The sequence below is a fragment of the Sarcophilus harrisii genome, chromosome 4 (assembly GCF_902635505.1).
Source record: "Sarcophilus harrisii chromosome 4, mSarHar1.11, whole genome shotgun sequence".
NCBI classification, from domain to species: Eukaryota; Metazoa; Chordata; class Mammalia; order Dasyuromorphia; family Dasyuridae; genus Sarcophilus; species Sarcophilus harrisii.
In genome coordinates this window covers 73,807,860-74,081,462 of record NC_045429.1, presented here as the reverse complement: position 1 = coordinate 74,081,462, position 273,603 = coordinate 73,807,860, and the positions used below count along the sequence as shown (strand labels likewise).

The 273,603-nt window shown below is 35.3% G+C and overlaps 1 protein-coding gene across 1 annotated transcript; it reads left to right on the top strand.

The window, feature by feature from the left end:
- Window positions 1-73,975: 73,975 nt before the first annotated feature.
- Window positions 73,976-267,433, top strand: NIBAN1 (niban apoptosis regulator 1). Its single transcript, XM_012547736.3, has 14 exons — window positions 73,976-74,422; window positions 154,888-155,018; window positions 157,109-157,240; window positions 163,192-163,306; window positions 167,498-167,665; window positions 225,888-226,003; window positions 239,822-239,926; window positions 240,253-240,415; window positions 247,533-247,720; window positions 249,057-249,218; window positions 251,530-251,640; window positions 254,799-254,906; window positions 264,751-264,862; window positions 265,938-267,433. Exons 1-14 carry the CDS (start codon window positions 74,368-74,370, stop codon window positions 267,092-267,094), a joined length of 2,823 nt encoding a protein of 940 aa, XP_012403190.1. The 5' UTR covers window positions 73,976-74,367; the 3' UTR covers window positions 267,095-267,433.
- The last annotated feature ends 6,170 nt before the right edge of the window (window positions 267,434-273,603 follow it).

Genomic DNA, 273,603 nt, shown 5'->3' with positions numbered 1-273,603 from the left:
TGGAAATTCATCCATGCTCACTCATCCTATGTGATCCTTGTTCAATCACACTGTTCACAAGACCTGCAGTTTCATCTGTTTAAATCTATCTAGTAGGCACTTGATAAATGTTGCATTTAATTAAATTTAATTAAAATATTCAGCTTCTCAATTTACAACTATGATAAATATATTTAAAAGCTATAAATATAGCTGCCAAAACCTAACCTCTTTGTTAAGAATACAAAGCCCTCACTCAATAAATATTTGAGTACCTACTATAGGCAAAGTACTTGCTATGTGTACCAAAGGAAATACAAAGGAATGAATTATTCAGATATTTTTGTAATAGTCCCTGCTCTCCAGAAAGTTAAAATTAATTTGGAGAAATAAGACTTATGTACCTTGGTAAAAAAAATAATAATTAGCAATGCCAGATAGCAAATAAGCTTCAAATTATTGATGCGGCTATCAGGGAAATATAAATTGTGTGCTTTATTACATACAGTTTTAGTCTGAGCATTTGGGTCTATTAGAAAGAATACTGGAATTAATAACTCCAGGTTCTAAACTCTGCACAATTCAGGCAATGATTATCTAAAAGGAGGCAATAAACTTTAAATGTGTGGGTCAGAGTTCCCTCTTCTGTAAAAAATAGAATTGAACTACATGATCTTATGTCCCAATGGGCAGTCGATAGGAAGAGACTACAAAGATCCCTTTCTTCCTCTGTTCTAGTCTGATTCCAACAAACACTGCAAGTTTCCCTTCCTAGCAGATAGTAACTTTCCTTTACCTTCTCCTTTCACCAGGCAACACTGAATCTTTGCTTCAGCTGAGTTCCCTAAGCCCTCTTTTATGACCTGGGGACATAGCCACTCATCCATTGGATGAGTAAGAAGTCAACATCTTTGAAGATGGTAGACCACTCACTGAGCCTTACTCCATATACCCTGCAACAACAAGGCTTCAGATCCCAGGCATTGCCATATGACCTACATATTATTAGCCTGTGTTGTTTCAGATTAACCTTCTGCTATGCGTTGTCTCCCCTAATTAGTATCTGAGCTCCTTGAAGATAGAGACTGTTTTATTTTCCTACTTGTATCCCAGCACTTAGCATACTACACGGCTCATAGGAAATTCTTAAAAGATGCTTTTTTTCATTCATTCATTCCTAAGACTCTTTCCTACTTTCTGAGTCTATGATCTCTATTAATGGTACTTAACAAAAATTCTATAGGAGTTCTGAGGGAATCAGGGTAATTTCTGACTAGGGTAGTCCAGGAGGGCTTCTAGGAAGAAGTGAAATTTAAATTGTATTTTTCAAGTGTTATTGGCTTTGGATGAAGTGCACAATGACCTAAGAGCCAGGAAGAATGGGGATGAAGTCTTGTCCCTGAAACATCCTAGTTATGATCATCCATCAAACCCTCAATGTATTCAAGCATTTTTTTTGACTTACAAGTTACAGACAAGATGTAGATTTTTGTTAACGGAAAGATCCATGGAATCACAACTTTGTGAACTATTATAGCTATAAAAGCAATTCAATTTTTGCTTGAAAATCTTAAAAGATGCCTTAGTCAAAATATTCACTTCTTTTTCAATGACTTGTAAATTCTTTTATATAATATATTTATAAGGGATTTAGATTCTCTAATCTTACAAATTCCTCAAGGTTAATAAATTCTTTATCCAAGAAAGATCAATTAATGGGAATTCTTTGACTCTTCCACTTTGACCACAGTATACCTTTCCTAAAAAGATTGTGAGTTTAAGATACATTTCCTGAACAGTGACTAAGAGGAAACCGTCTCCCTTTATAAGCCTACACTTAGGCATACTCACTTAACAAGCTAAACAAAGGGAAATAGTACACTTTTAATTAAGACTCTTTTTGCAATATTTAAAATGTTTGTGAAACTCATGATCTGTGGTCAGATGCTTAAGCAGCTCAGGAAGGCAATCATTTGTGGAAACCACAGGAACTCCATAGATGCAAGTTAACTATAGTATTTATGGGATGTTCATAGGACAATCATGGAGAAAATGGAAAATTCATGGTATCGTTTTGTATTGTATTTTCTGACAAGAAAGAAAAGATTCTATGACCTTTTGTTGGGTATGTTATAGAGAGCATTTTTGTTCAAATATGAGTTGTATTAGGCTGAAGTCCCCTTTCACTCTGTGATTTTGAGATAGTTCCGACTGTGAATGATTACAGTCACAAGTTCACCTTAAATTTATCCCTCATCCTAAAAGGTTACCTTTGAAGCAGCATAATTCCTACTTTGTGCTGCCAAACACCCCACATTCAATTCTTTCAATATTGGCTCAATATTAGAGTGGAAACAGCTGTCATTCAAAAATAAATTATTTCTTTGAATGCTAGAATTCTTACTAGCTATTATCAATTACAAATAAATTTGAATTCTAAGTCTCTTAGTATTTTAGTTAATACCATCCATAATCAATGTGTCAAGGTAATATTTCACTATTGTTGGTTTCTTAATATAGTTCTTATCATCAATTGGTGAATGACTGAATAAGTTATGATATATGAATGTAATGGAATATTATTGTTCTTTAAAAAATGATGAGCAGGCTGATTTCAGAAAAGCCTGCAAAGACTTCCATGAACTGATGCTGAGTGAAGTAAGCAGAACCAAGAGAACAAGATTATATGAAGATCAACTATGATGGATTTAGCTCTTTTCAACAATGAGGTGATTCAAGGCAATTCAGATAGTTCTGTGGTGGAAAGTGCCAACCACATCCAGAGAGAGAACTATGGAGACAGAATGTGGATCAAAGCATAGTATTTTAACCTTTTGTTGTTGTTTGTTGTTTTCTTTCTCATGTTTTTTTTCCCTTTTAATCTGATTTTTCTTGTGCAGCATGACAAATATGGAAATATATTTAGAATTGCAAAATAAAAAAGTAATCAGTTATTAATCTGTAACAATTTTTCCCCTTACTAGGAAAATGCAAGCATGTTAAAAATCCATGGGAAAGTGGGAAAGTATATGCTAAATTGATAACATTTAGTAGATACTTAATATTCTATAGTTCTGCATGTGAATCTTCAAGGCACTAGACAATGATGTGATTTAAGATGGCATTTCCAGTTAATCAATCAATAAACATTGATTATGCACCTACTAAAAAGAGACCCTACCTTTGAGGAGCTCACAGTCATTATAATGGAGGAGATAGCCAGCAAAGAAATGAGTACAATCTTTATGTAAGATAAATGGGAAATAATTAAGAGAAGGAAAGCACCAGAGTTAAGAGAGATTGGGACCTAAAAAATTGAATCTCTCTTAAGTCACTGCCCAGTTCTGGTGTCATAAAATTAGTAACACTGGGGACTTAGCTTTTCAGAGTTGAATAATAGACAAAATACAAATTGCATTTTCCTCTTACTCTCTGCATTAAGGATATAAAATTGTAATAAAGATATCCTAGTGAAATATTACTTTGAGAGACTAGAACTAGTACTAAAGTATATGAAGCATATATATATATAAATTTATATATATACATTAAAGTATAAATATAAATTTATACATATATATACATATCATAAAGTATACTTTATACATATACATATATGCACATACATATGCATACACACATACATACATATACACATTCAAGATAAATGGGAAATAATAAAAGAAAGGCATTAGAATTAAGAAGAGTTGAGAAAGATTTCCTGTAGAAGATAAAATTTTATTTGGGATATGAAGGAAGCCAGGGAAACCAGTAGGTGATGAGGAGGGAGAACAATCCAAGAAAGGGGGAAAACAAGAGCACAGTCTAGAATTGAGAAATGAAATGTCTTATTCATGGTGCATCCAGGAAGCCAGAGTCACTGTATTAAAGAATATATGGTAAGGAGTAAAGTGTAAGAATACTGGAGAAGATAGGGGAGATTAGAGATGTGAGAGACTGAATGCCAAAAAGAGGATTTTGTATTTGGTCTTGAAAGTGATAAGAAAGCACTAGAATTAATTGAATAGAAGGGTGACATGAAACTTATGTTTTAGGAAAATCACTTTGTTGGCTAAATGAAAGATGGATTGGACAGGAGAGAGAGGCAGGCAGAACCACCAGCAGGTTATTATAATTGTCCAGACTTGAGGGGCTGAGAACTTTAACATGACACGCAGTGTCAGAAGAAAGAAGAGGGTGTATTTGAAAAATGTTGCAAAGGTGAATTAATAGGACTTGATGACATCTTGGATATGGAGGATGAGAAACAGTAAGACTGTAACTAGGATTATTCCTGGGTTGTGAGCTTGAGATATTGGGAGAATGATATTGTTTTCTACCCTAGTAGGGAAGGTAGGAGAGATTAAGAGGTTTGGTGGGGAGGAGTTTAGTTTTGGATATGTTGAGTTTAAGATGTCAATTAGACATCCAGTTTGACGGAGCTGAAAACCAACTGAAGATAGAGATCAGCAAAGAAGATAGATTGATTTGAGAATTTTCAGCATAGAAATGGTATTAAATCCATGGAAGTTGATCACATCATCAAGTAAAGTAATATAAAGATAGGAGAAGAGGGCCCAGAATAGAACTCTTTGGGGATAACTGGTTAGAGAGTATGATCCAGCAGAGGAAACTGAGAAGGAATAGTCAGTAAGGAAAGGGACCAGGAAAAAGTACTGCATCAAAAACTTAGAAGGAAGAGGAGAAGATGAAGAATATATTCAGACTGCAGAAAGGTCAAGGAGAATGAAAATTGAGAATAAGCCATTAAATTTGGAAATTAAGAGATAACTGGTGACTTTGTAGAAAACAGTTTTAGTGGAATGATGAGTTAAAAACTAGATTTTAAGGTTTAAGAAGAAAGTGAAAGGAGAGAAAATGAAAGAACCTATGGCAAATAATATTTTTTAAGAAGTTTAACCACAAAGGACAAAAAGGATATATGTAATTAGGAGGCTAAGTGGGGAAGAGGATAGAGTGTCAGGTCTGGAATCAAGAAGTCTCTCCTTCCTGAGTTCAAATCTGGCCTCAGACACTAGCTATCTGATCCAAGACAAGTCACTTTACCGCAACCCATTTGTTTTTTTTCATCTATAAAATGAACTAGAGAAGGATCTGGTAAATCAATACAGTGTCTCTGCCAAGAAAATCCCAAATGGCATCATGAAGAGTCAGACAAGAACAAAAATTGCATACATTATCTTAGAAGTGCAATTAGATGGCATGGTGGCCTAAACTCAGGAGTTTTTTCCTGAGAAAATTTTTCCAAGAAAACCCCAAGAGGAGTCACAGACATGACTGAAAAACAACTTAACAACAACCAGGATTAGCAGAAATTGAAAGATCAAGTGAGGGTTTTTTAAGCTTGAGGGAGACATGGTCAGGATTATAGGCAGTAAGAAAGCAGCCACCAGACAAACTAAAGCATGAATCCCAAAGACTAATGATGAAATATGCTATTCCCCTCTTGCCAAAAAGGTGATGAACTTAAAGTGCAGAGACATATATTTCCTTACAAGTCAATATGAGAATTTATTTTGATAGACTATATGTTTGTAATAAGGATTTTATATTTTTTCTTTGTTCTTTTTTTCTCAATTGGGAGGGACAAGTTATTATATTTAAAGAAAAAGAAATGTTTAGGCCACCAAAAACCTTATATTGGAGTCAACAATATTTTTCTGGTCTCTAGTGGCTAAGGGGAACTTGAATCAGACACTTCCCCCTGCTTCCTCAATATAGTTAATCTCTAAGATATGAGAAAGATGCTAAAGATAAATTATTCTATAGACCTGAATCACTGAGAAATAATCAATCAATCAGTAAGCACTAGTGCTTACTTTGTGCCAAGTATTGTGCAAAGTGCTAGGAAGAGAAAGAAAAAGGGGAAACAGACCCCACCATTGTAGAGTTTGAAATCAGGAGACTTCCTAGAAAGCAGCCTGGGGGGAGGATTAGGAAGGGAAGTTAGAACTGGATTGGAGTTTAAGACACTACTATTTATAAACTATACCAGAACATTTGTTCACCTTGTAAATTTACATCACGTGTTTCCTTTGGGAGAACCAAGTAAACATAAAGAGAATGGAATGGGCCTGAAATGATGGAATGTGTGAAGCATAAACTCATAGTTTATGATAACCCCAACTTGAGCCAGCTGAACAAACAACAGCTCTGGCTCACAAGTGGCAGGGTAGCCTTATTTGTATTAATGTTGATGAATTATTGGCTTGCTTCTCAGCATCCTGTCCTGCCTTCAAGTCTTTGACAATTCTTTTAGTATATTAATGCACTTTCTCTTTTAGAAATTTTAGATTTTAGAGGCAACAAAAATAACTGGCACTGGTCTAGATAGCTTACAGGTTTCACTGATAAATGCCAACATATTAAAAAAGTGGAAGTGTGCAATGGCAGCCTAGGAGGGGAACCCTAGGGGAGGAGCACACACCCTCACTCCTCTTTAGTATGGAAAGAGAATAGCATTTTATAAGTCCCAGATGTGGTCATAGTCTGTACAACATCTGTGAGTGCATTTTATTAAATAATGAACCAGGCTATGAATGAGTAACTAAGATAATTTTTTTTAAAGTATTCATTGAAATTCAGTTCAGTCAATTATCTAATTATAATTAATGTGGCAGACCATCTTCAAACATAAAATAAAGCATAATATCATGTTTATCTTTATGGGACTCTAATATGAAGATAATTCAGTCCATTCAAAATTTGGGAAGAGGGGCGGTGTGCATTTTTGCTTTTAAACTTTTACTAGCTGAAAATATCACCACAAGAAATGAAAAGTTGGGCTTCTGCACCCAGTCCTGACGCATTTTAGAATAGCAATACTAAAATAACTTATATTTATAGAGAGTTTCAATTAAGTTTTACAAAAACAATTCTGAACTCTACCAGGAAGCTGATTTCAGATTAAAAACTCCACATTTAAGTTCTTATAGAAAAGACTGAAAATCTAATGGGGACATTGTTATCAGACTGTCCAATATTTTAATTATGTGTATATTTTCTTCTTTACCATGTACTTAACAGCACTGGAAGAGGGGGACCTCATCTGTAAAATAAGGAGGTTGGAATAGATAATTGCTAAGGCACTGTTATGAGTCTGGGAAAAATCAATCACTCAAAAAGTATTTGTTCAGTATCTATTATATACCAGATGCTTTCCTAGATTTTTAAAGATGCAAAGGGGAAAAAAATGAAATAATCCTTACCTCAAGGACCTTATATTTTATTGTGAAATACACAGATAAAAATACATATAAGTATGTGTGTGTGCAATGTATATACACAATACATATATAATACATAAATAAAATATGTATATATATGTGTACATATATACATGTCTTTATGTAATGTATGTACACTCTCTCTATATATATATATATATACACACATGTGTATGTATGTATGTGTGTAAAGCAAATAAAAAGTAGAGTCAGCTAGGTGAAATGGTGAATAGAGCACTAGGCTTGCCAATCATGAAAATTCATCCTCATGAGTTCAAATCTGGTCTCAGCCAAACTGTCAAAATAGTTTACTATTTCCTTCTCCACCTTATTCTATAGATGAGGAAACTGAGGTTGTCACTTGCCTAGAATCACACAACTAGTAAGTGAATTCCAGTCTTCTTGATTCTAGGCCCAGGACTCTATTAATGAGGCATCCAAGTGCCTAGCATCAACACCCCAAAGAACTAAAAGCGAACTTTTAGTAATGGTATCTGTGGCTCAGCCCAGCTGTAGTTGAAATAAGGACTTATCCAGCAGTCAGGCCATATCTGGATTTGAACCTGGAGGGGCCAATGTTATATTGAAACTATGTTAAATTTGAGACTATTCCCCCCAGGATCCAAGGTGGTCTAGAGGAGAAACAGGGGAACTGGAAAATGATTGTGCATTTGTTTTTGTTATATTTTTGAAGTATCTTTAAAGTAAATTATCTTTGAAGTAAATTATCAGTTTGTAAAACCTAGTGATTAAATGGAATTGGAATAATAGCCACTGACTAAAGAGAGGGAATATAACCACTGAGGGTTCTAGCCAATAAAAAGCATTAGATCAGGGACACCTCAAGCCCCTCAAAGAATCCCCTTAAACTCTGAAAGGGAGATGTAACCAGCTTCACTATGAGTTCCCATAGGGATGGTGAAAGTAAAATGAGCATAGAGATTATACCAGGAGGAGTCTGATAAGTGTCTTCAATTTTTCAACATGATCACTAGTAGGATAATGGTCAGTAGACGGCCACTTTACCCATGATGTGGGGGAGAATGCTGTAAAGATGGAACTCACAGCAGACCCAGGAAAAACCTGAGTTACAACCACTATTCCATGATGGTTACAGCCCCCAGGAACCCAGAAACTATCACCTCATAAGTGAAGGACTCATGATCTTCATTCTTCTGACTGTCCTCCTTCAAATATTGTCCAGCTTGAAATTATTCCTAGACTGTCCTACTCAGAACTGAACCCAGTACTTCAGATGAAGTCATATTCTTATTCCTGTTCTTATTCCTCTCTTAAATGTAATCCAAGATGGCACTAGCTTTTTTGGCAGTCATATTTCACTGATGACTTATTCTGAGTTTGTAGTCCATGAAACCCCTTAGGTCTTTTCCAAATAAATTTCCTCCTCTGTCTTGAATTTATTTTTCAGGATTTCCAGTGGTATTCTTTCCCCCCTATTTCCTTTCTTCCCAAAGAGGAGAATCCTATGAGAGGCATGAAGGATAATGGAAAATGAAATGGATTTAAATCACAAGATTTGAGTGAAATTCCACCTGTTCTATTTATAAGTTGTGTGACTTAACCGAGCCTCAGCCTTTGCCTTGTAAAATAAAGGGTTTGGAGCAGATCATCTTAAAGATATCTTCCAACTATATAGTTCTGCGTTGCTAGATGTAGCTCTCCAATGTCTTAATCAACAAAGGAGTTGAAATTTTTTATAGGTGAATATAAAAAATTTTAAATTCTATTAGAACTTGAGGTTTTTGAGTTATATTAAATAGCCTAAAGCAAAGGATTCCTGGACAATAAAATTCTACATAAATGAAAGCATTTATACATTCCCCCCCCTTAACTCCATTATCATCTGCAAATTATACATTACATTTTAACAAATAAAATCAGCCGGAATCAACCAACACATCTTTCTTTGCCATCTGTTTTTCTTAATTAATGCTTTTAACGCTTCTGTTCTTTCGAATCACATTAAAATATTGAGTAATCTCATTCAATGACTTCTGAGTGTATGAAAAAATTTAAGTTTTTTATATAAATTCAACAGAGGTTATGATTATATAATTACATAGTCTTTTATTTTTAGAAAGGTTTACAATTATTCACTTAAGGGGAAAAATCCAACTGAGGGTGAAAAATCCAAATAACATATAACTTTATACTCTTGGAAACCCTTCCCCCTCAAATACATACATACATAAATAAAAGAGTACAATTTTTTTTATGGAGTCCTACTGCTTTGTAAAATAGAATCTTCAGAAGTATTGTTAATTGAGAAAAATGCCCATCTTGAGTGTGCCTTTGATTTAATGCTCATTTGCTTTTGATATAGCACAATAGATCTTGTTTGAATAATCAGTCAATTTAGCCAAGCCTCAGACATAGAGAAGCAATACAAGACTCAATTTACTCTACTGAACAGCCTCTGCATACACGTCTGTAATTCTGCTGTCTGCACAAGGAGCTTATTTGAATAGAGTCAGGGCTACTGTTGACAAATTGTCTAGTACAAGAGCAGAAGGAGGATTATTTATTCATTGAAGAATGGCTGTGCAGAACAGGCCCTATTCCTCCAAACCCCAAATAAGTGGTTGATTTAGTCAAGCCAATCAAACAACAGGTTAATTCATTTTTTTTTAAAAAAAAGTCAATTAATCTATTTATAAGCTGAACAGTCAATTCAGTAAAGGAAAAAAGAAAACAATTGATCAGTTCACTTCACATTGATATAACATCAAAAGAAACAATGTTTTCTCTATGAGTTATTAGACAAAGAATTTTTCACATTAAAAAAGCCGGTTCATTCATCATATTCTGTCCCTTAGCTGAGGAAGCTGCATGCTAATGTGAAAGGGGCAGAAACATTACTCTAATGCAATCTGACATTACTGCTTGATGAAATTCACTTATGTGCTGAATCAATTGGACAATGCTATACATACCAAGAAAAATTTTCCTTGAACTTGGAGGGCAATTAACTGTTATTATAAAGAGATTCACGTTTATATTGCACTTTTCAGACCTCAAACTATTCTCAGTTAAATTGTGAAGTGAGTAGTTCAGGTATTATAAAGGTATATGTTTATATATATATATATATATATATATATATATATATATATATGGAGAGAGAGAGAGAGAGAGAGAGAGAGAGAGAGAGAGAGACATTATTCTGAGGAGCTTTAGTGGATTATTGAAGGAATCCATGACACATACACAAAAGATTAAGAACTTGTACCTTTGAGGTATGGAGCCTGATTTTAAGAAAAGTTTTGGAACAAATGAAATTTGTTTATAGTATTCTCCCTTTCTGCACCTCTCTGACAATCTTCCTAAAGAGGATTAAGACAGTCCTTTCTAGAAAGATATTCATTATAGAGCAGCTTTTTATTTCTACCACCTCAAAAGAAATGCTTACAACAAAGACTTGTAAGTCTACATTGATTAATACTTAAAAGCACAAAATAATTAACCATAATTCCTATTATGCTTTACTGGAAGGCTGAGTCTTAAAATATCAAAATATGAAACTCTTTATGAGAGTGATAAACATTCACCTCAGACCTGTACTTCTGAGTAACCCACTGAAGGTCCATTTTCTTTGGCAAGCCAGGGAATGGATTGGATTCATCTTCCTGACAGTGATTATCTTCTGAGAATTTTGAGATTACTTACTACTGGACAAGTAGTAGCACTTAAACCCCTAAGCTCCTCATCTCTCAGATGTCTGAGATAGTTTATATAGACTTTTAAAGTTTGCCAAACATTTTATAAATTCCATCTCAAGGACTCCATTCCAGTGTTCCATGAAAGAAATACAAAACAGAGAGATAGTCAGGATTTAGAACCCAAACTCAGGATGATACCTATGCTCACCACCATGTGGGCAGCTATCATTGTGGAAGAAGTGGTACTGATAGCTATTTGGTAGATTTGTTTTTTTTTTAAGTAATTATATTTGGTAATTAGATATTAAACCAGGTTCTTTTACTTGCTGAGTACTAAATTTCAGGCCCCTGAGAAAAGTTTGTGTGGCCCCAAACTAGTCAGGCTTTGTGCTCAGGTATTCTTCTTCCTTCAAAATAGATGATACCAAGCTAGACAATGGACAAATTTCCTAACTTTCAAAAAAATATTATCTAGAAATGTATATTTTAAAATGTACCAGTGATAAAGGATAGAAGCTGAAATTTAGTGCAGGGTATGGGACAGGCTTATCAGGGTGAATGTTAATAATTGTGGAGAAAGTGCTATCTTTAATACCTTTTCATTGCTGAGGGATCAGTAAGGGAAGGTTTTTAACCAGAGATGAGGGCCAGAAACCCCCAAAACTTGAAACTCACAAAAGCTAATTCAGAAGCCCGAAAACCCTATACTGAACATTTTATCTTAACTTTAATGCTTAAAATTCATTGAGACTTATCTTTAGCAGCTTAAATGAATAAAACCTTTAACATTCACGTTTGTTCCTTCATAGCTATAATATAATAACAATATGACTCAGTCAACAAACATTTATTAAGTGTATACTAGGTGCCAAGGTACTGTGTTAAGGGCTGGGGAATCCTTACTACCCTCCCAAATAAATAGACAGTCCCTGCTCAGTAACATGAAGAAATTAAATGGCAAACTAGGAATGGGAAATGATAATCTGATTGTGTCAAGATTCTCTGGTTAATGAGTTTGTGAAGGACTTAGAAGGACTACAACTGGTGAGAAAAAAATTCTTTGATAACCATGTCCCACGTCAGTTTTTCAGCTAGATGTTGGGTTGATGATCAAAGATGTTTATGTCAAGAAGTCTTAGAAATCTTAAAAATTAAAGGTGACATTAATAACATTGAGTGTAAGAACATCATTGAATTAATCAATAAAACTAGGAGTTAATTTTATGAAAAAAACTTATAAAATAGATAAATCATTGGCTAATATGATTGAAAAAAGAAGAAAAATTTACTAGTATTAAAAATGAAAAGAACGAATCAAAGCAATTACAAGGAGTTATTTTGTCCAATTATATGCCAATAAATTTAGCAATTTAGGTGAAGTGGAAGAATATTTATAAAAGTAGAAACTATCTGTATTAAAAGAAGAGGAAATAGAATATTTAAATAGATCTACTTTAGAAAAGGAAGTTGAATGATCAGTAGGATGAATACAGAGAGGCTTGGAGAGACTTACATGAACTGATGCTAAGTGAAATGAGCAGAACCAGGAGATTATTATACACTTCAACAACAATACTATATGAAGATCAATTCTGATAGAAGTGGCTATCTTCAGCAATGTGAGGATCCAAATCAGTTCCAGTTGATCAGTGATGAACAGAACCAGCTACACCCAGCAAAAGAACACTGGGAAATAAGTATGGACCACAACATAGCATTTGCACTCTTTCTGTTATTGTTTGCTTGCATTTTTGTTTTTCTTCCCAGGTTATTTTTACCTTCTTTCTAAATCCGATTTTTCTTATGCAACAAGATAACTGTATAAATATGCATACACATATTGTATTTAATACTTTAACATATTTGACATATATGGGACTGCCTGCCATCTAGGGGAGAGGGTGGAGAGAAGGAGGGGAAAAATTGGAACAGAAGTTTTTGCAAGGGTCAGTGTTGAAAAATTACCGTGCATATGTTTTGTCAACAAAAAGCTATAATAAAAAAAGAAAAGGAAGTTGAATAAGCCATAAATTTAAAAAGCATCATACCACTTAGATTTACAAGTGAATTCTTTTAAACATTTAAAGATCAACTAATTCCAATACTAAATAAATTGTTTGCAATAATAATCAAAGAAAGGATCCTACCTAACTCCTTTTATGTAACAAATGTGATACTGATATCTAAACCAGGACGAGTAAAAAACAGAGAAAAAAGATTATAGACTAATTTCATTAATGAATATGGATACAAAAATCCTAAATAAAACAGTAACTAAATGATTACAATGATAAATTATGAAGATTATACATTATGACTAAGCAGAATTTATACAAGGAATGCAGGAATGGTTTAACATAAGGAAAACTATTAAATAATTGATTATATAAAAAATGAAAGTAATAAAAATCATGTGACTATATCAAAAGATGCAGAAAAGGCTTTTGATAAAATACAATACTAATTTCTATTAAAAACACTTGAAAATGTAGTGGTACATGATTTTTGCTTAAATAGATAAAAATCATTTATCTAAAACCGTTAAGTATTATTTTTAATAGGAATAAGCTAGAAGCTTTTGTAGTAAGATTAGATATGAAACAAGGATGCTTAATGTCACCAATATTCATCAGTATTACTATATATCACCAACAAAACCCTGAAAAAAGAAATAGTAAAAGATATCCCATTTAAAATAACTCAAGACAGTATGAAATAAGTTGGGAATACATTTGCCAAAACAAACACAGGAACTATCTGAACAAAACTGTAAAAAAATAACAATACCTTTTTATGCAATTAAAATCAGTTTTAAATATTGAAGAAATATTAACTATTCATGGGAAGAAAGGGCCAATATAACAAAAATGACAATTTTACCTAAAATAATCTCTATACTCCATGCCATACCAATTAAATTATCAAAAAATTATTTTACTTAATTGGAAAAATAATAACATAATTTCGTTTGGAAGAACAAAAGGTCAAGAACTAATGAAAAAAATGTAAAGGAAGGAGGTTTAAGTTATATTACAAAGTAGTAATTATCACAACTATCTAGTATTGGCTAAAAAATAGAAAGGTAGATTAGTGAAACAGAGCAGATATACAATCTACAATAGCAAATGACTATACTAATCTGATGTTTAACAAGTATAGAGACTTAAGTTTGGAGGATAAGAATTCATTATTTGGTTGGAGGGGATGTGGGATTGTTGGTGGAATTGTGAATACATCCAACCATTCTGGAGAGCAATTTGGAACTATGCTCAAAAAGTTATCAAACTGTGCACATCTTTTGATCCAGCAGTGTTACTATTGGGCTTATATCCCAAAGAGATACTAAAGAAGGGAAAGGGACCTGTATGTACAAGAATGTTTGTGGCAGGTCTCTTTGTAGTGGCCAGAAACTGGAAACTGAGTGGATGCCCACCAGTGGGAGAATGGCTGAATAAATTGTGGTATATGAATATTATGGAATATTATTGTTCAGTAAGAAATGACCAACAGGATGATTTCAGAAAGGCCTGGAGAGACTTACACGAACTGATGCTGAGTGATATGAGCAGGGCCAGGAGATCATTATATACTTCAGCAACGATACTATATGATGACCAATTCTGATGGACCTGGCCATCCTCAGCAATGAGATGAACCAAATCAGTTCCAATGGAGCAGTAATGAACTGAACCAGCTACACCCAGTGAAAGAACTCTGGGAGATGACTAAGAACCATTACATTGAATTCCCAATCCCTCTATTTTTGCCCACCTGCATTTTTGATTTCCTTCACAGGCTAATTGTAAAATATTTCAGAGTCTGATTCTTTTTTGTACAGCAAAATAATGGTTTAGTCATGTATATTTATTGTGTATCTAATTTATACCTTAATATATTTAACATCTACTGGTCCTCCTGCCATCTAGGGGATGGGGTGGAGGGAAGAGGGGGAAAAATTGGAACAAAAGGTTTGGCAATTGTCAATGCTGTAAAATTACCCATGCATATATCTTCTAAATAAAAAGCTATTTAAAAAAAGAATTCATTATTTGCTTTAAAAAATGTTGGGAAAGCCAGAGAGCAGAAATTGGGTATAGACTAACATCTTATACCATTTACCAAGATTAGGTCAAAATGGATACATGATTTAGATATAAATGGAGATAATACAAGAAAATATGAAATATGTATTATATATGAATATGTATATTGTTTATGAATACAAGAAACTACAAGAAAACATAGGGAACATAGGGAAGTAGTAAGGATAATCTGTCCAGGTTTGTTTTTTTTTTAATCACAGCAAAACCTTTTCAGTCGACCAAAATACACATGTTGCTAGGCTTTCTATTGAGAAGAATTCAGGAAAGTCATTGTATATGGGGAGTTTCTCCCCACATTCCCAGAGGGCCACCCAAGAAGTTTAGGCCAGGGCAGACTGCTGAAGATGGAATGATGTGAGCCTCTCCTAAGCATGGACTATGGCAAGAGAGATCTAAAGCTGGAAAAGACCTCAGAAGCGATCTAACCCAAACTCTTCATTTTATACTTTAGGAGTCACAGAAAGACTGAGTTCTACATTATAGTGGTATAATTCATCAGGGGTGGGATTTGAACTTATATCTTCAGACTGCCCAGACCTTACTTTTCCACAGTACCATTTTTCCCCCTCAAGGTCATAACTAATAATCCCTTTTAAATTCCATCTCAGCTTTCTCCATGCTCCCACAGCCAAACACAGTTAATGTCTAAATCTCTGCGAGAAGGGCATTAATGTGTTATTTAAATAATAAAATGCAGGAGCAATAACATTTCAAAACAATATAAAAATGTCTACATTCAGGCAGTACTCAGATAAAAAAATGTGTTGTATTCTAAAAGTTCATTTGTCAAAGGATGTTTGGAACTGGGAGAACATTTTCCCATCAAAAGTGTTACTAATAGGGATTAGTAGCCAGTAATAGCCTATTTAATCAATAATGTAGATTACCTTTAGTATTAATGGAACAAACCTTGAATGAATAAATTTAAGAAAATAAAATTTTTCTTCTCTTAGGGAATCCTGGAGGTCCACAAAGCTGTTTTTTAAAATATATATATATATATATTTGGAGATATATGGGTAAGTATATATACATACATATATGTATACTTATATATGATACATACATGTATATATTTATATATACATGTGGTGTGTATATCCTATGTATTTTATTTTATGTATTTAAAAAAAACTCAATAGAATTCTGAGAAGGGGTCTATAGGCTTTACCAGACTATGGAAGGGATCTATGACTCATACACACAAAAAAGAAACTTTTCTTAGAGGAACAGTGCTTGATTTAAGGAAAATTTTGAAGTAGATGAAATATGTATTCAGCATATATCTTTCTACACTTCTTCCACTTTCTATTCCCTCTTTCTTCAAATCCTTTAATCCTTTAGTGTTCTCAATCTGTCCTAATCCTTTCCTTGCTTGCTCCTCTCTTCTTAGACCTGCCTTATTATTAATCTTCCTTCTTCTCTCATACAGTCAAAATTCTCATTTGCTTTCCACTATGGAATTTGACAAGATCTTCAAGGGAGAAGAAATAAATGGAAAAGGGTAGAAACCCCAAACCTAAACTTACAGGAATGTTCTTTTTGGGGAGTTTAGGAGGAAAAAGAAGAAGAACCAGTAAAGGTAACAGAGATGGATCAGTTAGAGGGGTAGGAGACTGAGGATGAAACATAATAGAAACCAAAACAAGAGAGAACGTTAAAAAGAAAGATGATGTCAAAAGAGTCACTATTGCAAAGGGATCAAGGTTAATTAATACTCCAAAAAGTCACTGAGTTTATGAATGGGAAGTGATTGTTAATCCTTTAAAGAAGTTGTTTCAGTTTGGTGGCAGGATGTAAACCCAGGTGCAAAAAATGAAAGCAGTTTGTGTATATGACTCATTCTATCAATTTGGCATTGGTAGTGATAGGAAGGATAGAAAAAGGGCAGTAGTGAGTCAAATTAAAAAAAAAAAAGTCATTCCTCAATTGATAAATGAGCAAAAGATATGAGCTACTCCAAAAGGGCAATAAAATCATGCATTTCTTTAGACCATCTAATACCACTTCTAGACATGAATCCCAAAAGAGATTTACAAAAAGGAAAATGACCTATACTTAGAAAAATATTTGTAGCAATTCTGTTCTCAGGGCAAAGAAATGGAAACTGAAGGGATGCCCATCAGTTGGGAATCTACTTAATAAATTGTGATATGTGATTATGATAAAAAAAATTATTGTTCCATGGGAAATGATGAACAGGATAGTCTCAGAAAAACCTGGAAAGGTTCATGAACTCAAGCAAAGTGAAATGTACTGTGTCTGTAGTACAGATGTAGTAATAACAATGTATTTTCAGCAATACAATGATCCACAACTACTCTGAGGGGACTTATATGAAAAATGCTATCCATACCCAGAGAAAGAACTGATTGTGTGTCAATACATATTGGAGCATACTCTTTTTTTTAAACTTTATTTTTCTTGAGGGTTTTTTATGGGGGAGAGTAGGGGAATCTATGTTTTCTTTTACAACATGACTTTTATGGAAATGTTTTGCATAACTTCTTTTTTTTCATGTTGCCTTATTATTTTTTATTATAGCTTTTTTATTTATAAGTTATATGCATAGGTAATTTTACAGAGTTGACAATTGCCAAACCTTTTGTTCCAATTTTTCCCCTTCTTCCCTCCATCCCTTCCCCCCGCCATGGCAGGTTGACCAATATATGTTTAGTATGTTAAAATATAAATTAAATACAGTATAAGCATACATCACATAACTTCTTAAAAGGGTTGGGATGAGAAAGAAGGGAGAGAATCTGGAACTCAAAGTTTTGAAAATAAATGTTAAAAAAAAAGTATCTTACATGTAATTGGGAATAAAATTATTTTTAAAAATGAACAATAATTAGAGGAAAAAATTAGATGAACTGAAGATTTTTTTCTAAGATATAGAAAATCTGTACACATTTTAGGATGAAAGTAAAGGAGGGAGAGATTTAAAACGCTAAAGATGGAATAATGACAACACAAGTCCTGAAGAAGGGGATGGGAACTGAAAGTACATATTGGTGGAGGAATTAGCCTTGGAATTTAAAGTGACTTAAAGAAAGGTCTTAGTGACTTTAAAAAATAATTTAAAAGAATTGATTTAAAAAAGACTTGGGAAGTTTTGGGATGCCAAAGTGTGCTACAAGTAAATATGAGATAAATAGCAAGATAGTAAAATAAGCTAGCTTTATTAAGGTAACATGTTTCAGATATAAAGAGCAGTCAGGGAGAATGCTTGAAACAGATCAGCTCAGCTGAGACCTGAGTGCAATTGGGCACGTCCCTAAGGTCCTAAAGGCAATGGGGCATGTCAACCAATAAAGTCTGGTGGATAATTATATTTATGGGTATGGATATGGTATAGCATGACAAAGTATTGAGAGGAAGGAGGACAAGGCTGGACCTGGACATGGTGCTAATTCATGCCATTGGATAGTGGGAAGAATTCTGGGGAATTGGAGGCTAGTTAACATTCAGACTTCTCACACATGGAAAAGGGGCTTTCTGCCATTATACTGCTCTTATTGTGACATAGTGGAGCAGGAATTTTGTTTCCTTTTACAGGGTTGGGAGATTAGTATTGGGTCATTGCTGTTGTTTGTCCTTTGTTCTGGAAGACACAGTGGCATGCAAGTGAGTTGGGTTTCAGTGAGGGAGGATTGTGCAAAGTCACCTGCCTCTCTTTCCCCTCCAGAACCATCTGAGTTCAGTGGCCAGATAGAGGGAAGGTGCCCTTATGCAGTGAGAGACTTTATTTACTGACTAGCTGACCCTCTTATTTTACCTATTTATTTTAATGAAAAGAGAGAAATAAAATTATATTTTTATTATTTTATGTCACATTTTAAAGGAAGAGTGACAGTTATTCCTTTGATGCAGGAAAAAAGGCAAATATTTAGAAGTGGAGCCTTGATTTTTTTATGATAACTAAGATTTATAAAGCAATTTCTATATGCCAGGCACTTTGTTAAACACTTTGCAATTATTGTCTCATTTGATCTTCTCAACAACCCTGGGAAATAAGTGCTATTGTTATTTTCATTGTACAGAAGAAGAAACACAGACAAACAGAGGCTAAATGTTTTGCTCTGAGTCACACAACTAGTAAGTGTCCAAGACCAAAGTTGAACTCTGGTCTTCTTGATTCCAGGTCCAGAACTGTGTCTACTGTGCGACTTAGCTGCCCCTTTAATTAAACAGGAGAAAAACTAATTTCCCAAGACTTGACTATTGGACAAAACTGGGATACTAAGGATATTTGAAAAGATGAGGAAAACTATTAGAGGGAATCAAATAAAATGAATATTTTCTTATACATAGTAGAACAGAAGAAGAATTGTACATGAAGTTTCAAGACTCTATAATGTAGAATGTTTTTGTCTTAAGTATTTAAGTTCAACCTGTAGCTTTTTCAACTCTCCTACTTTTCTGTACTTTTTTTCTGTTCTTCCTTCTATTTTCTCTTCTTTTTCTAAAAATAAAAGTCTCAATGACCTTGTTTTTTGCCAAAAAAGAAAAGCCTCATTGTCTCATCTACCATAGAAAAAAGTCCTTCATAATACATTGTTGGTGGAGTTGTGAATTGATCCAGCCATTCTGGAAAGCAATTTGGAACTATGCCCAAAGGGCTATCAAATTGCATACCCTTTGATCCAGCAGTTTCTCTGTTGGTCTGGATCCCAAAGAGATCATAAAAAAGGGAAAAGGACTCACATATGCAAAAATGTTTATAACAGCCCTTTTTGTAGTAGCGAGGAACTGGAAACTGAGTGGATGCCCATCAGTTGGGGCTGCCTGAATAAATTATGGTATATGAGTGTTATGGAATATTGTTTTTTATGAAATGATCAGAAGGATGACTTCAGAAAGACCTGGAGAGACTTACATGAACTGATGCTAAATGAAATGAGTAGAACCAAGAAAACATTGTATACAAAACAAAAAGATTATGTGATAATCAACTGTGATAGACTTGGCTTCTTTCAACAATAAGATGATTCAAGCCAATTCCAACAGACTTGTGATGGAAAGAGCCATCCTCCACATCCAGAGAAAGAACTATGGAAACTTGTAGAGGGCTGAAAATCTTGAGTCATTGCACTAAAGTTGGTTCAAGCACTTATGGCTAATTACTGATTGGCCAATACTCTATGGACATATGCTTGGAAAATGGTCCTTCCCACCATCCTGTGCTGGTTCAATGATTGGTGTATACAGAGGATTGTAGGAGGTCCTAGGGGGTGGAGTAAGACTAGTCAGAGTCACTTTGGCTGCAGAGGAAGAGGAGATAGGACTAGATAATTGGAAGCTGATAGGAAAGCAATTATATAAATACTACAATGATAAAGGTTCCATTACTGACTGTGCCCACCACTGAATAAGCATGGCAGTCATGGCGTTTGAATCATGGACATCAAAAATTGTAGGACTTCAAAACCCTCAGGGATCATTGGATTCTCTAAGACATGATAAGATTGTTGTAGGACTTCAAAACCCTCAGGAATCATTGGATTCTCAGAGATATGATAAGACTGTTGTAGGATTTGAAAACCCTCAGGAACCACCCGATGTTTCTTGGGTGTTCTCTTTTGTTTTAAGGGTCTGCTCTGTCTCTCTCCAATGGATAAGGCAAATATGGCTTGTAGACACCCATCTGATTCCTTCTCCATCTGTGGAGATACAAGCAAACCCTCTCCCTCAAGCAGTTAACCTATCCGGTCCCTTCCATTCATCACTTTCTGGGTCTCTGCACATCACCTGGCAATTATCTAAAGATAGTGAAGCTGCTTGCACTGGACATTGCCCTTCTAGTGGGTTATAAAACCTGTCTGCAGGGCTGCTGTTGAAGGCCTGCCAACACTTTCACCTGTTCCTATCCAATGGAAAACTGATAAACCAGTGTGGATAGAACAATGACCCTTAAGTAGTGATAAAATTCAGACTTTATTAGATATAGTACAGGAGCAACTTGACCAAGGACACTTACAACCTTCTCTAAGTCCTTGGAATTGCCCAGTATTTGTTGTAAGAAAGAAATCTGGAAAATGGAGTACTAAAGACCAAGAATAAAGACTAAGTTATGTTATTACATTACATGAATGATATATTGGGATGTGCACCTGAGGAACAAATGTTAGAAGCATGTCTACAAAAGACCATAGAAACACTAAGGAACTACAAATTGTACATAGCTCCAGAAAAAATTCAAAGGCATGCTCCTTTTCAATATTTAGAATATGAAGTATATCCTAAGGTGCTCACAGTACAAAAACTTTCCTTAAGAATAGAGAAGCTAACAACTTAAATGACTTTCAGAAATTGATAGTAGATATCCAATGGATGCGTCCAGTGTTAGGCTTGACTACCTATTATTTGCAACCGTTATATGACATTTTAAGGACAGACAGTGTTAAACTCACCACATCAGTTTACAAAAGAAGCTCAAGAGGCTTTGAGAGAAGTTGAACTGGCTTTATCCAATGTGGTTGAAAGAGTCACTCAAAAACCCTTGGAAATATCAGTTTTTGCTACACAAGAGGCACCCACAGCAGTCCTTCATCAAAGAGACAGTGTGATAGAGTGGATGAACCTCCCAGCACAACCAGAACAAAGCCTTACTCCTTATCCAGTGCTTGTGGCTAGAATTTTATTAAAGGCCATTAAGCAAGCAGTACAATTATCTGGGAAAAGACCTGACAAGATATATACCTTTTATACTAATGCACAAATTAATGTATGCTGTGAAACTATCCCAGAGTGGCAAATTTTATTGGCCATGGCTCCAAATTTTGCACATGGGTCTCCATTAAAGATAACCAGACTCTTACATTATTGGCAATGGAAGGTTTCTAAAGTTCCTCTTAAAGGACCAACTATCTTTACAGATGCATCCAAACATAGTATTTGCACTGTATTCTCTTGTGACTTAACTATAAAGAGAGCAGTCAGAACTCCTTTTCAATCCACTCAGCAGAATGAATTGTATGCAATCATTTTAGCTCTTACATATTATCCAGGAGACATAAATATAATATCTGATTCAGCCTATTCAGTAGGTGTGGTCCAAAGAATTGCCACAGCCCAGATAAAATTTGTAGCCTCTGATATATATCAGCTCTTTAAGGAACTTCAAGAGCAAGTGAGAAAGCATCCAGGTAAGATTTATATCTTGCATGTCCACTCTCATAGTGGACTTCCAGGTCCTATTTTTGATGGTAATTCAAAGGCAGATAGCCTTCTAACTATGTTGGCCAATACTCCTTTATTTCAAGAAGCCCAAGAATCTCATTTTAAATATCATCAGGCTGCTTGAGCTTTACATTTGCAATTTGGAATAACAAGAGAGAAAGCAAGGAGCATAGTAAAAGCCTGTACAGCTTGCCTTCCTTTCCATGCTCCTACTCTGCCTCCAGAGAAAAACCCTCATGATTTGAGACCCAGTGATATTTGGCAAATGAATGTGACCCATTATAAATCTTTTGGTCGCCTGTCTTTTATCCATGTTGTGGTAGACATTTTTTCAGGATTCACTTTTGCAATACTAACAGCAAAAGAGACAGCCCAAGTGGTCACTGAATTCCTTATACAAGCATTTGCCATTATGAGTGTGCCACAAGCCATAAAAACAGACAATGGACCTGCATATACTTCTAAACAAATTTGCACACTTTTGTGCACAATATAAGATTTTACACACCACTGGCATACCCTTTAATCCTCAAGGACAGGCAATAATAGAGAGAGGAAACAGAGACATTAAGATGCTCCTCCAAAAACAAAAGAAAGGGGAAGCCACAGGTAACCCTAGAGAACTTCTAAATCTAGCTCTTTATACTATTGATTTCTTGATTTTTGACAAAGATGCACTGGCTCTGACAGACAGGTTATATAACCTACCGAAAGGGCATTGTCCAGTGTAAGCAGCTCCACTATCTTTAGATAATCTTCAGGTGATGTGGGTCTCTCTTCAGGAGAGACCCAGAAAGTGGTGCATGGAAGGGACCGGATAGGTTAGCTGCTTGGGGGAGAGGGTTTGCTTGTATCTCCACAGATAGAGAAGGAATCAGATGGATGCCAACAAGCCATATTTCCTTGTCCTTTGGAGAGAGATGAATCAGACCCTTGAAACAAAATAGAAGACCCAAGAAACATCAGGTGGTTCCATTGCTGACTGTGCCCACCACTGAATGAGCATGGCAGTTATGGCATTTGAATCAAGGACATCAGGAATGATTGGATTTTCTGAGAAATGATAAGACTGTTGCAGGACTTCAAAATCTGCGGGGATCATTGGATTCCCTAACACATAAAAAGATTGTTGCAGGACTTCAAAAACTTGTGGGGATCATTGGATTCCCTGACACGTGAAGCAATGGACAATAGATTGGTTTTGGACTATTTCTTGGCTGCTGAAGAAGGAGTATGTGTGACTATTGTTTACATACCCTCCTTATAGGACTTCTGGAAATCTCTTATAATACCATATTGATTTCTATTGTTTGTTATATCACTACTTGCATATACAGTTCATATTTGTTGCACCACATTGAGCCTACACTGGTTGTGGGGAGAGTCATCACCAATAGCCTGTGCGTTATTGCTAAGTGCTTGTGTGATACCTCCCATGCTGATGGGTTTGTGCATACTTGTTTCTAATAAGACCCTTCAGCCTAGAAACCCACTAGCAATCCCACTTCCCTTTAGTGCTTTTCATCTCCCTTCCTGAGAAGTCAGGGAGGGCGTGATCACCTCCTTTTGGGGGCTCTCACCTCCCTGAGAAGTTAGGGATGGTGTGACCACCTGTGTTCTAAAACAAAAGAAAGCAGGAGATGTAGAGGGCTGAAACTCTTGAGTTGTTGCACTGAAGTTGGTTCAAGCACTTAGGGATAATTACTGATTGGACAATACTCTATGGGCATATGCTTGGAATATGGTCCTTCCCACTATCCTGTGCTGGCTCAATGATTGGTGTATCCAGAGGACTGTAGGGGGGACTAGGGGGTGGAGTAAGACTAGCCAGAATCACTTTGGCCATAGAAGGCGGTCGCAGAGATTCTGCTTCCATCCTGTTCAATCCTGTGTCTAAAGACCAAGAATAAAGACTAAGGACTTTTGCTTATCCTGATTCCAGCTGATTCTGGGGTGTCTGGGGTGCTAGCACGGTTGTCACAGAAACTGAAGGTGGATCACAAGATAGTGCTTTTACTTTTTTTACAACTTGTTGTTGTTGCTGGCTTGCTTTTATTTTTCTTTCTCATTTTTTTTTTCCTTTTTGATCTGTTTTTTCTTGTGCAGAATGATGGGTGAGGTTAATAACAGAATCTACTTTAGATGTGGTTATGAGGATCTAATAAAATAACATTAGATTGCATAAAATCTAATTTTTTAATATTTTAGGTTAAAAAAAGAAAAAAAATATTTGTCTTACTCTGTACCTTAAGTCTACCTACTCTGTTAAGAAGTGTGTAACATTCTTTATAATTAGATTTCTGGAATCATATTTGGTCTTTGCATGATCAGAGTTCTTAAGTTTAAGGTTTTACAAAGTCCTTAACCTATGTTATTTCATTAGATCCTTAAAACTATATCTAAAGTAGATCCTATTATTAACCTCATTTTACAGAAATGGAAAATGAGATGTGAAAAAAAATTAAATGACTTACCCAATGGTACTCATCTAAGCATCTGAGAAAGAATTTGAATTTAGGTCTTTCTCCAACCAAGTCCTAAACACCCTCCACTAGATAAGTCACCTCTTAATATGAGGTAAAAATTTATTGCTGATTAGACTGGACATTTTAGGAGATATAAAAGAAATAGAAGGTCATGGACTCTGCCTTCAGAATGTTTATAATCGTTATGGACAGGACTTAATTACCAATGCAGCATATAAAGGAAAGAACACTGGACTTGGGAAGCAGAAGATCTATTCTACTACTTATTAGCTAAATAAATAGAAAAGTCATTCACTTTCAGTTTCCTCCTCTGTAAAATAGGGTAAATAATACTCATATTATCTACTTCTCTGGGTTGTTGGTAAAAGAGTCAATTATAATGTACTTTGTGAACATTAAACACTATATAAGTATGATTTTACCTAATAATAACTTCATCCCTCAAAAGTTGGAAAAATCATCAAGGATAATAATTTTGTGGATCTGATTTTCACCAATAGGGAAAAACTGGATGCTGTGGTAAAAATGATGAGTACCTGAGGGAAAAAGTTGCCCTTCTCATCTTAAGTTTGTGAAAAAAAAAAAAAGAAATAAAGAAAGTCACTCATAGTCTGATATATTCCCTAGATATTGAGTTAACATTTTGCAAATGAATCAGTGGAAGGCTAGATAAGGTTAATGAAGAAAATCCAAAAAGGCATATGACTACTGCTCAGTGTGGATATAATGATAGCTGATAATGGAGAGAAATCAAAAAAGCAGTCTATTCTTTTTACTTTTGTTTTCCCTGTCAAGAATAATGATGTTTCAGATATGAACAGACAGCAAAAATGGCCACAGGGAGTTGATATTGACTATAAATAAGGAGTTTGTAAGAAATCATTCTGCTACCTTTGTCAGACTACCTGCCCAAATGAACTATAATTTCCAGAAATAAGAATATTTTGGATTTTTATATTAGCTATGACCACTGCATGAAAATATAAGAGGACATAAGAAAGTATATAGTCATAATCAAGATTGTGTGGTTTGTAAAACATTAAATCCACATAAAGTCAGAAAGTTGTAATTTGGTAAGAGGTCTTCCATTAAAACCATCACCTCCACCACAAAAAGAAGATGACATGGAAGTTTCTCTAAAAAAGGTACTAGTAGTTAGGCACTCCATATAAGATGTTTATTTCTAATTCCCAAATACATCAAGGTACTGTAAGGGGTAGAATGCTGACTTTGGACTCATGAATTCTACCTCAATTACTTCCTATCTCCTCTCTGACCAAGTCATTTAACTTCTCTTAGCCTTGGTTTTCTTATCCATAAAATGGGAATAATAATAAAAAACTACTTCTCAGAGTTGTTTTGAGGATGAAATGAAATTAAAATATATAAAGCATTTTGCAAATGTTAAGGTACTATATAATTATTGACTATTCTTTAATTTCAGTGTCTTTTGTGAATTCAGGATGTATCTGAAATTCTTATCATTGGAATTTGTGTCAAAGTGGCTCAACTCCTTTAACAGAATGTCTTTCACTATTGTTATAGTCATCAAATCCAACCTTGCTTCTAATTTTTCTCATAGAAGTGCCATTGGCAATAGTTCTCACTTGGTCTATAGCCAAATTCCCTAGATTTGCTAGAATTTACAGTTTTTTGTTTGTTGATTTGTTTGTTTGTTTGTTTTTACTACATTCTGCCTCAAATCCTAACTCAAACACATTGAATTTCTTGATGCTTTTAAGCATTGCTTCTTTTTCAGCCCAGACGCTTGCAATAACAGGTGATGTTATCTTTCCTTAAGAATATGTTCTTATGAAAACAATTTAGGGATGAAAAGCATTCTGTTCTTTTGTGATTTTACTTAGAGACAGCTCTGTTTTGGGTAGTTCTTTTTTTTGGGGGGGGGAATATTTTTCTCCCTAGGCTTATTATAATTAGGGTTTATTTGTATGAAAATAGAATCTTTGTTGCTTAAGCTTTCCACAGTTCCTGCTGATCATTCTTCACTCATAGGCATCTTCCTTTGTGATATAATAGTTAGTTGCTGTGGAGATGATTATCATGTCATGAAAAAAAGAATCTTATGAATTTAAGTGAAGAATGAACAGCAGGAGCAAAGGAACTATGCCAAAAGCCAAAGATTGAATCCAATTTAATTTTCTATAGCCTTTTTAATATATACTGTATCATAAAGTTGGATTTTTCAGATTAAATAATACAATTTTGGGGGTTAAATGATGAACAATGAGAGAAAGAAAGGAATATTAGGAAGCAGAGACAAGATGTATTTTTGACATCCATTCAAAGATAAGGATCCTTTTCTTATAAAGCAAAAAAAAAAAAAAAAAAAATGAACCGAGGAAATGAAAGTACTATTGAGCCACATCTTCATGGTCAAAGCAAAAGAATAGAAGTGACTAATTTGTTCACTTCTAAGAAAGCACTAGATTTAGTCAGGAGACTTACCTTCAAATCCCAGCTACTAATGATATGACCATATGTAAGATATCTCTGAGCCTTAATTTTCTTATCTGTAAATTGAAAAATTGAACTAGATGACATCTAAGTTTTCTTTTAGCTCTAATTCTAATCTAATTATTTAAACATTAGGATGAAATCTAACTGTTCACTTTTCCAGATCATTTTGGACAAAATTGAGACTTTTAACAACAAACAATAAATTAATATTTATTAAATGACTATGTACCTATGTGCAAAGGAAAATATAGAAATATAAGACAGTTTCCACCCACAAGGAATTTATAATTTAGTTAATCAGATAAGACATATATGCAAAATTATGATGAACAAATAATAAAGTCATAAATTATGCAGATAGAATAGAGATAAAAAATTATACAGTCACAAAACAGAAGACTATATATAATAAGATATATTATTGATACACTACAAATACAGACAGATGGGAGAGAACATCATGGGAGTAACTAAGAAGCAAACATCCTTCATTCTCTTTCCAAATTGTTCATTTTTGTAATATTGATGTTATAGTACAAATTTTTCTGGTTCTGTTCACTTTATTCTCTTATCACTTCATAAAAAGCTTTTCCTGTTTCAAATAAAACCAAATGACCATTTTTTAATAGCAGAATTATATTTTGTTATGTTGTTCAGTGATTTCAGTTGTGACTTACTCTTCATGACTACATTTTGAAGTTTTCTAGGTAAAGATACTAGAGTGTTTTGCCATTTCCTTTTCCATTTTATAGATGAGGAGCTGAGGCAAACAGGGTTAAGTGATTTGCTCAGGACCCTACAGTTAGTCTGAAGTCAGATTTGAATCCATGAAGAGAATTATTCTGACTCTAGGCACTCTATCCATCAAAAGCTGCCTATTTCATTATGTTAATACTCCATAATTATTTAGTTTTTTGCCATCACAAAAAGAGCTACTATGAATATCTTTCTTATCTATACTTTGTAAACCTATAGAACCTTTTATACCACAGTACCTTTTCATCTTTTTTTTTTTTTTTAAATCTCTTTAAATTATAAGCTTGGTTATATTATCAAAAGGAATTCATGTAAGTAACTTTCTTTCCAGACTTCTAAATTACTTTCCAGAATGTCTGGGCCTTTTCTCAGCTCTACTAATAGTATACTGATATGCCTATTTTCCCATAATCCCTTCAACATTTTAAATTTTCTTTTAATTAATTAATTTATTTATTTAGGTTAACTTTGCCAAGGTATGAACTGAAACCAGAGTTATTTTAATTCTAATTCCTCTCATGGCTATAGGGACTTGTACTTCATCCCTTGTGCAATGTCTTTTGACTATTTATCAATAAGGAAATAGTTCTTTCCTTTGGTTTCTTGGAAATGATAAGGAGGAAAAGCCCCTATCAGATAAATTTGCCAAAAAGCTTCCCCCCCAATTAATGATTTCCCTTTTCATTTTAGTTGTAGTATTTCTTTGTACAAAAGCTTTTTAATTTTATGTAATCAAAATTGTTCATTCTATCTTCTGTGATCCTCTCTCTTCCTTATTTGATCTCTATTCATGTTCATGTTCCCCTGTCCAGAGATCTGAAAGATAATTTCTTCTTTACTCCTCTAATTTGTTTATTATCTGACCTTTTATTTCTAAGTCATGTATCTGTGTAAAGCTTATCTTGGTATATGGTATTAGATGTTGGTCATTACCTTATTTCTGCCAGACTGCTATTCAGTTTTACAAATAGTTTGATAGAATACTGACTTCTTACCTTAGTAACTGGAATCGTTGGATTTGTTGGATTGTGGATTGCTAAATTCATTTGCTCCTATATGTTATATACTTAATCTGTCCTATCAATCAATTCCTATTTCTTTACCAGTACCAAATCATTTGGATGATAACTGTTTTTAAGTACAATTTGTGATCTGGTACCCCTAGGCTCCCTTCTTCACCATTTTCCACATTATTTTCTTTGAGATTTCTTGGCCTCTTTTTCTACCAGATGAGTTTTGTTATTATTTTTTTTCCTAGTTGTATAAAGTAATCCTTCAGCAATTTGATTGGGATGGCATCAAATAAGTAAATGCATTTGGATAGCATTATCACTTTTATTATATTGGCTCAGCCTACCTATTGTCAATCTGAAATAAAGAAGATTACCAAAGTAGCAAAAACTAGAATTCCTTAATGAAGCAAGGAAATTGCAATTCAGGGCACAATGCAGCACAGACATCCTGGAGCACCCAAGGGGGGCAAAGGTAGGCAGGGTTAAATACATTTCCAGGGAGGGAATCTCATGAGCACAGCCTGGTGAAGCTGTTCCATAAATTGCTTTGCATAACAACTGAAAATCCATAGAAAAGGTTCAGGGAGGCTGGGGGGAGGTACAACATCTGCTCAGAAGAGCAGGCTAGGGTTCCAGGAGCAGCAACAGGAAAACTGATTTGAACTTGTTCCAATCATGGGGGCAATTGTGATTAAAGTTAAGAAGTCCCTTCTGATATCTGTATTCAACACTATATACAATATTTCTCCAATTATTTATTTGTCTTTAATTCTATGAATAGTGTTTTATAATTGAATTCATATAGTTTCAATGTTTATCTTGGTAGCTAGACTAATCTTTTCATTTCTTCCTCGTAGATTTTATTATTGATAAACAGAAATATTATTTATATAGATTTACTTTCTGCTCTGCAACTTTGCTGAAGTTATTTCAATTAATTTTGACTCATCTGCAAAAAAAAGGTGATTTTGTTTCTTCCTTTTTGTTGTTAAGTCATTTCACTGGTGTCCAACTCTTAGTGATCCCATTAGGGATTTTCTAGGCAAAGATACTGTAGTGGTATGCTATTTCCTTTTCCAGCTCATTTTGCAGATGAGAAAACTGAGGAAAGCAGGTTTAGATGACTTGCCCTGGGTCACATAGGTGTCTGAGGCAGAATTTGATCTCGGAAGAGCAGTCTTCCTGATTCCAGGCTGGTATTCCCTCTCCCATGCCATCCACTTGTCCCTAAAAAAGAAGAATATTTCAGAGGTTATATTCCCTCTTTTTTTGTTGTTGTTCAATCACAGCCAAATCTTTGTGACCTCATTTTGGGCTTTCTTCTTTATGTACATTTACTTCCTCAATTTATTTTTCTAGTTTCATATATATGTATACATAAATGATGTGGTCCAGCCATTGTCAGGAATGATGTGAACTCTAATCAAGTCCACCCCGTTCCCATTGTGAAACTCATTCTACACAAAGGGAGGTCACATTCTTAAGACTGTTTTGTCAGCATGACCATGGCTTGCCCAACTCAACAAATCAATAAGGACCTCACAGATAAGGGACCCTTCCTTCTCCTGAGCAGGTGCCCTAAAAATATTTTTGCCCTCCAAGTAACCTTTGTGATCAAAGTACCCTCATTTTTAGTATTTTTCTCTTCCTAGTATTAGTTTACATCTCTCTATAAATATCCATATACTTATATCTATAGATATAAATAATCTATATAATACTAGTTAGTATTAGCATTTTTCTCTTCCTGTGTTCCCTTCATCCAATTGCTGACATATGATGAGATCCTAAATGGGGAGGGAAGGGGGAGTGCATTGGGCTGAATGATTGTTGTCCTTCCTTCTCCAAGAGGACCAAAATAGCATCCCTATGTTAAAGTTGAGTTGCAGTGTGTCCAACTGTGGCTGATCAGAACAATACAAGCTCGGAATGCTTTGTCACAAGTCGGGTACAAATAGTCCCTATTTTGGGGAGCTTCCCTAACTTTGTGTCTCTCCCATTTCTTCTGGGCTAATTCAATCCTGCTTTGCTCACAGAGTGCAGTCCCTTCTCTGATGAGGGCATGCCATGTTGGTGGTCCTGGGCCAGTGTCTCCCAAGTCATACAATCGATTCTAAAGTTCTTGAGAGACCTTGAGAGAGTCCTTGTATCACTTTTTCTGAGTACCTTGTGAGTGCTTGCCCTGTGTGAGTTTTCCACAAAATGATCTTTTTTGGCAAATATATATTTGGCATTTGAACAATGTGGTCAGCCCAATGGAATCATGTTCTCTGCAGTAGAGAGGGAATGCTTGGCAGTTTAGTTTGAGAATGGGCCTCAGTGTTTGGTACCTCATCCTTCCTGGTGATCTTCAGAATCTTCCTGAGACAATTCAAATGGAAGCGATTCAATTTCTTGGCGTGGGGCTGTTAGACTGTTTAGGTTTCACACTCTCTGGAGGTAATCCATGCAGAAATCCAAGTTATGTCAAGTCCCTGAGGCTAAGTTCTACTTATAAATTTACTTATGGCCCTTCCCATGGTCACTGCCCTCCTTTGGGTCAGTCTTCCAAGGCATTCTGCCTTGTGGTGGCTTTCTTTTTACCCCTTTCCCATGCCTGTGGTCTCTTCTAGCCCCCCATTCCTCTCCAAGCCCCATCATGCCTTATGGCACCCCACTTCTCCTCCCTGTAGCTAGCTAACTCTTTCAGGGTGCTAAATCTCCTAGGGGATTTAGCCTGCCAGCTAAGGGCATGTCCCAACTTCATGGGGTGTTTCCTTTCTCCTGGTAAATGGCAAATTTCACTACGGAATTTGCCCTTTCCATCATTAATTATTAAAAATCTTTTCTATGCTCTCTCAACTCTATTTCATATTGACCATTCCTGATGTCTGGTGTATCCCTTCATTTTGTCTGTAACCTATTCTGCTAAATCCACCTTTTGCCAAAGGGAATGGCCATTGTGAATTCTTCCCAACTTTTGGTACCTACCACCATCTGGTTTCTACATCAGCCACATCACATAGATATAATATATATATGTGAGTTTATCCTTCACCAAGACTCTTTCTTTTTCCACCCTAACTCTAGATTCTGCCTTTACTTCCCCTTTCCTCTTTCCCTCTGACTTTTAAATAGCTCTCTTCACTCGCAGTTGTCAGTTTGATCATCTTGACCTGCCATTTTGTCCTTTGACCAGATACAGGGCTCCTTGTGACTATAATAATGTCTTTCTGAGTTTTTCACATTTTGAACTGCTCTCCCAGAACCTGGTGCTTTATTTTATACACAAACACACACACATAATATATATACATATACATATATATGTATACATACATACTTATAGTATATATACATACATATACACATGTATATAATCCCTAAATTCTTTGTCCTGTTAGCATAGCCCAGTCTATAAATCTGAAGTACAGGTTTTTGGGAAGGTGAGGGGTCATCAGAGAAAAAGACAGAGTTGTTTTTAATTGTTTAGAAACATAGGTCTAAGTCCTTTTACCTTTTTTTGCCAGCTTTTTCTCAAGCCTGTCCAATATGCAATTGCTCCTTAGCCTGAATGCTTATAGAAATGATACATAAATTCAACGTCATGTATTTTTTATTAGCTTTGGTACTCATACCTCCTAAGCTTTTCCTCTCCCATTTAGGTTCCTGTTCAACTTCCTTCTGTGTCTGATCTTTCCTTGTTAGATAGTAAACTTCCTGGGACAGGATTTGCTTTTCATTTTCATATTTCTGTCCTTAAAATTGAGCAGCTAAGTGGTACAGAGGATAGAGCATTGTACCTGGAGTCAGGAAGAGCTGAATTAAAATTAGGGCTCAAATACTAACTAGCTGTGTGAACCTGAGGTCAGGCATTTAATCTTCTTAAATTTATAAAATGATCTGGAGAAGGAAATGGTTAACCACTCAAGTATATTTGCCAGGAAAATTTCAAATGGGATCACAGAAGAAAGAGCTAGACTGGAAGTGACTGAAAAGACTGAACAATAATAATAACCTCAGAGAAGTTGGGTAGTTCCTTTATCCCTTCTGAACAACAAAATCCCCAGTATTTAGCAGAGGAAGGGTTAGGGCTGAGGTGGTCTGGTCCAAAGTAAGTGCTTAATAAATATTTTACTGAATTGAATAGATAGCATCAATCAAGCTGCTTAGTATATGCCTAAGACTAAAGGGGAAAAAAAAGAGATCTCCCCTCAAGAATACATTTTAAGGAAGGAAGATCCCACAAAATGAAGGAATTGGAAAGCTGAGGAATAGAGTAAGGAGGAAGTTAAAGTTGAAGTCCCAACAGTGAAAGACTTGATTGGGGAATCAGGTGAGCAAGATTGGGGTTCTTCTTGAAATAGAACATCCTTGACTTAACCAATCAGCAGAGGTACTTAGAAACTGAGGGTTTCTCATTTCATTGTGAATACTTAGACATAACCCCAATTATTTTTTTGGGGGGTGAAGGAATTTTCTTACTGGGATTATCTTTTTATTTTTTTATTATAGCTTTTTATTTACAAGATATATGCATGGGTAATTTTTCAGCATTGACCCTTGCAAAACTTTCTGTTCCAACTTTTTCCCTCCTTCCCCTCACCCCCTCCCCTAGATGAAAGGTAGATCCAAATATGTTAAATATGTCAAAGTATATGTTGAATACAATATATGTTTACATATCCATACAGTTATTTTGCTGCACAAGACATAACCCCAATTTTTATTTTCCTATGGGAAATGCTGGGTGAAGGCATAAAGAGTGTGCTTTGGGTTTAAGGACCCTGCAAGATTGAATTTAGTTCACATGAACTCTAAACTTCATTTCAGAGTTGTGGTTTATAAGAATAATAGCTGACATTTATCCTCCCTTGTGTTTTCTACAAACAAGAATAAATGTCAGCTACTTGTTAAAATGGATACCAAGGGCAGAGTTGAAGAGGAAAAAAGTTGCAAAGAGAAATCACAAAACCTTCTATGGGGATGGGGAAGAGGATGGAAGTTGGTCCGGCCTACCAGCGGTTCTTTCACTCATTGGGACCCTTTCTTTTTTTGTGTGTGGATTATTTGTATGTGTTTTGAGCCTCAGGGCTTTTTCTTTTTTAGCTCCAATAAAAGAATCTACTCCATTCTCTGATCACTGCTTCTTTGTACCTCCAGGTACCTAATTTGGAAAGAAGTAGAAGGGTAACTATCCTAATTTGCAGTTCCCTGGAGATGGCTCTGAAGCTACTTATTGTGGGTCTTGCCCTGATGCTAGTTTTGAATATAATTACATAAGGTCACTCAATTCATTAAAATTCATTCTGCAATACTTTATGTTAGATCCTCTTGAACTCAAATGCAAATTTATATGGAAATTAATAGGTCCAGGCACTTATTTAGAAGCAGGGCTAGAAACCAGTTTTAGTAAAAGACTAATGTTCTATTGCCATTAGCAAGTTGTTTGTTCTGCCTGAATCTCCCTACTGTATAAAAGAAAATTCACATTGTACAGATGTATTTTTTTTTAAAATCTGAAGTCAGGAAGGCCATTGTAGTGATAAACTCAGAAAAGGAACAATGAAAAATGAAATGAGATGAGTTTTAATTAGACAGGACAGAATAAATGGAATGGGAGTAATGAATTATTTTTTATATACTGTAGGAGTAATCATTATACTTCTTTATTAGACAAATGCTAAAGGTTAGTACTATAATTGAAGAGTGAGTTCTATATAAATCAAGAAAATGGAGTTTGCCTATGATATGGGTAGAAATTGTATAATAAATTATCATTTTTTCCTTTTTTAATTATGTTTTAGATTTGAAGATGGAAAAAAATTCTGTCAGAATTCAGTAACTAATGTATGTAAAACATTTATAGGCTCTCAGCAGCAATAGGTATAATTATATATTAAAATAACTGACTACTCTGTTCTTAAAAATCAGTCTCTCTAATGCAATATTGGCCATATCCTTTTAGTAAATTAAAATGCCAACAATATTGTTCCTTTCATTTCAAGTAAAATTATCGTAGATTTGAATATGAAAAATGAGATGAAAAACAGTAGTATTTATTATTTCCAAGAAAAATTACCATAGATCTGAATATGAAAAATGACATGAAAAACAGTAGTATTTATTATTTAACGATCTTAGTCAAGCAATCACTAACCCAAGACAAAGTTATCTAGATATGACTGCCTACTCATGATTTAGTTTTTGGTCATTCATTTGCTGAGTTCCATTATGAGGAAATAGGCTCAATAAGAAAGTATCTTAGTGAAGGTCATATAGCTAATGAGCAACAGAATTGGGACTTCCATCTTTTGATTTCTTTAATTATAGTGACTGAGTCTACCCGCCCCACCTATCTGGTGGTCCAGGCAAATTGGCCTTCTCTGTTTCTCACACAGGATAATACATCTCCCTTCTCTGTATTTTTGTACTAACTTTCCTGAAAAGCACGTTTCAGCCCAGAGGCCGGATGTCATGATTGGTAAATCCTTGCCTAGGATTTACATTGCATTGTATTGCATAAGGGGACCCATAAGGATTCATTTCCCTCCTAGTTCAACTCACTCTGTGGCCCATTTCACCTACTCATAAGCAATCTTGCTTCAACATATTTGTTTTATTCTTCATACTTGTATTCTCAGTGCCTTGCATATAGTAATCGTTTAATAAATATCTGATCAATTGATTCAAGGTTCATTCATTTCATGAACTATCTATATAGATATATATCCCTTTACTGACGCAGTTCCTAATTTTCTCCCCATCTTTACTCCCCCCAAGATTCCCTTCCAAAAACAACAATAAAAATGGGTTATGAATCCCCAGGATAATTTTTTTCTAGTTAATTTTTTAAAATTTTTATTTATTTTATTATGAACTTAAGAAATGAAGCACACATTTTCATAATATAGTAGAATAAGGAAAAAAATGATTTTCCACAAAATTGCAAATCTACTATTACGACTTCCTATTCCTTTTAAACATATAACATTATCATATAACTTTCTTTTTTCCTTTCTTTCCCTTTCCTCCCTCCCACTTGAGAGATAATTACCATTAGGCACAAATATATATATATATGTAAAATCATTCTATACATACTTCTATTTATCAGTTCTTTCTCTGGAAGGAGATTTCATCTTCCTTCATATGTCTTTTGGAGTAAATGTGAGTATTTATATTAATCAAAATGACTTGGTTATTCAAGGTTATCCTTGTTACTATATGGAACAGTATTGTTATTGTATACAATGTTCTCTTGGTTCTGCTCATTTTACTCTTCATTATTTTGTGCTAGTCTATTCATGTTTTTCTAAAATCATCAAACTCATCATTTCTTGTAGCACAATAATATTGCATCACACTCATATAACACATCTTGTTCAGCTATTTCCCAATTGACAGATGCCTTAGTAATTTCCAGTTCTTTGCCTTCATAACAAGAGCTGCTATAAATATTTTAGGACATATGGATTCTTTTCCTTTTTCCCTAATCAACTTGAGAAACAGAGCCTAGTAGTGGTATTGCTGCGTCAAGGGATATAGGCAGTTTACTAACTCTTTAGACATAATTCTAAATTGCTCTTGAAATGGTTAGATCAGTTCACAGTTCCACCAACATTGAATTAGTGCCCCGATTTTTCCACTTCCCTTCCAATATTTGTTGCTTTCCTCTTCAATTGATTTAGTTTAGATGAACACAGTTCTCATAATATTCTCCTTAAGGAGTTGATGTGGTTCATGTATCAAATGATGTGGGTTTTTTTGGCACCAGATGATGTGTTTAGAAGAGCACTAAAAATTGGGGTTTGGTCATGTGAAGAATTCACAACAGCCATTCTTTTTGGCAAAAGGTAGCTTTATTTAGAAGAGTTACAGACAAAAGGAAGAAATATAATAGATACCAGGAATGGTAAATATGAAATAGTGTTGGGTGAGCACATAGCAAGGAAAAGGGTTTTAATAATTATGGATGGAAAAAACAAGTTCCCTAGTGGGAATTAGCCTAGTCAATTAGCCAGGAGACTTTGGAACATACTTTTCTCTGGCAGGCTAAATGTTAAAAGGGATTTAGCACCCTAAAAGAGTTAGCTGTAAGGAGAAAACAGACACCATAAGGCATAGTTGGGGGATAAGAGTAGAGATGAAGCATGATGAAGGGATGGGAGGGGAGACACCATATGGTATATAGGAGGAGAAAAGGGAAAGACACTTCAGTGTTGTGGTGAACTAATCCAAAGAAAGGAATTGGGCAAAGATGGCATGGTCCCTAGGCAGATGTAAAGGGGGAATTTAACCTCAGGGACATTCCTGGGATTTTTTGGCTGGACATAGCAAGGTGGGGGTACCCATGAGCTCCACCGAGAATGGGCCTTAGGGGTTTGAGATAACTTTGGATTTCTGACTGGACAACCTTCACAGAGGGTGAGATCACAAAGCTAAACTGATTCCAATCAGTGCCCTAGGGAGCAATTACATCAATAGCTCATTCTTTCTCCACCAGTCAACACCTAGGACCCCATCCGAATCATTAAAGAATTTCTAGCACAAATCTCTTGTTCCATCCTCATGAGGGGATTTCACAAAACATTAAATGAGAATTTCTTTTGGAAGCCTTTCTTAAGAGTTTTTATTTATGGTTTTTTATTTGTGTCTCTCAATAGTATTTAAACTCCTTGAGGGTAGACAGTTTTTTCATTTCTGTTCTTTTTTCCTATTGACTATCACAGTACCTTGCATATGTGATAAATAGAGTTTTTGACTCAGTCTTATTATCACCATTACTTAAGATGAATAAATCATGTAACTAACTAGCTAGGATCTGCAAAATCAAACTGAGACATTAATTTTAACTCCCGTGTTTGCAAATTCCAGCCACACCTCATGTTTACTGACAAGTTTTCTGTTTCACCTGACATAAAGCTTTGACTTTTGCTACTTGTTCTTTAATGATTACTTTCCTCTTCTGTCTTCTGTAAAATTCTGTTGATACTCATCCTGCCTATGTAACCAAATACAAGAGTGATGTTTCAAGCTCTCTGACTTTCTTATATAGTAAATCTGTGCTCTGAGCATAAAATGCCATTCTTCCCCCTCATCCCCCCAGCCTCTGGATAGTAATTGTCAGTAGTACTTATCAAGAGATCCTTGACAATCTGTCACATATGCTGGAGAATGCCAAAGATGTTGGGGTACCGGGGCTTGGGTGACAGCATCTTTCTGAAAAAAATTCAGGCTCACACCATCTCCAAATCAAGCATGGACATTAATTTGGCCAATTACTTAAGATACAGGGTGACATACCTTGTGGGCCTCCTCCTTAAAGGAGAGGGGTAACCAGAAGATGGAGGTGAGAGTTTATATACAGAAGGGAAGGTAAGAAAAAAAAAAATAGGAGAATGGAGCAGAATAGGAAAATTGGATGATCTCTGGAGATTTCACATACTTTGGACAATCTCAGAAAAGTCTCTGTGATTAGATTAAGGTATACATGGAAAAGATAAAAGGTCCCTTTGTTCAAATGAAGCTCATGAGACAGGGAAAGTGACAGGATGATTGGGACTGGGGCAGCAGCTAAGATTCCATCAACAGACATCAGAGAAATTTAATAAATGTTTGTTGCATTGCAGTGAATTATAACAGGTTATCACCATCTCATGATTATTATGAAGTATAAAATTAAAAATTGAATAATGTAGCACCTGAAGCACTTTCTTTCATAAGAAGCCCCACCCATTCAAAATCCTGACTCAAATTTCCACCAACCAATGTGCTTATTTATCAGCTAGTCAGTAAACACATTCACCTTCTTCCTTCCTTCCTTCCTCCCTCCCTCCCTCCCTCCCTCCCTCCCTCCCTTCCTTCCTTCCTTCCTTCCTTCCTTCCTTCCTTCCTTCCTTCCTTCCTTCCTTCCTTCCTTCCTTCCTTCCTTCCTTCCTCAGTGCTCCCTCTTCCTGAAGAAAAGTGGGGCCTGCTACTGGATAGAAACATTGATATCTGATTTCAGTGTCTAATATCATTCCACCAGAGGAAGTATTCACTTTCTTGGGGAAGACATCCCTAACTCACTGTAGATTTAGAAACCCTTCAATTAATTACCCTTAATGTAGATGAGTCAACCATTTTACGGGGGTATGGCTTCTATGCATGCTATAGCTTCTTAGAGTCACAGGTGAGAATTAGGTGAATCAAATTGACACCAAAGGTGGAAAGCAGGTCTGAAAAAGGGCTCAGCATTCCTCACATTGATGAGGTATGGATGGTGGCAGGAATATGGGTAGGTCTCCTAGTTCTCCAGAACACCAAGTTAGGGGGGGTTCGCAGCTAGAAACGCTACGCAAAAGGCTGTGATAAGAAAAGGAACTTTATTAAAGAGAGAGACACCAAGATGTTCCCTTAGTGGGCAAAGTAAAGAATTGCAAAGAGACATTTTCTCAGGGCTTACTTATATACAGAAACAAAACAATTTTGGGTTTTGCATCCGGAAAGGAACATACTTGAGATAGGGTGTGGGAAAAGAGTCTTTCCCAGGGAATGTAGTTTTTGCATCCTAAAGGTGCATAATGTATAGGAAGAGAGTCTTTCCCAGAGAATGCAGATGCTCTTCTGGACGAGGATGTATTGTCCTCATCAACATTAGTCTTTCTTGAACACAGCATGTGTAAAGGGGTGAGAGAGAGAGAGAGAGAGAGAGAGAGAGAGAGAGAGAGAGAAGCAGAGCAGGAGGAGCAGAAGTGGGAGGAGGAAGAGGAGAAAGGAAAGAATGAAAGAGAGAGAAAGAAGGAAGAAAAGCAGAAAAGGAAGGAGAGAGAGAGAAAGAAAGAAAGAAGAAAAGAAAGAAAGAAAGGAAAGAAAGAAAGAAAAGAGAAAAAAAAGAAAGGACAAAAGAAAGAAGAGAAGAAAAGGAGGGAGGGAGGAAGGAAAGAAGGAAGAAATAAGAAAACTGGAAGGAAGGGAAGAAGGCAGGGAAAGAGGAAAAGAAAAGAAAGGAAGGAAAGAGGGAAGAAAGGAAAGAAGAAAGGAAGAGAGGAAAGAACATTTATCAGTGCTTTCTATGTGCCTGGCAAGATGCTAAATGCTGACATAAATATAAACAATTCCTTGGGCTCAAGAAGCTTACTTTTTAATGAGGAAAAGACAACACCTAAAGGTGTGTTTGAAAGTCTGAGTGGGATTAAGATGATGTTGGAGATTATGGCTTGGAGACCACAGCAAGTTCCCTGGAGGAAGGCCTGAGCTCCTGGGGGATAAGATAAAAAATTTCTCATTATTTTTTTTTCTTAATAGTATTTTGATTTTTCAAAATACATGTAAAGCTAGTTTTTAACATTCACCCTTGCAAAACCCTGTGCTCCAAGTTTTTCTCCTTCGCTTCTCCCCCGCCCCAGACGTCAAGTATTCCAATATATGTTGAACATGTGCAATTCTTCTAAACATATTTCCACAATTATCATGGTGCACAAGAAAAATCAGATCAAAAAGGAAAAAAAAATGACAAAGGAATAAAAAAAAAGCAAGCAAAGAACAAAAAAGGTTCAGTACCCACAGTCCTCTCTCTGGATGGAGATGTTTCTCTCCATCACAAATTCATTAGAATTGGCTTGAATCATCTGATTGCAACATTCACTTTTGAAAGATTTTGAGTTCTAAATTTTTCTCCTTCCCTCCTTTTATATCTACTACATTCTCTATTCTGAGCTACTAAAATATAATGGCAAAAAAAAAAAAAAAAAAAAATACTCTTTGAGCAGCTATAGGCCACTCCTGCTACCTAAAAATCCCATCAAATCCAGTCTCCAAGCACAATAGAATTGTCTATTCTTGTTATGCCTCAGTTCTCTTAACTGTTCTGACTTGGTTTCCCTGAACTAGTTTCCTTTGTCTCAGTTTCCTTAACTGTTCTGTCAAATCCCCTTAGTTGTAAAAACCCACTCTAGTCCATTAAGATTGGGAACCGTTTACTCTAAGGTTATAAATTGCTAGCAAGATAAACAAGAGAGCAGAACTCCTGTCCTCAAGAATTTACAATATCCCTCTAAAATATTCCAAGATACCTCACTGACATCTTTATCTCTGGGTATTCAGACATCCTGTCTCTGGGCTTTTAGGAGTTATGGTCTCCCCCCCAACCTGACAGAAGCCTTCCCACCTTTTTTGGGGTCTTTGTCTCTAAGGTTATTTAAAGGAGGGGGCCACTCTTATTCTTGGCTGCATTCTTTGAGATGACAGACCTGGGACCAACATGGATTCCTTGGTCCCAGTATATCTTTATCTCTATCTGACTGGATAATTTGAGACGAGAGTCCAGTCCAGTCAATTATACTCTCCAATTAATAAACTATTGAAAACTCTAATCTCTCTCCTGCCTCAGTTTCTCTGGCATTACATTTTGATGTTGATTTAAAAATGGTCCCAAACACTTGAGGCTATGAAAACCTTATCACTCTAAAATCCTTTTTGATTAGATTTCAAGTACATTTGATCAATAATGAGCTAATGGTAGGGACAGCTAGATAGTGCAGTGAATCTGTTCTCAGACACTTAGCTATGTGGTCCTGAACATGTCACTTAACCCTGCTTACCCCATTTTCCTTATGAAAAAGCAAATCACTTCAGTTTCCTAGCTAAGGAAATCCCAAAAGGCATTTTGAAATCTAGCAGGACTGAAAAAGGACTAATTTACAAGTTAATGGAAACTTTAAGATATCCTGATTCTGGTCTTTATTATGTATATTTGTAAACTCACGACAACTATAAAAAACCCCTGGCTTTGGAACTGTATTATAGCCTGTGTAAGAGCTTACTGTCTCCCAGTGGTTTTTTGCTGTCAATAAATCAAATCAAGTCCCAAGCCTGAGAGCAAGGAAAAATAATGAGATAAGATATTTATGATCTCTAGCATATAAAGAGAGAAGTTCTGAGACCTTGAATCTTCTTGAAATTGACATTGAGTTTAAAAGGGAAAATGAAGAATTAGGGAAATTGGTTGTGTTGAGGATATATTTTGCATCAATGATGGTGTTTGAGAATTGGATGAGGGTTTAGTTTCCACAGAATTATAAAACTTAAATGAGAAAAATGCAGAGAAATGAAACTTAAATCAGAAAAAGGAAATTGAAACCTAAGAAATGGAATCTAAAGGTTAGGCTGAATGAAACTAGGAAAACAAAACTTATGGAGGGAAGTCATAAATTAGAATAAGAAACCCCTGAAGAGATGTAATCAGGGGGTGGGGATTCATACTGTTGTGGGGGAATTATGTCCTTGGAATAGACTGTAACCTATGTAGTACCAAGCCAATGGAGAATCAAGGGAGGGACTGACCAAATAAGGTGAACTTTAGGGGTGGAGACTCATGTGTAGGAATTCTCTTCAGATAGACTATAACCTGTGTATTACCCAGTCAATGGGGAATCAGGGGAGGGACTTGCCTTTTTGGGGGAAAGGGGAACGGGGTATAAAAAAAGCACATCTTATTAATTTTAAGCATACCTAAAAGCTTAGAAGCCCACTTTTACAAGAATGTAAAATAAAATCCTTTTCTGGTTTCATCAGTGGGTCTGTAAAATTCTTGTTAAGACATTTGTCTCTTACAGATTTTTTTTTTTTTTTTTTTTTTTAAGAAAAATCCAGTTACCAAACATTTTGGGAGGTTGGCCCAAAAAGAAATGTAGAGACAGAGAGTCTTCAGCAAACATCACACATGTAAGAATTGAAGAATGCTATCTAGGAAATGTATAATCAGAAAAGGAAATGAACTGATTGAATAAGCAAGGATGAGATATAACAGATGTTCAGCTCAGATATTGCACTGGTGTACATGAAATATGTGATGTACATGAAATATGCGAAAGGACTTTGAGGAAGTCATCCAGCATATTGGGTAAAAGAGAATATATTCAAGAATCTGAAAGGATGAAAAGACCAGAACAGTTTGTTGTATGTTACGATGCTATATGTTGTGATAGGAGTATTAAGCAAATACTCCTTTTTTTTTTTTTTTTTTTAATTTAATAGCCTTTTATTTACAGGATATATACATGGGTAACTTTACAGGATTAACAATTGCCAAACCTCTTGTTCCAATTTTTCACCTCTTACCCCCCCCCCACCCCTTCCCCTGGATGACCAGTAGATGTTAAATATATTAAAATATAACTTAGATACACAATAAGTATACATGACGAGCAAATACTCCTAATCATCATGGATCCATTGAAATTTTGGCCCATTTTACTTAATGAGATAAGTGAGACTTTTAAAATATCTTTTGATGTACCAGATAAATTACTTTTAAACTGTATTAAACATTTGATTATGGGACATGCAGCCTCTTTTCTCCCAGTGGTGAGTCCTTAGAATCTTCATTTTGAGGAAGGCTCTGAGTAGCTATTCTCTATTTGGATTTAGTCACCCTATCGCAATTGACACACTTTCTCACCTTTTCCTCATCCTTGGTTTTCAGCTTCCTTCCATTTGTTGTCTTCACGCATTAGAATTAAAATACAAGCTCCTTGAGGGCAGAGATTCCTTTTCTTTTTATTTCTATTTGTCTCCCCCAGGACTTAGAACCAGGTCTGGCACATACTAAGTGCTTAATAAATACTTATTGCTGTCTGACTGGTTGATCAGGTGAAGAATATTTGACTGTCTATGAATATAATAACAATTTTGTAAAAAAATAATTACAATCGAGTTTTTTAATTAGGTAAATATTAAAATTCCCCAGATGAAAAAAAAATTCTTATAAGTATGAAATACTTCCCCGTTTTCTATTAAGTAGCCAAAAATAACATAGCTTAGGCATATTTAAAGAATTATTAATACAAATGCTCTTTCCAGTAAGTATATTTGCAAAGATAAATTTAGTTTCTGTCTCTAGAGCTTGCCATCCCCATCTAATGAATAAGCACACGAGTTCAAAAGCCCAGTAAGCAAATTCTTTGTTAAGTTATTCATTATTCTTTTCTTGCTGAACAGAAAAAAAAAATGCTATTTAGCATATCAAGGCTACATTTTGTTCCTTCAGTTCTTCATTGATATTTTGATAAAAGGCAAAATTGAACAATGAAATAAAAAAGCTATTTCACACAGCTAAGAGACTGAATCCGAAGAATGTGTGGAATAACTTTTAAGAACAATCAACTTGTTCTTAGCAATAAAGACTTGACCTGTGATTTTACCGGGAACTTCAAAATTAAGAAATTCCCTTTACCGTCAGGTTCTCCCTTTCTCTGAAATTTATGGTCTTGGAGAGTGGCCTGGGCTTCAGAGAGGTTTGGTGATTTGCCTAGTCACATAATCTAGCAGACGCCTAAAGTGAAACTTGAAGGCAGGTCTCCAGGTTTAGCAGATCCCTTTATCTACATCATGCTGCTTCTCAATTTGTAAGAAGGAGCAAAATCACAACCAAAAGACAATAGTAATATTAACATTTCAGCTGTTCATTTGGTCATTTATAAAAATTATATGATTGCCATTTTAAAAACTTTATATATATATTTTTCAGGTTACCTCATTTCTGTAGTCTCACTGCCCTGATCTTGAATAGTGATATTTACTATAATGATTTTTCTTCTAAAGGATTTAAAGTACTTCAAGTACTTTGGACTCCCATAAATGTCTCTTGCAGCAATTCTCTGACATAGCATTTATTTTATCTGTTGTTTTTCTGTTTAAAAAAATCACTTTATTGCTATCATTTATTTGGGCAAGATAGACCTTTCTGATCCAAACAATATGTTTCCTGTACATCCCCTTGAAAATATTTTAGCAAAACGCCTTACTAATGTGATTATGACTGATAGTACATATTTCATCATATGGTTGTAGTTCACTAATTGTTAACAGAAAGGAAAAATGTATCCTTTGACTTTAATAGCAAGGTACCAACATTTTTTATTGAATTTTAATTTTGTTGGCTATTAGCAATTTAAAAAAACTTAATTGCTGCCTGGTACAGAAGTTACTTAATTAGTGTTTAGTGATTGAATTAATTAATTAATTATGTATGTTGTTCTGTCTAGCCTTTCTTTTTTTGATAAATATTTTATTAGTATTATTATAATTAAAGCTTTTTATTTTCAAAATATATGCATAGATAATTTTCAACATTCACCCTTGCAAAACCTTGTATTCCAAATTTTTTCCCTCCCTCTTCCCACTACCTCCCCTAGACAGCAAGTAATCCAATTTGTTAAACATGTGCAATTCTTCTATACATATTTGCACACTTATCATACTGCATAAGAAAAATCAGGGGGGAAAATATTGTCTCACAGTAGCTTCATACAATTTTCTTATCTTTCTTTGAATTTTTTATGTTGTTTGTCACCATCTCTAAAATTGCCCCTTTGTAACTTCCATTCATTGCTCCTATTTCTGTCCTCTAGGACCAAACAGAACAAATCTAATCTCTATATCATTATACTGAATGGAGCCATCATGTACTTTCTGAGGCTATTGATCTGCATTTTGTTTTCTAATTCTAATACTTCCTCATGGTTTTCTTGTACATTTCACTGAAATGTGGTATTCAGGCTCTTTATTTCATTGTCTTTTTATAGGAGACTAATAATTCTCATATTATCTCACTGAACTCTATTTGCAATATCTATTGTTTTTCTGTATAGAGACTTTAATTTGTCCTCCATTTTTGCTATCTTTTGACGTTGCTCTAAATTTCTTATTCCATCTGTGAATTTTTCTGTTCTTTCCTTGTCATTCTCTTTGTCAGACTATTTACTTTTTTGTCAAGATTTTCTAGCTTCTCTTCCAAAATGTCAGACCTTTTATTTGTCTTTTTAAAATCTTCTGTAAGAACCCTAATTTTTCTCCTTGCCTCTTTAATTCTTTTAGTCAGCTTCTCAAACCGCTCTATGTTGCAACTCCATTTTCCATTTTCATTTCTGGGAATCTAGTTATTTTTACAGCATTATTATCTTCTAGAAATTTCTCCCTGGTTTCATTTATCCTTAGAATTTTTTTTTCACAGTATCCTTAAGTCAAAAGAAAAATCCAATGTTTCCATTTATTAAATAGGTTGAAAATATAAAATGTATAAATTCATAGCAGGGAACCTCAGATTTATCCTATAATATTTCTTCATTATATGAGGAGCTTGGAAGGCAGAGCCAGGATGGTAGAGTAAAACAGAAACTTGCCTGAACTCTTCCAAATTTCTCTCCAAATAACACTTCAAAATTAATTCTAGAGCAACAGAACTAGATAAATCTACTAAAAAATAAACAAGAAAGGAATTAAGGAGATGAATAAAATTTTAGAAAACTTTGATTGATCGACTTTCAGAGACGGAAATAGAAATGAGTATTCCTTTTTCTCAGCAGTACATGAACCTACCCAAAAATCAACCATGTATTTATTATGTATAAAAACCTCATAACCAAATGGAGAAAAATAGAAATAGTAGATGCATCCTTTTCAGATCATAATAAAATAAATACATAATGCAAAGAATATATTTAATGAAAGGCTCTAGAAATAAAAGAACTTGAGCCTTGGGGAATATAAAATGAAAAGGAGGGAAGAAAGAGCTCTCTATGAATAGACTAAATTTTTTTCATGGAAATAAATTAAAAATTAATTGGAAATTAAGTATTCTTATTTTAAAGAACAAGTAAGTTAAAAAATGAAGCATAGATCAAACCAATAATTTCATTAAAGAGAATGACAATGAGACAACATTCCAAAATTGATGGGATGTAGTCAAAGTAGTATTTAGGAAAAACCTTATATTTCTAAATTATTACATCAATAAAATAAAGAGCAAATCAATTAACTGGGCATATCATTACAAAAGCTAGAAAAAACAAATTACAAACCCCCAATTAGACATCATATTGGGAATTCCCCAAATCAAAGAATACCTTAATAAAATTGAAAGTAAAAAAAACAAGAAGCTAGTTTTATGAAAAAAAAAAAGTAAAACCAATATTCCTATTCTTTTTAATACTTGTTTTCTTAAAAGAATTTCTTTTGACATTTTAGCATTTCTTTAAAATTTTTGGATTCTACATTCCCTTTTTCTCTTCATCCCCTTCCTAACCCATCAAGAAGGCAAGCAATATGATACCTGTTATTCATGTGAAGTCATGCAAAACATAATTCAATCTAATATTTTTAATTATTATAAATAATGTGATTATATTACTGTGTATTTGGTTAGGTTCTTATTTTAAAAATTGCTTTCTGTTGTGTACTATCATTATCTTCAGCAAAAATGTATTATGATAATGAAATAGACTCATTAAGCAGGTAAGAGCAAGAAAAAGAAAACAACAATATTCTCACTGTTCAATGACTTTTATACTAATTATAAGTTGATAAAAAAAGTAAAGGAAAAATCACAAAATCATGCTAACTAGAACCAGGATAAATTTATGTACTATAATCTCAACTGGGCTCTTATTGCAGCAAGATAATCCTTTTAGGTCTCTACTTGACTTACTATTCGAGTTACCACAGTGACTTTCCGAAAACTTTCGTCTTTCTTCCAACCTCTAATAGCTTTCTCTCATTTAATAACCAAGTCTCTTCTTTGTTATTGTTGTTTAGTTGTTTTTAGTTATATCCAACTCTTCATAACCCCTTTTGGGATTTTTTTTTTTTTTTTTTTTTTTTTTTTTTGGCAAAGAAGCTGGAACGGTTTATCATTTCCTTCTCCAGTTAATTTTACAGAAAGGAAAACTGAGGCAAATAGGGTTAAGTGATTTTCCAGGGTCACAGAGCTGGAAAAAAAATTTTAGGTCCTTTATAGAGAGCTCTTTTTCTCCTTTTCATTTTATCTTCCTCAAGGCTCAAATCTTTTAACCTTACTCAATTTATTTATTAGCAGAGAGATAATAACATTTGCACTGCTTTATCGCATGCTTTTTGTGAAGATTAAATAGTGTTTAGAAAGAGAATGTAGTATAGTGGAAAGAGTCCTTAATTTGCAGAGAAAAATGGAAGCAAATCCTGTCTTTGCCAGTTGATTTTGGGCAAACGCCTTTAACCATTCTGACCATAGTATCTTATCTATAAATGGGGGAGTGGACAGAATGGGTGGAACAGTGCTTGGAGAAAGGAGTCAAAAAGATCTAAGTTTGAATTTTGCCATAGACACTTATTAGCTGTGTGATCATTAGCAAATCACTCAATTCTGTGCCTCAGTTTCCTCCTTTGGAAAATGAAAATAATAGCATCTATCTCGCAGGATTGTTGTGACATTCAAATGAGTTAACAAATGCAAAGGGCATTGTAAATTTTGAAGCACTATATAAGTGCTAATTCATTATTATAATGGATAATTGTAAATCATAAAGAACTGCATAAATGCAAGCTGTTCTATTATTATAAAGACAAAGAGAACATTTTCTTTCCATACATTTGTATCTGTACACTCAGGCAAGTGTTAAAATCTACAGCTCTAGATGGATTTCAAGGGAATAGGCAAAAGGTATAGCTGATAATTCAATCTGAAAAGTATGTCGCACAAATACTTTCAGTAGTTGGCAGGATGGATATGTATATGGCTTAAGTCACCAGTAAATACAGTTTATAGCTCCAGAGAAAAAATAACACATTAATAATGTGAAGTAAGAACCATAGATAGAGGAACTATGTTTTTCTACTCACTTCTTTTTTTTCCCCATTGGTATTTTTTTTTAATATATCATGTTTCATCCATTATTCCAGTGGGCCCAATTTTCAGAATTATTTGATTATCTAATTGACATTTGAGCTTTAGTTTCCTTAAGTGCTGATTAGAATATTTAGACATGCAATTAAGAAACCTAAACAAGGATCTTATTGAAAGAATTTTATCTTGAAAATCTTCTATTGCTATAAGCATAAATTTATGATGCAATAGAGAAACATTTGAAGGATTAGTCCATTCCTTGTTCCCAACATTACTTTTAATGGTAGGATAGAAAAACTTTTGATCTAAGTTTTTCAAATCATTAAGGGAAATTTGCATCAAAAATATAACATGATTTCTGAATCTCCTGCCCCCATATGTAGATCAGAGACTTAAAAAAAAAACCCCAATAGGATCCTATTAATTACCCTCTAATGAATTCACAGTTGATGTATATTCAAGATAAATACATGTAAACTACTCATTTCTTAGCAAAGTTGTTATCATAGGACAAAGGAGATTTATACAGAATTATACAGACTAAGCCAGACTTGGTGACAGAATGAGAGAGAGAGAGAGAGAGACAGAGAGAGAGAGAGAGAGAGAGAGAGAGAGAAAGAGAGAGAGAGAGAGAGAGAGAGACTAAGAGGAAGGGAGGGAGGGAGAGAGAGACAGAGAGGTATACAAGAGGGAACATGTATCAAGCAAGTCAACCACCAGCTCCCCCTTGATCACCATCTTCCTGATAGAGACAACCTAGGACTCTGAACTGAGGAATCTTGGGAAGAGCAATATTTCCTACCCAAGGCTTTCAGCCATCATCCTAGGAAGCACCATGTGGAGATGCAGCCAGACAATCTCTCCATAAGTAGCCATAGTTGCAGGATTGCAAAAGGTTCTTGCTATCAAAGAATTTTGCACTGCAAGTAGTTCAACATCAGAACCTTATATGATTATCAATAGAAATGACATTAAAGATCAGATTTTAACATCTCATTTGCTGCTGCAACCTCAGGACCATGGGATTTTTCCATTTGACTTTCAGATGAAACCTTCCATTTCTACTGTCTCCTCCATTAGATTGGGAGCTCCTTGAGAACAGGCATTGTCTTATTTTTGTCTCTATATCCCTAACACTCAGCACAATGATTTGTGCTGTCAAAGTGGAATCACAATTTCATGAAATTTGCCCAGGGTTATGCACAGTTGGTAAATATCTGAGGCCAGATTGACTCCAGTCTCAGCACTCTATCCACTGTACCACCTTGCTTTCCCAAAACTACAGAACAATCCCATTATAATATGTCTGTATCATTTGACTTTACCATATTCTCAATTAGATAAATGCACTATTCCCTATAGTGTGATAAGTCTAGGAAGTACATTTTATTCTTGTCCCTAATATTGGGATTCTAATAGACTGGAAATATGAGTTCATTTCTATAGTGACTCCCAGTGAGAAAAATCCCTCCACTTATGCAAATTAGAAACTGCTCACAATTTATAGCTTAATTTCCTTAGCACACTAAGGAGTTAAATGACTTTTATGGAATTACATTTCTTTTATTGTATATGTCACAGATGGAATTTGAACCCAGGTCTTTTTGATTGATGTTTGCTTTCTTACCCCTATGTCTTGATCTCTTTTCCTTAAAGAAGTTAAAACTTAAAATTGCACTAAGACTATTAGGGTAACATCCATATAGTAACAATAAAATGCTTTTCAAACTCATCTCAACTTATCTATTTATCAATGTTATCTCTTGGTATTTCAAGTTTAGGTACTCTCATACAATAATTTCCAAGAATTCTCAAATTAAATAACAGAATTCCTGTTGTAACAATGCATTCTAAAGATTACAAAAATTCTGTGATAACCAAGTAGAACAGAGTATTCAAAATCACATTATATGATTGATTCTCTCTTGGACTGAAACTTCTCATTGTGTATCCTTAATTTAAAAATTATGGTTTGAAAGGGTAGGCTGAGACATAATTTACAAACTCTTTCAGAGTTTGAATTCAGGATGTAATGTTGATAGGCAATGAATTTAATTTGCCAATTAACTCCTTTTAAATATGACTAAGAATTAGTGTATCTTTGTGACCAGTAATTAATTAAATTAGTCAAGCTTCTGGTGCAGCTCTCATCACTTTATGCCTGGGTCATTCCAATAACCTTCTGTTGTTCTCCCTACCTCTAACCTTTTTAATTCATTTAAATGCATTTACTACTCAATTATTAAAATGATCTTCCTTAATTAAGCACAAGCTTGACCATATCAGTTTCCTATTCAAGAAAATCAGTGGCTCCCTCTTACATGAAGGATAAAATATGAAATCTTCTGTTGACTTTACAGCTTGGGTTCTTCTTACTTTTTCAGTCTCTTTGTACTTTACACTCCTTTCCAAGTATAGTTATTCCTTTTACATTGCTGGAGTAATGGGCATAGCACCCCTTCAATCTGAAAAATCTGTGTAAATTTATTTTGGCTCCACCTTCAAACCAGAGAAGAAGTCTGAATTTTTTCTTTTACTTTTAGGGGTGTTTACAATATTAAAAAATAAAATATGTTGTTATTATATAATATATACATATATTTTATGCATTTTTGTGTTTCTAATCTTTTTCTGTTATCTGCTGGCCTTTGCATGTTGACTGTGGCTTCTACAAAAGTCCCTTAAAATTTCTGCTTGGTTTCTAATACTGACTCAGGATATATTGAAACCCCATGGATGTGGAAGGGATAACCGTACTCTAAGATCCAGATGGACCCACCTATCTTCTCACTCCGGGCATTCTCATTGGTTAGTTGGCCATATTTGGAATGCTTTCCTGAGAACCTGGCTTTCCTGACTTCTTTCTATACTCTGCTCAGATTTCACTTTTTACAAGATCTTTCCTCCCATTCCTTCTTAGTGAGATTACCTTTCTTCTACATAATTGTGTATATATATATATATATATATATATCTACCTCCACTGCAGTTAATGGCAAAGTGGAGGCCCAGCCTAGAGACAGGAAGACCTGAGTTCAAATTCCTGACACTTATTATTAGATGTATGATTCTGAGCAAATCACATAACATTGTTTGCCTCAGCTTCCTCACTTGTAAAATGAGCTGGAGGACATGGCAATATCTTTCTAAGAAAACTCAAAATGGGATTATGAAGAATCATTGATTGAACAAACACAAAAATGTATTTCATTTGTTATCTTGTAAATCGGCTCTATTCCCCTCAGTAAATTATAAGCTTTTTGAAGATAAATGTTTTCATTTTTGTCTTTATATTACCAAAATCTAATTGAATTGAATAACTCTGCCAGCAGCTGCTACTCCAGAACAGAATGAGGCACGTGATGTCAATAAATTATATATACATAGACAAAAGAAAATTCACTGATTACAGAGGAGAATCTAAACCCAGACCCAAGGAAGCAGGAAGGAATAGAGACCAAACAAGATCTAAAGCGAAGTAGCTAAACTTGGAATAGGTAAGGGAAGTTACAAACAGATAAAAAAAAAAAGAGTAAAAAAAAAAATAACAGGAAGCAGTCAGAAGCAGATGAAACATAGCTGGTTGTGGTGGAAAAAGAAGGTAAATTAATCACATTTTGGTTTTGTTCTCTCATCTTATTTACTTTTATTGCTTGCCCTCTTTATTTCTCAGTGGCCTTTTCCCTCTATATATTCAGGGGTCTAAAATAAGACTTCTTAAACTTTTCCTCTTGTGAGCCCTTTGCATCCAAGAAATTTTTATGTGACCATGAGTATATAGATATATAAAATAGATACACAAATCAAATATTTACTAATAAAAAAATCACAGTTCTGCAATCCCCACATTCAGTTACAAGACTTCATATAGTGCTGTTACACACAGGGCTCTAATGCACTGAAGACTTCCTTTTGCTGGAAAACAGAAGCTCATCAGTAACATCTTTAAGAAGATGTAAGCTCACATCTTTAGAAGATACCAAATGAAACTAGAGACAAAGTTTATAATCATTATTAACAAGCATTCTAATTAAACTTACTTCCATAATAATGTGAACCTCTAATTGAAGAAATTTCAATGTATTTGGATGACTACTTTTTTTTTTCTTTTTTTAGTTTCTAATCATTTCTTTTATTTCCCTTTCATCAGTTATGATGTATTCTTGATCTGGGTAAATTGGTTTTCCTTCCTATAAAAACAATAGATAATAACTTGTCTTTTATTCAAAATATATCCAAAGGTAATTTTCAATATTCATCTTGTGTTCCAAAATTTTCTCCCTCCCTTCCCTCTACGCTTTTCTCCTAGACACCAAGTAATCCAATATAGATTAAACATGTGCAATTCTTCTAAACATATTTTCACATTTATTATGCTGCACAAGAAAAATCAGAACAAAAAGGAAAAAAATGAGAAAGAAAAAAAAGCAAGCAAATGGCAACAAAAAGGTAAAAATACTATGTTGTGATTGGCATTCAGTCCCCACGGTCCTCTTTCTAGATGCAAATAGCTCACTCCATCACAAGTCTCCATCACATTTGGCATGAATCACCTCACTGTTGAAAAGAACCAAGTCTATTGGCTCTTATTTTGTAAGAAATGAGGAAAGGGATGGCTTCGGAAAACCATGGAAAGACTTATATCAGCTAAACAAAATGAAGTGAGCAGAACCAGATGAACATTTTATTTAATTACAGCAGTACTATAAAAATAAAAAAAAAAACTTTGAAAAAATCCTGGTCAGTTTTGGCCAATCATAATTCCATAGGACTCATGATGAAGTTGTGATTGACTCAAAAGTATAGATAGAAGTGTGTGTGTGTGTGTGTGTGTGTGTGTGTGTGTGTGTAGAAACAGGTAGACATAGCCAATGTGGGAATTTTTTTGCTTGGTTGTATGTGTTTATAATAAGGGTTTGTTTTCTCTGATTTCTCAATGGTGGAAAGAGGAGGGAAAGAAGGAGAAGAAAAGAGAAGATGGCTCTTGATTTGAAAAAAATTTTTTTTAAATATTCAGAACCTTGAAAGACTGGCCAATTTTAAAAAAATTGACTCCTCATTTTGAAGAGCTATGTTGGCCAATTGTAGAAAAATGAGTTATTAAAACCAAGACATAAAATAATTAGATAATATTTCAAGAAATGATTATATGACAAAACTGTATCTAGATAATGTGTCATTCTTTGTCACTACGAGTTGACCTTAGATTGGGTTCCAACTTCTCTGGACTTTTGTTTCTACCTCTTTCAAAGGAGGAGATCACACTAGACAACGTCTATCAGTTTTACCAGACTCTGTTTCCAAGGTGATGGTTCCCCATTTAAGCCTTATGGTCCTGACAGTTGAAATCAGATTAATTGCAAGGACCAATCTTGGCCAAGGAGAACAAATGTGGAAACACATCTCCTCTTGTCTCTGTTAAGAAGTGCAGGATTGTAGGTTGGTAATAAATCATTTACTGCTAAGGGAGTTGCTACTGTGTCAGTTAGATTTACTTTACTGTTATTCTTTGTTACTAGGGAGGGTTCATTTGATGTATGGTATGTGCAGGTGGTAACAGTGGTAACATCTGGAAAGACCTTGGATAGGAAAACGAGAGTCATCAACAAAATTTTTTAAAATGTAAATTAGCCAATGAAGGGGGAGGGTAAAGCTATTCTTTTTGTTCTTCCGATTATCTGAGAATTTTTATTACCAATACATCAGAAAGCTGTGATAATCCTCATTTTAGAATCTCAGAGAGCTCTATGAGGCTTAGAGAGAAATTTACTGATTTTCCCATGGTCATGCATCAAGTAATATATCAGAGCAGGATTTGAATCAAGATCCCCCTGATTTCAATCCTGGCTAAAAGCTCATTACTAATATCACAAAGACAATAATTCACTTCTGGCTCCCTTATATTTAGCCATTCTTTCTTGAGCAAAGGGGTCTTAGGATTTGTTGTTCGTGAAGACCAACTGAATCACACCAACAGGAGTGATAAACCCACCTGGGTGTGCATTAGCTCTACTTGAATGAATTTCCTTAATACCCGGAGAGAATATGTATGCTCTATGAGTATTAATGGTTATCCAGTAGGTGGCTCTCTTGAAGTCCTAGCACCATGCTAGAAATCTACTTGGCTGACTACTGTATGGCATGTAAAATCAGTTCATTTATGATGATGAAGACAGCTTCAGTTTTTAGTAAGGATAACTGTATTGGCCCATTTTCTTTATTTACACTGTTAAGATTGGTATCTGCTCATTTAAATGTGATTGGGCAATTTCAGCTAGATCCATTGGTTTTGTACTTAATTCTAAACCATTGCAAGTATTTATAAAAGTACTTGGGATTCGATTCCCAAAAGCAGCTTACTATAGAAAATAGGATGCTGCACATGGAGCTAAGGAGGCTTAGTTCAAATATTGCCACTGATACTAACTAGGTATGTGTAGTTATTTTAGGGAAGTCTCAGTTTCCTCATCTGTGAAATTTGTCATAATAATAATAGCTGTATCAACTATTTCGCAGTGTTGTTATTAGACTTAAGTATATGTAAATTATTTTATAAAATTTAAATTTGCTTTTTTTCACATACACATTCAAGCTATAATTAAGTTTTCTTATATTTCATTTTATGAAGGCAAACTTTGAAGTTACAGTATTGAATGTTTGTTGCTATATTCTCAAGGAAGTGTAATACGTAAAGAAAAGGAACTTGTTTATCATGTGACTTCCTATTTATTTAACAATAATAATAATAATGTTATTTAATTTGTATACGGCCCAACACTCAAAACTATATACCTCTTCTATGAGAATAATACTGTAAGATATTTATAATAATTAGGCAACTTTGGAGAGATGTAGAGCTTAGTTAAAACTTGCAATAGTAAGATCAATATTAGAACATTAGAGTAAGTTATTGAGATATAATGGAAATAGTGTTGGATTTTCAATCAAGAGACCCTGACTTTGTATACTGGCCAGAACCTTTGAACATATAGCTAAGTTAAGGAGGAGCTCAACAAGGAAGGGGGTACAATTCACAAGTGTAGAGGAAATACCTATCATCTGGTAACTTATAATTTTAACTATTTAATTTGGCTAATGAGACTTTACATTGATTCTAGATGTTGAAAGATTACAAGTGCTGTTAGTGTTTTTAAAATGCCAGTGCCCTGAGATAAAACTGTGATTGCCCTGTTCTAGTTATAGTTCTGGTCGTTTGGGTCTATGCCTTAATGACTAACTGTTCTTGGGCAAGCCATTTAACTTTTGTGGACTTCAAGACCTTCCAAGTTCTATTCTATCTATAATCCTGTAAGTCAAAATTGGGTGCCTGATTCACCATTCTGTGTGACCTTGAGCAATTCAATTAAGATCTCTGGATTTCAGTTTCCTCATCTGTAAATGAAGAGGTTGGAGAAATATTCTTCAGGGTTCTTTCTGGCTTGAATGTTCTAGGATTAATGTTTTATGTTGGGAGGCAACAAGGATTGCTAGGGCCTTCCTGCCAAGAAGGCTGCTTGAATTCTGGAGTTCACACCAGAATGAATCATGATCAAGAAATCCAAGGAGAAATTAGTGTAACTTTTCCCACCACAGAAAGGCACAAAAAATCAGGGCAATAGGAAGGGGGGCATCTTCAGCAAAGCAAGTACCATCGTGGCTAGAACTGTATATATGTAACTTGCAAAATTCTGCATCCTGAAACAGCAAGTGTAAAGCTCTGCCCTCCCCACAATAAAGGGTAATTAGAAACCCCAAGACTAGGTGATGACCAATATGGTGCTGCTGAATTCAAACAAGGATAGCCCTGACACATAGGGCTCTGAAGTATTTAATGCCACAAACATCAAAGATCCAAGAGATTCTAACTCCAGAAGGTGAAGGTCAGAGCAGGAATGCAAGTGACCCAGAATGAGATCAAGCAGAGTCTATCATCCCACCCCAAACTACAGCAGCAGAAGCCAATTGACCCTAACAGAAAGCCCTAATCTGGGAACTATTTGGAGCCATGAAGAAACCAACTAACTAGTACCCAAAGTAATTGCAAATAGAACTCTATAGTAACTGCAAGCAGAAATACAAGGAAAAACATGGATTTTCCACAAGAATTACATGAATAACTTAAAGGAAATGATGCAAGAGATTTTTTAGAAGTGAAATCAAGGTTTTAGGGAAAAAATTGGAAGAATAAGTAGCTTAGAAGAAAAAGTGGTAAATGTTTCCCAATATGTGGACTTCTATAAAATATAAAAGAACAAATAAAAACTCACTAGTCCATGAAATAATACAAAATATTAGAACAAAGTCAAAACATTTTTTAAAAAATGAAGAGAACATGATGTCTGTTATTTTTTAAAAAACTGACTTTAAAAACAAGTGAAGGGATAATTTAAGAATTCTTCCACTCACTGAAAATCTTTGCTTTAAAAAAAGCTTAGATGCTATATTTCAAGAAATCATAACCAAAAACTGACCTTAAGGAGTAGAAGACAAAGCAAAATCAAAGAGAGTCCACTGATCACCTCCTAAAAGGAATGCCAAAAGCAAATAGTCCCAGGAATACATAGCTAAAAATCAAAAACTCTCATGTCAAAGAAGAAAATTATTTGAGCATCCAGAAAGAAGAAGTTCAAATATCATGGAATGATAGGATAACATCAGGCCTGGCAATATCTAAAATACCTTAGAGGAGATTTTGGAGTTGTTGTTTAATTGTTTCACTCCTATCTGATTCTTCATGACCCCATTTGGAATTTTCTAGGCAAATCTACTGGAGTGGTTTGCTATTTCCTTCTCCAATTAATTTTACAGATGACATGACCAAGGCAGAATTAAATAACTTGCCCAGGGTCACACAATTTATAAGTATCTGAAGCTACAGGTCTTCCTGATTCTAGGGTCAACACTCTTATCTACTGTACTGCAAAAATAAGTATGATCCTATGAGGTTGGGGAAAGGAATAGAGGAGCTGAGTAGGAACATGACTCCAGAAAAACCTAAAAAGGTAAATTGATTTAAGTAATTGGAAGAAACTGTATAATGATGCTGTGTTAACATTCTAATAGAGAAAGAGGAAACATAAATCCCTTCAGAACATATCCCTTTAAAGGGCATTGAGGAAATTAAATTAATGTAACAAGGGCTATTCTCTAAATGTGTCGTGGAGATGTTATTGGATAACTTGAAGGTTGGCAGAATAGACATCTCTAGCCTCTTCTGCATTCCCCACCCCCCACTTACTCATCTTGTCTAAGGAAGACTTTATTTTCTGCCAGGAGAAGAAGCAGGAGCTTGGGATCAGAAGCTTGGCCACTTTGCTCTCCTCACAGATAGTGGTTACTGGGTTAAAATTATATCTATCTGCTAACTTAAACACTATTAGTCTAGAGGAAGTGATTTTTAGGTTCAAGTTAAATTCTGATTCCTGTTCATTAATGTAAAAAAGGAGGACCCAGATTTATATACAGGGCCTGACACCTTTCCCACAAAATACCAGTTTTACAATGAAAATACACAATAATTAGCAAAGAAATCCTTTTTTTTTCAAGTCAATAGAAAAATAGAAATCAGAGAAAGTTGAGAATATATACTAGATAACATAATGAAGGAAGTCTCTCATTAGGAGAGCTTAACTAAGAGATAGTCTCAAATCTCACCTAAAGAGAAAATATCCTAGTCTCTAGGGTAACATGCTGGGAATAGAGACATAATGGAGATTGCTAGTTCCTTTCATATTGGCTTCTTCCCAGAAGAATTTCCCTTTCCCAATTCCCTTCCCAATTTTCCCTTTAGCAACCTGAAATGGCACTGACAACATTCATGCTCTCTCTGAAGTGTCTGAGTTGACTATAGAATCCAAAAAGATTCGCCTGCCCCTAACACAGGTACACATTAGTGCATATTGATCTGTTCTAAGAAAGAAAGAGTCCCATTTCAAAGAGCTTTGGGACTCAGAGTATATAAGAAAAGCAGAAATCCTGAGAGTGAGTTGATTTTGTACTGAAGATTTTAAAAGGGAAAAGATAAGGGAGACTAAAAGAAGAAATTATCTCCTATGGAAAGGTAAAAAAGGGGGGTATTGATCTTGCTACTTCTTGTATTTCTTGTATTAGATATACAAGACATGAATATACAAACATGAAGGAAGGGATGGGGAATAGAAAATAGAGGAACTTTACTCTTATCTGAGATGGACAAATAGAATTTGGTGTAGAAATACATCCAATTCAACATCAAAACAAGAGAGAGTGAGAGTAGGGAATGAGGAGTTAAAAGTCACTAGCAAAATAAGCTTCTGATCCCAAAGGGATGGGATTAAAAAGTGGGGGGAAAGAAAAGAAAAAACCTAGGATCTAAGAGGATGCCTTAGATGGCCTTTTAGACAACTAAGGAATAGTTGAACAAATTGTGTTATATGAACATATAATATTATTTTGTGATAAGAAATGCTAAAAGAGACTACTTTAGAGCAGAATCCTGTATCCTATGAACTGATACAAAGCAAAAAGGGTAGAGCCAGGTGAATATTTTATACAAGGGCAACCTGTTAGGGAAAAAGCCAAACAAACAAACTTTAAAGTTTGACCAATGCAATGACTATGTCTCCAGAGAACCTATGATGAAGCATGTTATTCACTTCCTGATAGTGAGGTGATAGACAAAAGATAAAGAGACAAGCATTTTTTTTAACGTAGTCACTATATGAATTCATTTTACTTGACTTTATTTTTAAAAGTTTTTTTATTTCTCTCAATTTTTATTGGGGAGGAGAGAGTTAGCAGTAGTGATACACCAAAAACAAGGTAATTGTAACTTTAAAAAAATGTATAGAACAGAAGGAAGTTCAGAAAGAAACCATTAACCAGTTATTCAACTAGCATTTATTAAATACTTACTATTTGCAATCACTGTGCACAGAAGATAACAGGGCGGTTCTGGAAATAATGTAGAGAACTGACTATTATTTTTTTTAAAAAACAAATAGTTCTCTTTCTCGCTCTCTGTCTCTCTCTGACTCTCTCTCTGTCTCTCTGTCTTCTGTATCTCTTTGTCTCTGTCTCTCATTAAAAAAGTCATCTCCCCTCCTCCAAGGATTTGTGGATTTAGAGGTGGAAGGACTTTAAATCCATCCCTTATTTACAGATGAAAAATTAAGAAATTTAGGCATGTATATCAAATTTCTTATTCTCTCAGGGAGAGGAGAGAGAGAATTTTTAAATAACTGTTAAAAATTGTCTTTACATGTAATTGGGGGGGGAATCATAAAAAAAAGAAACAGAGAGTTGAAGTAATCTGACTAAGATTAGGTAGTAAGATAGTAAGTAGCAAACCAAGAAAAAAAAACCTAGATGCTTTGATTCCTTCTCTAGGGATCTTTCTACAAAGAAAATTTTGTTTAAGAAATTACATGATGTCGTTGATAAACTTGACACATTGATGAATTTCAAGGTCCAATTCCTTCTCTTTCCCAACAAGTTTTTCCCAACTGGTCCAGCTCCCAGTGACCTGTATCCCTTTGCATTTTTATAGCATTTAGAAACTTGAAGGTAGAAATACAGATTTATATTTCTTCTGTGGTTCCCATAACTCCCGATAAAGAGCAAGTTTCTCAAATACATGAATGATTTAAAACATTTAAAGTACCTGTTACTAAAACTAACACTAAAACTGCAACATAAATTGACTTTTTCAAAAAAATTCCATTCCACAAATATTTGTTAAGTGCTTACTATGTATGACAGTGTCTGAATGTTCACACTTTAGTCCCCGATGGAAGATTAGAAATGACACTTAGTCAAAAGATTTAAGTGGTGAAAAATGCCTACATCAGACAAAGAATATACAGAAGAAAAATTGAGATGACACAAATTTGTAAGTATTGAGGAATTGATTTTCAAGATACTTTAGAGTGGAGGACTAGAAAAAAATCATGGAAGGTGTTTTTGTTTTTAAAGCCAGTTTAGAGGGCAATAGCAACCATTGACCCATATGCCAATTTCATCATTTTTATGAAATATTGATGAAAATAACATGTACATATACTGAGAAAATTCTTGATAAAATTATGGGAAAGAAACAGGACAACTTTGGGAGACAAATTTCTAGAACAGATGCATCTTCATAGTCATTCAGTTTATTGAATGCTACCATCACCTAAAGTGTTACCCACATGGAAGACTTTTGGGACCTACCCCTGAGAGACAAAAGAACTGGTACATATGGGGCTATTACACATTGACCTATCATGTGGTTGGGAGAAGAATTCAGGTCTTCTAAGATATTAAATGTTCTACATATTTTAAAAGTATTAGATGTCCTTAAATTTTAAAAATCTGAGCTCCCTTTTCTTGGTCCCACCTCTAAACATTTATACTCTAATTTAGTTTGCATATAATGGAGATTATAGATGTAGATGGAATGAAGAAAACAGAATCAGTGCAAATTTCCCAACAGTCAATAAGTGACTAGCTTTGATGACTTGAACATATAGAGGACAGCTAGATTCCCTATCTGGCATATTTCCAGACTCTATACTAGATCATCTTGTTTTCCTTATTTTCTCTCTTCATGATCTCATCAGCTCCCATGGAGTCACTTATCTATGAAGATGAAAGGTTTTTGAAGTTTAAGAGAGGAATTGATATTTTATTCTATAAGCAATAGAGAGTCACTGGAGTTGATATAGGAAGGTGGTGACATGGTCAGAGGAGCACTTAAGGAAAATTCTTGATCTTCTCCCTGGAAGATGCATTAGAATCACTGGCACAAATGGCAGCAGAGAGCAGCTTGGGAAGCATAGAATCAGTGTAAATACATAGCAGAGATAGGACAATAGAGACATAGCACCCAAGGGAAGTCAAGACACCATCCTCCTTGATGTCTTTGGTGCCCTTCAAGAACAAAGGGCAAACAACAGCAAATTATCTTTTATCTTGAAATTAAGCACTTATTTAATTAAAATTAAATAACTTTGAATTAATTATAATTTATTAAAATGACAAATCTATTAAATTTATAAATCTATTTAAATTTCTTTTTAAATTACTTTAAATATGCTCTGTATATACTTGCATTTGAATGGCTCTGTAACCTAGAGAGACCCCATCAAAGCCAGCAGGAGTGGGTTTAAGTCTGGCCTTTGATTCATATTGACCTAGGACCCTAAGCAAGTTATTTAACCTTTTAGTGCTCCCAGGCAATTAAGACTAAATTGCTGACTTCCAGAGGCAGAGCCAAGATGGTGGAGAGGACATACATTTCTTTCTGACCTTCTCCTACAACCCTCAGACTAATTACCAAATCCAGTCTCTGAATTAGCTCTGGATAGCAGAATCCATAAATATTGGGAGTATAACAAATTACCAGCAGAAGATAATTTTGAAGATTGCCTGAAAAGGTCTGTTTTAATTGGAAATGGGAGGGAGGAAACAAGCGTAACCAGCTGAGTGCAAACACCAGCACAGATAGTGCAGAGTCCCAGGGTGGTACAAACTCTGCCAGTAGGTCAGCAGAGAAGTTATAAAACATCCAGCACAAACACAAAAGGTAAAGAGTGAACCCTGAAATGCCAGAATCCCATGGGACCTGGCCGTGCCTACCCAGCACTGGAAATGAGTCAGCATAGACTCAGCACAGCCACTTGTGGAGGAAACTTGGAAAACCTCCCCTGCCCTAAGAGCAGACTTTAACTTTTAAAAAATGAATGAAAAACTAAAGAGAACTCTGACCATAAGACAGTTTTTATGGTGAAAGAGAAAAACAGATTTCAAACCCTAAGGAGACTAAAAGAAGATCATCTCCAAATGAAGCCCCAAAAGGTGATATAACCTGGGCCCTACACAAGGCTCTCCTAGAAGAAATTAAAAAGAATCTTACAAGAGAACTAGAAGAAAAATGGGGAAAGGAAATGAAAACTTTGCAAGAGGGTTTGTTAAAAGGCATATAATTCATTAAAAGATAGATTTGACAAAATGGAAAAAGAAGACAACTCTCTGAAAAACAGAATTTGTGAAACAGAAAAAGAAAATAACTCCTTAAAAACAGAATTTGTGAAATGGAAAAAGAAAATAACTCCTTAAAAAACACAATTTGTGAAATGGAAAAAAAAATCCATAGAACAAAACAACTGATTTAAAAATTCAGTTGGACAAATACAAAAAGAAGTAAAAAAAAATAAATGAAGAAAATAATTTACTAAAATTCAGAATTGAACAAATGGAAATGAATGACTCAATGAGACAACAAGAATGAGTTAAGCAAAACCAAAAAAAAAAAAATGAAAAAAAAAAAGAGAAAAAAATGTAAAATACCTAAATGGGAAAACAACTGACCTGGAAAACAGATCTAGGAGAGACAATCTAAGGATTATTGGACTCCCTGAAAACCATCATGAAAAAAAGAGCCTAAACACTATTTTTCAGGAAATCATTAAAGAGAACTGCCTGGATGTCATAGAATCAGAAGGTAAAATTACCATTGAAATAATTCACTGAACACCTCCTGAAAGAGACCCCCAAACTTAAACTCCAATGAATATCGTGGCTAAATTTCAGAATTATTGAACCAAGGTCCAATTTCAATTTCAATTTCCCCAGGAGAAATATTTTTTTATTTAAGAGGAAAAGCAGAAATGACAGCGTAGTATAGTGATTAGAGTACTGAACCAAGATTCAGAAAGATTGGGCACTAATGCTGCCTTGGACATTAGTACTATATTTCTGTTGTGGGTATACATAGAGAGAACATGTATAATCTGATTTTACTATTATAAAAAAAGACTAAATTGCTGAACAAAAATCCAAATGAATCAGGAGAGGGAGTTTCCTTAGTGTGAGTTCCCTACACCAATATAATCACAAATCTAGTTCCAAAAAAATACTTTTAGTTTATTTATTTATGTACGTGAAATATTCCTCTTCCACTTGCCCTTTTACCATATGACACATGAGTATATACAATTCTTGAGAACACAGTTTCCCTTTTCTATCTTCACATCTCCAGTATATACCAATGTAATATTTTGTCTACAGTAGGAATTTAACAAGTATTTGTTGAATTAAATTTAAATTAAATAGAATTAAATTTAATTAAATTGAACTGAATCATTATCTCATTTTTCTTGACTTCCAGCTTCCTGTTAATTATTGACCATTTGCCCCTTATCCTTCTCAATGTAGAGATCATTCTCTTTGGAAGAAAAACGAAAAATAAAAGTTAAATAGTTTTGCCTTCTCTTTGTTTTCTGTTTTTTTTTTTTTTTTTTTTTTTTTTAACCTTAATCCACGCCTATGCTCTCTATGGTAGAGGAGCTTTCATAGAATATAAGAGTATGGAGAAGAGTTCAAGGAAAGGGAGCTAAGATTTTAAAATTCCTGTTAAAAGTTTAATGCTTTAAAAGGCATGAGTTGAAGTCCCAATTCTGCCTATTCTTTTCAGTGTGACCAAAGACAAGTCATTTATCTTCCTGTGCCTCAGTTTGCCCATCTGTGAAATGGGAATAGTATTCGTGTTCAGTATCTCATAGACTTGTGAAGAAAATATTTTGTAAAGCATTAAAAAAAAATTCCAATGTGACTTTTTATTAAAAACTATTAGTTTTTTGTTGACAGAATACTTTGTACCCAAACCATTTAAATCTTGAAAATGCTACTTGACATGTGTATGAGTAGATAGTCACTTGTCAAGAACAAGGCAGATTAAATGAAACTCCATCTGTCCTGCAGTAATAACTACAATATTACAAGCCTGAGCCTGCTGTAATCAATAAAATAGCTTCTTTCACAGAGAAATGGTCATTTCTCAGTGTTTGACTCCCACTCATTAAATACTAACCCAGGAGGAATGAAAAGCAAAAAGATAGTGTGGCTGACATACTCCAGAAATACATGCTTCATGAATGTATTGAAGAATCATAAAGAAAAGGAAAGGGGAGTGCTTTTTGCAAATCATTCAATTTAGTAACTTGTTAAGGTTTACTGACACCAAACCCATCTTCTAGATTTTGGTTGGGTTTTTTTTTTAATGTCCCCCTTTTGTCAAAAACATTTTGATTGTACATCATATGGATTTTTTTTTGTTATTTTAGAAAATAACAATAAGTGTTAGCACATATGGAGTGCTTACTATATTTCAGGCACTGTGCTAAGCATTTGACAATTATCATCTCATTTGATTCTTATAAGAAAAATGAGGTAAAAAGAAGTCAAAAGATTGGATTTGAATTCGGGTCTTCCAGATGCTGGGTCCAGTACAGTACCATTCAGTTACATCAAAAAAAGAGTAAGTTGTTCATAAGAACTCTAATGAATAGTCACTTTAATCATTCAAAAAAAAGTGATTAGAGTGTTCAGAAAGCTGCCGGTCATTGTGCTAAATTCTGTGCATACAAAAATAAGAAAGAAAAAAAAAAACTCCACAAGGAGTTTACATTTAAGCCTGAGACTACATGCGAATATAAGATGTCTATAGAGTGGATGGAAGATAATCTTGGAGGGAAGACACTTAAGGGACAGGAAATGTGAAAGATCTCTTGCCAGAAGGTGTTGAGTTGAATCCTGAAGGAAGCTTGGGAAAGTAAGAGGTAAAGGTAAAGAAAAAAATCTTCCAAATGTGGGAGGCAGTCAATCCAAAATCATCAAATTAACCATGAGAGAATAGGTAGAGGAGCCTAGGAAGAATAGGATGTAGCCAGTATTGTTGGAGAACTTGGAAAGAAGGAAAGCATAAGAAGAGTGGGATGGGGGAACAATCCAAAATGTGAATGATTTTGAATGGCTGAGGATCTATTGCTTGATTCTGGAGGCAGTAGTAAACCACTGAAGTTTATGGAGGGGGCAGTTAGGTAGTTCAGGGAATAGAGTGCTGGGGCTGGGTCAAGAAGATCTGAGTTCAGATGTTGCTTCAAACACTAGCTATGTGACCATAAGCAAATTACTTAGCTCTGTTTGCCTCAGTTTCTTCACCTGGAAAATGAACCAGAGAAAGAAATGTCAAATTATTCCAGTATCTTTGCCAAGAAAGCTCCAAATGTGAGTCATGAAAAGTTGGACATGACCAAAAAATAATAACAACAGGTAGGGGAAGGCTATGGAATGATGTGGTCAGACCTGTGTTTTGGGAAAATCTCTTAAGAAGTTGGGTGCAGTATGTGCTGGAAGGAGAGAGACTTCTAGCATCATTGCACAGAATCCCCCTCAAGCATTCCTCCCCAAAAGAATCTAAAGTGATCAAGAGCAAGTTTAGCTTCAAAGAAGAGAGAGAAGGCAGATCTCTTCATGCAGAACTCTCCACTTTTTTTTTTTTTTTTTTTTTTTTTTTGCAGAGACCAGAGGTCCTTGAGTGTGGAATAGTACATATATTTTCTTTTTTTTTTTTTTTGATATATTGATCATTTTGCTGATGTTTCCTCTTTTTTCCTTCTTTTTCTTTTTAAAAAAGTCTTTGTTATAAGGGATGGCATTCTGGGAGGAGAAGAACATGGGTATGGAAGGGGAAATTAAGATGATATAAAAAGAAATAATATCCATAGATTTTACATCATTTATTTTTTTTCAAAGGAAAGTTATTATAAGAGTACAGGCATAAGGTCAAGGGTGGCTGTGTGAGTGAAGAGGAGAACTTTAGGGAAAATGTTGCGATATATAAAATTATTTGTCATTGTAGAGAGGTGGGAGGGGAGGGATAGAGGGAGAAAATTTGAAACTCAAATTTTTATTTTATTTTAAAAAAGGAATGTTAAAAATTGTATGTGTAATTGGAAAGAATAAATACTATTTAAAAGAAAAAACAGAAAAATATTACGAAAATGAAAACTACAAGATTTGACAATGGATTGGCTCTGTGGATTAAGTGTTAGTCAGGAGTTGAGGTTAAGAGCATGGACAATTGGAAAGATGGTGATGTCTTTGACAGGAATAGGAAAGGAGAGCAAAATCAAAGTCCCAAATCAAGAGGATCAAAGTGTCACCTTACAGGAATATAAGGGAATAGGGACTGGACTTGTCATAGAAATCAGAACAAAAGGGAAAAACCACAAGAAAGAAAAAGTAAACCCCCCAAAAGGTGAAAATAATATGATTTGATCTGCATTTAGTCTCCATAGTTCTTTTTCTGAATGAAGATGACATTTTCGACCCCAAGTCTATTGGAATTGTCTTGAATTAATGTGTGGCTGAGAAGAATAAGTCTATTATAGTTGATCATGACATAATCTTGCTGTTACTTTATACAGTGTTCTCCTGGTTGATCTTACTCAGCAACAGTTCATGTAAGTCTTTTTAAGCTTTTCTGAAATCAGCCCATTATCATTTCTTTTGGAATAAAAATCCTAACTTTTTCAGCCATTCCTTAATTAGTAGATATCCATTCATTTTCCAATTCCTCGCCACAACAAAAAGACCTGCTACAAACAGTTTTGCACAGGTAGGTTCTTTCCCCTCTTTTCTGATTTCTTTGGGATGCAGACTCAGTAGTGACACTGCTGGAGCAAAGGTATTTTGCCTCATTTCTTATCTAGTCTTAATCTCCGAATGGGTCTTGCCTCAGTCTATGTAAGACCTGGGAAAAACCTGAGCTTAAAAAAGTCAAGGTTTCCCACTGCATCCTTGACCTTCTCCAGTCATCCTGATCTATATCTGGCTACTGGAGCCATCCAGCTCTGGAAGGGAAAGTGAGCTAGGTGACCTTGCACAGTCTTCCTTCCCTCCAATCCAATTCATTTGCAAGTCATGGTATATCACCTCCCTGATGGTCCTAAGAGCTAAGCACAAACAACAATCCTTCTTCCAAGGCTACCTCTTTTCTTCATGGCAACCTGCGGAGTTTCTTATATTCATTTTTAACATTGCAAAGGAACTAGAGGTTAAAATGACCTTTTTTCTTTAAGAAACCCTGAGGAGTAAAAAGTTGATTTTGATCGCTGAGAAAATTGTGAAGGCAAAGCCAATTAACTTTTTTTCCATAACAATGAAGCTATTGATCATTCTGAGGTACATGAAAAGCAATTAATATAATGAAAAGAATCACTGCTCTGTGAATAGACAAAGGGTATATCATTACTAGAATGTTTTCCTAGAGCATACACTTAACCATATTTATCAGTTGAATGGAGTATTAAGTAATGATTCACACAATCTAATAAGTTAAATTATAGGGCATTCTTGTCTGAAAATATTCGTTATGTGCCAATTGACTTCACCATTTATTAAATGAATTTAAATGTTTTTATGGCTTTTTCAGATTGAAATGGAAATTGTCTCACTTGGGGCACTGGGGGCAGTATCTCATAGCTGAACAGAAGTTGAATCATTCTTGTCCTATGTGCGGCTAATTAGCCTTATCATTCCCATTGAGAGTAATCACTCAGAAAATTCATCTTAGGAGGAAATGATCTGGAGAACTGTCAGGTATGAGAATGCTATTGACATATCATGTTCAAGTGTGACGAGTTGTTGTTGCTTTTCTTATTCTGGATGATGACTGTTCAGGGATAAAGTTTCATCTCTGAATTCTTTTAAATCATATTCAGCTGCTCAAAGATAAAGCTAGACATACATCTTTTTCATAGTCTTAGAGAGGTTTTAGAAGTGTTTGAGACCTCAAGTTGTCACTTAGCTAATCTCACTATCTTTAGGGAGGTGCCCATCGCAGATAGGTCATAAGATCATTGATCAATCTTCAGTCATTTATTCATTTCATATATATTTATTAATTATATAAAGAGTACTGTATTAGGTGCTCAAGGAGATACTATTGCTAAAAGATGGTTCCTATACTTAAAATTTGTAACCTAATAGAGAGATGAAACAAAAACTTAGATAGCTATAATTAATATCACATGGTAAATGCATTAAAGAGTTGTACAACCAGGTGTTATGTATGATCCACGAGGAAAAGTTATTATTGATAGCGAGTATTAAAGGAGGATTTGTGGAGGATATTGCATTTGACTCCATCAAGTGAAGAACAGGAGTGAAAACATTCTATTGTGACTTAAGATGTGAGGAGAATAGAGCAAAGGGCCTATTTGGGAAGCAGAGAGTAATCCAGTTTGACTGAAGTGTGGAGGACATGAAGAGGAATAATATGAGATAATTAGATAGGATAGGAATAAGGTATGGGAGGGTAGGATAGTACCAGAAATGGGAGGCTTTGACTACCTTCTTGGCAAAGGTGTCTTTACATTATTTGATTAAAAAATAGGAATTTACTCAAAATTTAAAAATTATTATGGAAAGAAAAACACTAACAAAATCCAACAGCAAGAGATACAAAGAGAAATTCCATTTAAAATAACTGCCAATAGTATAAAATATTTGGGAATCTATCTGCCAGGATAGTCGGGAACTATATGAGCAAAACTACAAAACATTTTCCACACAAATAAAGTCAGATCTAAACAATTGGAAAAATATTAAGTGCTCTTGGATAGGTCGAGCAAATATAATAAAGATGACAATACTACCTAAACTAATCTATTTATTTAGTGCTATAAAAATCAGACTCCGAAGAAACTATTTTAGTGACCTAGAAAAAATAACAACAAAATTAATCAGAAAGAACAAAAGGTCAAGAATTTCAAGGGAACTAATGAAAAAAACAATCAAATGAAGGTAGCCTAGTTGTACCTGATCTAAAACTATATTATAAAGCAGTGGTCACCAAAACCATTTGGTATTGGCTAAGAAATAGACTAGTTGATCAGTGGAATAGGTTAGGTTAACAGGACAAAAATAACTATAGCAGTCTAGTGTTTGACAAACCCAAAGACCCCAACTTTTGGGATAAGAATTCACTATTTCACAAAAACTGCTGGGAAAACTGGAAATTAGTATGGCAGAAACTGGGCATTGACCAACACTTAACCCCATACACCAACATAAGATGAAAATGGGTTCATGATTTAGGCATAAAGAATGAGATTATAAATAAATTAGAAGAACATAGGATAATTTACCTCTCAGACCTGTGGAGGAGGAAGGAATTTGTGGCCAAAGAAGAACTAGAGATCATTATTGACTACAAAATAGAAAATTTTGATTATATCAAATTGAAAAGCTGTTGTATCAACAAACTAATGCAGACAAAATTAGAAGGGAAACAATAAAGTGGGAAAACATTTTTACAGTCAAAGGTTCTGATAAAGCCCTCATTTCCAAAATATATAGAGAATTGACTCTAATTTATAAGAAATCAAGCCATTCTCCAATTGATAAATGATCAAAGGATATGAACAAACAATTTTTGAATGAAATTGAAACTATTTCTAACCATATGAAAAGATGCTCCAAGTCATTATTGATCATAGAAATGTAAACTAAGACAACTCTGAGATACCACTACATACCTGTCAGAATGGCTAAGATGATAGGAAAAGATAATGATAAATGTTGGAGGGGATGTGGAAAAAGTGGGACACTGGTGCATTGTTGGTGGAGTTGTGAATGAATCCAACCATTCTGGAGAGTAATTTGGAACTATACTCAAAAAATTATCAAACTGTGCATACCCTTTGATCCAGAAGTGTTACTACTGGGCTTATACTCCAAAGAGATATTAAAGAAGGGAAAGGGACTATATGTGCAAAATGTTTGTGGCAGCCCTGTTTGTAGTGGCTAGAAACTGGAAATTGAAAGGATGCCCATCAATTGGAGAATGGTTGGGTAAATTGTGGTATATGAAAGTTATAGAATATTATTGTTCTATAGGAAATGACCACCAGGATGAATACAGAGAGGCTTGTAGAGATTTACATGAACTGATGCTGAGTGAAATGAGCAGAACGAGGAGATCATTATATATTTCAACAACAACACTACATGATGATCAATTCTGATGGACGTGGCTCTCTTTAACAATGAGAGGATTCAAATCAGTTCCAATTGATCAGTAATGAACAGAACCAGCTACACCCAGTGAAAGAACACTGGGAAATGAGTGTGGACCACAACATAGCATTTACACTCTTTCTGTTATTGTTTGCTTGAATTTTTGTTTTTCTTCCCAGGTTATTTTTGCCTTATTTCTAAATCCGATTTTTCTTGTGCAACAAGATAACTGTACAATATGTACACATATATTGTATTTAACATATACTTTAACATATTTAACATGTATGGGACTACCTGCCATCTAGGAGAAGGGGTGGAGGGAAGGAGGGGAAAAATTGGAACAGAAGTTTTTGCAAGAGTTAATGTTGAAAAATTACCCATGCATATGTTTTGTCAATAAAAGGCTATAATAAAAAATTATTATGAACTTAGCAATTATAACAAAAACATTTTAATATATAATGAGCCAAAAGTAAGTTGCATATGAAAATGTAAATATGAAGTTTGGGCTTTTTTTTTTTAAGTGTGTATTAAATTTAACTTGAAATTAACAGGGAGTAATATAAGTTTATATGTGGATGGTTCTTTCCATGAAAGTATTTATGAATTTTTTTTTTTTTGGCTGAGGCAACTGGAGTTAAGTGACTTGCTCAGGATCACACAGCTATGTGTATTAAGTGTCTGAGACCAGATTTGAACTCAGATCCTCCTGACTTCAGGGTTGGTGCTCTATCTACTGTACCATCTAGCTATCTCATATTTATGAATTTTTGTGTTAATAAGTTTTTTGTTTGTATCCCTTTCTGAACTTTTTTCTTCTATGTATTTTTAAAATATTTTATTGATTTTTAAATTTTATTTCTATTAACTCTTCCACTTCTTTCTAACAGAAGCCTTCTTTGTGACAAATATTTATAGACAAGCAAAATAATTTGATACACTTGTAATATCTATAGATGCCTCCTCCTAAATCTTTATTCTAGCCTCTGTTCTGATTCTCCTTATTTCACTCTGCATCAGTTCTTATAAGTCTTTACAATTTCCTCTGGATTTATTATATTTGTCTTTTCTTATGGCACAATAATATTCCATTATATTAACTTATCAATTTTTCCATCCAACTCCCTGTTGGTGAGCACTCACTTTGTTCCTAATTTTTTTGTTATAACAAAAGGGGTTATGTACATATGGACCCTTTCCCTTTTGTTTGACCTCTTTGGTGGCATATGCCCACTAGTAGTATTGATGGGTCAAATAGTATGCACCGTGATTTTGGCATAATAGTTCAAAAATTCTTTCTAGATGATTGGACCAATTCACAACTCCACTAGTATTATATATAATTGTGCTCATCCTTCCAGAATCCCTCAAACAACTGCTATTTTAATTTTTTTTCATCTTTGACAATAAGGTGGGTGATGAGCAGAGGGGTGACATGAGCAGCTGTATGGATAAGGAAAATTATTCTGCTTGCATTACAATGTGTGTGGAAGATGGATAGTAAGATCTAACAGAAAACTATTACAAAAACCCAAGTGGATAGGGTACTAATATTCAGCCCAGTGTCGTCATAGCCAAAGGGCTAACAAACTGGGCATACTTCTTGATCCAGCACTGTCTCTCCTGGGCTTGCATCCCAAAGAGACCATAAAAAAGTGAAAAAGACTCACATGAGCAAAAATGTTTGTAGCAGCCATTTTTTAGTAGATGCTCATCAGTTGGAGAATGGCTGAATAAGTTATAATACATGAGAAAACACAACTCCTCTTATCTTTGCAGGGGTGTAGGACTATGAATGTGAAACACTGGCTAGATTGCCAAACTCAATCACTGTGTTAGCTAGTCTGCTTTCCTCCCATTCTTCTTTTTAAAAAATTCTTTGTGTAAGTCAACTGGCCTACTACTCCCAGCATCCCTTAATTCCTAGCACCATGGTGCCATGTACTGTGCTGAGCACTGGGGATAGAAAGGCAAAAAAAAAAAAAGGGGGGGGGGAGGAGTCCCTGCTTTCAAGGAGCTCCCAGTTTAATGGAGGAGATAAAATGCAAACAACTATGAGTAGACAAGATATATGAAAGATAAACTGTGGGTAATGTCAGAGGGAAGGTCTTAAGATTAAAACATATTGGGAAAGGTTTATTACACAGGCTGAGTCTTTAGCTGAGACTTTAAGGAAACCAGGAAACAAAAGAAAAGAGGCAACAGATACACACACACACACACACACACACACACACACACACACACACAGAGGGAGGAAAGAAGAGAGGTGGGGAAGAGAGAGAAGAAAGGAGAAAAAGAGAAAGGGGAAAGGAAGGGAGGAAAAGAGAGGAAGGGAAGGGAAAGAGGAAAGGAGGGGCTGAGGAAAGCAGGGAAGAAGAGGAAAAGAAACGTAGAGACAGGAAGAAGAGAGGAGGGGTAGGGGGAGAGAGAACACTTCAGGCATGGAGGACAATAAATGAAAATGCAGTTAGTGATGGAATATTCTGTGGGAGGAATAGCAGCAAGGAAGTCAGTGTCAGTGCATTGAAGACTGTGGAACTGATTAAGATGTAAGAAGACTGGAAAGATAGGAAGGGGTCAGTTAAATTATGAAGGGATTTAAAAGCCAAGAGAAGATGCTATATTTATTCCTGGAGGTAATAGGGAGTCATTGGATTTTGCCAGATAGGAAGGTAATATAATCAGACCTTAGTTTTAAGAACAGTGAACTGAGTGAAGAATGGACTAGAGAAAAGAGACATGAAGGAGGATTTTAATTTAAAAAGATATTAGTAAAAATTAATAAGAAAAAATTGAAACTAAGGTTAAAGTAGCTACTATATACTTATAATTTTGCCGGGTAAGATTCTTTACAGATCTCTGCTAAGATTTTCTACTTCTCAGAATCCACAGATCTACTAGGACTAGGTCTTACATGAATGTTGAGGGCTGTCTCCAGGTAATTGGAAAAAATTAAAATATTATTGGGTGAAGAAACAAAGAATCCATCAATAATAATTAAGAGTTTGGGGAAGTAAATAATATTTATTTGAATAGAGTTACTTTCACCATTTCCCCTGGATACAGACTGATTAAGATGAACCTTTGGTCAAAACCCACAGTGCCTTGTACATAGTTGTCTTGCAATAAGTATTCTCCTCTCCTCTCCTCTCTTCTTTTCCTCTCCTCTCCTCTTCTTTTCTCTTCTCCTTCCCCTTCTTTTTTTGAAAGGAAAACAAGGTAGGAGCTGTGCATGGTACAGGTTTCTGGAGTGAATAACTATTGGCAAACCAATGAAACACTTTCAGGACCTTGCACCTCATCTCATATAGGAATGGAGAAACCCATAATTCTCTCAAAGTTGTAATTTTGCTTTCCCTGCAGAAAAAAAAAAAAAAAAAAAGGTTCTGGACTATGTAAGAAGTACCACGTTGGAGTGGAGCGGCGAAGAGCTGAGTAGGGATAAAAATAGTTAAGCGCCTGAGACAGAGAAAAAACTATCTAGATTCTTGGAGGAGAGAGAAAGAGAGAGAGACAGAGAGAGAGACTGACAGACACACACAGACAGACAGACAGACACAGACACACATAGACAGACAGACAGACAGAGACAGACTGCGAGAGCGAGAGCGCCTTGCCTGCCTGCCTGCCTGCCTCACACTGCCAGGGGGCGAGGACCAGAAGGAGGCGTCTGAGAAGGCGGTGCCTCTTGGAGGAAGTTTACATTTTTATTGAAGAAACTGAGAGGAGAAAACTCTAAGCCGAGTCCTGGGTGACATCCACACACCTAGAAGCCACCAGACTACAGCTGCTTGGCTGCTGTTGGCGTGTGGTGGTGACTCCAGGGGGACGGCTCGCCCAGTGGGAGCTGTCTGTCCCGCCCTCGGGTGGGGTGAAAGCTTGGGAAGGAGCAGCGAGTCCGGAGTAGAGAGAGATCGTCCTCAGCAGCCTCCGGGGCCGTCCCAGCAGCAATCACCCCAGAAGCGACAGCCTCAGCCGCGGCAGCCTTAGCACCATGGGCGGAGCAGCCTCCAGTCAGCTGGACGAGAGCAAATGCACTTATATCCAAGGTACGCTCCAAGCGCCTCTTTCCCCTGGTGGGCAGCGCTTTGTAGGCTGACTCCCCGGCCGACTCCTTCGGCTCCTTGACCCATCTGGGTTCAGTCCCAGCCCCAGCAGGCTGGTGCGAGACTCAAAGATGAGGCTCTGCCTCTCGTATCCCTCTCCCCAGCTGGCATCGGGATCTCCCCACCTGGAGCTCTCAACTTTTTTTTTTCTTTTAATGTCTTCCTGCCTGGGGATCCTTAGGGATTATTAGGATCCCTGGGGATCTCAGGTCGGCTCTGATCCCAGGTGGAGCCAGGTTATCTAAACTCTTTCTTGGATTCCCCTATTGGGATCATAGAAGCCTGCGCTGGAGACGTGCGTGAGAGAGAAACGGAGATGTAGGTAGCGATCGGGACAATTTTAAGAGAGAAAAGTTGCAAGGAGAGCCGCAGGTGGGAGGTAGCGGAGTGTCCTTGTCCCCTACCTTGTCACTGTCCCTGTTCCTGTCCTAAAAGCTGGTGTCTTGCTATCTTCTCCGAGAGTCATCTCTCTGGTCCCCAGGAAGTGCCCAACGCGTTCTGGCTCTAAGACAGGTCGAGTCGGCTTGCTTTGGCAGGGACTGAGCCGGGGAATCACCGTTTCGCCTTCTAGAAGTCTTGGGGAAACCCTAGGATAGATAAAACAAGGATTCCCTTCTCCACAACGTGAGGTTGAGGTTCGTTTTTCTATTAGCGCCGACTGGTTTATTTCCTCAGGAAGAGAAAACAAAAGGTGATGGCTTTACTTTCCCAGGTTTGAAAGGTTCCTTTCCTTGCGCCAGAGAGAAGGAAAGCAGAAGAGGAACAGTCTCCTATTTTGCAAGCGTTGCAAAAGTTTTTAGATAAGGAGAAGCTGTATTTTGTGAGAATTTTATAAACTCTGGACACGAGAAAGTGTTCTGGGAAAATTTGGGCACAGTATCAAAATGAGAACCGAGCAGAAACTGTTTGTCTGACAGAAGTCATCCCTCCACCCCGTTCTCCTTCCTAGGTATTAAGTGTAGATGGGACCTCCTTATAGCATCCTCAAAGAAAGGGGTCAGCTCGCTCTGAAGCACCAAGGATGCCAACTTTTAAGCAAACAAGTTTTCATATTAAGACTGAAGCTAAGATTTCTAGGCTCAGAAATGTCATCTATCAACTGAGAGCAAAAAAGCAAACATAAAACCCTCTAATTTACCATAGTCCTTTTTCAAAGAGCAGAAGCCTGTATTGTGACCGATTCTTACTTCTGACACTTTACCTTGTCTTTCAGAAAAAGATTTATACATCTCTTAAGAGGAAAACATTTAATTAACTCTTTTCCCCCATCTTCAGTTTAGAGCATGGCACTATTAAGAGTCTTTGGATAAGGTGAATCCAGAGCACTTTTAAGAGTCAGTCAATAAATACTTTTAAAGTGCCTACTATGCACTAGATATTATGCTAATAGCTGGGGATACAAAAAGAGGCAAAAAAACAAGTCTGCTTCTCCAGGAGTTCACCATCTAATGAGGGACCAAGATAGCTGATTTTCTTTTTAGTTCAGAAACCAGTTGAATAACAGTTTATTAAGAGCCTTCCATGTGTAAGTCCACAGAAAGAGAAGGGGAGCAAGAGGACAAGACATAGCCTTTCCTTGAAACACTAATTTCCTATAATTGCTTATAAGAAGGGGAAAGCATGAGTGAATTATTTATATAAACAAAAGAATAAGAACAATCATAACATTGTTAGGAGGGTGGAGAACAAAGATATAGATCAAAACAATGAAGAGAGGTTAATATTTGTTAGGAAAATTATATTACAGTTTATTATTATAGAATATATAGATTTATTATATAATATAATCTATATGACATGATTATATTATAGACTATCTCAGGAAAGATTAGAAGAACCTATAACTAGAATAAGATAATAGCTGACATTTATATAGCATTTTACATTTTCATTCACTTTTCAGTCCTGTCCAACTCTTGCTGACACCATTTTGGATTTTCTTGGCAAAGATACTAAAGTAAAATATGCCATTTCTTCTTCAGCTCGTTTTACAGAGGAAGAACTGAGCCAAACAGGGGTAAGGTCACTTGCCCAGGGTCACACGGCTAAAAAGTATCTTAGGACAGACTCAGACTCCGAAAGAGGAATCTTCCTAACTCTAGGCTCAGCACTTTATCCCTATTCCCATTCTACAGAGGAGAAAGTGAGACTCAGATATTAATGACTAGTACAAGGTAATACTGTTAGTATTCCATGTCAGATTTGGATCTAGGTCTATTTTAATTCAAGTCTAGGATGTTAACTATCCACAATATTATAATTGCTATTTCAAGTCCAGAACTGTTAGTGGAAAAAAATAGGGGTCTTAGAATCAGGGGGTGTTGGGTTCAAGTCTCTGCTCTGATATTTCCTAACTATGTGATCCTGGGCAAGGCCCTTCATTTCCCAAAATGGGGATAATGGTACTTGTGCTATCTACTACACATACTATTGTGTGAAAAATATGCTGTAAACCTCAAAGTGCAGCATAAAAATGAGCTATTCTTAGGGAGGCAGCTGTGGTTTAGTGAACAGAATGCAGAATTCACTGTTTTGCTACTTGTTAGCTGTGTGACCTTGGGCTGCACACTTAATATCTCTGAGCATTAGTTTATTCATCCATAGAATGGGATTGTTTAGATATTAAAATGTGCTAATATAGAAATAAGCTTTGTGGATTGGAAGGTAACACTTAAATGTTAGTTAGTTGTTATTTATTTAAAGTAAAGGCTGCACCTGTGCACCTGTGCACCTGTGCACACCTTGAGGTTTTCTTGATAAAGATACTGGAGGAGTTTCCCATTTTCTTCTCCAATGGATTAAGGCAAACAGTGTTAATTGGCTTGCCCAGAGTCACACAGCTAATAAGTGACTCCAGGTTTTATTAGTTTTATTTCATGTTAATGCCTTCCTTCTAAGAGTACTTCCAAATTATCTTGAATATATCTTATTTGTACATAGTTGTTTCCATGGTGTCTGCTCCATTAGACTGTGAGATATTCTCAAAAGAAGGGACTTTTTTTCTTTTTCCTTTCTTCTTTTTCTCAATGCTTATCAATTCCTGGCACATAGTAGGTACTTAACAGTAAACTTCTTGACTCTACTTGATACCTCTTTCTGACTCCAGGCCCAATTCTCTATCCACTGAGTCACCCAGCTGCCTCTGCTGTACACATTACTATTGTCAAAATATGAAGAGCTCCCCATATAGATGTTGGGATACTTCATCCTATTATAGTTTCTCTCAAATCCCTGTGTGAAAAGGGGAATTAAAAAAGTGAAGTTTTGTTTTCTCTCCTTTTCTAAGAGACTTTTGTACAGTTTCTCCATTTCAGTTTCTCGGAATAGGAGGGATCCTCTAGTCCCTCACTGATCTTTTCCAAGTCACTTTCTGTAACATTGGGGTTACCATCATGAAACAAATCCTAAGAGCAGAGTAATCTTACAAAGACAATTTTAATTTCTGTCTTCAAAACTATTTTTTTTAAGGATCAGCACATCAGAGCCCCTTTAATGCACTGTGGTCAGTTTATGGCATTTTCTTTTGTGCAGAATCACTAGTGCAAAATTGTTGCAGAGGCCAGGTCAGAAGCAACAAGAGTCGTGGTTTTTTATTTTGGGAGTTGCTTAAAACCATATAGTAGTTTCTTTTAAAAAAGTCACTTTCCTGTGTTAGTAATAGTTTTATTTCCTTTTTTTTGTTGGCACTGTATTTTTTAAATGAAATAGAAAGAAAATAAAATTACTAGTAGCTCTGTCTTTCTTGAATAATTCAAGTGCAAGGTCAGAAAATGCTGATGTATTAATGTTGCAGATCAATCCTACATGGGGAGGACAGGCACCAATTGCCAAGCATCTGATGAAATTTCTAGACGGGGTGATGGAAATTGACCCTCAAAATTCGCACTTGTTCATAATTCTGCCATCAATTAGTGTTTATCTTAGAGAAGTCATTTTACTTCTTAGTGGCTCCATTTCTTCAACTGAAGTTCAATTCAGTTGAATGTAATGATCAATTAATGCATTTTAAGTACAGGAGATAAAAAAAATTTACATGATCCTTGTCTTTAAGTAATTTATAATCTAAGGAGTAATTCAATATGTGAATGATTAAATTAATAATTAACTCTTAGGTTATACAGTTTTTGACTAGAGTCAAAAAGACTCATCTTCCTGAGTTCAAATATAATCTCAGATATTTACTAGCTGTATGACCCTGGGCAAGTTACTTAACCCTGCTTGCCTTAGTTTCCTCATCTGTAAAATGAGCTGGAAAAAGAAATGGCAAATCATTCCAGTGTCTTTGCCAAGAAAACTCCAAATGGGGTCATGAAGTCATACATGACTGAAAACTGAAAAACAACAAAAAGGAATTAACTCATGTTTATAACTCATGACAATACAAAGCATTTCCCCCATGTTAACCTAATAGGAAAAGTTTTTCAAGTATTATTAAATTTGTTTTAAAGATGGGGATACTAACTTGCTTAAATTCATAAAAATAGCATAGTGCTTGACACCTAATGACCCCTATATAAATGTTAGCTATTGTTATTATCAAAGGGGAATAATAGTTTTTAAAGCTTTTTATTTTCAAAACATATACATAGATAGTTTTCAATATTCATCCTCTAAAAACCTTATGTTTCAAATTTTTTTTCCTCCTTTCTTTCATCACACCTCTTCTTCTAGATGGCAAGTAATCTATGTTAAACAGACAATTCTTCCATACATATTTCTACACTTATCATCCTGTACAAGAAAAATCAGATTAAAAAGGGAAAAAATGAGAAAGAAAACAAAATGCAAGCAAACAATAACAAAAAAGTGAAAATACTCTGCTGTGATCTTTACTTAGTCCCCACAGTTCTCCCTCTGGATGCAGATGGCTTTCTCCATCATAAGATCATTGGAATTGGCCTGAAATCACCTCATTGTTGAAAAGAGCCATGTCCATCAGAATTGATCATCATATAATCTTGTTATTGTTGTATACAATGTTCTCCTAGTTCTTCTGCTCGCTTCACTCAGCATCAGTTCCTGTAAGTCTCTCCAGGTCTCTCTGAAATCATCTTGCTGATCATTTCTTATAGAATAATAATATTTTATAACCTTCATATACCACAACTTAGTCATTCTCCAATTGATGGACATCCACTCAATTTCCAGTTCCTTTCCATTACAAAAAGGGCTGCCACAAACATTTTTGCACATGTAGGTTCTTTTCCCTTTTTTATGATTTCTTTGAGATACAGGGCAGTAGAAACACTGCTGGATCAAAGGATATGCACGTTTAGTAGCCTTTTGGGCATAGTTGGGATAATATTCGTAAAGCATTTTGCAAATATGAAAGTATTATATAAATACTAGATATTATCTGAGCCATGCAGCATACCTGCCTAATAAGGCAAGTTACTTCACTACTGTCTGCTTCAGTTTCCCCATCTGTAAAAGGGGGATAATAATAGCACCTGCTATCCAGGATTGTTGTGAGGCTCAAGTGATATAATATTTGTAAACTTCTTTGCAAACATAAAGATACTATACAATGTTAGTTATTCATATGACAAGGAAATTTGCTTTAAAAAGTGCACAAGTTTAACCTATATTGGATTGCTCACTATCTTGGAGAGGGAGGAAGAGAGGGAGAGCAATTTGGAACACAAGCTTTTACAAAGGTGAATGTTGAAAATTATCTTTGCATGTATTTGGAAAAATAAAATACTATTAAAGAAAATACTATTTTAGAATACTATTAAGGAAAAAAAATTAGCTATTATTTGAGATTTCATAGTATCTCTCTGTAGTAGGCATTCATTGTTCCTAAAAAACCAAAAAAAATTGCTGACCTCAAGTCAGGTGCTTTTGCTTTTAGAATACCAGGAAATGAGCCCAGTACTGTGATAGATCTGAATCCTTTGAAGTCATAGGTTCTTTTTTTGTATCAAATTCTTTTTTTTTTAAATTATAGCTTTTTATTTACAAGATATATGCATGGGTAATTTTTCAGCATTGACAATTGCAAAACCTTTTGTTCCAATTTTCCCCCTCCTTCCCCTACCCCCTTCCTCAGATGGCAGATAGACTAATACATGTTAAATATGTTAAAGTATATGTTAAATACAATATATGTATCAATATATGTATACATATCCATACAGTTATTTTGCTGCTCAAGAAGAATAAGACTTTGAAATAATGTATACTTAACCTGTGAAGGAAATCAAAAATGCAGGAGGACAAAAATAGGAGGATTGGAAATGCTATGTTGTGGTTCACACTCATTTCCTAGAGTTCTTTCACTGGGTATAGCTGATTCTATTCATTATTGAACAAATGGAACTGATTTGATTCATCTCATTGTTGAAGAGAGTCACGTCCATCAGAACTGATCATCATATAGTATTGTTATTCAAGTATATAATGATCTCCTGGCTCTGCTCATTTCACTCAGCATCAGTTCATGTAAGTCTCTACAGAGCTTTCAGAAATCCTCCTGCTGGTCATTTCTTATAGAAAAATAATATTCCATAATATTCATATACCACAATACCATCCAAATGATGGGCATCTACTAAGTTTCCAGTTTCTAGCCACTACAAACAGGGCTGCCACAAACATTCATGCACATACAGGTCCCTTTCCCTTCTTTAAGATCTCTTTGGGATATAAGCCCAGTAGTAACACTGCTGGATCAAAGGGTATGCACAGTTTGATAACTTTTTGAGCATAGTTCCAAATCACTCTCTAGAATGGCTGGATGTGTTCACAATTCCACCAACAATGTATCAGTGTCCCAAGTTTTCCCACATCCCCTCCAATCTTCGCATCATTATTTTTTCCTGTCATCTTAGCCAATCTGACAGGTGTGTAGTAGTATCTTAGAGTTATCTTAATTTGCATTTCTCTGATTAATAGTGATTTGGAACTCATATGAGTGGAAATAGTTTCAATTTCATCATCTGAAAATTGTGTGTTCATATCCTTTGACCATTTATCAATTGGAGAATGGCTTCATTTCTTATAAGTGAGAGTCAATTCTCTATATATTTTGGAAATGAGGCCTTTATCAGAACCTTTAATGGTAAAAATGTTTTCCCAGTTTATTGCTTCCCTTCTAATCTTGTCTGCATTAGTTTTGTTTGTACAAAAGCTTTTCAATTTGATATAATCAAAATTTTCTATTTTGCGATCAATAATGTAGTTCTTCTTTGGTCACAAATTCCTTCCTCCCCCACAAGTCTGAGAGGTAAACTATCCTATTTATTTATATCTCTAATTTATTTTATAATCTCATTCTTTATGCCTAGATCATGATACCATTTTGACCTTATTTTGGTGTATGGTGTTAAATGTGGGTCAATGCCTAGTTTCTGCCATACTAATTTCCAGTTTTCCCAGAAGTTTTTATCAAATAGTGAATTCTTATCCCAAAAGCTGGGGTCTTTGGATTTGTCAAACACTAGATTATAAAAGTTATTGGAAATCATAGATTCTGATATGAATCTTATCTCTGCTTCTTATTACTTTTGTGAACCTGGGCAAAGCATTACCTTTCCTGGGTCTTAATGTAAAATGAAGATATTAGACCAGATGCCCTCCAAGTTCCTTCCAGCTCTGGCTCTTTGATGCTGTGATCCAAAGAATTAGCCTGATCTGAACTTTTAGATCTGATGGAGGACAAAGGTAGAATCTGGAGAACCAGAAGGAATGGAATGAGCTGGGATTGGAATTAGAAGACGTGGATCCAAATCCTAGCATGCTCTTATTAGCTGGACAATGTTGGTTTCTCTGGGTCTCAGTTTCCTAATCTGTAAAGTTAAAGGATTGTACTCACTGACTTTGAAAATTCCCTTTAGCTCTTGATTTAGGTTCCTGTGATTTCCCTAAAACATGTATATGTGTAGAGACTTGATGGGTTTGTTCTAACTGCCATGAAGATGGCCTCTACTACCAGATTTGGCTAGTCCTGAAGTTTGGAACTTCAGTCTGAGTGGAAGTGGGAAGGAGGAAAAGAATTAAAAGTAATAAAACTCAGCTCCACTGAGAAACAAACATATGTTGTTAAATATAATTAAATAAATATGATAATAAACTATTAAATATTGCTGTCATTTCAGTCATGTCCAAATGTCTGTGACCCCATCTGGGGCTCTCTTTGCAGAAATACTGATATGATTAGCCATTGCCTTTTCCAGCTCATTTTACAGATGGGGAAACTGAGGCAAATAGAGTTAGGAGACTTGACTGTGGTCACCCACAGATAGTGAAGTATCTGAAATCAGTTTTGAAATCAAGAAGATGAGTCTTCCAGGTCTAATACTCTATCCACTGTGCAACCTAGTTGTCCTCATTACACACACATACACAGACATTATACATATATATATATATGTATATATATATTACTAAATATTATTAAATATAAGCTGTTAAAGCTTAGAGCTACATTAAGACTTTTGGAACATCCTGTATTGATTTCCAACATGCTATTTTTTGTTCTTGCTATGTCTCTGTGCATAATGAGATACTGATGAAGTCAGTGGAAATTTGGAATGAGTAGCACTTTAGAAGGAGGGTAACTGCTACAGTGAAGAAGTGTTTAGAGCTAATTCTTTTTCATGTACATGGCAATGTAGTATAATTATAATGGTTAGAAAGCTGTTTTGAAATCAGGACAACACGGGTTCAAGATCTGTTTTGGACACATTGGCTGTGTGACTCTAAGCAAATTATTCAACAATTTGTTGTTTGATTGGTTGTGTCACACTCAAATAAAAACCCAGTCTACTAAACTCTATACAACAATCATGCCGGCCATATATTAACATAGAAAATCACATAGTAATATTTAAAATTTATTGATTTGTGTATTTTCTGTTGTATTTTTGTGTGACCCTATATAAGTCACTTATCCCTGATTTTACTCAGTTCCTCATCTGTAAAGTGGGGACACACTTAAAAAAGAAACAACTCCAACATATAAGCCAAGAAAACCCCATAGACCCCATGGTTACATAGAGGCAGGTATGATTGAATGACTGAAAAACAATGTTGTATTTCTATTTATTTATTTGCTTTTTTTGCTGAGGCAGTTGGGGTTAAGTGACTTGCCCAGGGTTATACAGCTAGAAAGTATTAAGTGTCTGAGGTCAGATTTGAACTCAGGTCTTCCTGACTATAGGGCTGGTGCTCTATCCACTGCACCATCTACTTGCCTCTATTTTTAAAATTTTATTTTGTTAAATAGTCCATGATGACATTTTAATCTGGTTCTGGAGCTTTGGACTGCATGTTTGACACTTCTGCTCTGGGTGACTCTAGGATTATAAATTGCAAAGAAGGTGCGGACCTCCCTTGGTAGAGGGAGCTTCTTCACTCTGAGACTTCCCTAACTCATTGGATTCCAGCTCAAGCCACTACCCCTTTAGATGAACATTTCTCAAGGAAAACCAACAATCCTTGGATAGACTAAGGACATCTCAATACCTACTTTTTTAATAGTCTTGCCTTAATGAAAGGAGAGTATTCTGAAGAAACAGGACAAGAGAAATGGGATGGAACTCAGCCACCTCCCCACTGCTCCATGCTAGTGGATCCCTGTGCCAGTCTCAATAAATTTCTTGTGTCTCATACAACACACACATACACACAGGCAGACAGAGACAGAGACAAAGAGAGACAGAAACAGAGAGAAACACAGAGGAGACAGAGAAAGAGAGAGAGAAACAGAGAGAGAGAGAGAGAGAGAGAGAAACAGAGACAGAGAGACAGAGACAGAGAGAGAGAGAGACACACACAGAGAGACACAGAGAGACACAGAGAGAGAGACAGAGAGAGAGAGAGAGAGAATCCATGACTCACAGTTGAGGAAGCAGTTGAGGACTAAATTGCATAAACTGAGAGAATGATTAATACTGTGGAGACTATGAGACTGACAGTGCTGATTCATTTGCTATAGACTAGGAAAAAGACTTTAATTTTTCTCCATTGAAAACTCTGGGAAGGTGTAAATTGGATGATCTAAAGATGTAAAGGGCAACATCCTTGTGACAGTTCCCCTATTTGAGCCAAGCTGATGGAAACATTTTCTTCTAAATCTAATTTTAAAAGTTGCTGTATGATAATTACATAGACAGAATGCTGCTTTTGGTTCATTTTCCAGCTTGGAAATTAAAATTCTTTGCCAGTAAAATTGGCAAAATAAATAAAAAAACAAAAACTGAAAGCAAATAAAAAATAATACTCAAAAGCATATGGTACATGTGACATGGTATAAGCACAATAGTATTGTTATTTATTATTATATTCTCATTATAAATAATAACTTGAGAATGAGGGGAAGGTTGAAGTTTATTATGTAGAATAGGGGAGAAAGATAAAGAGAAAGTCTATCTGCTACACTTTAAAAAACACGAGTTAAAAGTAGGCCACAATACCTAAAATATTAATAGTTGGATGATCATCCAAATTTAAACACACACACACACACACACACACACACGCACACACAGAGCTCAGCAACTCTAAATTCAGTGCAGATTTTTCTCTTTTGAAAATGGAAAATTCAATTTAATAAGAGACAAGTAAGTTCCTGCCAATAAGAAAAAGTCATTCCAACTTTGGAAAGTGTTCTTTACACTGTGTATCACTGTATATTCTTTTCTTTAGGGGAGAGAATGGTGGAGGTAGGAGGGAGGGTTAAAGTTACAAAAACAGGGTCATTAATATACTTTTCCAAATGTGTAAGAATACGGTCCAGAAAAAGACATTAAAATTTTTATTTGGAAAGATACAATATAAGTTTTCTTACTCTGGGAGTCCCCAGATGTTGGGGGTGGGAGGGAGGAGCAAGCAGTGATTGAGGGAAATTTGAAGAGTATTTACAATGCTGCATCTGATGCCAGAGCAGGAAAATGGTCTATCATACCAATGAGATTTTACAGGGTAACTGATAAGACTATGTCAAAAAACTGGGACTTCAGTCTTTTCTTCCCCCTTTCTTTTCTTCCTTTGGCCAAAAATGCTCCAACTCTTTAGCAGTTTTCTCTCCTCCCCTCCCCTCCACTCTCTTCCCCTCCCCTCCCCTCCCCTCTCCTCTTCTCTTGTCCTCTCTTTTTATTTTTCTTTTTTAACTATCTATTCTGTTATTTCACTTGGTCTGGAGAGCTTTAGAGGGCCATCTTCCTATATCTGCCTTCCTTGGTCTGGGCCACTCCCCATTTAGTATTTATAGTTCCTGTAATTCCCTTTCTCAGCAAACTTTTCTTATATTCACATTGAGGGATGTGAGATATAAGAAATCTAAGATGATAACAGAATTCTGGGAAAATGGATTGTCAAATGAGATGTTTTTGTCTTTATTTTGTTTAACCTATTCATGTTTCTAACAGTGAGAATTTCAGTATTAGGACTAAGAAGAGGGATTTTTGTACGGGTAATGCTCGCAAATTCTTCTCCTTAGGAAACAGCTTAGTTTGCCAACATAGTTTTATTGTTAATTTTTTTTCACTCATGACCCCTTTTCACCTGAGAAATTTTTACTCAATCCTGGATAGATAGGTATATAAAACAGGTATACAAATCAAACATTTACTGATAAGAAATCATAAAAAAATTATTTTAAAACAATTCTTTGGTATACATATGATTTTATCTTTTATTAAAGATGAAAACAAATCTGCACCCTAATGAGATGGATGTGCTTGTTTATTTTTATATAAATAATTAAGTCTTGGTGGAATTTTTGATACCTTTTACTATTGCCAATTTTTCTTGACTCCCACATTCAATTATGTGACCCCATGTGGGGTTGTGACCCACAGTTTAACTTTGAAGTGGAACAATGGACAAAGTTTATGCTATGTGCCTGAGAAGACATGGTCTTGGCAGGTCTAATCAGTGTCACTTTTTCATCTTGCTAGAGCAGCTTTGATATACATACACTTCCCTTCCTCTCAAAGAAACAGACTTTTCAGCCCTTAGTTGGTTAGTGGCGATACTGGAGCCAGGTCAAGGTTTGGTTGGTTGATTGTTGTACTTCCTTCTTGAAGAGGACTAAATCAAGTCAGGGCATAGTTCCCCCAAGATGTGTGTCCATTCCCCCTTTCTCAGTGTCTTTTTCCTGGGTATTGGTCTAACTTTGTATCTGTTTGATGAGTTGGGAAATGACTGAGTTGTGGGCACCTGAATGTAATATAATATTACTGTGCTGTGAGAAATGATGAATCTGATGAATACAGAAAAGCATAGGAAAACTTATGTGGATTAATGCAAAGTGAAATAAGCAGAACCAGGAAAACAACCTATACCATGATTACAAGAATGTAAATGGAAAGAACAGTAACAAAGCAATTGAAATTTAATGCTGTGAACTTGTAATAAAACTTGATCACCAAAGAAAAGAAGTGAGAAAACCCCTGTCCTTGTTTTATTTCATGTTAATGCCTTCCTTCTAAGATTACTTCCAAATTATCTTGAATATATCCTATTTTTACTTAGTTTCCATGGTGTCTGCTCCATTAGACTGTGAGATACTCTCAAAAGAAGGGACTTATTTTCTTTTTCCTTTCTTCTTATCCTCAATGCTTATCAGTTCCTGTCACATAGTAGGTACTTAATAGTAGGCTTCTTGACTTTACTTGATACCTCTTCTATTGCTTTTTTTTTTAACAGATGTGGGAAGGAGGGATTTTGATATAGAACACTTCATATAATGTAATACTTTTTCTGAATGTTGTTTAGTTTTTGCTAAACTGTTCTCTCTTTTTTTTCTTTTTTGTTGTAAATGATGGTTCTTTGGAAAGTGGGAGAGGACTAAATCTTAATCAAGAGCACTAAAATTATTTCATATCTTCTTGATTTGGGATTCAAATTCACCGGTCTCCATTTTACAATGGAAGAAAAAATAGAATTATGGAATCTTGGACTTGGAAGATACTATAGAAGTCAACCAGGACTCAACTTCTTCAATAGAATTCATATGGGTATTGTAACTGAATGTGGGGTTGTGAAATTATGATTCATTATCAGTGAATTTTTGATTTGTATACCTATTTTATATATCTATATACCTAAGGTCATTAAAACATTTTTCAAGCAAAAAGTGGTCATGGGTGGAAAAAATTTGAGATACCCTGATCTAGACTTTGTTCCCTGGAGTTGGGAACAAATTAATAACATCCAAACAGGCTTGGGGTGAACATTTAACTACTTTGTGAGATAGCTCATTTCATTTTTTAAAAGTAGCTTTTTCAAGGTACAATTCATTTAAATGTGTTTTTATTTACTGGTTTGTATTCTCTCTTCTGGATCTAGGTAGAATGTCTAATTAATATCTTTTCCCCCACTGATAGCAGATATTCAACAATGTCCTGTGTAGTCTTCTCTAGACTAAATATTCCTGGATTATGCACTAACTTCATACGATAGAAATATTAATCCTTCACCATACTCACTATATTTTGTTGCCCTCCTCTGGACACCTGTTAAATTGTCAGTGTTTCTCTTAAAGTGAACTGAATAGAAGTGAAGTCAATGTTTTCAAAGTCATCATCTTTAGGGTTCATCTCAATTCAATAAGCACCTACAACATTGTGTCAGGTGCCACAGATACAAAGGCAAAACAAAAAATAGTTTCTTAACTTTAAACATGTAATCTATTGGGGATTCAATATTTAAAGAGGTAAATAATTAGAATATAGTTTGAGGATACATAGAATACAATCAGTCAGCCAGCATTTATTAAGTGACAACTATGGTACCATTTTAGGTTGTGAGGTTGGATATGAAAACAACAAAGACAACAATGAAATAGTCCTTGCTCTCAAGGAACATGTTTTCTGTCACTATCATATGGATATAAGTATTCACATGTATATGTATGTATATAGACATATAGATTTAGAGTTATTTTGGGGGAAAGGACAAGGAGAGATTAGAAAAGTAATCACAAAGAAGATGACATCTGAGTTGAGTCATGAAAGAATGGAAGGATTCAAAGAAAAATGTGTTGTGTAAAAACAGGGGGAAAGAATGCCAAATAGGTCAGAGAATAACAAATCGGTCAGTTTGTCTGGAAAAGATTTTTAAATGCCAGGTTGAGGAATAAGTATCATATCCAATAGACAATAGTGAGCTAATGAATGTTTTAGAACAGGGAAGTGACATAGTCAGACTTGTACTTTAAGAAGATAATTTTTGGCAACTTTGGGATTGTAAGGAGGAGAGAATCTAAGAGTATAATTAGATGACTATTACAATAGTCTCAACAAGAGGAAATGGCTTGAGTTAGGGTTGTAACCACTTAAGTGTGTAAAAAAGAATATATGTGAAATGTGGCAGAAACAGAATTGACAAGTTGTGGCAATGAGTTGGATATATATGTAGAGAGAGAGAGACACCGAAGACTTAAGTGCGACTATGAGGATATAAATCTAAAAGACTGGAAGGTCTTGGTAACTTGCACAGAAAGAGAAAAATCTTTAGGAGGCGCAGGGAATAAGCACTTTTATTTTATCTACTAGGTGCCAGCCCTTGTTCTAAGCACTTAAAATCAGGTTTAAGGTGAAGATAATCCATTGTGTTTTAGGATAAACAATGGCAGCCTTTTCAAGGACATCTTCTCCTTCCACTTATACTAATAAGGTTCAAAATTGTATTTTTCTTAGTAACTGCTTTTCAGTGCTACTTATTTCAAATAAAACTCCTTATTATTTCAGCAATTTGAGGTCATTTTGAATCATTTGCCTATTGTACTTCCTGTTTATCCAAGCTTTGCAACCCATGTACAAGCTGATAAAAATGTTGACCAGGTCAAGACTATGGGGAGCCCTATAGTACTCCTTCAGACATTTAATGTTTAACATAAGTAGTTCACATCTATCTCTTATCTGAAAATTATGAAAGATCTGCTGAAATATCTTGTTGAAATTAATATATATTCTCTGCAGAAATTCTTCTGGTCTACCTATTTAAGAAATGTACAGTCTTCCCTGCTGTTCTGTTGGGCATATACCAATGTTCTTTTTTTCCCCTCTTTTTGGAGGGTCTTTTTCATTTTCTATTTTATTTTTTCTTATTTTGCATTTAAGTTTTAAATAAATAAAATTGAAAAATAATTTTTTTCTTCTGGAAAAAGAAATGTACAAAAGTTAAGAGTTTTTGAAGACTTGGTTTTTTTTTTCAGTGAACCTATGCTAGTTCTGAGATATTATTACTTTTTAAAACACTTGAAAAGCATCTGTTCTTAAGAAGCCAGTCTGTCATTTTGGTGGAGATTGGCATTAAGTTGGCTGATCTGGAGTCTGTAGAATCCATTTTCTTCTTCCTCCCTTTCTTCCATGAAAATTATCTTCAGTCTTCTGGCATTCTTCCCTAATATGTAACATATATTCTCTGGTACTCTCTTCTTTAGCCAGACCTGCCATATTTATTCTCAGGATTCTAGAGGAGCATTTGGAGGAATTGCAGTGCTCTACTACCACTAGCTCAAGCCATCCAACTTTTTTCCAATCCATTTTTAGGGGGCCAGTAACGAATATTCCAGATCCTTTTTAGCACTTAACATTGGGTAGCTTTTACAAAATGATATTTATTATGAAGATATACCAAGAATAAACATATAAGTGTTTCTCCCTATTATATCTGGGACATATTTTCCCCCACACGACCTCAGCCTTTTTGAGGCTCAAAAGCCTCAGTTCCTACATAATACCGGTCCCACGGAAGTTTGTGTCTAGATACAGCATCATAAGTAAGTGAGTTTTTCCATTGGGTTGGAATCCTGAAAATCACTCCTCTTTGGGGCTTTAATGCTGCACTGGGTTTAGAACATTTCCTGGGATCCTACTCCTCAATTCCTATAGATTATTCTCCTGATCTTGAAATCTTAAAGGTAAGAGACTATTCCTTTCATCTAGAATGGAAAAGAGCAAATGAAAGGGCTTTATGGTCCCAGAAAGGGAAAAGTTCTCAGATCCTTATCCTTACACTATTTCTTCATTTTTTTGGTGAACTATCATTAATATTGCTGATGCTCTTTTTGGGGGCAGCTGGTGATACAATGGACAGAGAACAACAACAAAAAGAACACTTTTTTAGTCCTTCAGATTTAGTTCATGAAGCCCTTTTGTAATAATTTTTTTTCACAAATCTCTGGGAAACCTCAAAGGCGTTTGTCTTTTTGATACTATAGTTACAAGTAAATGCTACTTTTAACTATGAAACTTTCTCTTGTTCACTCGTTTTCACTTGTGTCTGACTTCTTGACCTCCCATTGGAATTTTCTTGGCAAAGATATTGGGAATGGTTTGCAATTTCCCTTTTAGTTCATTTTGAACAGTTTCTTCATCTGAGACACACAGGGTGAAGTGACTTACTCAGGATCATACAGATAGTAAGTATCTGAGATCAGATTTGAACTCAGAAACTTCCTATCTCCTCAAATGCAGATCCATTTTGTTGCTTTCTTTTGCTTATAAAATAATGTATACTTTACCATATGGGAGATTTTGGGAATTTAAAAGGGAAGGAAATTTTGATTGTGGAGATTTTTTTTTTTGGTTTATATAATATCTTTAAAACTAATCCCCTAAATGTAACACAACTCTACGGTAACTAGAGCTAAACTGGAAGCTGCTTTAGTTTTAGCTCAGCTGTTTCAGATGGTACTCCTTGTCAAAAGTCTTACCAGGACTTGTGCTCTGCTGCCAATACCTTTAAGAAAACTCAGAACACTCCCCAGATCATAGGAGCATAGATTTAGATCTGAGAGGATCCTTTGAAATTATCAAGTCCTATTCTTCTATTTTACAGAAGAAAAAACTGAATCCCAAGAAAATGAAATGATTAGCCCTGTAGCACACCAAACAAGTTGAAGAATGAGACTTGATACCAGGATTCATTCAAATTCCTTGACTTAACCAAAATCTAATCCAAGTTTCTTTCTACCACACCCTACTGCCTCTCAGATATGGCACAGTATTAGGACTGTAGTAGGGGACCATGTAAAAGTCACTTGATGAAGCTTTGTTAAAAGTAACTAAAAATATTCTTTGAAAATTTGAACGTGAGAGAATTTTCTCCTTCATCACATTGGTTTCTTTAGATATCTTTTCTTTTTTCTTTCTCATTGGGTTTTTTTCCTGATTAGATGGTGATTCTTTAGCAACTCCCATCCTTCCTAAGCTATTATCCATATAGAGTTTCTAGGCATAAATAAAATCCCATTTTTTTCTTTTAATTTCTTGGATACTTCCTGAAACAAGCATGCCCCAGATGACGTGAAGTGTCTGGTATAGTCAGCATTTCCTTTTTTTGCTATTAAAATTTCTCACTTTCTCTTAAGATTAGTATCACTTCTGCATCACCATCTAATTTGTTCTTGGTTCAAATTAAATTTTGAATGGAATCTCCTTTTCAATTCTCTTCTCTTCTAAGTGATGACATTATCAGAAAGATTTCTCTTTTCATCTCACAAGAAAGCCCCTCCGTAGTACTCCTTTCTGTACCATATCTGTTGACTTTCCTACTCACTGACAATCCAGCTTTATATGGGCATTTTTCTCCCTTCTCTTTCAAATTCAAATTTAAAGTCCTCCTCATCACGTCAATGGTATCCCTGTCAAGTATATTCATAAAATCATAGATTTAGTTTAGAATGGACCTTAGAGATCATAGTTTGGATCCTTCATTTTAGAAATGAGGATGATGCCAAGGGATGTTAAATTACTTGCATAGGGACATGTAGATAATGTTGAAAAAAATCTTAATACTACAACATAGTCTTTTTAGGTACCTATCTGCCAGAAACAGTTTTATTTAATTTAACATTAATCTATAGTTAAATTATTTCTAATTTGGAGAAAGATGTTGAAACGGATATAACTCCCCATGCTTTCATGTGACTCTATCTAATCCAAACTAACTTCAGATAACATTTAAAAATCTTGAATAAGAAAAAGAGATGTTAAAATACAGCTTTGGGTATAGCATTTCATAAGAGCAACCAAGTCACTATCACATGCCTCCAACTACTCTCCTCAACGAATCAATGGGATTCCTCTCCCAGATCTAAGGACTAATCCTAATAAAATTGAAGGGTTTCAGTGTCTCCAACTCAGTAAAGAGAGTTCTTTCCATGGAATAGAACTTTGTTTAATGCCTTCAGGAAATGCTTTGGATTTGCAGTATCCCAAACATGACATGATCAGGAATGGCAGAAAATTTGCCATCATCTTTAAAAAAGACTCCACTATGGTATCAAAGGTAGATTTCTATTTCATTTAGTATTAAGGGTCCTCAGTGTGGGGTCCATAGATAGATTTCAAGGAATAAATGAACTCAGATGGGGAAAAAATAAGTTTTTCATTTTAATATGATTGATTTCCTTCACAATCTTGTGCATTTTCCTTTATACATTTTAAAAACTTTTTATAGACAAAAAGTACCATAGGCTTCACTGGGCTGCCAAAGGGCTCCATGTTACGAAAACCTCTGATCTAGAGATTGGATTGAAAGTGTTACTTGCCCAGCCTTGAAACTTTGGAAGTCAGTAAAAAAGGTTAATGATGATTTTTGGTTCTTAATGCGAAAAGCTCCAAAATTTTTCAGTGCTAATTTTTATCTGATAAAGGCTACTTCTTTGGAGCTGATTACTACAAATAGAAATACATCCTAGAAATGGTAAAACCCACACACAAATAACATATGTGGAAGCATAATGTGGATTTAAGCAAGTAATCTGAATAACTGCTCAAACATGAATATATATTTGGTAACATAAACATAAGCTTAGAGTTAGAATCTGATACCAAACTTTATTAACAACAGTGACACAAGTGCCAAGTCTTTATAAAAAGATGAACATGTATGAAAATTGATCTTGATTAAAATGATTAAGTAGGTGAAGATTAATTCAAATATGCAGTTTATAATGAAAGCAAACAAATGAGAATGTTATAAAAAGCAGGAGACCCAGGGATATAAACAGCTATTAGCTGTGAGCTAAAAATTCCTAACTACTGGCTGAGGGAGTTTATAAAAATGTCTCAAAGAAAATGTAACAGAATCTTAAATGATCAAAATCTCTTCTGTACTTGGAAAATGATATTTTATCTGCCTCAGAAGACTGGAAGGATAATAAATCTGATTTTCTAGGATTTTGATAGTGGTGATAGATGAGACAGTGTAGTCACTTTAAATCTGCTTTGAAAAAAAGCACTCTGTACAACCTACTGTTATTTCTTAGGGGACTTTTTCTGTCTTTAGAAATTCAGATGGTAGTATGTCCTTTTTTAAAAATGGTATTTACCACATTCTGTATCTTATTCTTTTAGCTCCATCAGAGCAGACTGGTCTATACACTTATCTTTGTATCCCCAGAATAGAATACGTGCTCAATAAATACATATATATTTTTTACTGGACAAATCACTTAATGTCTGATGCCTCAGTTTCCTTATCTGAAAAACAAAATTGATAATAGCACCAACCTGTCACAGTTGTGAAGATTATATTTGCAAAGTTATTTGTAAATCTTAAAAAATTATAGAAATGCTAGCTATTGTCATTATTATGAGTCTTATATTTATGCTGCATATATTTATATAGAGGCAGTAGCTAGTACAGTGTTTTGTATATTAGGTCTAGAGTCAAGAAGACCTGAACTCAAATCCAGCCTCAGACATTTATTTACTCTGTGAGTCTGGGCACAGAGTTTGCCTCAGTTTCCTCAACTGAAAAATGAGGGTAAGAATAGCATCTACCTCCCAAGACTGTTGTAGGGATCAAATGAGATATTTATAAGAACACTCTTACAAATTAGATACTATTTATAAGAAAGCTCTCAGTGCAGTATCTGACATATGATGGAATAAATGCTTATTTCTTTCCCTTCCCCCATTACATATCTATATGTTTCCTCCAAAAGAATTGCATTTTTACCCCCAGTATTTAATATAGTGCTTCATATGTAGTAGATACTTAATGAATGCTTATAATTATAGTTGGTGATTTCTTACTGCCCAATAATATCCCAATCCTTCAAATACCAGTCAATTTGCTAAAGGTTGGATATTCCCTTTTTTTGTCCTATGCTTTTCTTTTATAAAGACTGTTATGAATATTTTGTTCCCTAAGAGGGTATGCAAATGAGGAAACTGAGTCATAAAGAGAGACAGAGACAGAGAGAAACAGAGAGGGAATGAGAAAGAGAGGGAGACAGAGAGAAAAAGAGAGACTTGGAGACAGAGACAGAGACAGAGATATTAAGAGACTTGCCCACAGTAGTACTAATGTCCAAGGCAGCATTAGTGCCCAGTCTTTCTGAATCTTGGTTCAGTGCTCTACTCACTATACTAGGCTGTCATTTCTGCTTTTCCTCTTAAAAAATATTTCTCCTGGGGAAATTGAAATACTCTGATCACTCCTTGCAGATATTTTGCTTTATGATTTTAATTTTTCAAATAAGAAATTAACTGAGTTGTTGCCATAATTCCAAGGCTGCCCTTTCTGTAGACTTTCTTTTTTCTTTTTTTTCCCTTCTTATTTGGAAATTAACAAACACCAATAAAATGAACATTTTTGTATCCAATGTGAAACAGAAGGAAAAGCTTACACATGAAACTGTAAATTTCTGTTTTGTGGAGCTTGCTTTTATTTTAAAATATATAATAAATTCAATAAGTAATTTCCAAAACTGTGATTCCTTATGGCCTTCCTTCTGTTTTATTCTCAAATTTTAATATGAGTATATTGTAGGAATCCTACCCCTAGCCTTCTTTTCTTTCCCAGCTTCCTCCACCAATTGAAAAAGGAAAGAAAGAAAACCAGACATTTATGACAAATATGCAATCAAGTGAAACAAATGTCCATGTTGTCCATGACCAAAAATGTGTGTATTTTTCTGCATCTTTTGAAGCTATCACTGTTCTGGTAGGATTTGTGTAGCACACTTTATTATTGTCCTCTGGAATTGTGGTTGATAATCTCTAGAATTTTAGTTCATCACAAATGTATTTTTTTTTCTCTTTTTTTCTTCTTGCAAGACTTCCCAGGTTTACTGAAACTACCTTTCTATTTCTAAGTAATAATATCCAATTGCATTCTTTACCATAATTTTTCAGCCATTTCCCAACTGATAATTATCCCCTTTAGTTTTCAATTCTTTGCTACCACAAAAGAGAAACTATAAATTTTTATGTCTATATGTACCTTTTCCTCTCCCTTTGATGTCTTTGGTGTTTAGGCCTCATAGTAAGATTTGCTGGATCAAAGGATGTTCATAGTTTAGTAATTTTGAGGGTTTAGTTCCAAATTTCATCCTAGAATAGTGGAACCAGTTCAAAGCTTCACCAATAGTTCATCACTGTGTCTGTTTTCCTGAAGATTTCCCCTCCAAAATTTGTCATTTTCATTTTTTTTGTTAATTTTGTTAATCTGTTGAATTAATCTGAGGAGGAACTTCAGAGTTGCATTAACCTCCTATCTTTCATTATTAGTGATTCAGAAAATTTTTCTTCCTTTGAAAAGTACCTGTTCATATCCTTTGACCATTTATCAGTTAGGGAATGGATTCTATGTTTATACACTCTAATCATTTCCTTAAATATCCTTTATTAGAGAAGCTTTCTACAAAGTTTCTGCCCATCAAAAAACCCTGCTTTCCTTCTAATTTCAGCTGCATTGAGTTTGTCTATGCAAAAATTTTTGTCATCAAAAATGTTCATTTTATTTTCTGTGATCTACTCTAAACTTTGATCACAAACTGTTCCTCTTTCAAAGATTGAGTGGAAATTTTTTTTTGATCATTTAATTTATGATTTGATCTTTTGTCTTTACGTCATGAATCCATTTAGTGATCTGCCAAATAGGTTGTTTTCCAGTTTCCCTGGAAATTTTTGTTACAGCTTCAGTAGTTAGGGTCTTTGTTTTAATTAAAGTTGTACTAGTATATTTATTTGTTTCCTTATGATAGGTACCTAATCTGATCCACTAAATGACCTCTCTGTTTTTTATTAAGAAGCTTGGATGATTTATGTTTATAGAATAGTTTGAGTTCTGGCTCAATCTGCTACTCTCAATTTCTCCCTTGTAAAAGGAGATATCACTAACCAGATTGCATCCCAGAATGGCTAGATTACTTTATATCTCCACCAACTATGTATCACCTGGGGAAGAGTTAAAGATAATACTATTTCTCTATATATTGTTATACCTATTGAAGTCAAAAAAGCTGGGAATATGAAATTAGGAGCTGGACCTTGAAGAATCCCACTTTCTCTTACTCCCTACCCAGTTTATAATTCAAATAGAATAATTTTCAGTGGAACACAAATAGTGTAATTGTAATACTTCAGCGACTGACAGAATAAATAATTTCCTTTCACACTAGTGATAATATTCATTTACTGATTTGTTTGGGGGATTAACTAGTTAATATTTCAAGTGCTTGAACTGGAGACAATGTTGAGTTTGTCTTTGGTATTAATAAGTCTCAGGATACTCTAATAGAGGAATTGATAGCAATCGGACTCCATGTTGATAAATGATTGCATTCATAGTACACCTTTGTATTTCTTCATTAAAAAAGAGTCATACTTAATAAGAGTTCTTAATCTGGGATTTGTGAACTTGATTTATTAATATTTTAATTGCTTTCAGTATAATTGCTTCCCTTTTTAATCCCATGCAATTTTATAGTTTTCCCCCCAATTTTTAAACATTTTTTATTTAAAATTTTGAGTTCTAAATTCTATCCCTTCCTTCTTTCCTTCCCTCTCCCTGAGATTGGTAAGCAATTAGTTATATATCAAACATGTGCAATTATATAAAACATTCCCATATTTGTCATTTTGTACAAGAAGACTGGAATAAAAGAAAAAAGGAAACAAGTAGCATGTTTCAGGCTGTGTACGATCAATATTTTTTTGCCTCTCTGGAGATAGATAGTGTCCTTCTTGTACTGCTATTCTCAGCAATACAATAATCTAAGACAAAATCATTCACAATTCATCATCAAATGATACTGCTGTTACTGGATATAATATTCTTCTGGTTCTATTTACTTTGCTTTGTATCAGTTCATGTAAGTGTTTTTAGGTTTTTCTGAAATCAGCCTACTTGTCATTTTTTATAGCACATTAATTTTCCATTGCAATCATATATCACAGCTTATTTTATAAGCTGTGGTATATGATTGTAATGGAAGATTTCCAGTTCTTAGCCACCACACAAAGATCTGGTACAAATATTTTTGGACAAATAGAACCTTTCCTTTTTTTGGAATGTCATTGAATCCCATACATTTTACGTCTTAAAATCTTTATTTCAAGAAGGGATCCATAAGCTTCACTAAATTGTTCAAATGATCCTTGACATTAAAAGATGAAAAATCCCCCAATTTTTAATTTAATAGGGTTCTTTATGCATAAGTGGATTCTTCATCATTAGAAATCTTCCAGTAGATACTCCTTGTTGGCAATGGGAAGCATATGATTGTGAATTGACTTTTGAGTTAAGTATAGACTAAATTGGACTGGTGATCTTTGAGGGTCCTGATAAATTTTGAGATACTGGTCGTCCCTGTTTTCATTTATAAGAAATCCAAGTTAAAGGGTCTGATCAGAAATATAAAAAATATGGAATGGTTCTTAAGATTTTTATCATTAAGAGTTGCAAAAATAGAAATCTATTATCAAATAGAAAACTATTTAGAGATAATATTACATAGCGATTAGGAAGCTAGTTTTTGAAGCAGGAAGGCCTACTTGCTCTATGTGACTTGGGGCAAATACATTAATCTCTTGGTGCCTAAGAGGTAATAAAAGTATAAATTGGGGAGAAGTTGTAGAGCTTATTGGTAGAAGGAATCTCTCTCTCTCTAGGAGCTCTCTATATTGATGAAATCATAGACCTGCAAAAAAAAAGGAAAATATATGCATTCTGTCTAAGTTAGGGCAGTTAGATGGCACAGCACATAGACTATCAGCCTTGGAGTCAGGAGACCTGAGTTGAAATTCAAACACTTAACACTTCCTAGCCACGTATCCCTGGGCAAATCACTTAACATCAGTTGCCTTGCTTTAAAAAAAAAAAAAAAAAGAAGAAAGGTTTTTTAGTTTTAGTTCAGTTTACAAAACAAAAACAAACAAACAAACAAACCTTACAGTACTGATTGCCCTAACTTGCATTTTAGACTAGAATAATTATAGCTCCAAAATTCACCAAATGAGTCAGCAAGGAGGCTCAGTGGATTGAATGTTGGTTAGAATTTCTGGAGTCAGGAAGGCTTGAATTATAATTTGACTTCTGACACTAATTGTGTGATCCTTGGCAGGTTACTTGATCTCTCTTTGCCTGAGTTTTCTCAAGCAATGGAGATTATAATAGCATTTACCTTTCAAGACTGCTGAGAGATCAAATGAGATCATATTTGCATAGGACCTGGGACATAATAGGTATTTAATAAATGTTTCTTTCCTCTTTTCCTTTCTTCCTCCCTCTCTCCCTTCCTTCTTTCATTGCTCCCTTCTTTCCTTTCTTCCTCCATTTCTTTCTTCCTCTCTCTCCCTCTCTTCATTCCTTCTTTCCTCCCTTTCTTTACTTATTCCTGTGTTCCTTCCATCTGCCTTCCATCCTTCTTCCTCTTTCTCTCCTTTCTCCCTCCCTGTCTTTATTCCCTACCTTCTTCTTTCCTCCCCCTTCCTTTTTTTCCTTCCTCTCTCCCTCCTTCTTCCTTTACTTCTTTCCTCCCTTCTTCCTCTCTTTCTTTATCCCTCTCTCTTTCCTTCCAACATATTAAATTCCAATTGTGACACAATTTTTAAGCAAATAGAAAAGTGTGAACAACGAAGAATAAATATACTGAGGAAAGTATATTTTTTGAGTTCTGGGCTCCTAGAAGAAACTCTTTATATCTGGGATCCAAGTACTTTTCAGATTACAAACACCTGGATGTAAAAAATGGTCACTCCCTGCTCCCTCAAGAACCAACTATCTGTTATAGTCTTGAAAATGGCTTCTCCAGGAATATTTATTCCCAAAGACTCATTTTCCCCAAATTCCTTAAGCCCTGCTGCCAGAGGTCTATCCCAAGACTGCCACAGACTCTGAAGAGCTTCTTGAGGTTCCTTCCAGTCTTTAACCAGATACCAGCTTCCCTCAGTAACTCCTACACAGAGAGCCTTATTTCTCTGCTTCCAGATGTCTTCCCCAAATCTGATGCTCAGTTCCCTGGGCCTCTGGCCAGGCCCCATATCCCAACCTTCTTTAGGGCTCAAAGCGGTCAAGGCTGTTCTTGGTACTCTTTGAGCTACATTGTTTGCTAAGTAAACTTTTGAAGACTATCTTAAGAACTTAATGGTCATTTATGACAGTGGGAAAATGAATTTCTAAATTGGAAACAATCTATTAATTCACAGAGTTCAACCCTCTTACAACTAGGGGTTGCTCTTATTCATAGTATAATAAATATTATAATACTATGAATAAATGTAAGGTCATTTAAGTCCAATCCCTTCTTTTTACAATTGAGGAAACAGACATAGAAGGATTAAATAACTTGCCCAAGATCACATAAATATTAAGTGGAAGAATCAGAATTCAGTCTCAGGTCTTCTGATCCTCAATCTGATGTTCATTGTGCAATGTACCATGATCATAATCGTCATAAACACTGTTATTAACATTATTATTATTATTATTATAAATACTGTTCTCTCCATCTTCAACCCAATCCACTCAACTCTAATTCACTTTCCAATAGTGGTGAGTCAGAGAAATGATCACCCAGACCATGGTACAAAGTCAGCTACCTCAATCCTCCTGGTAAAATGGTGGCCAGGTTTTACCATTTACTCTTCATTGCTCTCCAGAGGTTGACTAGGCCTTCTTTTTTAGTCATTTTCAGTTGTATTTAACTCTTGGTGATTCCATTTGGGATTTTCTTGGTAGGGATTTGCCATTTCCTTCTCCAACTCATTTTATAGATGACAAAATTGAGGCAAACAGGGTTAAATGACTTGCCCAGGATCACACAGCAGGTAAACATGTGAAGCCAGATTTAAACTCAGGGAGATGAGTTTTCCTGAATCCAATCCCAGTGTTCTATGCATTGTAGCACCTTGCTCCTCCTCAAGGTCTTACTTTCTGATATATTGCTAAGGTCTTCCAATTCTAGCATTTGATCTGCTGGTGTCTGCTAAGAGTCCAGAAATTTGTCATCCATTTAGCAGCTGGATTCTTCTGTGTGTTGTCTTCCCCCGTTAAAATAATAATTTCTTGAGAGCAGGGATTGTCTTGATTTTCTATTTATAGCTGTAGAACTCAGAAAAATGCTTGATCCATAAGTTCTTAATACATTTTTAAAAATTCATTCATATTAATACTTTACATATGCATAGTACTAAATAAAGATGGAGTTAATGGTTACAAATATTGTTATTCCCATTTTATACATGAGAAAACTGAGGGTTAGAGAAATGACTCCAGTGCCTAAAATATAGTAGACCATACTCTGAATACTCTGAATACAATTTAATGTTATAAAAACTTTGATTTTTTTTTTTGAAGAAGAAGATTGTTTACTCAGTTTTGATGACTTTGTTTTGCTTTGGAAATTTAGTACTTTTAAAATATGGGCTTCTTAGAGACCTTTCTATGGATTCAAGTGGAATTTTAGATGTCTCTTCCTTTTCTTCCTCATTGTGAAAAGCTGTGATTATAATTTTGGTCTGAATATAGGCTTGTATCTAAAAAGAATTTTTTTAATAGAAAAAAACCATAAGCATTCACTGAAAATCAATTATACAAAATGACTGTCTGAAAATGTATTTATAGAGAAAGCTTTTTAAACACATCTTGTTTAATTCAAGTCAGTCTACAAGCATTTATTAAGGGCTATGAACTTGGAACTAGGCTTAGCTTTAGCAGAGGATTCACAAAAAGGTGAGAGCATGGTGCCTGACCTCTAGGTGCTAACATTTTAATTAATACAGCATGTATATTTACAGGGTAAATTGGAGGTAATCTTATAGGAAAGACATTGGTATTTGCTGAGAGGAGGGTAGGAACCAGAAAGGCATCTTGCAGAAAGTGGGATTTGAGCTGATTTTTTTTAAGGTATTGAAATTTTATTTACAAGGTTATTCTCTATTTTCTAAGTGATTATTTAAATTGGAAATTTGAAGAATGACTTTCTTCACAATGTGTGGAATTCCATTTATACAAAATCTTGGTATTGAATAGTGGTTGTATAGTGCAATTATTTCTTAAAGGCTGTTTTTTTAACACTTGAAATTATCTGTCTTTTTACAGAAATGAACCATTACCAAAATATTATGTTTAAAAATACCTTAAGAATTATTCTACTTGTTCAAAAGTATTAAAATCAAAATAGAAAAAAAAAATAACTGACACCACCAAATTTTTGTGGTGTTTTTCACTTTAGACTTAAATTATAGATTTTTATAGATTATTTTAATGTTATATTTTATTTTCATTTGTCAAGTATTTTTTCTTATTTGTGTTCCCTCATTCCTCCACAAAAGACATTCAAAAATAATTGTAACAAATAGTCATAATCAAAGAAAAGAAATTCCCACACTGGCCATGTCCAAATATATGTCTCATACTATATGTATGGTGTCATTCTTCACTATCAGTTTGCTAGAATCATGGTTGATTGTTTTAGAAAGCAATTAAGGTGGTTTGGGATGGTTATAGTGCTAAATATGAAGTCAGGAAGGCCCAAGTTCAACTTCTGCTTCAGACACTCTAATGGTATGATCCATGACAAATTCCTTAGCTTCTGTCTGCCTCAGTTTCCTCAATTATAAAATGAAGAATAATAATAGTACCTATTTCCCAGGGTTATTATAAGGTATTTGTAAAGCATGTAGCACAAAACCTGACGCATAGTAGGCACTTAATTCTTTCAGAAGTGGTCACTGTTCCGATTTTATCTCCCTCAGAGAAGAAAATGGCAAACCATTTCAGTATCTTTGCCAAGAAAACCTGCATGAAATGAAGGTTAAGGATGAAGGAAAACATCCTTAAGAGTATTTATGTAGATTGCTATGAAATAGCCAGTAGACAAGAATCAGATTAAAAGTCACAGTCAGGAATCATCAAAGGGACACAGGATGAAATGGGATCAAGAGTGAATATGAACTGCTTTGCTAAGGAGAAGGCTCATCTCTTCATGTGGGATCCAGTAGAGGAGAACATAGTAAGGGAAGACATCTATATGATGTGACACAAGGAGGCAATTAGGTATGCCTGAGATATAGTGCCACATATTTAAACCAACATAATACATTGTATTATAAAGCTATTCATCCCTCTTGATATCAGATAGGCTTCCTTCTTCCCCAATTCTCTACTCCCTGACCTGGTAGGTGATTGTAGGTATGATCCCCAGCGCTAAGGCTCAAGTTATTGAAGCCCAGAGTAGGGGTAAAGGATGGAAAAAAAAAAAGGCAGAATTCCAGGGGCTCTGGTGAGGCGGTATTACTTAGGATCTAGTCTTTCTCTGTTTCAATCCTGCTTTTCTTCTGCAAGTCTTTTAATTTTCCAGGCCTTTCTCTCAGTATCAGAAATTTCAGATCCTGTCTATCCCAGAATGCTCTACCACTGAATCATCAGCACCCTTTGCCATTTTCCTTGAAAAGGACTTTCTCTGTAATTCCTTGAGATCCAATTTACTGATGTAACACAAGCCAAAATAGAAGTCTTGGTACTCTTTTACAAGTATTGTCCTTTATCACACATGAATCATAGATTTTGAGCTAGAAAGAACCTAACAGGGGGTGATTGACTCCTGCCCTTAATTTTGAAGTACACTGTAAGAGGTTAAATTTTCTCTTCCCTCTTCTCTTCCGCCTCCCCCTTCACTCCCCTGTGCGTTCTCCATTCTGATTGCCACCAACAGATTTTGCCTTTAGTTACCAAAAAATGCTGGGTAAAAGTGAAATGAAGGGACAAAAATTTTAGTCAAATTGCATGAAAGGGTGTGCCAGGCTGCAGCAGAATTTGACATGGTGAGAGAATGGAGAAGTTCTTTTCCCTCAAAAGGGAAGGGAAATTCTTAGCTTCAATAGGGAAGAAAGAAGAATTCATGATATAGTCTAATTGGAGCTGTCCATAGGAAAGAAATATAAGTTGGGCTTCACCTACATATTTAGAGAACTCGTCACCAAGGAAAGTATTCAATATTTTAAAATATTTCTATAAAACACATTTCAACTAAAACAAGTTTTGATGCTTCCTTATAAAACATCAAAAGTATAGTTTAGCATTAAAAAAAATTCACCAAAGTGAAGATTAAAGAGATTAAACCTTGTTTATTTGGAGAGTCTCTTATTCAAAGAACTTGCTTCCTTAATGAAGCTAGTCTGACACATGAGGCCTTGTTTGCTTTTGTTTATATCCTATACCTCTGAGTCTTTAGTTTTTTCCTCAGGTAAAAATGCTTATCATTTTGTCCAAGGTGGTTATTGCTATATTCTTATTCTTTTAGTTTTCTTCTTTAGAAAGACAGAAGCAATTAAAGCCCTGATATTTTTAGTGGCTACTCCCTCAGTGATAATGGACCTCAGAGATGAACTTGGGAAAAGAAAATCAATGATTTAGGGGCAGATAGTTGGTGTAGTGGATAGAGCACCAGTCCTAAAGTCAGGAGGACCTGAGTGTTCAGATCTGGCCTCAGTCACTTAACACTTCCTGGCTGTGTGACCTTGGGCAAGTCACTTTTGTTTCCATGTTCCCCAATTGCCTCAACAATAGCAAAATAAAAAAGAATTGTTTCCATGTTCCCCAATTGCCTCAACAATAGCAAAATAAAAAAGAAGAAAAGAAAATAAATGGTTTAGTTTTGTCTATTTCCTATCCCTGTGTCCCAATGTAATCACACTTAAGCAGGTATCTGAAACCTTTAACTTCTTTCCAGAGTATTACTATTTAGGACTTTTCTTAATTTTTCCTCTATTTCCATGACACAGATCCCAAAGTCTGGTCTTTTGTGTGTTTCAGTAACAGTGTAAGAGTTAATGTTATTTAAATGAGATTCTCATTTTTTTTTATTTTTGAGAGATTGCATCTGCTTCAGTAGAGGGAATACTATAAGAGGTGCAAATATTGAGATGTGAATATGAAAAGTTTGTTCAGATAAACATTTGTTCAACCCCTGTACTATATGGAACATTATTAGGCACTAGTTTGGGAACCCTCTTTCCTAGAAGCTGATTCTAAGCTATATTTTTATTTAGCTATCATCTATTAGATTAGACATGTTTATTTAAGATATTTATGGTCTGTTAGAGATGGCTGAGACTTAGAAGGGGCAAATGACATATCAGTCACAATTGTCAGGTAGGTACTAGAAGGGGTAAAACAGGAACCTTAGTCTTCTCATTCTAGAGCCAGTCTTCTGTGTATAACCCACACCACCCTGGGGGAGACAGAAAAATAAATAAAACTCAAGTCCTGTCCCCACAAAGTTTACATTTTACCAGGAAGACACAATTCATATAGTGATAACTGCTACAAAGAGACAATAATAACTTCATATGAGAAGCCCACAGTGCTATTCTGTTTCCTAAACACCTTCTTTGACAAGGGAGAGAATCAGGGGAAAACTTCTAGAGGAAATGGCATTTGGCCATTTGGCCTGTCTTTATATTAGCAGATGAAAGATGCTGTTTACATTTATTTTACAATAATACATTATGCTTCTAAGGATTAAAATGATTTTAAAACTCCCAATGCCATAATCAGGAAGCATGTGATAACTGTCATCCAGTGAAATTATTGTTTTCAAAGGAGAGAGGCTTGGAGGCTGTTATATTTTTTTTTTCTACAGTTAAATCATGTATGCATCCTTTAGTTCCAATTTCCATCATCAGAATGTAGTTTTAGCTAGGGAAGTAGCCTTTACTTCTGCTTCTGGTGAACAGTTGCCATTTGCCCATTCAAGTTTCATGACAACCTCGCACATGAACAAGCAGAAAGATAATCGTGATGTTCGCATTTGCATAAACATCTCCCTGACAGGGCATCAGCTCCCTTTATTGTTCACTGGCACTTTTTTTATAGGAGGCAGAAGGCAGCATAATCATCTCTGGCCATTCATCTTCTTACCTGGCTTAATGGACCTTGTTACATTTCAGAAGAATGATAGCTGGGAAAAAGGCAATGTGGTCAGAGCCTGCCTGTCTGCATGGGAATGAACTGAATTCACTCTTCCTGATCATTCAGGCATTGTGGGGCATTATGTGCTTAATGATTGCTTCCAGGGGACTAAACCACCTGGTTGGACCCAAAAAGCATATTTGCCTTCCCAAAGTCACCCATTTGCCTAAAGCAAGTTTAGCTTCTGTTTACTTTTTTTTAGTTTCAGGCTGATTTATCTCAATTCTTGGCAGGGGCTTATTTTTAATGAGTGAAACCTTCTCAAATTCACCATCCTGAGCATTCTTTTAAAGCTCCCTGTAGACAAAAGCTCTCTATTATGTCAGGGGATCTGATTCTCACTGATGTGGTTACTCTCTATAATGATGCATATTGCAATCCATCCCTGTCTGCTCATCCTGTGCAACTCTCATCCATCTGGGGGTACAGGATCACAAATTCACTGTGCTCTGGTAAAGTCACCACAGGACATTAATTACCCAGGGGACTGGGAGCTGTCGTGATGTTTCTTGGTATTGCCTAAATATTAACAAAGCATGTTAGAGAGTTAAGACACAGAAGTAATTTCACTGGGGAAAACAGCAACAATAACATTTCAACTATTCACAGAATTCTTCTACTATGTATCTCAACCTCTTTCCCTACCCTCAACACAAAAGGTACAGTAAGCTCTTGGGAATTACATTTTGTAAACTCAACATAGAAAGAGGAAAGGTTGAATTCTGAGTAGATTTTTTTCTGGGAAATCAGGCTTCTGAAGAATGTTATTAGTGTTTAATTTTTTTGTTAGGTTATAGGAATAACATATATTTGGGGTACTTTTTTTAGGAGAATAAGACATGTAATGGTAGGTTGCTATCATGGAAATTCTGTTTAATGACTTGGCACACTAAAGCTTTGCTGTATTTGTTCCAAGAAGGTCATGGAGGATTGGTGGTCCATAGTGATCAGTCACAAATTTAGACTGGATTGAAATTTAGAGGCTATTAGACCCACTGCCTTATTTTTACAGATGAGCAACTGAGGCTCAGAAAGCTCAAATGATTTGCCCAAGAGCACAGAGGACAAAGCTAGGCTGTGGACCCAAGTCCTTGTACTTTAAAATATGCATTTCCTATTATACCAGACTAACTGTCCTGCCTTAAACAGAACTTTTGTTAGGATATAGGAGATAAATGATGATCTAGTCAGTCAAATATTTATTAAGTGCCTACTATGTGCCAGGCACTGTCTTAAATTCTGGGGATGCAAAAAGAATCAAAGAAAATCTCTGCCTTTAAGGAGCTCACAATTTATTGGGGAACAAAACCCCTCAAAATCTATACAAAAAATATAGACAAGACAAATACATAATTAAGAGAAGGAAGGTACTAGCATTAAGAGGTATTGTTAAGTAGCTTCCTGGACTGGAAGTTGAATTTTAGTAAAGATTTAAAAGAAGCTTAGGAAGGCAATAAATAAAGATGAAGTGTGAGTGCATTCCAGGCATGGGGAGCAGCAAGAGAAACATGCTTAAACCCAAGAGATGGAAAGTTTTAATTATGAAAAGGAGGCCAGTGTCACTATAGAGGGAAATAAAGTATAAGGAGACCGGAAAAGTAGTCGAGGGCTAGGTTATGAAGGGCTTTAAATATCAGAAAGACTCTGGGAAAAGAGACTTAGAAGAAGCAGTCAGAGAAATGGGAGACCAGGAGAAAACAGGGAAGATTGGAAAGAGAAAATTTCCAAATGGAAGGGTTGACCCACAGTATCAAAAGCTAAACAGAGGTCAAGAAAGAAGAGAACTGAAAAATAGTCATAAAATTTAGCAATCAAGGGATCATTGTTAACATTGGAGAAAGAAATTTTAATGAGAGAGACTAGATTATAAAGGGTTGAAAAATCAGTGGGAAGCAGGAAAGTAGATTTAACAAATATATATGTCATCTAGGAATTTGAAGTATTGACTGAGTGAGACAAAATATATCTTGAGGAGATGGAAGGCTCAAATGAAGATTGTTTTTCTGAAAGATGGGAGGGATTGGACATCTTCATTGGCAGTTTTGAAAAGAGCAAGTAGATAAGGCAAGGTCCTGGAGGATGGGAGGAGAAGGTTTCAAAGATACAAATACAGAAGTTGGCCTTAGCAAAGAGAAGAATCACATCTTCAAAGATTGGAGCAAAGGAGAAGACATGAAGGGGCATTAAAACATAAATTAGGGGAAAAGAGGACATTCAAACCAAATAATCTTGGTTTTTCAATAGAGTAGGAAAAAATGTCCTTTGTTGAAAGGGGTGGGGGAGAGGTTAGTAAAGGAGAGAAGAAAAAGTTCAGGACAGGACAGAGACCTGTAAGAAAGTCATTAAGGAAACAAAATGATTACATGCATCAAGATGGAGAGGTCCCAATAGAGATTAAATAAGATAAAATTTAATGGATCCCATCAGCCCTGGTATATGATTTTCTGTGGTGAGGATAATCCAGAGTTGGATTTAAGCATGGTAACCGAACAAAGGGAAAAGGAATTCCAGGTTAAAAGTCAGTGTATGTGTGACCTGGTTAACTACATAATCAATAGATGAAGGGAGGAGGTAATATACAGAAGTAATATACTATACTATATAATACACACACACACACACACACACACACACACACACATGGTCTATATAATATAACATATTATTGGGGCATGCACATCTGCAACCAGGAAGAAGACTATCAGGGCTGAATGTGGATCAAAATAATAAATAAATAAATAATGCTTTAATATAATATAGCATATTATATTATGCATATATAATATGCTATATTATATTAAAGCATATATAAAAAGAGTAAGAAAGGGCAGAGAATCGGTTTGAGAAGAATAAGGGAAAAAAGGATAGATAGAAAATGGCTGGTTGTGATCAGAAAGGAATTTCAGAGGCTGTTGTGGAGGCTGAACATATGTGAAAGGTGGAAGATTAAGTGTGTGATCATCTCTCTGAGTGTCAGAGATAGAATAATGGTGCAGGTCTGAAAACGTTGATGAATTGGGAATCAAAATTCATAAGGACAGAGATTGAAGTAGAAAGGAAGACTGGGAGTTAGGTGCTATCTATTCCTTAGTTGGGAGGAAATGGGACCTAGAACTCAGTATGTGACTACACCAAGAATCTGGATTGGGTGGGTTAACAAGAGTAAATCTAAAAGAAGAGAGATTGTTGAGTTATAGCAGCACAAGGGAGTTACTGAAATGTCAGTGAAAAGCCAAAAAATATGTCTACTTCTGTGAGCTCATGCCTATTGTCATGAAAGGAAGAACACTCAATACTGCAGAAGGAAAGCAATATAGGAGTAGAAATATTATCTTAATATTATAGTTATAACACTAGCTTAACATGATTTATTCTTTTAGTTCTATATATAGTCAAGTAGAAAACATTGTCACAGATATTCCATTTGTACCCCCAGGGAAGATTCAGGGTACCATATTATCATCACCTTTTTTTTTGTAGTTAAAATAATTTTAATTTTACATTAACTTTGTTTCTAAATATAACAGTCCTTTTTAGAGAGAACCATTCCTTATAACAAAGAGTAAAAGAGAAAAAGGGAAAAAGTCTAGCATAAACGAACAGCATATCAACAGTTTTTGAGTGTGCATGTTAATTTGCATACAGATGTTTCCCTTAATCTTAAGTGCCATGCAAAAACAAAACAAACTCAAAAAAAGGGCAATTAGGTGGCACAATGAATAGAATGCATGCCCTGGAAGTAGGAGGACTTGAGTTCAAATCCAACCTCAGATACTTGAAACTTATTAGTTATGTGATTCTGGACAAGTCACTTGACCTTGTTTACCTCAGTTGCCTCATCTGTAATGGCAAAGCCAAAAATGGTCCAGTATTTTAGCCAAGAAAACCTCAAATGTTGTCATAAAGAGTTCAGATATGACTTAAATGATTGAACAACAACAAAACAATTAATTATTCCATGATTTGGCACAACATAGCATCACCTGAACCATTCAGAAGTAGATTGTTTTAAAAATATTGCCATATTTGGCTTTTTTCAACACTGAGGTGATTCAGGCTAATTCCAATAGACTTGTGAGGGAGAGAGCCATCTGGAACCAGGAAGAAGACTATGGGGGCTGAATGTGGATCAAAATAATAAATAATAATAATAATGTTTTCACCTTTTTTTGTTGTTGTTTGCCTTTTTTTCCTCATTTTTTTTCCTTTTTGAACTGATTTTTGTGTGTGCAGTATAGAGGGAGGCAGATAGTAGGGGAACTCTGGTTAAGGTATAAGACCCTTTAGCCCAAAGGAAACCTGCTGACAATATCTGGTTTGGCTCCCCATTTCCCTTTGGTGTTCACATCTCTTCCAGAGAAGTCAAGGAGGGCATGTACTCTAATATATTTAAGAGCCCAGTGATCTGCTTCTGAGTTACCAATAAACCTTGTTTTTCTATTAACCTAATTATGCATGCTACATACTCTCCTCAGGGTGGGGGAGGCTCTTTTCTTAGTATTTGTACTATTTCAGTTAAAAAAAAACAACAGTGACTAGTTTATTCCTTACCAAATTTTCCTGCTTGTCTATTTTTGTACTCACCCTATTTCCAGGTCTCAGGGACTTCTCCACTGAGCTTAAGATCACATCAGTCGTGCTACTGAGTGTAGGGCCTCATGTCTACAGCCCCACGTTTAGTGCCCCACATTGTAGTGTGCTCTTTCAGTGCCCCACATTTAGTGTCTCATGTTGGACGCCAAAATGTAGTGTCCTTCTGGGGGTCCCTGTTCAGCACCAAAATGTAGTGTCCAGACTAGTTTTCTGGAGGATTTTGGGACCAGCCTTGGTCTTAGTGAATGAAGTAGGCAGGATGGTCAAGGATGGAGAATGTGTGTCTCATTTCTAGTCTTCTCAGCTCTTAAATACCTCAGTATGATTACATCATTACAGTACACTAAGTATGTGCGAACTAAAGAACCATTATCTTATCAATCACACTGAGTATGTGCTAACTATACGCACCCTAGCTGTAAGTATCCCTTGCTTCAAGTAGAACACAGGTGGTCACACTCTCCTTGACTTCTCAGGAAGGGATGTGGGCACCAAAGGGAAATGGGGAGCCAAACTAGATATTGTCAGCAGGTTTCCTCTGGGTTAAAGGGTCTTATACCTTACTCAGAGTTCCCCCACTATCTTCAGCCCTCTACAATGTAGCATAAAAAATGTGAAAATATGTCTAGAAAAATTGCACATGTTTAAACCATATTGGATTACTTGCTGTTTAAGGGAGGAAGGGGGGAAGAAAGGAGAGAGATAAATTTGGAACACAAGGTTTTTGCAAGGGTGAATGATGAAATCTATCTTTGCAGGTTTTTTTGAAAATAAAATGCTGGCATTAAAAAAATAAAAATATGGTCATAATAACAACAACAACAGCTCCATTTAGTAGCCATTTTTATTCAAGTGATCATAGTATTTCACTGACTCCATAATTGCATTCAGATAAAACTGAAAACTATATTGGACAAGAATTGTACATTTAAAGACCTTTAGGAAAAGAGAATTCTTGAGCTTTGTTCTGGTATTTAACAAGTTTCTCATGACATTTTTCTTTGTGTCTGTCTTTTATCTCTCAGATCTGGAAGTAATTTAGATATGCAAAGATATAAGTTGTAATTTTAAAAAAATATTAAAATTTTAATATTTAGTAGTGTTTTATTTTTTCCAAATACATGAAAAAATAGTGTTAAACATTCACCTTTATAAAACCTTGTGTTCCAAATTTCTTCCTCTCTTTCTTTTTTTTCTCCTCCCCAAGACAGCAAGCAATCTGGTATAGGTTAAACGTGCAATTCTTTTAAACATATTTCCATATTCATCATGTTGCACGAGAAAAAGCTGATCAAAGGGGGAAAAAAACATAAGAAAAAAACCCAAACAAATGAATAATTAAAAAAGTGAAAATACAATTCTTTGATTTACATTCATTCTCCAAAATTCTTTTCCTGGATGTAGATGGCACTTTTTATCACAAGTCTATTAGAATTGTCTTGGATCACCTTATTGTTGAAAAGAGTTCTAAATCCAAGAGATTCAAGTTATGTGGAATTCCTACTGTTTCTAGTTTGACTTTCTCATTACCATTTGTATAATATTATTTTCCATGCAGGTTTAAAGAGGTTTTAGCAAAAATATACAAGTTTTCAGCCTGGCATGTATAACATCAGTAGGGTTTTTTTAAACTCCCAAACCCCTGTTCTACCCATCACTCCCTGCTCTTTCTGCTTAAAGTCACAAAGTGAACCAGATCTTTGGATGCAGTAGGAGTCCTAAATATACAAGTGATAACATTTCTCACTAAGGGGAAGTATTATCCAGTACTAAATTTTTTTAAGTGACCACATCCTTCCATATGATGTCAGAACAACAAGTTTCTCCTATGACAGTCAAATTTGAGGAAGCATGGGATTGGTATATTGCTTAAAGAATCACTGGAAATGATCACATCATCATAAAGAATATTTCTCAAAAAAAGAGGAAGGCAACATGGTGTAGAGGAATAAATACTGAATTTGGAGTCAGAGGACCTCCATTTGTAATCTAAATTCTGTTGCTTATGATCTAGGGTTGCCAGGTGGCACAGTGGATGGAGTGGTAGGCCCTAGAATTGGGTAGCCCTGGATTCAAATCTGGTTTCAAACAAGTGTTTTCTTATCTGTAAAATGAGCTAGAAATGGAAGTGTCAAACTACTCAATATCTTTGCCACAAAAACCCGCAAAAGGGGTCATGAAGAGTGAAACACATTTGGAACAATTGAACAAATCCTGCCTGATACTGTAATTTTTGATTTTCAAGGTCCCTTTCCCCTTAAAGGTATGCTTCCTATTGAAATGTTTAAAGCCTTTTAGTGAGGTTAATACTGGTATGGGATTTTGCTGGGGTATTGAAAATTTCCCATTTTAAAAATAAAAATGAATATTTCAGTTCACAGTGCCTTCCTTCTTCTCTTCCCACTCCATAGATAAATGCATCTTGTTCAAATCTTGTTCAAAATGAGAATACAATTATCCCTTCCACACTGGGACTTTCCCCCTTGTACTTTCAATATATTGCAGGTTGACATAAGAAATTAAATGGGAATTTTGGGGACATTTTGTGGAAGCCACAGGTGATATGGGAAGGTAGTAGGTAATATTGAAAGTTTAGGAAATCAGAAATGCATAATATACATACATCTATATGGCATTATATAATATCAATGTATTTTTTCTTTTAATGCCATGATAATTAATATATGCCATAATAATTTTCTGGTACAAAGGCATATTGTATAAGGATTTTCTAGGTCACAAAGACTGTGCCCCTAACCCCCACAATGTGGAAGGGATAATTAATTTTTTGTTCTGTGAAATGTATACTCCTCCTCTTCCTCCTTTAAAAAAAAAACAGTTGACTGAAAACCGAGGAGATAAAAAGGCCTAAGGCATTATGCAATTGATTTGTCATATCTCTTAAATTGTTAGCGTTATTTAGACTCATCATGTAATTCTTTTTTCATATATATCTTTAAAAATAAAGAAGAATAAAATCTTACTTGTTCTCCAAGTCTCTCTCTTCATGAAATTGGGAATCGTAAGACATATTCCTTTGTATTCTCTGTAATGTCTATCACAGTCTTGGGCTTAGAGTATGTACTTAATAAATACTCATTTGAATGAATGAAAGAATTCAATGCTCTCCTGATTGTGAATAAAAAAAAATTGCTTGGTCCTCTTTTGTAAGACATTGTGGTTCCTAAATTATTCATCTTGATGTCTAGTTTTCTTTAGCATCTCTAAAATTTCCAGGCAGCAGGAAATGTGGTCAACTGCTAAAATAATATGTTTGGCTTTTCCTGTATCATTCAGAATTAACAGGTGTTAGTTTCATTAACTTAAACCTCAAGCCTCTATCTCTGTCCAGAAAATGCCCTTCTAAGGAATGCTATTGCTGCCTTAAACTGGTAGTGACCCAGGTGTCAATGGTAATCCCAATGGGATCACTATTTAAGAACTGCTCAAGAGCTGAAATTGAACCATCTGTAAAATTAAGTAACCTTTCTTCTTCCTGTCAGCTTCCAAAGCAAGCCTATGAGTTTTCCATCTGTTGACTAGACTAGTAATCTTTTTGAATTGATCTTAATGTAATGTAAATCAGAAATAATGTATTTATAGAAACTGAATGTATTATTCTAGTGTTAATGCTATATCCTTAAAGTAGAAATTATTCTTAATAATTTAGAATTTCTAAAGGAATTAGAAAGAACTCACTTTCTCTGTAAAATCAGAACTACTAGGATTGTGATGTTATTGATGCAACAGAAAGATAGTTGGTTTTTGGTGATAAAAAAGTAGCTGTTGCTTGCCATGGGTGAGAGAGAGAGAGAGAGAGAGTGTGTGTTTTGAGGTGGGGGGGGCATCTGCATTTAGTTAGAAGAGAAAGAGAATAGTGGCCAAATATTTCAAAAACTGCATAAAGAGAAGAGTCCACAATAGAAGAAAGAGAGACAGGGTCTAGGGAATTGACAGCAGTGGGTGAATATGTAAGGAAGGACAAAAAGGCAATGGTGTCAGGAAGGTAGAGGAAATCAAATGAATATATGATTGACAGTTTGTTGTGCTCAGTGTCTATTGAACAAGAACCTTCTTTTTTATTGCTGGCTAAGCCACTTCTGCTTCTTAAAGCAGAAATGCTATCAGATGTGGGTAACCACATGGAATCCTTCCTTAGGACTTTTTACATTCAGAGCAAAGGATTTCTAACAAATATCACTGCCTCCCTAAGATTCTTTGATGTTCCTTTATAAAGAGTGGGGAAGATGTGTGTGTGTATCAGGGAAGGCCTCATAGAGGAGGTAGCATTTGAACAAATTACTGTCTTTTTAAATTTGATATGATTTCTGTTACTCCAGATATACCAAGACAGAAAAATTATGCTCTAAATTAGAATAAATTGAACAATCACAAATTCTTAGAGTGCTAGATTTAAATGTATTTCTTTCTTTCATAAGCTGTAAGAGGATTCTTACAGATAAAGTAATTGACCCACTAAGTGTACACAATGGACGACTAGATGACTCAGTGTAAAGAGTGTTAGGTGTGGAGTTTAGGAAGACTCATCTCACTGCATTCAAATCTGGCCTCAGACATTTATTAGCTTTGTGATCCTGGGTAAGTCACTTAATGTTTTTGCCTTAGTTTCTTTATCTAGAAAATGAGCTGGAGAAGGGAATGAAAAACCACTTCAGTATCTTTGTCAAGAAAACTCCAAATGGGATCAGAATCATATATAACTGAAAACAATGGAGGAAGGAGGAGGGAAGAGGAAGGAAGGAAGGAAAAGGAAGGAGGAGGAGGAAGAGGAGGGAGGAGGGAGGAAGGAAGGAAAAGGAAGGAGGAGGAGGAAGAGGAGGGAGGAGGGAGGAAGGAAGGAAAAGGAAGGAGGAGGAGGAAGAGGAGGGAGGAGGGAGGAAGAAGAAGGAAAGATGAAGGAAGGTGGGAGAAGATGACACGTCAGTGGGCAGGAAAAAGAAAAATGTGATTCTTTTCAAAATGGCAGCACTGAATTCTACTAATTGCAAGAAAATAACAAGGAATGAAGTCTCAGTTGAGTGCTATATTTTAAGAATTTCTTCAGGCTGGTAATAAAAACTGAAGGTTTTTATAATGTCCAGTGAATTTCCTCTATATTGTGCCAGAGAGTGGCTTCATAGGTCAAGATCAAAATATTTGGTGTCCCCTAAAATGTGTCCCCTCTGTATTTCTGTCCAAGGTACTCCAGATAAAGAGATAGACACACAGAGAGACAGCCAGACACAGAGACACATAGAGACAGAGGTAGACAAAGGCAGAGACAGAGACAGAAAACATATTTCAAAAAATGATTTTACATAGACATAGAAAGGAGTAAGACCTAGTAGCTTATTTGTTCTCTTTAATTGTTTACTCTTTCATTTGTCATCATTGGAAAATTTCCCAAAGGTTAGATTTTTTTTATTAGGAGGAGGAGAATAAATGACAACTTTGAGCCCTTATGAAATTTTATGAAATGCTTGTGACATTTGTGTAGTTATTAAACCTACAATTACCTTTATGTGACAAATTTAATTGTAAATTAACTGAAGGAATGTACTCTTCGAGCATTTGGGTCATTTGACCATCATCTTAGGTAAATTTTTGGCTGATCACTAGAAGTTGTTCTCATTTTTAGAGTTTGCTTCCTTCTGCTGTCTCCATGACCTTCCTCATAATTATGTCTTTATTCCCTTGAGAAGAACTGCAACTTTCCTATGGGAATCTTCTTTTCTCTGAGTTCAATAAACCTATCAAGACACATGCTTTGTATATTCCATTACTGTTTATATCTGTTGGGAATCAGTTAAGATAGAATACATAGTGTGATCATTACTTTCTTACCATAGTTCCCTCAGAAAGTCAGGGGTTCTGTGGAAGCATGGCAAGAAATAGCAAAGATAGCTTTGATGTATGGTATAAGTGTTTGAAGAAAGTGACTAAGCAAACGAGGTAGAAAATACCCCCACCCCAAAATATCTAATTTTGGAGATAACCTTGATTGTGACTTCCTCTCTAACAAGCACTACTATTTCTTATGAATAAGCAATGATGCCCCAGGACAGGCCTTAAGCTCTGCTAATTATGTGCTAGCTCTAATTATAGTACTTTAGTCACTATAATATGCTATTCTTCAGTGGAAAAGACCTACAATTGTCATTATCCTTATTAGTTTTTATCTTTCTATTATTCATTTCTACTTTTTTTTTGAAAGCAGAATCTTCCCAGTTTTCTTTTTTATGAGCAGTATTTGATGCTGGTGCCAGGCACAGACTAAATGATTAATAAAGACTATATTTATCTACCTGTTTATCCACCTATCCATCTGTACATCCAGCTACCTAGCTATCTGTTCATCTCTTTATATGTATCTATCTACTTCTACACTGCTACAATAACAGACTCATAGGTATGGTCGTACTTTTAGAGAAGTAAAGGCCATTTTCCTGTGAACTAAAGGACAAATGATGGAGTATCTCTATTCTTCTCTTTTCACTTTTTTTCTAAGCACCAGTAACCTCTTAATTGACAAATCTAATGGCTTCCTCATATCTCTTGATGTCTTGGATCATTTTATGCTGTTGACTACCTTCTGTATACTTTCTCCTCTCTGGGTTTTTCCATGTCTGTTTTCTCTTGTCATTCTCTCTCTCCTTCTCAGTCTTTTGCTGGATATTCATCCATATAATTCCCACTAAGTCTTAATAGGATTTTCCAGTTTGTCATTGACTCTTTTATCTTTTCTTTCTATATACCATGATTTTTCTAGGTTTCATGAGCTCAACAATCATATCCATGTAGTTAATTATTAGATCTATGTATCCTGAACTCCATTCCCATATCATCAGTTATTGGCTATTTCTAACTGTATATCTCATAAACACCTCAAACTTCTCATGTCCAAAACAGAACTCATTATCTTTTCCTTAAACCTCCCTTTTTCTGAATTTTCCTGGTACTGTGAAGAAATTACTATATTTCTAATCACCTAGCTCAGAACCTCAGTGTTATTCTTAACTTTACAGTTTCATTCACTTCATATTTCTTATATTTTCTTATTTTCACATATTTCTCTCTCCACTCGCACAACTATCTCTTTATTTAAGGGACTCATCTATTATCTGGACTATTATAATCATTTTTTATCTCCCTCCCTGATTCAAATCTTTTGGTCCCCCCACCCTACAATTCCTGAAATGTTTTTTTCTCCCAGCCACCAACTCTTGAATCCTTTTATTCCATTAAGACTCAACTAAAGTTCTACTTTGTCCAAAAGGCAAATGTCTTTCCAGTTGCAAATGCCATTCTCCTTATGGTCACCTTCCCATTACTAAGTATTTATTTTGTATGTTTTGATACAGTGTTTCTTCTATGAGACCATAAGCCCCTTGAAGATAGAATTGCTTTTGATTTTTCTTTGTATCCCTAGCATTTACCCACAATCCCTAGAATATAAGTGCTAAAATGAATAATGTGAACAAACTGACACTAAGGTAGAATTAAGAATTAGAAAACTTTGGTTCTGGTTGTGCTTTTTGTTTCCTTATTAGTGTTTTGAAATGTTATGAGTAGTTTTCAGATTTTCTTGGGTACATTTTATAATATCTAGGTCACAGAAACCAAAGGAAACAATCTTTGACCCAGTCCTACAAGAGGAAGAATTCAGAGTTTTAGACGTGTGTGTGTGTGTGTGTGTGTGTGTGTGTGTGTGTGTGTATACATACTCTAGTTTATAGTCACTTGAAAGAAGATTGGATTTGGATAAAGGGGACCCATGTTAAAACCCCATCTCTGTCACTTACTATTAGGTAATGTTGAACATCTGACTATCTCTCTGAGCCTCAGGTGGCAGTTCAACTAAATGGCTTCTAATGTCTTTCCCAGCTTTAAATGTATGGACCTGTGATTTCAAAATACTAAAATATATTATTTTCCAGGTTATATAACAAGGACCAACCCAAAGTAGGAATTATTTTCTTTCCTTTTAGCAAATTAGGAAGCTGCCTTCTGTTAATTTCAAGGAAGCCAGCCCTTCATATTGTTTAAAAAAAAAAAAGCCAAAAAACAAAAACCAAGTCCTTTCTAAACTACATTTTACATTTTCATTGAACATTTAGAGAAAAGGTTAAATAAGAGGAACACTTAGTTTAAGAACCATTACAACAGTTTTTTGAAGGAGGAAGAGGTAAAGGAGACAGCTCAAAGGTATTTCTCAATGTCTGGAAAAGGAGATATAGTGGAGCGAAGGGGAAAGGAAGCCAAAAAGTAGAAGCTGAGGGTAACAAATATAATAGTCATATGTTTGCCTATCTATTTTGCCAGAGTGTTAAGACTAGGCTGTGTATGATACACCTTTGAATTGCCCTGTTTTATGTTCTTTAGTCCATGTTATCTGAGACCAGTGTGAAAGTTCAATTTATTATAGCATGTTACACCAAGACAATTCTGTTTGACTTTCTTGTTCCTTAGTGCGAGACTGGGTATGTATCTACATGGATGTCCACATGAAGATGGCTTGAAGAATAAACAGATATACAGAAAGATTCTTAATACTTTCTTCTCTACTTCATGGGTAAACTCTAAAAGAGTTTAAAAACTAAAAAAGTTTAAAAAACCAGAACAAGTTATTCTTATCAAGAGTGTTTTAATCTTGCAAGACCCTTCTCTTACATGTGTGTAAAGGACAAAGTAAATTATGGGAAATTTGCCGAAGGAAATATATAACTCATGTCAAAACCATCGTTGACAGTTAGGGCAACCTATTGGAACAGTGGATAGAGTCATAGGCCTAGAGTCAGGAAGGTTCATTTTCCTGAATTCAAATCTGGCCTTAAACATTTACTAAATGTGTGTGATCCTGGGTAAATCACTTAACTCTGCTTCAGTTCCCTCATTTGTAAGATGAGTTGGAAAGAAAATGGCAAATCACTCCAGTATCATGGTCAAGAAAATGCCAAATGAGGTCATAGAGTCGAACAGGATTATAGCAACTGAGCAACAACATCACCATTGATATTTAGTAAGAAGGATGATACATACATCTATATCTGTAGATAGATATATAATTATAGATCAATATCTATATTTCTCTCTCTAGATATTTTTAGATCATTTGTCTTTTGGAATTGAGATTTATCATTATATTAATCTGAATTCTCATGCCTTTTAGTTTAATTTGCTTTATATTATTGTATGTATTTTCTCAGTTATGATTCTTTTATTCTTCATTAATTCAAAGAAGTCTTCCCATGTTTCTCTGAATTCTCCATTTCAAAGCTCTTTTCATGAACAATTATTTTACCATTTTATTGTCTAAGATTTCTAGATGGAATTTAATTGGATTGAATAATCAAAGAATATTAATTAATAGAAGTCAACACACAAGAAGCTAAGAAAGAAAATCAAAGTGAATTTTTAAAATGTGCCTAGAAGAAACATTCTATAGTTAGGAATAATGGGGTGATATTTTCCAAAAAAAAAAAAAAAGTTATAATAATTGGTTTTGTAATCTGTGACTAAAAGTATGTCTTTCTACTCTATTTTTTTCTTTTTTCTCCAAGGGAAATTTAACTTAATAACCTCAATTTTTATTTCCCATAGCATAATAGTGAGTGCTTAATAAATGTTCATTGAATTGAGTTAGAAAATTATCCTGGCCTTGTTAAGATAATGCTTTTTAAACTAGAAAGTGATACCAAAGCATGAGCTATTACCACTAATACTTAGGAAAATGAAGTAGGAAAAGATTTGGACTGATTTTCATTTGGCAGTCTTCACATACCACATCATTTTCAAATATTTTCTGCATTACCATTGCAAGATATTTGGATATTTATACAGAAAGAAGAGCACTGCTATTAAAAATTGGAAGGTCTAGATATTTCTCAGACATTTGTTAGCTATACATGTACAAGATCAATTTGTGCTGATTTTTAAATGCTTACAGAGTTATGGCTCATCACCTGTCTGGCCACAGGGTGAATTCTTCAGCCACAACTCAGCATTGCCAAAATATCTTGCATTATAGAGGGGTTCCCCCTAGATTGGTGGAGGGAATGCTCACATTGATGAAATCACATATTTCGCTGTCTTCTTTAGTGATTACGTGAGTGGAAGTAGCAGTTATGTACATTTGTATGTTTTTGTTTGCATTGTTACCTTAGAGACAGGTGCTTTTTCCTCCATGCTAAAATGAAATCAAGAAATATATTGTGAAAGTTATACTATGACCCATCAGCTGGGAATAATGGTGTATTTAGGTTTATAAAGTGCTTTCCTCCCAACAAACCTGTGAGATTGATCAGTAAGAATATTATTATCATCATTCCCATTTTTTGATGTTACCATTCACTCATTTCAGTCACATCTGACTCTATGACCCCATTTGGGGTTTTCTTGACAAAGATATCCAAGTAGTTTGCTGCTTCCTTCTCCAGCTCATTTTACAGAGAATACTGAGGTAAATAGGATTAAGTGACTTGCTCAGGTTACACATATCTACTAAGTAGCTCTAGCCAGATTTAACCTCAGGAAGATGGAGGCTTCATGATCCCAGACCTGGTACTCTATCGACTCTGCCATCTAGCAGCCCCCTTACCAGACAAGGAAACTGAGGCCTATCCTAGGTTCATATAATTAGTAACTTGCTGATCCAGGTTTTCTGATTCTAGTTCCAATATACTTTCTACCAGACTCTGCTTCCCATTTAAGTTCCCCTTCATTTCATAAAATCCCTTCTTTCAAAAGCTAGACTCGCAAAAGGACCAGAGTTCAAATCTAGCCTGAGGCAATTCACTGCCATTAATCTCAATTTCCTCATCTCCAAAATGAATAAAAGTAAAAATCTCACAAGATAATTGTGAGGAGCAAATTAGGTAATATATGTAAAGTGTTTTTTTTTTTAAGCTCAAAGCATTATATAACTATTAGATAGCATTATTATGAAGATCCAGCTCACTGCTAATACCTTCCTCCTCCCCAAATGCCCTATATTTATTCTGTATATGTTTAGATTGTATTTATCTTGTCTCTCCTCACGGAATGTATCTTATTTTTTAATTCTTGTACTTATAGTGTTTACTACAACTCCTGGAATCTATTAGATATTTAATAAATGTTAATTGTTTGATTTTAAAAAAAATCTTTCATTCCCAAGCCTAAAACAGTACCTTATAGATAAATGATGCTTAATAATGCATTTATACAGCACCTACTATGTGCCAGGCATTGTGCTAAGCATGTCATATATCATCTGATTCTCAGAACAACCTTTGGAGGGAGATACAGCTATTATAATCCACATTTTACAGATAAGAAAAGTGAAGCATACAGAGGTTAATGATTTGCCCAGGGTCACACAGCTAGGAAGTGTTAAGTGACAGAGACTGGAACTGAACTCTCGTCTTCCTGAATTCAGAGCTGGTGTTCTATCCTTTGTGGCATCTATCTGCCCCATGAATCAGATTTTAATGGTAATAAAGTAAGGATAGACCGTAAAATCTGTTTGTTTTCTTTGGTCCTGACGTTTGAATCTGCTCTGCGTTTTCTTCACATTTTGTAAGAGTTATTATGTAAATTTTGAGTCTTTTTCAGTAGGGAACTAGTCATTGACCTTCAAGTTCCTTCTAACTCTGAGGCCCTTGTTTTTTCCCATTTTGTTTCTCAATTTATGTGGGTTTCTACTCCTTAAGTATTATCCCCAAAGCTGACGGGTATCTTAATGTAACTTCCTTTTTAAAATTTGCCTCATTTCCTGGACACTCATTTTCTTGGCTGATGCTGACAAGTTTTGTGTATTTAAAGTTACAACAATGAGTCACATATATGAAAATGTATTTTATATACTATATATATTCACACACATAGTGAACATATGTATTTTATATTGTGATGTATATGAGTGCATGTATGTAAGTGAATGAAACAAAGATTTTAATCTACTCTCCTGATTATTTATGATTATGACAAAAAAAGCATTATGTAGTCACTTATGGGGTATACTCTTTATCTAGATTTTTTAAAGGGACTTTTCTTCTTGAGGCGTTCACTTGTAGCTGTTTTTTATTTCTTACCTGCTAGAGTGATCTAAATATAGACAAATTGAAGATGTATAGAAAACATTAATTAATTAGAGAGAGGAAAAAATTAACTACATGGTCAAATCATTTCTCCAGCTCCATATTTTTTGGTGAATTTCTGTGAATTATTTCTGGGATATTTTTCTGCCTAATTTTCTTTGTTCTAAGAACTAATAATTTTTTTTTTTGCCAACAAAGTGAATATAGTAGATACAGTTCTTCACCTGAAATCATAAAAACCTGAGTTCTAATATGATCTTAGACATTTATTAGCACAGATCACTTAACTTCTATCAACTTCAGTTTCCATATCTATAAAATGGAGATAATAAAAGTATTCATGTAAGATTGTTTTGAGGACCGAATAAGATATTTGTAAAGCTCTTTGCAAATCTTAAAGCATTATATAAATGTTATTATTTTAATTACTATTATCCTCAGTCTTTCATCTGTGAACTCCTTAAGAACAAAGAACTATTTTCTGTTTTGCATCAAACTAAGGGAGGGAATAAACTTTGAGTTCCCCTACTGTGCTAAGCACTTTTTACGGATAAAAACTTATCTGATTCTCATAACATTTCAAGGTAAGTGCTATTATATTATGATCTCCATTTTACAGTTGAGAAAACTGAGGCAAACAGAAGTTAAAATGACTTGTCCAGGGTCATACAACTAGTAAATATCTGAGTCTGAATTTGAATCTGATTCTTCCTTACACCAGGCCTATTGTTATATCTGTTGTACCAACAGCTGCTTCTAAAAAAGAAGACTAATAGATCATTTATTTAATTGAATTGACTTTTCCCTCTCTTCACTCTGCTAAACCTTTCTTTGCATGTTCTGAATTAATCAGCTACTTTTTGGTATCCCATAGACACAGACTATCTAAATTTTATTCTCTCCCAGTTCTTCCTAAATTTATATTTATGATATTATGTATCATGGGAGTAGCAAACTTCAAAGCTGATCAGCTACAATAAATGTAATAGAGAGAAAGGTCTCTTTCCATAGGGTCTCAGGCCTCTTCAGCCTGGTGGTCTGGTACCACTCATCTATCTGGTAGCTCCTATGTGTGCAAAATGTATTGACCCTAAAGATTACTTAAAAATCCATTTGCAATAGGACCCTTATACTGAGTCATTATTTGACTTCTTTAATGTGCAATAGTTCTGTGATTTTGTTGGAGGTGTCTAGTTTTACTTAACAACCCAGATCATAGTTCCTATTAAATTCAGTTCAGGTCAATTCAATCTTATTCAATTGTTTGTCAACAGTTTCACAAGTTGCTTTGGCCACTTCTCAGTGAAAATCAATGGCCAATTCTATACTTTGAAAAATGTCTCCATTGGTTGGAACTGTTGGGAGCTTCTTTTCCACTGGGATGGTTTTCAAGAAGTCTTCATGCCAGAAAAGGGCCAGAGAAATATTTTAGTGGAGTCATTCATATTTAAAACATTTGAGATGAATTTTTTCCTTTTTTTCTTTTCTCTCAATTACATGTAAACAAAAATTTGTTAATTTTTAAAATATTGAGTTTCAAATTCTCCTCCCTCCTTCTTTTTAACTTCCCTCCTTGAGGTGGCAAGCAATTTGATATAGATAGTCCATATGCAGTCATAAAAACATTTCTATGTTAATCATATTGCAAAAATTCCAGAACAAATGCAGAACAAAAAATTCCAAGAATAATAAAGTAAAAAAAAAAAAAAAATACTTCAGACTGTACCAGTTCTTTATCTGGAGTTCTTTTTCTTTATCTGTTTATCATCATAAGTCTTTCAGAATTGTCTTGGATCATCGTATTGCTGAGAATAGCTAAGTCATTCACAGTTGATCATTATACAATATTGTTTTATAGTGTACAATGTTCTCCTGGTTCTGCTCATTTCATTTGCTATCAATTCATGTAAATCTTCCTAGATTTTTTTTAAGACAGCTTGCTTGTAATTTCTTATGGCATAATAATATTCCATCATAATCATAAGCTATAATTTGTCTAGGCATTCCCCTATTGATGGGCATCTCTTCTATTTCCAATTCTTTGTCATCACAAATAATATACATTTTTGTGGTAAATATGTTTGTACAAATAAGTCTTTCCCCCTTTTCTCTGATCTCTTTGAGATACAAACCTAGTAATTATTGGGTCAAAAGGTAGGAGAGTTTTATAGCCCTTTGGCTGTAGTTCTAAATTGTTCTCCAGAATGGTTGGATAGATTCACAACTCCACCAGTAGTGCTTTTAATGTCCCTATTTTTCCATACAGGATGAGTCATTTTGACAAATCATTTCCTCTAGGTCTTTGGTTCCCTTCTATCCACACTAATTTGACTTCTAAGTTAGTGGATCCAAAGTAGAGTATCGAATAAAGTAGTTCATTATCTGAATATCCTAGGAACATGCAGCTCTCTAGAGAAGTATTATGGTATGTATTGTGGAAAGGAGTGCTCAATGCCAAGGGTCAGAAGACCTGGCTTCCACTGCTCCCTCTCCATAATCTTGGGTTTTTATCATTGAATTGATTTGGTTTTGTCATTGAATTGTAGATTGAAAACTAGATGGAAACTCAGATTATATTGTTGAAGCCCCTCATTCTCCAGATGACGAACTGAAGCCCACAGAGGTTGTGAATTGCCTAAAATCACAAAGGTAAAGGGTAGCAAAGACAAGATTCAAATCCAAGATCTTCACTACAAATCCAGTGCTTGCTCCACTGTTTTACTCTAGATCCCAATTTCATCCCTTTTAAAGGGAAGGGGGCCATATAATATGTAAGACCTCTTCCAGATTGAATAATTTATGTCTGAGTTATTTTTATTACAATTATAGTTACCCTGTTCTGTTACAAAAGGTTGACACCTCCTGGGGAAAGAGAGTAGATGGGAAATAAATGAAAGCTGGTGGGCTCTGAAGCCAGAAAGATTTTAAACCTTAACTACTAAGGTCACAGAAGAATAAAAATACATCATATATAAAACAGATGTTAGAACCACCTTAAAAATATCAAAGATGTTCAGGGTGTTTGAAGGTCCAATTCTGGGTAAGTTTTCTGAATTTAACCATTGAAATGACTGACAATTTAATTTTCAATCTGGTCTCCAGTGTCAAAGGGAGGTAGTAGAAAAGTTTGCAAGAGGAGAGCTGATCTCTTATCACAGCATCAGCAATTTAAATCCTAGGAAAGTGTTTGAGTTGAAATTTAAACAAACTTTATTCTTTTCACTAACATTCACTTGAAAGTTTCAGTCAAGTTACAGGTGATTTGTTGTTGTTTCTTTTTTTAATCTACTAGGCTAAAGTGGATTAAGAAATACAAATATAGGGGCAAATGTAAGTACTAATTTACTGTGTTTGCTTAGTGCCAGATAGTTTCCCAGTGAGCATTGTTAAGTAAAAAAGAAGTCTCCTGCTTTGGTTATATTGTAGACACTATATAATTGTTTTAACCCCTCCCCCCCCATGGGGACAGGTTTTATTTTTCTGATTCTTTTAATAATATCTTAAAAAAGAAATGCTGTTTGAAAGAACATTGTAATTTCTTATAGTACAATAATATTCCATTGCAATCATAAGCCATAACTTGTCTAGTCATTCCCCTATATGTCATATATGTATTAGAGGATGAAACCATTTGGGATTTACAAAAGAAAATCTCAATTTTTCCAGCTAGATACCTTCATTTTAGAATAAGGTATTTTGTGCTTTTTTTTTTTTTTTTAAAACAGGTCTTTGGCTAAATAGTTTGCCTAATTTTTTTTTTTTTTTTGCAAACTTCTTAAACAGATATTACATTGCTGCTGTTGCTCCCCTCCCAAACTATCTCTTAAATATTCAGATCTAACAATTTCTATTTTTAATATCCAGACTGGTCTTCAGGTTGACAGCAGCCCACATGAGACAGAATGATCACATTAATTCCACCCCCCTCCAAGAGTGATGTTTCTGATATAGAAATAATAATAGTTTCTTGTAATCACAGTACTCCTTTTATCTGAAGGCTTTCAATGCTAATATAAAAATAGACATTCTATTCTGAAGGAGGTAAAAGAACAGATGGTTTCTTCATTTGCAGATTGGGAACGTTCACTGACCTCTGAACTTGTCTTTCAACCCCAGGATTCCATAGAATGCTAGTACTGTGTGAGCTGTTTTTTTATACTTTATGGCAATAGTGGCCAGCTCAGGGAGGGCTGGTTGGAAGGCAGGATTTGTGCCAAGTCAGGCTTTGATTTCTCCTTGTGATCATTCTACCTCCCCCCCTATTACCCAGAATCAACCAGATCTTCCTATCTACGTAAGGAAGTAACTGGCATACTGATTAGCTTTTCATCTCTTCCTCTCAATTATTTTGATGGAGTACTTGTGTTAGAGCAAAACATAAACATTTCAAGCATGATTGAATACATCTGATAAAGTGCTTTGAGCATTCTGGTTCTTCCTGAGGGTCGTTGAAATTCTCAGTATATATCAGAAGACTGACATGAGCGCCCCTTGGACCTGAGATGCTCACTATACTAGCAAGCACATTTCAGCTTGCTTGGCCACCCATCTCTAGCCATCCCAAGGAATGAAGGTTTTAAACTTTCTCTAGAGTTGAACCACTCAGGTTCAACTGCAGGATTAACCACCAAAAAAGCAAATTTGGATTTGTAACCCTCTCTTCCTACTTCAATCTACCTCTATGACAGAGATGAGTCTTTTTAGGGAGCAGGTTTAGGGACAGGCAGAGTTCTGGGATTAAGCCAGTCCTATACACTAATATCTGAATGACCAGAGTTCTTCTGACAAAAGTAAGCTGAAAAGCAGACTGGGACCTCTGGGTGATGGCCTTGATCTGAAATTTCTAGTTGGTTGCCAAACTATTTATGGGGGTTAATGTAGGTCAGGGGCCACCGGCTGGTTGGCTATAAGCCATATTCTTTTGCATTCATTGGGCTATGTGACCATGATAATTCTCCTTTCTTTTTCCAGTTATTTTGTCCTCCCATTCCTTCTCACTGCAGCTTAAAATGAATTACAATTATGACATAAAACATAATTAACGTTCAATTTTTTCTTTCTCTTTAAAGATTGATTTTTTTCCTCTATTCCCTTTCCCTTCTTTCCTCCTTCTTCCCTCCCCCTCTCTTCTCAACATTCAATCCTCAATTTATGAAGATAATATTCCAAAAGTTCATTGACAAATCAGTTCTTTGGAATTTAGAATGCTTTCTTCCAATAGAAAGTTATACACAGTGGTTATATTCCCAGGTCAGTTGAAAAGTCTATTTAATTCAATGTATCTAAAGGGAAATATAGCATTGAATATTTTATTATCTGAATCTAACATTGTTTTTATAGGAAAATATGTGATGAGTTTCAGCTTAAGATTCTTGGAACATTAACTTCTTCAACCTTGGATCCCTTATTGTTATTCAGTGGTATTCAACTCTATGATTCCAACTTTTGGAGTTTTCTTGGCAAAGATTACTGGAGTGATCTTCCATTTCCTTTTCCAGTTCATTTTACAGATGAGGAAACTGAGGCAAATAGGGTTAAGTGACTTGCCTAGAGTCTCTCAGTATCTGAGGTCACATTTGAAAAAGCAAACAGCCATAACACACAGCTCTCTAGGGTATCTTTCCAAGACTTAGAGCTCTGGCAGAGACATGAAGAAATTCTCATGTCAAGGAAAGCTCCAGGGCATCTTCAAAAGGTAGTCATGCACTTCCTGAATCCACAGAGTGGATATGTCTTCCTCACTCTTTACAAGATGGTGAATCAGTCTCTGACAGCATCCAGGCAGTAGATTCTGTTTTAACATCTCAGATCTCCTTGCCATAAACTATTCTTATATACCCATTATAGAAGGAGAATGTAGTTCACTTTGGTTTCCTCCCTTTGATAAAATGCTGACCTAGCTTACTACTCCATTTTATTGTTATCTCTTCTTAGGATGTTTTTATTTTACATACTCATGTGCTTTTAGCACATGTCCAATGTGTATTTAATATACATAGTTTATGTACATTTTCTAAATATATATGCAAAACTTACAATTTGTGTACATGTTAAGTGTATATCTTATGAATGTATATAAAACTATTGAATGAGAATATCACAGTAGTTTCCAGAACAGAAAACAAAACAGAAGAAACCTCCTTTTGTTTGATTCTCTTTAATGAATAACCCTATTTTCCCACCTTGGAAATCATCAAACTCCAAACTACTAGAATATAAATGAACAAGACTGAAACTTACTCTATAGCCCCAAGTAAATTATGGCTCAGGTTAGAAAGCAGATGTCCCAAGGGAAAGTGCCCTATGTCCTCCTATAGATTATGAGCCTGCTATCCACAACAGTCTTTTATATTGGATGACCTGGACTCTTCATCAGGATTCAGTTAATAGGAAAATCTATTTAATTAGGATATATCCCAGGGAACTGATTTAAGTCTAATGGTACTTAACTGGCAAAGACTGCAGCTTTAATTGAGATGGTAATACTACTTAATTGGAACACCTGAATGGGATTAAGTGGTACTCAGATATGGTTAGCTGGTTTCTCTGATGCCCAAAGGCTTTCTGGTTCTGTTTTCCTGAAAACAGTCTTGCCCAGTTGTGTTGAATCAGAGCCAAATGTTTGTAATGTCTTTTGTAGGTCATTTCATGGGGTGCTTTAAAAACTAATTTCATCTCTCTAGGGAGCTGATCCATAATTCCCCTGATCACTCTCTTCCCAATAAGTGGGAGGAAGACCCCAATAAGCATGATGTTATTACTGGGTTCCAACCTGTGTGTGGAGGTATCTGAAGGGCACCTTCCCATACAGAGCGTGGGCATGCCCATTGCCACTTTGCTTAGAGGACAGACCTATTGATTGAATTTTAGACTGCAGCCTTGATGATTGGTTGTCTGAAACTCAGGAGGATGCGTGCTTATCATGAGTCATTCTTTTTGTTGCTCTATAAAGGAAAGCACAGTTAACATTTTATTCTCTTTTACCCTTTACTTGTATAACTTCTTGTTCTGAACTCAGATTAGCTTCTAGCAGCCTGAAGGTAGGGAAGTTAGCCGGCTTCACAATTCCCCTTACCCTGCTCCTGCCTTCCAGCAGTGAGAAATGGTTAGTCATATTGTCATTTCATATGTTTGTTCAAGGTCTTGGAGGAAAGATGCTGAGATCCAGAGACTTTTCTGAAAGAGATGGCAAGAACCATGGGAAAAGGGTAGATTTCTTGCAGAAATACATATGCTGTTCTATTTGTCCCGAGAGGATAGTTTAGAGACAATATTGGTGAATCCCAATTGTTCCTCTGTGGAAGAGGGGAGATCTGAATCTCCTAAATAATAATATTCCAGAATTTAGTTTCTAGCTAGAGAAGGGAGATATCCTAAGCAGTGAAAGCCTAATGGGAAACCCCAAGTTTAAGAGATGTTAAATGTAAATGTGTTAGCTTTGAACCTTTGGGAGAAAGGAGGATTTCTTGAGCAATATTGAGATAGGAAAATGATAGTCTTGATGGTTGAAGTAGCCAAAGGATTAAAACCACTTCATGACAGATGGAGAGAAGTAGATACCTTGCAAAAGCCTCCCTTATTCTATTACATCGAGCTATTTAGACCATATAGGTTGATATAATAGGAAAGGATTTTTTTCCCCTCCCAATTTTACTTCTGAATCTAGAATGCCCCCATGATTCAGTTACTTTCTCAGTACCTGGTGCCTTCTTATCCTGGAAAATCCTACTGTCATGGTAGCCTTTTTTGTCATTGGTGATTTTTTTCTGCCTCTATTTTGGGAATGGCCTCAAAGCAACCATGTTTCATTCTCCTAAGTGTGCTTCCATCTCTCTGGACTGCTTTACCATGCTCCTTTGTAGATCCCTTCCTCTTCTTTTCAGCTTCTTTTTATGTGCTATCTTCCTCCACTTGCAAGTAACTCTCTTGAGAGCAATGACTTTGTATTTGTATCTCTGGCACTTAGCACAATGCCAAATGCATTATAATGCTTTAAAAATACTGTTTCCTCGCCTTAATCAGAAACTCCCCCAATATATTTAACTTTCATGGGATGTCTGAACCACAGGATAGTGTCATATGTATTGGGGATGGAAGGGAGAGGAGAAACTAAAGAGGATCCTGTGGGGAAGAAAAATGCACTGGGATAAGGGAGTTGTCCTGATGACAATCTCAAGTTTGCTTCCCTTCCAATAAGAACTAATGGACTATTTGAGTGCATTATACATTATCTGTTCATAGATTCTTGTGAATTCTTTATGTCATATTTTTTTTGATAGGATGAAATACTGGTTGTATTTTCTGTATTTCATTTGACAATACTTATGTGTTGCTATTGACAGTGCCTATAAAAGAACTGGGAACCCTTTTATCAACAGGTGGAAGGCATGAGATATAACATTAATATATTGGAGGTTTTTCTTAATTTCTATGAATAATGAGGTTAAACAGTAGAAATGATCACTAGAGGTCTTCTTCCTTCCTTCTCTCCCTCCCTCCCTTCTTCCTCCCCTTCCTCTCTTCCTTTTCTCTCTCTCTCTTTTTTTTTTTTTTTTTTTTTTTTTTTTTTTTTTTTGATAAATTTGAAGAAATATCCTTTATGAAGCCATGGCTGATAGTTGTAACATCTCAGGTGATTTGCTATGAATTTATAATAATTCAGTAATTATTTCAAGGGTCAAGTATCATTCAGTCATTAATTTAGTTTTAATTTAAATGTATTTAATTTAAAGGCATTTGATATGAAATTTTTTGAAGGATGAATTTTCATGGCCAAAAAGTTGTTCATAGCATAACAGAAGGGGAAGAGAACCTCAGTGAATTCTTAAATTTTTCAGAGAGGATTCCTTTATGGAAAATTAAGAAACAGGTGCTTCTCAGACCTTTTTTCTCACCAGAGAATTGTTTAGACGAGAATGTTCATTATATAGCTGTGTCATTGTCTGTTAAATCAAGCGGTCACCACCTCCCTAACTTATAATTTGGAGTATCTTTCAAGTTAGCATGTTTACACTTGCTGAGTCTTATTGAGGGCAGCTTGTGAGGATGCATTTAACTTGCCATTCCAAAGACCTGCACTCCAATTTCATTTTCACTTCATGTTAATTGTGGGGCCATCAGTAAGACTTCTAACCTCCCTGAGACTGTGAAATGGGAATAGTACCCTAAAACTGTTGGGAAGCTCAAATTGTGTGTATACACATAAATACATACATACATGTACATAAATATGCACAAATATACACATGCATTTTACACACATAGATATATGTATTATATGTGCAATGTATATGAGTACATATATAACATATATTGTACATATATAATACATGCATGTGAATGTGTATCTCTGAAGTATATCTATATAATGCTATATGAACTTTAAAACTCTAAATATCAGTAATTATTTTAGCCATTTGACTAGTGTTTGGATCATGCAAAATGACTCCATTATAGCATGGGATTTATACATTTTAATGTGACAGAAAGGACTGGATAGATTAGATTCTTTCGATTCTCTAGTTAGGACTTTCAGTTCAAGTCATCCAATATTTATTAAGTGTCTTGCAATGTCCAAAATCAAATTCTAGCCTGTGGGATATACAGATCTTTGATAATAGCTTCTATATTTTAGAACACTGAATTTAAAGCTGGAAGTGACCTTAGGAATGAAGTTCTTCTAGTCTAATAGGAGAAATGGTGTGTATATAGAATTTCATGTTCTTACTTTGTATAGAAAACAATTTTCAACATAAATCATTTCTCAATATATTCCTTTCACTCTTTCCACCCTCATTGAACCCTCTCTTGGAATATATTCAAGTTAAATATAACTGACAGAGTATTCATATCTGATAAGTGCAACATTCAGCACCTGTGACTCTCGTGGCTCAACCATCAATATTTTTTTTTTTTCCTGGAACATCTGTCTGAGTGTTTGTGTGTTCTGAATTTAATGGATATTACCTAGAAGCTTAATGGATATTAACTCAAAGCTTCCTCATATAGTGATGAACTAAATAGTCAACTACAGTGATATTAAAAATAATAATCTAACATATAGATCTTTAAACTTTGCAAAGCGCTATACATATATTTGCCTCATTTTATCCTTACAAGAATCCTGTAGGTAAATGCTAGTGTTATTCCATTTTACAGAAAAGGAAAATGAGGTTGAATGAAGTTATGTAACTTGGCTATGGTCACATGGATTGTAAGTATCTGATGCAGGGAAGCTAGCTCAGGAAATAAAATCAACCAACAAGCATTTATTAAGGACTCTAGTTTCTGTGGCTGTATATTTAAGGTAGGCTAAATTTTAGCCATTAGGGTTGTCAGTAGGTATCAAAGCAATCATAGATTCTCTTTCTCCAGACATCCCATGGTACAACAGTTAGAGGCAGAATACCAGGATAGATGAGTAGTTGGTCAGAGTTAGTATGTTCTTTTTATATTCTTATGAGAATTAATTGGAGATTTTAATAACTTCCATTAATGAATGTTATCAGTTCAGAAGATTTTTTTAAAAAATTTCTTGTATAACAGAATATTATTTGTCCTTATAAAAAGAATATTATTTGTATGATAAATGGAACTGCTTTATACTGAATTTTCTGTGGCATCAAAAGGAGAAGCTATAGAGTATAATTGTGAATCAGTGCACACACACATATTCATGAGATAGCTACATCACTAAATGAATAGAGTACTGGCCTTGGAATAAGAAAACTCATCTTTATGAATTCAAATCTGGTTTCCTTTTTAGCTGTGTGACTCTGAGAAAGTCATTTAACCTAATTACCTACAAATGAGTACATACATAGCTGAATGAAGGAAAATTTTTTTTAGGTTTGTTGCTTTGATTTCTTTCAATTTCTCAAATCTAAATTGAATCTAAATCCAATTTAATCTTTTAAAAAGCTTAGCTGAAACTCCATCTTCTACAGGAGACCTTCCAAGGTACCCCAGCTTCAAGTGTTTTCCTTCCTCAAATTACCTTTCCTTTATATATATCTTGCATATACCTAGTTATTTATATGTTATCTCCACCATTAGATTTAAGCTTTTTGAGGACAGGGATTGTTTTTTTATCTTTCTTTCTACCATGATCCTTTAATACATAGTAAGGCACATAGTAACAACTTAATAAGGGCTTAATAAATGATTTTTTTGTTTGTAATGTGCAAATAAAACATTTTTTTGAATCTTTTTAGAGCCTCTTAAAAATTGGGCTATCAACAGACAATATTTAATTACCATTGTAAGATTATGAAAGGTGGATGAATACTTGTCGCTTCATTTTTGTGAAAAAGGACCCTTTTGGCATCTTAGTTTGGTTATTTTTCCCCCTAGAAAATGAAGGGTCATACCAAAGGCAAAAGCAATATAAGTTCATCAGAGACTGAGTACTGTATTGTAGTGACATTTTCTTTGTGAACAGCTGGATCAGATTAACTCGATGTAATGGATTTTTGTGTGTGTGTGTTTCACAGCAAATCTTTTATTTAAAAAAATGTAAAATACCAGCAGTGCAACATTGGATTCACAAGGGCCAATGGACTGATTCAGAAAGTGACCAAATAAATAAGACTGAATCTTCTCAGAAGATGAGTAATAGGAAAAGTAGAGGCATTCAGTGAGGCAATGACAAAAGCATCTCATAATACTTGCAGTTCTTTTTGCAGATGAAAAGGAAGACAACAATGATTTAAAGTTATCATCCATTTATTCTCATGAAGAATGTTTTGAAATGTAAATGATTATAATAGTATATTTATGCATCTATAAAATGGGAAATAAGATATAGGAGATAATTCCTGAGGTCCCTTTTAACTCTATTATTCTGTGATTTATGATTACTCAAGTCTATCCATGTATCAATCAATCCACAAGACTCATCAGTATTCTGAAATTATAATTGCTTCCTGGGTTGATAAGACTTCTGTAATTTTCCTTTATGGTAATATTATAATTTCCTTCCCTTCTTCTCTCCCTCCTTCCTTTATTCTTTCCTTTATTCCTCCCTCCCTTCCTCTTTCCCTCCCTCTACTAGGATTTCTGAACTAGATTAGGTTGGTCCTCTATTTCTTGTGTTATTTTGACATAGCCTTTAGGAACCCAGGGTCATCTTACCATGATGAAACATTCAAGTGGGACTTTAGTGAAGAATGTGGACATTTTTGAAAAAATTTTGAATTAGTTTGGAGTAATCTTGGCTTGATTTTTTTTCCAGTGAAAAATAGTCTATTTTCTTTTCCTATCATCACCTCTATTAACAAAGGAAAAAATCCTTATTCATATATGTATAATTGAGCAAAACAAATTATCATGTTGACCACGTCCAGAAAAAAAAACTCTCATCCTATACCTAGAGTCCATCACTTCTCTGTTAAAAAGTGGTTAGCATATTTCATCATGGGCTTCTATAATCATGCTTGGTCATTACATTCACTAGAGTTCCATACACTTTTGAAATTATTGACCTTTACAATCTTGTATGTTATTCACAAAATAGTATCAGAGTTTATAATTGGAGTTAAATCCAAATTTTATATATATATATATATATATATATATATATATATAAATTATATAGAATGTGAGTTAAATTCACATTAATTCAATTCTGTTCATTTAGTTTCGGACACTTTGAGGCCTTCTGCTGCTGAACATAGAGTTTGTGCCATTCTTCTAGAGATCCTTTTAGAGCCTGGTATTATAGGTCAATAATAAATGTGTTTAGAGAAAAAAAGCCACACCCCTTAGTTCAATTAAGGGAAAACCAATTTATCCTCATTCTCTAAGGCATTCTTTAGGGAGGGAAGGAGTCTATGGGCATTATTCTTTGTAATTAGATTTTTGTACCTTTGAATTGTGCTTTGGGATTTCCTAGCTTTCAGCCCTAATGTGAAAAATGATGATGCTTATTGACTGTAGATCTGAATTGATAATGGAATGCTGCTTTAAAACTACAATATTTAAAGAAGTAAAGGGAGATTATGAAGCTTTTAGCAAGAGAAGAAAACAAGTGATGAAAAAAAGTAAGGGCAGCTAGGTGACACAGAAGATAGAGCTTTGCCTGGAGTCAAGAAGAACTGAATTAAAATGTAGTCTGAGATACTAACTGTGTGACACTGTACAAGTAACTTAATCTCTGTTTGCGTCTGTTTCCTCATCTGTAAATCGGGGGTGATAATGACATCTACTTCCCAAGATTATTGTGAGGAGTAAATGCAATAATAATTGTAAAATGCTTAGCACAGTGCCTAGTACATAATAGGTACTATATAAATGATTATTATTGTTATTATTATTTTACTTGACTTTTAAAACTACAATCATTTCAGCATCCTATTGTGCAGAGGTATCAAAAACATTGGCAGGTAGCATATAGCCCACAACACATTAAAATAGAGTTAGGAAATATTTAGCAAAATAAATAAAAATACAATAAAACAATGTTTGTAATTTTCTAGGGCAATATGTGGCCTGCAGGGATCCTTATGTATGTTTTAGTGGTCCTTCTTTCTGTTTGAATTTCATACTACTGCTGTAGTGAATAGAGCTGACTAATAAGACAAGTCTGATTTCTGACTCTAAGCTGTGTGTTCTTGGACACTTCTCACTGATCTGGACAACTCTCCAATATAAGTTTCAGAGAAGGTCCAAATTTGTTTTTAGAAGAGGGAGTTTCCTCATCTGGGATTCCTTTTCCTATCATTTGTTTTAGTTTCTAACAAAATGAATCTGTGCCAAATGAAACAAACAACTTAGAGATCAGTTGGCATTGGCCAAAGTTGGTGTGATTGGGGCCCAGCTTTAGGAAAGCAGTACTAGGAATGCAGCTCAAACTATGGGTACAAATCTTTTATAAATAGAAATATCTGACTATGATGGTGTATGACTGCTGTAAGAAATGATGAGGTTGATTTTTAGAAAAAAATATGGAAAGATTTGCATGAAATAATGAAGTTAAATCAGAAGAGCCAATAGAATATTGTATACAGTAACAGAATTTTTTTTTATTTAATGGCATTTTATTTTTTTTCTAATTACACATAAAGATAGTTTTCAGTATTTACTTTTGTAAAATTTTGAGTGAAAATTTGAATTTTTTTCTCCTCTCCCCTTTTTCCCTTTCCCCATCACAGCAAGCAATCTGATATAGGTTTTTATATATATATATATATATATATATAATCATTTAAAACATATTTCCATATTAGTTATATTTGGAAAGAAAAATAAGAAGAGAAGGGAAAAACTACAAGAAAGAAAAAAAAAAGAGAGAGAAAATAGTGTGCTTTGACCTGCATTCATTCTCCGTAGTTCTTTGAATGAGGATGACATTTTCTATCCTAAGTCTATTGAAATTGTCTTGAATCCCTGTATTGCTGAGAACTAAGTCTATCACAAATTACAGCAATATTGTTCAGTGAGTAACTGTGAATGATTAAGCTACTCTAACATGAATATTCAAATATATGTATATATATATGTGTGTATATGTTTATATACACACATATATTATATATAAATATTACGTGTGTGTATCTATATATCTGGGTTAAATATTTGTTTTCTCTAGTGCAGAATAGGGATGGAGGGAGACAGCTCAGAATTCAAAATTTAACAAATAAATCAATAGAAATATCTTTGTTGTTGTGATACGGGAGCCACCTGACAGTGACTTCTGGAGGTCTAACTCAGACCTGTAGAATGGATCTCTTCATGTGACAGGATGACAATGATACAAGGAGACTGAGAGACAGTTGCTGTTCTCTGACCTCTCTCCTCTTACCCTGCCTCCAATTTATTTCATTCCCAGTCCATAAGGAACAAATTCAAAGGCTGCTTTGCACCTCCTTCAAGTGTTATGATTCACAGCTGTGGAAGCTCTGGGAGAATTGACCTGCCCCTTCATTTAGGCATGGTCCTTAACACTTTGTATTTTCTTTTTCCCAGCTCTTTAAATACAATACTCTTTAAAGGATGGGTATGCTAATGAGTAGGTTTCTGAAGGTAAATTGGGAGAACAAGGTGTAGAAAATACTGACATAGTTGGAAGAATTTTAACAGGCTCATTCAGTCTATAATATGAATAAAAAATTATAGGTGTAATTAGGTTTGTAGTTGAATAGAAACTTGTCCCTTCATTGAGCTGATGATACGACAGACTCTGTGACAGATTCTCCTATTTTTGCTACTCTCTTTGCACTTGAGAAAACCAGATTTAGAACACTAAGTGGACCTTAATTTCTAGTAAGGGACTCCTCTTCTTCAATAGCAAGTTAAAACTAGGCTCTGTCTGCTCTAGAAAGTTGCCTGAGGCAATAGAGTTTATGCCCAGGACCACAGTTTGGAATCCAGGTCTGCTTATGATACCAAGACCAAATTCATCTGCTTACAGGGGTCCTCAAACTTTTTAAATAGGGAGCCAGTTCACTGTCCCTCAGACTGTTGGAGGACCAGACTATAGTAAAAACAAAAACTATGTTTTGTGGGCCTTTAAATAAAGAAACTTCATAGCCCTGGGTGAGGGGGATAATCGTCCTAAACTGCTGCATCTGGGCTGCGGGCCATACTTTGAGGACCTCTGTAACAACACATGAGAGGGCGCAGAGACAAGATGACCAAGTAAAGGCAGGCACTTGTCCAACCTCTCCCTCAAACTGCTCCAAATTCCTTCCCAATTTGAGAGCATCAGAACACCCCAGAAGACAGAGACAACTTAGATAAGTGGAGAGGCTCTGTGATACCTCAATGGGAGTCCAGAGTGGGAGTCTAGCATGCAGTTCTGGTGTAGGGCACACCAGCACAGCCCTGGCCCAGAACTCAACCCTGGATCGAATCTCTGAATCAAGGGAGGTGCTGGAGACTTTTGAACCTCTCAAGCCAGGGACACCAAAGAGAATTTGGAAGGTCAATGGAGAGGGAATGTGGCACCAGGGTAGGTGTCTGACTTGCATTCCCTAAACAGACTGTGCCAGTGCAGCTTCCACCCCAGCCCTACCTGGTTGCTTTAGTACACTAGTTCTTACAACTACAATGCGGCAGGGACACACCTAACATTTCCAGGGCAGAGAAGAATGCTTGTGGTTAGATTCCTTGAAGGATTTCTGAAAACAGCTGCACAAACCCCTGAAGCTTGGGACATGTACCCTCTATCCTGGAAATAGAGCCCTACTTAACAGAGTTAAAAGTCGAGTAATAGGCTAAGAAAATGAGCAGAAAACAAAATGTTTCTGACCACTTAAAGTTATTATGGTGAAAAAGAGGATCAAAACATACACTCAGAAGATAACAAAGTCAAAGTTTCTATATCCAAAGCCTCCAAGAAAAATAAGAATTGGGCTCAAGCCATGGAGGAGCTCAAAAGGGATTTTTAAGATCAAATAAGGGATATAGAGAAAAAATTAGGAAAAGAATTGAGTGATGCAAAAAGAAATACAGAAAGCTTATGAGGAGAAGAATGCCTTAAAAAGCAAAATTGGCCAATTGGGAAAGGAGGCACAAAAGCTCCTGAGGAAAATATTTCCTTAAAAATTATAATTGAGCAAATGGAAATTTATGATTTTATAAGAAATCAAGATCCAATAAAAGTAAAACAAAAAAAGTGAACTATTTCATTGGGGAAATACTTGACCTGGAAAATAGATCCAGGAGAAATAATTTTAAAATTATTGGTTTATCCAAAAATTATGATCAGAAAAAAAAACCTGGATATCATCTTTCAAGAAATCATCAAGGAAAACTGTACTGATAATCTAGAACCAGAGGGTAAAATAGGAATTGAAAGAATCCATTGAACACTTCCTGAAAGAGATCTCAAAAAATGAAAACTCCCAGGAATATTATAGCCAAATTCTAGAACTTCCAGATGGAGAAAATATTGCAAGCATCCAGAAAGAAACAAAGTATAGTGGAGCCACAGTCAGCATAATACAAGACTTAGCAGCTTCTACAGTAAAGGAATGGAGGCTTGGAATATGATAATCTGGAGAGCAATGGAGTTAAGATTACAACCAAGAATCACCTACTCAGAAAAAACTGAATATAATCTTTCAGTGGAAAAAGTGGTTATTCAGTGAAATAAAGTATTTTCAAGCATTTGTGATGAAAAGACCAGAGTTGGAGGAAAAATTTGGTTTTTAGATACAGGATTCTGGAGAAGTATAAGAAGGTAATCAGGAAAGTGATGTCTTAAGGGATTTAATAAGGTTTATCTGTTTACCTACACGGAAGGATGATACTTATAACTCATTAGAACTTTCTCTTTATTATGGCAATTAGATAAGTATATATAGACAGAGGACACAAATGTGAGTTGAATATGAAGGGATAATATTTTTTTTTAAAAAATGATGAAATTAAGGTGTGAGAGAGAAGTGGAATGGTGCAAATTATCTGCATAAAAAAAGGAAACAAGATCATCTGAACCTAGAGAGAGGACTGTGGGGACTGAGTGTAGATCACAACATAGTATTTTCACCCTTCTTGTTGTTGTTTGCTTGCATTTTGTTTTTTTTTCTCATATTTTCCTTTTTGATCTGATTTTTCGTGTGCAGCATGATAAGTGTGGAAATATGTGTAGAAGAATTGCATGTGTTTAACATGTATTGGATTACTTGCCATCTGGGGGAGGGATTGGGGGGAATAGAGGGAAAAATTTGGAACACAAGGTTTTGCAAGAGTGAATGTTGAAAATTATGCATATGTTTTAAAAATAAAAAGCTTTATATAATTAAAATAAATGCCTATTGGATTGAGCTGAATTCAACATTGGATTGAAGTTATTAAGATTATTACTACTAATGAAAGCTGCCATTTGTATAAGCAAAACTAACTAAATAAATAAATACTATCTCAAAAAAAATAAAAAGCTTTAATAATAAAAAAGAAAAAAAAAGAAAAAAAGAAAAAAGTCCCTACTATCAAAAAAATTAAAAGAGGGCAAAAGAAAGCTTTTACAGTGGAGGGGCAGAATTGGCTTAAAGAGGAAATAACATACATGTTCAATAGGGGTCTAGAAATCCATCTTACCCTGCAAGAAAATAAGAGAAGAATGGATTTTGGGAAGGGGGGAGTGATAAAAGAGTGGGCATATTGGGAGAGGAAGTGGTCAGTGGCAAAACATTTTTGAGGAGGGACAGAGTGAAAGGAAAGACAGAATAAATGGTGGGGGAGGGGTGGAAATACAGTTAGCAATAGTAATTGTAGAAAGAATTTCAAAGCAAATTTCTCTGATAAGGCCTCATTTCTCAAGCATTGAGGGAACTGAATCAAATTTATATTAAAAAAATAAAAGCCATGCCTCAATTGATGAAATGATCAAAAGATCTGTGTACAAAGGGCTATAAATTCATGCAAATCCTTTGACCTAACAATACTACTACTAGGCATAAATCCCAAAAGAGATTCAAGGAAAAAGAAAGGAAAATGACCTATATGTACAAAAAATATTCATAACAGCTCTCTTCTCAGGGCAAAAACATTGGAAATTGAGGGGATGCCAATCAATTGGAAAATGGCTCAATAAACTATAGTATGTGTTTGTGATGGAATATTATTGTTCTGTGGGAAATATAAGGAGAATGCTCTTAGGAAAAAAATAACCTGGAAAGTCCTCTATGAACTCAAGCAATATAAAATGTACTATATACAAAGTAATAGCAATGTTCTGGGATGACCAGATATAAATGACTTTGCTATTCTTAGTAATACAATCATCTAAGACTACTCTGAAGGGCTTATGATAAAAAAATCTTGTCCATATCCAGAGAAAGAACTGATTGTATCTGAATACAGATTGAAGAATTTTCACTTTCTCTTGCTCTCTCTTTTTTAACTTAATTTTTCTTGAAGGTTTTTATTTTCATTAGGGTAAGAGATCTATGTTTTCTTTCACAACTTGACTTTTATAGAAATGTTTTGCATAACTTCACATGTGGTTTATTAATTGTGGGTGGGGATAAGGGAGAGAATCTAGAATTTAAAAAATTTAAAAAACAAATGCAAATTTTATTTTGAATGTAATTGGGGGGAAATATTAAATAAACCAAATACACCACATAAAATTCTATAGAAGTGATAGAACAAAGTTATGACATTCTTATCAGTATTGGCTCTGCCACTGTGTCTTTGCCTTAGTTTCCTCATATGTAAAAGGAGAGAGTTAGACAAGAATATCTTTTATTCTTTCTTTGATATAAGTCTTTGATATAAGTAGAGACTGTTTATTCCCTTATGATCATGAAACTAAAATGAGTCTTGTAGATGTTTTCTCCAGTGGTACAAATGGCAATCCTTCACATCTACTTCTCTTGTGCAGAGGTTGGGCTTAGCTTTCCGTAAGTTCATCTTAAATAGTACAATCATTGTGCTGTGGGATTCTTTTTCAATGATTTTTCACATCATGAGCAAAACAGTGGAGTACATGAGTGGAGTACATCTTACTTCTGCCATGTGACCTATCCATTTTCTTTTATATTTTTATATTTTCCCAATGACTCCAGTACTTATTCAGTGTTCCTTAATTAAATGCTACATCCTACTCACACATATGGTGTGATTTTCTATTGATGTCCCTGTTATACTAATTTTTAATTCTTTAAAGACTATAAAGTTCTAGGACTCCCAGACAAAGAATAAAAAGTGCAGAATATCGATTTATAAGATGGACTTTTATTTCTGGGAGGAACTTTGCAGTTTCCCGAAAGCAAATCAGCTTATTCTTCTTCTCTTTAATTCAGGTCCCATTGTCTTTCTATTTATACCATGCACTTCATATGGAAAACACACCCACACCCACACAAGATACAAAGTAGGAGTTCTTAACCTAGAATCCATGAACTTTTAAAAATAGCATTGTATTTTCCCCATTTATATGAAAAGGCATTTTAATATACATTTTTATAAAATTTTGAGTTCCAAATATTTTCCCTTCTTTCTTCCCCTTCTTCTTAAAATAGTAAACAGTTGAATGTACATTATATATGTGCAATCATGTAAAATATATTTCCATATTAGTCATGTTGTGAAAGAATAAATAGAACAAAAGGGGAAAAAAAGGAAAAAAAAAGTGAAAATAATATGATTTGATCTGCATTTAGAGTCCATTAGTTCTTCCTCTGAGTGTGGGTAGCATTTTCCGTCATGAATTATCTTGGATCGTTGTACCCCTGAGAAGAACTAAGTCATACTTGATCATCACATATGTTGCTATTACTGTATGCAGTGTTTTTTAGGTTCTGCTCATTTCACTTTACATCAGTTCATGTTAGTCCAGGTTTTTCTGAAATCTACCTGTTCATCATTTCTTATTGCACAATAGTATTTCATTACATTCATATATCATAGCTTGTTGAGCCATTCCCCAATTAATGGGCTTCTCCTCAATTTGCAGTTTTTTTGCCGCTGCAGAAAGAGCTGATATTAATATTTTTTCTGCATATAGGTCCTTTCCTCATTTTTATGTTCTCCTTGTAGTGGTATTGCTGGCTGAAAGGGAATGGGCAGTTTGGTTACTCTTTGGATATACTTCCAAAATGTTCTCCAGAATGGTTGAATCATGAGTTAGTTTTTTAAAAAATATATTTTGTTAATTATACCTCACTATAAGTGATTCACTTTGTAATTTTATATATTTTTAACTTAAAAACATTATTCCGAGGAATCCTCAGGCTTTTTACCAGAATGCTAAACAAAAAAGTTATGAAAACCTGATAGCATGGATAGTTGATGATTATAATTGCTCATATTTATATAGCCCAACCCTTAATGTAGTTAATGTGCAAGACCAAATGTTAAGTGTTTCCGGAGAAAATGAAATCCTAGGATAATAGATTTTGGTATTAAAGGGTTTAAAAGTCCATCTAGACCAAATTCCTCATTTGTAAACGAGGAAACTGAAGGACAGTTTTATATGTGAGGAAACTGAAGGACAGTTTTATATGTGAGAAAACTGTCTTTTTCTGGGTCATATATTTAAACACAGATCTTCCTCACTCCAAGTGCCCTCCTTACTATGCCGTGCTAGCAGAAATAGCAGCCATGGGTAGAGATACAATTTGTACAAAGAGAGATAAATACAAAATGAATGCAAATGCCAGTTCTCAAGATTTGTTTGTTTCTTGGGGCCACTTTTGCTGTGGGTTCCCAACCTAAGCAATTGCTGCTTAGGCGGTAACTATCCCCGTGGGACACAATTTTATAATGAAACAAGTCAAAATATCCAGGAGAAGTAAACAGTAAAGAAACAAGATTATGAAATAATAATGACAAGTTATATCCCAGTGACCTCAATAAAAACAAGCTCTATTTTGTTTGCGGGCAGTGAGCTTAACCTATTATTTGACTGGCTTTCCAAAAGCATTAGTATGCACATTATGAAACAAATTACAGTACAAGAAAGTCTTAGCACCTTGCTCAGTCTCATAAAACAGCCTCTGCAATTTAATTTTGCAGAGCTTCACAATCATTTGTGTTGTTTTGCTCCCAATAACTCTTAAGGTTGGTTCATATTTTTCCTCTTCTACAAGAAATGAAAATGGGGCCACAGAAAGGTTAAATCTTTGCATTCCTTTCTCTCCGGGGTCACAGAACAGAGCACAATGGGGACAAAGCTAAGATTAGAACCTACAACTTTAAATCAGCTTCATTAGGGATGATGTCATCCCAGAGGAGTCCAGCTACACTTTGTTTTGGAGACTTGAAGGAAGCCAATGAAACGGAGGGTGATTAACCATGTTTTAAAACATCCTGGAAATGCTGGATACCTACGAGGATAAAAAGGATATCCAAGAATGAGAAAATATACAAATCTGTCATGTTCTTTAGACTTTGGATCACTCTTATCTCAGTTCCTAAATACTTCCCACATTTTCGACTGGCAAGAAGAAGGGGAGGGGTGGATTTTGATAAACAATTTTCCAAGCAATTTTTCCATCTATTTTTATAAACCAACAGTATGAAAAATCCTCAACTTGACCTTTGAGCCTGATCTTGTTATGTTCTAAGGGTTAGACTTTGAGGGAATAGAATTTAAAATCAAATAAAAGCATTAAGAATGAGAGCCAGACGACTCTCTCCTTTCCCAAAAACAGTGTCACAGCTTTCTTTGGTATAATAATTAACATTTATGTAGAACTTTACATATACTGTCTCATTTGAGGATCAGACAAGCCTATGAAATAAGTAGTACAGGTATTACAATTTTGTAATTGGTGAAACAGATTGGAAAACATTTAATGTCACAATTTGCAAATTTTAGAAGTGACATTTGAAAATAGATCTTTCTGGCTGGACTTCAGGGGCTGAAGTCCACTCTATCCACTATACTACGGCTGCTGCTTCTTATTCCCCCTCCCCCATTTAAAGAGTATTTTATTTTTCCAATTACATGCAAAAGTAATTTTCAACATTCATTTTTGTAAGATTCTGAGTTCCAATTTTTTTTCTCTCTCCCTCTTAAACTTTCCCTCTCCCTAAGACAGCAAGAAATCTTATATGGGTCATACGTACGCAAAATTTTTAACATATTTCCATAATAGTCATGTTGAGAAAGAAAAATAAGAACAAAAGGGAAAAACTATGGGAAAGAAAAAAACAAAAAAAACCTCCTCAAAATAGTATTCTTCAAACTGCATTCAGTCTTCATAGTTCTTTCTTGTGGATGGCTTTTTCCACCCCAAGTCTACTGGAATTGTTTTGGATCACTGTATTGCTGAGAAGAGCTAAATCTATCATAGTGGATCATCACATAATCTTGCTGTTACTGTTATACCAGAGCTTCTTAAACTTTTTCCCACTCATGACCCTGGGTATAGGGATATAAAATAGGCATACAAATCAAACATTTGCTGATAATCATTACTTCACAACCCTCATATTCAGTTATGTGACCCCATATGGAATTGTGACCCTCAGTTTTAGAAGGAAACCTTACTGTTTCCATTAATTTTAATGCATCAAGGATCCATGCTTTCATCCATATGGCAGCTCAGTTGAATGGCAAAGATCATAACCACCTTCTAGAGTTGCTGTGGGGAAGGCACTCTCTTACTCTCTCTCTCCCTCCTTCCTTCTCTCTCTCTCTTTCTCTCTCTCTCTGTCTTTTTCTTTTTCTTTCTTTGTCTCTCTCCTGATAGTCATTGAAGTTAGTGAGACAGCGAGCTTTGAGCAGCCAGGAATACAGCTAGAACATTGCTGGACTTTGAACATTTGAACACTGCCTGTCCAATGTAGTTGGACCTGTCAGTTTGTGCTGGCTTTGGGAATCTAGGATTCCCGGAAATGGCATGGTGAGGCATTTGAAGTTAATTAGAAGGTTTTTTATTAGACAGATTGTGCCTTAATCTTAAATAGAAGTGGCTCCTAGTATTTAAAATAAGGCCAAAAACATCTCATCTCTTGTTTTAAGGATGAGCTTGTCATTTTTTTTTTTTTTTTTTGGTGAAAGTTGGCTTTTAAAGGGGATTTTTGTAGCTTTAGCTGAAATTACTCTGAAGAGTGATGTAAGCCCCAATGGAAGGGAAATCTCCATCTGTGTTGAACTTATGTTTTCAGAGTCTGAATGTTAACTTTGCATCTTCTTTTTTCTTTGTCCTTGAATAGCTTCCTAATCAAATTAGTCAGATTTGATATGTTCTCATTGTTTTGGGGGGAGAAAAAAAATAGGAGAATATCTGGTTTGAAAACACACTTCATTTTTCAGTGCTTGCGTTTCAGTCTTTTCAAACAAGCCAAGTATGGACTTGGCTCTGACTGGGGCAAACAGTGGAGGGATGTGCAAGGAAGGGCCTGGGAAAGAGGAATTAAATTCTACTAAATTTGGAAAAGAATGAAGAAGTGTTATAGATCCTAAAAACATTAAAGATTTGTGAAAAACCAAATGGCTTAGACTGGCTATTTTCTTTGATCCAGAAATGAAAGGGAATTTAGGAATGATTTGATCCAATCTTTTCAATATAGATATGAGGAAACTGAGGACTAGATAGATTTAGTGACTTGCCCGAAGTTGCAATAAGAAGCAAAGCCAGTATTCAAAGTCCTTGTTCTTTTCATTATGTGAGTTTCTAATGGGTTACCTTCTTGAATCTGGCAAAAAAGAATCCTTACTTTTATTGATTTTAATGTCTTATTTATTTGGTTTCAGTCCAGGCTATATAAATTGGGTACCTGCTACATACTTGGTATGAGCCTGGAATGAAGAGGACCTGATTTCAAATTCAATCTCAGATACTTTCTAATTCTGTGTGACCCAGGACAAGTCATTTAACCCTGTTTACCTCAGTTTTCTCATCTGTAAAATGAACTGGAGAAGAAAATGGCAAACCATTCCATTATTTTTGCTAAGAAAACTCCCAGTGAGGTCATGAAGAATCAGATTGAGTAATCAACTAAACAACTCATACAACTAGTACTATATTCTTGAAATGCATGTAAACATGAACATCAGAGCTATTATAATCATGGGATTGTTGGAGTGGGTTATGTAGAATGAAGAAAAACTCTTGTGAGTGGAGCAGTACAGAACTGGCTCTACAGAAAATGTTGCAGTAAGCAGCCTCTTCTTGGTCTCCCCATATTCTGGGTTATGTCCCCTCCCTTTGCTTACTGTCTTTCTCCAAATACCTCCTTTAATCTCCTCATTACTAAAGGTCTTCTCCCACCCTAAGGCCTTTGATTAGGGCACTGTGTGATTAGATATCATATTGTTCAAGACTCTTGGGTCTTGATTTTAAGGTCCTTATCAACTTTGTTGGGGGTGGGGGAGTTTATTGTGCTAATTAGTGGAAGCTGACAAAGGTATAGAAGTTTTGCTTTTTTTCACAGTGATTTTTGCTTTTCACTTTGGTTCAATATAAGTTACACAGAGAAAAGAGAGAATATTGAAAGACAGTTCAGCTCTCTGTCCTGGAAGAGCCCTATAGATTATCCATCTAAGTTACGGTTATTATTTCTTCAGTAGGACAACATTAAAACTACCCCCAAAAAACTAGTCTTCTCCAAAGACAGGTATTCTCTCTAATTAAATTGAGTATTTCCTGCCCACCTACCTCTGCACAAGTAGATGTCTGTTGTTAAAACTCAAATTCTGTCTACTCCAGTAGACCCTTCTCAGTCCCTACAATCCCTTCCAATACTTTCTCTGTTCAAAGTATCTCTCATTCTTTTTTGTATACAAGGCATCCCAATAGTGTTAGTGCAGTTCTTTCATAGCTCAAAATGAAGATTTTTGGGACTTATTGGGACCTGATTATCCTTACCTAGGGTTTACACTCCCATTTCTCCCATTTAGGCTGCCAAAAAACTCTTTGAGAGGACATGGTATGTATATTTTGCTTTTAAGTCAATCAATAAATCAATGAATAGATATCCCTAACCTTAGCACAGTGCCTAGAACATCCTAATTACTTAATAAATGCTGGTTGGCTTAACTTGACTTGTTGAATAAATGCTAAAAAAGTTAACATGTAAAGTTCTTTGTAAATCTAGTTAAATTGTCAAAGAAATATTAGCAGTTATTGTTCTTTTTGTATATAAAAAAGATGCATCTAAGGTCTCTCCTTTAGAACATAAACTCTTTGAGAACAGAAAAGAACTTTTTTTTTCTCAATTCTTTAAAAAAATTTTCCCCCACTTTAATAGTATTTAGTTTTTTTTCCAATTACATGTAAAGGGAGTTTTCAACATTCACTTTTTCTCCTCAATAGTATTTTATTTTTCCAAATATATATAAAGATAGTTTTCAACATTTATTTTTATAAGATTTTGTGTTCTAAAATTTTTCCCTCCCTTACCTCTCCCCTCCCCAAGACAGAAAGCAATATGATATAGGTTTTACATATACAATACTTTTAACAATATCTTTAGGGTTTTTTGGTCATGTTGTTCAAGAAAAATCAGACCAAACAGGAAAAAGCCATGAGAAAGAAAAAGCAAACAAATAAAAAAAGGTGAAAATACTATGCTTATAGCCACATTCAATCTCCGTAGTTCTCTCTTTAGGATGCAGATGGCATTTTCCAATTCAAGTCTATTGGAATTGTCTTGGATCACCACCTTACTGAGAACTAATGATCACATAATAATGTGATAATATAATCTTGCTTTTACTCAAATTCACTTTTGTAAAATTTTGAGTTCCATTTTTTTTCTTCCTTTCTTCCTTCCCTTCCCACTGGAAGGAACTCTTTTTACTTTTTCTTTGTATCCTTAGTGCTCAGAAGGAAAGGAAACAAGCATTTATTAAGCATATGTACCAGGCATTGTGTTTGTTACTTTATAAATATTTTTCATTTGATCCTTACAACCTTGGGAGGTAGGGGCTACTATTATTCCCATTTTATAGATGAGTAAACTAAGACAGGCAGAGGTTAGGTGACTTGCCCAGACACATTAGCTAGTTAGTGTCTGAGCCTGAATTAGAGTTGAGGTGTTTCTGAATTTAGGTTCAATATTCTATCCATTGTACCATCTGGCTGGCTCTAAGATAGCAAGCAGCGCCTGATACTGGAGAAATGTTCAATGAATTAATATTAGTTGATTGACTTAAAAGATTTGGATTCAAATGTGGCTCTTCTACTTTCTATATGAATTTAGTAAAGTAGCTTTCCAATTCAGATCCTCAGTGACTTTTATAAGTGGAAATTAAGGAGTTTGAATAGATTATTTTAGATAAAGTACTCTCAATCCTATTAGTGAAAAGGAATCCTGTATGATACCCACTCTATATGGAGTAGGTAAATTACAGTTATAGTTCTCCTCCCTTACCTAAACTGAGTTAATGCAATTTTAACTTTTTAAGCAGCCTTTTAACAAGCTAATTGGTGATGATCTTCCTCCCAAAAAATCTGGCCAATTTTTTTTTTGGTCCTTCCTCAAAAATTCCACACTTATATAAAGATTATAGCCTAGATCAAGCTAGAACAATGATGTCTCTGAGGAAACAAAGTTTTCTGGGTCCCACTTTCCTCTGTTCTTGCCTGAAAGTACTGCTTTTTCTTGCTTTGATCTGAAAATCCAAAATGGAGCTATTCTTTGCCCTCATTGAAATCTCTATGAACTAGTTTCTCCATTTTATCTTTTCCCAGTAAACCTTTCTGTCTAGCCTTAGCCACATCATATAACCTGACAAATAATTCTATCCTAGTACTATGTACAGCACATCTGAAACTCATTACCTTATGATTATTCCTGCCCTAGAAAGAAAGGAAAGGAAGGAAATAAATATTTATATGTATTAAGTGCTAGGCACTTTGCTAAGTGCTTTACAAATATTATCTCATCTGACCCTCACAAAACAGTCTGGGAAATGACAGATACTATTATTAAATTCATTTTGCAATTGAGGAAACTGAGGCAAACAGAAGTGATGTGACACCCAAATAGTGTTTCTGAGGTTATAGTTGAACTCTTTCCTAAGCCTGAAAGGCAGCTAGGTGGTACAGTGGATAGAGTGCTGAATCTGGAATTAGGAAGATTCGTTTTCTTGAGTTCAAATCTAGCCTAAGACACTTTATACATGTGTGAGCCTGAACAAGTCACTGAATTCTTTTGTCTCCATTTCCTCATCTGTAAAATGGACTGGAGAAGGAAACAGCAAATTACTCTGGTGTCTTTGCCAAGAAAACCTCAAATGGGATCACAGAGAGTCAGACATTATTGAAAAAAAAAAAGATTTAATGACTTTCTGATTCTAGGTCCAGTGTTTAGAATACCACTTAGCTTCAGAGGTAGGTTTATTCTCAGATTTTCATACATTGGGGAAGTTCCCTTCCCCTAAATCAAACCTCTACAGCTGGAAGAATCCCCAGAGATCATATAGTCCAAACTTCCTCCTTTTACAAATGAAGAAACTGAGGTCCAGAGAAATTATGAAAGTTATTAGTCACACATCAGAGCAGATTTGAGTTTCACTGGGTTCTAGGGCTCTTTTATCTTTCCACCTGTGATTCCTTGCCTCCTTGTAAAACTTTTTTCATTCATGTATTGGAGCCAATTGTTGGGCTAATCACATTATGCAATTCTGACCTCCTACATATTGTTTGGTGAGGTGATGGTTACTCCATGCAGGAATCCTGTTTCTGGATTCTTTTGTCACATGGATGGAAAAAAACCAGAACAATTAAACCAACCAGCTTGCAGACAGCCCCACCTCCCCTTAATTAACCATTCCTGACTAAGACTTTATAATAGGTACAGGAAATCAAGTTCCTCATCAGAGTTCTAGTCTCTACAAAACAGAATAGTCTTTCATCCTAAATGTTTGCAAACATCTTAGCAGCCACATCAAACACCTGCAGGCTTCTCTTGGGGTAGACAAAACAGTTGCCTGGACCTCAGAAGGCACAAACAGTTCAAATCTTGGTACTCGTTTTTCTATATCTGAAGTGTGATTCATTCTCATTCTTGGGCGTGCTCCAGGAAGAGTCTTATTCTCATTTTCTTTCAGGAGAATCACCCAAATGGTGAGAGAATGTTATTGCCTCTGCACAATCTAAAAGCCAATAAAAAACACTGGCCAATTAAATGATGATAAAGCTGTTGAGTCTGTAAAAAGTATTATGCAAATACTGACTAATAGCAATACTGTAAATCTGCAGAGCAAATAAAAGCTGGGTCGAGCAAAATTATTATAGCTTTTATTTGGATTTCTAGGGAACCTATTATTAGTGGATCTTAATATGCCTTATAAGTAATCATTATTAACCCCTATCACAAACAGGAGAAGTAAATAGCATTTTGTTGAGGGAATAAGCCAGAATCCTCTTCTCTCTCATAAATAGCCCAAGGCCTAATTGCCCATGTGCAAATTAAGAATTACTTATATTGGGGATATTTATGGACTAAGAACTCTCTTTCACTGGGGGTTTTGCAAGTCCCCAAAGCTGACTCATAAATTTAAGCCTTGTGATTTTTATTATGTTATCTGCTAGCCTGGAGAGTTGTTCAATTTACTCTGTCTTTGTACAGTATTAGAACATGGCGTTTGTTTCGGGAACTCCAACAGGATCTCACTGGCATGTTAAACTCCATCCCTTTGTCCTCTGACTGCTGTGTGTAATCTGGAAACAAAAGGTCTGTTGGCACAGTAGGTTTGGTTTGAGCCTCTTCAAAGATTAGGCTGATGAAATCAAGTTCTCATGAAAGAAAGTATCTTAAAAAAAAAAATTCTATTGCAAAGAATTTCAAGGCAGCAACCGCCTCATCATCCCCTTATGCACAGGTCTCATTAGTTTTCTAACCCCACTGTTCAGGGAGAGGGTCTTATTTACTTGTTTGCATACCCAAGAGCTTGAGCTGAAATAATAATAAGTACATTTACATATCATTTTAAAGTTTGCAAAGTACTTCCTTTGTATACTAGTTTTCTTCTGAGTATTATGATAATGACTGAGATAGATGCTATGGGGATTATAATTCCCATTTCATAGATGAGGGAATTGATGCCCAGAGAAGGAAAGCGGTTTATGGGAGTTCACACAGATATTTTATGACAAAGCTTGAGCTTTCAGGCTTCCTGACTCTCTATTCAAAGCTTTATATTTTTGCATAGTGCTTGTGCTTGAAATGTGAAGGAATAAGTATCGTAGGATTAAAATAATAATAACTTACATTTATAAGACACTTCAAATTGTCCAAAGAGTTTTCCTGTACTTTATGTAATTTAATTTTTGTGACATCTAGATAAAGTCAGTAACTTGATTTTTAAATACCCATTTTATGGACTAGGAAATTGGTTGGTTGGTTGTTGACCTTTGTTCTCAAAGAGAATCAAAATGACATCACTATGTTCGAGTTGGGTTACAGTGTGATCAGTAAGAGCTTGGAATGCTCTGCCACAGTTTGGACACAACCAGTCCCTTTGAGCATGTGGAGTGGCTTCTGTAGCTTTGCACATCTCACGCTTTTTCTGAGCTAATTCAATTCTGCTTTGCTCATCGAGCCCAGCACCTCTGAGGCGGGCACGCCATGCTGGGCGGTCCTGTGCCAGTGTCTCTCATGTCATGCAATCAATTCTAAAGTTAAGAAGAGAGACTGGAAGACTGTCCTTGTGTGGCTTTTTCTGACTACCTTGTGAGCACTTGCCCTGTGTGAGTTCCTCATAAAATAATCTTTTTTGGCAAGCATACATTTGTCCTTCCAACTGAACTTGAAAGGATTCGTAACCTGGCCCAGTTCATCCAGACAAGAAAATGTAAACTCCTTGAGGGTAGGAGCTAAATCACTTTTCTTTTTCTATCCCAGATACCTAGCCATTTCCTGATACACAGAACCAGACATTTAATAATTGCTATTGGTAATAAGGGGTAAAAGGGAAGAGACAAATTTAGGTCTTTTCTGACTCCAAGTCCAATGCTTTCCTCTGAACCTACTCCTTCTCCGCCATTATAATGAAATATATAATTTCACCATAACTTCAATAATAGCAACTCATTTTCTGTTGCTTTAGAGTGCTAAAAGTAATTCTATGACTTAGAGAATTATAATTGCTAATATGGATGCAATTCTCTGCATATTCATCTCATTTGATCTTGACAACAATGGGATGAGATGGGTTCTATTTTACAGATGAGAAAATTAAGTTTCAGATTGGTTAAATGACTTGTCCAAAGTCATAATGATAGTAGATGTTAAGTCAGGATTCAAACTATGTCTTTTCACTGTCACCCACATTGATAAGTGAATAAATGAAAAAAAAATTTAGCATTTACTATGTGCAAGTCATTGTGTCAAACTCTGAGGAAACAAATGGTTCTCGAGGCACTCATATTCTAATAGGGAAAGACATCATATAGAGGAGGTTTTATACAGCACCATCCAAATGCCTCATGTTTCCTTAGTGTACAATAGCAAAACAGATGGAAAATGTATTTCCACCAATAAAACCATATCCATTTTTGATATTAAACCATTTCACAGTGCCAAGGATTTTGGTGATGAGAACTTTCCTTTCCATGTCTTCAGCACTTGAAGAGAAAGTTAATTGCCAGGTCTCATGTCTGCAAAGGCTGATTCCCCAGATCATAACTTGGGGCGGGGGGGAGGTAGGGAAGATAGACTGTCTGGAAGCAGGGCCCAGTGATCAAGGTAAGAGAGGTTCAGTGCTCTTCTTGGGGTACTTGGACATTCCTGCTTGTTAATGGAATTTGGTCAGTGATTGGTTGTTGGCCAAGTCACAAAACCAGCAAGCAATTATTAAGCACCAACTTTATACTGGGTATTGATACAAGCACTGGGATACAATAAAAAACAAAAAGCAGTCCCTTTCTTTAATAAACACCCAATCTAATGGGAGATAGTCAATATGAGGCAGCTAGATGGCAGAATGATGAGAGTGCTACTCTTGGAGATAGGAAGTCCTGAACTGAAATTCTGCCTCAGTCATTAGTTTGGTGACCTTGGGTAAGATATCTAACTTCTCAGCCTCAGTTTCTTCATCTGTAATAAGGAGTTAATGATAGCACATATTTCACAGGGTTGTTGTAAGTATCAAATGAGAGAATATCTATTATATGATATATTTGTTTTATGTGTTTATATTATATATAATGTATATATATTTATAAATTTTAAAGCAATATATGAATGCTGGGTATTATTGTTAGATCCATAACTTATTATACTGGTAATATTATAATTTTATCTTACTTTTCCTAAACTTAAAAAATGATAATCAATGATTGAATTCCTTAACTATTTTTTCTCTCTAGGTGGTTAAAAATAGGTGGCAAACTTTGGTTAATAGAAAGTTGTTTTATATGTGTTTCTTCTTAGATTAAAAAGGGTAACTAAGTGGTAGTCAGGAAAACTCATCTCTGTGAGTTCGAATCCAACCTCAGATACTTTCTAGCTGTGTGACTCTGGGCAAGTCACTTATTCCTTTTTGCCTCAGTTTCTTCATCTGTAAAATGAGATAGAGAAAGAAATGGCAAAAACCACTCCAGGATCTTTGCCAAGAAAACCCCAAATAGGATCACAAAGAGTTAGGCACGACTGAAAAATGACTGAACAACTGAACTTTGAAGAGAAAGACCATAGTTAGTTCTCTGCTAAACTTATAATAGGTGCTGAATAAATGATTGTTAATTGATTGGTGAATAATTTTAAAAATATATCCAAGGGTTATCTAGATGGTGCAGTGGATAGAGCCCTGAAGTCAGGAGGATCTGAGTTCAAATCTGATCTCAGACACTTAACACTTCCTGGATGTGTGACCCTGGTTAAGTCACCTAACCTAATTGTCTCAGCAAAATACACACACACACACACACACACACACACATACACTCACTCACTCACATATATATCCAGTCTTCCATCTGTAGTCAGATCAACTTAGAAAATGTCATTGGACAGGTGCTTTTTAAGTTCTTCCTGGCTAGGTGTAGGAAGAAACTTCACATCTTACCTTTTAACTTTAGGTGCATTTGACAGGTAGCTGGGAAGGAAGAAAGGAAGTTACTTTATAATTTATTACTTGACCTATATGACCTTGTCTATGCTAGAAGCTCTGGATGGTGTTATAAAAATTATAATTTTTCTTTTTACTTCCCCCCACCTCAGGCAAAACTGAAGCTGCTATCAAAAACTTCAGTCCCCATTATCGTCGCCAATATTCTGTGGCCTTCTACAATGATGTCTGGAGTGAAGTTGAACAACATAAAGACCTGAGATCCCAGTTCTTAAAAACCAAGGTAACCCAAATCTTGGGAAAATGTTCATAGAATGCTATATCTAGGAATAGTTTCTTGGCCTTCCCTTTCATACATCTACATTTGCCACTAGGGAAACTTTCATGTCTCCCTCTCTCTCTGAAATAACCAATAACTTGAATAACAGATAAAATAAGGATTTGTCCTAAAATTGTTTAGAGTCCAGGAAGACAGCAACATAATCTGTCTGGGAGCCAGAGCATATGATTTCCTGCTGACAAAGTTACCCATATAAAAAGAAAAATGGCACTCTTCCATTTTCATTACACCACATATATATATTTTTCATTTTGATGGTTTGATATCAGGAAATTTGCATTGCTATGTAGAACGTTAGTAAAAATGTCAAGGTTTCAGTGCCTCAAAACTATTAGGATTTTCATTTTGGTGATAGATTCCCCTGGGTTTCTATTCCAATCCCTTGAATACAAATAGACTATATGCCCCTTTTCCCTTTTTCATTTATATTCATAACCCATGACCGTAAACGCTTATTGAGTCTTGTTTTGATGTAGAATTTCAGCTAGGCTGACATCCCCGGAGACTGATTGATGTCCCTATAGAGTTATAAGTTCAGCTTCTGCCTTAGACATGAGGGCTTTTTCCTCCAAAGGAGAATGAAGGAGCACTTCCTTTGGCCCTTTCATGAATCTAAAAAGGATATTGTTTAATCTGTAGTTAACAAATAATAGTTGGTAAGGTAACAAGAGCCTTTAAACATTAAAATTAGGGAAGGGGAGAGGATTTTCTCCCCAAGTGATATTTAAAATAGGATTACATGCCAGTTATTTAGAATGGTTTAGATAAAAATTCAACTTGGACGTAAAGGGATAGATTGGATAACTTGTGGTTCACTGGAGAGAATGCTGGGATTAGTCCAAGAATCTAGATCTGATTCCCCCAGTCTGCTGCTTCTCACCAGTCAGATTTGTTGAAGTCAATTCATTTCTTTGTGCTTCAGTTTCCTTGATTGTTAAATGAGGGAGTTGAATTATTAGACCTCTGGACCAGCTTTCAATTCTAACTCTATGATTTGTGATATAAGATTTTTAAAAAACCCTGCAACATAATATGTAAAAAGCGGTAGACCCACAATTTTGTGTAAGATAATGAAATAGAAAAAAAAAAAAGTGAAGGGGGTAGTAATTCCCTTGAGTTTATAGGGACAAGGCATATTGTGTATGGTTAAACAAAAAAGAGAATCAACTGAAAATCTGTCTGTTTACTCGGTTGATGTGATTTCTTAATCTAATATAGGGCAAAGAGAAAAAATAAATGAGCATGGTAGCGGGGAAGAGAGAGGGAGAAAAGACAGAAAGAGAACATGAGAACAAGATAATTTCTTTTAAGATTCCTGTTAAACTTGAGTCCAAGCTTAATTTGAAAAGAGTTTAGTCCTTGCTTCACAAGAATTAATTATAACTTCCTAGTAATCAAAAAGTTACAAATTAAGTCAACTTCGAGGTACTACCTTACCTCCATTTAAATTGGCAAAATACTGCCTGTTACTTGTGAAGAAATAGTTATAAACATTCATTGCTATTGGAATTGCAAAGTTAAAAAATCTTTTGGGAGAGCTATCCATCAACAAGCATTTATTAAGTACTTACTATATGCAAAACATTTTGCTAGATGCTGGGGTACAAATACAAAAAATGAAACTATGCTTACTGGCAATTGAGAGGTATGCAATAAAAGTTCAACACCTCTCCTCTCTTTCTTCCTCCCCCCCAACATCCTTTGATCCAGTAATTCCATTGTTTTTAAAAGATGTTTTGGGAAATTATAAAAAGTAAAAAGGGAGATATCTATTCATGATTTTCATAGCAACATTTTTTATAATTGCAAAAAATTGGAAACAACAGCGAATAGGATCGAATAAACAAATAAAGAATCCAGATGGAGCTTTAGAGCGAGTGACTCAAAAGCTATTATTTCAGTTTATGCATTGAAATTCTTTTATTAAAAAATGTAAATAGCTGCAAAGTATATCTCCTTATCTACATTGATTAATAATATAAACCTTATGATAAATTAGCAAAGAAGAGCTAATTGTATTAATTTTCTTTTAGCCACCCTTGGATACAGAGACAGTCTTGTTTGAAGGAGAACTATCCCATTTTGCAGATGACCTAAAGAAATGGAAAGACAGATACATTGTGGTTAAAAATGACTTTGCACTGCAAATCTATGAAAACAAAGAGGTAAAACTTTCTACCACCGGTTTTTAAAGTCTTCTTGGACAGTGGTTGGGTGAGTTGGGATGCCCATTCTTTCCTGATTTATTTAATGAAGTCTACCTTTCCTGGATAAATCTTGTACTGTGCCCCATAGGTCAATTAATTAAAGCCCTGTTGGGAAAGGGGAATTAAATTCCAAAACTCAATTCCTTCCATTAAGATTTGTAAATGATAGGAGTGCTATATATTCCTTTCCCATAGAGATAGTCTTGAAGAAAACTGGCTTCAATGTTTTAGCAATAGATCTGGCTACTCCTAAGGAAGGGAAGTAACTTCCATCTGCCTCCATTGGCTGATGTAATGGAAAAGACGAAAGTAAAATATAAACATTTGAGAGAAAGGAATAGTATTAATGAGTGTATCCAAATCTGGAACACAGTAGCCACTTAAGTGCCAGATTCTCTCACATGTCTTCCTTGAACCTCCTTAGAATCTCTCCTCCAGCCTTAGCCTTATACCTCTCCTTTCTTTCTGCCTTAGGATTTCTGCTTCTATATAATCAGGCATCTAATGCAATGAGAAATCAAGGGGACTGATAGAGTGAAAATAAAGGACTGAATTAAGAGTGAGAGGACCTGTTTTAAAATCCTGGCTCTGCTATTTACTAGCTGTTTGATTTTGGATATGTGGACTTAACCTTTCTTAGCTTGTTTCCTCATTTGTAAAATGTGTGTATATACATGTGTGCATGTGTGTATATGTCTGTTAAGGGATTTTTAATCTTTTTTGTTTCATTGACCCTTTTGGAGTGTCTGGTGAACCCTTTTCAGAATTGTGGTTTTAAATACATAAAATAAAATACATACATTTACAAGGGAAGCCAACTGTATTAAAATACAGTTATCAAAATATTTTTAAAAACAAGTTCACAGATCCGAGGTTAAGAACTCTTAGACTAGATTATCTTTAATGTCCCCTGTGCTTTTGAAACCCTCTGATATGGTATATTTGTGTTTGAATTAAATCAAGTTTCCTAGAAACCGAAAAACCAATTCTTTTTTCCTTTCCTTTTCTTCTTCCCTTCCCTTCTCCCTACTTTCCTTATAGATTTTTTTTTCACTTAGAATGGTCTTACAGTCTCCTTTTTATATTTATAACATATATTCATGGTGAGAGTAAGCGTACATTTTTTCATTATTCTAATTTTATGAATAAGGAAATGAAAGCACAGAGAAAATAATAACTCATCCCTATTCATACAAAGGTAAGATCAGATCTATATCTCAGGTCTCAGTTCAAAATAGGAAATAATCTCAAAGCAGACCAGGGAAGTACCCATCACGCCAAGCCAATAGGCACTGTGAGTTCAGAGTTGATGGGACAATGGGATTCTGCATTCATAATCTCTATTTCCCAACCCTATCGGAGAATGGAAATCAAGCTCACAGTTCAACCAGTAAATTCCCAAATGACTTCTGGTGTAGAGCTGTGCCTAGTCAAGACTCATTACACTAGATTCTGTCTCTGCCCATCTGTCCAAGTCATTTACGACTTGATTCAACACATGACTGACTCTCTGAAGCAAATTAACATCAAGGGCATACTGCAAAACTCAGGCACCATCTGCTCCACACAGTTTAGTTGTTTTCTCAGGATGGCCCCTACATTTAGCACTAGGTAGTTTCATGTTGATCTTAGCCTCGGTGTTTACAAACAACCATATATGTTCCTCCATGTGAAATTTAACTGGTGAGCTATTTTCTTCTGTTCATCATTCTCGAAATGTTCAGGTGGTTTGGGTGTGGTGATTACTAGGTGTGGGGATGACTACTGCTTTGACTGTGGGAGGGATGCTAAAAAAGCAAAGTTTATTTTAGAGTCCCACAGCTGCTTAAGTCATTTGCCATTTTAGAACATGTTCTGAATAATATTGATATGATACTTTTGATTTGTATTGTAATTTTTCTCATATGTACTTAGCATTTATATGTTGCTCATTGCTGTTCAGGAGAGCTACTTTCAGTTTAGATCAATAATCTAGGTGAGAGAGAATAACAATAACTAATGTTTATATAAAGAGTTTTCAGATTTCCAAAGCCCTTTTAAATACATTTTATCTCATTTGATCCTCTCAACAACTTTACTATGTAAAGTTTATAGCTATTATCTCCATTTTACAGATGAAAAAATAAAGGGGGCCTAGAGAATTTAATCTCTTGCCTAGGGCCACATAGCTAGAACATGTCAAATAGAATCCAATCCCAGTTCTTTCTGACTTCAAATTTGTCACTTGATTTACCACATTGTGTTGACATTAGTCAGGAAGTAAGATAGCTGGTGGCCCCATAAATGAAGTGCAAGGCTTGAAGTCAGGCAGTCAGAAGTTCAAATCTGGCATTTACTAGCTGTGTCACTCAAGACAAGTCACTTAAGGCAAGTTTACTTTATTTTCTTCAACTGTAAAATGGGGATAATAATAGCATCTAGATACCAGGGTTGTTGTAAAGGTCAAAAGAATCATATTTGTGAAGCATTTTGTAATACTATATAAATGTCAGCTATTATTAATATTACTTGAGCTAAAAATGTTTTCTTCCTTCCTTCCTTCCTTCCTTCCTTCCTTCCTTCCTTCCTTCCTTCCTTCCTTCCTTCCTTCCTTCCTTCCTTCTTTCTTTCTTTCTTTCTTTCTTTCTTTCTTTCTTTCTTTCTTTCTTTCTTTCTTTCTTTCTTTCTTTCTTTTTCTTTCTCTATCTCTCTTTCTTGCTCTATCCACTGTGCCACCTAGCTGCCCCATTCCTTGATTTTTTTTTTTTTTTGGAGTAAATTGTCTGTACCTTTCTTTGGAGCCCATCATATACAACCTTGTTTGTATAGATGTTGCATCTGGCCTAGTAGTTTGAGTGTTCCTTGTTCTTATTCTTCACCTTTGTATCCCTAGCATCTTGCCTAGTGCCTAATGCCTAGTGTCTTGGACAAATTAGATACTTAATAAAAGGCCATCCAATTGAAGACTTAGCTAATCAGTGAGGAGTCATATAACTTTATATCAGGATTGAACCATATATGACACCTATTAAGCAAAGGATTTTCAAACTAGATGATAGAACTTCTATTGGTCATCTTGAACTGGATATCATCTTAAATGCCATCTTAGACTCAACATGTCCAAAACCAATCTTATTATCTTACCTGGAGGTATTACCATACCCTCCACCCCCAAATCTTCCCCCTTTCCTAATTTTCTATCTCTGTAAACCAAAGATGTCAAACTCTTTAGCAAGAATCAGATTAAAATGTAGTTAGGAAATATTTAACAAAATAAATAAAAATATATTACAACCTAGATAATGTTAATTTTCTAAGTCAATGCACTGCTTCAAAGATCTGTTTTTATTTGAGGGTGATACCGATTTGAATCATCTTCCAGGTGATCCAGTCTCAGAACCTCGATATCACCATCAATTTCTCATTTCTTCTCATTCCCTCACAATATCTCTAGTATCTGCCTCCTCTTCTGTGATATTGTTGTCACTCTGGTGCAGACCTTTGTCATCTTACATCTAGACTATGGCAGTAGCCTGCTGGTTGGTCTCTGCTTCAAATCTTTCCCCACTTCAAACCATCTTTCATTTAGCTGTCAAAGCAATCTTGCAAGTTTAGATCTGATGATATTCTTCACCTCTTCCCCTTGTTCTTTGAATTCCACTAGCTCACTAAGACTTCCAGGATCAAATATAAATACCTCTGTTGGGCTTTTAAATCCCTTCATAAGCTGACTCTCCCCTCACTCCTTCACTTTTTAATATTCTTGTACCTCACTCACCCCCACATATTCTGCATTCTAAGGACAGTGGTCTCCTTACTATTCCTCCAACCTGACATTTCATCTCCTGACTCTGGGCCTTTTCACATACTCTTTCCTCATGCTTGAACTCTTACCTTCTTCATTTCCATCTCTTACCTTCCTTCAAATCTCAGCTAAAGTTCCACCTTCAACAAGAAGTTTCCCAGTCCACTTTAATCTTAGTGTCTTCCCTCTGAGGTTACCTTCACTTTATCCTATAGATATTTTGTTTGTATGTAGTTATTTGCTTGTTGTCTTTCTTATAAGACTATTAACTCTTTAAGGGCAGGTGCAATATTTTTGTCTCTCTCTCTCTCTCTCTCTCTCTCTCTCTTTTGGTACCTCTAGCACTTAGTGCAATTCCTGGCATACAGTAAATGCTTAATAAATGCTTGTTGACTTGAATAAAATCCCTTCCAGTTCTAGTTCCCATGGCGCAATGCTCTAGTCCCTAACCCTTTCACTTTACAAATAAGTAAACTCTGAACAATTGTACATTTATTTAGCAGATTCATAGTATTTCAAAATTAGAAGGCCCCTCAGAGGCCATTTTGTCTAATCTATACCTGAATAATAATTTCCTTTACAACATATTTGATGACCTAGATCTCCAAGGTAGAGTCCACTACCTCCCAAAGCAGCCTGTTTTATTTTTGGAATTGTTAGCTCTAATTGTTGAGATTTAAATTTTTTTTTCACTACTTGCATCAAATCTAAATCTGCATCTTGGCAACCTGGCAATCATTGGTCTTAATTATTCCATCTTGTGCCAAGAGGAACACATCTATTCCTTCTTGCATGTGATAATACTTCAAATACTTAAAGACAGATATCATTCCCCTGCCAAACTCTTCTCTCCTCCCTAATAAACATTCATAGTTCCTCTATCTGATCTTCAAAAGCATGAACTTGAAGCCCTTTACAATCCTCACTACCCTTCTGTGGATGCTTTCCAGATTCTTAATGTCCTAATGAAAATGCTGTGCCTAGAATTTAACACAATCTACAAGGGGTCATTTGATTAGGGCAGAATAAAGCAGGGATCCTGCTCACAATGTTCACATTGGGCATGGAATCCATTAAATTCCCGAGAACTTTTTCAGATAATTTGCTTTCTAGGGAGCAAAACGGGGTCAAATTCAAGTTATTATTGTTATTAACATGATCCTCCTAGTAAAACATTGACTTCTAATTTGGTGCCAGGATATAATGAATCTTCCATTTAATTACTTGGCTAACATATACCGAATTCCACTGCCAAGAGAACTGCCCATATTTTATTCATCTGATTTTAATGCTTCTTCTAACTATATACTTATTTGTCTTGGGATAAGTAGCACTTTTGTAAATATAAATATAATTTTGCAAAGTTTATGAAAAGAGCAGAATTTCTTACCCATTAAAATGCATATTATGTCATATTTCTGTCCCAATATGCTTTGCTGTTACAACATATTCTTATTTGTGGGGAAAGCTTGAAAAGTAGAATCTCAGTGACATTATTATTGCTGTTGATAATCATTAAAGCTGATGCATGCCATCTGATTATGAAGTATTCTATTATCTCGTTAGCTCCCTTTCATCCTGTCATCAAGTCAAGCAAATTTTCATATATGATAATTTTTAGTGGTAATAATAATTTCTGAGAGGGATAGCTTGGATTAGACCTGGAGCCAGGAAAATGAGTTCAAATCCAATCTCAGAGATTTACTAGTATAACCTGGTCAAATCATTTCATTTCTGTCAGCCTCAGTTTCTTCATCTGTGAAAGTGGGAATAATAATAGTATTTACCTACCTCCTGCAGGTGATGTGCAAATAAAATGGGATATTTTAAGTACTTTTCAAACATTAGAATGCTATGTGGATATTAGCTGTTATTATTATTTTTATCATAAGGCAGTATACACTTTTGACTTTTTGTATTTTCCAAGTTAACTGTTTAATTCTTTGTAATATATAACACATATATATTATATATATAACATATATAATATATAACAAATATATATATTTGTAATATATATAACATTATATATAGCATATATCTTTGATTTTTATTAAAATATGAATGAGAAATTTGCTAACTTTTTCTTTTTTTATTTATTTTTTTTAAACCTTTCTTTGTCTAGGCTTATCAGAAAGGAGCCAGTCCTAAAAGTCGAATTCTCCCAGCAGGAGGCAAAGTTTTAATTTCTGAAGACAATTACAATTTATTATCTGACCGACATTTTCCTGATCCTATTGGTGAGTTGGTGAGAATCTTCTCAAGTCAGAAAGATAGTGTTTGCTTTGGTTTAAATCTTATGTATTATTATAATAATACATAGCAAAGATTTGCAAAGGAACTTATATGTGTCATCTCATTAGATGAAATGTTTTCATTAGGTAAATAACATTATCATTAACCTAGTAGTTATGAGTTTGAACAATAGTGATGATGATGAAAGGTTACATTAATGTAGTACTTTACATTTAACAAAGCACTTTCATCACAACTCTGCAGGGTAATTGAGGCGGCCTGATTATTCTGATGAGGAAACTGAGGTTCACAAGTCAAATGTCTTATCCAGGGTTATTCAGCTACCAAGAGACAAAAAGAAGGGACAAAAAAGAATACAATATGGCTAGAATATTTTGTGGCAGCCAGGTATTGCAGTAGATAGAGCACCAGGTCCAGAGTCACAAAGATTCATCTTGATGATGAACCACTACAGTATTTTTATCAAGAAAGCCCCCAAAAGGGATCACAAAGATGGACATGACTGAAAGTATATTTTCAATGCTTAGAAATTGCATTATTGTTCTGTAAACCTAGAGACCATTTGTGTCCTCTGCAGGCAATCCTTTGTGCCACTGGAGATAAAGAACTTTTCTCTCACTGCACCTTGGGTATGCTCAATTAGCTCAGCTATTGACTATCTTACTCTTTCACCCTGCCTGAAGGAAGGGGGAGCCGGAGGATACTAGCAGTTTCTACTGGAATGTCATTGACTCAATCACCCTTAGAGGAAAATACATCACTAATATCCCTTATCATATCTAGCATTGTAGTGTAGTAGCAAGAATCAGGAACTAGGAGAATTAAGATACCTGAGTTCTGATCATGGATCTTTGATTTATCAGCTGTGTGATCTTGTATATGTCATTTAAATATTCTGAACCTCATTTGCCCCATTTATAAAATGAGGAGATTGAACCATATGATTACCAAGGTCCCTTTTAGCTTTAAAATTCTTTGATTCTAATACACCCCATTTTGCCTGTATAGAAAGAACCACTGGAGATATATAGACCAAATAAGGATATTTCATTGAGATTTATGAGTTGTAGACACTATAATAACTCCATCTGGCTTTGTGTGAATTGCACTCCGCAGTAATTATTTGGTTTCTCAGAGAGCCCTAACTCTTATTAATGGCTATAATGCTTTGGTCAGAATTTATGGAGAAGGCTATCTTCTTAGCATTTGTTATTTCTGGGTTGAAATGCTTGGTGGAATAGTTTTAATAACAAGGTGCCCAGATTGGTATATAGATCATGAACAAAGACTAACAAGTTGTTACTGAGTAATGCAGACAAAAAGAAAAAATAGCCAAGTCCCTCCTTTCTCTCCCTCCTCCCCAGCAAACCATAAAGCTTTCCCTCAATTATCCAGTTATTTTATCCCCCTTTTTTTCACTTAATCCTCACTTAAACACTGCTTTGGCTACAGGAGAAATGCAGTTTGTGGTATGAACACCAAAAAGCACCCACTGTGTTCAGAACTTCCAAAGCTGAACTTTATTAGTCAACCAACAGACATTTTAAAAAAACCTTTTATGTGCCAGGCACTGTGCTAAGTGCTGGGGAGACAAAGAAAGGTTAAAAGAAAGTTTCTGCTCTACTTTCTTGAAGACCTTGAGACTCCAGTATAATTATATAATATAAGATCATAGCTCTAGAGGTAAAAGAAACCTTCAGTGAAAGATTATCTACTTCAGTCTCCTCATTTGTAAAACAAGGAAACTGAGGCCCAAGTAAGTCAAGTGACTTGCCCATATTCATACAAGTTGTAATTACCATAGGCTGGCACTTGTATAATTATTGGTGAAATAATTCTGGAAAGAATTGAATGATTTTTGCAGACCGCTATAAATGATTTAAATATCCCCAAGCTTCAGAAGATCATATATAGATTATTGTTTATCTTATGGTATTCTTGATCTTAAAAATAGAAATTATAATTATTAAAATTATAAATTAAAAAATGATATAGTGGTTCTTTTATGATAACCTTACAACTCAGCTCAGAAAGCATGCAAATAAATATTTCTGGGAAACTGATGCAAAATGTTAAAGTGAAAGAGAATTCTGTAGCCAAATAATGATGAATTGGCTTGTGGCTTAATTGGACAGCTACATGTAAAAGGTCAGTGTTATTTTTAATTACTTGTGAAACTGTTAATCATGTCATGGAAGGGAATGGGAAGAACTGTATTTTATACAAGTGACTGTACCTTTAACAAAGGCTTGATAATGATGAAAATTCAATAAACATTGATTAGATACTTCCTGTATACAAAGCACTGAATGTGATGATAGAAGCAAAGGCTAATTTGCTCTCCTGATTATCCTCTAAGCCATTGAAACTAATGTGACTTGTAAGTAGATGCCCTACTACAGCATAATTTGGGTCCTCTTAACTGGTATGGAATCAAAATGTATAGTCCAGGAGCTCATTATGGATCAGAGCAGAGAATAAACTGAGATTTTATGTGAGGTATCTGTTCTTTTTCAAGTTCAAGTAGTATTTTTTAGAATGAATCTCTCCTGAGGCTACCAAATCTTGCAGAATTCAAGCCAATTAAATAAAATTTTCTGAATGATGATTACAATAATTTTGATAGGAACTAACTTTGTATTGAATAGTAGAAAAATATTGGTCCTGGAATCAAAAAACCTAATGTCAACTCTAACGCTTATTAACTTAATCTCCTAAATCTATCCTTTAGTTAATTAATCAATCAGGAAGCTTTTGTTAAGCATCTACTGTGTGTCAAGCACTGTCTAAACTTCCTTTGTCCTGTCTAGACCACCATCATCCTTCTATTCTTCTGAGTTATGAATCTTAGAGTCATCTTCCACTCTTTACTCATTTCTGCCTTAAATCTGACAAATTGCTAAGCGTTGTTGACTCTTAACATTTCTGGCATTCTTCCCCCTCTATCAACTTACATGGTAATGACCTTCACCTGGACTTTATCATTTCTTTTAGATCATAGTTGTATCTCCTAACTGGTGTCCCTAACTCGCTTTTCCAATCTATCCTCCACCCAACTGCCATATTGATATTTCTAAAACACAGGTTTGACCATTTCCTTTTGCTACACAAGAAGCTTCAAGAAATAATTTCAAATCAACTCTATGATAAAATAGAGTAAAATAGATAAAACAGAAGTTTGGCATTTAATCTCTCACATTCTGATTCCAACTTTTCTGGCCAAATTGATTTCAAATTACTCTTCATTAAGCACTCTATATTCCAGCTAAATTGCCCTATTTGCAGTTTCATGTACATGGATTGTATAGGTTGTGCTTCTATTAACTCTTCAGTTATATCTTTTGAGTTCTCCAAAGAGATTGTGATATCATTAGCAAAAATCAGGTCTCATTTCCTTTCTGCTTTTGTATATTCTTCAAATTCCTACCTATTCTTGGCATGCTTTCCTTTCTCATCTCTGACTCTTGGAATCCATAGCTCTTTTCAAAGTTTACTTCAAGTTATATCTCCTACATGAGGCAATTCTTTTCCTTTTTTATGTCTCTTTTTTATTGTAATAGTATATTATTTTTTTCAATAATATGTAAAGATGGTTTTCAATATTCATTTTTATAAGATTTTTGAGTTCCAATTTTTTTTTTCTCCCTTCTTCCTTTACCTGCCCTTTTCTCCACATTAGCAAGCAATCTGGGATAGTGTATATGTGTATCTTCATTTTTAGCATATTTCCAGAAAAGAAAAATCAGAACAAAAGGGAAAAACCATGAATAAGAGGGGAAAAGGTGACAATAGTATGCTTCAATTCACATTTAGTCTCTACAGTTCTCTTTCTGGATGTGGGTGGCATTTTCCATTCAAAGTTTATTGGATCACTAAATTGCTGAGAACTAAGTTTATCATGATTGGTTATCACACAATCTCGCTGTTATTACTTACAATTTTTCTGGTTCTGCTCACTTTAGTTACAAGACAATTCTTGACTATTTTCTCATTGATGTTAGTGCTTTGTCTTAATTATTTTGTATATGCATTGTATATGTTTTATATTTATCTCAGTATCTTAAATTTCTACTATTTGTAAAAAAAAACATGAAACAACATTGTTCTAAATGAAATATAATCCCCAATTTCTTAAGTTTTTATTTTGTATCTGTTTCCCCCCCAATATTCTTTAGCTCCCAGCGAAAAGGAGACTTCTCAGCCCTTTGTTGTTTTACCAAAAGAATTCCCCGTATACCTGTGGCAGCCCTTCCTCAGACACAACTACTTCTGTTTCCAAGATTCAGCAGACCAAAAACAGTTCAGTGCTCTATTGAATGACTGCATTCGACATCTGAATCATGGTAGGTACCATCTTTTTTCTCTCTCTCTTCTTCTTCCTCTTGACTCTTGCCTCCTTCTTCTCTCTTCCTTTCGGTCCTCCCCCCAGCCCAATACACACAGTTTAAATTATGCAGAGACTCAGGTTGTAAGAGGAGATATTTCCTCTCCAGTTCTCTGAAATGATATAATGTTGTTGAGTTTGAGTCATGTCTGTGAAGCTTTCAATCCACGTGACCCGAACCACTCAAAGCTTTGGTTTCCTCATCAGCTAGATGATATTCATGATAATAACTCCACCTACTTCTCAAGTTGTTCTGAGTAAAGTGCTTTGTAAAGTCCTATGTAAACATGGCTTGAATAAATATAAAAATGATAATTGCCTAGTAATTTCTAGTAGATCCAGTCCTCTTTGAACCAAGTCAGATCCATTTGCATGACTAAGGAGAAAGAGAAGAGGAACATAGAGACTTGTGATTCTGGAATCAGTTCAGATTGTTAATCAATTTGCTTTCTGTATTTACTAGTATCATTCCCCCTCCTTATCTCTCTCAGTTACTTTCATCTTCCAGACAACAGGAGTGTTCCAAGCCAATTATCTGCAGCCCCTTATTTATCTTTATGACATTTTCAATTTTTTATTTCAGTTTACTAAAGAACAGTTGCTTACTCAGAATTATTATTTGTCCTTCGTTCTTGAAGAGGACCATGACACCAAAAGAGTATGCCATGACTTGCAAGTGAATTGGATTTAAGTGAGGGAGGGCTGGGCAAGCTCACCTGCCTCACTTTCCCCTCCAGAGCCACATGGGTCCAGTGGTCAGATAGGATCAGGCTGACTGGAGATGGCCCTGTATGCAGTGGGAGAGGTTGGCCTTTTTAAGCCAAGATCTTCAACAGGTCTCAGTTTGACTGAGGCCGTACCCATTTAGGAATTAAAGACTAGGTACAAACTGAGATAAAGAGTGGCCTCTTTCACCTAGTAAAAAAAAAATCTAAATAGAATTTTAAAACTTGAACCTAGATTCTCTGACTCCAAATTCATACCTTTAATGCTCTGTGCTCTATATCTATTCCCAGCTCAGACCTCAATTCTAAGAAATGTCCCTTCCATTTTTAAACCAACCTGTGCATTGGTGAGCTGGAAGGGACATTAGAAGTCAAGATCCCCATTTTACATATGAAAAGACTGTGTGGTTTGGGAGGATGCTTTCTAAAGTCAGAATACAATAGAAAGAGCTTGACTCATAAAAGATGAATGATTCACTGATGACAAATCTCTGTCCTTAATTTCTACCTCTTATGTTTGGTTGCCCTGTGAATGGAAAGAGAAGGTGAAGGGGAATAAAGAGAAAAAAGGAAATACATAATGTTACTTTACTTTGCCATAGTAACTGAATAACAGAGGGTATAATTTTACTTCTAAGACCCATTTAGCTTATTGCAAAAAAAGATTCACTTGTTTTTCTGCTCCCTTCTAGTGCATCGGTCTCTTAAGGCAAGAAGCCCCAAATCCTGATCCTATCCGATTTCCCAATATCCCATTCTCCTCAACATTCTTGTGCCCGAGGCAAAGTCTAATATCAACAAGCAATTGTTAAGCTCTAGGACTGTGACATTTCAGTAGGGAGTGTTTGCCTAACTCTGGCCAGATAAACCTTGTTGCATTCCTCCTTTTGTGCACTTAATAGGAAGTTCTCTTGGGACACAAATGGGTTCTGTTAGGCTCCACTTAGGGCTCCATTTATGGAAGATAACTGTAGATCCAAAACATGACTTTGCTCTCCAGCTTGTTATCAAAGGCAATAATGTAATGAGGTCCAATCAGGTTTCCCTGGCACGGGGGGAACATTCCTCTGCCTTGAGACCAGTCTTCCTTCATTGGGACCTTCAAACAGGCTTCATGTGGTTTGGCAAAACCTCCAGTCATAACCAGAGGCCACCATGTTATTACAGGGAACAATCCTTTACTGTCATGAGGCTGAATAACTTCATGGGTTTTTCCCCACCTCCCTCTTCTGCTTCTGTTCTTGACAGTAAAAAGGACAACTGATCTTTTGTTAAGCTATTCCTTGATTGCTGCATGACTTTTTCTGTTCCAGTGATTCATTGTGTGTCTTTCAGGAAGTCACTTAATGTCCTTAAATCTCACCTGTTAGTTGGAGTAAAACACATGAGTTGCCAATAATTCACTTTATTTTTTTATTCGTTTAGAGATCTTATGGTAAGGTCAATGGTTTAGCAGCTGTCATAGTGGATAAAGTGGTGGATCTGGAGTTAGGAAGATCTGAGTTAAAATATTAGCTTCAGACATAGGCTAGCTGTGAATTAACCTCTGTCTGCCTCAGTTTCCACATCTGTAAAATGGGGGAAATATTAACACCTTCTTCCCAGAGTTGTTGGGAAGATAAAATAATATTTATAAAGTGCTTAGCAGACTTTAAAGTACTACGTAGACATTAGCTATTATTATTGATAAAAATATGGAATAAGTTTACAAAAACTTTATTGATACATTTCAGATTTTGCAGATAGAATGCTCAGTTGGAACTTAGACAGACATGGACTTAGTACTCTCTCACATACTAGTTGTGTGAGAATGGAAAAGTCATTTACTTCTCTAGCACTAGTTTCCTCATTTGTTAAACGGAGATAATAATACCCATAGTACCTTATTCACAGTGTTGTTACTGGGTTAAAATGAGATAATGGATGTATAACAGTTTCCATAGCTCTATATAAATGTTAAGGAAGGGCTGAGAGGGCATTGTTAGACAGAGTACTTCCATTAATGAAGAATAAAAAAAATAGATCCATTGAATATTAAAGTATAAATGGCAGCTATTATTGTTTTTATTTTTAATTCATTTGTCAATCAGATATACTTCTCTCATTGTATACTGGGAACATTGGATGCAAATTACCTGGTACATCAATGACTGGTACCTAGGAAGATTTCCTCTCCTTATTTCCAATGGAGTAGAATTCCAGCAGCATTTTACTTTCTAGAATAGTCTGATATCTGGGAAGGGCAGGGCTCAGGACTTGTGCTAAATTACAACTAATATATATATATATGTTAGTAAATATATATTATAGAATATATATGCTTTGAAATATATTATGTAATATTTATGCTTTGAACTACATATTATATATGTGTTTTGAAAAGGATTTAGTACACCATAGAATTATTTTCTTTTAATTCTTATTGTCCTGCTTCTGAACTTAGCACCCATGTTGGAATCATTGTTTATTGATCTGCTTTAATGCCACAATCATTGTTGAGATGTGTAGGACAGAAACGGTAAACACCATTGAAGATTTCCCATGTTCTTTTCTCTAGTCTAAGTTATATTGCCTAAGCTATATTTACATGATATATAATAAATAATAGAACAATAAATTAATAAAAAACATAGTAATATTTAATAATATTTTTATTCTGGGCAGCTAAGTGGCAAAATGGATAGAGAGCCAGACCTTGAGTCAGAAAGACTCATTTTACTAGTTCAGAATTGGGCTTACTAGTTATATGACCCTGGGAAATCACTTAACCCCATTTGCCTTATTTTCCTTATATATAAAATAAACTGGAGAGGGAAATAGCAAACTACTTCAGTATCTTTGCCAAGAAAATCCTAACTGGGGTCATGAAGTCAGACATGACTGAAAAATGACTAAAACTGAAACTGAGACTGAGATTTTATTTATATAAATTTATTATACCATGGATTATTATGTAATGTATATAATTATATGAATAAAATGCATAAATAATGAATAATAATGATAATGTACTATAATTTAATATATAGTTAAGACAAGTTCCTTTACTAAGAAACAATGTTTTATATAAAACGTTTAGGGTTTACTATACACAGAACAATAGCTTGGGAAAAGTCAGATTACATCACATCCCCACATATGACAAGGTTGAATATTACAAGGTAGCTGTTTTTTTTTTTTTTATTACATGGATTATGCTGGAGTAGGAGTCAGAAAGAGTTTGAATCCTGCCTCATATATTTACCCATTATGTGACCCTAAACAAGGCATTTAATTTGTCTCAGCTCAATTTCTCCAGCTGTAAAACTGGGATAATAATAGTAGCTACCTCACAGGGTGGTTGTAAAGATCAAATGACATAATATATGTAGAACAATGCAAACCTTGAAGTGCAATAAATGTGTTAGCTATATTATTATGAAACTGGTGAAATAATTGACTAGTGTATAGAGTTTGTAATAGCCAAGAGAACTTCTCTGCTTTATGTTCATGTAGTTTAAATCTTAAAGTCCTATATAAATGTTCATTATTCATTTTTGTGTTTGTATCCCAAGGGCCTAGCATAGAGCCTTATGTTAAAGACATAATATTAATATAATGCAGTACTATGTGATTTAGGACCAAGTCTACTGGAATGGTTTTTATTTCATTTATCACTAATTTATATCCAAGTCATTTCTAGCTTAAATAGTGTCTAGAGTAGCAAAATGTCTCATGCACTCTGGCTTGACTTTATCCCAAGAAGATTTCAGGTAACATTTATAAGAATCTTGAAAAAAGAAGTTATCTTAAAATGCAACTTGGGGTAATTTCCAGAATTGAATGATCATAGCTCTATCAATTACTCTGGGAATACCCTTTTAGAAAAGTCAGAAGAGTTCTTCCCATAGATCCATATCAATAATTCAAAATAAAAAAATAGAAGACAGTTTGAATGCTTCCTTTTGGATAGAAGAGGGCATTTCTCAAGGGTCGATCCTTGTTAATACTTTTATGGGGTAGAGGGAAGAAGGAGCTCTTAGGTGGATCAATATCTTGGTTTGTACCAGCTGTGGGGAAATGCAATATCCTTACCTCATTTAGAAGAACTTAATATTGAATATCTGATTATTACCCTTTATCCAGGCACCTAATAGAATTCCTTTTTCTTTTTTTCTAAGCTTATCCCACTCACCTTTCCAAGGGTCTTTTCCTTAAAATCTGTAAAGGTTTTTAGAACAAAACATTATTTTTAATATTTCTAGAGAAATTAAAAAAGAGATTTTAACAATACTTCTGTACTTGCATATAGGAATCACTTTATAAATGCATGACATTGAATGCTTGATAAATAGAATTGAATTCCTACATTACCTCAAGATTTATAAAGTGCTTTTCATACAGCAAACCTATGAAATTGGCAGAATAGGTTTTAATAGCCTTATTTCATGATTGAGAAAATGGGAACCCAGAAAAGTTTAGGTCCAGTATTTTATCCACTACACTACCAACTGCCTCTGTGAGCTTCATTTTCCTGATCCCAGGATTGCAGTAAGGATAAAATGAGATCATATTTGTCCAGGTCTTTGTAAACTTTAAAGTGTTATATGAATGTCAGCTATCCTTTTTATTATTCCTAAAACTTCCTTTGCTTTGTCTCTCAGTTGTCTGTCATTTTCATTGCTAGGAGTAGCTACCCTAATTTTACCTGCCTCATCACCACTCTCTCTCTTTTGGTTAGTTTATCATTTATAGAACCTCCAGATTAGTTTGAAATCATAATTTTGGGGATCATCCCACTCCCTTTTAGCAGCTCCCCATTATCTACAGGGTAAAGTCCTCAATTCCAATTAGGCTAACCCTCACACTGTCTTTTCAACTTGTCTCTTGCTATTCTCCCTCTCCACCCCAATAGATAAAATTAGAAAGACATACAAAACAAAACAAAAACCCAGAGTCCTGCAATTCTGGACTAGGTATCACACCATATTTTTTTTGAGCCTACCTACCATGTGTAAATGTTTGATTAATGTTTATTAATTGATTATCTGATGACTAATTTATTAGGACTGGAGGGAAATCTTTAGCTAACAAGATGAATACAGTTTCAGTGTGAAGGGATTCCTTTCATGCCATTATAAATTTGTCTCTGCCATTTTACCATCACTTAATTTTTGCTTTGATCAGTCATCTCTTAAAATGCCAAGAGTTGTAAATATCATAGCTACGTGTTTTTTTTTAAATTAAAAAATGGAAATGTTTATGCATGTATGTCTTGGATAATTAGAACATTTTCTAAGCTTGTCTAGAATCCTTTTAAATTAACCAGTGAGTGATATTCAAATGGAGATTGATTAGTTAAATGAATGTTGGATGTGTATTAACATCATATTGTTGAGTTCTTTAAAATCTTTTACTAAAAGGAAAAAAAAAAGGTTTCTTATGTCAGTGTTGCAGCACCAAGAGATTGCAGGAATGGGGCAGTAAAATGCTGGGAAAAATACTGAGTAAATGTATTTTTATAACTAATCATATCAACATATTAAGTTTTTATAGGACTTATTGGCACAAATAAAACCCCAAATTATTAAAAAGAAATCACAGTTTAATTTTTCTTGTGCATCAGAAGCTTGCTCTGTACCCCTCCCACATTCTTTGCTAAAACTGACCATATTCTTTCTCTGTCACCTAGTCAAGACTCAGAAGGGGAAGGAAAGAAAATGAACATTTATATGGCACCTACTATATGCTAAACACTATACTGTAACTATAGGTGATTGTGCTTAATGCCATAAATATTACAGTATATGTAATACATTGTGGTAGGTACTAGTGTTACAAATGTAGCATCTCCCTCCCTTGCGACTTCACCAAGTATCATTCAGCTTGGCAGCCTGAGTCTATCACATAAGCAAATGACTATTATCTTCCTGGTTCTATTTATAATCTTAATTAACTAGGTTTTCTAAGAATATCTATCATCAGACATCACCGATATACTCCTCACTGAGTAAATTAACTTTTACAAAAAGGTATTTGTAAGGAGAATCTTACCAAAACATCCCTCCAAACTAGGGTGTGTCCTCCCTTTACCCACACAGGGTCTCTGGGAAGAATGGGATGAAATTTTGAGATCACATGTGGCCAAAGGGCAAACTTGTGGTTACCGGAAGTCCTTCCTTCTTCTCCCCCCCAACCCTCCTTTGTAGAATCATTATTCTTTCCTTAGGGATAGCTCTTAGTTTGACTCTAAAGATCAGGACTCTAGTCCTGAGGCTGTCTTTCTTTGATGAGTCTAGTTTACTCTTGGTGTATCTCTTAGCTCCCAACACAGACATCATCATTAATCACTCTAGTTCTGAGGATGCTGCTTCCGACTTACATTAAGATGAAACTTATTTAAACTAAGATGAAACTTGATAGAGAATGTACCTCACTAAAGATTTATCTAACATTTTTGTAGTAGGGGATAACAGATGAACAAAATATAAACATCTAGGAGGATTTGAGATAGGAAGGATAAATTCTAGCTGGTATCAACAGTCAGGGTTTAATAGAAAAAATAGCATCTGAAGTGTTCCTTCAAGAAGGACATGATGAGGACATAAGTCATCTGGGAAAATGTAGGGCTCCCTCCCTCATCTAAGCCAGACAACCACCTCCCAGAGGCTCTTCCTGATTCTCATGCATGATACTTTATCTCCCACCTCCACACCTTTTCAATGACTATTCCCTCTGACCCGAATATGTTCTTTCTTCACTGGCTATTAATTATAACACTTAGTTTCCTTCAGAACACAACTGAAGCATCACCTTTTACAGGTAGATGTTACCTTCCATAGGTAGAAGTATCATCTGATACCCTTAGCTTTTATTGTCTTCTCTTCAAAATCACTTTACATCATTTTTGTACGTAACTTGCACATACCTATATAGATGTTATCTCACCTGACTAGACTACAAGCATTGAAAGCACAGTTTTTAACTTTTGTTATAGTGTGTGGCACAAAGTAGGTGTTTAGTTAATGCTTGTTGAGTAATTGAATGATAAAATGCTTTATATATGTTATCAAATTTGACCCTCACAAGAACTTCAAGTGCTATTATACCCATTTTATACATGAGGAACTAGAGGCAGAGAGACTTGCATGGACAATCTTCAAGATTCTAAACCTAGTACTCTAGTTATTATGTCATCCAGCCTGAAAGGAAATTATTCCTAAAAGGAAAGTCAAATGCATAAGTGGAGGTGTGGTAAAACCAACAGAAAGGCAGTTTTAGATGAAGCTCTGTGATTTGCAGTCACAAAGACTAAGCCTCAGTTTCCTGTCTGCAAAAAGAATGGCTGAGACTAAATGATTTCAAAGGTCCATTCCAGCTCTAAATCTATAATCATAAAATTCCAAAATCTATTCCTTAAGCCTAAATTGGAAGGAGAGAATGGTTGAAAAAAGAAAAGCTTTGAACTTCAGAGAGGAGTTGAGCGAATTCATTACAGATAGCCTTGAGTGTCTCCAGGAAAGATACAACCTTCCTGGATCTGAATTTCCTCAAAAAATAAATTAATGAAAAATTATTTACTAATCATTTATTTTATGGCAAGATCTGTGCTGAGACTGTGTATGCAAGCACAAAATCAAAGACAGTTTCTGATGGCAAGGAGCTTACATTTTAATGGAGGAGACAATATACAAAGAAAAGTGATGGTCAGAGAGGGACACTTTGATCAGGAAATTTTCAGGTATAATGAAGGGGGTTACAGGGAAGTAGATTGACAAGACCTGTCCAAGGACAGTGATAGAGTTGAAATGATAACAGTTGATCCATAATACTGGATTATGGTTCCAGAAGGAAAGTGGGAGGTAGAGAGTAAAATGAAACATGTTGGATGAAGCTTAGCTAAAATAATGTAACACTCCTATCTGTGATACATCTGTATGATTCAATGTGAAATGTTAGATAAGTTTTAGTTAGCCACATTCATTTGATATAATCTGAACTCTAAAGATGTCACATGTATTTGTTACATGCCTTCTTGGCTTTATTTTGTATTTTGTTTGATAAGATAAATATGCAATAACTTTCAATTTAAATATGCTCTTCATATAAAAATAGTTAATGATAGCACTTGTTCCCTAGCCAAGTCACTGTATGTATTCCAAAATTCAAACCATTCTCCATTTCAAGTTGGCTGGTTCATCCATTTTAATGAGATGTTATTTCAAAGAAGAGTGTGTTGCACAGGAAGACACACATTGAAGTTTCTGTGAGATGCTAGTTGGTTAATGACACATTTTAAGATTATTTATGACTGTGGTTTGGCCTAAAGTACCTTCTGCTTTCCAAATAACCTAAACATTTAGGCAACAAAATGAAAGAATATAATTTCATCAAGGATGAATTTTAAAAAATTCTTGGTTTCTTTAGTTCATTCAGGACTTAGTATGTATTTAGGAATTGGGTTCATTTATTGTTTAGAGCTTATCTGTGGGAACATACCAATTTTATTTTTAATTCTGCTTAATCCAAAAAGCACTTAAGCATCTTCTTTGAAATACTATATTGGGTAGTGGAGGAGGGGGAAAACAAATACAAAAATGAAATATTTCTTGCCCACAAGGAGTTTTCATTCTACTGGAACAATACAATGTACATAAGTAGGTAAGTAAATACAAAGTATACATAAGGTATGACATAATTTTTTATTTGGGAGGAAGAATATTAATAACTGTTATTTTCAGTAAAATAACTGTTGGTTTGGCTGAATTCAATAGTTTGTTTTTCATCTAATTGGTCAGTTGATAGTATTATAACCCAATTGTTTGCATATACTAGAGGTCAGAAAATTAAATCATTCTTGTAGATCAAGCAAACTATGACCTGAACCTGACACCTTTTTTGGTAAGACCTAAAATGGGCTCTGGGCCAGTGTCTGTAGTTTGTACACTATTAATAAATTTTAGTACCTAAAAATGATAAATCAGGTCAATTAGAAAGACCAGAGAGGCAGCCGGTTCAAGTAAATTCAAATGAAAAACTTTCCCTGAATTATTTAGATTGGGAGTACCCCAAACTCATAATTGTGTCCCTCTGCTTTACTTTGGCAGCTCATAACCTTTAAATGCATGTAATATGAGAAAAGTGAAAGACCATGTGATATAGCTGTTTGAGAGCGATTAGGAAATGGCCAGTATTGTGGAGGATGTTCATCTATCCGTCATTGTAGATCACTGAGATTAGGAAAATATGCATATCACTTGGGTAGAGAATGATATTGAGTCACGACAATGGAAAGCTGAAAGGGAAAAGGTAATTTATTGTTCAAAACTTTTATAATAATTTTTTTATATTTATTTCAGTAGAATTAAGAAACTGTTGCTAAAGCCCAACCAGAACCTTACAGTATTTAATTACAGGCTGCCTGCTTTAAAGCCTACATTGTTGTTCAGTTGTATTCAGTTGTTGCCGACATCTTGACACTCCATTTGGAGTTTTCTTAGCAAAGATACTAGAGTGGTTTGCCATTTCCTTCTCCAGCTCATTTTTACAGATGAGGAAACTGAGGCAAACAGAATTAAATAACTCACTCAAAGTCACACAGCTAATAAGTGTGTGAGGCTGGATTTGAACTCAGGGAGATGAATCTTCCTGACTCCAGGATTAGCAGTCTGTCCTCTAAAAACTGTAAGTTTCCAGAATGCTCCCAATACTAACAAGCAATAGAAAAAAAAAGAAGAGGAATTCAGGATACTCAGGACAAAATAGATAAACATTTAGCAAGAAGAAAAATGATCAGGAAAACCCAAAGACCCAGTCAGTTTGATGTAATTGATTTGTTACTGAGAAGACAAAGGAGCTGGATTAAATTTCATCCTTTCCATTACATGACAGAGTAGGTATAGTTGGGAAAAAGTTGATATTTGAGTCTTGCCTGTTTAACCCTTAATAGCCATTTAACTGCAGGCAAATCACAGAGTGAGCCTCAATTTCCATATCTATAAAAGAAGGATATTAATAGCACCTGGCTGGCAGAATTGTAGTGAAAGTCAGATGAGATTCTATAAAGTGCTTTGTAAACCTCAGAGCCCTAAAAAGATAAAGAATTATCATTAATATTACCACACAGAGGTAATGTGGTACAATGACAAATAGGACATATTTGTATTCAGAAAATCTAGCTGACCAGTTCTGGTATGGTTTATTTGTATGATTTTAGGCAAGTCATTTAACATTTCTAGATCTCTAATGTTTCCTCTTCTGTAAAATATCCAGGGAAAGAACTGATAAATAGTATATATCAAATAACATACACAGACACATGCACTCACCTATTTGTGTCTAATGGTAGCCATCTCTAGGGTGAGGTTGGGGGGCAGGGAGGGAAGAAAAATATTACATGATAACTTTACTATATGTTTAACATATTATATGTATATAATACATTTTATAGCAAGTTGTACACAATAGACAGTTTCATGTGCAATTATCGTTTTCATTATATTATAGAAATGCTTACTTTATTCCATATGACAAAGGGACCCCTTAACTCTCTGAAAACTCCTTGAAGGACAGATTCTCCTTCAAACCTGCCACTGTAAAGATCCCACCTGAGGACAAACAGCTTCATTCTATTATCTAAGTGAGTCCTAAGCTGCAGAATTCCAACCCTCGACTTGTAGCCAAAGGCTTCTATTATAAGAACAGCAATTGCATTTATTTATTTATTTAGTTTTTAGTTTTGAGAATTTTTTTTTAATTTAATAGCCTTTTATTTACAGGTTATATGCATGGGTAACTTTACAGCATTAACAATTGCCAAACCTCTTGTTCCAATTTTTCACCTCTTACCCCCCACCCCCTCCCCCAGATGGCAGGATGATCAGTAGATGTTAAATATATTAAAATATAAATTAGATACACAATAAGTATACATGACCAAACCGTTATTTTGCTGTACAAACAATCAGACTCTGAAATATTGTACAATTAGCTTGTGAAGGAAATCAAAAATGCAGGTGGGCATAAATATAGGGATTGGGAATTCAATGTAATGGTTTTTAGTCATCTCCCAGAGTTCTTTCTCTGAGCGTAGCTGGTTCAGTTCATTACTGCTCCATTGGAAATGATTTGGTTGATCTCGTTGCTGAGGATGGCCAGGTCCATCAGAACTGGTCATCATATAGTATTGTTGTTGAAGTATATAATGATCTCCTGGTCCTGCTCATTTCACTCAGCATCAGTTCGTGTAAGTCTCTCCAGGCCTTTCTGAAATCATCCTGTTGGTCATTTCTTACAGAACAGTAATATTCCATAATATTCATATACCACAATTTATTCAGCCATTCTCCAACTGATGGACATCCATTCAGTTTCCAGTTTCTAGCCACTACAAAAAGGGCTGCCACAAACATTCGTGCACATACAGGTCCCTTTCCCTTCTTTATAATCTCTTTGGGATATAATCCCAGTAGTAACACTGCTGGATCAAAGGGTATGCACAGTTTGATAACTTTTTGAGCATAGTTCCAAACTACTCTCCAAAATGGTTGGATTCGTTCACAACTCCACCAACAATGCATCAATGTCCCAGTTTTCCCGCATCCCCTCCAACAATCATCATTATTTTTTCCTGTCATCTTAGCCAATCTGACAGGTGTGTAGTGGTATCTTAGAGTTGTCTTAATTTGCATTTCTCTGATTAATAATGACTTGGAGCATCTTTTCATATGACTAGAAATAGTTTCAATTTCTTCATCTGAGAATTGTCTGTTCATATCCTTTGACCATTTTTCAATTGGAGAATGGCTTGATTTTTTATAAATTAGAGTTAATTCTCTATATATTTTGGAAATGAGGCCTTTATCAGAACCTTTGACTGTAAAAATATTTTCCCAGTTTATTGCTTCCCTTCTAATCTTGTCTGCATTAGTTTTGTTTGTACAAAAACTTTTCAGTTTGGTATAATCGAAATTTTCTATTTTGTGATCAGTAATGATCTCTAGTTCTGCTTTGGTCATAAAGACCTTCCCCTTCCACAGGTCTGAGAGGTAAACTATCCTATGTTCCTCTAATTTATTAATAATTTCATTCTTTATGCCTAGGTCATGAACCCATTTTGACCTTATCTTGGTGTACGGCGTTAAGTATGGATCAATGCCTAGTTTCTGCCATATTAGTTTCCAATTTTCCCAGCAATTTTTATCAAACAGTAAGTTCTTATCCCAAAAGCTGGGATCTTTGGGTTTGTCAAAGACTAGGTTGCTATATTTGTTGACTGTTTTATCCCTTGAACCTAATCTATTCCACTGATCAACTAATCTATTCCTTAGCCAATACCAAATAGTTTTGGTAACTGCTGCTCTATAATATAATTTTAGATCTGGTACAGCTAAGCCACCATCATTTGATTTTTTTTTCATTAATTCCCTTGAAATTCTTGACCTTTTGTTTTTCCATATGAACTTTGTTGTTATTTTTTCTAGGTCATTAAAATAGTTTTTTGGGAGTCTGATTGGTATAGCGCTAAATAAATAGATTAGTTTAGGTAATATTGTCATCTTTATTATATTTGCTCGCCCTATCCAAGAGCATTTAATATTTTTCCAATTGGTTAGATCAGACTTAATTTGTGTGAAAAGTGGTCTGTAATTTTGCTCATAAAGTTTCTGATTTTCCCTTGGCAGATAGATTCCTAAATATTTTATATTATCAGTAGTTACTTTAAATGGAATTTCTCTTTGTAACTTAGACTGTTGGATTTTGTTAGTGATATATAAGAATGCTGATGACTTATGTGGGTTTATTTTATAACCAGCAACTTTGCTAAAGTTGTGGATTATTTCTAATAACTTTTTAGCAGAATCTCTGGGGTTCTCTAAGTATACCATCATGTCATCGGCAAAGAGTGATAATTTGGCTTCCTCATTGCCTATTCTTATTCCTTTAATCTCTTTCTCAGCTCTTATTGCTATCTAGCGTTTCTAATACAATATTAAATAGTAACGGTGATAGTGGGCAACCTTGTTTCACTCCAGATCTTATTGGGAATGGTTGCAGTTTGTCTCCATTACATATGATGGTTACTGATGCTTTTAAATAGATGCTGCTGATTATTTTAAGGAAAAGTCCATTTATTCCTATACTCTCTAGTGTTTTTAATAGGAATGGATGTTGGATTTTGTCGAATGTTTTTTCTGCATCTATTGAGATGATCATATGGTTTTTGTTAATTTGGGTATTAATATGGCCAATTATATTGATAGTTTTCCTAATATTGAATCAGCCCTGCATTCCTGGTATAAATCCTACTTGATCATAGTGTATTATCCTGGAGATAATTTTCTGTAGTCTTTTTGCTAATATCTTATTTAAGATTTTAGCATCAATATTCATTAGGGAGATTGGTCTATAATTTTCTTTCTCTGTTTTCAACCTACCTGGTTTAGGTATCAGTACCATGTCTGTGTCATAGAAAGAATTTGGTAGGACTCCTTCATTCCCTATTTTATCAAATAATTTATATAGCATTGGGGCCAATTAAGAACAGCAATTTTAAATCCAATCCTCACAGAGGGGCTAATATGCCATGCCAAGGAAATTCTCCCTTCCCGGCATAGCAAACTACCCACTGGGATATTCTCTTTCAGTGTTACCTTCTCTTTATCTCCCTCACCTATTTCCCTAACAAGACTTTATATCTCTCTGTCGGGATTTCTCTACTAGAAACTTTACTTCTCTGTCAGACCTTGTCACTAAGGAATTCAGCCTTTCTATTCATGCTTAGCAAAGGCTGACTTCCCAATGACAATAATAAACTTCTTTTTATCAACCTAGCTTTTCAGTTTGTAAATTCCTTTACAAAGGACCTCTGTGCTGCCGGCACGGGGGTTCCCAAAACTCCCTATGCATGCATTGAATCCCAAGCATATTTAGGGGAGCCAAACCTCTTCATTTGGTTCCATGAACCCTGAATCTGCCACTAACCTCATCATTTAACTCCCTGACCACCAGGAACTCTAATCTCATCATTTGGTTCTCTGACCTGGAATCCCAAAATCTAGATCTCATCACATAATTAAAAATAAATTTTTAAAATTTTTTTAATTTTTAATTTTATATTTTATGAACGAGTGGGTTGGATTAGAGCATCTTTAAGGTTCCTTACAGGTTAGTATCTACTTTTTCTCTTCAAATAGATTATCCAGTAGAAAATTATAATTTAAAAAATGACAAGTGTTTCAAGGAAACCTTTCATGTGATACTTACTAATATTTCCAGCAAGTATACATGTGGAGGAATTTATATTTTCATCAGGTTATTGGGAAACAATTTTGCTAATAGAATTTCCCTTTCAAAAAAATCTTAAATTGAATAGTCTGGATTTGACCAACATTTTTCTTATTTCATAGATACTTGTATTTCAATCAATTATTCAACAAAGGTTTGTTAAGCATCTATTGTGTGAAAGGCATTGTGACAAAAGATAAACAGGCTCTGCCTTTAAGGAGCTTACAGTCTGGCTAAGGAAGATAATATATCTATAAATAGGTATATTACATTACATACAAATAGATATAAAGTGCTTTTGATGGGAAACTAGAGGTACTGGGAAGGAAATGCTTGATCTGAGGCCTAAAGGAAACTGAATATTCTAAGAGACAGAAAGTAAGAAAGGTGTATATTCCAGGCATAGGGATCAGTCACTACAAAGTTATGGAGGTGGGATTGTTATGCCCTGAATTTCTATGCCCTGAATAAAATTATTATGGCTACCTCTTCCCTCCCTTCCTTGCCATTAGGACTGGGAGAATTGAGTCAGGAAAAATCTTGAAATACCATTGAGTCATAAAACTCCAGGACTCTTATCTCCCTCGCTGTCTCCTGCCCTCAACTTTCTTATCTTGACCTTTATCCTGTCAGGATTAAGTTATGATCCTTTCCTGGAATTATGGCTTGTTGCCCACCTAGTGTCCTCACCTCCCTTGTTTTCCCCTATAAAATTATATATTCAGATTATGTATCCTGTTTGCAAACCCTAGTTAGCTATATAAATTCCCTGCCTCAGTTCCTCAGGGCTGAATGATTTTTGAACATGAGTTCCATTCAGTTGGAACTCTTCACATTAAAAGATTAAAAACCAATCTCTGTCTTGCCTCAGTTTCTCTGATATTACAGGATAAAAGGGAACCACCATAGTTTTTGAATAAGGAATATTGTAGCGAGATTTTTTGGCATCAATGTGCAGGTTGAATTATGATGGGAAGAGACTTAAGATATGGAGAACAATTAGGAGGCTCTTACAGTATTCTAGGCAAAGGAAATGAACTAACGTAAATATGTAAGTGGAAATCACATGGATATGAGAAAGATGGAGAGATAGAAAAAAACAAAATCTGGATGATTGGATATGTAAGGAAAGTGAGGAATCAAGAAGAAGAGTGAGTTTTCGGGGTGAGGAAGACAATGATTTCAACTTTAGGAAATGTTACATTTGAGATATCTCTAGAAGATTCTGTTTGAAATATCTAATTGGCAATTGGAGAGGATTGCACCTGAAGCTCAGGAGAAAGACTGGGGCTGGATGTATGGATCTGTGAGTCATTTGTACAGAGCTGATAAGGTTCCAGGGAATGTTTAGAGAGACAATGGCTCAGAAGAGAGTCTTGGAGTGTCCAATATTGATGATGAATCCACAAAAGAGACTAGGAGTAGTCAGATAAGTAAGAGGAGAATCAAGTCATAAAAACTTGGAGGGGAGAAAGTATCCATGGTTTGGTTGATTGATTTGTATTTCCACAGTCTGCTGCTTCTTATTTCAATCTAGATTTTCTAATATATTTTACTTGTGTATAAAAGTGCAGGCAAACAAATCCTACTCTCTGTTTATAGTCTGCTTTAGCAAAAGAAAACATTCTGTCCTTCCCACTTCTGGGCTCCATCTCTCAGCCTGCTTGGCAGAGACGCTATCCAGTCCACCAAGAGAGTGATGCAGAATTCATGCGGTCAATGACATTTGACTAGAACTGACGATGGGTGTTATACAACCTCTTCCCTTTGGCTCATGATCATGTTCTTGAATTATTAACATTTTCTCCATAACTTTCTTAAGTCTAGGCAATGAATAAAACAATAAATATATCCCTATAGTACAACTAACTGCTCGAGTTTTAACAACTACTTCTCAGTACAATTTTAGGAGTTTTAAACTGCACTGAAACTTTTGGGACATCTTGTATGGCTGCATGAAGGTAGGAGTCATATGTTGAAAACAACAGTGGCATCTAATATGTATTGGAATGTGAGGAAGAACTAGCTTCAAATGTGACCTCTGAACAAGGGTGTGCTAGAGCCAGCTTGAATCAGTTCTTGGGAGTCAAATGTTAAATATTCAGTGTGAGCATTAATACCTTGAAAACTGGCAAATACTATAAATCAGGGCTTGATTTATTGTGTTGTTGGTTGCCTAGACTTAATAAAATGATGGGGTAAATATTAATAATGCAGATAAAACTTAAAAGTGTGTGTAGGAGGCACATTTTCTTTATTCCCAGAGAGCTTGTTGTTAAACATTTACCAGTACATTATTTAAGGTCTTGTAATCTGTTTCTCTAAGACAGGAATGATAATCCTGAAAGTATTATTATTATTGCACTTTTTTGTATTTGTTTTCTTTCATTAGAATATAATTTCTTTGAGAGTAGGGGGTTGTCTTTCTTTCTATTTGGCTTTACTTCCCTGACATTGAGTACCTGATGACTTGTTGAATAGTGTTGCTTTGAGGATCACATGAGATGGTATACATGAAATGTCCTACATGTATTGAATATCTGAGATAGGATTTGAACTTTGGTATTCCTAATTCCAAATATATAAATCAGTCAACAAGCCTTTAATAAGTGCTTATTATATACCAGGCATTGTGTCAAGTTCAGAGTTCTGCCAGCTCTACCATCCAGCTATTTTATCAGGAGACATCACAGGATAGTGAAAAGAATGCTGAAGTTGGAGTAAAATCTCACTACTTCTCCTTTCTATCCAGGTAATCTTTGGCAAGTCATTCTGAGTCTCAGGTTCATCATCTGTAAAATGAAGAGTTTGAATTAAATGTTCTTTAAGATATCTTCCAGATGTAATTCAATAATCCAATGAATATGTTGGGATGGTAAATAAAGAATGATTGACAGTTGTATAACTAAAAAAAAGTACATTTTTATATGATCATCTCATTTGATCCCTCCAACAAATCTGTTAAGTCAGTAGTAGACTCAGTAGTAGAAGAGTTCGTCATGTCTGACTCTTCATGACCCCATTTGAGGTTTTCTTGGCAAAAATACTGGAATGATTTTTCATTTCCTTCTCCATTTCATATTGCAGATATGGAAACTGGAACAAAGCTGTAAGTGACTTGCCCAGCATCACACAGCTAGTAAGTGTCTGAGGCCAGATTTGAACTCAGGAAGATAAATCTTCCTGACTCTGGGACTGGCACTCTATCTAATGTGCCATCATCTAAACACTTATACTTGAGGTCTAGAAAGATTATAAATTGCATAGGATCATATAGCAGGAAACAGAGCCAGGATTTGAATTCAAGTCTCTTGACTTAAAGTTTACTATTCTTTTGTTAAACCTCACCATATAGTTCAAATGAGAAGGCTGTCAGAGGGGCAGCACTTCTGTGAGACACACCCTTCTATTCTCCCAGAAGGGAGATGGGGAAGGAGGAAGTTGTGGGAAGAGGAATGGAACCTAACACCCTTTTGCATCTTTCCAGACTGTGATTACTCCTTTTCAAAGTTCCTTTTCTGAAGTGGTCTTGCATATGAACTATATATATAAGTACCAGCTAAGAAAGGAAATGAAACTTCTATATTAGTATAGTCCCCTTCTCTTCATTTTTAACCTGGTTCCTCCTAGAACTCTCTGCTCAAACTTGGCAGAGTTTGCTAGGGGAGGGTGGAAGCAAATGTTAGTTATCTCATCTACCTTATCAGGTCCTAAAGAGCTAAAGAAAAGAAAAAAGTTTTACAAAAATTATGTCCTGCCTTGTTAGTAGAAATGAAGTGTGGTAAATTGGGAAAAATATTGGACTTGGAATTATTCAAATTCTATTTTACTTTATTTTGTACTTTACCTTACTTTATACTTACTACTTATATTGGCCAAATTGTTTTACTTCTCTGAGACTCAGTAACTTCACTGGTGTAGCCCAGGCTCTGGATTCTCTTTCAACTCTGAGTAGCAAAATGAGTCCCAGAGAAAGGCTGATTATTATCTTTCCGGGAATTTATGGATAACTGTAAGGGCTGAGGGTTTTTAATATTATTTAATACTATTGTTCCTGAGTATCTTCATTGATTTGCAGTTAATATCAATTAGCCAACTTGTGTTAATTAACTTTTTAAAAATGGTTATTTACTAAGGTAGTATAGTAAGAACATTTAGTATAAAAATATTCCCCCAGGATCCATTCCATAACTATATACAGAGTCCAAGGTAAAGTGGGCTCAAACTTAGTAAGCACATGTGGCAAATAAATAGTTCTCAATTTTGCATTATGAAGAATTATTTTGAAAGTAAATAATAATCCCTGACTCTAGATCCTCAGCTAATTATTTTGTATTTACTGGCATATATTTAGAGGCAGTTGTTGTGAGCTTGCCTGGAAGTTAAAAAGACTTAGGTGGCATAAATGTGAATTTTCATATATCAGAATTGTTCAAAATAAGCTCCTTAAACACATATATTGTTAAAAATTATAATAAAAGAGAATCAAGAAACTAGGTAATAAGCTTTTATTAAATGCCTACTGTTTGCAGAATATTGTACTAAGTCCTGGAGGGTGGGGTATTATACAAAGGAAATAAAAGATGTTTCCTGTCTTTGAGAGGTTATTTTAGAATAAAAATCTCTAGAATTGATGGGGGGGGGGGGGAAGGAGAAAAAAATTTGCATGATAACTTTATTATATATTTAAAAGGAATAGCAAGATGTACATAATAGATTTGCATTTTCATATGCAATCATCTTTTAAAAATTTATGTTGTTATAGAAATGCTTTTTAAATTCCAAATGCTAAGAATTAAATATACAAAAATTTAAAAAGAATAATAAGTTATAATGTCAATAAGAGGAATCGTAGCATAGGATATAGGGAGCAAGTAAGGAAGATATGGATTAAAAATATGCTTCTGACACATGCTGACTGCATGGTCCTGGTACGTGACTTTATCTGTTGGTATTTCTGCCACTCTGTGTGCCTCTAGCTGTAGAGTAGTTGTTCAACTGCACTGGGTTCCTCAACTAGTATTCCTTATACCATGAAATAATAGGTTCAGACAAAAATCATAATAATAGCAACATTTAAAAAATGAATTTAATAAGCACCAAATAAAAAGAGCATTACATGCAACTGAGGACTTGCTATGATGTACAGCTCAAATAGCTTAGGCTTCTGTTGTGCTTTATAATTCAAAGTACTTCACATTACAAATATTCAGATGGTTAAACCATCTGCCAGGACTGGAGGGCATATGGGAATGTTTTAAGAAATGGCATGGAGAAGAATTGGAACATGATTTCACTCATTCCACCCTGGGGCATCCTCCCAACCTTGGTGCCGCTCCAACCAGAGATCTATAACTTTTTTAAAAATTTCTTCTCTCCTTGAGAAATGCTCCATGTTATGAGTAACTTGTCATTTTCCTCCTTCCCCTTACTTTACTCTTTCCTTATACTCGTCACCCTTAAAGGACTTAAATTGTGAGCAATGGAAACATTTCTCTTCCACAAAAGTCCTATTCTGGTGCTTCAATGGGACATAGTGATAACCCTAGGTTTTCAAGGGTTTTGTGAGTAGCAAAGTTTTAGCTTTGATCCTGCCAAAGTGGAAGAAGTTCAAGTATCAGCTGAGACACCTTTCTGTTAGATTAGCAAAGCAGTAACCCACAAAGTTTGGAGGCTCATTTTCAGAACACTGGCCACCAAGTGATAAATTTTCTTTTTTTAAGCCATAGCAACCCATGATGGTGGTCTCCGAAGGTTGGAAGTTTTACACTCTGGGGTTGTCTGAGGGAGTACCCACACAGATGAAGTCATGGCTCCTTCAAGTAATTAACATATTTCTAGTCAGCCAACCAGCCACTCATTTCAACAGTAGTAATGAATCACCACAGTAAGACTCTCCTAAAATAAAGGTGAGATGAATTTGCATACTTCAATTTTTAAAAATCTGCTCTCCAGTTTAAGAGGTATATATAGTTTTTGGCACTAACTCTTTTAATTATAAACCAAAGAATTTTTTAAATGAAAATTTTTTTGATGAATGAAGTTCTACTTTTCTCACTTCTATTTCCTCCACCCTCAATGAAAAAGAAAAGAAAATCAAACCTTTGCAACAAATATGCATTTTCAAGCAAAACAAGTTGTCCATCTTGAAGAACAAACAACCCAACTTATATCAATGTGCACTCAGAGTCCATCTCTCTTTCAGGAGTTGGGTAGCATGTTTCATCACGAGCATTCTGATTAAATTCATGTATGATTAGAACATAATTAGAACAGAGAAGTTTGAAGAAGGGCAGGTGATTAAGAGTTGTCCATATTTTATAAGGTCATAGATTTAGAGGTGATAGAGACCCAAGAAACCATCTATTGCAACTGCCTCACTTTACAGAAGAAATGGAGGCTTTGGAACATTAAGTGACATGTACTTCCAATTTTCCAAAAGGTTACCACACACCTAAAAAGAATCAGACATAGATTTGAGCCCATGTTTGTTTTTTTAATAATAGCTTTTTAATTTTTCCAAATACATGCCAAGATAGTTTTCAACATTAATTTGAAAAATCTTGTGTTCCAAATTTTTCTTCTTCCCTGCCCTCCTCTCCTAGCCTCTAGACAACAAGCAGTCCAATAGAGGTTAAACGTGTATTTTGTTATTTATCATTCTGCACAAGAAAAATCTGAAAAATCAGATCAAAGGGGAAAAAAAAAAAACAGGAGAAAGAAAAAAAAACAAGTAAACAAACAAACAGCAAACGACAACAACAAAAAGATGAAAATACTCTGCTTTGATCCACATTCAGTCTTCATAGTTCTCTCTCTGGATACAGATGACCCTTCGCATCCCAAGTCTATTGGAATTGCCTTAAATCACCTCACTATTGAAAGGAGCCAAGTCCATCACAGTTGATCATCACATATCTTGTTGTTACTATGTACAATGTTCTCTTAGTTCTGCTCATTTCACTGAGCATCAGTTCACTTAAGTTTTTGCAGGCTTTTCTGAAATCAGCCTGCTCATCATTTTTTATAGAACCATAATATTCCATTATATTCATATACCATAATTTGTTCAGCCATTCTCAGTGGGCATCCACTCAATTTCTAGTTCTTTGCCACTACAAAAAGGGATGGCATAAATATTTTTGTACATATGGTTCTTTCCCCCTTTTTATGATTTCTTTAGGATACAGACTCAATAGAATCTCTGCTGGATCAAAGGATATACAGTTTCATAGCCCATTGGAGTCCATATTTTCTTGACTGAAGTTGTAGCACAGTGTGCTGTACCATGCTTTCTGATTTCTTTGGGGGACAGAATGTAGTCTTTGCATATTGAACTCCCTAGCTTGGGTTCTTGCACTTCACAGACACTTATTTCATTATTTTATCTCCAATCTAAGATAAAGGAAAACAAAAACTTTATAAAATACCAGCTTTTTACCTATAGTTTGAGACATGAAGATTACCCTTCATGATGGAGTTGAGTCATAACATGATGACTTAGGGAAATTCCCAGCTTAGGCAAAATGCATTGCTATTGGGTGGAGAAGGTGGACTAAAATTTTTTTATCTCTGAATTTTGATTTCTATATATGGTGGTTGTCTTGAAACTTTGGCACTACTCTATTTATATTTTTCATTCTATTAGCATTTCTCAAATCATAATTCTTTTTGTTTTGGACTTTATAATGCCCCAGAAATCTCTTTATTCTGGAAGCTTATCCCATCCTTGCATTTCAGAGATGGGAAGTATTGTCTGGCCCTTAAGCTTCGCCCTGGGATTGGCTGATTTCTCCCAGAATCTCCATTTTAAGGGGGATGCCCTGTTCAGCTAACTAAATATTCCTTCCTTTTCCAACCACACTTCTGATTCTCCCAGACTTTCTTTACAGCCATCCCCTTCCTCTTTACCCCTTATATGAAGTATCTTTATCTTTTCCTTCATATAAAATACTTGAATAAGAACTCTTTCTCTCTCCTCATATTTATATTCCTATACTAAATATGTAATAAATGTTTCTTGCCTTTTAAGGGGGCACTGAAAATGAAGAACTTGAGGTTTAAAATGAGGACTACAGACCTTCAGTTATTGTTATTTAGAGTGATTTAATTGCTGGGAAAATATATTTTCATGGATTTGAATCTTAATATCCTATTTGCTTTTCTATTGATTTCCTCTAAATAGTAAGCTCAGGATTTCCACACCTTATTTTCATGTTCTTTCATTCTTCTCTTTGGGAATAAATAGGTATGACTGAGTGTATAATTCTGTCCTTTGGCACCATGGTGGAGTGGAAAAGATCCTGGCATTAGAATTGGAAAGCAAGCTGGAGGATGTTTGCTAATATTTGGAAGCCATAGCCCAGCAATATCAACAAAGAATGTTATGATTCTTATGGGGCTGTCCATTCGATTTGGATTAATCACAACAGCTCTGTCAGCTTAATTCAATTCAATAAGCATTTATTAAATCCTATTCTGTTCAGTGATTCTAGGTCCTAGAGATACAGACAAAATAAAAGGCAATTTACAGTGATGAAGAGGATGGATTGGGAAAGAAAAAGACTACAGCAATCTTATTCCTTTTAGTGTCTCCCCTTTCTTCCTACTATTGTTATTATAGACCCAATCTTCCATTCCTACAGAATCCTTCTGTAGTCTATTGCTGACCAATTAGTTAAGTTCTTCCTTTGCTAGTCTAGGCTACCAATAGATAAATCAGAGTGATAGATAAATAAGAGTGAAATTTGGTACATTATCTCATGATTTAAATACACATAAATATATAAATTATTCCATTCAGCATCTTTTAAAATTATTTATTGAATAAAACACATATTTATTATCTTATTCTCTATAGTTATACTGTTTCAGCTCTTTATATAAGCATTTTAACAAAATGAAGATTAAGCATGGTTTTTCTAGGTCAAGTGCTTGAAATTCTATCTCCTCCATCAAGTTTTTTTATACTAATTTATGAGGAAATTCCACCCTTCAAATATGCAATTATAGAAAACTTCACTTATTCCCTGACTCAAAAAATGCAGTGTATTTACTAGTATACAGGGCTTGAAATAAGACAAACAATGGAAATGAAATACTTGTCTCTCATTCCCTAACCATATGAAGTGGTTGCTAAGAAAAAAAAAAGATAGTGTGATAGGAGGTTATTAATAGCACTATAGTGTTGAGATTGTGGAGAGCAATAGTCTCTCTGTCCACTCTGTGCTGGTTCAATGACATCTGGAAAATTGTGGGAACCATGTTTTGCGAGGAACTTTGATAAACTAGAATCCATACAGAGAAAGGCAATCAGGAAGTTAAGGGGACTGGAAAATCTCTTACGGGTAGAATGATCATTCAGAAGAGAAGACAAGGAGGGAGCATGGTTTCTGTCTTCAAAAATCTGAGAAACTGAAATGTAGAAAAAGGAAAAGATGTGTACTGCATTGCCTAGAAAACAAAAACTTTAATGGGAACTTTAATGGGTCAGTGATCCGAACTTGGGATGGTATTGAATTTACATTGTGAGTTTCAGCCTGATTTAACTAAATACAGAAGTCAGGTTTGATATTCAAAACATGTACCTTGGGGAAAAAAATCAGATCATCTCATATATGCTCTTGCTAGATATCAGAAAGTATTCTGTTCAATGTATTTGAAGAAATGTTAAACGTGCTATGTCAGAAGGTTTTAAGAATCAGTTTTTGAGCTATGAAATATTAAAATAATCCTAACTTTTGGTCCCTCTAAAGCAATAGTGTTAAAGTCAAATACAAATGAGGTTACTGCCTGGGGAAATAATTTCATCTTAATAAGAGTATAAGAGCGAACCAGACTTTAAATATTAGTTTCCAGTGGCCCAGTGGATAGACTCATCTTCATGAGTTTAAAACAGACCTTAGATACTAAGTTACTGTGTGACCCTGGGCAAATCTGTTTACCTCAGTTTCCTCATCTTTAAAATTAGCTGAGAAGGAAATGTCAAACCAATCCAGGTAAATCCTAAATAGGATCATAAAGAGTCAGACATAGCTAAAAACAACCCAATAACAATAATGTCCTAATGTTAATAAAGACAAAGGTACCCTTTCAATGTAAACAGGAAGTCAAAGAGGGGCATAATATGTGCTCTCTGCTATGTGTTTTGCCAAAATCTAAATGTTGAGTTTTGTAAGAAAATTTCGGTGAATTTAATTTCATTCAAGAATAATCTATTAAACACCTACTACTTCCAAGGCATTGTTGACTCTGACTCTTCTATGTTCAACTTTAGAGACTATTAATCATTAGAACCTTTGTCTTTAGAATAAAGCGGGGAAAGAATCATACTCTTTTAATTAAGGAAAATTTGTCCATATGGGTTTTTAATGTTCCCACATTGTTGCATGGCATTAGCCAAGGTTGTGCAATGTGTGGTCATGAAGAAATCTTGATGAGATGACTATTATCTCACACTGGTTCTTCATCAAGATACAAGACCTAAACATTGGGCTCTGAACCAAAGAACACAAAACTAGATTAAATACAAATATGAGGAAATATTGTTCCTTCCTCATCTAATCATCATCTACCCAATAGCTTCCTTACATTTAAAGCAGGCATATTTAGAATGAAATTTGCCATCTTCTTAATGTATTTTGATAACTACATTCTAATATAATGTGTTTCCTTTGCAGTTTCATATGGCTTTGGAATTTTTTTTTTTTTATATTTAAAAACATTTTGAGAAGTGATCCCTAGGCTTTGCTGGGCTGCCAAAGGAGATCATGATACAAAAAAAGGTTACAAACTCTTGATCTAGAAAATGGTGGCTCATGAACTGACATGTAGGCTGGATTTCTTACCACTGCACCTTCAGTACACACACACACACACTCTCTCCCTCTCTCTCTCTGTCACTCTCTCTCTCTCTCTCTCTTTCTCTCTCTCTCTCTCTCTTTCTCTCTCTCTCTTTTACTCTTCTCCGGATCCCTAACCTCCAATACCCAAGAACATTCCCTTAATGCCCATGCCCTCTTTACTTCTGTTCTTTAAATATTTGAAAAGCTGTTCTGTGGAAGAAGGATTAGCCCTATTCAACTTAGACCAAGAGGGCAGAACTGGAATCAGTGGGTAGAATTTGAAAGGAGAGAAATGTAGGCTTGATAAAAGAAAAAAATTTTCTTAAGGATTACAGCTATCTGTAAGTGGAACTAGTTGTTTCATATTATAATTGCAAGCATTTATATTTTTCTTTAAAGTCTTTCATAAATTATCTCATTTGATCCCCTCAACAATTCTGTGAGGGTAGGTGTTATTATTTTCATTTTATCTCAATTTTAAAGATGAGGAAACTGAGACTGAAATTAAGTGATTTACTCGGAATCCCATCACTAGTAAATGTCTGAGATGGAATTTGAACTTGGGTGTTCCTGACTCCAAGACCAGAACTCTACCTACTATTATGCTACCTGGCCACATATTATAATTACCCATACAAAGATAAAGACACACGTGTGCATGCACACATATCATGCATATCATGTGCTGTGTGTCTTGCATATGTGTGCATGTACAATACACATATGTGTGTGCATATGTGAGTATATTTATATGTGTGGTGAGTTCCCCCTCAAGCAAAAAGTAAATGATTATTTGTTCAGAAATAGATTAAATCAGTTAGCTTAAACTATTCTTTTCTGCTCTGAGAACTGATGCTTTTGTGATTGGAAAGTAGATGTATTAGTTGTGTGACCCTGGACAAGTCCTTAACCACTCTGTTCCTCAGTTTCCTTATCTGTAAATGACATGGTTGGATCCAATGGACAGCTTCTCAGGTCCTTTTCAGCTTTCAATTTATGGTTCTATGATCCTATGATAAGTTTGTCGTTCAGTAGGAAGATATGAACATACACAAATTAATAATAATACACAAATAATTAATATACACAAATAATTATTAATAAAATAAATTTGGTCATGTTCATTTTGGTGCTGCTGTTTCTTTTAATTTAATCTTGCCCTTTTCTATCATAAATGTCAGTTGTCACATTTAACAGCCAGAATTGCCCATTCCATAAATCTATCCTTCTGGGTTAAACTTCAACCTATTTATATTTCCTCTTACAGTTTCAGTTGTACAGTATATAAGAATAATAACAGATGTGAAAATGCACCAAAGATGGGCATCATAGTGCCACAATAAGATGGAAACTTGGGCAGTTTGCCAATCTTCAAGGTTGGAAAATGCAGAGGAAGAAATAGGAATGCCACTCATAAAATGTACAAAATCTATAAAGATCTCAAAAGATGGAGCAAATGCCAGCAGTTAACACCCATATTAAAAGTGAGGGTGGAGTGGAAAATACAAGTGTTTGACTCTGAGCCCCATAGACCTGTAAGCTCAAGTTTTTTGCCTGAAAACATATGGAAAGAATCACTGTCTATTTCAGAGGTACTGAATAGCTGCCAGCTCGGTGAAGAGTGAGTACCATTAAGGCTCCTGTGGTCTCTGCTCTCTCAGGGTCATTAGTTTGACCTCAAAAGAGAAGCATTGGCTAAAATAGGTCTTCACAAAAGCTCTAGGTTGAAAGGGACCCAAAGGTCAGCTAGCCCAATCTGTATCTGCATTAAATCTCTTCAACAAAATGCTTGACAAGTGTTCACCCAGACTTTGTGTGGAGATTAAAATTGCCCAAGAAAACCACTGAGGAAAAGCTCCAAGCCAATCCCACTTTATTAAAGGGTTCATGGTCCCCTCTAATGAAATAGACCTCAGATCTTCCTCATGACCTGAGATACTCTTGTCTTCCAGGATTTTATTTTTAAAGGGTTTGATATCCCTCAAAATGCAAAAGTGGCAGAGTAAAATACAGAATCTCATCGGTTAATAGACCTTGCTCCTGAGGGCCAAAAATGACATGTCAGTGAGAGTAGGAGTGGGAGTGTCACAGGTTGCGTGAAGCGTGGAACATCACTGACTGACTAAGTAGTTCAAAATATGGTTGTAAGATTGTCACTTGCTCATGTTGGATAAGAGAGAATAGTTCGGGGGTACGAAAATAAGTCAGGGGACTTCCCAAAGCATTAAGGGCTTGGACATGGAGTTTGAGCAAAACAGGATAGAGATATCTTTGTCAGCCTTCTTGTGATTGTACAGGTAAACCTCATAATTTGATAAATAAGTAGAGAACATTACATTAAAGTTTGAGACCCACTACAAGAACCTTTCTATCCCTATATGATTTATGCAAAATATCAAACTGATTAATACTGATTGGAATTATTACTCACATCTAGTGAAGGTAATTAATCACATCCCAAATTAATCTGTTTCATCTTAATTTTAGGAAGATCTTTCATTCTGTTCTGCATATATCCAAAGCTAGGCTTTACAATTTAAGAATCAGAATCATATAAATTTGTAGATGAATCAACCCATATCCAGAAAGGAATCTCCTTTATAACAAATGTGAAAAGTGGTTACCCAGCTTCTCCAATGAAGGGAAACTCAATGACTCCTGAGGCAACTCAGTCTCCATTCACTTAACTCTGGTAGAAAGTGTTTTTTTTTTTCCCCCAACGTTAAATCTAAATTGGTCTCTTGGGGATTTTTACCAGTCTCTCCTATTTTTGTTCTCCAAAGATAAATAGAACGAGTTTAATTTTTCTTTTCCTGAAGGGAGATTACAGCTATATGAACATGGAGAATGTGCAGAAGTGTCTGAGGAGAAAACAATTAATAATAATAATAATAATAATAATGAATAACATTGACATAGTATTTATTATGTGTTAGACACTATGCTAAATGCTTTTTTATAAATCTTATCTCATTTGATCCTCCCAACGATCCTGGAAGGTATATGCTATTATTATTATTAGGAAATTGAGGTAGAGGTTAAGTTACTTGCTCAGTCACATAGCCTAGGAAGTAACTGAGACTGGATTTAAATTTAGGTCTTCTTGGCTCCAGGCTCAGTTCTATTTACTGGGCCATCTCACTGCCATAGATGCATAGAGATAACTGAAGAATTGCAAAATGAAAACTCTAAGGAAAAGTTAAAGACACTGTGCTTGTTTACTTTGGAGAAGAAAGGGCAAGGGAAGCAATAGTATGTGGTGAGATAATCTATGTAGGATTAACTATGTCAAAATTCTCTCTGACATTGAAATGCTGAAATTAGAGTTGAGAAAGCAATTCTTGATGAAAACCTTGATGAAACTACCTCCCTTCTCAATATCTCTTATCTTTAATTGTCTAAGTAGGTATATATGGCACACACCTCCTCCCAACTATTGTTCCTTCTTCCCAGAATGGAAACTTCTCCATGGTAGGAGTTATATCATTTGTATTTCAGCTCCTAACACCATGCCTAAGACATAGTAGACTCAATCCATACTAATTGAATTGATTTGAATCTCCTTTGAATATGTCCAAAATTGGACTGATTTTCATTTATCTGTTAATTCATAAACTATTCATGTTTATGTAAGTGCAGTCAGAAGCTAGCCTTAGTTGACAGAGCTATTGTCCGGAAGATCTGTGTTTGAAAGCCGCCTTAGACACTTACTAGTTATGTGATCCTGTGCACCCCTTCTCAGACTGTTTCCTCATCTGTTTGTTGTTCTTGTTTAATTGTTTCAATCACATCCAACTCTTCCTAATCCCATTTGCGATTTTCTTGCAAAGATACTGGAGGGGTTTGCCACTTCCTTCTCCAACTCATTTTTGCAGATGAGGAAACTGAGGATGACAGGGCTAAGTGACTTGCCCAGGGTCATACAACTGTCTACCACTAAATTTGAACTTGTGAAGATGAGTGTTTCTGATTCCAAGACCAGTCCATTGTACCAGCTAGTTGGACTTCCTCCTTTGACAAATGGATATAGTAACAACATCTACATTCCAGAGTAATTCTAAGGATAAATGAAATATTTATAAAGCATTTTTCTAACTTTTAGGTGTCACATAACTACTGGTTATTGTTATTATCTCTCTCCTTCCTCAAAATTTACTTAATTTATTTTGCATATGTTTATCTGTACTTATTTATGCACATGTTGTCTTTCTTACCCTCATCCTCAACTCCCCATAGAATGTAAGTGCTTTGAGGACAGGGACTCTTTAATTTTTGCCTTTCTGTCCCTAACTTCTGGCTCCATACCTGGCACCTAGAAGGCATTTAATAAATTCTTGCTGATTAATTGGTTTTATCCTTACAACAATACTATCTGAAGCAGAGTGTGCAAATGTTATCTTCTCAGTCTTTTAAATGGAGGAATTGAGACTCAAAATAATTTTGCAACATGTAGGGATACATGTAGAAAATCACTTTTTTTTCTGTGTCATATACTTTGATACTGTAGATACCAAAAAACCAGAATGTTTTCTTTATCTTTGAAGGGGGTGAAAGTATTTATAGTGTGCTATAGAGAGCCTCAGACCTATTGGTTCAGATATTACCTTGGGGTTTCATAGATTGATTAAAGGAAAGAATCATTCGAGTCTGGTTTCCTACATGATCCTAGAAAGGGAATCTGTGCTACCTGGATCCCTGAAGCTTACTGGTCCTTTGCAGGATTTTCTATGGCAGTTACTCTAAATACAACAAATGTATCCTGTTTGGAAATGACCTCATCTAATGTGTCTGTTAGTGGTTAGCAGTTTAAAAACCACGTGAGGTCTGACTATTGTGCTGTGGCTTTGTTGTTATAGAAACTTCAGAAGGAAAATATCAGGGCTCTCTTAAGGCAGGAAATGTGACTTATTTCATTGTGAAGGACCTCAAATCCTACCTAACTTTGATAATAGTAACAATAATCCTGTCTGTAATGATAATTGCTTACTTTTATATAAGCCTTTAAAGGTTACACAGTATTATATGTAACATCTCACATGAATCTTGCAACAATACTGTGAGGTAAGTATTCTGTATATGATTTTTCTCATTTTACAGATGAGGAAACTGACCCACAGATTCTTGTGACAGGTTACACCTCCTTCCTTACTGTTAGACATTATTCAAATCTTAGCCCTATTATCTATTACCAAATTTTTGTTACATGGGATCATTGAAACATAGAACTGGAGGAGCTCTGGAGATTAAATATGACATATTCTTTGTGAGTGACATTAAGTTTGAGATCATGACAAGTATCTCTCTTCTGTATTGGTTTTGGGTCTCTCCTTTAGATCATATTTTGATCTCATGATGCTATTTAAATGTCACACTTTTTTCATAGGATTCAAATTTGTAAAGGTATATTCTGCTTCCCTTTCTTCCCCTCCTTATAAATGCTTGTTGACTTGGCTAGTTCCCTTCATGGCTTGCCTCCCATTCTTCTCCACCCACTCTAATATAATAGCTAGCATTTATATAGTGCTTTAACATTTGCAAAGTACTTTTCAATATGTTGTTTATCTCATTGAATCAAATTCAGGTCTTCTTGACTCCAGGTAATTAAACTTATACTCTGGGTCTAGCAGTATGCCATATGGCTTTCTCAAAGATGCCTCTAGCATCCTTCATCTATAGTATTACAATTGTAAGGGAATCCTGACATCATTTTACATGAGCTGTTCATCATTCTATGGAAAAGGAAACTGAAGCCTAGAAAAAGGAAGAGATTTGCCTCATTTGTGCTTTCAGTGATGTGGATCCTCTTGCCCATCAATACAGATTGCAACTCATCCATATGAGTCTTGGTCACGAAGGGTCCAGAGAACATGCTGCAAGCATCTTTAAGTTCTTTTGACGTTGTGAGATTAGCAATGAAACATGTAGACTGTCCATCAATTTTTGTTTTTCATCATATGAGAACGTATACTTAGTACATTGGTAAAAACTAAACATTTAATAAATACATTTTCATTTGTTTATAACCAGTCCATTTTCTTTGTAGCAAAGACATTACCTTGATCATATTTTATACCTGATTTTCTTTTGTTTCTAGTTTGTAATATGCTGTAGCTTCCTCTTGGCCACCATTCACCTCTCTGGTGTCCTTTGGATGATATTTAATTGTCATTTTTAAACAAAATTTTCATTTTTCAAAGACGGTACATTCAACACCAGAAGAGTAGTGGTATTAAAAAGATAGGTCTTTGTTTCAGGCTGATGTTTGGTGTCTTTAAAAAAAACTTTTCTTATTCTTAAGGGCAATCTAACCCATTCTTAATCACCTGTTTAATTCTGGGTCCAACTCATTGTCCACTCCTCACATCCATTCACAATACAGAGTAATTGGATGAGCTCTATGAGTTGACCCTCCAAATGCATATTATAGTTTTTACGAAAGGCATTTTTCACCTACTTAATTTTTCTTGTGTGGATGGTTAGGTCAAAGAATTATTTTGGTTCTCATTTTAGAGACACCATGTCCTGACAAATTTTTGAGAGACAAAAATTTGTCCTGGGGGGCCACTTGACATGCTGGATGTTTTCCTTAGGTTTTCTCAACATGATGAGGGCATCAGTAGGGCATGTTGGCTAACTTTCTCTCTCACTCTTATTACATCACCAGGTCCTCTTTTCTATGTCATACAATTCCTTGACATCCTATATTCCTGTTATTTGGAGTTCATTGATTTTATACAACAGCCTGTTCACATTCACTATTCACGTATTCATTTTATTTTGTTTGATGCTTATTTTTAGTTCTTTGAAGGCAGTGAACTTTTGGGTCTCACTATCGTATGGCCACATGGATAAAATATTTGTATTGAAAATACAATTGCTATTATGGGAAACTTAGGATCAATAAAATATATTTGCAATTTCCTGAAAGCAATCCAGCATGCTCTCATATGCATAGTCTGACTCCAATATATGTACTGTTTAACAAGTTCTAAGACATGTTCATTTAGATGCATATTGAAATCGAGGCAATAGCTATTCTTCGTAAGTGGATAGGCCAAAGTCTTTAGAGTGATTACAGACCTCTTCCAGTGGACTCTGCAGTGTCTTGGAGGTTAATGCAATCAACACTATATTATCCCAGATCAGAAGCATCTGGAGGACTTCACCATTGCCTGATAATGTCCCTCTTTCACCAATACTCTATGTTTGATCTCTTCCAACACAATGGTAAATATTTTGGGTGAGCACACATATCCCTATTTTATGCCTAAGCTGATGTTTATAATTAAAAGGATATAGAATAGGATAATTATTATATTTCCCAAGAAACCTTGAATGATCCTGATATGTAGATGAGAGATATTTTGTATAAAAAAGTCTGTGAGGTGACATTTTGTCCTGACAATGTAAGTCTTTTCATAATCAAGCAGTAGCCACAATGAGATCTAACCTCTATATCCTTTTTAGCTAATTACAAAATAAAATATGTTCTATTTTTGAAAGCCTGCTTTTGCCCTATTAATACCACCATGAAATTGCCCTCAATATGTGTAGATGGGAGAGTAAGAATATTGGTTGGTAGTTGATAATATTCTCTTGGGTCTTTTTTTTGGTATCAGTAAGGTAAGAAACTTTTTCAGTGCTTTTAGTATCTCCCCTTCCTTTAGATAACTGTTAAATCATTCTGTCAATGCCCTTTCATTTGGATCTCCTCCAGCACGGATAATAATAATGACAGCATTTACATAATGCTTTAAGATTTGAAAATACTTCATAAATAATATCTCATTTTACTTATGCAACAACCTTGATAATGAGATAAAATTATTATTCCCCATTTTATAGATGAGAAAATTAAGACTGAGGAAAGTTAAATGGCTTGCTCAGAGTCACACATCTAGTGTTTGAGACTATATTTAAATTTCTGATTCTAGACATTGTGCTTTAACCACTGTACCAGCCTTGCTGCCTCCGAATAAGTGAATAAATGGATGAAAAAAGTCATTATTATACAGGTACCATGTGCAATATAAACAAATATAAAAGCAAAGACAGTCTTTCCCTTCCCCGGGAGTTTATATTTTAATAAGGAGAGACAGTACACATTGAGTAATGATGGTTCTGGAAAAAGCACTTTGAACCTGAATATTATAAAAATGATTAGTATTAGAGGGAGATGATCACAGCCAGGAGAGAGTAGATTGATACATCCCATCCAGAAATAATGGCAGAGCTAACTTTATTATAGATCCAGAACTAGATGGAACCAGGGAAGAAAGTATATAAGTAAGTCAGGACTGTAGAAGAAATGGCTAGGATCCTCAGAGGTTCAACAACTTGCTGAAAGCATCCTAAGAAGTGAATGTTACCACTAGAACTAGAATCCATGCTTCCTGTTTTTCTCACTATATCATACTTTTTGATTATTAAAAGTTTATGTGTTATAGAAGACAAATCCAGATATTTAGATACCTTTATTGTTGTCATTTATTTGATATACTGAAAAGCCAGTATGTTAGTTGTATTCTATCATCTGTAGCAGATTTTTCTTGTAGGTTCCCAAAACTCTTTTCAAAGTCAAAAGTTTTCATCCATCCCTGAAATACAACTATCTAGAAGATACCACTGAAGGATCATTCTGAGTAAGCTACATTAAGCAACAACTTTAAGGAAGGGCAAAAGAGGGGGAAAATTACTTCTCCAATGGAAAATACACTGGGAATTTTCAATCGTCCCAGCATCATGACAAGAACTGGAATGGGGCCAGAATTCTAAAATGACATGATTTCTCTTGGGGGAAAAATAACACCAAGGGGCCAGCTCTCATGTGTGAACTGTCACTGGTTTCAGTCATTAAGTTTTGGAAAAACTTAGTAACAAATGATGGCATTCAACACTGAAACTCTTGGGACTTTGCCATCACCATTTTGAGCTTGCTGTCTCTGATATGGGCTCCTTGTGATAGAAAGCAGCAGATTGCAGCCTCTCCATTTGATTGCTGGAGATTCAAGCTTTTTACCCTATAAACTTTCTGGAAAAAATGAATTGAATGGGTTAAGTGAAAAGGAATGCATATGGTGACACTTATTACCCTAAAAACAGGATCCTGGACTAGTTCTTGAAAGAAAAGGTTTTTTTTGTTTTTGTTTTTGTTTTTTTGTTTTTTAAAAAACAACTAGTATAGTGAAAAATCTCTATTAAAATTAAATCTCTATGCAGTTAGTTGCCCTGAATATAAGATAGTCTAGGGATAAAGACTAGATCTATTCATTGGGATAAGAAACTCCCAGGAGAGGAAATTGCCTCTACTGATGAAGAACTGCACCTTCCTTGTAATTTATAGTCTTAAGAAAGTTGCTAGAACCTAAAGTAAGTCACATAGCCAGTAAATCTGAGGGTCAGACCTTGAGTTCATATCTTCTTGGCTTTAAGACTGACTTTCTAATTTTGACATACACACACACACACACACACACACACATGTATAAAAATACCATTCTGAATATAAATCTAATCTTTTCCTTACCCTAATATGTAAATTCTTTTTTCTGACACCTCTCAAACACAATTACATATTTTTCACAGCATTGGGATGCAATTCATGCATCTTTTTGACATTAAAAAAAGTTATTGCCATGAGTTATGGTTTAAATTTAGCTTTAAAAAAAGATTACCCATTCTCTGCTTAAACACCTTCAGTGATGAGAATCACACTACTTTATAAGGTAGTTCCATTTTGGGATAGGTCTAATTGTTAGGAAGTTCCCCCTTATGTTGAGTCAGAGCTTACTTCCTTTTCATTTCCACCCACTGGATTTGCCATCTGGAGGCAGACAAATGTCTAATTTTTCTTCTATAACAAAGCCCTTCAGATATTTGTAGAGACATTGTGTTACCTCTACATTCTCTTCATCAGTCCCAAACCCTCCAGTTTCTTTTCTTGCATGATCAGGTCACCCTTCCTGGGTACATTCCAGTTTGTCAGCATTCTTAAATGTGGCACCCCAAACTATACATGATATTTCAGAAATGGTCTCAACCACACAGAATACAGAGGGACTGTCACCTCTTGTGTTGGATGCTCCATTTTTGTTCTTGAAGCCTGAAATTACATTAGTTCATTTGGCATTCATATCATCCTGTTGACTCATATTGAACTGGTGGTCAATTACAATTAAAGCTATTAAACCACATCTTCCCTCAACCCTTGGTCAGTAGATTTTTTTTAACCTAAATGCAGAATTGGACATTTATCCCTATTAAATTTCAACTAATTAAAGTTAAGTCATCATTCCAAATGATGGAGATTCTTTTTGGATCTTGCCTCCGTCATCCAATACTTTATCTATCCTTCTTTATATTGTGCCTTATGTATAGTCTTTCATCAGGATGCCCTGTGTGCATCCCTTTGGCTTAAAAAAGGTTATCATTATGAATTATAGTTTGGATTTATCTTAAAAATAAAAAGAACTTTGTTGATAGTATGATCAGTTCTTGTAATAATTATGGGAAATTTTTTGTTTATTTATGGAAAACTTATTGGTGATAGTTTTTAAAGATACTATTTTTTAAAATGCAGTTTTTATCATTTGAGTACTAAGTTAAATTATGTCATTCTTCATCACCTCCCTCCCTTTCCCTCCAACCTACAGAGCCTTAAAAAGTCAGCAAGCCATTTCTATTTTAGATGTCAGAGAAATGGGACAGCTACATGAGGTCATTATTCTGTAAGTTAGATCTTAAATAGGACAAAAACTTCACTTAGTAGTTGTTTTGACTTGATGCTTTATTTTTATTTGGTGACCTGTTAAGTCACCAAATAAAGCGAGTTTTTTATTTCCAAGTGTGGGCAGTGCCAAAATAACACCATGGGATTATGTCAAACTATTTTGGAGCTGTGGGGGTGAGGTGTAAGGCAGAGGTTGTAATACTATCTGTAAGTCCTGGAAATTAACACCAGTGATTTATTCCATCAAGTAGACTTGGTTTTTCCCCTCCCTCTACCAAAGACTCACTGTTCTTACCTTTTATTCTGTTCTTATCTCCTCACATGGGAAATACTTCTTGTGTTCACAGAGCTGTGTCTAGATTAATGGTGGTTCACTTCTAAAGTGTTTTTACCTCAGAAGGAAGGTATAAATATCAGGTACTAGGACACTCCCAAAGAAGCAAAGGATTAAGCAGGAAGTGAAGGGGATTTTACCTTCTAAGGTTGCAATACTGTCACATTGACAAATTCCACAAAGCCCCATTTGTAATCATTCATTTGAGGGGAAGGAGGAAAGCATTGGCAAAAATGAAGGACAACCATGCTATTTTGTTGGAGAACGTCTCTCCTCCCTTCCCATTAAAGCACATGCTTGTCTTAAATTGCATCCAGACGGTTGTTGGTGAATTTTTCCCTGCAGGGAGTTCGCCACATAACTCTCCATCATGTTAAAGGGAGGCACATGACTGATTCAATTCCATGGTCTGTACTGAAAGCCTACCCCAGCATTCACATTATGTGTGACTGCTTTTAAATCCTTCTTTGGCAATCACTGTCACAATTCTCAGTTTTGAAGAAAAAATTAACTAGTTTTTGTTATAGTGCCTTATTTTTTTTTTTTTTTTACTTCCTTCTGTGTATTTTGTTAATGTCTTTTTCCTCCTAAGAACTTTGGAACATAATCATCATAATTCAGGATTTGGTCAGAGGTGGGGGATGGGAAGAGATAATTTTCACCTCCATGTACTTTCTGTGAAAGGAATAGAGTAAAAACTCCCATGGAAAGAGAAAGCTATGAGCTAAAATTTAAGGAAATAAATAAATTTAAGGAAATTAAAACTATTTGGTCTAGTGAAGAAGAGAAGGTTTAAGTTCTAATAGGGTTAATCCACATCTAGGACCTAATAAGTCAAGTGTAAAGAGCAACCATTTTCCTTATCCTACTGGAAGCCAAACAAGAAGAAAGAAGATTCACCTAATAACAGGAAAGACTGGATTTTAAGAAAATAATCTTTCCAGAGAGTGATAACTGTACTTAAACCTTGAGTGAGGAGGGAGGTTGCACAACATCCTTTTCAAATAAAGATTCTCATTCCTCTGGAAAGGCTGCCTAGAAGTTGTTCCTAAAGATGGTTTATAAAGGACTAAGTGACTTCTAAGAATTACTTTCAAGCCTTAGGTTATATGGTCTTTCTAGATCTCTACTGATATGGGCAAAAAGTTCCTGCTTGAGGCAAGAACTGTTTTTTACTTTTCTGTTTTCCTAGACTTAGCACTTAATAGATGTTTAATAAATACTTGTTGATCAAATGTCAAAACTGAATCTTATCCCAGGATCAGTGAGAATGCTTTTCTTCTGCTCTGAGTCTATTTATCTTGAGAAGCCAATGAATTCTTTCCATTTCATAAACACATGGTATATTTGCAGTAATGATGGCCTTTTAACAGGAAAAGGTTTTATTCATCATTAGTGGATCAGTTGCAAAAAGGGAGACCTTGTTGTGACTGCCAGAGTAAGAATACTTGTAGTCAGTCATTCATATCCTAGAGCCAGGTTCTTTCACAGGGCTTCCATTATCTTTGCCTTTTATAGCTGCCTTTGTTGTTGTTATTTGTCCTTCCTACCTGAAGAGGACCATTGATATATTAGGAAGCTGTTGTCTTGACTTTCAAGACAATTGTCTTGACAATTGGATTTAAGTGGGGTAGGGCTATGCAAAGTCATCAGCCTCATTCTTTCCTCCAAAATCATCTGAGTCCATGGTAAGATATAGATTAAGATGACTGGAGATGGCCCCACATGTGGTGAGAGATCTTGACCTTCTTTAGTCAACATCTTTCCAAGCTCTCAGTTTTTCTAAGGTAACACCCATTCAGTGATTTAAGGCTACATAAGAATTGAGGTAAAAGATGGCCTGTAAATTTATTTGTAATGGTTAGGGAGAGGGACAGGCAGGTCTTGAGAACCTTGCAACTAATTGGATTTTATTATCTCAAATAATAATAATCATAGCTGGCATTTATGTAGCACTTTAGAATTTACAAAGCATTTTTCAAATATTATTTTATTTTATTCTCACAACATTCCTAGGATGTAGGTGCTATTATTTTTACCATTTTACAAATGAGGAAACTGAGGCAGACAGAGGTTAAAAAATTTGTCTAGAGTTATTCAACTGGTAAGTGTCAATAGCCAGATAGTTCTTATCTTTCTATTACATGTCCAGAGCTCTATCTACTATCCAGTGGTTCTCAAAGTATGGTCTAGAGAATCCTGGGGATCTGTGAAACACTTTTAGAGGGTCTACAAATTCAAAAATAGTTTTTATTTCCAATATGGTAAATGTCTATAAATATAATCCAGATAAACAAAAACGCTTTGGAGAGATCCTCAATAATTTTTAATAGGATAAAGATACTGAAAACAAAAGTTTGAGAACCACAGTAACTATACTATCAAATTTTTCAAAAATGATTTGATCCATATACAGGATCAAGGATTCTAATCCAATGGCCAACTAATGATTGTTCTGAGGAAAGTTCTTTGAAATCTTAAAATGCCTTATCAATGGGATCTATTATAATAATTATTAGGAACTACTGGTGGTCTTTTGAAACACTGCATATAGTTCTGTGACTGGTCCTATTGGTATTTATGTCATAGTGTCAGTATGTTTGGTTTGGTTATAAATTGCTGGCATGCCATTTAACAAAAACTGTGAATGTTAGTGTCTCTCCACAAGAACGAGATGAGCTTTATCATGTTTGTTGAGGATCATTCTTTGAAATGTCCAGCAGGGATGGGTGATGGATGACATAACTGCGTCAAGGCTCTTTTAGCCCTCTGAGAAAATTGATGAGTCAATGTTTGTAAACATTTCATCAAAAATAATGCAGTTATTTTTCTCTTATTACAATTGTTTCCTATGAACAAGAAAACACAGAAATTTGCAAAATCGTTAGGAAATGAACATTTCCCTAACAATCAAAGCAGAGATTTTACAAATATCATCCTTTTTTTCAGGATTAACTCATTGCTGGAAGGAAAATTTCCAGCACCCATTACCAATTTCTCTGGGTCAGTGATCTGATTCTTTTGAATCCAGAAGCAGCTAAGTGGTGCAGTAGATAGAATCAGGAAGTACTGAATTCAAATGCAGGTCCAGATAATTACTATTTGTGTGACCCTGGGTAAATCACTTAAACTCTGCTTTCCCCAGTTTCATTAACTGTAAAAACTCATCCACTTTCTCTGAGAGCTAAAGAAGGGAAGGGAAGCAAGGTATTTTCAAGAGTTGTGAGAATCAAGTGAGATTATATTTGTAAGGCTCTTTGCTAACCTTAATGTTGTTCATCTTTTGTGTTCTAAGGGGGCCAATGACATTCTAAGAGTAATATCTTGATTTGCCCGTGAATTGAATTGAAGTGGGGCAGAGTTGCACAAAATCATCAGCCCCACTCTTTCTCTTCTTGAGTCATTAAAGTCCAATGACAGAACATAAATCAAGACACTGATGCATCCCAAAATGTAGTGGATGACCTAGGCATCTTTGGTATTGGACCAAGCTCTAAGTATTCTACAGCTGCTTTTGTGGCCATTGGAACAAATTGTTCCCATCTACCTATTCCACTAGGGAAAGTTTTCACATGCTTGAGATATACATTCTTCCTAATGCACCGACAGACCTGATTTAGCTCATCTGCTAAGAAGGTTTTATCAAACTGTGGTCATTGCACATACTGTAGCTTCTTGGAGCCACAGGTTAATGTGGATGTTGGATAAAAGTTGAATATCAAAGGTGGATGAGCTACCCTGAAAAGGGCTCAGCAAGCCCTCACACCAAAGGTGCTGCTCTTCTCTGGACACCCTGTATACCTCATGTTAAGGTGTCTTAGTTGCTAGATAATATGCTAAATATAGCAATCATAGAGTATACAAATAGGAAGATATAATACTACAATATAATTATAATATAAAATAATAAATAATTATCAAAGATGTGCAAAGCAAAGTTTTATGTAAGGAAAATAAAGCAACATCCACAGGGTAGGTACTTTAAAAATGCTTAATAATTGATTCCTTTTAAGGAGATCAGAAAAGATTTCCTGGAGGAGGTCGCATTTGTACTAGGCTCTGAGAGGTAAGACCTGCCCATGTTCTTATAGATAGCAAGCATCTGAGCCAGAATTTGAACAATAGTTTTTGAATCCCAGTCCAATGGTACTGATACTACAGAATCACCTTTCATCATGTTTCATCAGACTTGACCATATTTATGCAAAAAGAAAGAAAGAATAGAAGCAAGAATATCTATCATGATTCAATACCTGCCTGCTTCTAGCCTGTCACAATTATGTGCATTATGATATATTTTCTTTAATATACACAATCCTTTATGCATAATAGGCACTTGAGAGATTGTTGATTAATTATAAGATTGAATGTTTTTTCAGACTGAGTGATTTTTTTTTTAAAAGAAGATTCTGCCAAGCTACTCACTATCATTGAAACATAATTTAGAATAGCAAATAAAGTTTGGAAAAAAATGTAGTAAATACCATATTCTTTTCTTCCTATGTAGAAGGAAATAAGGGTGATTTTTCATCGTACTTGGTTGAAAAAATTTCTAACCAATAACTTTGCTTACTGCTCACTAACAGAGAAACATTTAAAGAGATGTCTATTTTTAAAATGACTAACATAACAAACTTGATTTTGGCTTGGAGCATGGACTAAAATAGGCCTAAATAGTATGGCATGTCAATTTGTCATGAACTCTTCTGATTTCTCCTTTAGAGAATAGACTTTTTTTTTGTCTTAGGTAATATATCTGACTTCCCAAGTCTTATTTAAACTATCCATATAAGCAGTGAGATTGGCATATTTTGTACAGTGGCATCTATATATCTTGTGATTTTTTTTCTCATTTAGTCAATCCACAAAGTAGAGTGGAAAAAACACTGGATTTTGAATACTCCCTCTTATATAATATAATTATGTTATATGTTACATAATATATTATTATATTATTATTATATAACAATATGTTATTACATTATTATTATATAATATGTTATATATATGATATAGTTATAGAATGATGGGCAAATCATTTAACTTCAAATTTCAGTTTCCTCATCTTTAAAATTGGGATAATGATACTTGTTCTGCTATGGTTGCTATGAAGGTTGCTATTAAGGTACAAATGGCAGGGAATAAAGAATGATCTTGCTTGTAAATCTGAAAGTATATGTATGGGACACTAGCATCTTACACCACATACCACAATAAACTTCAAATGAATAGGCAATCTAATATAAAAGTTCATATCATTAAAAAAATTAGAGAATAAAAGACTATCTTTTATATTTAAGGGGAAATTTTATATCAAACTTGGGTTAGGGGAGATTACATAAGATCTAATGGAAATGCTTGTTTTATTTTTTCTACTTTTTAAAAACATTTTAATTTAAAGTTTTAAGTTTCTCTCTTTACCTCCTCTCTCACCCTCCCAGATGGTAAACAATCAGATGTAGGTTATACATGTGCAATTATCTAAAATATTTTCATAGTAGTCATTTTGTAAAGACGACTCAAAAGAAAAAATGAAAGAAAGTAAAAAATAGTATGTTTCAGTCTGTATTCAAACAATATTTAAGGGTTTTTTTGAAACAACCAAGAACCTTGAGTTGGATCATGAATCCACAAAGAATCCATGAATTTCACCTCATCATTTCCAGTTTTCTGCTTTCTGTTTTGATTGAATCGGTTTTGTTTTGTAAAATCTTTTTCATTTTATATACTCAAACTTATTTTACATTTTGTAATTTTTTAAATTTTCTTTGGTCCTAAATTCTTTCCTTATCCATAAATCAGACATAAACTAGTCTGGGCTCTTTTAATTTGCTTATGGCATCACCTTTTATGGGTAAATCATGTACCCATTTTGACCTTATGTTGGTATACAATATCAGATATTGGTCTATACCTAGTTTCTGTGATACTATTTTCCAGCTTTTCTAACTAATTTTTTTTATCAAGTGATAAGTTTTTGTCCAAAAGCTTGGATCTTTCACTTTATCATACACTATATTACTATGATCATTTACTATGATATAATTTGAAACTAAACATTGATCCACTATTCTATTTCTTAGCCAGTATCAATGTTTTGATAATTACTGCTTTATAATATAGTTTGAGATCTGGTATGGTTAGATCACCTTCATTTGCATTTTTCATTGATTCCCTTGATAATCCTTGAGGTTTTGTTCTCACAGATGAATTTTGTTAAATTTTCCTAGCTCTATAAATATTTTTGATAGTTTGAATCTATCTGCTATAACTGATATAATAACTGAATAAATAGATTAATTTAAGTAGAATTACCATTTTTATCATATTGGCATGACCTATGCATGAGCAATTAATATTTTCTCAGTTATTTAGATATGACTTATTTGTGTGAAAAGTATTTTATACTTGTTTCCATATAGTTCCTAGGTTTGCCTTGGCAAGTAGATTCCCAAGTATTTTATATTGTTTGCAATTATTTTTTTCCTAGTTATTTTAAATGGAATTTCTTTTTACATTGCTTCCTGTTGGACTTTGTGGGAAATATATAGAAATGCTGATGGTTTGCATGCACTTATTTTGTATCTTGTGATTTATTTCTTAAGTTCAGAATAAAATTTTAAAAAAAAGAAGTCAGTGGAAATTTTCATTCAAAGGATTATGAGATTCTGGCTCTATTGGAACATCTGTGATGTCATTTATCCTGTGGTTTAACTTGAATAATCTTGAAATTCCTTTAACTGGTTATCAAATAAACATACAAAACTTCAAAAAAAGTCATAATAAACAATTTTGATTATTTAAAATGAAAAACTTTTTGCCTAAGTTGATGCAGCTAGATAGGAAGAAAAACTATAATTTTTGGGGAAATATTTATATCAAATGTCTTCAATGAAAATATAACATTAAAAAAATTTAGGGATAATTATATTAAGAGCCACTTGCAAATAGATAACTGGTGAAAGAATTAGGAAAGGCTTTCAAAGGATAAAGGAAATTTATCAAAAATAACTTTTTTGCTATTTGGTAAAATAGGTTTGATAAATTAATTTTTCAAGAATTTGGGATATGTAGACTAATTATATGTAATCTTTTTAAAATCCTGCTGAAATCAGGGAAAAAATGCCGAAAAATTCCTCCCAACTCCTATTGAATACCTAAGGGATTATTTTGAAATCTGTCATAGAGAAGAATTGGCAGGCTGGGAGTGAAGATTCCTCAGTTTTATTGTTGGCTCAACAACTGATTCAATATGTTCATATTTGATAAATTTATTAACATTTCTGATTCAGTTTCTCCCTCTTATAAAAATGGAAATGATGAAGTGAAATTCATGGATTCTTTGTGGATTCGTGATCCAACTCAAAGTTCTTGGTTGTTCCAAAGCCTTTTAAAATTCTTTTTTCTTATTTTTGTACAAGATCAGGGATAGCAGTCCCACTTCAGGGAAAGGGACACAGGGCATGAGGCCTACAGACTGTTTGGAAATGTAACTTAATAAAATGATTCACTAGGAATCATGGTGAGTAATGCAGTTATATAACTTCCACAAATCACTGGGGCAGAGCCACTAATAAGACTTGGCTTGGTTTCCTCTTAAAGCCAAATAATATGGCAGCTTCCAAAGCAGTGTTGAGTCAAGGAGTCCCCACAAACTCACATGGGTCAAGATTTGGGATGACTGTGTAGGCTATGGAACTTTGCAGTCTGTGATGATGAAGACGCGTTATAAATTTGTATGGGAAGGAAAAATGATTTCTTCTTGGCTGTTCTCACCAATACACATCCCTGTGGGAACCAAAGGAGTTTTCTTTCCCTGAAAGCTATTTCACTCATCTCCCCTAAACATGAGTTTTTCCATGCAGCTGTGAGAGAGAGAGTTTGGATGAGGAAATGAAAGCAGATAAAGTATGTTCCAAGACAGTTTACGTGAGCATAAATTCATAGATTTGGGGCTGGAAGAGACCTTAAATATTCTTTACTCCAATGCTTTTGTTTTATGGATAAGGAAACTGAGACTCAGAAATTAAGTGATATGATCCAAATTGAGCAAGTAATATGGGGTAAAGTTCCGATTGGAATATGGGCTGTCTGATTCCAAATACAATATGTGTTTTTCATTGTACTATGTGGCCTCTGTTCCTGTGTCTAGTACAATGTCTAGCACATAGCAGGTATTGAATAAATATGCCAGTTGACTGCCTTGAATCAAATGGCAAAGATCATAGAATTATTAACTTTAGGATTGAAAGAATCTTTGGATATGTAGTCCAGTTCTTCATTTTATAGGTGAAAAAGGCTTAAATAACTTTATTAAATCATATAGGTAATTAGTTTCAAAGCCTGGATTTGAACCTGCGTCTTCTGATTCCAAATCAGAATTAAACTTTTTTTTTTTTTCTAATGCAGTCTTTTTAATGCATGTCCTGGCAGTATGAATTCAAATCCAACCTCAGACATTTTGTAGCTTTGTGGCTATGGATAAATCCCTAGTCTCTGCCTTCCTCAGTTTCTTTAACTGTAAAATGGGGATCATACTAGCTGTGTGACCCTGGCAAGTCACTTAACCCTAATTGCCTCAGCAAAAAAAAAAAAAAAAAAAATTGGGGATCATAAATCCCTATCACACTGGATTGTGGAAAGAAACAATGAGACAATATTTACAAAGTACTTAGCCTAGTGCTTGGCAGATAGTAGGTGTCTAATAAATGCTTGTTTCTTTCCCCCTTCCCTTGTGTCTAGTCTTCAAATGAGATGACATATGTAAAACACTCTGCAGACTTTAAAACACTACATAAATGGTGACTATAATTATTGTGTTATAGGGATATGAATGATGATAGGACCTATGATTTCATTGGTCAGAAACCTCTCAGGGGATGAAATTCCCACCAATGCTGATCTCCACTTTTTTTTGCAACTTCAAGTCTTACAGAGTTGCCTCGAATTGCATGGAGAGGTTAAAGGACTTGCCCAGGATCACAGAGGGATACATCAGAAGTACAATTTGTCTTCCTGGCTTTAAGGCTGGCCTTTCTGCCATTAAACCACATTGCTTCTTTCACTGTGTCCCATGCCTTATGCTTCTAAGACTCAGTGTCAAAGATCATAGAGTTTAGAATTGTAAATAACTTGGTAATTATGTAGTTCAGGGGCCTCTGGGGATTCCCAAGATCCTTTAAAAAAGTTTATAAGGTCAAAACTATTTTCATAATATTGTTTTCATAATAATGTTTATTTCCCTGGGAAAGATTCCCATAATAATAATTATTATTATGAATAATAATATTATTTTCATAATAATGTTAAAATATTTAATCTCTATTATAAATATCAGTAAATACAATTCATCTAAACAAAATCATCTGTACATCCATAATAGAAAAAAAAAAGGATTGCTTACTAAACTGCAAATCTCCATTACGCAAACCTTTCTGTATTTTTAAAATAAGTTTTGTTGGTGTGTTGGGTTTTTCCATAACAAACATTTCTAAATTTTTGACCCCAACTCCATGAGAGTGCTCTTATAACAAGAACAGTTAAGTAAAGATAACAATACAAGAGCCTCAGTTGAAAATGCATGCAACATCACACATCTGTAGCAATCCTCCAACCTCTCTATTTTTAAAAATATTTTTTAGAATTTTTTTTTTAATTTAATAGCCTTTTATTTACAGGATATATACATGGGTAACTTTACATCATTAACAATTGCCAAACCTCTTGTTCCAATTTTTCACCTCTTACCCCCCCCCCACCCCCTCCCCTAGATGGCAGGATGACTAGTAGATGTTAAATATATTAAAATATAAATTAGATACACAATAAGTATACCTGACCATATTTTTTAGAATTAATAGAAATCTATTTTCTCCCTCTCATTTCCATCATAATAGGGGGAGAAAAAGAAAAGAAAAACAACTTGCTTGTAACAAATATACATAATCAACAAAATAAATTCCCTCGTTGACTATATACAAAAATATTTGTATTTCATCCTGCCCCTAAATCCATTACTTCTGTCTTGGATACCATGTTTCATCATTAGTTGTCTGAAATCGCAGATGGCCATGATCATGATTTTCATATGGCCATTTATACTTTTACTTGTTTGTATCCTTATAGCATTTATCAATTGAGGAATAGTTTTTATTCTTGAAGATCTGAAATACTTCCTTATCTATGTTGAAAATGAGACCTTTATCAAGAAAATTGCTACAAAGAATGTTTTCCCTAGTCAATTATTTTCTTTTTAATCTTAGCTCTGTTGGATTTATTAATTAGCTGTTGATGACAATGCCAAATTGGGATTAGGTTACAAACACTTAAAGTGGTTAATGTTTAGTGTTGAAAAAAAAAGTTGGGAGTTCACATATCCATAGAAAACCAGCTGTGGTGATGACTGGACAGAATTTGGGAGTACTTCTTGTTAATGAGTAAAGAGAATGATATAGTTGTTTTGGAGAGACTGTCATAGCAGTGGAGGTGGAATATAATTCTTCTTTCTGTGATTGGTATTCTTCTACTCTAATATAGTGACATAATTTTGGTCCTCTTCAAGAATGAAGGATATCAACCAAACAATCCTTTCAGGTTACGCCACGGGCTTCTTGGACTAATATCATAGCCCTTACTTTGGAGTCTACTGGGATAGAGGACTAGTCTTGGAATCTAGAAGGTCTACAATCACATCTTGCCTCCAATATTTATAAGCTGAGTAACCATGGGCAGACCAATTAATATCAGAGTGCCAAACTAACAAACTCTATAGTACATTACAGATTTCAACATCTATGTTTCTAAATAATTTTTGGCACTTTTACATGTTTTGATAATCATAATCTATAAGAAAAACTGCTTGAATTGACTCTTACCACTTTTCTGGGTCCATAATTTGGAGGGGAAAGGCTAGAACACCAAAATAGTTTGGGTTAGAAGTTATGCTAACATTCTCAATAACCCAAACATGTAGATTATAGAATCATAGACTCAGAATGTGAGAGCAAGGAGAAATCTCAGAATTAAATTAGATTTTCTAAACCCTTCAATTTATAGATGAGAAAACAAAGGGATATAAGGCTTCTGAAGAACTCAGAGAAATGCACTCAAAGTCATTAGAACTAATTGTAGAAGGAGAAAAGAAGTATGGAAAAATAATTCTAAAATGGGTCTAAAAAAAAATCTTACCAGGTTGCCCCCTTTTAAAGTCCCTGTTTCTCTTGAATATCTTTAGTCACTCTGCTTTGTAAGTTGCATATTCCACAACAATAATAACAAACCCAAACCATTTTCTCTTGCTCTTTAACAGAACAACAGATTCTAATATAGCTGCTCTGAAATCTTGACTTAAAGTAAAAAGCAGTTATAAAAGCTTTAAACACTAAGGAACCATTTCTTTAAGTCTGGGCTAATTTGTCTATGTAGTTCAAGTGGGGATTTCAGTATTGGAAGACTTCTGTAGAGTGGAGTGGACTGTGTGTGGACTATTACACACAAAGTATTGAATAAAATAGAGACATTCTAGAAGGAATATGGGTGTAAGTTATTAACAGATCCACAGAGAGTAGAGAAAAGAGGGAGGCCAGTAGGAAATATCCATAACTGCTTGAAAAGGAAGAAAAAGTCAAGATAGTAACAAATGTTTGAGTTGTGCAGATTTTTTAATAAAAATAGAGGGGTTTATGATAGTAAATCAGGATCAAGTAGGTTATCACTACCAGAAATTACAGAAAAGTATCTTTCAAGAATCCAACTGGGAAATGATGAGTTACAGAAATTTGGTACTTAGCCAATACTTAAAATTATTTGCATATATCTTCTCTTCCCCTTCCCTTGGAATGTGAGCTCCTTGAGGACAAGAAGCCTCTCTGTGCTCAGCACCTAGCACATAGTAAGCGCTTAATAAATGCTTGTTGATTGATAACTTGACTGCCTTGACCTCTTGGTGTCCCAGATGATTTTTAGTTGAGAGGAGTTGCTCATAATGATTAGTGGAAAGTTTCCATGCTGGGATTTCCTTAGCCTGATGATATCATAGAATTGGACTAAGTTTGTACAACAATTTATATTTTTGAAATGCTTTCAAAGACATTATCTCATTTCATTTTATTCACCCAATTCTTTGATGGGAGTAGAAGAACAGGGATAGTCCTTCCTCTTTCCTTTTCATTACTTATTTATCTGCTCCCCTTTTATAGGTCTCTTTCACTGCCAATATGAGGATTATAAGCATTACCACATTCAAGTGCCCCCTCCCTCTAAAGACTGCTTTAGAGTTGTGGTGGGTGGGTAACCATGGATAACATAAATCTGCTCTTGGCTGAAGTATAAAGAAAATAAGAATAATTTACATTTAGTACTTCATAGTTCACAAAATACTTTCATATTCATCATTTCAATTGAGTTTTACAACAAACATGAGGTAGGTGGTGCATTTTATCTCCATTTTTCTTTTTTTTTTATTAAAGTCTTTATTTTCAAAACATATGCATGGATAATTTTTCAACATTGACCCTTGCAAAACCCTGTGTTCCAAATCTCTCCTCTTTCCCCCCACCCTCTTCTTTAGATGGCAAGTAATCTAATATATATTAAACTTCTAGACATATTTCTACAATTATCATGCTGCACAAGAAAAAACAGATCAAAAAGGAAAAATGTATCTCCATCTTTCTGATAAAGAAAATGGGACTTAGAGGAATTAGGGCATAAGACCAAGATCATATACTAAAGGAAGAGCCCAGATTCAGCCTTCCATCTTTTGATTCCAAGTCCATTCTCATAAACCATACTGCTTCCTATGAAAATTGAAAGTTGTACCTATTGCTCCTCATTCATTCATTCATTCATCCAACTCTCTGCGAATGTTCCTGGCTTTGCCTCCTTGCTCTAAAATCTTTTCCAACCTCTTGTCAAGCCATTGGGTTTGATTATCTTATACATCTGATTTAACAAATTCTTATGATTTTTTAGTGAAACTTTTTCCATCCTGATTTGAACACTCTCCCTTTCTTGAGGAATATTTTTCCCCCCACTCACCCCCATTCCTGTTATTTATCTCTAATCACTGGCCCTGGTAGATTCTATTCTCCATGGTAGTAAATAAAACTTAGATAGGATTCCTCAACCAGAAATCACAATTGTCACCACCACTTTTATGATTGCAAATATTCTATGACATGTATATTTTTATTGCAGTGCTTGCTGATTTATTGTAATGCTTAGTCACTCATTCAGTTATTATTTGCCAAAATATTTAGAATTTCCAGAGCATTTTGAGAGTTTATGAAGGAAAAAGGACAGAATATATAAATATTTAAAACTGGGAAAATCTGGAAGGTATGTTCATTGTATCACATCGAGTAGGATAGAATGTAACACTTAGATTTATGGCTTAGAGGTTTGGGAGGGGGAAGAGAAAGAAATAAGTATTTATATAACTCCAACTGTGTGCCAGGCACCATGCTAGAAACTTTACAAATATTGTCTTATTTGATTCTCCTAACAACTCTGGGAGGCAGATAGTTGTTATCTCCATTTTATAGTTGAGGAAACTGTGCCCAAACTCACAATTAATAAGTGGTTAATAAGACTGGGTTTGAACTCAGGTCTTCCTCTGTTTCTAGGCTGAAATATCACCTTCCTGCTTAGCTTAATTCTGCTTTCCTGTCCCTACCCTGTTTCCCTCAGAAAATCCTAAAATGGAGCAATAATATTCAGAGGTGTTCAGGTCAAGTGTGGTGGGTGAAGAAAGCAATTCCCTTCCTTTTCATTATATATTCTTATTTGCTGTAATCCCAACTTGCAAGGAATTTCCAGACCACAAACTTCTCAGCAAATGTTTTGATATCCGAAAGCTGGAGAGAGAGATATAAAAGCATACTTTTTCAAGAAATGCAAAGGAAATCACTTAGTCAACATGGGTACTCACAGAGCATTGTAGACCCCATCAGGGCCAGGGTCTGAGGAAAATATAGACAAGATCTCTAACCTCAGGGAGCTCAAAGTCTAAAGTGAACCTTTTGAGACAGCTACTATTGAAGTTGCCAGGACTGAAATGAGTTGGATTTTTAGTCTGCTTGTAGGTAAGAGTAAGGAAGATAATTAACATGTCAGCTCCCTATTTTCCATGGGATTTAGTTAAAGAACTAGAGCAGGAAGTTAATTAGCTCAGCTCTGGTTATTTGATATGTATTTTTCTCAGAGACGCCTGTACCTTCTGAAAAAGTACAGTGATCCTTTGGCAAACAACTGGGGAAAGGGTAGAGAATAAAAATGGGATTTTTGTCTTTTAATGAAGCTAACCTGCGTTCTTTCCTTACTTAAGGACATACATTTAAAAAAATAAAGAAAATATTTTATGTTGAATCTGTTTTAGAACTCATTTTCTATATTGTAGATGGAATAGGTGAAATAGAGTTTGAATTAATTCTGATGAAGAGTCAGTCAGATCACCAAGAGTAAATTGAATTTTATTAGACTTTGCTTCCAGCAATGAATTACTATAATTTTCTGTCATGGTAAGTTTGATTATTAATGCTTTTAGTCTCTGAGTGTAGTTAGTCCCCCTCCCTGGACTACTATTGCTACTCTTTATCCCTCTTTTAGTCATTTTCCCTTTCCTTCTCTTTTATTCTTTTCCCACATTTTCCTCCAACCATTTCTTCAGTTAAATCTGAAAAGGATATTTTTTAAAATGACCATCTCAATAAGAATGTTATTGCATGCTTCGTTATGGCCACAAATGGCCTGGACAGAATTTCAGTCACCTCCCTTAATTTTTGAGGTTAAGTAAAGGGGATAAATAAAGTTCTGCTTCCTGCACGGGCCTGAGGAATTTAAAACTATATTCCCCAAATCCAGTGACTGGCCACACTTACTCTATCCAAGTACAGTACCAGTGTTTTCTTCCATCTCTCTCGCCTTTGGTTGGGAATAAGACCAGCTGTTAAAAATAAGAGATCATGAGTCAAACCCCCAATCCCAATGTAGTCATTACAGTTTCCATTCCAGCTGATGGAACCCCTCCCAACATGCTGTGCTCCCTACTGCACCCCTTGAGGAAGTACTGTCAGTTTTATACACAGAGACCTCTGATTCAGTTGTACTGAGAAAATAATAAGGCATAGAAAGCAGTAATTTTGAAAACTCGGCTTTTACAAAGAGTTATCCATGTGGCTTCAAATGTACTTTTGATTAAATCCCTATGTTGATATTGAGCATCAGTCATGAATTTCCTTTTTTTTTTTTTTTTTTTTTTTTTTTTTTAAGAAAGAAAGGATGGATGGAAGAAGGGAAGAAAGAAAGATGAAAGGAAGAAAAAGAAGGAAAGAAATTTGTTACTTGTGTATACTATGAGAGTATGGACAAAGGGGTCCCTTTGAGCTGTGTAGCTCTTAATTTTAAGAATTTTCCCAGGATTTTATGATTTGTTTTTGTTTTTCAGACACTGTCTTTAATTTCATCAAAGATGAAAGTTCCCAACGAGGAACATGCCCTGTGCCCCTCCCTTTTCTGCCAGTCAGCATTTGCTATGCAACAAATGGTTGTAAATAAAGAGATGGAATGGAAGAATTGAGTGGGCTTCAGTTCAGTGTCACTTATCCAATATGGATTTTATGTTTTTTTGGCTTCTCCTCTCTTTCCTTATTAAGGACAGCACAGTAACACTTTGATGTCATAATAGAAGCCTCAAGAAATTTCATTTTAGAATTCTTATTATTACCTCCCTGAAGCCTAGGGAAAAGCAAGGGAATCCTAGGGGAAAGCTAGAGAAGGTGCCTTGAAGTAGCCAGGGAAATCAGAAATTAATTTCTGCCTCTGTCACATATGGCAGAGAGATAGTGCAGTAGATATAGTTCCAGGGCTGGAGTCAAAAAGACTCATCTTCCTGAATTTGGCCTCAGACACCAACAGCTTTGTGACCCCAGGTGAATCATTTCACCCTGTTTGCCTCAGTTTCCTCATCTGTAAAATAATCTGGAAAAAGAAATGGCAAATTACTCCACTATCTTTGCCAAGAAAACTCCAAATGAAGTCACAAGGAGTCATACAAGACTGAAAATGACCGAAGAACAACAATGACAATCTGCTTTGTCCATTAGGCTCAGTTAAGCCTTTTCTTCATAGAAAAAAAAAATGCAAATTCTGTCTTTCCCCCTTTCATATCAGGAGTGGCAATAGAAAGTACCCAGGTTCACAGGAGAGGTTTCCCCTTTCTCAGGTTGTAGTTGGTGCTAGAGAGCAGTAAGCATTATACACAGCAGCAAGATTCAGTCCTCTTCTAATTAGCACAGTGATTGAAGAGCTCTATTACCTTGGCCAGCCTTTCTCCAGCCAATCATTAAAGCAATGACTCTTTCCCAATCAGCAGACTGCCAGCAGAGAAGCTGCGTGCAAAAACGTCCTATCCTCAATTCCTGTCAAATTCTGTGTTCTGTCTCTTATATATGAGCTTTTCTTGTAGCTTTCTGTCTTCTGACCCCAGCATCTTTTCAGACTCTTGAGCTCAGCCTTTATTTCCATCTCTTCCTTTAGCTTCTCCTACAAATATATCTTCTAAAGCTTCAAACTTGAGCTCCCTCGTGGTCAATGTCTCAAATTTATGATACAAATCTCAAGAAAACTACTTTTCTGTCAGGTATAAACTCAATGGTGTTTAAATAATTTCCCTTTACTCCCTGGGCAGTTATTTGATTTAACTTACAATTTTTCTGTTATAACCCACAAATCTCTAAAAAAAAAAAAAAAGTCCAAGCTTGTCTACTATGTACTACAAATCTCTAAAAACAATCACATATACATTGGGCTAATGGGCCACAATTTCCTGTAGCTATCATTAATCCACTCATTGTTCTGTCTTCAAATAGAACCTCTTAGTACATTCATCTAAAGAACAGTTTTCTCATCTATATACTCCTCAGAATAAGCTATTTTTCTCAAGTATTTTATCTAAGGCTGTGTTTCTGCACAAATTGATTTTACCTGTTTTCCTTACTTCTCCTGCCCCTTTTGACAACAAAACTGCAGTTATAAAGGTATATATGAAAATATATACCTTATATAAACAAAGTAAATACTAGGTAAATAGGAGAAATCCTGGAAATGAGGTGGGTTGCAATGCTGGGGGAATCACCTGTAGAGAAAATAGCACTTGAGCTGAGCTTTGGTTTAAACCAAATGAGAGATTCTAAAAAGTAGAGATGGGCACAGATTACATTCTAGACAGAGATGATACAAAGGCAGAGAGATGGTAGATGCAGTATTGTATTTGAGGAGCCAAGAAGGCCACTTTGGCTTGACTATGGAATGCATAGTGGGGAGTTATATGTAAAACATCTGAAAAGATAGGTTAAAGACAGGCCGCTAAGGGCTTCAAGTGCCAAACTGAGAAGTTTGAAGAGATGGTAGAAAGTCATTGGAGTTTGTGAACCAAGGATATGATATGGTCAAACCTTTTTTTAGGTGGCCATTTGGTGGATGGTTTGGAGATGAAAGGGAGACTTGAGGGAGGGAGCATCATTAGAAGGCTATTGCAATAATTCTGACTAGAGAAAGGATAGAGACCTGAAGTATGGTGGCAGTCATAAGAATAAGAAGAGGGAAGGAAGGGGAGGAAAACAAGCATTTTTTAAAAATCATAACCTATTGCCAGACATATATCTAGTACTGAGAACTACAATCTCATTTGATTCTCAAAATATCCTTATATTATAGTTGAGGAAACTGAGATGGATAGAGATTAAGTGACTTGCTCAAGATCACACAGCTCTTAAGTATCTGAAGCTGGACTTGAACTCAGGTGGTCCTGACTTCAGATCCATATCTGTATTCAATGCATCAGCTAGCTGGAAGATATAAAAGTTGCTGTGGAGATAGGATCAAGAAAACTTAGGAAGTTACTGGAAATGAGGAGGGGGCAGTGAAGGATATTGAGGAAATGATGACTGAGATTGCGAATCTAAGTAACTGGAAGGATGATAGTATCCTCAATAGAAATTAGGAAGTTTAGAAAAAGGGAGAGTTTTAGGGAAAAGCTAAATTTTGCTTTGAATATGTTGAGTTTGAGTTTGAATGTCCAATGGGTTATATTAGTAAAGTAGAGTTCAGTAGAGAATTGCACGTATAGATCTTGAAGATCTGTGTAGAATGAAAAGATGATTGATAAAATTGATCATCTAACCCATGAGAGCCAATAAGATTACCAAAAGTAGAGGACCTCAAACAGAACCTTAGAAGCCATATTTAGGGGGATGGACATGGATGGTCATCCACAAAAAGAGACAAAAAAAAAGAGAGAGAACAGATTGGTAGAAGAATCAAGAGTAGTTTCACAAAAATGTAGAAAGGAGAAAATGTTCAGGTTAGTGTGGTTAAGTGTCAAATGCTATAGAGAACTGGAAAAAGGTGAGAGCTAAGAAAAGGCACTACGTTTGATAATTAAGAGATTATTGGTAACATTGAAGAAAGCAGATTTGGTTGAGTGAGGATGTCAGAAGCTAAAGTACAAGGGATCCAGAAGGCAATAAGAAGAAAATTCAGCATTGATCTTTTGAACAAGATCATCTTATTCAGTACCAGTACTTTTGTACCAAACTGATAATTTATGATTGGTTTCCACTTTTTTGAAGCAGAAACTGTTGAAATTCCTGGGTTTTTTTTGTTTTGTTTTGTTTTGTTTGCTTGTTTTACTGTGGGTCTTTTTACTTCTAAAGTTTGCTACATCTTCCATCATATGCAAACTTTGAGTCATACACCCATGACCTAAAATTGACTTTCACAACATTAAAAGGACGTTTTAGAAATTGCAGCTCAAAGTTCAGTGACATGCTCAAGATCACAAACTGGCACCCAGCTCTTCTAATTCTAAATTCACTTCTCTTTCCACTACATTATGGGACCTACTCAATAAGCAGTTTAGATCACTGCACAAAGGAATAAAAATTCTGATGGAGCAGAATACTTCCATGCATCTATAATCTCATGTCTCTGAAATTCTCTCCCCCAGTACAGATTGCAATGCATCCATACTTCCCCTTTGTCATTCTAGTTCAGCTTCCATAAATTCCCCATTTACCCAAAACACTTAGTTTTTAAAATGTATCAAAATTACCTTGATTGTACTTGGGTGGCTCTTGCTGCATGGTCAACATACCTTAGATATTCATGTCTTTCATGATGTCTCCTCCCTTATTAATGCTATCATCTACTGATATTTACCATGACTCTTTCCATGACCCAAATTGGGATTTTTCTGAGATCATGGTGTCCCATGATTTGCAGCCATATAACATCACTGGATGGGCTTTTAACTGCAGGGAGCAGCTGGAGCTGATTAAAAGTGCAGTATACTTTTCCAAATGCAATCTAGCCCAATTTCCATCCTCTATTCAATTCCAGGCCCACATTCATGTCCATCTGCAATGTCTGTAAAAAGAGAAAAGGAGGGGATAATTTTGGAGCATGAGACATTTCTTATCCTGCAGTGAGCAACATAAGAAATCTGGAACAGGGGAAAATGGCGAGAGGAAGGAGACTTTTTCTATGTGCCCCAAATTAACAGCCTGTTTACCAATTTCACCTGAGCTTGGCTCTGGTATAAAATCTGATTCATCAGAGAGTATGGTGTAATTGCTAGAGAGCCAGTCTCTGAAACAAGAAGACCTGAGTTCAAGTCAGGAATGTCTTAAAGCCAGGTTAAAATAGCTTATCAGAGCTGACTTAATGGATTCAGCATGTGCAATTACACATTGGAAATCAGCAAACACTGCAAATCAGGGCTTGATTTATTGCTCTGTGGATTTTCTAGACTTAAGAAAGGGATAGAAAGCATGCTAATAATTTCAGATTAAAATTTAAAAGCACGTCATGTATACATTTCTTTTGGAGGAGAGAACCATTGTTAAACAATAATATGGTTCAAGCCCCACTTTTCCCATATACTAACTTTCCAGGGCTCTAGGAAATACTGTTAAGAAGTTTCAGAGAAGGTGCTGACCTACATGTGTAGAGGAAGTTTCTTTATCAAAAAGTTCCATATACCAGAGAAATCACAGTCTAGTCTCCTTCCTTATAGCTAATTAGTTTTCTGTTAAGACCAGTGTAGTGTAAAGAATACTGGCGGGGAGTCAAGACCTTTTTCTCCCAACCTCTGCCCCTGGCTAAATTGTGACATTGAGGCTAATCACTTCACTTTGACCGGCTGCAGGCTCTTCCTCTGTTTTCAGCTCTGAATTCTGTAATTAATGGGATGTAATCTGTGAGATGGACCCACAGTTTTATAGACCAAAAGATCATATAGCATAGGATCATAAATCTCAAGCTAAAACAGATATCAAGGGCCAAAAATAAGTCAAAGTACTTTTACTTTTTTTTTGTGAATGTACAAAAATGTACAAAAAAAATACTCAAATAATACTTAAATAAGAAAACTGAGATCAAGGGAAATTAAACAACTTACCCAGAGAAACACCTATAGAAATGGCAGAGGTGAACTCTGACATCAGAGCACATGTATGATCTTGTCCAGGTCCCTGCTCTTTTGTAATAATCTTGAACACTGGGTTCCTGCAACCATGGATCTTGAGCCAGAAAAGTCCTCAGAGATTTTCTCATCAAAATCAAATGATTTGCCTTTGTATTTAATAAACTCTAGGCACTCCTAGGAAACAATATGAACATGTCTAACAGCATGTAGAAATCTCTCTCTCTGCTTGATAAAAACCCTTCACAAACTGGCCCCAATCTACCTTCCCTGACTTATGACACATTGCTCCCCTTCATGCACTATGTGCTTCTGTAAAACCATTTTTCTTATCCATTTTTAGACTTTTTCTTGCACCTGGATTCTGCTCTCCCTTCATTCTGCCTCTTAGAATCCCTTTTTTCCTTCAACATTCAGCTCAAATCTCACTCTTTATATTAAGGGACATATATATATATATATATATATATATATATATATCCCCCCAACCACTCGTGCTTTCTCTTCTAAATCGCTTTGTTCCTACTTTGACTATCTATGTTTCTGTAGTTGTTCTTTGAGGGCAGGGCCTGTTTGACTTTTATCTTTGCTGTATCCTTCACCCAATACAATGCCTGGTACATAATAACACTTAATAAGTACTTGTTAATTGATTGATTGAAATGTCAGAACAAAACATTTGCAGTTCATTGACTACAAAGCTTCTTGGACCATTTCATATAAGTTAAGCGTATTAAAGAATCAAGGGATAATCTTAAATACTTTTTTTTTTGCTAATTACTCTGATCTTATTGCTTTATAGATTATTTGAAGCAGAAAACATTTGAAGCCCAAGCCTTTTTGGAAGCAGTGCAATTCTTCCGGCAGGAGAAAGGCCACTATGGATCATGGGAAATGATCACTGGGAATGAAGTCCAGGTAATGTTAGATTGAGCTATGAAGATTAAAATTATCCCACCTACAAAAAGAGAGCCTGAGGCAGAGATGGGAGCCATTGGTATTTTATTAAAGGACCCATGGTGCTCTCTATAAATCCCTGATCTTCCTCATGATCTGAGATACTTCCTCCTTCTAAGGGCCTATTTTTATAGGACTAGATGTCCACTTATTCCAGAATAGCTATACCAAATACAGAATAATTCTATTGAATAAGGAAAATAATATTTCAGCAGGATCAAAAATTGGGTAAAGTAAGGAATATCTTCACTTCTTCTTAATTTGGGCAGGAAGAAATGGTACCAGCTATCACAATCAGTGACCTAAGTGATCATGAGATGATCATCTGCTCCTATTAGACAAATGGTCTCCATTTCAATGTAAAGGATATTCATTCTGGAGGAAATTTTGTTCTTCATCTAATAATTTATTTATTTATTTTTTACTTTTTTATTATCATTTATTATCAACAAGAATGATTAAGCATCAACTGTGTACAGAGTACCAGGATGTTAACTAATGGAATCTCATCATAGGCAGAGAAGGAGTCTCACTTAAATCTTTTTCTACATAAAGGATAATCCATTAAAATGAAGAGACTTAGAAGATATCAACTGCATTTACAAAATAGGACTAGGCTTTTCTTTTTTGTTTTTACATAAGGCCTCAAAAAAGTTTCTACACTTTTTACCCTATTTGATGATTTACTCTGATTAGTCATTATAATTCCTTTTGGTAATTTGCCTGATTAATTATCCAGGGTAAGCTGACCGATGTTTTAGGTATTATTCCAGGCATCATTCTGCATAAATCCCAAGAAACTATGTTCTGCATGATGACTCTAGCTCTCACAGTGTGGTCCAGTTGTATGTATAATTGAGCAAAGACAAAATGTTGGACAGGACTTTAAAAATATGTATTTAGATGGAGGCATCCAGATTCAAATATGTTATTCTTTCCCCCTCATGTCCCTGAAGAGTCTTGGTGTCTGTGAGACCTGTTATTGGGAGCCAATACTAGGAAGATGCCAGATGGCTCTCAGCCTCTCTATGGTCATTAAACTTCTAAAGCTCAAAATATTTTCTCAAGGAGACAGGGCTGTTTTTTTTTAATTGTTTTACCATATGATCCAGAATTTTCCTTTCTATAGAGTTCAAACCTATTTACTTTCCAACCTGAGACAAAGAGCTGAGCTTGTACAAATTCTTATTTGCTGGATTTGAGATATCCCTAGTACATTCATTAGAAATTCTAAGAAGAAAAAGAAACTAAGTATTAATGAGAGATGAAAAATAAAAGCTTATCATATTACATGATCATTAGATTTACAGCTAGGAGGGATATTGGAGGTCATCTGCTTCAAGTATTTCATTTTGAGGAAACTATGGCCCAGGGAGATTTTGTTGATATCTCCCAAGTCATAAAGTTTGGTGAGTTGTAAAGTAAGGATTCTAACTCAAGTTTTCTGATATCAAACCCAGTTTTCTTTCATTATACTTCTAATCACTGACTATGTGTATAAATTCATATCAACAACAATTTATTAAGTACCTGCTTTGTGCAACGCATTGAGGACTGAAAGACAAAACCAAAACACTTCCCACTTTCAAGAGCTAATATTCTAGAGGTGGGATCCACTATCTAGGGATTTAAAGTGGAATTACATGCAAAATAAGGTAATTTTAAGACCAAAGGAACCCTAACAGCTTACTGAAGGCTCATGAGCTTCTATGAGTCTCAGTTTCCTGATCTGTAAAGTGAGGGCATGGTCATGCAACACTTAAAAAAAATTAATTTAGGCTATTCACTGGAACATTAAATACTTAAACTGAAGCTTAAGTATTCTGACCACATGATGAAAAGATAGGACTCATGGAAAAAGATCCAGATCTTAGGAAAGATTGAAGGCAAAATGAAAAGGGGATGGCAAAGGATAAGATGGAGGAATAATGTCCCAGCAAAAAAGAGCATGACCTTGGACAAACTTTGAGGAATAGTGGAGGATAGAAGGTCCTGGCATGTTGTGGTCCATAGGGCCACAAAAAGCTGGACATGACTGAACTGCTGAACAACAAAATGGCGCCATGAAATATGACAACCTCAAAGGTGTCTTATAGTTCTCAATCTGTGATTGCATTGATCAGCTAAATTGGAAAAGGCCTCATATTGGAGACAGAACCTGAGCTGTGCTTTAATAGAAGGTAGGGATAAGGATCTGCAAGGTAAAAAAAGAGGAGGGAAGGCAGTTCCTTGGGGAAAGGAAGTAAGAAGTGGGAGATATGTTATTTGTGGGTAGGGAACTGTTAATGACCTATTTGACTAAGGTGGAGGATAGGTGAAGAGGAGTAATATGAATATGAAATAAGACAGGAAAAGTAAGTGGAAGCCAAATTTGTGAAAGTGCTTAAAATAGACTAATTAAAATATATATTAAAAATTTGTCCTTGAAGTAGTAAGGAGCTATTGAATATTTTTAAGTAGGAAGAGACATCATAGTTACATTTATGTTTTAAGAGCATACATTTGGCAGCCAAAAGGAGAAGAGATTAGAGACCAGTTAGAATCCTATGGTGATAATTTAAACAAGAGGGACAAGAAGCTGAACTAGAGTATAAATTAAGAGTAGGGGAAGGGAATAAGCATTTATATAGTACCTCCTGTGTACTAGGCACTGTACTAAGTATATTACAAATTTTATCTCATTTAATCCTCATGACAACCTTGAAAAGTAGGTATCATTGTTCATTTTACAGATGAGGAAATTAAGGTAAAAAGGATTAAGTGAATTGTGCTAATGGAATGCTGGGCTGTCCCTAAGGAGGCGAGAGACAAGGGAAGCATATAACAAATGCTGACACAGGCTTATAAATACCATCATTAGTACTGCTGTGTCAAAGTGTGCTATGAAATGATGCAGGCAGTTAGAATAAGGCTGTACATTTGTAATAAAGATATTACCATAAATCAAACTGAATTAAGTAGAGGAGAAATCAATGTATGTTGGAGTCATCACATAACCTAAACTTGAGGGAGGTCTAGCAGCAGTTCCCAGATCATTTACACTTTATTTATGAAGCCCAGCATTCCACTGGCATGAATGGATTGCTATTTTATGTTAAATTCTAGGCGGGTATAAATCTTACCTTAGGTCACCTTTCCTTTGGTTCCCCTCTATAGTGCCAGAGGATGTCCTAATCACAGAATCTTTACTCCCTCATAACTTAAGTATTTTTAATGGAAAAATAAACATAGAATTTTAGAACTGGAATGAACCTTTGAGATTATTCTCATTTTACCAGTGAGGAAATTGGGATTAAATGGGTTACTCCACTAGTTAATGGCAGTAGCAATGGCTGTGCCAAAGCTAGAAACAGAACTAGAGTTGGTTGGATTTCTAGTCCAGTTTCATCATGTCATACTGCTTTCTGTAGACATGGTGGGATCTTTCTACCCAAAGAAATCAAGGACATCAGGACTCCACTCTTAGATAAAAAAATGTTTTTAGGAACATTTTGTATGGTAGGAGAGAACTGGAAAGAAAGTAGGCACGTATTAGTTAGAAAATGATTGAATTAATTGGCATTTATGAGTAAATGGAAAGCTATCACATAAGAAATGATGACCATGAAGATGTCATTAAAAAAAAAAAAAAAACACTTGAGAAAGCTTAAATGAAATGAGGTAACATGAAACCAAGAGAATAATTTAAAGCATGATCAAAAAATGCAAAGGGAATCAACCTGAAAGATTTCAGAATTCAAGTTAAAACAGTGGGCAATTATGACTCTGAAGGATTAATAGTGAAGCATTCTTCTAGCTTTTCTGTAGAGAGGTGGTGGACTAAGGGTATGTAGTGAGGCATACATCATCTTTCATAAGTGATGTGTTGATTTGTTTTACTTGGCTGTACTTTTCTTCTACAAAGAAGGGTTGAGTTCAGGGAAAGGAGGGAAGTTACTGGGAAGTAAAAGTGTATATTTTAAAAGTGTAGACATCAATAAACTTTATAACATATTTTAAATGTAACTTGTGAGAATCTGATTTACCAATAAAAGCCAAGATATTCTGACTTTGTACTTGTTAAGCACCTACTATGTGCTGGGCATTGAGTTAGCAATGTGCCTTAGTGGATAGGACACTGGATCTGGAGTCAGGAACACCTAAGTTCAATCCACTTTCAGATATTTCCCAGCTGGGTAAGTTACTTACTATTTTTGCTTAATCTGGAGAAGGATTAAGACAACCCCATATAGGGTCATGAAGAGTCAGACAGAACTGAACAACTTAACAGTGATTGATAATATAATTATAATAGTGATAACATAATATAATTGATGAGCCTTTAACAATAATATCTATTTATTAGAGTGGCAAAGAATAGAATAGATTCAAACACTGAAGAGAAGGATGCCCAGAATAAGAGATGAAAGAAAATACACAAAAACTAAAGAGGATAGGATTTACCAAATGACTTAAGAATATGGCTTATTCTTAAAAGCTTGCTCTGATCTATAGAGTTCTTTATTTAAAGCATTGTACTTATTTTCATATTTTCTTCATGCCTGCCAAGAACTTACTCATAATGTACTAACCTAGGAGACCTATAATCAGAAGACTCCCAGACAATTTGCAAGATTATCTTTCTAGTAATGACTCACTCTAAAAGCATGGTGTGCCCCCACAGTTGATTATGTTCAATGGTTATGGTTATTTTGGTCCCATATTCAGGCTGCACAAATAACTTAGAATAACTTACCCATAAAGTTTGTTATTGTGGGAATATTAAGGTATTCCTGAAAACCCATATTGATTGATTTGTTGCTTATATAAGTATATATTTGTCTTCAAATACAGTTGGTTGATAAACATACTACCCCTTCTTAGAACAGGGTAATTGGGGGACAAGGAGGAGTCAATATTATCATCATAGCATCATGGGAAATGTAGTATATTGGATAGCTATCTGGATTGAAGGTGAGAATAAACCTGGGTTCAAATCTCTCCATAGACAATAACTAGCTGTATGAGCTTGAAAAGAACACTTAATGTCTTTGAGCCTCAGTTTCCTTATCTTCAAAATGGAGATATTAATGCCTGCATTACCTTCCCAGCAGATTTAGTGTGGAGACTGAATGAGATAATATATACAAAACACTTTGCAGATGTTAAAATATAATAAAAATGTGAGCTAGAATTGTCATAGACTGCAACCAAAAGAGAATTCAGAGATCTACTTCAACCCATTAGTTTTATAGATAAAGTAATTGAGAAACAAGGTCCCAGAGATATTAGCAAGCATAGGTGAATGTCTTTAAAAATGTGGAAGTTGGGAGGGACCTCAACAATCATCTGGTCCCATCCATATACCAAAAGAATCTCCACTGTCACTTACTAAACAAGTGGCTGTTCCATCTCTACTTGAGGGCTTCTAAACAGGAAAAACTCACTAGTTCTTAAAGCAGATAATTTTGGCACCTCTTTGTCCCAAAGAAAAGAAAAGCAGAGCACCAGGGAAAATATTGTGTTGTTATATACAAAGGGAAATCTTGACTTTTGAATATTTAGATATTTAATTTATTAAATTAATTAAATATTAAATATTTAAAATTAGTTAAGATGTATACTGTCATCTACTTTTAATGTGACAAAAAACAATATTCTTTAGAGTATGACTCAGGGCAATCTAGAACATAGTAGGTGATTAATATTGAGGCAACTAGATGGCGTAGTAGATAGAAGGCTGAATCTGGAGTTGAGGAGATTCATCTTCTGAGTTCAAATCTGATCTCAAATACTAGCTTTGTGATTTAATCCTGTTTGCTTCATCTGTAAAATGATTTGGAAAAGGAAATGGCAAACCATTCCAGTATTTTTGTCAAGAACACTACAAATGGGTTCACAAAGAATCAGACACAACTGAAATATAAAACAATTTGTGCTTTTTTGTTTTCCCTTTTCTTTAACTATAGGTTTAGCTTGTGTCTTTTTCTCTTTTCACTTTATAGTTTTATACTTAGTAATCTCTTCAGCTTTCTTGGGCTTAATTATCATTTCTATGATGATAACTTCCAGAGCTTTACATCCAAGCTCAGTCTCTTTACTTGTTCCAGTCACCAACTCTTTACTAAACATTTCAATCTGGGTCCTGTCTCAAACTCCACACTTCTAGCCATCTCCTCCCTATGAAATCTGGCTGTCTTCCTTAGCCCTCTAGTCTCTAAGACTTTGGGTACTTTGCTTTGATAGGTGAGTTTGCATTTTATCTTACATGGAATACAGCCCTAATACTATTCCACAGACATCTCCGCCATCTTTACTTCTGCATCTTTCCTCTTTGCTCCTCTTGATGTATTCTTGTCTTTCCTCTGTAGTGCTTTTTGAGGTCTTCATATAATTGTATCCCCAGTATTTGGCATTATAATTTGCACATAGTGAATGCTTAATAAATTCTCATTGGTTGATTTTAACAAGTCAACAAGCATTTATTAAGCACTTATGTGCCATGCACTGTGCTAAATGCTGAGGGAACAAAGAAAGGGAGAAAAAAGGCTGCAAACCCCAAAACTTGCTCTCAAGGAGCTCATGATCTAATAGGGGAGACAGCATGCAAACAATTATGTATGTATGTACTTATATGTATACTTTCTGGTGTATATAAACATATATAATCAAATATATATCTTATTTGTATGTAGTGCAAACAATATATACACAGTATATATGTGTATTTGTATACCTATAGGTATATCGACATATATATATACACATCTGTATATATATATATATATATATATATATATACATACACATGGTATATATGCATATGTACTATAGCTATATACATATATATTTATATACATGCTTATGTGGGAACAATTGGAAATTATCTCAGAAGAAAGGCCTAGAATTAAAGGGAATTGAAAAAGACTTCTTGTGGAAAGTGGGATTTTAGCTGGAACTTGAAGGAAGCCAGGGAAACAAAGAGATGGAGGATTAGGAAGGAGAGAACTTTACAGGTGAGGAACAGTCATTGGAAATGCCTGTTTCCTAAGAAACTAGGTTAAGAAAAGGCCTGGGCCAATTGATCAATTGTCATAGTATAGGAAGAGACATTTTCAGAAGAAATCAAAGCTATCAGCAGTGACATCAATCACTATTGTTTAGAGAAATGCAAATTAAAACAACTCTGAGGTACCACCTCACACCTTTTGGATTAACTATTATGACAGAAAAGTTAAATGATAAAGGACCCAGCACTTTGGGTCAGTTCTCCAAGCCTCAATTGGTTTTTCCCCATGAATTCCCTGTGTCTATTAAGATGGAAGGAGAATAAAGTAAAGATTGATTAGAGCAGCCATTTGATATATTGGCCCCCCACAAAGCTTTTGGGATGGCAGGGCTGGAGTTCCAGAGATGAAAGGGTTAAGTCTTTTGTCCCAGCTACAAGGCTGCTGATGAGATGGCAGGGAGGTAAAGTTTCTTCCTCCTAAGATTGTTCTTTTTATCAAGTACTTTGAGAATACTTGGAATTGAAGTGTTCAACTTGAATTTAGTGGTAGGGCACTTCGATTTTCATGAAATATGAAGGTTTCAATTTTCCTCTTGAATTCACCAAAACACGCTTTTTCAGCCCTTTCTCATGTTATTTACTCTACCTAGTCTATACTCCAGCTAAATCAGGACTTCTCTCTGTTGCCTTTCTGTTGTCTTCTGCTTCCCTAACCCTTTGGTTAAATTGTTCCCTATGCTTGATATGTTCCCATTCCTAACATTCAACTGTTAAGATCTTATCCTTCCTTTAAAAGTCCTGCTCAAAAGCCATCTTTCCCATAATTTCTCCTTTGATCTCCCTCCTTCCTCAGGGGTCTCCATGTCACCATCTTGGAGAAAAGGATCTGATGATCTAATGAACTTTTCCATTAGCATGGGGACACCAATTAGATCACTGAGCTCAGAGCAAATCATTCTCACTTTCCAAAGTTAATTTCGTTGACTCTTTTATGGGGTGGGAGAAGGGGTGGAGAAGTAATTTTGTCCAAATATTATTTTTAAATGAGTAGAGCAGATGTTGTTTGGAATGACTTCTCTCCATATTTTTAATCTTCACTTTCTATACCCCCAGTATTTTTATTCTAAGCTAAGTCCTGCCCAGAGCCTTGTACTATATATGGGCCCAACCTGAAAAGATCATATTTACAAACAGAATAAACATCACTCCTATTCTAATGAAAGTGAAATGATGGAGAGCAATGATGATACAGTACATAAATTTCTGCTGAAGCTCCAAAGACACATGTCTCTTGGCCTAAGAGATCAATTCTTCTAAATTTTAGGACCTTGTGACTTCCTTATATACCTGTTTGTTTTTTCATATTTAAATGTTTCCCTTGGTTTCTGGATAAAGGAATCCTGAAAGTCTCCAAAAAAAATTTTTTTCTCAAATAAAATATGCATCAGTCCTACTTATTTGATAAGTTTCTGTGAGCATCTGTTTATTTTTAAATGTTTTTATTTTCAGTTCTACATTCTTTCCTTCCTTTTATTTCTTCCTCCACCATTGAGAAGGCAAGAAATATGATATCTATTATATGGATGAATACAGATGAAGTCATGTAAAACATATTTCTATATTAGCCAATGAATATCTGTTTTTGGGAGACTTATTAAGAGTCCTGTACCCAGTTTCTGCTCCTTTCCACTTCTTACCTTTGATCCATGAGAAAATAATTTAAAGGTAATAGTCCTTGTTGTCTCTCCTATGAGGTAGGCTAGCCCTGCTGTTAGATGTTTCCAACTGAATAGCGTCTAGAAATCCCAAACTCATGTTTAAACTAGACCTTATTATCTTGTTTTTTCTTTTCTTTTTTATTACATTAATAAATATTTATAGAATAAAACAAGAATTTCCATAATATGGTACAATAAAAAGATGATTGTACATGAAACTGCAAATCTACTATGTCCAACCTGTTATTCTTTTCAAATATACAACAAAATTATTATGAAATTTCCTTTTTTCTCCTCCTTTTTTTACCCTTACCCCATTTTAGAGATGATTATCATTAGATACAAATAAATATATACACACAAATGTAAAATTATTTTTCTTCTCTCCTTTACTCCCCTGTTCTTCCCACTGTCCCTGTTTCTGTTGAGAATATCCTTCCAGTCAGCAAGGTTTACAATGTCAGTCATTCTTGACTCTTTGGTCTTTCTCATTCCTCCCTGCTCCCATATTCAGTGTCTACCTCAACAAGCTCTTTTGTATCCATCCCTTTTTCTCCACTGATATGGCTACTGCCCTGGTTTCAGGCCTTATCTTGTCAAGCCTATTGAAATAGCCTCTTAATTGGTCTCCCCGCTTCCAGTTTTCTCCCTGCCTTATACTTTCTTTGCTCATCTTCCCAACTTATATTTCTAAAAAAGCAATTCAAACCATGTCACTTCTTTGCCAAAAACCCTCCAATCTCTTCATGTTGCCTTTAGGGGAGGAAAAGATCTCTGTTTGCAATTTACAGCTCTTCATATTCTAGCTTTCAGAGCCTTTTACAAGCTTATTTTCCATTTGTCCCCTTCCTACACTCTGTTTCCAACCTATTTGGTATTTTACTCATGTATGGTTTTCCATTTCTGCCTATGTGCCTTTGCCCAAGGCTTTGCTCCAATAGTAAAATGCACATACTCTCTCCTTCCTCGCCCTCCCTACTTAGAATATTAAGTTAGAGTCTAGCTCACTTACCACCTCCTACTTGAGACCTTTTTCTAGATGCTAATAATCTTCCTTCATCAAAATTACTTTGCCTTTTTGTTGCACCTTTTGTATTTACGTATGCAAATTTGTGCTTTTTCTTGCCAGAACCTAGTAAGTCCCTGAAGGATAGTTTTGACTTTTGTCTCTTTTTGCAGTATCAAGAACATAATAGGTATTTAATAAATGCTTTTTAAATTAATTGAACAAGTATGTTAAATTTCTCTTGATTGATTGACCTAGTGTTTGATTTTAATCAATCTCCCTGCTTCATTTGTTCAGGCCCAATCTGAAGACAGACACCTCAGTCAGTTGACCTCTTAGGTCCCTTTCATTATGTTTATTTTTAGTCCCTAGGCATGTATATTTTTGTTGTTGTACATTAGGGAAAAAGTTACTCTCCCAGGGTTTTTTTTAACCTGAGGTTTATAAGTTTTTCCAGTTTCCCTCTAGATCTAGTTAATGATCATGAGCCCCTTCCTAGAGAGAAAAGTTATTTCCTCAAGTAGAGCAGATGCATGTGTTGGTGCAGTCCTTAGACTTAGCACTATAACTAAAACATAGTAAACATTTAATAAGTGACTGTCAATTGATTCTACTATTTAGTGGGGACTAAAACTCCACTTGTGATATTCCATCTTTATTAAGACTTTGATGCCCTTTGACAAGAAAATATTTATTCATTCATTCAATAGACATTTATTAAGTGCCTACTGTGTGTCAGGCTCTGGGGATAACAAAAGAAGGAAAAGAAAGTTCTTGCCCCTAAGGATCTTAAAAGACATAGCACTTTAAGCTGAGCTCTATAACTTAAACCTTGTAGCACATTTTTAAAGGGAACATCGGAAAGGGATAGCTGACAAAGTCCTGACGGGAGGTTGATCTGATCCTTCCCACAGTTCCTTTTTCACCTAAACCTAACCTACCCTGATAATTGCGACTTAGTGGAAAAAACAAGGGAATGAGGAAGGAACACATATTTATTGATATGCACTATATGCTAGACACTGTGCTAAACTATTTTCTCATCTGATAATCACAAACAACACTGGGAGGTAGGTATTGTCATGATCCTCATTTTATAGGTGAAGAAACTGAGGCACACAGAATTTGAGTGACTTACCTAAGATCCCACAGTTAATAAGTGTTTAAGAGTCTGATCTGACTTTGAGGCTTCCTCACTCCAAGCCCAGCACTTCTATTCTATTCTATTCTTACTAGTGAAGGAGTCAGGAGGCTGAGTGCTAGTCCTGGGGCTGCCACTGGTTAGTTTGCTGACTTCAGCTTCTCTGAGCCTTCATTTCCTGCCTAAATAATAAGGCAACTGGACTCAATGATATCTTGGGGTCCTTCCAGTTCTAAATGCTATGACACTTTTCTTTTGAGTATGATAAATTGTTGATTCTTTTCTATGTGAAAATATCCATCATCCTCATGAGTTTCTGTCACTTGGGATGTTAAATCTTTGGCTTTTCAGATTGTCTTATTCAAGATGTCTGTGGCTTCAGGTCCAGAATTGAAACCTGCAGTATTTTCTTACTAGATCCAGATTCTTTTCTTTTTTTTCTCTTTTTGTTAAAATTATTTTTTGAAAGAGTGAAGTCATTTTTAAGAGGGCTCACTATATTCAAAGTTCTTTGCTAAATTCTTGAGTTAAAATACAAAAAGAGAAGCATTCCCTCTCCTCAAGAAGTTTATATTTCAATAAGGGAAGATGACTCTTTTAAAATAGTAAGCAGTGTAATCCCAATAGACTTGGGATGAAAAATGTAATTTTTGTATCCAGAGAGAGCACTATGGAAAATGAATATGGATCAAAGAATAGTATTTTCAAGATTTTATTATTGTTTGCTTGTTTTTTTCTTTCCTGTGGTTTTTTCTCTTTTGATCTGATTTTTCTTGAACATGACAAAGATGGAGATATGTATAAAAGAACTGCACATATTTAACCTAAAAAAGGTAGCCAATAAGAGATGATTTGGACTAAAGAATCCATGAAGTTTTGAATAGAGACATAGGATAATTGATAGACGTGTTCTCTTTAGGTTGTTGTTACTATTAGTCCTTAGTTCTTGAAGAGGACCATATTCTCAGGGAGAAGATGCCATGACATGCAAGTGAATTGGATTTAAGCAAGGGAAGGCTGTGCAAGGTCACCTGCCTTACTTTCCCCTCCAGAACCATTTGAATCCAGGGGAAAGATATAGATCAAGAGGATCTGAAGCTGACCGTAAATGCAGAGATCTTGCCTTTCCAAGCTTTCTAAGCTAAGGTCTTTAACAGCAATTGTGATTAAGGCTAGGTTAAAAAAAAAAAAAAAAAAAAAGAGTCCGAGAATAATTTGTTTTATCTAATCAAAAAAAATTAATCTGGGTGGATTTTGGGTTAAAACAGAAACAATTGTTATTTACATTTACTCTGAGCCATCTGAGCCCAAATAAGGAAGGGGGTTGTGTGTAGACAGGGCAATGATGCTCAGGCATTATCACAACATATGGCATGAAAATAGCCAGAAAACAGCAGACATCCTGATAATGATGTTTTCTGGCTACTTATGGGAAACTCTTATCAGTTTTTAGTAATGCCTTTTATTTTTACATCAATCTACAAGCATTGGTTAGGTTACAAAATTTTTAAATGATATAATCCTTTCCCTGAAGGGGCTTCCATTCCATAGGGATCATAGCTCTCTAGCTGAGAGGGACCTCAAAGACTTCTCCCTCATTTTCACAGATGTGGGAAATGTGTGGCTTTCAGAGGTGAAATGGCTTGCCTAATATTGCACAGGTAGTGATTGTCAAAGGTGGACTTTGAACCTAGCCAGAGAAGGCAACACAAATACAACCTGTACACGGATAATGCTTTATAATATAGATATATGATAAATATAAGATAATTAAGTGGCAAGGCTTCAGCTCCGCTGGAAATGTCAGGAAGGGTCTCTCTCACATAGCATTTGAGCTGATCTTTGAAAAATACAAGGGATTCTACAGCAGAAATAAGGAGGAAGCTCATTCCAGGTAGGAAGGACAGCAAAGGCACTGATACAGGAGGTGTGTTATGTGTCAGCCACAGAGAAAAGGCAAACTTGGCTGCATTGCATGGGGCTCGGAGCTGCATTGCATGGGGCTCGGAGCCCCATGGTGAAAGGCTTTGAGTGTCAATCAGAGACACTTTTGTATCTGATTATATAGTTAGCGGGCAATTAGTAGAGTTAACTGAGCAGGAGAATGACACTCTATGCTTTAGATCTATGCTTTGGGAAGATCACTTTGTCAGCTACAGGAAGGATGGGTATGGGAGAAGAGAGATTTCAGGCAGGGAGACCAGTTAGGAGGCTAATTCAATAGTCTAAACAAGAGGTGATAAGGCATTGAATACAGGTGGCTATGGGAGTGGAGAGAAGACAGAGCTAAACAACATTATGGAGACAGAATCACCATCACATTCATTGCATCACATTTATCTCTACACGTATCGCTTCTCTCAGCCCTTCCTAGAGAGCTGTCTGCTGTAACAAAAAGAAAAGGGGAACAAAACAGGTTAGCAACACTAACCTACATATTGACTATGCAGTATTCAATCCCTGTAATTCCTTACCCTTGCAATGAAAAGAAAATACTTTCTTGTAGCTATTTCTCAAAATAAATATCATTTGGTTGATCTTTCCTTTTATGTAGTTATTTTGAATGTTGTTTTTCTGTTTCTTCTTACTTTGCTCTACATCAATTCATTTGAATTTTTCTGTGCTGTGATTTTTTTATAACTCATTTTTATGATGGAATATATTCTATTATATTTATATATCACTTTTCCCCCTTCCTCATTCAATGGGCACAACAATATGACAGTTTTAGAGCCTGTCTCATTTGTGATTAACACCAGGTAAGAGATCTGTGATTCAGCTTACAGGGAAGAAATGGCATTGAAAGAAAGAGGGGAGAACCAGGAGTTTTTCTTCCTTCATGCCCCCACCATGGAAGTCATTTCATAACTTTCTAATTCAATTGAACCCCATGGGTTGAAGCTATGGTTTTTCTTTGATTCTATAGATCTTGAGCAACCTTGTGATGGAAGAACTCTTGCCAACCCTTCAGACGGACCTTCTACCTAAAATGAAAGGAAAGAAGAATGACAGGAAAAGAGCTTGGTTTGGTGTAAGTGACTGTTACTTTATTACCATTCTTGGCTTGGGGTAAAACAAAATTAGCACTGTCTTCTCTTATTTGGTGACCTTTTTTTTTGAAGAGAAAATTCTGGGTAGGAAATTGTATTTCATGACTACTTCTTGCGTCTGACCAATCTCACTTGCATAAGGACAAAAATAAACTGACTATAAGTTAGAAAGAAAAACAAGATTTTTTTTGGTAGTTAGTTCAAGTTATAAAGGTCCAACTGACAAATCTAATTTCTGCTCTTTAGAGTGTCATGATGATAGTTTATACAGTGCAGGATATTAATTTATGTGTTTGTTTTGTTATAGATTTTAGAAGAAGCCTACAACTTAGTCCAGCATCAAGTTTCAGAAGGATTAAGTGCTTTGAAAGAGGAATGCAGAACTATGACAAAGGACCTGGAAGGAACCATTCGTTCAGACATGGATCAGATTGTGAACTCAAAGAACTTCTTATCTGGAAAAATCAGAGGTTAAAAATAAAATGTTCTGTTCTTTATAACTTCATTTCAGAGCTATTCTCCAGAGACACGTTACTAAACAGATGATGTGCTTAGAACATCTAGTCATTAAGACTTTTAAAATGATTAAACTATATGTTTCCATAATCCTATATCATGTCTTAAACAAATAATTTTAATAATAACTAAAACAATGAAGGGAAAAGTAATAGTTGTTTAAGACAGTTCTCTTGCTATATAATAAGTGAGAAAAAATAACTTTTGCTTTTAATGTGATACTTTAAAATAATTTTGGACTAAATAGCCTTCAATATTCCTACGATCTCTTAGATTATGCCATTTTGATTTTATGATTTATGATTTATGTCTCCTTTCATAGCTGTCAGATTCATCTTCCTTTCTGGCTACATCACTTCCCCTCTCAAAAGCCTACAGTGGCTAACTCCCCATTATCTTTAAGATCTTTCTTGTTATCTCAAGATCTCCGACTTATTCTAGGAGGCAGCTTTGTATATCAAAAAGAATGCGAAAGTTAGAGTCATCAGAAATCTGGGTTTACCTCGAACACTAGCTGTGGGCCATTACCTAGTCTAGTAATCACAGAATTTGAGAACTAGAAGGAATTACAGTAGTTATCTAGTTCAACCCATAAAAAAAGAATTTCCAGTGTAGCATACCCAACCAATAACCATCTAATCTCTGCTTGGAGGCTTTAAAGAGGTCTTAAAGCAGCCCATCCTACTTTTGGACAGTTCCATTTGTTAGAAGTTTTTCTTGACATTAAGGCTAAACTTGTCACCTTATAATTCCTATCTCCCCTCTACTCCCTGTGTACTTGATTCAGCCCTTTATGGCCAAAAAGAATGAATCTCATCTCTTTTCTATGTGATAGCCCCCAGAAACTTAAACTCAAGGCCATCCACCATCCTATGGACATTCTCCATTTGTTAATGCCATTCTAAACTGTGCTGCTCAGAACTGAACACATCACTCCAGTTGAGATCTTATGAGGGCAGGATACAGTGGGATTATCTCTTCTCTATTCCTCCAGGTCACTCTTGGTATCAAAGTTTTATTAGTTGTTGTTTATACTTGACCCTTGGTATTTTTGTAGTCCACTAAAATACTCAAATCTTTTTTTTTTTTAAATAAAGACTGTTGTCTAACCCCTATCTTATACTTTTGAAATTGTATTTTTGTACCCAACTGTAATATTTTACATTCATTCCTATTAGCTTTTATATTAGATTCAGTCCAATGCTCTAGCCTGTCAAGAACTTTTGAATCTGGATTTGGTAACTATTGTGCTCTCCATCCCAGCTTTGTTTCATTTGCAAATCTTATGAGCATACCATCTGTCTTTATCCACATCATTCATAAAAATGTTAAACACACAGAGCTAGCCACAGATTCTTGCAACATTCCACTAGATATCTCTTGTCTGTCATGTTGATGTTGAGCCATGAATAACTGTTTTTTGAATCCAGCCATCCAACTAGTTCTGAAAGCAAGTGATTGATAATATTTTCTAATTCATATCTCTTCCTATCTCTACTTTATCAGAAGCTTTGCTAGAAATCTAAGTAAATTATATCTGTAACATTTTCCCCAGATAGTAGCTAGTAATCCTGTTAGAAAAGAAAATGGGTTTAGTCTGGAATGTGTTCTTGATGAAACCATGCTGGAAATTTGTAATCACTACATCCCTTTTTAGGTGTTCAGCAATGATATCTTTACTCCATTCCAGAATTCATCCCTGGAATAAAAATCAGTTTCACTGGCCTGTAATTTGTAGATACTGTTCTCTTCCTGTTATTGAAAATCAAAAAATGTTTGGTCTTTTCAAATCTTTTAGTACCATAATCCATTTTCCACTATCTTTCAAATATCAGTGACAGTAGCTTAGCAGTCATCTCTGTTAGTTCTTTCACTACTCAAGGATGTAGTTTATTTGAGTGAGATGACATGAATTCATCAAAAGCAGCTGAGTATTCTCTCACTGACCCTTTACTTATCTTGAGTATCAACTCAGTGTTAGTCATATTTGTTCTGTCGTTTCCAGGGTAAAAGTCATTCTCTTTTGCAGAGAGAACTAAAACAAGATAGAGTTAAACATCTATGCTTTCTCTATATTGCCAATTGTCATCATCCTATCAACTGAGAACAAAAAACTTTGCCTTCTTTGATCCTCTGCTTCCCCATCTAGCTAAAAAATCCCCCTTTTGTCATCCTTTTTTCAAGACTATGCTATACTCTTATATTCAACTTCTGATAGCCAATCTTTTCCATTTTCTGTACATTTCTTGTAAAAATCAAAGTTGATTGCTAGATTTGCTGTGCTTTTATATCAGTTTCTTCAGACAAATTTCATTTTCCTCTTCATTAGAATGGTTTTCCTTTCTGTCTTTAGATTATCATTCTTGAGCATTTCCCATCACTGCTGGGCTGATTTCCCTGCAGCATTTTAGTCCATGGGATCCTACCTGTGTTTCTTCTGAACTCTCTGCGGTATGCTTTCCCCAAATAATAGAGGGAAGGCACTGGAATTAAGAAATGTTGGGGAAGGCTTCTAGTAAAATATGAGATTTTAGTTGGAACTTAAAGGAAGTTAGAGAAATCAGTAGGCTCTTCCTCCCTAAGGAAGGGTAAGCATTCCAAGCATGGGGGAGAGGCAAAGAAAAGGTTCAGAACTGAGAGAAGAGGTGTCTCTCCTGTCTGTCCATGGAACAGAGAGGAGACCAATGTCTTTGGAACTAAGAATATCTGAGAGGGGGGCACTAAGGCATAAGAAGACTAGAAAGAGGTGTGTGTGTGTGTGTGTGTGTGTGTGTGTGTGTGTGTGTGTATATCTCCATGGATTTTACTTCTGGCTCTATTTTTGGATTTTTGTCTCCTGCGTATTTCTAGATTTCTCCTGTGAATCTTCTATGGATTTATAAAATTCTCAGCTACTGTTATACTTCCTTCTTAGATTTCTAACTTAGGATATATATGTGTGTATGTATGTATGTATAATTTATCATCTCCCCTTTCCATCCTTTTTTAGTTTAAAATCATTGCAATACGTTTTATAAGATACCAGTAAAAATATTCTTACTAACTTTTGTTGTATTCCATCTCTAGCCAGGAATCTGTCAACCCTATGTTGTAAGTTGTGATCCAGAAATTCAAATCCCATTGTCAGCTGTTCACTTCTTAAATTAATTGTTCTCTTCTGCATTCCTTGCCTTCAATGGGCAGCATTGAGAGAAACACAACCTTATGGTCTTTAGTTTCTTGCCCAAGACTTTATAATCATTGGCAATACTTTTTACATTCCTCCTGAGAGTGTCACTTATGCCCATGTGAATCACCAGAAGTGGGTAGTTTTATCTTGGATACATGCCTGAGGAGAACAGTAGATCTTTTCTGTTGTTATCAAGTCAACAACTAACTTCCTGAAAACCCTTGTGTAGGGAATTACTGACTTCTACTCTTCTCACTTTCCTCTTCCCATTATTAATCATCTCTCACTCCAGAGTTTCTCCACTACATCATTTTTAGAACAACAAGTAGTTGCTTTCTCTTTTTAACAGCTCTTTCCTTTTCGGAATGAGCCTCAAATTTCTTTTTCACTCTAATTACACAACTATCCTTCTCCTTTCCTTTCTTCTTTGTCTATATTTCCATTTTCCATCATTCTGGCAAGGTTAGACCTTCTCTCCTCAATCTCAAGTCCCAGTCTTTCTCACTGAATCTTTATTTCTGATTCCTTTAGGGAGTTTCATTCTCTCTAACAATTCAAAATGTAAAAATAAAATCTTCCTTTATCTTTACTTTTACCTTCTCCCTCCAGGAGGCAGAACAGCTTACTCTGGTAACAAAGATAAACAACCATGGGCAGAAATGGAAATATTATGTATTTGATATAAGTCAATTACACAATTTCCCCTCCTTCTCTTCAGTCTTATTTCTTGAACTTGTATGTATTAAAAATGTGTTTTTAAGCTTAAGAACTTATTTAAAACTTTTTATAGCAGCATCACCCAAATGCCTTTGCTTTGTTTCAACAACTATACCCATAGGCAAAGCCTCAGCCCCATCCACGTTCCCTTTAGCTTTGTACCAATCTTCTGTCTGTTTCATGGATTTGACCATATTATTCTACCAATTTGCATAACCTAATTATGTCACTTTTCTTTTCTTATTTTATTTGCCTCTTCTTGCCAACTACCTTATTCCTATTGTTCTATTGTTCTAGGTAGAGACCTCTTCAAATTCTATTCCCTAATCTTTCTTAATCCTTTTATATGCAAATTAAATGTTGAAAAACTGGACATTTCAATCATCTTTCCCTTAATGAGTATTTTTTCTTTTGCTGGGCTGCCTTTTCCTATCTCATAACTTTCCCTCTTTCTGCTCCTTTCCACTAACCAAACTATATCTAATATTAAAAATAATGGCTAGCATTTATAAAGCTTTCCCCTATGTGCCAGACACTGTATTAAGCTCAGGTGTCACCTCTTTCACGAAGCTCTCACTGATGCCCCCAATTTTTTGCTTATGTACTTTCCCTTTGAAAATGACCCTTGTATATATTATATTCCCCATCCCTCCCTTCCCCCCAGCAAAATGTAACCTCCCTGAGGTTAGGGACTATTTTATTTTGTCTTTGTATCTCTCATACCTGGTCTTGTACATAGTAGAATACATTATGCATTTTTGTTAAATAGAATAAATAGAACTGAATGATCTTAAAAGTTATCATGGAGAAGTGACTAGACTTGCTCTGCTTCTTAGAATGATCTTATACCTATACTACCTCTCAGATTCATGCTTTTTATCTCAACTGCCACCATTTTAGGATTAGCCTCCATTCCCTATAAATCAGGAATCTCCCTCTAGCTCTTCCATCCATACTTACTACTCTTCTTAATCAATATATGTTTCATACAGTTGTCAGAATATTCTTTCTTATATGATAATCTTCTCATTTCATCAGCAAGCTCAGAATTTTTCTGTAGTTACTAGTGCCTAACAAATAATGTTTAAAACTCTTCTGACTGGCATTCAAGCCCTTATCCAATCAAAAAGATAGTTTCTGCTCTACCTTTCCCTCCTTTTCTCATATTATTCCTCTCTGAAACTCTACTTCGATTAAATCATTGACCTGAACATGTGTTACCTTCATATGAATAGGATTTCCTATGTTAGAAATATCCTTGATCTTCACTTATTAAATTCCTACTCATCATTAAAGTCCAATTCAAATTCCTCCTCCTTTAAGAAGTTTCTCTGAACCCTGATCAAATGATAGACTTCTCCCTCAGACATTATATGGCACTGATTCTGTAACTCTCCAATGTACTTGTCACATAGTAGGTTTTATAATTGCCTGGTCTGATACTGTATCTCCTTCTGAGACTGTAAGATTAATGAAAGTGGGGATCTCTTATCTAAAATGTGCATCTTCTCACACCACCTACCCCAATGCTCTGCATGTAGCAAGCATTCAGTAGTTGCTTGTTGTATTAAGTATAATTAAAAAGACACAAATAAAATACTGAAGGAATTTGGAGGAAGGCTCACTTCCAGATAGTAAGATTTAGGACGACATCATAAAGGAGACAGATTGTGAGCCAGGTTGGAAGGATGTGAATACAGATAGCTGGGAGGGTATGGCCTAATATAAAGCATAGCATGAGCCAAGACAAAGGGTTGGGAAAATGTAGAGCCTATTCAGGAAATGGCAAATGGTTCAATTTGGCTGGAACTTAGGACATATGGAAGGGTGTAGTAGGAGATAAGGCTAAAATTGTAATTTGGTGTCAACTCTGCACCATGACAGGAAAGAAATTTGGAATTCTCCATCATTACTGTTCTCCACTTCTGCCCACTGTACACATTATTCTGCCCCCAAATTAAAAGTAGAGCTCCACCCTCTGACTTAAGCACCAGCTCCCTAGCTCACAGGCTATTATAGATGCTCAGGTTATTGTTGTGCTTTTCTTTTTCAAAAGTTCCTTTCATGCTTGTCCTCTTATTTTAATAACATGCTTTTCAGAATCACTATTGTGAGTGTTATTATTCTCTTTTGTTTTTGTGGCAAATTGTTTTGTTGGTTAATAGCTGCCCAGTCATTCAAAGTCTATTCATAGATTTTCTTTAGAAAAAAACTCTATTAAACAATCATTTATTGACCAAAGAAAAATTTTCCCATATATTTGTTGGGGAATAATATACAAGCTTCTTTCCTAGAAATTGGGAATAGGAAGACAAAAAACAAAGCATGCCCTGTTCTCAAAGAATTTATATTCTTCTGGGAGGATGTAGCAGGTATGCAGATAAATGAATATAATATAAACAAAGCAATTCCAGGAAGAAGCAGACCATAGTATATAGTGCTAGAAATGACCCTTTCATTTTATAAATAAATATAGTATTATATAGCTGGAATACATACACATATAATATGTGTATGGACGTATAACTGCACATATCTGTATCTCTGTCTACCTATTTATGTGAACTCTGCTTTCATTGGTATTGGGAGGAAACTCCTTATGAGGTAATTCCTTTACCAAGGTAGCTCAGCCTCCATTCCGCAACTTTAAGGGTTAGAGAGTTATCTGAGCTATTGAGAGGTTATGTGATTTTCCCAGGATCACACAAACCAATGTTGTCAGAGATGGGATTTCAAACTCAGTCCTTCTTGAATCTGAGGTTCTCTATCCACTGTACCTCACTGCCTTTTCCAATATTTTCCGATATTATATAAGTGTATTTGAAAATATAATAGAACATCCAGAAGTGTGGGATACCTGAGTTTTCTTCTTTTGTATCAGATGTCTATCATCTTCTTGCATGGTTGTTTGTAAGAAACAGAAGAAATGTGTCTCTTTCCCAAGGTAAAAGAAAGCTCAGTGAGAAAAGGAACTTTGGAAAATATCAGAAAAAGTGAATCAACAGTTGTATATGACAGTGATCATTCGGAAGTAAAACTGGGCACAGCAAATACAAAGCTGGTTTGGTACAGTGGCCCAGGAGAGGTCTTAGAGTTCCTTGTCAGGTGCTAGTCTGACTTCTGGCTCTTCTGTAGCCATTCCTACAACTATTCTTAAAATCATGGCTCTTTTTTTCTTCTCTTAGTCATGGTGGCTGAACTTGCTGGGCGAACTTGTGCAGAGAGCGTGCAACCATTTCTGGCTTCTATCTTGGAGGAACTCATGGGGCCAGTGAGTTCTGGATTTAGTGAAGTCCGGGCCCTCTTTGAAAAAGAGGTGAATGAAATCAGTCAAAGTTTCCAGACCAACAAAGATCCTGCTCAGCTGAGGGAGGTAAAGAAATAAAATAGAAACATAACTAATGTGGAAATATGTTTCATATGATTGTGCATGTGTAACCTATATCAGATTGCTTGGGGAAGGGAGAGAAAAAAAATATGAAACTCAAAATTTTATAAAAGTTAATGTTGAAAACTATCTTTACATGTAATTGGAAAAAAACAAAATATTATTAAATGGGGAAAAAGAGAAATAAAGTGGAACTGCCGGTTGGAGATGAACCATGTGAGTATTTGAGGATCTTGGCAGACTTCTGTTTGAATTTTTTTAATGGACAACATTATATAGAGGTGTCATTGAGAAAGTTTGGGATAATGATTTTCATTGAAACTTACACTTGCAAATCTGCCATCACTCTTGATTAATTGAATACCCTAAAATTCTCTAAGTAAAATGACAGCAGTCTCTTTATAACAAATGTTGAACATTTCTGGGTTGTCCTTTCAAAGGGGATAACAATCAATCAATCAATCACCCTTCTTTGGATCCAATCATCCAACAAGATCCAAATCTACCTAACTGTATGATCCTTTGGTCCACATCTCTTAATTTAAAAAAAAAAAAACAAAAGAACACTACGAGAGACATAAAATTCCTGGCTGAAGTCCAGGAATACTATGCCCAGGAACACAGATCTTTTGGTCTAGTAATCCTTTAAAAAAATTAGTCTAGTACAACTTGTTCTTGATGAAAGTATGGCACCATTATTGCTTCTCTTTCTAAGTGTTCTAAATCATCCTTTTTATAAGGATCATTATTAGGCTCAAGAGAAGGAGAAGCTTTTTAACAATTTGAGCTATCTTAAAGTAGAATGGATTGCCTCAAGAGACACTAAATTCTTTATCAGTGGAAATCTTCAATTGTAGGCTAAGTAATGCCCCACATGGCATTCCTATTCAGATATTGATTAGCCTGATAAAATTCTGATGCCCCTTCAAACTTTGATATTCTATAACCTGAATTTTCCTGAAGTTTCATAAGGAATATCTAGAACTGGGATATCTCCACAATTTTGTACCTCATCTATCAATAGTTATTCTTATATCAGGAACCACTGCCTCCCCAAGGTGCTGTTTCCTTATTCACTAAAGAAAGATGAAAAATTCTGTAAAGAAGAGGAAATACCAAGAAGGGAAAGCAGGAGCAATGACTCTGGATCCTTTTCACCCACTAAGAATCAACAGAGCAGAAAAATATGACAATTTGTAGATTTTGTGGTCCTTAACCTTAAAAATACACTCATGTACAGAGTCCTTGAAAATTTAGGATACATTCCTTGAAATCAGCTTCATCTACCTCAAGATTATTTTGTTTCTTCATCAAATTATAGCACTTGGACCAGCTGATGAATCTCCCATTGAACTCAGTAAAGATGGAACCTTGTTATTTGAAAGTCAATCTACTCCAAGAGCAACTCCAAGATCTCAAGAGCCGCTTCAAGTTCCCCCACATTGACTTGGTGGTACAGAGGACTCAAAACTACATGCAAGAAGTGAGTGAAACAAGGGCATTCCCCTGAGAGAGGTAGGAATGGTGAAAAGGGTAGCAGATCAATATATGAGACAGAAAACAGATTCCCAGTCCTAAAGGACCTAGTCTTGGTGGGACTTTTCGCAGTGGGATTGAAGGTTTGGCAGGAGTGGGGGTGGAAAGGAACAGAGAACAAATAGTCCTCATTCTAAAGGAGCTAGTCTTTGATAGGACTTTTCCCAGTAGGATTGGAGATTTGGTAGGAGTGGGAGGAAAGGAAAGTCCCAGCATGGTTTCTCCTCAGTGCTATGAGCCCAAAGCTTGTCCCGCTATTATCCTACATTCTGCTTCTTAACCACTAAAGAGAAGTGAAAAATAGTGGAGGGAAGAGGAAATACCAAAAAGGGAAAGTAGGAACAATAATTCTGGGTCCTTTTTACCCACTAAGAATCAGCAGAGCAGAACTAAAACTATCAGAATTCAATGGAATAGAATTCCATTAAATAAACTAAAATTAAATGTAGCTATCTTTCCCACCTCACGCAAACTTTAAAGAATGTAGAAAATTGAGGTAGGAAAGATTATATGATCCTTCTAAATATTCTCACTACTCTTTGGGTTTTTATGACACTGTTTTCTTCTGGTTCTCATCCAATCAATGGAGCCACTCTTTCTCAATCTTCCTTATTCATGCATCATCCAAGGCATAACTGATTGTCCCACCAAGGCTTCCTTCTTGCTTTCTCTTCTCTTCTCCCTGGTCTACCCAAGCTCTCTCTCCAGGTGATCTCATCAGCTCCCTTCAGTTCAATTGCAATATCTCAGCTGAAGACTTTAAAATCTACTTATCTAGGGGCAGCTAGGTGACACAGTGGATAGAGCACCGGCCCTTCAAATCTGGCCTCAGATCCTTACTAGCTGTGTGATTCTGGGCAAATTAAAAAAAAAAGTTTAATCTATATATGTAGCCATCAGCTGTCTCTTGAACCATGGTGGAGAAGGAGGATGGAAACAGGAAATTGCCCACTATACCATAGAACTGCCCACTATACATTTCAAACTGGATGCTGCATAGCCATTTCAAACTAAAGTCATACAAAACAGAAGTCATCTTTCCCCCCCAAACCATCCCTTCTCCAAATTCCCCTCTTTCTGTTGATGGAAACAACATCCTTCCAGTCATCCAGGTTCACAACACAATCATCATCAACTCCTCACCCTCATTCACCCCACATATCTAATCTGTCAATAAATGTTTCTGCCTCCACTTCTATTTGTATGTATCTTCTTCTGTGTCTTCACAAAGCCACTATCTTATTTTAAATTTTCACCACTTCTCATGTAGATTATTGTAATAGCTTCCTAATTGGTCTTCCTGGATCCAGTCTTTCTCCTCTCCAATCCACACTCCACAAAGCTGTCAAACTGATTTTCTTAAAGAACAAGACTGACTTCTTTTCTCCTCTACTCAAGAATCTTCAATTGTTCCCCATTGCCTTTAGGATAAAACTTTAACTTTGGCATTTAAAGCTCTTTACAACTTGGCTCCAGCCTGTCATTCTGGCTAATTATACATCAATCTCCCTCATATATCCTAAGTTACAGCCAAACTGGCCTACTTGCTCTTCCCCATAGGTGACATTTCATTTCCCACATCCATGGCCAAGAATGTCCTCCTCAAGACCAGAATGTTCTTTCTCTCCATCTCTTGATACTCCTAGATTTGATAGAATCTTTTCTTCAATAAATGTTCTCTAATTCCCCCAGTTAATGTGCCCTCCATTCCCTTTGTCTGTATTTTACATATAGATAGATATAGATATATAAAGATATGCCTATATATTTATATATATCTTATATTTATTTAGCTATAAATATGTTAATATTCTCTTAAAATATAAGCTCCTTGAGAATAAGGATTGTTTCATTTTTGTCTTTTGTATTCCCAGCACTTAGCACAATGCAGGGGATGTAGTAGGCACTTAATAAACAATTGTTAATTTGTTGATTCCATTCAAATGGGGGAAAGAACATCAAATTTAAAAATCCCAAATGAGAATGTAACCTTACAGTTTTCATCTTGGCTGTTAAGAGACTTATTTCTGAAGGCAGACACATGAAAAGAGTTTTATGTTACCATCTCAGAAACTATTCAGCTTTGGAGCAGTTAGTGCCTAGAGAACCAGATTTTTCTTGCTTACAGGAACTGTTCTAATTTAGATAATGGAGGGGGATAAGGGAGAAAAGGGGGACCAATTGAATGCTGTAGAACATAAGGGCAGCACCTCCAATCAGCTGTCATTTTAGCTCTGTATGCTGGCTTTGATTTCTAGCTCATGGAAAATGCAGTCTACACTTTTGAGCAGCTTCTATCACCCCATCAACAAGGAGATGTGTCCAAAATCTCAACCGCCATTGAAAAAGTCAAGAAACGAGTCTTAAAGGTAAAATATCTCCCTGATTCCAATGGAAGTACTGTATAAAACAAGATGGCCATTCCTATATTTCTTAAGCTAACTGTAAAATGTCTTCCCACACTTTTTATATCCTTCCCCTACTTCTCTATCCTTAGAGACTATTAAGACTTGGTAGGAACCCCAGAGACTATTGAGTTTATAACTGAACAAAAGAATCACTTTGACCCCATCTATACCCAATGAATGCTCCACCACCCATTCTTTACTTCCCGAGGCAGCCATTCCACTGTAGAGGAGCCTTAATTGTTGGGAAATTTTTTCAATGAGTGAAAAATCCGACTTGTTGCAATTTCCAAGCGCTAAATGCTCCTAGTTTAGCTTCCTCTGTAATCAAGCAGAACAAATCTAATTCCTTTTCCATGTGCTCATATATTCAACTATTCTCTCATAATATACTCAAATATACCTCATATACTGGAAGAAATCAATCATATTCCCTCCCCTACTGGTCTTTGCTTCTCCCTTCCCATCCCTCTCCCATCTTTCCCTTTCTCTCTCTTATTAATCTGTCTTTATTCCTCCCCTTTCCCTCCCTCTCTGAAACGCCTTTCATAATTATAAACAAATAAATTGGTCAGGATTTTCCCCCAGTCTGGGGCTTTTGTGTTTGTTCTGCCATCTGGTGGATCCTTATGGAAATACAGATCCCTTGCCACCAACTTTTTAAAAGATAGTCATGAAGTGATGGCTTAATATAACCCCAGATTGGTCCAGAGAGCATGCCAGATGAAATCATTTACTTTTAGTATGTTTTATTCATTTTCTGGGAAAGAAACTTAATTTAGTAACTTGTTAAAGTGGTTCTAAATTGCATCTATCAAGGCAATAGACCAGAGCAGACATGAATGCAGAATTGATCCTTGAAATGTAAAGCTACATTAGCAAGAGCAGACACTGGAGGCCAGAACATTGGCATTAAATGTAATGTTACTTTTTATTGAACAAAAAAGCATAGAAATTATTACAGGGCTGAAAGATATAGGACTGATGATAGCAACTTTGGAATCCTAAAATGAAAGCAGTAAGGAACTCAGAGGATCATCCATTCCAACCCTTTAATTTAATAGATGAGACAACTGAGGTCCAAAAAAAAAAAAAAGGAAATTATGGTACATGGTTATACAATAACCTAGAACTCATGCCTAGAATCCAGATCTCCTAGCACCCAAATCTGTGCTCGTCACATCTTTCCAGATGATCACTTAATCATAGCTCAGTTGGATAATCAGCCAAGAATCAATCCCCCTTACTGTGGTGGTACTAAGTTAATGGGGTGTTCAGGGCAAGGCTAGTTCATCCCTTATCAACTGAGCAGGGTCAATGTCAGAACAAATGTCTCATCCATATTCTCTTTTAGAGAAGAAACAAGGGGTCCTTCTAAGGCACACTCTCTATAGTACAATGAATGTAAGTTATTGTGTGTATCAAATAGACTTAAGTTTGAGACAGGAAGTTATTAGACATGAACTTAAAAAAAACTTGTCCTGTCCTCAAATTCACTTAGGATGTAGAAAAACCATCTTTGTTTTGTCAGGCTTTAGTTGTCCTCCTATTGGATGGAGTCAGGAGCATCTGGCAGAAAGAATCCTTGATTTACCAATTATATCATTCCACATGGGCATTCCCATAGCCTCTCTAATCTCCATTTACCTATCCATAAAATTGTAATAGAAAATATCCCCTCAGATATTTGTTGAGAATCAAATGAGATAATGAATGTATTTTGTCTCTATATAGAGCTACATAAATGTCTTTTATTTTTTGTTTTTATCATCATCATCATCATCGTTGTTGTTGCTACTGCTGCTATTATAGTTTGGTTATTTTTTTTTAGAAGCCTCCTATAAAGTCCAAGGACAAGTTGCTAGCTTGCTTCTTTTATAGCTAATATTTTGTGAACTCTTATGAGGTATATAAAATGTTCGCTTCTTGTAACTGAATAAGAGCATCGAAATATAATTTCACCTTCTGTAAACTCATTAAAAACATGTTTAAGACAATTCTGCTATCAGAAGGAACAAAAGAGGTAGCAAATACATCCTTCGGTTCCCAAGTGGTTTAAATTTTTCATTAGTTCTTTATCTTTGAAAGTTTTTCTTTCAGAGGCAACCAGGTGTCACAATGGATAGAATACTAGACCTAGAATAAGAAGTTCAAATATGACCCCAGATACTTATTGTGTAACCCTGAACAGCTCACTTAACCTCTGCTTCCTCATCTGTAAGAAGAGGGAGGATATAATAGCACCTACTTTTCTGAGTTATTGTGAGGATAAAATGAGATACTACTTGTAAAGCACTTAGAATACCTTAAAGTGCTTTGTAATACATCTGTAAAAGGGGTGTATGTGAAAATAGCTCCTATTTTTCTGAGTTATTGTGAGGATAAAATGAGATACTATTTGTAAAGCACTTTGAATACCTTAAAGTGCTATGTAATACATCATCTGTAAAAGGCAAATATGTGAAAATAGCTTCTATTTTTCTGAGTTATTGTAAGGATAAAATGAGATATTATTTGAAAAGCACTTTGAATACCTTAAAATGCTATGTAATATATATTTGATTAATTATTTCATAGAGGCTTGATATTATGAGTATTTGATTTGACAATGTCTACTGAAAATGTTTCTGAATTTTTATATATCAATATTATGTCAAGGCAGCTATGGATTACAGTTCTATCTTATGCTACAGTTCCAGGAAAATTGAATTATTGGATTCTCAATCATATTTTGGAATTTACATTTATAGTACTGTGATTTATCATGCTATTTTATAATAGAAATTGACCTTTTGGTATGTATTTCTAGCCACTTACTTTTTATCTTTTTAGACATCTAGCAGTTGCTAAATCTTTGCAACCTACACTAATACATCACACAATTTCCAAAATGTTATTTTAACATCATCTTAATTATTATTAATCATTTCACTAAATAGAAATGGGAATTACCTGGAAAAAGCCTCTGAAATACTTAGAAAATAAAATACCATGCCAAAAATAAGAAAGTGAGATGCTGTGGGTTGCTGGGTGTTTTGTTGTTGTAGATTATTTTTTAAAGAAAAGTTTCACCAGACTGTGGTGTTATTATTTAACATATGCTTCTGTCTTTGTATTGACAGCAATATGATTATGATAGCAGTACCATCCGGAAGATGCTATTTCAAGAGGCACTGGTTCAGATCACACTGCCCACAATGCAAAAGGCATTGGCGTCAACGTGCAAGCCAGTAAGAGACTGAATATATTATTCTTAAAGAGCCCAGGTTCCAATGTACTGCAGTCCAACAACTGTGGGCAAGGTACTGGGGATCCAGAGACGAAACCAAACCAAACTATGGACTTTGCTTTCCTAGAGCTTCCATTTTGCTAGGGAAGAGGGGGAAGAATTAGTGTGGAGCAGAAATACAATATAAAATCAGAGAAGCTTATGAATGATCATTTGTGAAGGAAGGAGAGAGAAATTATAACCAGAGAGATGAGGAAAGGCTTTCTGTAAGAGATGGGACATAAACAACACACTGAAGGAAGATAGGAATTCTAAGAGGCAGGGGTGAAGAGGGAGTATTCCAGGCTTAGGGGTCAATCCAATCAGTATTTGTTAAACTGAAATTTTTAGCAGCTTGATGGTATAGTGAATGTTGTACTAGATTTGTTTCAGAAATATTTGAGTTCGAATCCAGCCTTAGATACATACTAGCTGTGTGACCTTGAGAGAATCACATAATCTCAGTTTCCTCAAGTGCTGGTGATAATAATAGTACTTACTTCCCAAGAGTTGTGAGGATCAAATGAGATATTTGGAAAGCATTTCAACAGAGTACCTGGCACGTAGCAGGCTCCATGTAACTTCTAGCTATTAAATTATTAAGTTCCATGCAGATAAGGGCCTAAAAAGACTTAAAGACTTAATGGTTATTCCCAACTTCTTGGTGTAGAGGATACTCTATTTAGATACTCAGCATCATTGGATTTTTCTGTCATATTTTTATTGCTACAGATTTGAGATATCATATATCATATCATATCCCATCCAATTTTGACAAATATGCAGTTTTTTAAGATACTTTTTATAATGGGGCACCCATTTTCTTGGTTATAATGGTCCTCCATTATCAAGGTTATAATAGAGTCCAAGATAGTTTTTCCCCCACAGTCAAATCAATGGCAAGAAAAGACTCAGGTCTACAGGGAACAATTTGGCATCCACTGGGAGCCCTGATCTCCTTGGCGTCATTGGGTTCTTTATATCACAACTTCTTAAACTTTTCCCACTCATGACCTTTCAGCTGAGAAATTTTTATGTAAGTACAGGTATATAAGTGTATTAGGTACACAAATCAAGCATTTCCTGATAATAAATCATAATTTTGTGACCTTCCACAGTCAGTTTTGAGATCCCATATAAGGTCACAATTCACAGCTTGAGAATCTGGGGTTTATACCACTCCATATGGACTGTAATGACCTAGAAATCCTTTATATTATAGAAATTATTTATTTACAAGTAGACATGTGGGAGAAAAAACTACATGACAAAACACATGAGAATAAGGAGCTGAAGACATTTTTTCATCTCAAAACAAGTAAATTTTAAGAGTTTCATAAATTGGGGCAGGTAGATGGCACAGTGGATAGAGCATCTACCAGCCCTGAAGTCAGGAGGACCTGAGTTCAAATCTAGTCTCAGACACTTAACACTTTCTAGTTGTATGACTCTGGTCAAGTCACTTAACCCCAATTGCCTCAGGGGGAAAAGAGTTTTGTAAATCTATAAAGTTATACTTTGGGGATTGAAAATCTTTAAAAAAAAAAAAACTAAATCATTAATACTTTTGCATGCATAGCATGGTCGTTTTTCCTCTCAAAACTTATCCCTAATGAGGAACTCCCTCTACTGAGGTAGATGAATGCCATTTTGATAGGTTAGAGTCCTAGAAAGTTTCCTGGGGGCAGTGCAAGTTTATCAGGCAACAAGAATATATTAAGAGCTTATAGAAATCAGAAATCATGCTAAATGCTTGGAAAAGAAAGGTAAAAACATGATTATTGCCCCCAAAAGGTGCTTGCCTTCTAAAATGTAAAAATATATGTACCAGATATATACAGAGTATATAGAAGATAATCTCAGAACGAAGGGACTAGTAATGATTGGGCCTGGGAAAGATATCTTGATAAATGTGAGATCTGAGTCTTGAAGGAAACCAACAAGACAAAGAAACAGAGGTGAAGGGTCCCAGTACTCCAAAAACGAGGGACAGACAACATGAAACACAGAACTGAAGAAGCATGTCATGTAGGATGAACAGCAAGTAGGCTGGAATGATGAGTGAATGGAAGTGTGTAAGGAGGGAAAGACTGGGAAGGTAAGAAGGGGCCAAGTTGTGAATGTTTCATATGCTAAACAGAGGAATTATATTTAATCTAAAAATAATGGGAAACCACTGGAAGTCTGTTTTGGGTTTTTTTTTTTGGGGGGGGGTTGGGTAATAACATCAGATCTGTGATTTAGGGCAATTACCTTGGCAACTAAATTAAGTGAATGACAAGTTGTAGTTCAGAAAAACTTGAGGCAGTGAGATCATTTAGGAGACTATTGCAGTATTTAGGAGACTATTGCAGGAAATCCTTGGAAAGCTGAGGGATTAAAGGATTTTTTTGTTTTTGTTGTTATGGAAGGGCTAACAAAATAACATGAAGCAAAATCAGACTAGGGCAGAGGGAAAGAACAAAGCACATAAACCAGGGAATCTCCCTGCAATAAGCATGCCATGGAGAGCTCACTTTTTCCCAGTGAGGAATTCATATCACACAGAATTCCTGACCCAATCCCACCCTTAAGTGTTTATTAGAGAGCACCTAGTATAATATCCAGCATTCATTGCTGAACTTGATCCCTTAGTGGGACACAAATTTGTCTCCTAGGACAGCACAAACACCTACAAATGGCATGGTAGGCCCTTGATCAAACTTCCTGGAAAGGTGAGGCTACGTGTCTAAGGTAAACAGTGATGGATAGAATCCCTCTTTTCCTTTCCCTGCTCAATCCATTACCTCAATCAAAAAAAGCAATATATTTTTTCTTGTCCTTTGAAATTAAAGAGCCTTTGGAACTTTTCAGTTGATCATAGATCATATTCCAAATAGATTGTGAGAGAAAGGGGACTTTAAACATTTAATCCAACCATTTTATTTTAAAGTGAGGAAACTGAGGCCTAAATGGGATAGTGATTTGACCAAAAATTACATAACTAGTTTCAGAGTCAGGATTCAAACCCAGGATCTTTGGGATTTTTTTGTTATTTTTTAATAATAGCTTTTTAATTTTCAAAACATATACAAAAATAGTTTTTAACATGCATCCCTGAAAAACCTTGTGTTCCAAACTTTTTCTCCCTCTCTTTCCCCCTCCCAGACAGCAAGGAATGCAATATATGTTAAACACGTGCAATTCTTCTATACATATTTCCACATTTATCATGCTGCACAAGAAAAATCAGATCAAAAAGGGAAAAAAAGATAAAGAAAAAAAGTAAGCAAACAACAACAAAAAAAGTGTAAATACTATGTTGTGCTCCACATTCAGTCCCCATGGTCCTCTCTCTGGATGGAGATGGCTTTCTCCATCACAAGACCATTGGAACTGGCCTGAATCACTTCGCTGTTGAAAAGAGCCATGTTCCTCATCACATAATCTTGTTGCTGTGTACAGTATTTTCTTGGTTCTTCTCACTTCACTTAGTATCAGATCATGTAATTCTCTCCAAGCCTCTCTGAAATCATCCTGCTGGTCATTTCTTACAGAACAATAATATTCCATAACATTCACATACCAGCACTTATTCAGCCATTCTCTGACGAAAATCCACTCAGTTTCCAGTTTCTGGCCACTACAAAGAGGGCTGCCACAAACATTTTCGCACATGTGGGTCCCATTCCCTCCTTTAAGATCTCTTTGGGATACAAGCTCAGGAGTAACACTGCTGGATCAAAGGGTATGCACAGTGTGATAGCCCCTTGAACATAGTTCCAAATTGCTCTGCAGAATGTAAATCCAGGTCAAGGATTCTTTCCAGTAGACCTGATGAAAATGTGTTGAAGGGAAATTGCTGTCATGAAAAATAAACCAGATTCAGTGAAGAGCCCTGAAAGATCTGTATGTAGAATATGTTAAGTTTTAATTTCCAGGACCTCAGGCAGTGAGTGTCTATTGTATTTACGTTTGTTAAATGGAACTTATGCAGTCTAGGCTGGAGGCAGGCCTCTGATGCATCCTGGCTATGTCAACCTGGACAAGTTACTTAACTTGTTAGAGCCCCCAGGCTACTCTCTATCACTCACCCAGAGGTTGTTCTTCTTTGTCATTGCTGTTTGTCCTCCATTCTCGAAGAGGACCATATGACACCAGGGAGGTAATGCCATGACATGTAAGTGAATTGGATTTCAGTGAGGGAGGCTGTGCAAGGTCATCTGCTTCTCTTTCCCCTCCAGAGCCACCTGGGTCCAGTGACCAGATATAGATCAAAATGACAGGAGATGACCCTGGATGAAATGGAAGACTTTGATCTCTTTAAGCTAAGGTCTTCTAAAACTATAAATTACAGAACAGATTCTGGCCTGCATTGGTAGAGGTTGTTTACTCACCTGGAAGTTTCCTGTACTAAGGAAATTAGGGATGAGATTAGGGCCCTAATCCTTCCATGAAATTTAGGTGTATATATTTAAACAAATAAACAAAAATAAGTGGTCTTTCTTATGAAATCAGTATGAGTTCATTAAGAACAAACACTGACCTTACAATGTCTAAGAGATTTTCTATGTTCAGTGTGCTTGAATTTTATCCATCAATTAACATTTATTATTATTATTATTATTATAGACAATCAGGGTTAAGTGACTTGCCCAGAATCACACAGCTAGATCTTCCTTACTTCAGAGTCAGTGCTCTAGCCATTGTGCCAGCTACTGCTCCTCAATAAGCTTTTACTAATATCAACTCTGTATTAGGTGCTCTGCTGGGTGCTGGGGCATACAAGGACAAAAGCAAAACATTTCTTATTATTGATGAGTTTTTATCCTATTGGGAGAGACAATGTGCATATATATCTATATATCTATATTCATACTAAATACAAAGAGATTTGTACATGCAGGTCAATCAGTCACTAAGCATTTAGTATGTACCCATTCAGTACCAGACACTGTGTGTAAGTGCTAAGGATACAAAGAAAGGCAAAAACCAGGCACTGTCCTCTAGGTGTTCACAACCTAATAGAGGAGACAAGCAAATAAACATGTACAAACAAGTTATTCACAAGACAAATTGGAAATAGTCAATAAAGGGAATTGGTAGAATTAAGGGAGATGGGAAAGACTTCCTGCAGAAGGTCTTGAAGGGCACTCTCTGCCAGAGGATGGGGAAGGTCTGACAAGGCTTTGTGTAGAATGTGGTGGTTGAGCTGAGATGGAATCTAAACAGCTCAGGTGTAGAAGAAGTGCATTCCAGATTTGGCAGAGGGGAAAAATGCAACCTGCGCAGAAGCAAGAAAATGGGGAATGAAGTGTCGTGTTTGAGGAACCACGAGGCAGTTAGTGGAACTTGACCCTATAGTACAGAAATGGAAATAAAGTGTAATAAGATTGGGAAATATCCAGCAAGATGTTTGACAGTTTCGTGGTATTCTTGAGTCCAAGTGAATCACTGCTCCAAGTGAAGAAATCCTGAATTTATAATTCAACACATTTTCCCAGTCAGATACTTCTGGTGTCTTTTATACTGGCCAATAAAACAATATGAATTTCCTAGAAGGTATTTCGTAAGACTTAGCAAGTTTATGGAAAACATGAATTTTAACACGCTTGTGGGTACACACATACACAACCCCTACAAAGATGAAATTGGATCAGAAATCAGTACCTCTCTGGGGCCATATTAGTTTTATTTGATATGTGTAGTACAGGAGGAGAATAAATATGTTGAATGAAGGGATTTGTATTACTGATGAACAAGAAGAGAAGAGGCTTGGTGTTAACCTTAATTTTTATTGCTCCCCCTCCCACGCCTCTGCCTCAATTTTCATCTATTTCCCCCCAAAAAGAGAGAGAAAAGATGTGGCCTCCCAACCAGATGCTTGGGAGGAAAAAACAATGCTACTTGTTTCTGCCACTAGCTTAGAAGAATAGTTAGAGACTGAAAGACTTTCAGGAATGCCTTTAGAGGAAGGCGTTTTCAGGCTGGTCAAAAACCAAAGTCTGAGTCTGGAGTATTATTAGTGGTCTTGTCAGAGAAGAGAAAAGGCAGTGGTACCGTAATATGGTAAAACACAGGAGGTCCATGTTTCTCATGTCCTTCCTTCAGCTTATGCCTTAAATAGGCTGTGTATTATGGAGCACAGTGGGAAGATCAGGGACTGGTATTAGAGAATCTAGGTTCAAATTCTACTTTTCAAGCTGACTGTTTGTATGACCTTACCCTCTATGAGCTTCATTTTCCTTACGTGTAAAATGAGGGTTTGAAAAATCAAATCCCATAAACACTCACTATGTGCCAGACACTCTGCTAAATGCTAGGAATACACATATGAGCAAAAAATAACTCATACCTTCCATGAAATCACATTTTAACCAGGGACACAACACATTAAAGGAGTTTGATGGCCTTCTAAGTCCTTCAGGCTCTAGATCTATGAACCTACGAATCAACAAAAATTACTTTGACTCTGGCTAAGATTTCTGATCTATTCATCAGTTCTCCCTGAAAGTTAGAAATAAAATCCTGCTTTCTGAATTCCAAGTTCTATGAGAGATCTGACAGTTACTAAGGGATTTTGTCACTTTTGGGGGTTTATTTAGTATTTTACTTTTCCCCAGTTACATGTAAAAGTAGTTTTCTACATTTGTTTTTAAAACTTTGAGTTCCAGCTTCTCTCCCTTCCTTCTTTCTTCCCCTCCCTCACTGAGAAGGCAAGTAATTTAATATAGTTTATACATTGTAGTAATGCAAAATACTTTTATAATAATCATATTGTAAAAGAAAGTATAGACCAAAAGCAAGACCCTTAAGAAAAACAAAGAAAGTAAAAAAAAGTGTGCTCCAAACTGTATTCAGACACTATAAGCTCTTTCTCCGGGGATACACAGTACTTTTTATCATAAGTCCTTCAAAGTTATCTTGGATCATTGTATTGTTGAGGATAGCTAACTCATTCACAGCTGATCATCTTACAATATTGCTGTTACATTGTACACAATGCATTTCACTTTGCATCATTTCATGCAAGTCTTTCTAGATTTTCTGAGAGCATCCTGCTCATCATTTCTTATAGCATAATAATATTCCACTGTAATTACATATCACAGTTTATTCAGCCATTCCCCAATTGATGGGCATCCCCTCAATTTCCTAATTCTTTGCCTCTAGAAAAGAACTTTTATAAATAATTTCTACATTTTCATTTTTTTTTCCATTCTGCATTTTTTGTTTTTTATTTTTTTTTTAGAATACAAACCTAGAAGTAGAATTGCTAGGTCAATAGGCATAAATGGTTTGTTGGCCTTTTAGACATAATTCCAAATATTTTTTACAGAATCATTGGATCAGTTCACAATTCTGCCAACAGAGCATTGATGTCTCATTTTCCCTACCCCTCCACCATCTTTCATTTTCCTTTTTTTGTTCCATTAGCTAGTCTAATAGGTACATACTAGTACCTCAGAATCGTTTCTCCAATCAGTAGTGAGTTAGAAATTTTTTTTCACTTGGCTAAAAATTTTGTATAGATGTACAAACAATAACAAATGGTCAGGCTTTGAATACTGAAGGTCTTGTCCTGGAAGAGAAAACCATAGGCTCAATCCTATTATATGTCCTGGTACCAACCCTTTCTTTGAGACTTACTGTTCTAGGGTAATCTTGGGTGGGGGGATGTGCCTTATGCCCCTATTCCAAAAATTTCTAAGTTCATAAGGTCTTAATGAATATTTTAAGAGCTTTCCTACACAAAATATTATTTTCTCCATGAACATATTGAGGAGGGTGAGAAGACTGGTCTTTATTGACCAATCTTTTAAGTATGAGCTTTCTTCCTGATGCCCCAAAATAGAAATGTGTGAGCTATACTATTAGAAAAAACATCCCTGACCCCACAGAACTGCCTGTAGAACAGTGACGGGAAAAGGAACTGGTGCCATCTGGAAATCTGACCTGACAATGGCAATTGGGAGCTCTAGTGTATCATACTTGGTGATTACAGAATGGGGACCATCTATTATGTGTTCTAAACAATGCTCAGTGTTTACTCTCTACTTTTTGGAGGAGAGAATAGAGTTTTGATAAAACCGCAGCAAAATTTTAAGGTCCTGGATACCATCCCCCAAATACCCTATTTCTTTGGCTTAACTGACTCCTCCTCCATGCCCTAGTCTTAGCACTCATCTCCAGGAAACTCTGTGTTCTCTTAGTGCAGATAGATTCCCCTAGGATATGCAGATTCCTTGGCCATAGTACAAAGACTTTTCAGCTATCTATATATATCCTGTAACCTGCTTCTTCTCATGCTTTTTAAATACATCCCTAACTATCATAATGCTTTGATGTAGATGTAATTGGATGAAGCTATCCAAAAGGCTTGTCTTCAAAACCTAGTTCTTTATAACAATTTTCTACACAAGGGGCCCCATCCATATAGTCTGCTTCTTTTCTCTCCTCTTTAGCATGATCCCAGATAATGTGAAATAAGTATGGAACTACCCCATCTATCCCATCCATATTCTATTTCTTTTCTCTCTTTCCTACCAAGATCCCAGATAATGTGAAATAAGTATGGAACTCAATATATGATTATAGATTTAGAACTGGAAGGGACCTTAAAGATTATAGAATCCAACCTCTTCAATCTACAGATTGAAGGACCAGAGGTCCTTCTCTGGAAGGAAACTTCCAGGACCAGAGATATTGTAATTTGTCCAAGGTCAGCAGCAGAATTGGAATTCAGATCCTTCTATACCATATTCAGCTCTATTATCTCTGGTACCACACAGCCTATAGCTTTTCCACTTACAATCTGTATTCCTTAAGTTAAATCACAGAATCTCAGATTTGGAAAGGAGATTATATTATCCCCTTTGTTCCTGAATAGGAATCATCTTTCTGGCATTCCTGAGAAGCCTTCACTTTCAGTTCTATGGAGAGGGAGTCTTCTCCTTTCTTGAAGCATTTCATCTACTTTTGAACAGCACTAATTGTTAGGAAATTTTTCTTTAGATCAAATCTGTATGGGCCTTTCTGTTACTTTCTTTTACTGTTCTAAGACCTGCATTCTAGGATGAGATGGAAACAAGTCACATCCATTTCTCACATAAGAACTCTTCAAATATTTGATGGTAGCTGTCATTGAGGAAGGCCAAATGGGTCTTGTGGAAAGAGACCTGGGTATGTGGAAGCAAAGGACCTGAATTTGAATCCATTCTTTGCTTGCTTTCTACTATTGTGGAAACCTGAACGTTTTCTTTCACTTCTTTGGGATTCAGGTAAGACTAGGTATCCTCTGAAATTCCTTCTAGCTTTAAAGCTATGATCTACAAACAATTCCAAGTCCTACAGATCCAGAGTAGAGCCAATGAATTGTCCATTGGACCATAGCTCTAGAACCAGAAGGAATCTTAGAGGCCGTCTAATCTTACCCCTCCCCACTTTTACAGATGGGAAACTGAGAGTCCAACTTGAAGTAAATTGCCCAGGATCACATAGATAGTAGGAAAGTCCAGACTTTTGCATTTCCAATCTTCTGACTCTCAATCCAATTGATCAATATTATCCTGTCTTCAATTCAGTTCAATTAAACACCTACTATTTTCACAATGCCTGGCACAAAATGAGTGATTTAAAAATGCTTATTGATGGACTGCAAGGTACTGCTAAGCACTGGGATTACAAAGCAAAAAACTAATATTCATTTCTGCCCTCAAGAAACTTGTATATGGAGAGCTTATATATGATAGCTCCTCTTTATGACTTCTTCTGAAATAACATTGTCTCATACCTTTTTTCTCTCATTTTTCTCCTTAACCCTTTAGGAGCTTCAGAAATATGAGCAGTTTATCTTTGCAGATCATACCAATGTCATCCAGGTTGAAAATGTCTATGAGGAGATTTTGTATCAGACCCTCCTTGATGAAACTTTGAAAGGTAAGGGACATTCCATAAGTCTTGATCAGGCATGAGGACTCCAATAAGAGAGGGGGAAATCTGAAACAGGATACAGGGAGTCAACATAAATCCATTACCAACAGATACAGAAGGGGAAAGGAAAGATGTATGTGTATACACATACATATATGTGTGTATATATGTATACATATATGGTATGATGGTAGCATCAGCCAATGTCTTTGCTCCAAGATATCTAAATGGCTCTCTGGACATTCTCTTTCCTAATTCTCTTTCTTGGCAAGGACCTTCAAGGATCTTCCATGTCACAACTTAGCTCTACCTCTTGATTTAATCAAGTACTTGTCCTTTTACTGGTTGTCCCTGTGCTTCCAGTTCTTTCTGGTTCAAATCTATATAACATCATTCTTTCTTCTTCATTTCCAAAATCATAGACTCTATCTAATTGTGACATAGTTCTTCTTTCTTCTGAACATGACCAACTCTCAAACAATGACTTTGATTAAGTATAAACTACTCACTTTCAGTTTTGACTCACTGATTAAATCAAAAGATATTCTTATATAACAAAGGTCATTAATATTACATATACATCCTAATACATATATATGTATACATATATACACACAGACATGCACAAAAAACACACACATATTGCGGGGGGGGGGCGGGGATGAAAATGCCTAAAGAGAAGAAAAAAGAAATGAAAGTATAAGAGGAGGAGTTCATAGAAGAACTTTCTTCCAGAACCTGCCCATATAAAATCTAGATCCCAAATAAAAGCAAATGACCAGAACTTCCCTCCTCTCATTTGATGAATAAGCCTCCCCTTAGCAAGCATGTCACTATCAGTGCAGTTCAGAAGTCCATATTATGAGTTATTTCCATATTAAGGGCTGAAGGGATTCTGAGGAAGGAGAAAACATCTCTGGCTAGTGTGATCCTACCATTAAGGAGTAGGACTTGAGATAGACCTACAAATGTGTGTGGTATTTGTTTGGGGAAAGTACTTGGGGTTCTGGCTGAAAACATAATGTTCGGTTTGTTCAGAGTGGGATATAAATTTTTCATTTCACTTTCTGGTCCTGCACAGTGATAAAGGAAGCTGCTGTTCTTAAGAAGCACAATCTTTTTGAGGACAACATGGCCTTGCCTTGTGAGAGTGTGTCCAGCTTAACTGATCTAAAAACCCCCTCTGGGTCCAATCAGGCCAGTCCTGCCAAGAAATCATTGACAGGCCTGCAAGCAATTTTAGACCAAGAAACATCAAGTAATGAAGTGTTCCTCACATCCGAGGAGAAGAGACCAGAGAACCAACCTGAGTGTGCTTATCCCTCTGCCAGGGAAGAAAGCATGTCTTTCCAGTTGTCTAGCCCTTCTCTGAATGCCAGTGAGAAAGTGATTATTTCTGGGATGTTTGACGAAACAGATTCATCCCCTTTGATTCTAGCAGCCCAAGAGGAAAAGGTAGATCCCCTAAACAGAAATACACCTGGAATGGAGCTTGGGGGAATTCCTGAAAATGTCAACCAGTCTGGAGAAAAAACTCTTGCCCCAGATTCCCTGAGTGAAATCAGGAACTTGTTGACAGTGACTGTTGAGGTGCCAACAGATCCTGCCGAGGTGGAAAGAGAAGAAGCTCTGAGGAATGATGTGAACCAGGAGGGGAAAGAAGATGGGAAAGAGGAAAACAAAGAAGAAACCCAAGTGAATCAAGAGGCCAAACCACCATCCATATCCCACTGGGAAGACTGCACTTTTGATGAGATTACTGCCAAGGTGTCTTTTCCTTCCAGTCCAGAGAACAACGGTACAGGTTTGATGCAATCTCCAGAAGCGGGCAGCTGTGAAACTCAACCAGCTGGTGTTACGCTCTCAGGAGAAGAGAAAACAGAGCCAGAAGCCACTAGCTGTGGCTGGAATACTGAAGCAGACAATTGTAAAGTTCCCCAAAGCGATCAACTGCTAATGATGGGACCTGGTGAAAGTATGTCTAGAGAGGACACTTCCATGTTGCAAGAGAGAGAAAGCGCCCAGCTCCAAGCCATCCCAGCAGGTACTGAGATGGAGAGCACATCTGCTTTTTTTCTTAAGAATAAGCTCTTAACTGAAGAAGATGGTATTTTGGGTGATGACTGCACCAAAATGGAATCTGCCGGACAGAGTTTCATTTCTCTGGAGCAGGAGAATGAGAATAACCCTGTTGCCCAAATACAGATACCCAAAGATTCAGAACCTCCAAAGGTTTAATGATGCAGATGGAATGATAAGTACCAGTGGGTATATGAAAATGTTCCAAGCATGAAAAACAAAATCTCCTTGTGAAAGCAACCAGGAGAGCTAAACAAAGCACTAGTCAGAAAATTAGCCAAGGTTAATTGGCCAGAGAGTTTCTCTCTGAAAACAATTCAGCCAAGAATTTTTAGGGTCTGAGTGTAAATTTCTACAAGAAAAAATACTGTAAGAAAATCCCTTAAACTAAAAAGTGAAAGCAAAAGGAAAGCCTTAGTTACAAAGGTAAACTGTGCAAATGATTGCTTCAGTTTTCATAGGAATTTAAAAAATAATAGAGTGTCTTTATTTAAGAGGGAGAGGAAAGAAAGAAGAGGGAAACAGACAAAGATGGGGAGGGTGTTATATTTATGGCTGGAAAAACAGCTTTCACAATCCACTCTCTATATTTGAGTTACATTGCCTTTGAAAGGACTTTGGAGCATCTCTCTCTCTCTCTCTCTCTCTCTCTCTCTCTCTCTCTCTCTCTCTCTCTCTCTCATCTGTGTGTATCTGTGTCTTTATCTCTCTGTCTCTGTATCTTTCTGTCTCTGTCTCTGTCTCTCTGTCTCTGTGTGTATCTCTCTCTCTCTCTCTCTCTCTCTCTCTCTTTCTCTTTGTCTCTCTCTTTGTCCCACTCTCTCCCTCTCTCTTTTCCCCTCTCTCCTTCTCTGTCCCTTTCTCCCTATCTTTCTGCTGTTAAAGGGATTGATGCAAATGTTTATAGTAATACCAGTTTTCATCATTCATTAATATTCCAGCTTTACTATCTCCTAGGAGTCCATCAATCATCCACAGCTAAGCTGAACAAAACAGCAAGTTCATTAACACAAATAGTCATTGCAGCAATTTGATGCCCACCCATGTTAATTGTGTTATAAATGTAGGGATCCTAATGAGAGAAAGCTGAAAAGTCTTAGGAAAGGTTGTAGACAATTAAACTTATTCTCAGATCCATTAACCCACTGGGCTTGTGATATTCTGTCACCTTTGTATTTGTAATTTGGGGTTTTGGTTTTACTTTCAATAAACATTTTTATTAGGCTATCTACTATATGCCAGATACTATGTTGGATTCTGGGAATAGAAAGACAACACACTGAACAATCCCTCCTCTCAGGGAGCTCACACTTTACTTTTGGATGGGGGATGAAAAGGAGACAATACAAGATTGCAATTGTGATTTCATATCAGAGGAAAGTTCAGATTAGGCAACAAAAGTTCACTTTGCATTTGTGAACCTCAAATCAAAGGACAGTTGGTCCTCCTTATTTATGGTCAGAACAAATCTGAATTTCATAGTCTAACTGAAAATCCAACCAAAGCAAAAGCTCAAATTAGATTTATTATTGAAAGGAAAAAAAATTCATGATGTTTAAAAACTATTTGAAAGACTGACATCTTTCTGTGGTTACTATTTTTTGTTATTTCAGAAAGAAAAAAAAAATAATCCAGTGACATGCCATTAAATGACATGGATGTTATCAAAACCAAAATGCATAATAATCACTTTTTAAATATCTCATAACTTGTCAGTAGAGTGATAAAATGTCAAGCTAGCAAAGGACCTTGGAAGTCATTAAGACCAATCTCATGTTATAACTGAGAAAACCTAAAGCCTAAGAAATCAGATGACTCAGCCAGTTTTATGCATTGTCAGTCCTAGGGCTAAAGCCAAGGTATCCAGACTTAATCATCAATCCTTTTTCCCACAAGATCTTGCTATCTTGACCAAAAGGTAGAGAATGATTGTTCCATTTCAGAATGAGTAAGAAATAAGTGGGAGTGACTAGTTGGTGCAGTTGATAGAGTGCCAGGTTTACAGACAGGAAGACATCATCCTAAATTCAAAATCTGGCCTCAAACACTTACTAGCTATGTGACCCTGGACAAGTCACTTAACTCTGTTTGCCTCAGTTTCCTCATCTGTAAAATGAGTTGGAGAAGGAAATGGCAAACCATTTCATTATCTTTGCCAAGAGAACACCCAATAGTGGACATGACTGGAAATGATTGAGCAACAATAATGAAGAAATAAGTTCTTTAATTTTTTAAAAATCTGGATCTATGATTTTTATCAGTGTTGGGAAATCCTCCACTTAGGCACATTGGCAATTTCTAGTTGTGAGAATTACTTGGGGGTCTGAGAGGTTAATTACTTTGCCCACCAGTCTCAGTCAGTATCTCCTCAGTTCAAGGTTGATCCTCACTCCAGTTAGATCTTTCTCATTCTAAGGCTCATTCTCTACCATATCACACTGCCTTTTGTGCCTTTAATAGGGATTTAATTTACTTCCTTTGTGATTTTTAATATCAAGCTTATGATGAACTCAGCACTTTTGAAAGCCTATAAATATTATCTTTGAGTTCTCTGATATATGTCAGACTAGTTCAATGTATAGAATTGTATACCAATGGTTTCTTGCCATCACAGTCACTTTTACATATGAATTTTGGGTGAAAGCTGCATGACTATCAACTAGCTTTAACTCTGTTGACTTTGGGAGGAGGGAACATTTAGTTCAGAGAAATAATTAATTTTTGATTTGCACTTTATCCATTTATAACTTTCAATAGGGATAGGTGTGCTTTGTAATAAATACATGTAGCAAATTACCTTTTCAGAGATTTTTGAAAATCATCCTAATGAGACTCAAATTTAGCAAGATCTCCCTGAAGTTGTACAAAAACTTCAGGATTTCTTGGCATGGACTTTTTCATGAATGGTGTTTCCTACTTCTTGAGGGAGCCAACAATTACTTCAAGACTCATAACAAAAGTCTCTGGTGGTAGTGGGGATTGTTTCTTTATAAAATAAACATTTTCCACTTCTCTTCAATGTTTAAGTAGCCCATTTACCAGACATCAAAATTTTTAGAGGAAAAGGGGAGGATGATGTTTTGAAATCAGACATTGATACTAGTGTTATAACCGTAGGAGGCTTGGGAATTCTTTGCACCTTGTTGCTTACAGAACTGAGGGCCAAACCCTCTGAATCCTATACTGATTCTTCGTAGAACTTTTAAGAAAACAAAAAATGGTCCTTATAATCCTGTTCCCTATAGATTATTTCATCTTGTTCCCACAAAAGTTAATAAAATTCAAAATACTTTGTAACCATCTATTTACCTTATAAGATGCTTATATGCCAATAAAAAGTTTCTCTTTGAAGAATTGTCCAGATATATATTTATTTGTTTTTTTTTTTTTAACACTAACGTGATTCTTGATTGGCTTCTTACTAATATTAGCTCTGAACTAAGAGCTAATCTTTCAGAGATGAGGTCCATTTTTCCTGTTCAGTGGGAATACTATTGAGTGACAGATGGAATAATGATGTAATCATAAATAAACATCAATATGGTATAGTGGAAAGCAAACTAAATTTGGAGTTTGACCTGGGATTGAATTTTAGTTCTGTTTCTCATTCTTGGTATAATCTTGGACAAGACACTTGTCTGATTCTTAATTCTTCATCTATAAAATAATAGAGTTGGAGTACATTGCCTCTAATGTTTCAAATGCTTTGTGGTTTGATGAATTAGATTGGTCTCAAGTTTAAGTAACAATTTACTTTCACCCATAAAAACTTATTTCTATCTTCAATTGGGAACCCTTAAAAGGTATCTATCTCTTATAGGAAAAGAAGAAAAAGCATTTACTGGTCAGGTTTTTTATGTATCATTCTCCCTGGGTTCACTCAATTGCTTGCATTGGCAAATTGGAAAAGCAAGGTCAACTATTTGTCCCCTTCTGGTTCTAGGGGTAGCCTTGAGAGACTTGAAATGTTTATGATACTATTACCCATGAGCCTCCATTAGTGCCCTACTCAATGATCATTAAACACATTCTACAAAGGCATTTTACTAAAGACTTTTGGTAGAAATCCAATCCTCCCTGTAGTATGAGGCACATTCTCCCACAAGTGCATATAGAATACAGTCTCAAGCTTTGAGAATTCATGTGATCAAAAGGTAAAATTAAAGACCAGAATATCATTGAAAGTTCATTCCTCTCCTTTTTAGAATGTTCATGAAGTACTCCTGAGGTCTAGCTCTTGGCTGGGTTCTAAAGGTTGATGCCCTTGTGGAGTCCAGAGGTGCCCTACACCCAGCCTCCAAAGCAGTTATCATATTCTCTGAAGCTCCTTTCTCTTTAGTATGTCTAGTCTTCTCCCAGCTTCCAGTTAGATGCATTGTTAGCTACTGCCCCAGTCTTTTATGGCATAATGATGTGGTAAGTGTGAGGCAGAGGCTGGAGGAGGGGCAAGAGATGGAAGAGTGTGATACTGCTTATGGGAACACTCCCATCTGCCCTCCAGTACAGGTACAAAACTCAAAGTTTCCTTAAATTGTTCTCAAAATTTGCTTGATTTTCCCATTACTGGAATCCCTTCAATGATTTACATAAGTTAAAGATGTGTCTCTAATCCTCTCAGCCATTCCCAATATGTTATCAAAAGTGAAATGCATGTATACAATCTTTTAAAATTATCTCATAACCTATTGAGTCATGAAGTATCAGAATTTTAAAGGACTTTGCAGACATGACAATGTGTTTTATATTTTCATCTGACTTCATTAAATAGCACATCACTTCTCCTAAAGTAATTAGGAGCTTGTTCACACCTAATTTATACTTTTGATGGATTGATTGGTTCTATAAATCCAGCAAAAAAAAAAAAATGGTCTCATCTAATAAATGTTGGTTAGCTTAATTTTCATTAAAGGATGCCAAAGATGTGTAGCAATCAGTTTTTGGGAGGAAAGTATATATAGTTCACTTTAAAAATTAATCTGTGTCATTAATATTGTCTCCACTTTCTTAAGCCTATTTAATCATCAAAATAAGCCTTGATTGGTACCATTTGCAAGGTATAAATGCTTATACTGATAATTTAACAACTAGCTCTTGCCAACCAGCTTCAGCTGACTCCAGCACATCCCGAAGAATGGGATCCTCCTTTACATAAAATGATTCAATAATATTCATCACAATGAACTTTAAGAAGGGAGCTTTGTTTTCTATAGCAGTGTTAGCCCTGCCCAATTATACAGGCAGAATTCTCTTCACAATTCATTTCAAACTGAGAAGGACAAAAATAGAGAGTTTATTGGGGGGTGGTAAAGAGTTTTGTAAACATATCCATTAGGAATAAGGAAGTTAGTGTATGACCTCTGGAAAGAATGAGAGTAAAGTAATTACAGCAAGATCATAAATTCCAAGATTCGCCCTCTTACCCATTAATAAATGTGGAAGATATAATAAAGCTATCCCTAGTTGATGTGTACATGGAAGTTATTCAAAGTTTCTTTGACATTCTGGTGAATTTGACCTCTACCAATATCTGGTTTGGCTTTGACTACAGAGAACTTGATGTGCTACTTTCAACCCAGATTTGAAAGAGATGGCATCAAGTCCAATTTGTACTTGAACAAGAATCTTCTCTACAAAATATCAGAAAAGCAGTCATCCAGTCTACACTTGAAGACTTCCAATAAGGAATAACCTGCTGTCTCTCTGAGGAGTCTATTCTATTTTTGGAAGTCTCTTATTAAGATTCTGATCACAAACCCAAGATTGGTCTTTCTGCAACTTCCACCTGTTCTCTTAGTTCTACTTTCTTTTTTAAAATTCCTCCTCTTCACATTTCCCTTTTACTAATTAAAAAACAAATATGAAGTCCACCAAGTCTTCCCTTTTCTAGGGTTCAGCTAAAGAAATTGTCACCCCTTTTTACTGATTTTTGTATGCCATTCTCTCTACTTTTTTAAAAATCCTGACTGCCTATTTTTGGACATGCTCCCATTTGTCAATAGCCTTCCTAATAAACACCATTTTGGGTCTAATTTTCCTTTGTTACAAGGGAGGACTCAATTTTAAGAAAACAGATGAAGGTGAGGAAGATGAGTGCATGTTTTCAGTATTGACTGTGGGGAAAAAATCAGAAAGCTTCAACATTTGTTTAATGGGCCACCTGCCTCCTGACAAAGAGGTGATAGGGTTCACATGCAGAATGAGTAATATTTTTTTGACATAGTCAATGTGTGGATTTGTTTCGCTTTTCTATACATATTTCCTGGGGCAATAAGGTAATAGAGTAGATAGAGTTCTGAGCATAGAATCAGAAAGATTTATTTTCCTGATTTCAAATCTAGCCTCAGATACTTACTAACTCTCTCACTTTTGGGCACAATTTGCCTTAGTTTCCTCATCTGTAAAAGGAGCTACAAAAAAAAGATGTAAATCACTCCAATATCTTTGCCAAGGAAACCCCAAATGGGATCATGAAAAGTTGGACAAGAATTAACAACAACAACAACAAATTGTTATAAAAGTTTTTCTTCATCAAGCTTAAGTTTGTCCCTCTAAAAATTCCACCCAATGTTTCTAGTTCTGTCTTCTAGGATCAAACAGAACTGATTGAATATCTCTTCTAATTGATCTTCAAATACTTGAAAAGAGATATTATGCATCTTACCTTCCCT

Coding starts and splice junctions, on each gene's coding strand:
- NIBAN1 (XM_012547736.3), top strand. CDS start 74,368: ATGGGCGGAGCAGCCTCCAGTCAGCTGGACGAGAGCAAATGCACTTAT. Junction 247,721..249,056: donor ATCCTGCTCAGCTGAGGGAG/GTAAAGAAATAA, acceptor ATCAAATTATAG/CACTTGGACCAGCTGATGAA. Junction 251,641..254,798: donor TCAAGAAACGAGTCTTAAAG/GTAAAATATCTC, acceptor TTGTATTGACAG/CAATATGATTATGATAGCAG.